Consider the following 288,358-nt stretch of genomic DNA (forward strand, 5'->3'; position numbering starts at 1 on the left):
GGACTAGATAAAGAAGCAGCAAACACAAATCGAGATCTGGCAGAATTACAAGGAACGACTGACAATTTGTTTTGTTTTTCTCAAAGTAGAAGTTTTGACGTATTTCTGTGAAATTACACATCAAAGAGATTGAAACTTATGGAGGCTATAGAGGAGCTGACAGCCCAATGACAGCTTGGTTCTCTGTGTTTCCCAGGCTGGCCTGGAACTCACTGTGTACCCCAGATTCTCATCCAACTCTCCATCCTCCTGCCCCTGCTGCCCAAGTGATGTTATTAAAGTGTATGCCACTACATCCAGCCACAACTTACTTTAATGGACAGAGGGGGACCTCTGGATTAAGAATAAAAGCCAGCACATACAATGAAATTTAGAGCATATATGAAGTGGTATCTGTAAAACTGAGCTTGAAGGAGAAGTTACTAAACAAGTCTTGGCATATTTCAAAGAATCCATGTATTTCTATGCTGTATTTTATTACTAATAAGAAAGGGTGGGAGAGGAGCTCTGTGGTTAAGAATCCTTGCAGCTTTTCCAAAGGACCCTAGTTAGATTCATAACACCCACATCAAAAGGCTCATAACTCGCTGTAACTCCAGGTCCAAGAGATCTGACACCCTCTTATGGCCTCTGTGGGTATCAGATGTTCATACGAAGATGTAGGCCCTCATACACATAAAATAAGATAAATAAAACTTTTTAAACGATTACAGAACATGAAGAGAGGCACAAGGTACACAGAGGCAATTTTGGGGCTTACCGCTGCTTTCCTTCCGTTCTCCCTTGCGCAGTCCAGCGATTTACATATTTACTCAGTGTGTTTACTCTGATATTGCGGAAATCAGTGAGTGGAGGCTGACAGTGAATGGAGGCTGAGCAGCCCTGCAGCACTGTGGATGCTGTAGTTGGTCCTTAACAGTTTCAAAGTGGGAACCCTGAGCCACTCTGGTCTGCTTGCAACTTCTGAGAAGCAAGAGCTGCCCAGAACTTAGCCTCTCTTGTAGTTGGGACACTACAGGCTATAAGTTTTCCCTTGATCATGGTCAGAAGCACAGACAATTGTCACCTGCTTACAGAGATGCCAGTACAGGAATCTTTCAAATCAAAGCAGGATGCAGCGTTGCTGGATGTTTTCTTGTCTTCTTCGATGTCTGCCTCAAATTGGGTTTTCTAGACTCTCTTTGGTGAGAAAGGTTTCTACCACATTCTGTCCACTGCAAAGTGAGATGTCTCAGAGGGCCAACAATATATATATATATATATATATATATATATATATATATATATAGCAGCAATATCAAAGAATGTGGAGGAAACAAAAATCATTCCCTGGAGCAAATTTGAAGCAACACTGTAAGACCAGGAGTCTCCAGACTCACAGTGACAGAACACTATGGTACAACTCACAGTGACAGGAAGCTGATAGAGAGGAGCTAAGCAGGGCTTGCTCCCTTTGGAGGGAGAGAGGGAGAGAGAGTCAGAGAGAGAGAGAGAGTCAGAGAGAGACACACAGAGAGAGACAGAGAGAGACAGAGAGAGAGAGAGAGAGAGAGAGAGAGAGAGAGAGAGAGAGAGAGAGAGAGAGAGAGAGAGAGAGAGAGAGAGAGACACCAGTGATAGGTTCTGTCTTTGTTCCTGGGTTGCCCTGGCTTAGCAGTTGGTATCAGGTAAGTTTCATATTTCTATATATCTTTATTTCTCATCACTGGTTGTCTAACTCCCCTAACCCTGTTTCCTTGCAAAGGAAGGCTGCTACTCATTTCTCAATTGCAGGGTCGAGTTTTGAGGACATGGATCAGTAGGTGGATTTTAAATCAGACCTACATCCTGGCACTTGTTTATCCTGAAATATAACACTGTCCCTTATTTATTGGACTTCCTGACTATGTAAGACATTTTAATTACAGTGTTATCATAGGCTATATTAGATATGGCTCTTCTTCTGGTTAAAAATAGTGTTGCGATGTGACTGACTTCAGAGCCGCTGTATCTGGGCAGATGACACTGTCAGAGAGACGCGAACCAGGAAGGAGAAATACATCTGCTGATCATTGCAACCCACTGTACAGCCCTGAGAGCTGCACTGCTCAAGTTAGAATAGTAGCGGTAGCGATGAGTCACACTGTCTCCCTCCGGCTTCAGAAAATGAGTGTGCCTAACTAAGAAGGAATTGCGAGTGAGGTTGTGCACCAAGGAGAGGCGGCCACAAGCGCCTGGCTTGCTAAGCTCTGGAGTAGGGTGCAGAAGCAGGGATGTAGGCACAAGTGGAGCCCAGCTTCTGTTCCGGAACCACTTCTCCCCAAAGCTGCTCTGTTACTCACTCACAGCCAAGGCTCCATGGGTGGGCTTGGTCCCTGGGGGAACTTACTAAATGACCAACCTCTTAAAACACTGACAATTTATAGACCAGAAGATACATGTTGTGCCCACATGTGTGGCTTTGTATAGCTGTGTTTTAGGGCACACTCCAGATGCTTGGATCATGTACAAACCTGCACTAAGAGAAGACACTACCTACCTTCTCCTTTGAAGATTAAATTAAGGGCACCCTTTAAAATGCCTGCTTTACAGACTTGATCTACATACTTTGTACCTTCCCTTTGGTCATTTGTAACAGTGGATTGATTGCCTTGTGCTAGTCTCTACTGCTACCTTCAGGTATGAAACCTGGAAAAAGCCAAGGGGACTACTCTTTAAAATAGCATCCACGACAGAGTTTCTTTCTAAATTAAAAAAGGTAACTAAATGCTTGCTATAAAAATGCTGTTGAAAACAGAAACATAGGAAGAGAAACTATGTCATCCACAATCTTTCTGTGTCTGTCTTTTTATCTGGGTCACAGCTAAGATTAAGTCACATGTATGAATATGTGCATACAGAACAACCTGCAAATTTTCATTTCATGTATTATATAACCATTCTCTCATATTAGTAAATATTTTCTGAAATACACCTTCCCATGGCTATATGCATACACACTAATGTTTAAGGTAGACCCAAATACCTGTTACTCTACTATATACTTCCACAACAACAACAATGATCCACCTCTCCACAGACCCAAAAGCAACGGGCCAACCCAAAGTGGATGAATCAAATGTTTTCAATTACACACTAGTATAAATCCCAAAGCCATGAATACCTTTGTATGAAGAACCATCTTTGCATTCTTGGCTATCTGTAATAATTATTTAATATACTACTGAATTCAATTTTAGCATGATATTTTATTTACAACGTCTATGTCTGTTGATGGATTGTCCCTAAAGCCCGAGAGGCATGCTGCACACAAAACGACAGTGTTCACTTCAAGGAGGGAGCCATCTTGGAGAAGACAATACAAATCAATGGCATTAGGTCATACAGGGAAGCAGTCTCAGGACCACATGCATTAATACCGTGTTTGAGCAGGTCCTCTGAAGAATGCAGGACCAAAGTTATTAGATTGGCATTGGGATTAGAGCAACTGTTCCATTATTGTGTGCAAACTCCCACTATAAATAACCTGACAGTATCCATCTGCATGGGATGCTGGAAAGTAGGAAACGTGCAAAGTAAAGACCAAAATAGACCTGGGATCCATCTGGTGCATCCTTTCCATGGAGCCCCAAACAGATGGTCCAAATTCCCAAGATATACCTGCCTAATGCCATTGGGGGGGCCGCTGGGGTAAGATTCCTTTCAGCAAATGGCCTGTACAAAGAGATAATAAATAAATAAATAAATAAATAAATAAATAAATAAATAAATAAATAAAAGGAAGGCCAATCACTAGTTCCTTGAACATCTGACGTGTTCCAGGCACTAATCTGGAACACAGGAATCCAATCATGAAGGCAACAGACAAATTCCCTGAGCTCCTGGTCTAGAGGCAGCTATTGAGTCCCCTTCCCGTTTCACCACTTTTTCCTTCTCCCCGCTCTCCTAGTCACATTTCCCAGACATCAGACTGTACTAGGACTTTAGTAAGTGTCTCTAAAGGCCCAAATATTAAAAGCCCGTGACGTTACTAAGAAGTGGCAGAACCGGTAGCAGGAGTGATCCAATGAGAGGAGGTTAACTCACTGGGGGTGTGTCCTTGAAGGCATGTTGGACCCCAGTGGGAAGAAGGTAAGTCACTGGGGTTGTGTCCTCGAAGGGCATGTCCCAACCCCAGTGGGAGGAAGTCACTGGAGTTGTGTCCTTGAAGGCATGTTGGACCCCAGTGGGAAGAAGGTAAGTCACTGGGGTTGTGTCCTCGAAGGGCATGTCCCAACCCCAGTGGGAGGAAGTTAAGCTGTTGGGGTATCCTTAAAGATCATGTTGGACCCCAGGTCCTGCATCTCTTTCCTTCTTAGCTTTACTCCACCATGTTGCCCTCCCCACGGGCCACAAAGCAACTGGGCCAACCAACAAAGAACAGTAACCTCTGAGACCCAGAGCCAGACTAAGTTGATGAGTTTGCACGGTCTGTCACATGATACAGAGCTGCCTGGCACACACAGAGTCCCTCACCCACCCTCCCTAGGCCAGTCTACAACCACTGGTCAAATGTCACTGAAGACACTGCAGTGTCTTCAGCTTGATTTCTCATTCATTAGATTTATTGAACAATTTTAGAAGTCACAGTTATGACCTTTTCATCTCTGAGTCTTCTGGGTGTCCCCACGGTCCTCGAAACATGTGCAGTGCTTAGCAAAAGCCAGTGAAAGATTTGAGCCACTCAGAAGAAGGCTATCTTCTCTAAACTCTCTACAATTTGGCATTGTTTTCACTCCCAGATCTCTCCCCAGAAGGTTAGAAAATCTAATAAAACTCTCTTCGGGAGGTCTGGGGGAGGATGGAATATGCATTACCTCAGGCGTTTGGTGGGCACTACAGCATTCGGGCAGCACATTAAAGTCAGAGGGGCTCTTTCCTTCTCCTGATTCCACTGGCATTTGTTAACTCTGAGCATAGGGATGGAGATATATAGAGACAGACAGACAGACAGAAATATATAGATAAGCCAGTAAAGATAGACGGATGGTCGAAGAAGTGAAAACTGGCAGGGAACACCATGTGTCATGGTGAAGAGATGAAGGATGGGAAATCAAGATTGATTATAACTCATAGAAGCCAAGTCTAAAGTGATCCGCGCAGAGAGGACAGTCATCAGGAGTGATCCATGCAGAGGGGACAGTCATCAGGGAACTTGGGAATTAGCATTTTCCTTGGGCGTTGGTATGACTGAGGATTTTTTTCATTAATTACTAATTTTATAAACACTTAAAATAATTGCACTATATTTATTATTATTCATGCATTCTGTGCACGTATTTTAAATGCATGCTTGTATTCCGCAATATATGTATAAGGGTCAGAGGAAACTTTAGTTGAAATCATTTGATTCCTTCCACCATGTCGATTCAGGAAATCGATCCATGGTCATCAGGCTTGAGGACAAATGCCTTTACCCACTGAACCATTTTGTCAACCCTAAATTTTTCTAAAGCAAAGATTCCTCATTCTCAGTGCTTGTGACAAGGGAGGCTAGAGAAGTCAGGATGGGCCATGGGTGCTTTTGGCGAAGGGAAATGTAGATATGCCTATGCCCATATGCTCAGAAATTCAAGTTACAGCTACAACAAACTAACAGGTGGCGGGGTCGTGCATTTCCACCAAGTTCCAGCTCTAGATATGTGTTGAGCATATGCCCTGCAGTAATGTTGTTATAGATGTGGATGATTCCTGCAGAAACCAAGCAAACCAGCTCCTTCAGGTGCCTGGAAACCTAGGATTGTTGAAAGCAAGGCTTGGAGGACAGACATAAAAGGCAGAGGACTCTCGTTTACCCACGGCCTATGCTCTGCCCTGCAGGTGCTGTAGTTTCCAAAGGATCCTGGAGTGACAGGGAAGCCACTACCTGCCCTCCTAGCACGTAAACAAAGGGAAGACAGAGCAGGGGCCTGGTCTAGCATCTCTGGGCTTCCTGGTTGGTCAGGACTCATGAGAAAACAAACCAGGTCAATGAGAACTAATCTGACACAGAGTGTGGTCATTAATCCAGCCCTACTGTCCGTGCCAGGGATAAAAATCCAAATTGCAAGAAATATCCAGTTCAGCTTGTCTTCTTATAAAAATGCTAGATATGGCTTGGGCTGTGGTGGTGCACACCTTTAATCCCAGCACTTGGGATTCCAAGTTGAGGCCATCTGGTTACACAGTGAATTTCAGGACAACCAGGGCTACACAGAGAAACCTTGTCTTGAAAAACAAAAACAACAAAATGCTAGGCATGGAACTGGATTTTCTGTTTCTTAGTTCACGTCCCATGAAATTTTATCTCCATATTCAGTGCTGTATGTGGTAGGTTAAGAGATGGGAGAGAGTGGATTACCAACGCATTCAGCATCTCCTTGGCATTGCTGGCTCCCAGGAAACTCTTCGGCCAGCCTCTGGATCCATGGAAAGGCGAGCCAGGGTCATGCTCCTCCTTTAGGGGTTGAGTCTTCCTTAATTCCATCTTCCCTGTCCACAAGATTAATAGGAGTCATGTCTTGATATCAAAAGAACAAGGCACCAAATGAGGCAGAGAGATGGGCACAAAACAAGTATTAGCTGTGATCCATTGGCGACAGGTACAGATGACGTCAGACTCCATTTCCATCTACCCCCTCATGAAAGCTGTTTCAGTGGCCTTATTGTAGAGAATCACCACAAGTGGCAATCCTGATGTTTCACCTCAAAAGTAACAAGGCTTTCTAGAGAGCTGCCTCCACTCTCCTGTCAAAACCCTAGCTGTGTGGAACATGGAGCCCTTCACAGGTGGGAAGTCTGTGACATCAGACCCTCAGCTCTGTGAAGACTGAGCTCCCATGTCAGGTCTAAATATATCTTAAAGAAAATGGCTCAGTCCTCCCTTTGGCAAGGAGCCATTGACTGGGTTCTTAATTCATGTAGGGGTGTGTGTAGACCATAGCAATGCGGTCTTTTCTCACTCGGGGATGAGCCTGCCGCTGTGTGATTCCGTGAGTGCAAGCACGGAGGAAGGATGTGATCTATGTCCTGTGGTCTGTTCCACATGAGTGTTTGAGTGACTGTCCCGTGAGCTTTAAATGCTGGGCCCCTGTGGAATACGTAGACCCAGATGAAGCACTGTAGGATTGACTCTGTGGCTTTCCATCAATTCCCAGCTGCAGGTAGCTCATCTGCCCATGGACCATTTCTTACAAGAATAGCAAACGTGAGTGAAGATGCATGAACCCGTGGCTAAGTGTATTCCTGACAGTGTCTCATTCCTCATGCAGTCATCCTAGGAGGCAGGTGCTAGCTTCTACTGCCATCGTTGTAGATGGCAGAAACCTAGCCCCTGGTAGGGAAGGAATGACTTGTCCAAAGTCACACAGAGTGGATGGCATTGCAAGGATTTAAGTCTAGCATTCCAAGTTCTATTCTTCCTATTACTGGTCCCTGGAGCATGCACAGTCCCAGCCACACATACTTCTGAAGCTTCTGCTGGTGGAAATGAGAAAACTGATGCCGAGGTTGGGACTAGCACACAAGGGCGACTGAAGGACACCAGCAGGGAAGGAAGCAGCCAGTGGCGCCCTCCCTTCAACTCAGTTCAGCTTCCCTTCTACAACCAAACCCAGCCTCTGATCATGGTAGTCACAGTTCTCCATGAACATGAGATCGTCAGGTCTCTATGAGAATGTCTACTCCCCAGAAGCATAATGGAAACAGAAGTCCCCAAGTGTGGGGAAAGGAGTGTGCGAGAGTAAGGCAGGGGGGTGTCAACTTCCTGCAGAGACATGGGGGAGCTTTTCTCCTTGGACGTCTCTCTCCTTCCTGGACCTTCAACACCCCCACTAGATTCTTGCTCTGCAAAATCTGGCCTTTGCTTCCTGTTGTCGTCCACCATTTTAACTGGAGTCTTTTTGAAGCAAAAATAGCAAAGGGGGAAAATTACCCTCATGGCCTGATTTAAAAGCATCACTGAAACCACAGCCAGTGGGAACACCTAGGGCTCTGTGTCCAGTGGGAAACTCATGAGGATGAGGCTTCATAATAACCACAGGAGCCTTTTTAATGGTTTCAAATGTCACAGAGGCCGGAGCCCACTACTGTAGCTTAAGATGTATGCACCAACCTCAAGGACAAATTGAGGTGATGTGGTGGGCATGTTTTGATGGGGAGTTGAGTGATGATTGAGTTTGAACTGAGGTAGTATATTTGTAAACACTAATGTGGTTGGTTCAAAATGAGATATTTAAATGCTTCTCTTGATTTTATTCTTCTTGGGTCCTGGTGTTGAGAACACCAGTTAGGCCAAGAGAGCAAACACATCTCAAGTAGATGGAGTCTGTATTCACAGGGAGATGGCCTTGATTTTTAGACTCTACTAGATGACTAGAAGAGCTGCAGAGGCCAGCAAGACCCTCCTAGAAGATTCCAGAGATGCAAGGAACAAAATTATCCTTCCTGGTGATAGCACCCCACCGTAGTCCACAACAAGACAGTGATCATGGAGATAATGAGGAGAGGATGACAGGGAGACTTAAGACAGCTCAGAGAGGAGCCTCCTTTGGTGAGGGACATTGTGAGCCCATAATTTGCTAGCTCTGTGAGCTCCAGTGGTGTCCTGCCTGTATTCCTTACTTTTCTGTTGCTGTTATGAAATAGCAAGCCAAAACCAATTTAAAGAAGAAAAGAATGGTTTGGGCTGACGGTTCCAGTGGGACAGAGTGTCGAAGGCATGGCAACAGAAGCCAGAAGCAGAGAACATCTTCATGGGGGAAGCAGAGAGAGAACAGGAAGTGGGGTCAAACCTCACAGTGACCTCCAGTGACACACTTCCTCCAGCAAGCCTCCATCTTCTAAAGGTTCCATAACCTCCCCCCAAATAGCCCCGCCCACCAAGGACCAGAATTCAAATACATGATCCTACGGGGACATTCTTATTGAAACCACCGCAATGCCAAACTCCCCGGCTACAGTGAGCTCTTGGCGATTTCTAGCACGGGAGAAGGGGTGGAGAGTGGGGAGGTCATTTGCCCCTGACTTCCTGCTTGGGTCTTTCTGGTACCCTTACAAGGACTTGCCTCCCTGAACCCTACAGGGAGGAAAGAGGATCACTGTGCTGTCCTGTATGTGAGTGACCAAGACTATAAAGAAAGCAAAGATGTCATTCAGGGAAATCATAACCCAGAATTCTGGAATTTTGTTTAATGTCATTTTCCTTCTAGAATCACTTTATTTTCCTAAGTATTTCTGAGGGACTTTGGTCAGTAGTATCTGATGTCTATACATTTTCTGTGAAGAAAGACCACTGTGTCAAAGGACAAAGGCACTGGGCCACACATCTCCAGGGCTATCTTTTATGTAACATTTTCTTCAAAGGGGCCACATGTATTTCTCCAAAGAGGAGTTTTTCCAGGTGATATTCTATTTTGTGAATTGTTTACTTTGTTCAAAACCAGGATCCAGGACACTAGGTATTCCATTGTGAGCCAGGTCTCCCGCATCCCTGTCTCAGGGAGCTTACAGTCCAAGCTTATCGCTAAGCTGTGCTTGGTAATTCCAATAAACAAGGTAAGTGTGGGGTGTTTTTGGAGCCAACAGGCCACAGTTTAGGGTCCTTACCAAAGGCACACTGTGTCTGGTTACAACTTGACTCATCGGTGAGAGAAGAGAGGTCTGGAGGGTGGTTAAGCCAAACTCTGCTGTTTGCTCATCCCTTGGGTTTTTCTGGTAAGTAACTCAAATACATAAGAATGTTGTTGGTTGCCGGGCGGTGGTGGCGCATGCCTTTAATCCCAGCACTCAGGAGGCAGAGGCAGGTGGATCTCTGTGAGTTCGAGGCCAGGCTGGACCGACAGCCTCCAAAACAATACAGAGAAACCCTGTCTCGTAAAAACCAAAAAAAAAAAAAAAAATGTTGTTGGTCTCTGTAGAACGTTCTTTTACATACAACTTGTATGGAAATTAAGGCATTAATTCTAATAAGTTTTTACTGGATATCTTAGGGTTTTACAGGTTAACTTACTATATGCAAATCTAATCTTTTTAAAGTCTACATATAATTTTTATTTTTTGTCTAATATTTTGGGATAAAAAAATAGGAAGTTTAGGAAGAGAGACATGACTAAGTTGGTGAAATTCTTGCCATATAAGCATGAGGATGGGCATTCAGAATCCAATACCCGTGTAAGAAGCTGTGCGTGATTCCAAGTCCTGCAATCCCAGCAATGCGGAGGCAGACGCAGAAGAGCCCTGGAGCTTACTGGCCAGCCATTCTGTCAAATCAGCAAGTCTCAGGTCCCAGTGAGAAACCCTGCTCCAAAACAGTAAGACGGGAGACCAATGGGTAACATAGGTGGCACAAGCCAGGCTGTGGAGGCTCACACCCTTAATCCCAGCACTCAGGAAGCAGAGGCAGGAGGATCTCTGTGAGTTTGAGGCCAGCCTGGTCTACAGAGCTAGTTCTAAGACAGCCAGGTCTACATAGTGAGTTCCAGGACAGCCAGGGCTACTTACAGAGAACCCCTGTCTTGAGAAAAAAAAAAGAAAATGTCACAGAGGGTAAGGGTGTCTGCCTGGTAACCTATGTAGATCCCCAGAATCACACACACACACACACACACTTTATTTTCCGCTAGATAATCTGACATGTCCTTCTTTGTGGCCTAAATGCACCTCAGTCAAACTTCACATGTTACCCAGGAGTTCTATCTCATACACCGTGATATGGTAAACAGACTTTTGTTCACCACAAATATATATTGCAAAATCACAGGAGTGAAATAAACCAGAGTCCTCAGTCCTCCCTCTCCTTTTGTGAAGGGAATCCCCAACAGCACAATCCAAACCAAGCCAAACGGGGCCATTCTCCTGAGTACCCCAGGAGGAGCCATTGAATTGTCAGCCGTGACCGGTGAAATGTCATTCAACCGCAGATTCACGGACAAAGCCAAATGGTTCTTAGCATAATAACGGCTAATGCTATGTAAAAGGCGAGAACAAAGCATTCCTAATAGGAAGGATGATCTCTCTTTTTTTCAGGACTGTAGAGTCTCCAAGGAGAGGGAAACCTTCCTGCAAGCTCTGTGCTGATGCAGCCAGCAGGCAGCCATGGCCGAGGATGCCAGACTTTCCTCTCCAGTCCCTCAGAGCTTCTCCTGGCAGATGCTCCATTTCCTAACGTAGGCAGTAAGGCACATGTGGGAACAGGGTGAGCCCCTGAGCTCCTGGGAGAAGGCGTGGGGTCTCCCGAAGAATGGTGAAGATGTGGGACAAAGGACTTGGAAAGACGACGTCTATGCGTGAGGGCATCAAGGAGAGAAGGCCTAGATGGGAGGAAACGAAACATCAGTACCTAATTCCCTTCTCCGAGGCTCAGGCTTTGAAGGGTCTTCCCTCCGGAAGGGTAGCGGAGCTGACCAAGTGCATGAAGTGTCAGTCTCTGCCCCCCCCCCGTGCTGCTTACTGTCTGAGGACATGCTGACCCTTCAAGGGAGGCGTTGGTTTACCTGCTTGGTGCTCCTCATATTGTCTGAGGGATGATGCAGTAAGCAGTTCAACCAAGGACCCCAGGCTGCACCATTCCTTGTTGGAGATGCCCTTTGTGGTAGAAAACATGAGAGTCCCTGCTGTAATCCAGCCACAGGAGCCTTGAGTGCATCAGAAAACAGCAGACACGGGAAGGGACCCGTAAGCCACCAGAAGATTGACAAAAGCCAACTCCGTGCCATGTTTATGCAACTCTGGCTCCTGGCTGGGGAAAAGGCCTATACTGTGCTAAATTACCCTGACAAAATCAGCTTCAAGAAGGAAGGGGTTACTTAGGCTCATGGCTTCTGATGGTAAACCAAAGCAGCTGGAGCCTGAAGCACATAGTCACATGACCTGGGCAGCCAGGAAGAAGAGAGCAATGATGTCTGTGCTCAGTGAGCCTCCTCCCTATTATGGGCCTAAACCTAAAGAATGATGCCACCCTCATTTGGTGCCAGGTGGGGGGGGGCTACCCACCTCAACTAACGTCATCAGGATAATGGTTCATAGACATTCTCAAAGGCTAACCTATTCTAAATAACCCCCCACACATGTCCCTCGTAGCTTGCTTCCCAGGTGAGGTCAGACCTTGTCAAGCTGACAATTAACATTTACCGTCACAATAGCCATGCTCACTAGCTGGCACATTCTGAAGGAGTCAACCATCCTCAAGTCAGCTCTCCAGCCTACTGACACATCTAGGCCAGACAGCTTGGGAAGTCAACATAGCTTATTCCTCTCTTTGATTCTTCACAGTAATATTTTAGAGGTGGGCATCTGTGGTTCCACTGTCACCAAAGAAAAAAACAGAGACTCCAAAATGGCTGCTGCAGAATCTGCCAGTTGCTAACCCAACAACCATCTCTCCTTTGTCCATCTTCCTAATCAAACCTGGACTTCGCCTGGTATCTAAACTTCTCTGCACGATTGTACCCTTCAAGAGTCCCATGACCAGCTCAGCAAGGAGGAAGAGGACACTGTGGCACATGTCTGGCGAATGTCTGGCGAAGTGATGTCTGGCGAAGAAATAAAACAAGCGATAGATTTCTAGAAAAATGGGAAATGTTGCGGCATCATCAAAAGAGTTTCCAGAACATATTTTCTTTCTGATAAAAGAAACGAACATTGTTAAATCTGCATGGAATTTCTGAAAATCCTGGCAGCCAGGTTTTGATGGTGGGGCCCCTAGGTTAAAAGGCCCAGGCTAGCCCACTGAGGAAGGTGCACTGGTAAGCTGCCAAACTCAGCCCTCTGTGGTTATTTTAAACCACAGCTTACTAATACAGAATATTATATTATACTCCTGGTTCTTTTGGTGACTGGGTTGAACTTCTCTTTATTGCAGCCTCAAACACCCATATGGGCAGAGGAGGAAGGTTACTTGTCTGAGGTAGGCCAGGTGGGAAGTCAGGAGTGTAGCTAAAAATTCAACTTCCAGGATTAACTCCATCTTACACTCTTCTCTGCAGGAGGGGAACACAAAGTGAGAGCAACTTCACAGGATTCACTAGGCGCTGTCCTCAGAGGAGAACCTCCGTTAGGCATCTGTCAACTACCCAGTACTAAAAAAATGTTTTTGAATCTCCAGGATAACAATTTTTAAAGAATACAGAACAACCCTTTCTCTTCCTTCAGTATTTTCCCTCTCTAAAACATCACAAGTGATTCTTATTCTGCCCATAGTGTCAAGATAACAGGATTTAATTACCAAATTTATATACCACCAGCATGACACAAATGCATTGGCCTGAAATAAAACGAATGCAGTTATTTTAAAAAAGAGAAAAGAAAAGCTGCATCAATATGGTGACGGCGGACGCTGAGATGACAGTTTCATTTGCTTTATCTCCTTGCAGGAAGCAGTTAAGCTATTTCAAAGAGATTATTCGGTTTTAATGATCCAGGGCATTAAAAGACATTCTTTTAGCAATACTGACACTGTACCTCAGGTACAGAGGTAATAATTCAAGAAATAACAGCCTGGCTTTCCCCTCCTCTTTCCTACCCCCAAAGGAGGGCCCCACCCCCATCCCCCGGGTCTCATCCCCCATCCCCCCACCCCCCCACCCCCCCTTCCCCAGTTAGTCTATTCTCCACTTAGTGCGGGCCTCTGATTGAGGAGGTCAGGGCATGCTGTCCTCCTGCCAGTCCACGGAGAGCCTCCTAAGCCGGGACTCTGCAGCAGCTTCCATTCTCCGCAGTGGGCGCCAGCATGGGTGTGGAGGTACCGTCTTGAGATGCAGAGGAAGGCTGGGTGGTGGTGGCGCACGCCTTTAATCCCAGCACTGGGGAGGCAGAGACAGGCGGATCTCTGTGAGTCTGAGGCCAGCCTGGTCTACAAAGTGAGTTCCAGGACAGCCTCCAAAACAATACAGAAAAATAAAAAATTATTTAAAAAAAAAAGAAACCAAAGATAGAGACATTGCCTAGTTCTGAAGATCCACAGAGAAGGTGTATCTCACTCAGTCAGAGAAGTGCTTCTGATGCTCTAAATTCTGGACTGCCACAGAAGAGGCCTCTTGAAGAAACAACAGTCACAATACTTACATGGACACATGTGGCAGCGTGCTGGAGATCCAGCCTAGGCAGTAAGCACACTCTTCACTGAGCTACACCTTCAGTGACAATCTAGAATTTTAAACTTGGAAATTAAGGATCGAGGCAGCGTCTTCATCTTGCAGAGGCTAAAGACCAGAGAGGGGAAGTTAAGGCTGGGAGGTAGTAGAAGAGACAAATAAGACCAAACCAAGGTCCCCCTCCCCATGCTCCTGGATTCCTCTAGAAGGGAATGTCAGCCCTGGAAAGGGTGAACTTTGAACTTTGCACCTCCAGACCAGCAAGCATGCCAGTCAATCCCTTACCCTGCTCAGGCATGCATGAGTGACCCCCTCTTCCCAGAGGGCAATTTCTCTTACATCTTTGAAGATTTGGTCTGCATTCCAAATCCAGTCAGGACTGACTTAGTATCCATATAAGCCACAAGCTTCTGATGTGATTCACAAGAGTTCCACTCTAGAGATGTCTCCGTGGAAACATAAAGAAAATAACAACTTGGTTAACCATTTTCCTAATAACCATTTTGATGCACAGTTGAGTTTTGCAGTTCTGAGTACAGTGTTTGGATACAGCTTCAAAGGTCATATCCATTTGAGACAATTTTACCAGCTAACATGGATGGGGCCTTGGCTCTTTGTCCTCTGGGACATTCCTGGGGCAGGCAGCTGGGAGAGTCCACTCAAAGTCTTGATCTTGTGGGAGCTCAGAACACCAGCATCTGGGCTGTTACATGTGCTCAGCTGAGGGCAGCAGGCGGCGGGCAGCAGGCGGCATAGCAGCTGCTAGCAGACCGCATGGCAATAGCGTGGAATACATTTGGAGGCTGTGGGTGAAGGAGTCATGCCCTTGTCCCAAAGACACGGAGCGCTTCCTGGGCACACAGATGGCAGGTAAGGTAACTTGTGCAGAAATGAGAGGTAGACCAGGAAACTGGGAGTACTACAGGCACTAGATCCACAGAAGCCAGAGAGGAACACACTGCTGCTTGCTGCGTTACTGCTATTGGAACTTATCTCCTGCAAAGGTCCGTGTATTGGGTGAAGGCTTCACACCCAGATCAGTGCTGTTGCCCGCAGCTGAGGAGATGCTTAAGAGTTCTAACGGTCCTCACAGAGGACCTGAGCTGGGAATCTCAACACCCACCCATATCCAAGGGCTCCCAACCGCCTGTAACCCCATCTCCAAGAAATCCAATACCCATGTGGTTGTTTCAAAGAAAATGACCACCAAAGCGAGTGACACTATTAGGAGGTGCGGCCTTGTTGGAGGAAGTGTGTCACTGTGGGGGCAGACTTTGGTTTCAGACCACTTCCTGCAGCCTTCGAGTCAAGATGTAAGAGCTCTCGGCTCCTTCTCTAGCACCGCGTCTGCCTGCTTGCTGCCATAAGCCTCTGAACTGTAAGCAAGCCACCACAATGAAATCTTTCTCTTTGTAAGAGCTGCTATGGCCACGGTGTCTCTTCACAGCAATGGGAACCCTAACTAAGACAGTTGCCTTCTGGCCTCTGCAGACACCTGCACACGCTTGCATACTGACCAACAGACATGCATATAAGACAGAATAAGGTGGGGCTTGGCGGAAGGCCCTTAGGTCCCTGGAGGCATTCCTTGGAAAGGATTGTGGACAGTGGAGAAATGACCCAGCGCTTAAGAGCACTGGTTGTTCTTGCCGAGGATCTGGGTTGCGTTCCCGGATGACTGCTGACAACCATCCATACCTCCAGTTCTGGAGGATACAACTACTTCTGACATCAGACACGTGCATGGTGTCCTCCAGTTCTGGAGGATACAACTACTTCTGACATCATCAGACACGTGCATGGTGTCCTCCAGTTCTGGAGGATACAACTACTTCTGACATCAGACACGTGCATGGTGTCCTCCAGTTCTGGAGGATACAACTACTTCTGACATCATCAGACACGTGCATGGTGTCCTCCAGTTCTGGAGGATACAACTACTTCTGACATCAGACACGTGCATGGTGTCCTCCAGTTCTGGAGGATACAACTACTTCTGACATCATCAGACACGTGCATGGTGTCCTCCAGTTCTGGAGGATACAACTACTTCTGACATCAGACACGTGCATGGTGTCCTCCAGTTCTGGAGGATACAACTACTTCTGACATCATCAGACACGTGCATGGTGTCCTCCAGTTCTGGAGGATACAACTACTTCTGACATCAGACACGTGCATGGTGTCCTCCAGTTCTGGAGGATACAACTACTTCTGACATCATCAGACACGTGCATGGTGTCCTCCAGTTCTGGAGGATACAACTACTTCTGACATCAGACACGTGCATGGTGTCCTCCAGTTCTGGAGGATACAACTACTTCTGACATCAGACACGTGCATGGTATCCTCCAGTTCTGGAGGATACAACTACTTCTGACATCAGACACGTGCATGGTGTCCTCCAGTTCTGGAGGATACAACTACTTCTGACATCAGACACGTGCATGGTGTCCTCCAGTTCTGGAGGATACAACTACTTCTGACATCAGACACGTGCATGGTATCCTCCAGTTCTGGAGGATACAACTACTTCTGACATCAGACACGTATGGTGTCCTCCAGTTCTGGAGGATACATCTGACATCATCAGACACGTGCATGGTGTCCTCCAGTTCTGGAGGATACAACTACTTCTGACATCAGACACGTGCATGGTGTCCTCCAGTTCTGGAGGATACAACTACTTCTGACATCATCAGACACGTGCATGGTGTCCTCCAGTTCTGGAGGATACAACTACTTCTGACATCAGACACGTGCATGGTGTCCTCCAGTTCTGGAGGATACAACTACTTCTGACATCATCAGACACGTGCATGGTGTCCTCCAGTTCTGGAGGATACAACTACTTCTGACATCAGACACGTGCATGGTGTCCTCCAGTTCTGGAGGATACAACTACTTCTGACATCAGACACGTGCATGGTGTCCTCCAGTTCTGGAGGATACAACTACTTCTGACATCATCAGACACGTGCATGGTGTCCTCCAGTTCTGGAGGATACAACTACTTCTGACATCAGACACGTGCATGGTGTCCTCCAGTTCTGGAGGATACAACTACTTCTGACATCAGACACGTGCATGGTGTCCTCCAGTTCTGGAGGATACAACTACTTCTGACATCAGACACGTGCATGGTGTCCTCCAGTTCTGGAGGATACAACTACTTCTGACATCATCAGACACGTGCATGGTGTCCTCCAGTTCTGGAGGATACAACTACTTCTGACATCAGACACGTGCATGGTGTCCTCCAGTTCTGGAGGATACAACTACTTCTGACATCAGACACGTGCATGGTGTCCTCCAGTTCTGGAGGATACAACTACTTCTGACATCAGACACGTGCATGGTGTCCTCCAGTTCTGGAGGATACAACTACTTCTGACATCAGACACGTGCATGGTGTCCTCCAGTTCTGGAGGATACAACTACTTCTGACATCATCAGACACGTGCATGGTGTCCTCCAGTTCTGGAGGATACAACTACTTCTGACATCAGACACGTGCATGGTGTCCTCCAGTTCTGGAGGATACAACTACTTCTGACATCATCAGACACGTGCATGGTGTCCTCCAGTTCTGGAGGATACAACTACTTCTGACATCAGACACGTGCATGGTGTCCTCCAGTTCTGGAGGATACAACTACTTCTGACATCAGACACGTGCATGGTGTCCTCCAGTTCTGGAGGATACAACTACTTCTGACATCAGACACGTGCATGGTGTCCTCCAGTTCTGGAGGATACAACTACTTCTGACATCATCAGACACGTGCATGGTGTCCTCCAGTTCTGGAGGATACAACTACTTCTGACATCAGACACGTGCATGGTATCCTCCAGTTCTGGAGGATACAACTACTTCTGACATCAGACACGTGCATGGTGTCCTCCAGTTCTGGAGGATACAACTACTTCTGACATCATCAGACACGTGCATGGTGTCCTCCAGTTCTGGAGGATACAACTACTTCTGACATCATCAGACACGTGCATGGTGTCCTCCAGTTCTGGAGGATACAACTACTTCTGACATCAGACACGTGCATGGTGTCCTCCAGTTCTGGAGGATACAACTACTTCTGACATCAGACACGTGCATGGTGTCCTCCAGTTCTGGAGGATACAACTACTTCTGACATCAGACACGTGCATGGTGTCCTCCAGTTCTGGAGGATACAACTACTTCTGACATCAGACACGTGCATGGTGTCCTCCAGTTCTGGAGGATACAACTACTTCTGACATCATCAGACACGTGCATGGTGTCCTCCAGTTCTGGAGGATACAACTACTTCTGACATCAGACACGTGCATGGTATCCTCCAGTTCTGGAGGATACAACTACTTCTGACATCAGACACGTGCATGGTGTCCTCCAGTTCTGGAGGATACAACTACTTCTGACATCAGACACGTGCATGGTGTCCTCCAGTTCTGGAGGATACAACTACTTCTGACATCATCAGACACGTGCATGGTGTCCTCCAGTTCTGGAGGATACAACTACTTCTGACATCAGACACGTGCATGGTGTCCTCCAGTTCTGGAGGATACAACTACTTCTGACATCAGACACGTGCATGGTGTCCTCCAGTTCTGGAGGATACAACTACTTCTGACATCATCGACACGTGCATGGTGTCCTCCAGTTCTGGAGGATACAACTACTTCTGACATCAGACACGTGCATGGTGTCCTCCAGTTCTGGAGGATACAACTACTTCTGACATCAGACACGTGCATGGTGTCCTCCAGTTCTGGAGGATACAACTACTTCTGACATCAGACACGTGCATGGTGTCCTCCAGTTCTGGAGGATACAACTACTTCTGACATCATCGACACGTGCATGGTATCCTCCAGTTCTGGAGGATACAACTACTTCTGACATCATCAGACACGTGCATGGTGTCCTCCAGTTCTGGAGGATACAACTACTTCTGATCATCAGACACGTGCATGGTATCCTCCAGTTCTGGAGGATACAACTACTTCTGACATCAAGACACGTGCATGGTATCCTCCAGTTCTGGAGGATACAACTACTTCTGACATCATCAGACACGTGCATGGTGTCCTCCAGTTCTGGAGGATACAACTACTTCTGACATCAGACACGTGCATGGTGTCCTCCAGTTCTGGAGGATACAACTACTTCTGACATCAGACACGTGCATGGTGTCCTCCAGTTCTGGAGGATACAACTACTTCTGACATCAGACACGTGCATGGTGTCCTCCAGTTCTGGAGGATACAACTACTTCTGACATCATCAGACACGTGCATGGTGTCCTCCAGTTCTGGAGGATACAACTACTTCTGACATCATCAGACACGTGCATGGTGTCCTCCAGTTCTGGAGGATACAACTACTTCTGACATCATCAGACACGTGCATGGTGTCCTCCAGTTCTGGAGGATACAACTACTTCTGACATCAGACACGTGCATGGTGTCCTCCAGTTCTGGAGGATACAACTACTTCTGACATCAGACACGTGCATGGTGTCCTCCAGTTCTGGAGGATACAACTACTTCTGACATCAGACACGTGCATGGTATCCTCCAGTTCTGGAGGATACAACTACTTCTGACATCAGACACGTGCATGGTGTCCTCCAGTTCTGGAGGATACAACTACTTCTGACATCATCAGACACGTGCATGGTGTCCTCCAGTTCTGGAGGATACAACTACTTCTGACATCAGACACGTGCATGGTGTCCTCCAGTTCTGGAGGATACAACTACTTCTGACATCATCAGACACGTGCATGGTGTCCTCCAGTTCTGGAGGATACAACTACTTCTGACATCAGACACGTGCATGGTGTCCTCCAGTTCTGGAGGATACAACTACTTCTGACATCAGACACGTGCATGGTGTCCTCCAGTTCTGGAGGATACAACTACTTCTGACATCATCAGACACGTGCATGGTATCCTCCAGTTCTGGAGGATACAACTACTTCTGACATCAGACACGTGCATGGTGTCCTCCAGTTCTGGAGGATACAACTACTTCTGACATCATCAGACACGTGCATGGTGTCCTCCAGTTCTGGAGGATACAACTACTTCTGACATCAGACACGTGCATGGTATCCTCCAGTTCTGGAGGATACAACTACTTCTGACATCATCAGACACGTGCATGGTGTCCTCCAGTTCTGGAGGATACAACTACTTCTGACATCAGACACGTGCATGGTATCCTCCAGTTCTGGAGGATACAACTACTTCTGACATCAGACACGTGCATGGTGTCCTCCAGTTCTGGAGGATACAACTACTTCTGACATCATCAGACACGTGCATGGTGTCCTCCAGTTCTGGAGGATACAACTACTTCTGACATCAGACACGTGCATGGTGTCCTCCAGTTCTGGAGGATACAACTACTTCTGACATCAGACACGTGCATGGTATCCTCCAGTTCTGGAGGATACAACTACTTCTGACATCATCAGACACGTGCATGGTGTCCTCCAGTTCTGGAGGATACAACTACTTCTGACATCAGACACGTGCATGGTGTCCTCCAGTTCTGGAGGATACAACTACTTCTGACATCAGACACGTGCATGGTGTCCTCCAGTTCTGGAGGATACAACTACTTCTGACATCAGACACGTGCATGGTATCCTCCAGTTCTGGAGGATACAACTACTTCTGACATCAGACACGTGCATGGTATCCTCCAGTTCTGGAGGATACAACTACTTCTGACATCATCAGACACGTGCATGGTGTCCTCCAGTTCTGGAGGATACAACTACTTCTGACATCAGACACGTGCATGGTGCGCATGGTACACACGCATACATGCAGGCAAGCGCTCATACACGTTTAAATCTAGCCGGGCATCGGTGGCGCACGCCTTTAATCCCAGCACTCGGCAGGCAGAGGCAGGCGGATCTCTGTGAGTTTGAGGCCAGCCTGGTCTACAGAGCAAGTTCCAGGACAGACTCCAAAATAATACAGAGAAACCCTGTCTCAAAAAAACAAAACAAATAAGTAAATCTAAAACTAAATAAGTGAAAAGAACTGTGAGACCCTGGTCTGTTCCTCCCTTGTTTGTTGTCTAGCCGTATGAACCAAACTGCTTGTCTGCTGCCCATTCCTCACCGTGATGGTCTGGCCCCCCCCCACAGGGCAGAAGCAGCAGAACCAGTCATGCATCGCCTTCAAATCTCCAAATCTGTGATCCCAAATAAGCCTTGTCTGTTTGCATGGTAGTTATCTCGGGTATTTTGTTACAGTCCTGAAGAGCCGACTAGTGCGATTAGGAAGAACATATCCCTAAATCATGTTTACCATGCAGATACCGAGACCGGACAGCTCCTAAGAGGTTACGTGATGAGTACTCAACTATAACAGAAGAAAAAGAAAAGAAACCCAGTTCTAGGAAAAATCCCTTTAGAGAAGTAAGCCATCTCATCCAGCTTTCTCCCATGGAAACTAAGCTGTCTGTGGCAGACTCTTCAGTCTCCTCAGGCCTCAGTTCTCGCAGCTGTGAAATGGAGCTGACAGCAGGCCTTCCTTACTGGAGTGGAAGGAAGCCTGCATTTAAGGCATTGTGTGTGGCAAATTAAACAAATGGGAGCCATTATCACCATTGATTTGTTCTTCACACCTCCCAGGGGTGCTCTGGACCTAACTCCAAAAGCTCCAAAGCGACAGCCTTTTATCTTATCTGGATTCTCAGTAGAGACCAGGTTGGCAGCTCCACCAGGGTCTGGAGCAAGAGCAAGGTTGATGTGGAAGTCCTGTGTCAATAAAGACTGTCTGGCCAATAGGAATCTAGATAGGTGGGAGTAGGAGTCCAGGAGGACTCTGGGAAGGAGAAACACAGAGAGTCAAGATGTAACGCCATGGGGCAGGAAGCCCGGAACTATTCTCCGGTAAGAAACATACTTAGATTAACAATTATGGGGTAATTACTTAAGTCAGAGCTAGCCAGTAAGAAACAAGCAAGGCCAACAGCTTCATAATTAATATAGCCTCCTGTGTGTTTATTTGGGACTGATGCGGCTCTGGAACCAGGTTGGCGGGAAGGCTTCTCTCAAGGAAAAGTTTTCTCTTAACACAAGGTTTGATCTGAGTAGCTTGGAAACAAAAGACCCAGGAAGGGAGCATCAGAACCCTTGACTGGGTCTCAGAGGAGGGAGCTGCAGAGGATGCTATACCTGAGGGTAGGCTTGAGTTCACCAACATAGGGAGCCCAGAGTAGCCCCAGGAAATCTACCGCTCTAGAGAAGATAGGTCAAGAGCAGAAGGTGCTTCCCAGAAAGGCTTTGCACTCCCCCTCTCTAAGGCTCTTTTGTGTAGTTATGGGTGGGATGGGGGGGGGGTGCCCTCAGGAGGAGTGAGCAACCGAGCTTCTCCCTGAGGGAAACCAAACCCAAACCAGATGATCAAATGCTGAGGAGAGGCACCAGAACTAGGCAAGGCTAGGGCCAGGAAGCCTGCACCCAGAATGTGAATATTCACAGTTTGGCCAAGTTCAAAGTTCCAGGCTTAATACACAACAGCTGATGTCAGCCCTCCCAGCCCCAACCCAAGGCAGACACTGCTTGCAACTCCATTTTGCAGAAGAGATGACTGAGGCTCCTGGAAGGGCAGCCAGTCATGGCCTCAATCCTTTTCGTGTTGCCTGGTGCTAAGTACTTTATAGAGAAACAAGGTTAATTTAACTCACAGGTTGGGGACTGAAAGTCTAAGGTGGGGTGGCTCCACTGGTCACCTCTAGTGAGGACCTTCCGGCTATGTCACAACATGGTAGGTAGCGTCACATGGTGAGAGATTGGGTATATGTGAGAGGAAGGCAGATAGCACGTTCTTCAGAATTGGTTCTCAGAGTAACTTACCCACCCATGTAGAGACCCGGACCACCCTGGGACACTAGGATGAGTTGTTCCACAAGAGCTGTCATGACATCGTCTGTCACTGGGCCGACCTCTTAATGGTCCCTTATCTTTCAATGCCACCACACTGAGGACCAAGGAACTTTCATAAGGCGACACATTGAAATTGTGCCCAAAGACAGCAGCCCCTCATTTAGAGTTGCCCAGTCAATAACGGACCACTGAGCCTCAGTCGGAATTCAGGCAGTGCCCCTGAACCTGTGAGCTAACTCACCACTGTTCTGCATTCTCTAACTTAGCCCTGCATTCATGAAGCTTCTGGTGGCAAGGATGGGGGCATGGGGACCTGAGAAGCCAGTGGGTGTCAGGACAGGCAGGGTGCAGGCTGAGGAGGAGAAGAGCATAGCCCCTCAACGTTGGGTGCCGTCTGGAAGTGTCTCAGCCACCCCAACCGGCCGGTGGCATTACCTGTCTGCTGCTGTCTGTGTGAAGCAGACAGTGTCTCTCTTCAGCACCTGCCAGCTGCTCCTCCCCTCCCGTGTGTCTCCCTTGTACATCCAGCCTCTCTCTTGGTGAAGGCACGCCAGCCACCCACTCCCTAAGTCCCTAGTTTCTGGTCCTCAGCTGCCCTTCTCCAGCCTGGCGGGGGTGTCTCCCTCCTCCTCCCCTTCCACACGGGGTTCTGAGTCATTGACAGCGAGTGGGTGAGAAGAAACAGAGAAAGCAAAATCAAAAACTAAAAACTCCCAAGGGCAGTAACAATTAATATTTAACTTGAAATTTCCTGGGAACAGATAGTGCAGGCTATTCATGTGCAAATCGTATGCAGATCATATGCAAACATTCTCCGCACCGGCCCCATGGCTGTTCTGTAAACCTGCAGGGCAGCTCTGAGGGCAGATGGAGAGCCTTGCACCCTAACCCTGCTCCAGGTGCACAGGACCCTAAAACAAGACTTGGCAGGGCTCCAGGTGACATCATTCAGGAGACACCAGCCGGCCCCAGAACCATCATGTCAGAGAACCCCTTCCAATTCTTAAGGTCACGTATCTCCTGCCGAGGACAAAGTTCCTTGCCCCCTCCTCAGAATTGTACCTGAGGGTGTGGCCCTTGGCCTCCCGATGGCTTAGGCTTACTCCTCAACACCAGCCTCCAAGGTCCAGTGGGAGCTTCTCTGTTGCCCCTTGAAGCTACTCTGTCTACTGGTCTTCACCCTACCCTTCCCTCTGACGGCCCTCCTCAGGCCCAGGGTCAGGCATAGCGGGTGTGGGCCAAGGTCATCCTCACCAGATGCACACTGGGCAGAAGCGGCATGGATCTTTCTGGAAGATGAGGACAAGCCCCACCTGGGCTTCCTGTTGTTCTCTCTGGCAGGGAAACAATTCAGTCCCCCAATTTTCCCCTCTCCCCCCATTACCCCCGAGTCTAGAGGAACTGGGAACTCAGACCCCACAGCCCATGCCCAAGCTCTCCAGGTAAAGACAGAGCTGCACTCAGGTACCTCGCTCTCCTTCAGAATTGGGAGCTCCTTGGAAGAAAGTTCTAGCTGCCTGGGGAAGTAAGCCAAGGGCCCAAAGAGGACCCTTAGCCCTGGGGCAGGAAGCTTTGGTGTGGGGTCTGTCTATCCCTGAAGCTTCCTTCACTCGGTGGTGCATACCCAGCGTCTGCGGCAGCTGAGCATACACAGGGGAGCTGAGCTGCGGGGGTCGGCACCTCCTCAGTGCCAACTGCCCTCTGCGATAATGAGGAAACGGGACAATTGACCCCCAGATCCAAAGGGTCAGAGATGCCTGACCCTTCCTGGAGTCGCCGAGCTGAGGACATGTGTGGGAAGGCAGGAGTCACCCAAGGCCAGTGACATGCCAGCGCCTTGGGCAGATCATGAGGGAAGGGCTGATGGAGAGCAGGAACAGTCCTGCTTATGATGCTGCAAGACTTCTAAGTTCTGAAACTGCCCCACAGGCACCCGAGATTCGTGCGATTCCAACACATGGATGACATGGTGACTGCGGGCGGGGCGCGGTGGAGAGTTCGTGTGTGTGTGTGGAGGTGATTCTGTGAGAGGAGCTCCCTTAAGATTTAAGAGCCCGGATGTTGATTTAAGTGGGGGAAGAGAAGAGAGAGCGCTGGGGGGGGTTGGAGGCTGCCTGGTCCTGCATCTGAAAGGTGAGTTCAGGGATGCAGAGCTGAGCCCTGGGGTGGCCACTGTCTAGCTCTATGCTGTGAGAGTCCTTGATTAGCTGCACTTAAATAACTACATCTACTGAATGTATCATGAGCATCCACCACGAGTCTGGGGGCTTCCAGACCCATGGGAAAAGGTGCTCATGAGCTGAATCCAAAACATGCCAACCTCAAGAAGGAAAAATTAGTTGTTGGCCACATTAGACGTTAACAAGAGGTAGCATGAGAGATTTAAAAGTGCACCCCATTTCCAGAAATAGTAAAATGTGCGGGAAATGGGAACCTGAGGTCTGAAAGGCTATAATAATATTATTTAAGGTACATAACAATAGGAATTGAATCTGTAATAATATAAATATAGTAGCATAATGATAAAGGGAATTTACTTTAATTTCAACTCCTGTGGTTGCAAAAATAAAAAAGAAAGAAATTTGCTTACAGCAGCCAAAGTAAAAATAAACAAACAAACAAAAAGGCGGCCTATGCCAATCGAGAGGGAGACAAGCACCCGCTTACTAAGGTTTGTGTGCAGCCCCAGATCCTCACCGAGGGGGTGTGGCCACGCTTCTGCGGTCTTTTCTTCTTTCTCATCTCTCACTCCTGTCCACTGCCAGCTCACTCCAGCACACCTTCTGTCGGGCTGACCCTCCCTCTACCTTGGTCGTGACCAGTCAGCTCCCTCACAACGAACTCCCAGGTGTCTGGTTCCAAATTGAAGGGAAAGAATTTCAGTTTGTTCAGTGTTTGTCCGGATGTCATGTGACTTACTGCTACAAGGAGGAAGTACCCAAGAAGCCATTGGCTCAAACGAGAGCGATGTTTCCTTCTCTCCTATGAAAGTCTGGCTGCCACGCCATGTGTTCTGAGAATGCATGTAGGGCCTGGGGTCTTTTCAGCCTGTGCTCTGTCATTCTTCGGGTAAGGACCTTGCACACTGCAGAGGCGGGACAGAGGTGCTGAGCAAGAAGAAAATCAACCCAGTCAAGAACAAATTGTATTTATTTGGAGTTAATTAGGATTGCAATCTGGAAGAGCACAGATTTACAGAATCCTGGAAAGAAACTGAATTTCTGCTTTTGATGCTATTGTTAGCCAAAAACTGACATAGGTGCTGCCAGCCTTAGACTGTCTTGTCGGGAGAGAACTGGACACAGTAGTCTCTGCCTCCGGGCATGTAAGGAGAGAGGCACATTATGCAGGACAGTAGAGGTTAGCAAACAGTGTTTGGCCTGGAGAGCGGCCTGGGTCAAATGTCCAGCTGAAAACAGGTCTGAGATTTGCTTAGCAATGGCCTCCTGACTCCATTTCAAGTGCCCAGAATCAATGCTACTCCATTTTTATTATGATTGTTGTTAATGTTTCCTCCATTCCATTGTCCATGGGACTAAGTCCAGTTTCACAGGGATCCAGAAAACAGTATCTTTGTCAGTAGGCAACTGGCCATATTCTCTGTCCCTGACACACAACTGGCCGTATTCACTGCCCCTGACACAAGCAGGCCAGTGAGCTGCAGCGGCAGGAGGAAAGGAAAGACTCCCTCAGGGGCTGTGTGCAGGAAGCTCGCCTGGCACCCCCCTCCCTGACTCCGGATCTAGCCGTGCACCATGTACCACAGTTTCCATCTTCTCAAAAATGGGGAGGCTAAGAAGACGAGCTGAGGCAAAAGCGTTCAAAGCCGCAGCCTGTGTCTCACATGGAACCAGAATTCAGTTAAGGAAGACGTTCACTTTTAGATCTGAGCGTCCCAGGGGGCGATGGCCAGACCAGGTGGGGCTTCTCTGCATGCCACTAGGTCCAGACCCTTGGGCATTCTTCCTCACACTTGCAGTTCTTTGGGAAGCCACTCTCTGAGTCCCCAACTCCTAAGATGCTCGTCTTGTTTTGCCTGGGGTAGGACCAGAAACCTGCTTTTTCACGCCAGGAAATTTGGGGCCCGTAGCTGAAGAGCTGCACACAGAAGAAATACCCCTGTCTTAGATCATTTCTAAGTACAACCACCAGCCCTGTGCTCATAAAGACACCATTTTTCAGCCTGCTTCTCTTGGTTTTCCAGGGACTAGAAGAGGGGATGAGATCTTTAGGAGAGAGCATCACAGTGGGCTTTGTTTGGTCTCGAAATTTAATGTGGAGCATCCCCAAGCCCAATGGCGATCTCCTCTTGCAACTTCTGTTAGAAAGCCAGAGGCCATTTGGGCAGCATCTGTATTCGTCTCAATTACCAAAATGTGCAGATGGATAGGAGTCACTATTAATAGTGCCACTGGGTGTGGCCAAAACCACACGTGTAAAATGCCTCCTCCGGGAGATGGTTAATCCCCTGAGAGCCCAGGTCATCTCAGGCCTCCTCATACATGACTGCTGGGCTCCAAGAAGTGAGGCAGGGACTAGACAGAGGTGGCCTAAATACAGCCCTGCCTGCTGGCCCTCACTCTCTTTCAGCCAGCCCGGAACAGCCCTCAGTATTTGAGTAGCACTGACTGGATCGTGCATGATTATAGAGGAGGTATACAATCATCCTAAGTGGTTTCTGAAGACATAGGGAGACACTAAAGAAAAACAAAGTCACCTGTAATCCTGCATCCGGAAATAACCATTATTAACATTTTAGAGTAACACACTGCTGCTTTTTCCTATGCATACATTTGCATAAAATCGCATACATCAAACTCAGCTCTCACCACATCCCCAGCTCTGTATCCTGCTCGCTCCACACATACCATTTTCCTGCATCACCAAGTCTTCTCTGACAACGTCATCTGTAGTGGCTCATCGTAGCACATTCATGCACAGCGGTTGGAATGTTTCAGGCTACTTCCATTTCTTGTTTTGGATTTATTTTTTAGTTTTGCTATTATCAATCTCATAACATGGTAGTAATGGTTTTCTCAGAATCAATTTCGGAAACACTAAATTCTGAGGTCCTAAAAGCACACATTTCAAAGCTTCAGTCACAAATCACCAAACTATAGATACCAATTAACCCTGGGGTAAGGCTTGGGAAGATGGGGCCCTGGGTCAGGCTGCAGGCTGTGAAGAGGGTGGAAGCCCCACCAACCCCATTTCTTCCATTTCAGACCCCAGCCCTGAGAAACCGAAGCAAGGGTCAGCTCCACCCCCCAGTGCTCAAGACCATGCCTACAGGGTAGTTAACACCTGATTGCTAGACCCGCCCCATGGTTTCTCCTCCCCACGCCCCAGACAACCCAGGAGTTGCTTTGCTCAGATTAAATCTGGTTTTATTAATTCATCCTGATCTGATTTATTGTGGAGGAACTCAATAATCAGGAACCCAATGCTTATAAGGAGGGTGGTGCTGGACTGGTGTCTACCCCAGTTTCATCTCTAACACCTGAGAATGTTAGGAGAAACTTGCTTCCCATCCCCAAATCCCCCAAGGTCCTCCAAGGAGTTCCTTTATAACCTACAGATATTTCACATATTTCTCTTCTGTGGTGCTATTCAGCCCATTTTAGGAATCCTATGCAAATCTTTATCTGGCCTAAAGCAATTATTTCTGAAAAACCAGACTTTTGACAGAAGTACATTTAACTTTTTAAAAATAGCATTTTTTTAGTGCATGCTATTATCATTGTTACTTATTCAAATGTGTTGATGGTGGAGTAGGTGGAAGGGTGATGTTTGCATTGGCATGGCAACCAGTGACTAAATGAATCCTTCACAGCCCATGATGGCTTCTGTGACTTAGGTGGGGCCAGAAATGGATTTTCCTCCCTCCATGTGTCATGAGCTTATGGGAGAGAAAAGATTACCCACTCATGTTCAAGCCCAACTCATGATCAAGCCCTTTCTTATGCTATTTATAGTTTTGGTTTGTGCCACTTCTTAGGCTGGGAGGTTTAGTGAATTTACTTCCCATTATGTAAACGTAAGACTTCTGACCTACAGATAGCCTTTGGGGCTGTAAAATAGGACTCCTAATTATTGTGATAGCTAATAAATTTGGACTGTTCCAATGGTACCAGACTCTCCTCAAGGCACTGGGGTATTTTTCTTTTAATTCTCTTTTTGTTTGTTTGTTTTTTGAGACAGGGTTTCTCTGTTTATCAGTCCTAACTGACTTGGAACTCTCTCTGCAGACCAGTCTGACCTCTAACCCACAGAGATCCACCTGCTTCTGCATCCCAAGTACTGGAATTAAAGGAAGGCATACACTACCACTGAGCAGCTTTCTTTTAATTCTTTTTTTGGTTTTTCGAGACAGGGTTTCTCTGTGTAGCTTTGGAGGCTGTCCTGAAACTAACTCTTGTAAACTAGGCTGGTCTCAAACTCGAACTCACAGAGACCTGCCTGCCTCTGCCTCCGGAGTGCTGGGATTAAAGGCGTGCACCACCATCACCTGACCAATTCTTAACAAGCTGTGTAATGTGGGTTTTGTTCTTGCCATCCTGCTTTTGTTTTAGTTTCTTTCTTTGGGGTGGGGGTGCTGAGGTTTAAACCCAGGGTCTTGTGTATGCCCAGCAAGCGTTTACCGCTGAGCTACACCCCCACCCTCTTGTAAACCTTTTACGTTGTCTCCATTTGCTTGTTGGCTTGCTTTCGCTTGGGGCTGCTGTGGGGAGGGTCGAGACAGATCGGCCTTGGACTCATCATCCTCTTACTTCTGTCACACCTGGGTTCTCCGTCACACAGACAAGGAAATGGAAGTGGCACTTGCATGACTTACAAGGATGCAGGGTTCACACGAGGAAGATGACACGGAGCTCTGGAAGCTAAGGGTCTGACCACGCTGACCAAGGATGGGTCACGGCCAAGCACAGGCTTTCTCTTACATTTAGGGCAGATCTTCCAGCTCAGCTACCCTGGTCAAGCTAACCCCTCACAAGCAGAACCAGAGGTTTGTCTCTTAGGTGATTCTGGAGCCTGCCAGGTTGGCAAGATTAGCCACCACAGCTTCCATTCTTTCTTCTGGAAACAGAGTCTGTATTTTACTTGGGAAAAGCATCCTCCCCTCTTTCAGGCCCCAAGCACAGGTGGGGCCAACTCCATTCTAGCTCAGGCCTTTCCTGTGGTCACAGTCACCAGCCAAGAGACGAACACATGAACCAAGCTGATCCCATAGTTACCATATCATGCTCTTTTCACTGGTTCTGCCAAGCTGATAAACTATAACTTTGGATCTGCAATACGCAACTGGGTAAAGCAAGCCTTCCTGGACATTAACACGAGCAACTGGGTAAAGCAAGCCTTCCTGGACATTAACACGAGCAACTGGGTAAAGCAAGCCTTCCTGGACATTAGCACGAACAGATAAAGAAGTCAAGTCCAGATGACACTGTATGGTCATCTAGATCCAGCCATGCCTGAAACTTAGCTACCTTTAGGTTTTCCAACCAAATGAGCTAAACAATTCCAACATTTTCTTTTTACTCTTAAGTTATTTCAAAAATGGATTTCTTGAGCCTTGTTTCTAAGAGTCAGATCCTAATTACCCAAGCAGGGAATTCCCCATTCTAGTCAGGGTAATGAAAAGAGGGTGTTCCTTCTCTTCCCAGTGTGTAAATGAAAACAAATATACGCCAACCAACCCACACACATGCACATGTGAGAGTTGTGTATATGTATTTTCTGTAAGGACTCAGGCATTATGCTGGTCTGCCCCTGTCACCTGGCAGTACTCTGGTCAGCCCAGGGTTCCATGATTACAGTCTGCATGAAGGTGCAAAGGACCCCTTTAAAAGACAGACCCCGCCCACTTACACCTTCTTTCCCACTGTTCCCCCTGGGTCAAACAGGACTTTTCCTGTCTCCCTCTTCTCTTCTGTCCTCTCTCTGCGTCTCTTTCCCTCTTTTCTTTTTCCTTCCCCCTTCCCTCCCGTTTCTAATATAACTTTTCACTTAGGCTCTGACTGCCTGGCATATTTGTCCCTCCACTTTGGTCAACCTCACCTGCCATGGAATCTGCAAGGTCCCCCACAGGCTTTATCGTAACATTTCCTCTCCTCTAACCTGAACCTTGTTTCTAAACCTTCTACTCTCAAAAAAGGCTCAGGCAACCAGCACCGAAAATGAGAAGACTTCTCTCCCTCTTGCCCTTTCTCGTGTCCCCACCCCCATGTTTGCAAAAGTGACAGATCTTAAGAAAAATTAAAAGGGTACAGAGGGACTCCTCATAGCTGAATACTTATGATTGTTAAGACTAATTTTACTTAGCAAAATTTGAAACCACAAACAACGGAGGCTATAGGGAAAGTTATAAAACAAACAGCATTCTGCAGGGTTCCTCCCAGGGGCTTCCAAGGCCAAGTCAGCGCAGCTCACACAGGTAAGTGCTGACACAGGGGTGCAGTTTCCTCCTAGAGAGAGGAGGGGGAGATCAATAAAATATGCAAATAAGGCCTCAAACTTCAGAGCATGGAAATGTGGGTATTTAATTTCCCTTGATACAGACAAATGCAGCCACGAGAAGCTTCCCCAGGACTTTTTGTCATCTGCCATTTACAGAGAGAGGGAATTTAAGCAGCAGTGAGCAGAGAGAATTATCCAGAAGCCAGCAAGGTCCTTGCCCAGTCAATCCCAACAGGCCCAGGTCCTCCCAGAGGCCACCAAAGTAGCCAGGCGTTGGTGGCCCACAGCTTTAATCCCAGCACTTGGGAGGCAGAGGCAGTCAAATCTCTGTGAGTTCCGGGCCAGCCTGGTCTACAGAGCTATTTCCAGGACAGCCTCCAAAACAATACAGAGAAACCCTGTCTCGAAAAACTAAAAAAAAAAAAAAAAATCACCAAAGTAAGGATGAAGCTGCCACGTTGTACCTTGTTCTTCGTGGCTGCCACTGTGCTTTTGAAGGACACTGAAGGGAGTATCTGCACTGCGGAAGCTTCCTTGTGGCCTGTTGGAATTCTCTCTTTCTGTGGGAGAACACAGTAGGGCTTCTGCTTCTGACAGGCTGCTGTTTCGGAGGGCCTGGCTCCTGACTGAGCTGCTGCAAAGAGGCAGCCTTGGAATCCCAGCAGCACTGGCCGACTTCGCTACTGACAGCTTGTCGCTATGGGAGGCGGCTGAGCCTCGGTTTCCTTATGTACAGTATGTAATAGAAACACCTGTTCTAAAGCTTGTCAGGGAACTTTAAAACTAGTAAGTAGGTCAGGCATGGTGGTGCACATCTTTAACCTCAGCATTCTGGAAACTGAGACAGGTGGGTGTTTTGAGTTAAAGTCCAGCCTGATCTATATAGCTGGTATTAGGCTACCCAGGGCTGCCTTTAAGTGAGACTGTCTTTAAAATAACAATAATAATACATAAATAAAATTAAACTAAAGCTGCTAAAAGCTAACAGGAACCAGGAGTGGTAGCATACTTCTGTAATTCTGTGATCAGGAAGCTGAAGCAGAAGGATTATGGTGAGTTCAAGGTCAATCTGTGGCTGCATAGTGAAATGCTGTGGAGAAAAGAAAGGAGAGAGGGAAAGAGGAAATAGACTCGTGACCCCTTTACAAACAGAAATGAGCCTTAGACAGCTAGATACCCTTGCTGTGTAGCCCTAAGTTTGTGCCTAGAAACCATACAGTTCTCTCTGTCTCTGTCTCTGTCTGTCTGTCTGTCTGTCTGTCTCTCTCTCTCTCTTCCCACTCACATGCAGGAAGGAAGGATGTGATTTTCTATTACACAGTGAGTTTAGGAAAGCGAGATTAGAACAATGGGGAGACTTCTACACTTCAGGGCTTAGCCACCAAATGGGAGAGAAAGGGCTGAACTTTGAAATAGAATGAGGCTACAAAGGATTGAGTCTCTCCGGGGACTGGAAGGACAAGAGGAACTTTCTGGGAGTTACTTGGTGCTCCTGGGTTAGGGCCGCTGTGAAGTAGGGGTGGGAACACATTACCTGGGCCATAACCAGCAGTTGGCCCCTTGCTGGTGGGAGTCATCACTTCCTCCCTGCCTCTGAGCAAAGAATGGGGTGAGCCTTAGACAGGGTTAGTGTGGCGTTACTGAGCCCACACAGGGAAGCCTCCCGCCCTGTGCCAGGAAAGAAGCAAATGCCAAGAACAGCTATTATCTGAAGAAATTCAGATCCAATGAGAGTTAAAGAAAAACAGTTTTTACAAGGCAACAGAGAAAATAGACACATAAAATCTATCCAAGGCCTGTCAACAGATTATGCTGTATCCTTTCTGTTTTCAAGTTTACAGACACTTTTCTCTTCCCTTCATTGTCACCTCAACAGCATAGTGCTCTGGTTTTACGGAAACCGTGCATCTCAGCAGGGAAACCCCGTGGAAATGAAACCCTTAATGCTGTTCCCAGCTTGGAGGATTTTGGTGTAGGTGACTGGTGTGATGCTCTGCATTAATCAGATAGTTAGGGGCATCTATTCCCAGTGCCGAGGCTGGGATAGCACAGGTTTGCATGAAAGGGCAAGCCAGGAGCCTGAAAGGAAGCCCAGGTCCACTACGTTAGGTCTTTCCACCCTAGCCTCATCATGCCTTCTGAAAGAAATCCCCAGAAATAATAGCTGCCACATTCAGGGGAAGACAAAAAGTCCCAGACTCCATTTAAATGTTATTTGCTGCTTATCATCTTTGAGGTGGCCGAAGCTGTTCTCAACATCAGCACCAGAAAGTAAGAGCTGACTCTGCTTGTGATGGTTTATTTTGATCGCCAACTTGACACATCCCAGAAGCACGCAGGGCAGAAAGTATCAGCGAGGGATTATCTAGCTCTGGTTGGCCTGTGGGCATCATGGATCATCTCCATTACATTAACTGATGTGAGATGGTGACCCGGCCTAGAGAAGGGGGCAGCGCCCTTGCCTGGATTGGCTCCTGGGGTGTCTGAAAGGGAGATGAGCTCAGTGTGAGCTTGAGCGCACTCTCTTTGCTATTGACTGTGGATGTGACTGGATGTTTCAAGTCCCTGCCTTGACTTCCCCACAATGATGGATTGTAACCTGGCATCAAAAGTAGAATGAACCTTTTCTATCTTGAAGTTGCTTTTGTCAGGACATTTGATCACCACAAAAGAGATGAAAGTGCGAAGCTGCTTAAATGGGGGATATTTGGAAAGCAGCCCAGCTGTTCCTAAGATCTGATCCAGGCCATCCAAGGATAGCGGAGCAGTTTGCTTTCTCACTAGAGGCGTGGCTGCAATCACACTTCAGTAGTGAATGATGCTGATGGGAGGGAGGGCTAGACCATACCATAGCTTACGAAACTTGTTGTGCATAGGACCCAGCACAGTGGCTAGACCAAAAAGTATTCCACATAAACAGATACATTTCAAATTTCCCAAAAGAGCAGCTTTGTGAGCCCACATGATGACTCAGTGGGTAAGACACTTCCTGTGTAACCCGGACAACATGAGCTTGATGCCTTTGTAAGGACGAGGGCGAGAAGTCACCCCACAAATCGTCCTCTGTCTTCCACATGTGTGCTGTGGCATGCATGTACCCCCACACACATCATTTACACACCCAATAGCAATAATATACTAAATTTAAAAAACAGCTTTCCATGCAGCGCAAACATCAACTAGCCGGAAACAGCTGTGTACAATAGGCAAACACACATGACTAACGCACAGATCGAGAATCTGCTGCATGGACCACCCTGTACTAGAGAAACCCTCATCCTAAAGTTCAGTCTGATGGGAAAGAAACCAGATCTATAACCTCATCAGCTGGGCATGCCCAATGCCATCTCAGGGAACAACCCCAGCTTTGGTCAGGGTTCTTGCTTGTATACAGTGCAATCCACCCTAGCTCATTTAAACTGAAGGGATTAATTGGGGTTTATAAATATCTCAGAAAATCACTGGGAAGAAACAGTCTCTTGCCTGAGCTTCCACAACCCTGCCAAAATAGGCTGCCAAAGACATGCTGTCTCTGCCACAGACAGGAGCCTCTGAATCAGGAAGCCATCCCGCCACTGCTGGCTCCCTTGCCTGGTCACATCTGCCATCATGCAAGCCAGCAGAAGGAATGGCCCATGTCCTGCTTCTTTTCCCATGAAACTTATATCCAGATCCAATGAAACTTATATCCAAATCCAAGTCACTCATGAGTGTATCTGGCTGGAAAGCCAGAAATCACTATCAGCACCCCCACACAGGGGTGGGGGAGGCAGGAGTTCTTCATGGGAACTTGAGGTGCTTAGCGTGGGGAGCGGTCACAATGTGGAGAAACTTCTAAAAAAACCAAAACCTGAAATCTTGGAGTTAGGAAGGACCACCGTCCCCTTAGTGGCTAAAAAAACAACTGTGTCAAGTGGGACTAATGTGACTGAAATACATGCTTCAGGTATGACGGAGGCATGGCATTAATTGATCTTCACTTGACCTTGGCTGAATAGGGGCTGGTTGGGCAAAAGGTTGCAGGGAGAAAACATTCAAATAAAGTTAGGAACCCACAGGTTTCCTGTCATACAGAGAGGACGTAATTGCAAACTAGAACCCATGCTTTATCTTGATGGGGCCCATAGTTTGGGGAGAAAAGCTATAGAATTTGCCCGAAGGCTAATGATAGTTAACATGGAACCTCAGTTGCCATGCCTTGGGCAAGGGCTGCTCCCAGGCCCGTGTGTGTGTGTGTGTGTGTGTGTGTGTGTGTGTGTGTGTGTGTGTGTGTGTGTGTGTGATGGGCTTGCTCATCAGCCTGGAGCACTGTTGGGAGCTGGTGGGACCTTAAGAGGTGAGGCTTACTGAAGGTTAGGCGACTTGGGCTTTGAAGGGCAGTTTCCTGTTACGAGTTCCTGCCATGACATGCCACCCTATCACAAATCCAAAAGCAACAAGCTAACCTGCTATGCATTGGAATGTCTGAAACTGTTGGCCAAAACCACTCTTTTGGATATTTGTTCCAATATCAGACATCTGACTAGCACTGGAATGAGGAGGTAACAGCAATGGCTTCATTTACTGCCTTAATGTCTTCTGTCCTTACAAGTCTTCTGCCTCATCCCAGATGTCGTTAGTAGGCAAACACATTTGCTGGCCCGTGGCTTCTGAGTTGGCAATGAAGCACAACCTGGCCCAAACAGAGACCACGGCAGCTGCCAACACGTGATCCTCTCTTGGGACTGAGCCAGGACATGTGAGAAGATGTATAAACTGCATAGAGTTCATCTGCACGTCAGAGTCAGGAGCTAAGAGATCTCAAGCTGTGGGTGAACAGACACAAAATCAAGGGTGTGACAGGAACTGTGCCCTGCTAAAGGATGTGGAACCTCCTGAAAAGGCAGGGACAACAGAGGCCAGGCAGAATGGGTGGAGTGTTTGCCAATGATAAAGGGGGAACCATCAATTCTTGCTAAAGAGAGCAGGGAGGGACAATCCAAGCACTGCAGCCTTCCATTTCCTGGATTCTGTTGTGGGCTCTGTGGCTCCTGGGAGTTCTGATTCTTCCATTCCAATCTTCAAGGTTCCCCCAAGCACCAACAAGGGAACATCACAGTGTCTGTCTTTGACTCTTTCGCTAAAGAATGGGAATCTGAAAGGTCTAGAATCCACCCAATCACCCACCATGGAAGGAGGAATTATTTTTTTTCTTTAATGAAAAAGAAAAGAGTTAAATATTGGTTGATTATAATTTAAATTTACATTTTTAGTACCTATGTATTTATCTTAGCAAGATGCCATATTGTGTCTACTGACTAGTCGATGTGGCTATAAAAATGTCGGTAACCATGAGTAATATCTTGCATGCTATTATTCTGCCCTCCTACTCCAATACCCCTTGATACCCACACCCACTTCTGCTCCTAGAAATGAAGCCCGTGTGTATGAGTGAGCTAAGGCCATCAGGAACACAGGCGACAAGAATGGATGTTTTTATCATTTTGAAGGAAGCCTAGTTTACATTCAGAACAGCACAGTCTTCCTCCCTCGCCCTCAGGGATCAGTGAGCGATAACCACATCCCTGGACCTCTTAAGAGCGTATTGACCGATACCGTTTCAAATCAAAGGCTGTTTAAAGGCAAGTTTGCTTCTGTGTGAAGTTGTATTGAGAAAGAACGGCTGAAGATGCCCTCCTAAGCAGGGAGGCTGGATCCCATTACTGGAGCTTCTTTCTCAGAAAGCTGGTTTCTATCCCTCTGCCCTTCTGTTTCTAATCCCCACCCCCACCCCCCACATACACACACACATCTCGGATTCCTGTTCCAAGAAGGGAAGGGTAGCAGGTCCAGATGTAGGGGAGCCTGTTCCCAAGGGGAGTCAGCAGTAGAGGGGCCAGATTAAGCAAGGCATTAGAGAGCATGAAGTCACGACTACAGCTATAGCGGGGGAGTTTGTACACTCAGTCACTCATTCATTCATTCATTCATTCATTCATCCATCCATCATTCTTTTGGTCATTCAGCAAAGATTTATTGGGAGTAGGGATATGAGACTAAAAGATTGAGTCCCTACTCTTGTGTCACGTGGCACAGAGCCATCTGGGTGGTACCCTCAAGCGGCACGGAGGTGCTTAGGAAGAGTCTAACCATCTCTAATGTGCCAGTGGATCATGTTGGAGGAGTAGGGGAGCTGGCTCCTGTGTAAGGTGCAGCTCTGCCTGCGAGGAGCTGGTTAGAAGAGACCTAGTCTAGGACAGGCAGTGAGGACCCCGGCAGAATATTAATTTGGTCAGCTGGTCACCATTATAGACATCTTCTACTGCTCCTCTAAGTTATTACCTAATAAGACACTTATTGAGTACTTACTGTATGCTAGACATTATGTCAATTGCCCTTCTTGATTTTCCTCATTACAAAGAGCCTGCAGGAGCAGATATTTCACAGGTGACAGACATCAAACCACAGGGTGGGGTGGGATGAAGTGACAAGTCAGGGATATCACAGAGAAATGTAAGGGCAGGGACCAGCTACTCCCCCAACCTCCAGTACTCCTGTCTCTGTCTGGGTGAGGTACATGGACCCCCTGAAATTCAGCACAGTTGGTTCTGACCCTAAATGTACTGCAGCAGCAGCAGCAACAGCTACAGTGGGCATAACAGGAAGGATGAACTCAGCAATGCTGGTGTCTGTACAATGTCAAGGGACTTGGATCCTGAGGCCTTGCCTCCTACCTACAGTCATCGGAAGGTACTGTGGATGTCCCTGCACAGACTCCTGTTCAGTAGCTAATGAAGGTAATCCCGGGGTCTCAGCACTGAGAGGTTGCCTTTCAGCAAATACAATGCCGAATAGGATGCTGCAGTTGTCCAAGGAGGCTGGGGAAAGGTGGATCTTGCTGAATTGAGCACGGTCAAGGGGTGGGAAATTAAAGAGCCCATTGTTGCTGATACCACAGAGGAATAACTGGTACAGGAAGTCAAAAGAAAAATTGGATGCCTGTCTTTGGACAAGGGAAATGAGGCCAAGAGCGTCTTTACAATGCTGTTGGCTTTACGCCAGCAATGCCCTGCTCACCAAGCCTTTGTTCTGATGCTCTGTCTACTGGGGGCATTTGCCTGAAGCCCACCGAGACCATACAGGCTCATTTGAACAACAGTTAACATTGTTGTGAGACTTTGTCTTTGAACTGGAGACTGTGGGCGCATTTATCCTTGGGATGCTGCTTTAGGTCTGGTTCTCTCTCCTGTCAGGCCTCTCCTGCCTGCTTGGCCCTTCGTGCCGCCAGTGTGTTCATGGGGTCTCATTGCGTTACCACTGGTGGGATGCTGGAGGAGCCATGAACCACTCTCAGAGCCTCTGCTCTGCTCTAACATGCTGTCAACTGATTTTAAAAGTCAGCACTGTTTTGCAGTGCTCAGACTTGAACTCAGAGCCTTGCGGGTGCTGAGCAAGTACCACTCATGCCTGGAGCTACCGATTTTCCCCAGCCCCCATCTCCATGTCTGACGAGCAGATGCTGCTGGCTGAAGACAAGACTTTGAAAACTACTGGTCAACTATCCCCAGGACAGTGACTGAGAGTCTGAGTTTGTCCGGCCCCCATCTGTCTGGATCAGGATAACGACCTCGTCCTTTCTCCCCTTTCTCCCCCAACCACATGTCTCATCAAACTCAATGAACCAGTCTATAGTTCAGTGCACCCTAGAAGATTCCCAGGCTTCAGATGACAGCCTTGGTGGGGACAGCTCCTGCTGGGGATAACCCTGGCGGGACCCCATCTGAGCCAAGAGGACCAGGACACAAGGTGCCTGGTTTATAGTTCTGCATCAGCCACGATCCCCAGGATGGTACACTTGTCCTGGGCAGGTAGTACCAGAAGTCACCTGAACGAGTTCAGCAATAAGACCCCAAGGTTCCCTGGAGCTTTGTGGGGCCACGGACCTCCTGTGCATGTCTGGGTGCTTCAGGCATGCTGCCCTCGAGGGGATGCTTCTCACTGCCAGAGAGAGAGAGAGAGAGAGAGAGAGAGAGAGAGAGAGAGAGAGAGAGAGAGAGAGAGAGAGAGAGAGAGAGAGAGAGAGAGAGAGAATCTCTCTCACAGTCACTTCCTGGAAACTTTAGGAACTGGGGCTTCTTGATGGATGTATACCTCTCTGAAATGCAGGTTAAGAAAGTCACTTCCTGTTTATCGAATTTTCTAAAGCAATCCTTCAGCACTAAGTTTTCTCAATAAGCTCATTAGTCTGCTGCACACATCGAATCTAGAGCAAAGGATTCCGGGGTAGGGAGGAGGAAGACGGGAGGAAAGGTTCCTCTCCATGTCACATTTCGAAAGAATTACACAATTATCTGTGCCAAGGACACCACGAGATACACAGAACACTGTGGTAATCATAGTTATCTGAGGAGGTAGGACTTGGTGCCGTTTCTATTCATTCTTTGCTCCTGTAGTTTGTGGTCAGAAACACGCAACCACATCCTTATCAACCCCAGCTCCCACGGCCTTCAGGAGCACGGGTGTGCGTGGGAACGGTGAGTGGCTCAAATGGAAGGGATCCGTGGGCCAGGACAGAAGAGTCTAAGGAAATGGGATGTGGTGTGATCCGTGGATCTGTGGCTCTGACCAGAGACGATACAAGTTAAAACACTATTTCACAAATCGGAACCAGTCTTTCACGGAAGAAAGATTAAAAAGAGAAAGGTCCCAAGTCGCAGTTTAGGGGAGTCAGGGTTTCCCCAGGGGCAGGCTTATCCTGTATCCAGGTCCGGGGCTCACCCACAAGGTGCTCACCTCTGTTGCTCACGGGAACAATAAGGTCTGGTCTTCATGACTGCTGAACCAAGCTGCGCCTGGCGTCACACCCTGGAGAGCACCTGGGTCTTCCCTTCCCTCTCTGCCTTTCCTTCCTTCCTCCTGTGCCATTACCAGAGTCCCTACGGCCCCACCTCCCTCTGCTCGCACTGAAAGCTCTGCCATGTCCAGGGAGCCACTCCTCCCTGGTTCTTCCCAGACCCCTCGCCTGACTCTCCAGCCTTTGCCCTACATCCCATGCAGCTGGCAGAGGGTGTCGGGCACAGCGGGCTGGGGTCAGGTTCCACAGTGCACTTGTCTGACCAGCCTTTGGAGGGACCTCTCGTAGATTCGTACACAAACTAGAAAGAACCCGCTAAGAATGAAGTGACCGCACATTGAAACCGGGTTCTTATTTGCTGCCCTTGGGCCGAGATGTTGAAGTGACCTTGTGTGGCACCAAGCAGGCACACGTGACCCTGCTATGTGGAACTCCTGTGAAAGTTGACGTGGCATTGCCAGATGGCAATTTGCCAGTGGTGGAAAGAGTTTTCTGGCTACATCTTAACGCTGGAGCTAGCAATTGCACTTTGACTAATGAGTTGTAAGGAAAGAGAGGTGCGCACATGGGGTATTTTATGCAAAAGTGTTCATCAAGGTATTATTTACAGTAACTGCTTATTTTGTTCTGTCGAGAGAGGGTCTCCCTTTGTAATTCAGGTTGGCCTCAGAGCTTGAGACTGTAAGAATAAAGGACAGAGGAGTGTTTAACAGAGGGTACAGGCTTATTTTGGGATAAAGTTGAGAAGGACTCTCTCTCATCAAGAGAAGGCAAGAGCAAACCTCTCACATTGGCTAGGGTTTCTGTAGGACTTGGAGCTGTTTTCTGGGTGGGGCAGGAATGGTGTATGCTGCTTTGACTTCAGGAAGCTGAAAATGTTAGTAGCCAGACAGAGGAAGCGGTTCAGGCTGGAATGAGGCTGTTTTTGGGATAAGGTGGCCCTGCTCTTGTTCTTGAGGGCCTTTGGGGTGTCAGGGTTCCAAGCATGGGTTGCCTCAGCCAGCTGTGTATTAGTTAGAAACAGCAACGGAGGCTGATGCAGAATGCAGATGTTAGAGGCAACGGAACACCATGGAGCAGCTATGCATATTCTAGAAGTATAGGTGACCTGGGGAATTGTCTGGACTTTATTGTGAATCAAAATGCTGACAACTACTTCCATCCTGCTGCAAGCGTGGCCCTGTCCTGGACAACTGTTCATCATTATCAGCTTCCGTGTGGGGATTGTGACACTGCTCTACTCCCAGTACTCTGTTCTGTGCTCTAGAAAACAAGGCAAAATCAGCATTCCTCAACGCAGATCTTTTTAAATTGCAGTAAAAGAGAACTCAAACCAAAAAGGCTTAAGAATCAAAGGCATTTGACTGGCTAATAACCCAAAGGCCAGGCTGGCTGCTGTTGAGAAGCCATCTGGCAGGGGTTGCTTTGTCACCAAGGACTTGAGTTCCTTCTGGGGAGAAAGAGAGAGATTCAGCGTCCCCACACTTTTCCTTAAGAGCAGACCCTGAGCATTAAATGGTAGCAACAATCCGTTGAAGGGCAGGAGGACCACTGGAGCGCCCACTTTCTCCCCCCCCTTTGGTGGACCTGCACAAAAGGCTCCCCTGCCCTCCAGCGAACTGGTGGCCCAGTTAGACTCTCCTCACTTTACGGCTGCCGTAACTCTGTCATTCTCCAAGAAGAGCAGATGGCAAGGGTGGGTACCTTTTGCGCACACTCTGAGATGAACGCTCTCTTACAACCAAAGGCTTTCACGTGACTATCCCTGGACCATTCAGTTAGACCAAAGGAGGAGGATGCCCAAATTGGCTAGAGCTGGGGAGCCTTAGGAGTTATCACAGGACAAAAGGGCTACCAGCCACATAATACGAAAGATAAAGGACAACAGACAAATAAATACAAATAAGTATTCAAAGTTCTTCCTCTGACCATTGTTATGCTAATGAACACACAGTAAGCTGCCAAGAAAGAGATGGGGAGAGAAAAAAACCTTAATTTTCAGTATTTCATACAGGGCACACTTTGAAAAACCTGTACTAAGGATGATAGGAGACGTGTAAGCAAAGGGACCATCTGCCCCAATCTTTCTAGAACAGCCACAGTTTATCTGTTTCTCAAGTCTACCCATTCATCCCCTCTTTTAAATATCTCTAATTTAAATGACAAATTATCTGGTCATTTCCAGTGACCTGGATGAAGGGCTCCGTGTTGATTATTTAGTTGTGGACCCAATCAAATCTTCTCTTGGAGGATCATGAATTTGAGACTTAGGAAAACAAGAACATGGACAATTGAAACAGAGGAGCTGGAATGCTGTGACTCAAAGAGAAGGATGAGTTAGACCGGAAGCCACATGGGAGTGCTTCCCATGAATAGGGAGGGAGGTCATCCAACATCCTATGTACCTCACTTCCTGCTGTGAATTCAGCTTCTGGGATACCCATCCCTGTCTACTTACTGCTTAGGATACCGCTCAGTCTTGGCTCCCAGAGCTCACCCAAACATCTGCGTTGCCTAAGACAGCCTTTCTCAGTGTGGCTCTCAATTCTGGTTGCATGTGAGCATCACCATTGCATGTTCTAAGACACACAGAGCATTTCCATCTCCTGCTGCCTCAGATCTTTGGGTTGTTTTTTTTTTGTGATTCTGTAATGGTTAGTATCGATTGTCTACTTGACAGGCCCTAGCATCATCCAGGAGGCAAAGCCCTGGGAATGTCTGTGAGACCCACCCTACAGCCTACTCCATGGACTGAGGTCCTGTACGGAATAAAGAAGAGAAATCGAGCCGGGCACCAACATTCATCTCTTTCCGGCTCCTAATCACAATGAGATTAACCACTTCATACTCCCACTGAAATGCCTGCCCCCATTTCAGACTGTGCCCTTAAATTGTGCACCAGAACAAGCCTTTCTTTTCTTAAGTTACTTTTATTGCTCCATAACAATAAGAAATGTAGCTCATCCAGACGTGGTTCCCTTAGTCCAGTTGACCTTGAACTCACTATCTGTCTGAGCATGACCTTGAGTTCCTAATCCTTCTGCCTCATAAGTTGTGCTACCATGCTCCCTTGCCCCAAAATTTCTATTTACAAGAAAAAATTATTTTAAGATGGTAGCTTTAAGATGATGAGATGAAACATGTTTTCACATAGTCTCCTTCTGTTTTTGCCAAATTTTCTAAAATACCTGCAATGATAGTTTGTAATATGAAAGACATAGCCACAAACAAGGAAACAGAAGTAAGTCCTTTGGTGATGTCCGTGGCTGATGCTAGCATGGTCACCTGTGCTGGGTCACGGTGCTTCCCAGGTAAGGTGCGTGCCTATGGTGAGAGGGCTGACTCTATTGTCGGATACAAGTGAGCCAGTCATGAGGGCATGAGAACAGGAGAGCTGCCCTTCTCCCATCTGCTGGGTGGTGGCACCAGTGAGGGAAAGATACCCTCCCCGCTCTGCTCCTTGCTACCTGTGGCAGGCCAGAGAGCTGGCTCCTGGATCACGGGAAAGAACGAGTCCTGCAACCCACCAACTGCAGCACACAGGAGAGCAAGCCCTGCACCGGGCCTGGGCAGCACACCGGGCCATTGGGACCTAGTGTGTCACAGGTGAGCAGGTGAGCCAGCCCTGAGGGTGTAAGAGCAGGAGAGTTGATTTGCACCCTTTGCATGGCCCCTACAGCAACCTGGAGAAAAGACCCTACGCCTCTCCTGGGCAAAACAGTAGAGCTGCCCTGAATGAGTGAGGGGAACCCGGGCCTGAGGGTCCTGCTCCGTACTGTGGGCTGTATTGGGTGAGCCAGATGAGGCAGTGCTGGAGAGCTCATCCAGGTAGTAACGATGAGGGAAACTGGCAAGCTACCAACCTAGCTACCACCCTGATGGGGGATGTCCTTCTGTATATATGTTTCTCTTATTGGTTGATGAATAAAACGCTGTTTGGCCAATAGAGGTGGGAAGATAGGTGTGGCTAGGAGATGAGGAGAATCCTGGGAAAGGTAGGCAGAGAGGCCATGAAGAGATGCCACACAGAGACCGGGAGGATAGGATACACCAGGTTTTTTCTGGTAGAATAAGGCTATGTAGAAATACAGAGATTAGTAGTTATGGGTTAATAATTAAGGCAGAGCTAGTCAATAAGGAGCCTTAGCCATTGACCAACAGTTTGTAAATTATTATAAGTCTCTGTGTGTTTATTTGGGGCTAAAGCAGCTGTGGGACCATGTGGGACAAGACACATTTCAATACGACCCAGGCCCAGAACCAGGACTATGACTTAGCCCACCCCAACATTCACTGAATCTATGAACTGTTAGAACATGTGAAGGGGACAAACCTGCAGATCGAAAACGTCAGGATCTCTATGACACAGGACAACAGGATATCCAAGAGGAGCCCCAGTGAGAACCCATTACCGGTGGTATAGTAGAAGTCAGAGGCCTCGAGCCAGACTCCGGGTAATGCACACTTGCAAGTCAGGATGAACAGATGAAGGGTAAACTGTGCGTCTCAGTGGGTCACGCCATAGCTTCCACAACAAGAGTCTTCTTTTTGTTTTGTTTTCGTTTTGTTTGGTTTGGTTTTTGGTTTTTCTCTTAAATGTGGTTTTGTTTTGGTGGGGAGGTTAGCAAGGGCAAAGGGTAGATTTGAGGGGACAGGGTGATGAGTGGGATTGGAATGCATGATGTAAAATCCACAAAGAATTAGTAAAAGTAAAAAAAAAAGGAAAAATGAAATGAGTCTTCATGTTTCTGGTGAGTTGTCAACAATGACAAGCTGATTCAGTGGAAAAAAATAATTGCCCAGCAAATATGTTGACGTGATTACACACACAAGGAAGAGAATGAAGTTAGATCCCTAACTCCCACCATACACAAAATCAATTCAAAAAGGAGCACGGACCTACAGGTAAGTTACCCTTATAGAATTCTCAGAAGAAAACTTGAGTGTTACTCTTCATGAGTCTTAGCTCCAAATGCTTTCTTAGGTGTGATAGCAGATGAACAAGAGAAAGGAGAGAGATGGGAAAGAGGGAGGGGGAGAGAGGGAGGAGAGAAATGGGAAAGAGGGGGGAGAGGGAGGAGAGAGATGGGAAAGAGGTGGAGAGAGGGAGGAGAGAGATGGGAAAGAGGGGGGAGAGGGAGGAGAGAGATGGGAAAGAGGGGGAGAGAGGGAGGAGAGAGATGGAAAAGAGGGGAAGAGAGGGAGGAGAGAGATTGGAAAGAGGGGGAGAGAGGGAGAAGCGAGGGAGGGGAAAGAGGGAGGGGGAGTGAGGGAGGGGGAGAGAGGGAGGAGTGAGGAAGGGGGAGAGAGGGAGGAGTGAGGGAGGGGAAAGAGGGAGGGGGAGAGAGGGAGGAGTGAGGGAGGGGGAGAGAGGGAGGAGTGAGGGAGGCAGAAATTATATATGTGTGTATTGGAGTCAAACTAAATCAAAACCTTTAGTTTACTGTGCTTCAAAAGACATGGTTTATAAAAGTGAAAAGCGCACTCACAGAATGGGAAAAATATTTTCAAGTCTATGCCTGATAAAGAACTTGTTTCCAGAAGACATAAACGTTAGGCCATAGCAGAGGGTGTCACGGGGCGAGACAGATTGAGCAAGGCAAGGAATATCTTTGATTTCAAAGCCACTCTTTTGATAATCCATTGATTCTTTAATCCATTAATGAATTAATCCATTCATGAGAGCTGTCTGGAACTCACTATATAGACCAAGCTGGCCTCAGACTGATGGCAATCCCCCTGCCCCTGCTTTCCAAGTCCTGAGACTGTGTTGCCCCATAAGCGGTTCCTAACGGCCTCTTAAAAGCCCAACTGAGTCCCGCCTCTTAATACTTCACTATATAAATTTCAGCATGAGCTTTGATATGGACATTGAAGCCATAGCAACAGTCAGGTATGTAGAGACAAGCAGTTGCTGAGAATACCGGCTAGAGAGCATAGCTGCTGGGGGCGTGGCATCCATGCTGAGGGGCGTGGTATTCCTGTCGAGGGGTGTGGCAACCCTGCTGAGTCCGATGGTGATGTTCTAAGATTCAACTGTGGTGATGCTGGGAAGTCTTATGGAAGACACTTGGGCCCTGTGCTTCTAGGAGTGAGCTTTTGGGTGTGATTAAGAACAAAGCGGCATGCAGAATCACGTGGGAGGAAAACGAGGGCCTGCTTAGCCCTTCTGGGATAAGGGGACGTGAGAAGCACTGGAATGATAAAAGTAAGTCCTACCTCCTCTGGCACAGCCTGCTCACTGATCCACCAAACTGAATTCTTTTGTTATCATAAAGTTCTAGATCTTTTCTTATCCAAAATTAGCTGGGGGTGGTGGTGGAAGGGGGTTAGTAATTCTCCTAGCCCATCTGTCCTTATTATTTAGAATATATTTTAGGATAGTTTTCATCACTCCTGGCCTTTTGGTTATGATCCAGTATAGAATATATTTTTTTCTGTAAATTTAGATTTACAGAAAAATTATAATAGCAGAGTCCTCATATACCATAATATACCCCGTGCTTGCTATTAGTAATAACCTCCACTAGTACAGTACATTTGTCACAACTAATGACCCCAAAATGATGCAAATGCATAATGATTAACAAAAATCCATGCTTTGTTCAGATTTCCTTCGTTGTTGTCTTTTAAATCTAATGTGTTTTTCCACTACAGGATCCTATGCAAGACACCATATTATATTCAGTTTTGTTGTATGTAAACTCCCCTAAGCTGTGCTAGATTCTCAGACTTTCCTTGTTTCCAGTGACCTTGGCCATTTTAAGACATAGTAGCTGATATTTCATATATCTCTGTGCCTAGGCGAACCTCATGGGCCTCTCAACATTAGACCAGAGTTATGCAAATGTTGGACGAAAAATCATAAAGGTAAGTGCCACTTTTGTTACATGTCAAGGGCGCATTCTAGCAAAAATCACTTGTCACCGTGGATGGTGACCTTGACTGCTGGACAGAGATGGGATTGGGTTTCTTTATTTGTGAAGCTACTGGGTTTGTTTGTTTGTTTCTCCTCTTTTCCATATTTGACTCAGGAAGAATGTCTGCATGGACAGCCCACAGTTAAAGAGTGGGGAGGCAAGTTGCAATGTCACAGCTAGAATTTAGATCTAGAATATTCTCGAAAGACCCATGGGTAAAGGCCTGCTATGGGGAGGTGGTAGGAACCTTAGGAGGATGGGAAATATGAGAGGTTTTTAGGTCATCAGGGTGTGGCCTTGAATGGGACCGTGGGACCCCCAGATCCTGTCCTTTCTCCTTGGTTTTGTGGTTCATGGGATGAGTGGTCAGGCCTTTCCACCTTGCTGTCATGGTGCCCTGACCACATGCCCAAAGCCTGCAAGCCAAGAATAACCCTTTCTCTTACGATAATTGCCTCAGTAAAGCCAACTGACAGAACTCATTTCCTTGAAGGAGGAATCCTTACAATTATCTGGAGTTCTTCACGGCGAAAGAGCCACCCCATCCATTATTTATGCAATTCACTTGTTTATCTCATCATGAACTCACAGATATTTGTCTTAGATGTCCAGTTCTAAGCTAATTCTCATGTTCATTTGTTGGTGTGTTGCTATTGAGGTGGCTTGCCTGGTCTATTTAATTACAAAAAAAAATTCAGTCTAATGTGAAGACATCTCACACATACCTATCCCTTTGGTCTAACACTTGCTAATACTTTTTTGGCATGTCTACCTATATTTTCATTTTTTTATCTCTAATCAATAACTATATTTAAGTAACCATACTAGCATGATCATGCTGTATACAAGTCACATAAAATGATTCCTAAATATCACATACAGTAAGCTACTGCTGAATTTTTCTTGACTATCAAAACGTTATTATTCATTTGTTTACTACTTATTTATTGCATTTGGGTTGCTCAAATCAAGTTTGCCCTGGATTTGCCTCACCGTGACCTCATTGTGCCATTCTGTGCGCTCCTGTCAATATCCTAAACTACAATTAGATCTAGAAGTTCATGACCTGCAAAGGTAACAGCGTTAACACGGAAGCCCGTGTCCTGACTCCGGCTTTTAATTCTGATGGATCCTTCTCTCTCCAGGAAGTGAAAGTCCTCCAGGACTCACATTCGGAAGGCGAGAGACAGAGCCCTCAATATGGACTTTAAGGCTGCCAAGAGTTCATCCCCGCCTCCCACAAGGCCGCATGGGAAAGCCAGGAGAGAGGCAACTGGGTTCTCATGTGTGTGTTTTAAGGCTTGTGATTAGTCTTTGCTAGTACCTAAAGTCTATTTTCCCCATAGCACTATTATTCTTCAACATGCCATTTTTAGCAAAATATATTCGACGTTAGGTCAGAAATGCTGATACATTTTTATTTAAAAAAAAAAACAGTTGAGGATTCAGACAGGCTGGAGATTTCGGAAGAGTCGGTGTCTTCATGTCCAGGTCCTTTCTGCTCCATTTGCACGCCCTCCTCTGCATCCTCACAGAGGGACCTGGCTGGCGTCTTAGTGTGTCCCTGCCTAGTGGGTCCCTGCCTGCGTCTGTAGCCTTCCTGCTCCTTCAGTTCTGCTGTGTTTATCCTCACAGCTCCTAGTCCTCTGCCAGTAAGTTGAACTGCTTTCTTTGATGGGATCCTGGACATAGCAAACCAAACCCCTCATCTGCCACATAAGAGAGCGTCTCAGAAGTGCTGCTTAATGCTGAGGCTGGCCAGTCACCCCAGGGCAAGCCCGGGCCATGGGGCCATGGTGACGACGTCCTAGGCATCTGCTCCCAGCTGAGACAGAGCTGCTGTGGAGGGATTTTTCTAAGTGTTTTCTTCCTAGCACCAAGACCTCTCTCTCTCTCTCTCTCTCTCTCTCTCTCTCTCTCTCTCTCTCTCTCTCTCTCTCTCTCTCTCTCTCTCTCTCTCTCTCTCTTTTACCCCCCATCCTGTCCCCTAGTCACTCTTCAACAAAAGATTCAAACTTACAGGTGGGGAATGTGCCTCAGTTGGCAGAGGGCTTAGGGAGCATGCCTGGTGGCCTGGGTTTAATTCCCAGCATCAAATAAACCAGGTGTGGTGGTAGTTAGAAGCAGGAGGTCAGTTCAAGGTCATCCTCAGGTCCATAGTAAGTTTGAGGCTAGTCTGGACTAGGCAAGACACCAACTCAAAGAAAGAAAAGAAATCTAGCCATCTTTGGGGGAATTACATTAATATAAATTCAATAAATTTAAATATACATCTTTAAAAGGAAACAAAGAATATCCTCTTTGTGTGCTCTTAAAGGCGCTGGGTGAGCACTGTCTGGGAAGCTCTGACGCCATGTCTTTCCTCTAGGGTGTCTCCATCACCATAACACAAAGGCCCGCGGGACACTGCCAAGCGTCCCCTTTGGAACATGGCATCATGCAGCCAGACATGGCACCAGAAGTCATTACCGCTTTGGGGCTGTCTAGGCAAAGAGTCACGGGCTTCAGCTGGAGTTTTATCTCAGTCAGGCAACTACCCCAGCCCCATGCTGCATGATGGCTGATGGCCACTTTGCAGATGGCCCTGCGGTGGCTGGGGCCGAGTTCCTCTGCATTCCATCCTGGCTGTGATTCCAGGAAGGTTTGGGGTTCTCAACTCAAATGAGGCGGAGAGTAGATTGAAGCTCCACCTCCCCGTCTTTAACTCTCCTGGCCACTGGCTTCCTTCCAGCCCTAGTGTCACACCCTTCTCCCTCTCAGAAACCTGGCTTGTTTGTTTGTTGGTTGGTTTTCATTCTTTCCATGCCTTCTGAATTCCCGCTTCCTCAATTTTTTTGGACATCCCTCCCACTCTCCCTCAGAAACCATGTCCCAAGTCTGTTCCTGTGATGTTTCCCAGCCTAAAAGCTTTGTCTGTTGGTGATGGCAGTATTACCAATTTCTAAACAGTGTGCCTACAGAGATGTCACCCCACAAAGGTAGCATGGAGGCTACAGGGGAGGCTAGCCAGGCCCTGAGGAACATGCTGAGTCCCCCAGCCAGCTTTGAGCGTCCTGTCTCAGGCCCTCTGGAAAGCTTTTCAAGGGGCCTGTGTAGCTTACTCAGGTTCCCTGTTCAGTGCTGACCCAGGGAGACCAGGGACTTGGAGCCGGCCCTGGCCACTGTGTCCCTGCCCTCCAGTCCCAAGGCCAAGGGTGAGCCTTCTTCAGACTCTTGACAAGTTCCCCTTACTTTTAGCCCGTGAAGGTGGAGTAAGGAGACACAGGTCCCAGGTATCGCACTTCTGGAAACTCTAAACCTGACTCTCCTGGGGCTTCTGTTTCTGCTGCCTGCAAATAGTTTTACAGTACCAGGGGACACCTGGGAATTCATTCCTCGAGAAACTGGGGCTTCGGGGTCAGTCTGCAAGAATCAGATGAGATCCATCTTCCTCCGCCAGTTCAGTTCATTTATAAAGTTGTAACTCAGGCTCGCTGGGGGAAGGCAGCCACCAGAGCAGGTCCAGCTACAGAGAAACGCACACCTTGGAATTGGGGGACGGAGACCAATGCTTTTTCTCCAAATCAATTTTGCTGAGGCATGGTGTGCCCTCCCATGCCCTGGACACCCAGGAAGCTTATGTCTTACGAAGCAGCAATTAAACACCCAGTTGATAAAAATAACCTTTTAATTTATTGACTGACAAAAGGCTTTATTTATCAAACCATTCTGGGGCTCTCCAAAGATAACATGGAGGCAAAACCCAAAAAGAAAACCAAAGCTTTAATGCAGGGTTGCAGCCTTTTGCTTCATTTCGCTGTGAATGGAGGGCGATAAAGCGCACGCTCCGCAGCAAACGCCGCGGTGTAATGTTCTTTTGTGCGTGAGGCGAATCCTGGGGTGCAGGATTTCTTACCTACAAGAAGTCTGGTGGCAGTGGCTGGCTCCCAGGCACTAATGATGTCTGTCTTTATATCTTTGGCTTGAACTCTAATTTGCTTACAGTTTAATGAACATCAGTTCTCGCTGCAAAGTGTCTAAGTACCTGGGAGATTGAACACTTAGGCAGTCAAATGCTCTCGCTCCCCGCACTAATCTTCAAGGTCTGAATTCTAAAAAGACTTCTAAAGGAGAGTGGCTCTTTCAAGCCTGGTGAGCCACTTCTGAGGAGTAACAGACCACTCAAATTAAAAGCCACGATCTGGATGGAGACTCAGGTTGTGCTACAAGAAGAGCAAAGGCTTCTCTAGCTTAGGTAATGGCGAATTCCTGGCTGCCACCACCGCTATGCTAGCTTTGTGCCTGTTTCCTTCCCTGACTTTGGTTTTCCCAACAGTCGCTCCCAACAGTTTCAATTCCCTTCTTGGAACGTTCTCTTCATCTCTGAGGATTTGGAAACAGGAGGTGATGGTGTCAACGGAGGCAAGGGAAGAGGCTTCCAGTGTGTCCCCTCTTGCTTATTTCTGAGGTCCCTTTACTTCAATGCTTTGCTGAAGATGGAGTTTCTTTCCAGCCTGATCCCACAGCTTCAATCCCAAGTGAACACACAGAAGTTTACATCAATTATAAACCGTTTGGCCTGTGGCTCAGGCTTCTTATTGGCCAGCTCTCTCTTAATTATTAAACCATTGCATTAATCAAAGTATTTACACATGGTCTTGGCTTACCCAAGAATGATCAGACCTGTTACTCTTACAGCAGCTACATGGTGTCTCCCTGGAGGCCTCTCTCTGCCTTCTCTTCCCAGAATTCTCCTAGTCTGGTAACTTTCTGCCTGGCTACTGGCCAATCAGTGTTTATTCATCAACCAATAAGAGAAATGTATATACAGAAGGACAGCCCGCATCACTTTGCCCATGGAATACAGACTGAGGTTATTTGATAGGATTATCTAGATGTATATAATTATCATCAGTGGGAGTGATACATTTCACTTACCATGACTTCTCAAAGCTCAGTTGTTGAGGTAAAGCACCGTCCATAGGAGTGACTAATGCCAATGTATGGATTCTACTACAGCAAGTCTGGGATAGGACCTGAGATGCCTTGTTTCTGGGGAACTCCCAGGTGAGACTTGTGTTGTGCTGGTCCATGGTCCACCCTTGCAGTAGTCATGAGCTAAGCCCTTTATCTGGGTGATCTAATTTAGCCTTCATTACAACCAGTGAGGTAATAAAGACGGCTGAGGTACAGAGACTCATTTACTAGGCTGCTGTGGAACAATCTTTTTGGACACTGTGGAGATTTGTCATTGGGACTGGGTTAATAAAAAGCTGAATGGCTAATAGGTAGGCAGGATTTTCAGGGCAGAGAGGATGCTGGGAAGAAGGGCAGAGAAGCCAGCCAGATGCAGAATGTGCGGGACACAAGAATGGGACAGAGGTGAAAGCCATAGGGTAGAACACAGACTAATAAGAATATGGGCCAATTTAAGTCATAAGAGCTAGTTAACAATAAGCCTAAGCTATCGGCCAAGCTCTCATCACTACTAAGAAGTCTCCATCTGGTTACTTGGGACCTGGCTGGTGGGACAGAAAAAGTCTGCCTATAGTGGGTCCCTGGGATGTGGAGAGAGAAATTGATTTTGTTATGTCTGACTTTGCTGCCTAAGCAGAGCACTGCTGTACATGCTTCCTCCTCTTTCTAACGGGTGTTTTTATTTTAATTAATTAATGTATTTATTCTATGTATCGTTTACATTCTATTCATTTCCCCCATCCATTTGCATCCACTTTCTGCTCCTGTACAGTGCCCAAATAAAGCAAAATTTAAGAGGAAAGAAAAGGAGAAAAAATAAAAAATAAAATAAGGGAAAAGCTTAAAAACCTCGTCCTGGAAACTGCAGTGTGACACAGTGACTCACACTGTGAACCCCTCTGTCCACACATCTTTACTTGCAAGTGCTCATTGCTAAGAGACATTGGTCTGGTTTGAGGCCTCTGGTTTCTACTACCCTATCGACGCTGGGTCCCCACTAGGACTCCTCTGGATATTCTGCTGGTGCCCTGTGTTGTGGAGATCCTGCAGCTTTGGTCTGCGGGTCAAGTCCCTTCACGTGTACCAGTAGATCATACATGGGGTGGATGATGGAGTGGGCCAAGTCGTAACCCTGGGATTGGGTCTGGGCAGCTGTAGGGTTGGTCTGCCAGATGTGAAATGGGGCAGCTGTCCCATGCTTACAACTCTGGGCCTGACTCACTGACACCTGCCCCAACCGGGTTAGCTCTCTCACCCCTCTGACCACAGAGCCAGCTCTCCCACCTGCCCCAGGCATTGATGGATGGGGAGGTCAACTCCCCCTTCCCATGCCACCCCAACACAGACAGACGGGAAATGTGGACATGCTCTCCCATGCTCACAGTTTTGGGGCTGGCTCACCCACACCTAAGCCAACAGGGTTGGCTCTTCTGTGCTGTCCTAGAGAGGTATAGGGCCTGCTCTTCGGAGCGTTGCTGCTGGTGGGGGTCAAAGATAGTTCTCCCACTCTTATCACCACAGGGCCAGTTCTCCGACCTGCATCATTCCCCCACCCATGCCACCACAAGACAGATGCAAAGAGGGGAGAGCTCTCCCATGCTCGCAACATCAGGGCTGGCTCGCCCACACCTGCACTAACAGGGTTGGCTCTATTGTGCTGCCCTGGCGAGGTGCAGGGCCCTAACAGGGGCTTTCCTGTGTCAGTTGCTTTTCTCGTTGGTGTAACTAAAGACCTGACCAGAAGGAGTTTAAAGAAGAAAGAAAGGTTTATTCTGGCTTACGGTTTGGGGGGAAAACATACTTTTAAATTTGGTATTTTATGTATTTGTGTGTGTGTGTGTGTGTGTGTGTGTGTGTGTGTGTGTGTGTACACATGTTCATGTGGGTATTTGTGGAGGCAGGAAGAAGGTATTGAATCACTTGCAATTGGAATTACAGGTGAGTGCTAGGAACTGAATTCTGGTCATCCACAAAGGCAGCAAGTACTCTCAGCCGCTGACCTGTTTCTCCAGCCCCCAAACATACACTCTGTGATGGAAGGGGAGGCGTGGCAGCAGGAGCAGGAGGCCGCTGGTCACATTGCGTCAACAACCAGGTAGCAGAGCGTGGGCAGAAGTGAGGCTAGGCTATAAAACCTCAAGGCTGTGCCTCTAGTGACTCCTTCGGCAACACTCTGCCTCCTGAAAGGCCCATAGCCTCACCTAACTGCATCTCCACCTGGGGAACAACTGTTCAAACACATGAACCATGGGTTGTTCTGCACCCAACAACAGGGTAAAGTTGTACATTAGTCTTAATCCAGACTTTTCTTTAGTGAACCTTTGTTCAAAACAACATGGCATCTCTTCATCTGTGACAAGGCCCATTAAGGTCTATGGCCAGTCAGGCCTGGCCATGCGGCCATGAGTTCCCAATACTGGCCTACAAGAGTTCCCAGTAAGACACAGAGAGTGCCCACAGAAGTCAGTTTCGTCACTGGTCATTTTGGGTCTCCTGACTCTGAACTGACTGGATAGCTAAATTTGTACATGCCTTAAAATTAAAAATGGCACAATGGGATTTCTAAGTGTCCTTCTCCATTGTGTTGGAAGAATCCACTGTTCTCCAACAGCCGGGGCCTAAAGCACACGAGGTTAAACATGTCAAACACTGACTTAGCTGTCTGCTGTAGGAAAGGACAATGTAAAAGCTGCCTGTCTCTTAGCATCCTCAGCTGTAAACAACAAGAGTGACTGTCATAGAGCCTACCTCACAAGATTACTGGGAACACTGCATGAATAGCTTCATGTAGGGAGCCCTGACATGGTGTAATATTTCAAAAAAAATCTTGGACTAGGAGACACCTCAGAGAGTAAAAATTCTTCCTGGACCACCATGGCCTGAATCTGGAGACCCAGCATCCACATAAAAAGCCAGGCATAGGCTAGAGAGAGTGCACAGTGGTTAAGAGCACGCACTGTTCTCTCAGAAGACCAGAGTTCAGTTCTCAGCATCCACATCAGGCAGCTCATAGCTACTCGTAGCTCCACCTCTAGGGAGATCAGAGCCCTCTGGACCTGCAGGCTCCTGCACTCATGTGCACATAACCACACACATACATGTAATAAAAGTAAATGGAAAAAGAAGCTTGACGTGGCCGCATGAGCCTGTGACCCCAATGCTGAGGGTGGCAGAGACAGAGGGTTATTGGGCTTGCTGGACAGCAGCCTATCTGATGAACAGTGAGCTCCAGGTTCAGTGAAAGAGCCTCCCTCAGAGAATAAAGCAGAGAGTGATAAAGCAGGAGACCCGTTTTCCTCTTCCAGCCTGCACATGCGCACATGGATGCTTGTCCATGCCCACATATACCATACGTGTACACACATGCACACAAGTAACATTTTAATTTTATAAATGTGACTAATTTTTTTAGATATAAAAAATAATCCAAGTGAAAATCGGGCAACAGATTTAAACAGAAAAATCTCAATAGAAGAATCTCAAATGGTTAAGAAACACTTAAAGAAATGCTCAACATCCTTAGCCATCAGGGAAATACAAATCAAAACAACTTTGAGATTCTATCTTACACCTGTCAGAATGTCTAAGATTAATAACACAAGTGGCAGTCCTTACTGGAGAGGATGTAGAGCAAGGGGAACACTCTTCCATTGCAAACTTGTGTAGTCACTGTGGAAATAAATATGGTGGGTCCTCAGAAAGTAGGAATCGATCAACCTCAAGACCCAGATATACTGCTTGGGTATATACTCAAAGGATTCTCCATCCTACCCTAAGGACAGTTGCTCAACCATGTTCATTTAAACTTTATTTGTAATAGCCAGCAAGTGGAAACAACTTAGATGTCTCTCAACAGATAAACAAAATATGGTACATTTACACAATGAAGTATTACTCAATTGTTATAAAAATGACATCTTGAGATTCACTGCTAAATGGAGGGAACTAGAAAAAAAATCATCCTGAGTGAGGTAACCCAGACCCAGAAATACAACTATGGTATACATTCACTTGTATATGGACATTAACCATAAAGTAAAGGATCATCAAGCTACAATTCATAGGCCCAGAGAGGTCAAGTAAAGAGGAGGGGTCTGGGGAGACACAGGACTCTTCCTGGGAAAGGGAAATAGATTTTATGGGTGGTCAGGAAGCAGGTAGGGACAGGAGGTGGGGATCAGGTAGGGGGAATGGGGTGGAGGGAGATAGTGTAGGGAGAGATGGCTGGGATTAGGGGGTACTTTTGGGGGTTGGTGTGGAAACCTAGTGCAGTGGAAACTTCCTGTAATCTATGAAGGTTATCCAAATAAGGACTCCTGGTAATGGGGGATACAGAGTCTCCCACACAACACAGTTGAGCTGGTGCCTACGTGAAACCCTCACCCTCTGTTCTGGTCTATTTGGTGCGTGAAGGAATTCTGCAGGCTACTGAAAAAGAAAGGTGGAGACCAACCCAGCCCCAAAACCTTTGACCTACAATCTGTCCTGCCTGCAAAATATGCTAGGACAACAGTAGCACAGAACTTGTGGGCGTAGCCAACCAATGACTGACTTGACCTAAGACCCACTCTCTAAGAAGGAACCCACACCCAACACTGCTTGGGTAACCAAGAACCAGAGACTAGATAGACCAGAGATCTAAGGTAAAACCAAACACAACTGGTCTTTAAAAAAATAACTCCTAATGATGTTCTGCTATACTCATAGATCTGTGCCTTATCCAGTCACCATGGTGAGGCTTCCTCTGGCAGCTGATGGGAACAGATGCAGAGACCCACAGTCAGACACTATGTGCAGAGAGAGTCTAACCTGGAGGTCTTCATCAAATCCTTCCCATCAGAGTCCAGGGACTTCCATAGAAAAGGGAGCAGAATATTGTAAAAGCCAGAAGGGATAGAGGACACCAGGATAATATACCTCTAAGTCAACTAAACAAGGCGCCTACAAGTTCACAGAGACTGAAGTAGCCAGCACAGGGCCTACATGGGTCTAGATCAGGTCCTCTTCGTATATATTATAGCTATCAGCTTGGTATTTTTGTGGGATTCCTGACTATGAGAGCAAGTGTGTCTCTGACTCTTGTGCCGGCTCTTGGGACTCTTTTCTTTCTGTTGGGGTTGTCAAACTTCAAAATGATAGTTTTTGCTTCATCTGTTTATATTTTATTTGGTCATGTTAAAATAATGTGACTAACTAGTACTAACAGTGACTGGAACAAACAACACGGATGAGGACATCCATGAAACGTGCGTGATTGGTTCTTTGGGTTTTGTTTGTTTCCTGTATATTTTAGGGTAGAGGAACTAATTGTACTGATGCTTCCCAATAAAGAATGATGGGGGAAAGTCCCCAACCTTGGGAAAACATTACAGATAATTCAAAGCAGGGCCAGTGAGGTGGTTTGGCGGGGTGAAAAAGGGTGCTTGTCACCAAACCTGACAGCCTGAATTCAATTCCTAGAACATGTGTACACACACACACACACACACACACACACACACACACACACACACACTCCAAAGCAGAGAGAGAGAGTAAGAACCAGAGTTAGAGCCTATCTCTCTGCTTCGTGCATCTCCCAGTCCTGGCACCGTTTAAGTGAAGAATTTCTTGGCTAATAGTTGTAGTGGTGATAGTATGTTCTGAGCCTGACTCCTGAACTACTTCTTGGATGCTCTCTGTGGATGGGCTAAGCATGCTGAACCCAGCTCCTCAGCTACCACCACAGGGCTGAGAGGCAAACATGCCTTTCAAACGGAAACACACTTTTATTTCCTGAGGGCCCTCTAATCAAGGCAAAAGCTATTACTTGATCGCATAATTAACCTTAGGAATGGAAGTGTAAACAGCACAATTCATGAAGCTGTTAATTGGTCTTCCCTGCTACCAATATTAGCCCAAGTTGATCTGTTGTTCTCCTCTGTTGAGTATTTTAAACAGGAAGTTTTTCTCATTTGGATTTCTTCAGCACAACCAAGAGGGCAAAGAGGAAAGCACCGTGTTTCCAATGGTCTGAGAGTATTTTGTAGCTAAGAGCTGCTTGTTTCTCCTGGAGGAAGAGACCTTTGGGTGTATCTGGACCCGACTCCGGTCCGCCCCTCTGTGCACTCACTCGCTGTGGGGCCCTGACGCAGGAGACCAGACCCCTAGGCAGCAGAAACATAAAACAGCTGGTAATGCTCATGTGCAGTCATGCTGCCCAACTTGCAATCTCAGTCTCATTTAGCACTGATTTATTTGCAGCAATTCATTGAGTGAGTTGGACTAGAGATCCTGGGGAGTGTGAGGGTTTGGGGCCGGTGGGTGGTGTGCCTGTGTACATGCCTGTATACATGCCTCTGCACATGTGCATGCTTGAAAAAGAGAGGTGCTGTCAGCTTTGGGGAGTACAGCACCAGGTTTTGGGTTCTTTTAGATTTATTTTCTTTAGATTTAAGTGTGTGTGCACATGTGTGTATGTGCACGCACACACATGTACTTGCAGTGCTGTTGGAGGCCAGAAAAGGGGGTCAGATACTTGGAGCTGAAATTTCAGGCATTTGTGAGCCACCTGGCATGGGTTCTAGCATCTGAACTGCGCTCCTCACCATGGGGCACCAATGTTATTAACTACTGAGCCATCTCTCCAGGCCCGCAGTCCCCATGAATTTTAAACAATTGCACTTGGCCCAGGTGTGGTGGTGTACACCTATAATCTCAACACGGAAGACACAGAGGCCAGAGTTTAAGGTCAACCTGGAAGATATAGCAAGGTCTCAAAAAAGCAGAAGGAAGCGGGGGCGGGGGGGGGGCAAGGCAAGAAAAAGGGAATAGTTGTATTCAGCAAAACAAGAGACATAAGTTCTAATACAAGACATGTCACAGCACTTTTTCCTTTTCCACAAGGCACACCCATGTGGGAACTTGGGCCAAGGACCAGAGGTAGCAAACAACACTTATGGGACTCTTTCATCGGAGCCCTTACTGTGGAACCTAGTCATTTAGTTAAGTTAGACCCTGAGCCTTTAAGGAAGGCTTTAACTTAAAAAAGGAAGGAAGGAAGGAAGGAAGGAAGGAAGGAAGGAAGGAAGGAAGGAAGGAAGGAAAAGGGAGGAGGAAGGAAGGAAGGAAGGAAGGAAGGAAGGAAAAAGGGAGGGAAGGAAGGAAGGAAGGAAGGAAGAAGGAAGGAAGGAAGAGAAACGGCTGAGGTGGTAGCATGGGTCTTAATCTATTCACAGATATTTTATGAAGTTTGGCGACTCGAGTGAGCCATCACTGATACTTCAGGAAATTAAGAAGCCGCCTGCTTCAGCAAACAGCCAATTTCAGCTGGTAAGTAATGGTTACCAGGTTCCACAAAACAGACAAAATTGCTCATGGTCTGTCTTTGCTTTGAAACCTGAAGTCATCTTGCTGTATAAAAGTCTAGGCCACCAAGCAGAAGGCCACAGTGAAGTGTGCACAAATGGGTAGCATGTGACTGTAGGACTCAGAAAACCACACGGCACAGACAGGCAATGTCTGTGGTTTAGAGGCTTTGGGGCTGTCTAGGGTGTGTTCAGAAGAGTCAAGTGACAACTATCTGCCTGTCATTTAGACTTTGGGATTTGGTCTGCAGGGCTAGGCTGACACAAGCTAGCCTGCCATATAGACCACCACATTCGAGGGCCGCAATGGCTCAGAGGTTCTAGAACCTTCAAGGAGACCAAGCCTGGGCACACAATTCACTCAAGGAACAGTTGTGACTTTTCCCTTACAAATGGAAGGTCAGTGGTAGCCCAGGCACCAATGTCCACCCACTCGTTTCCCCTGCCACTTCCTGGGGACAAAAAGCCTTTGGTGTCAGGGACTTGTGAATTTGCTTTAAGGAGGTCATGTAGCTACAGTGTCCCAGAGAACTCCTTCCAACTCACTACGTCTACTCTTCTACTCTGGCTTTGTTGGTATTTTGCACCAGACATTTTTGGGAAGAGTAACAGAGTTATAAAAATGGACATTCTTAACTTAGCTTTCCAGAAAAATCAGTAATTTACACTTTGCCAAGAGAACATGCTAATAGAGAAAACACCTTAAGACTCTTGGTAGGAAAGTTGAGAACTACATGCCACGGTAAGAACTGATGGGGAAATGGGCTGGAGAGGAGGGAGGGGTCACTCACTGTCTTTGAAGCTCCAGGAATGGTACACCTTCTTCAGGAAAGGCAAGCAGGTTGTCTCTCCATCTGCACGTACCTGAATTAATTCAGAATGTGAATCCAAAACTTTCTGTTTTGGACTTCTGAACTCGGAGAAGTTTCTTTCCTATCATAGTGGATAATCTGTTGTTTTCTTTTCAATTCTTGGGACCTTTCTTTAGGGGCCCTCCAGGCTCTCACTTCAACTGATTCTTCTTAAGTCCAGCTACCCAGCTGCTGTCTCAGAATGCTCTTTGCTCAGCTTCTGAGCTGACATCCTATTTTCTGCATGACACATTTTCCTAGTCAGTGTTCTACTGCTGTGAAGAGACACCATGACCATAGCAGTTCTTACGGAGCAATGGATTTAATTAGGGCAGGCTTATGTTTCAGAGGATTAGTTCATTATCATCATTCGGGAAGCATGGTGTCATGCTGGCTGACATGGTACTGGAGAGGTAGCTAAGAGTTCTACATTTGGATCCCCAGGCATCAGGAAGGAGAATGAACTACTGGGCCTGGCTTGAGCTTCTGATACCTCAAAGCTCACCCACAGTGACACACTTCTTCCAACAGAGCCACACCTACTCCAACAAGGTCATGTACCCCTTTTAAATAGTGTCACTCCCTAAGAGCCTAGTGGGGGGGGCATTTTTATTCAAATCACGACACACATGTTCTTTGCTGACGGTTTATCTCACCGTTTTGTTGGACCAACCCTTTACCAGGAAACATTCGGAGCAGTGGTTCTCTGGGTCTTTCCACGTTGGAAATTTCTGTCTCCTCTCACTTGAAATGTGTTGCCTAGGTGTTGAATCCTAATTTGAAAATAAATCGCCTATGTAACTATGATTGAAGGTCCCAGGCTAGCATCTACTGCTGCTATTGAGAAGTCTAAAGTTTCAATTCTTCCTCTTCTTTCTCGTCTTTTTCCAGTGCTGGGGATGTACAACCAGGGGTCTCAGAGATCAGCTGGGGCTTCATGTGCTTGTTGTCTTGTTGAAAAACTGAAGCAGCCAACAGAGACAGCGAGCAGTAACGGACTTCATTAAGAAGCAAAACAAAAACACAGAGTGGATGCATTGCCAGAGGGCCGCCCATCCTGAGCGAGCGCGAAGTTCTAGAGGAACAGGAGGAAGGAGTTAGTTGCTGAGGCCCTGCAGGGTATGGGTAGTTTTCTGCTCTGATTGATGGCTTAGGCATGCAAGCCTTCGGTCACTGCAGGTGTTCTTTCCCATGATGCATCTGGTCTTAGTCACGTGCACATCCAATCATGCATACGTGTAAGACTTAAATAAGGCTTTATCCCTAAATGCTTAGAAGACACAGTTTGCCACTGCACATGGATCTGACTAGTGTAGGCTCAACTGGTGCACTGCCTCAAATGTCAGAATAAGTGCCCAGGTGTGTTTGGCCACAAAAAAAAAAAAAAAAAAAAAAGACATGACTAGGGGTAGCTAAAGAGCTAAGAGATGGCCCGTGTGTTGCTTGATGCAGGTGCTGGGCGGTGGGTTGTTCCAGGTTACTAAGTTTTCCAGCCCCCTGCCTCACTCAGCAGCAGGTCCTTGCGCATGTCTGGTAAGGGCACTGTCCACCCAGTTATATTTCTAGCGCCCCCAGATCTCTTTTTTTTTTTTAGCCCTGATTGTTTTTCTTTCAAGGGTGTAAGAACTCCCCAACCCATTTGATCTAAGATTTCATAGTGATGAACCACAGTACAACAGGTTCATCATTAATTTTCAAAGGGAATCACAGTTATCCTTCTGATCAGAGTTCAAACTCGTTTATCTTCTTGTATTATTTTTGGGTAATTTATTCTACATTCTCTTTCTTTCCTGAACATTCCTGTTATTCAGACAGTCAGTATCCCTGATCAATCCTAATCTTTTATATTTTCTCTACTTCCATTTTTCCCCTTTAACTTTGAATTCTTTAGTTTTTATTTTGAATTGAAGGTTTTTAATTCTTTCTCTCATGCTTTAGTTTCCACAAGCTCTTTTTAAAAGTTGCATTTTTCTCCCTACTATACAGTGAACTGTTTCCGGATATAAGAACAGTGTGATTCTTTAAGATTTTGTATTTTTTAAAATTTCATGTGTGTGTGTGTGTGTGTGTGTGTGTGTGTGTGTGTGTACACAAAAGTATAGGTGCCTACAGAGGACAGAGGCATCAGATTCCATAGAGCTGGAGTTCCAGGCAATTGTGAGCCCAGTGGATGCTGGGAACCAAATCTGGCCCTCTGCAAGAGCAGCTTGTGCTCTTCACCTCTGGGCCATCTCTCTAGCTCCACGCTGTAGACCCTTACCAAGGTTTTTTCATATGGTGTTTTTTTTGGGGGGGGGAAGGGGATTACTCTGTGAGATTACAATCTTTTTTCAAATGCTCAATGATCTTATCTTATGTAAGAGATAGACTTTAAGAGACCAAGAAAGCTGGGCAAGGGCTGTTTGCTTGTAACTCCTAAGCACGGGCCGGAGTGGAAGTAATGACAAGTTCAAGGACAGTCTGGGCTACTCTGTCTCTGGCAAAATAAGACATGAAGCAATAAGTATGCCATCGGGAATCTGTGTTGGCTGGGTGGTCCAACAGCTCTGCTGCAGGCCTCCTGCAAGCCCTTCAGCAAAATGCAGATGCCAAAGCCTCCACCCAACACCAGTGTGTGCTGACACTCTCTTTACTTCACCTCTCCTGGGGAGACTGTTTTCAGACTCCTGGCACCTTTGGGGAGGTAGTTTGGACATTGTGTCCTGGAAGTCTCAGAGATGACTAAGTCTGAAATGGCGACCTGAAATAGTCACAAGACAGTGTTAATGATGATAAAGTGAACACATGCTTAGTCACACGCTTTGGCCTCCACTCAGGTGGGATGGCATGGGCATGCCCCCCAATCAATAATCAGTGTAAATTTAAAAAATTCTTCTAGAGTCACACAACGTGACTGAGACAGAATCTGGACTCAGTTGTCTGTCGTTCCTGATGATCCTGATAGTAGCTGGCTGCTAACCTGCCCTGGAGACTCACTGTGTGCTTACTTTCTGCATGGCCTGGCCTCCTTTCATGTCTCAGAATGCAAAAGCTTGCTGTTCCTCTATTTGGATGGCTGTTTTTGGCACACAAGTAGACCAGTAGCATTTATTTTTAAAAATTCTTATATAATTGAGATCTCTATTTTCTGTAGCAACAGCCCCTTCCCCCGCCCAAGGACCTAAAAACAGACTTTCTTAAAAAGATTATTTTTGCATTTATTATTCATATAGGGGGAGGGTACAGGCATGTTAATGTCAAAGGACAACTTGTGGGAGTCAGTTCTCATCTTCCACCTGTAGGTCCAGGGACTGAATCCAGGCTGTGGGGCTTGATGGCCTTCCTGCTGAGCCATCTCACCTGCCTAACACGGTGGCCGATGGCTTTCCCAACACCATTTCCCCACTCTTCCTGCATTTCCTCTGCTGTGCGGATCTCACTGAACCAATTCTTCGTTGGCAACTCTTGTTTTTGCAGTTGGAAAAGGTGAGGGGAGTCCAGCACACAGCACTGGGAAACGTGTGTTCGCCAGTTCTGTCCAGTTGAATTAAGGCTCCTGGTTGCTTTTACATCTTCCAAGCTGATAGGTCAAGAATGAGGATCACATTTTCTGATAAGGCTTGTATGTGTGTGTACACATACATATATATTTATGTGCATATATATAACACGCACATATGCACATACATAGATACATACACACATGCCCCATGTTTATAAGAAAGCTCTGAATGGATATATATATAGTGGATCATGGTGCAAACCTTTAACCCCATCATATAGGATGTGGAAACAGGCAGAGCTTTGTAAGTTCAAGGCTAGCCTGATCTACATAGAGTGTTCCATGCCATTTAGGGCTGCATAGTAAAACCAAAAAAAAAAAAAAGCTGCATCTCTGGAACCCAATACAAGTTTGTTTTCTTCTGTGTGTTCTTGACAATAAAATGAAATTGTCATCACACAGGTTGTTTGAAAATGCTTAGAGGCAAACTGTACGGTGGCCACTAACTGCTAGTTTTAGTAGTTGTTAGGTCTCAAACTTGAGACAAACAGCTGAGGTGCCAATTTAGAATATCAAAACAGACCTGGCTGCCAGGTTCCCTGAGTTCCCACCCGTTAAAGGGTCCTCCTGTGGGGCACACCCTCCCTAAATTCTTTCAGCCCAGGGGCACCAGGTTCCCCGAGTCCCCACCCGCTAAAGGTCCTCCTGTCGGGTACACCCTCCCTAAATTCTTCCAGCCCAGGGGCTGGGCTGCCAGCTGCTTTTCCCTGTGTAACCCAGCCGTCTTGGCAACACTGGCCCTTTCGCCTTTGGCCCCTTTGGCCTCTTGGCTCCAGGTTCCCTCTCCCCTCTCCTCACATGACCGGCCCCGGTCTGCTGGTCTTGTCCACTCTGGACGCTTCCAGATGCCTCTATGTCCTCCCTCGTGTCTGCAGTAAATCTCCCCCACCACGCCTACAGAAGTCATGCCCTCCTTCTATTTTTTCTCCATTCAGTGGCAACCACACCCTTTACTGACTGTTGTGTGTCAGGCACTACACTAATTTGACCTACACTGTGTCATGTTGTCTTCATATTACCCCATTTACTGATGAGGAGTCTAAAGTTGAGAGACTGGCCTGTTCACCTTGAAGTGAGGAAGCTACATAAGGGTAATGAGTTGCTGGGAGTTGTAGTCCTCCAGATGGCAGGGGTTGCTGGGAGTTGTAGTCCTCCTAGTGGGCAGTAGTTTCACATATCTGATCACTGCCTAGACATCTCAGAAGGAAGGGATCTGCATTCCCAGGCCTTCAGAACTTTGTTGTATCATTCTTATTCTAAATGCTCACTTTGGATCCAGTTTTGACAAATCTTTTTACATCATTGGTAAACACCAGCTCTCCCAAATCTGAAGCAAATCTTTACCACAGGTGCTTCCCTTTATATTTAAGCTAGTCACCTTATCGTCAGATTGACAGATTCACATTTCTCGGTTACAATTTAGTTTGGTATAAGGAGGGCTTAAAGGCATCTTAGTTGCAATGTGAATCTTAAAGTCATGTTATCAACTTCCTTGTTGTGAGGAGGGCATTGCTGTTTCTTTTATACGTGTCAAACCTCCTGCGAAAAAAGGGTAAATTGGTAATGTTTTTGTGGCCTATTGTAGGTGAACCTCTGACTTGCAAGAGTCACTTCAAAGAACATTTTCCTTGCAGAGCACGGCTGCCAAAGAGAAACAAAGCCCAAAGACAAACAGCAGAAGTAGATTTTGCCACACGATGTTCAGGAGAGAACCATCAAAATGTCTACTCAGTGGTTCCTTGTCCTTCAGGATCCTAGGAAGAATCAGATCTGAAATAGAAATGCTGCTATTTTTATATTCAATTGCAAGTTGGGAAGTTGCCAGCTTTTTCAGCAATGAGTCTTCCCAGGCGTTGGATCTGGAACTCATTTCTACCGTACACTCTGGGGATGGCATGCGCTTGTGTTTTCCCTTCCCTTGAAGAGCCTTAGGAGTCACCTTCTGGTAGTTTCCTGTTGTCTTGCTTCATCCACCTGGAAAGAGGTGGCAGTTGGCAGGCACCTCCGTCATTTGGCCCTCACTAACATTAACTGAGTGGCCAGTGAGACATGCTGGCTAGTTACAACGCCAGACCATGCTATGCTGGCTTACAATTCAAAGCAGCGACTCTCAAGAGCTGGGCGCAGCCACCGCAGACCTAACAGTATTTAGCTTGTGGGTGGTAGAAAGTGCCAAAAGGAAAATTATGCAACGACTTTTCAAATTGCCATATGGTTACTTAATGCAGGAGTGCATGAGCACTGTATGAACACACACACCCTGTACCTCTGAGATCCAGTGGTCAGTGAGGCATGTCACATGTGGCCTGGATCTCCTGATCTTCCTATCTCCCGAGTGCTGGGATCACACACAGGAGCCACCAGGACCAGTTTTTTTCTTTCTTTTTTTTTTTTTTCCCTTGGATGGGTGAAGAATGAAAAGGAAAGGGGAAATGATACAAAATCAACACAGAAGAAAGTCTGTTCCCAGTAGTCTTTGCATGTAAAGATGCTTGTATACATAATCTTCAACGTGCCACAAACCGCCTCAGAGGCCTTTATTCCAATTCATTCATGTTGTGGCAACACAGAGACACTTTGCCCTTAGAATTACAGCGCAGCTGCAGAACAGGACACTCTCCTACACTGTTCTAAGGTATGGTAGGTCAGAGCCTTCATCGGCTGAGAGATCCAGGCTGCAGTCTGGATCTTTACTGGGGATGGGGCTTGACTAACAGAAGGGAGAGGAATGAAGCTCAGGGGAATACTGTCTGAGAAAGACTTCCCAGCGTTTCCAGTTTCCAAACAAAAGATCCAGAGGTTGGGTGGTGCAGTGGACATCTGTCCCTGCTGAGCAAACACCAGGCCTCACACCAGTCCCAGGGGCAAGGCCACAAGGCAGGCTCACTCTGCTCTTCTAGAACCCTTACTTAACGAGGCATGGCAGGGACAAGGGTCTAGGAAAGCGTGGTGTGGCTGGGGCTGGGAAGCTGCTTGCATCTCCTCAACCACTGGAGACAGGCTCCAAGGAGGGTCCTCCTGTTACTGCTTGCATCCTTGGTCCACTCACAGAAATGACAAATAAACTAGCTGGAGGACTGATAAAATGGCCCACAACTGCTGATACAAATAATTAGATGCCAATTGCTATTTGTGAAATTCAGTAAGTTGGGACAATCATGTAACCTCTTGGTAGGTTAATGAAAGAGTTGAGGTAACTCAATCTGTCAGGGTTCTTCCCAGTCAAAATTATGAACAATTTCAGTAGATCATACCCCAGTCCATGATGCCCTTAGCCACATTCAACAGCACCCACTGAGCACCCGTGCTGAGCTCACTTCAGAGTTGTAATTCTAGCATTAGTTTTTGTTATGATGATAGTTACAAAAATGTAGTTACATAACACAGTAAATTCCTTCAGTGATTTTTAACTATGGTAATTTCCTTAATTTCTTCTCTTTTTTTTTTTTTTTTTTTTTCAAGACAGGGTTTCTCAGTGGCTTTGGAAGCTGTCTTGGAACTAGCTCTTGTAGACCAGGCTGGTCTTGAATTCACAGAGATCCGCCTGCCTCTGCCTCCCAAGTGCTGGGATTGAAGGTGTGCGCCACCACCGCCCGGCTTACTTTCTTTAGAATAAGACTAACATTTTCTTTTTCAGGAACAGATATACATACATACAGACAGATAGGGTCTCATGTATCCCAAGCTGGAATAGAACTTGCTAGAAATAAACTTGAACTTCTGATCCTGTTGTCTCCACTTCCTGAATGTTGGGATGACAGGAATCATAATAGCTGGTTTATGTAGTGCTAGGGATTGGACCCAGGGCTTTCTGTATGCTAATATATCCTCAAACATTATGTATTCCTAGAACACTTACCAAGCAGACACAAAATTGTTAGGTACTCAATATTAGTATTACATTTTTATAAGATGGCAGAATCTATGTGACTTCACTTAAAATAATGTAAATTGGTGTAATACAACGTATCACATATATAAATTCTACATATATATCAATGCCGTTTTTTCATTATATACCTGAATGAACCACAAAGAAGTTGTCAAATGGCTGCTTTGTCCCACTGGACTTGGGGGAGGAGCAGAGTCAACGGCACAGACTCTGGGAGACAAGCTGGATGTAGCAAGCTCAGTTCACTTTACTAAGGGGAAAGCCTTATATATTCTCCGCCCACCTGGGGGGAGGGGAAACAGCACCACTGGCATCAGGGTCTCTTGTGGCTGGAGACTGGTTCAGGGGGTCTTGTTTCATGGCACATCAGCGGCTGCTAGCGGCTCAATTTGGGGAAGTTACTATACTGCATGCTCAGATAGTTGGTTTATGCCAACAAGGGGTCTACTGGGCAAATATGCCCCCACAGTCAAATACAGAACATTGCAAAAAAACTGTGTTCATTTTTGCATGTGTATGACGGGGGCAGGTGTAGCATTCATGCGACATGGTGCATGTGGTAGTCAGAGACCCCTCTGGGAGTTGGTTCTTTACTTCTGTCATGGATTCTGGGGTCAGGCCTCGGAGCACCACGTGTTCATTAGGTCACCTTGCAAGCCTAGAGAACATTTAACAGTAGCTTTTTCTCACTGAGTTTTACCTGCTGCTGAAGACCTACTATGCCTTGTAACACCCTCACACCATCCTCAGGAGCTGAAGACCTACTGTGCCTTGCAGCATCCTCACGTTATCCTTAGATCTTGCACATTTTAGAATGTGAGGACAGATGAGGTTGGACTGTCAGTCAAAGATCTAGTAACTGGCATAGCACTTAGTTTTTCTCAGTGTTTTAAAGGAGAGTGTTTTCCTCAATTACACCACAGTGTAGCCTCATTTAGGCAATCCTTTGAAAATATCACTTTCTAGGAACTGTATCAGCCACTTAATTTTTGTTGACTAACATCACTAATGTGAGCCGCAGGCATGGCTCTAGGCTGAGGCCTAGTCTTCTCAGGCTGCACTTACAGCCCCAGAGTCTGCACCATGTCTTGCTTTTTGTCCTGTAATACCAGAGTCTCTACTGCTGCCTCCCCTTTTGTTCTTACCGTGTCATTTGCTGAGGTCAAGTAAACTAACGCATTTCTAGAATAGCGTGTAAGCCAGTGTCTTTCCAGGGTAAGAGCCATGTTCAACACAGACTCCTGGGCCTACTCCTGTGATATGACTCAGCTTTTGAGTGGGGCTCTGTGAAGAGGGACTCCATGCTTATTTGAGACTTGTTTCTTATGGCCTGGATAGTTGAGATTACTAGACATATATATCTTTCCAGACTCTGTAATGGCAAAAGAAGAATGTAAGCGCAGGTGTGCACACACACACACACACACACACACACACACACACACACACACACACACACACACACACGGAATTTCCCTCCCTAACCTTGTTTCTTCAAAGGCGGCAGCACAGGAATTTGGATTTTGAAAGCAGGGGTTGGATACTGCCATTACACTGGTTACTCTGGGGCATTACCTAACCAGCTTGGGCTGCAGCTCTCAGGTCCACCTTTGAGGTGCTGAAGGAACCAGACGCATGTTTATAGACCGGATGCAAACATGGAAGTAAGCACAGCGCAGTGGGGGCCTTGCCACTGCAGGTGACGTCCGCAGTGCCTCGCCCTGGGCTGAGCGTAGAAGCACTGCCTTCCATGTTACAATGAAGGGAGGAATGCTAAGAAACCAAAACCTGACTATTTAAAACATTAGACACAAACACTCTATATTTATAGTGAAACAGGATTATCTAAGTGGAAGAAACAGACGTAATAACATGAAAAAACACATTTTATTGCACTTAAGTTATAAGAAAATAAAATTTCTAAGTGAATCAAACCATAGACACAATCCCTTTAAAGGTTGTTTTCCTCCATCATGTCAGGTTGTTACATAACTAAAATTAACCAACTTGAATCTGATTGTTTTAAATCAGACTATAAATAAAACAAACAAAAAATAAACAGGAGGAGGAAAAAAAAGACTGCCTAGGATACAGTGTTAACCACTTTCACAGTTCAGCTTGAGTTACGGCTCCTGGTGAATGAGGCGGACCATCTGACTCCCGTTCATCGCGCTGGTATGCGGTGACATCGTCACTACAGAGCGAATGTTCCTCTCACGTCAGTTACTCAGAGCAATGAAACTGTAACAGTTGTTTTCCCAAATACTGTAAGATGCTACGACTGACCAGCAACTTCCTTTTATTCTGTATTTTATATATATCTTTAAAATATCTTGTCAGTTTTACTATGTACGTTCATCCATTCACCACAGCCCTCAAAAAGAAGTTTCTCCACAGAACAGGCACCTCAGGCTCTGTCCCAAGGAATGTGTTTTAATTTTTGCCCAGATAAAAGAAAATAAGCTTTGCACACACTCTCGATTCTTTATTTGCAGGCAAACTTCACTCTTTATTATCTGAAACTTTTCCATTCTCAGCCTCTTAGAGGCATAGATGGCTCAAGTTTCAGTGGCAAAAAGTCTTTTTTTCTGTAACCAAACTAGAGCAAATTTGGAATTCAGTCTGGGACTAAAACGTCACAGCAGAAAAAAAAATAAAAAAAAATAATTTGCTTTTTCTTTCTTTCATTTAGCAGCATAAATAAGTTTGGCCACTGGGAGTACAGGACAGGGGTGGGACAATGATCCCATGTTTGAAGACCTACTTCTAGCACCAGCATCAAGAATTAAATCCATCTCAGGACTCACAGGACCCAGGACAACTCGCCACCTTTGAGCAACGTATGCATTGAAGAGTGTATGTGGAAGCAACAGTAAATAGATTAACAGAGGCTAATACTGTGATTGATTGACATTGGCAATGGTTGGCAAAAAAAAAAAAAGAAAAAAGAAAAAGAAAGCTTCATGATAACTGTACAAAAACAATTCACAGTAATTTCTTTAAGCTTTTCCACTTCAGAAAAATGACTTTTTGTTGCAGATGCTCTCTGATTAGAAGATCAACCAGCACGTGTTTGGATATTATTGCCACTCCTTTCTAGGTGACGGTCACAATGTCTTGGTGTAGCTCTGCCCAATGACCACTGGAGAAGAAAATAAAAAATAATTGCACCTGGTTGGATTTAGAAAGTCTCCTTCTGCAAAGCTGCCCCTCAGTCCAAAGTGAAGCCATTAGGAGATGCGACAGCCGCCGCCTCCTGTCAGCTGTGGTTTCTTGTCTCTTCTTCGATCCTTCTTCCTCTTAGTCTGTAGGTCTTTTCAATCTGTTGCCCCAAGCCAACATCCTGCACCACTGAGTACAAGGGATTTTTTTCCTTTTCTTTTTTCTCTTTTTTTTTCTCTTTTTTTCTTTTTTTTTTTCCTTTTCGATTTTTATTTTTGAGCAGGGGGAAGGGCAGGGAGTATATTGTCTACACAGTTGGACAAAATTCACCTTGTTTGCTCTTCATTTCATGTCCACATCGAAGTCCAGCACCAACAGCTTGGTTTCTTCAGTCCCATTCCGACTCCCAACCGCACACACCAGCTTGGTGTTAGAGGCTCTGATCCGCCACACAACTCCCCCACTTCCCCCACTCTCCAATGTGACTAGGTTTCGAATAAATTCACCCGTTTTCAAGTCCCAGAGTTTTACAGTTCCATCATCTGAGCTGGTAATTACAAAGTTCTTGTTGAACTGTAAACAGGTCACAGCACTCTGATGCTTGTTGGGACCTAGGCAAAAGCACAGGGACTTAATTACTAGTCAGAAATGATGGCCAGGGGCTTGTACACAGGACCTGTCATCTTCTAGTTAGAACATACAAGAATTTAACATTTAAAAAGTTGCACATTAGAAACATTGTTTAATTTAGGACCACCTTGGATGTAAAAAAAAAAAATCTGGTAGCTGTTTGTAACTGAAGCACCAACTCTCAAGGTCTGTCTCTCAGTAAGCCTGGTGAACTATCAGACACACATTTATTTTCTATGAAGGACAGCTTTCATGAAAGGACACAGCAGTGCAGCTTCATACACTCTGTTGGAAAAATGAATGTGACAGACTTGTCATTCTACCACACTGAATTGACCAGCCAAAGAGGACAACTGGTTTTATGCTACCCCCAGATTCCCAGGGACAGTCAAAATTAATGAACAAAGGCCACCACATGGCCGCACTAAAAACAAACACACCTTCTAAGGGTTGCATTTAAATATCAAAAAGTGAATCATGAAGAATCCAACGGTATTGTTTCTCCAATATTAACCTTCTTCATGTCTCTTTATATCTCAGAGGGAACTACTAATCCATTCCATCCCAACTGAATCCAGTGGTTAAGTGGAGGCCAGGGTAATTTCCTATCAGAGATGCTTCAATTCAAAATATAATGATCAGTTAAAAAAAAAAAAGTATTGCTTCTGTGAGACAGCCAAGTCTTTCTTCTCATTGTTAAGGTTAAATAGAGTCGACTGAACATGCAGGAAATGAGTAAGAATTTTCACATTAAAGACACAACTGAAAACCATTTTTCAAGGTGGCCTAGTTTTGAAAGGCAAACATTCATAAAGCCATCAGGAGTAAGTACTCTGCATGAGGTTAAATCCCTGCTCTACACAGGTTCTCTCTTGACTAGCAGGGCCACTCTGAAAGAACACAGCTGAAGGAGGACTAACACTTACCCTGCAATGTTTGTAAACACTGTCCTGTTTTGATATCCCAGATTTTCACTGTAGAGTCTGCATTCCCAGAGACAAGAATATTGTCTTTGAGTTCCATTCCACTTGTTAACGACTGGTGTCCTGTTAACGTGTGAATACAATTCCCTGTCTCCACATCCCAGACTCGGATTGATGTATCAAGAGATCCACTCACCACATGGATGCCATCAAACTACAACAGACACAGTGTATTAGAACAGAGACATGGATTCCTTTCTTACCAGCTGGTAGACCAGACTCACAATGGGGAGGGACTACAGCAACATGGAAGGCCAGAACAAAGAGGGCACTGGGATACACTTGAAGGTAAGCTAATGGCATGCCATTACACCAGACTGCGAATCACGTCTCCAAAGTATTTTCAAAAATTCTCTTAAAATTAAAACCAAAACCAAAACCAAAACAACAACAAAATTGAAAGAAAACTGAACAAAACGGCCCAATCATTCAAAAAGAGGAAGAAACAACTTCAAAAACAAAAGGAAGAACCTGAAAGGACAGCATTCCTTTCAGATCACCTGGTACCAGCTGGGAATTATGTCCCATGTATTCATCAAGAAGGCTGAGTCTGACTTGCCCATAGGAAGCCAAAGCCAGAGCTTGAGAAGAAAGTCATGCCTATCAGCACCCAAGGCATGGGAAGGGCCACAAGTAACTTCTGTGATGCTCAAAAGTAAATTCCATTAAAACTTGTTTGTAAAATGAAGTTGTTTACAACAACGTATTGTTAATTAGAGCAAAAGATAGTTATATCAGGAATTAGAAGAGGAGACATTTTAGTAATAAAAGCAAGCTATGTAGCCTCTCTTTTCAGCTTCCCAAGGACACTGAAAGCCAATAAACAGCTACTAATCGCCAGGAGGTATATATAATACCTGACTATATACTCTGAGATTGTTCTCTATGGTACTAAGCTCACAAGTAGCAACAGCAGTGGCGGCCAATCCCCTCCCCTTGGAAGCCATCATCTTTTCTAAAGTAACCAACATCTTTATCGTATATCAACATTTCATTAATTGGGCAATACCATCAGTTAAGAATCAAATGCCCCAAGAAAAGCAATGTCAGCACTGGGATTCTGTTCCACTTGGCTGATCACTAACTGGCAAGTAACTGGGAAGGAAATTATGTAACAGGAAGTTTTTAAAAATGGAAAATGCTGCGCTTCCAGAAATAAATGCGACCCACGCTTTATGTCTAGTTGCTGAAGATCTTGAAATATTATAATCTATTAATAAATATCAAGTTCAAATCTAACAAAATACAACAGGTTAGTCGAATTCATCTTTCTATGGCCCCCAGTCAATGAACCTGGCTGGGTAAGTATGTAGCTTTCTGCAGAAAGGCTCCACGGTCACTTTAAATGGGGATGGAATCACAATTACATGGCCCATCAACTTTTAGTTATCAAGGCAAAAGGGCAGCTTTTGGCCAAATTAATCCTCAGCTAAGGAGTTTATTAAAATCCAAGTTATTCTCCTATGAGATTATCTATTAATTAATGTGGCAACTTACAGTTCTGAAGTATCAGGTTAGACAAATATTTGCATTTTAGAGAGAAAATGGATCATAGAAATTGAAGCCATTAAATTAGCCAAATGATTTTGGAATTTGTTGTTTTCTTCATGGTATATATAAACAGCAATTTGACAGTAACTAGCTGAGGAGAAAAGTCTTATGAGTCATCACCAAAGCATCCAAGGATGGGGGTGGGTGAGACAGCCTCTTACCTGTAATGAATAGACTCTATTAGTGTGTCCCTGCAACGTGTGTAGACAGGTCTCAGTCTCTGGGTCCCACACCTTCACCATAAAATCATATGCTCCACTAACAACCCTCCTGCCATCATATTGAACACAGCGGACCGCTGCTACGTGACCCATCAAGACATGTAAACACTGGCCGCTCTCAATATCCCAAACCCTAAGAGTGGCATCTCGAGAACCGCTAACAACTCTGCAGAGAGGAACAGAAAACCAGGTATTAGGATTCTGAAGAGCACGGACACACACGACAGGTAAAACAGTGTTCGCTTTCTCTTCATAAACAGAACAGAAGCACTTTAACAAGAAACCCTGCCTATTGCCTTCAGATATAAATTTGAGTTACTCTGCCTGCAATGGGAAGTGAGGAAGACTAGAAGTTCATCTGGTTGGTTCCTCATGACGTATGGACCTTGGTTCCATGGCACAGTTTGGAAACAACTGCACCATATTCAAGAAGCAAGCAGCTCCCCATACATACAACCTATCTTGATTAGAAGTGAAATGGTAACATGACACATGCAGCATAACCCTCAATGCAGAATCAGGTGGTATTAACTTAGAACAATCCAGAACTTTCTCTATGTTCTTTGTCATTCCATTCCATTTCAATTATAAACTCCTACTACCTATTTGAGAAAGTAAACTTTTCAATATGATTATTTAAAAATAATTAAATTTAATTTGGAACTTAAAACTAGGGCTGTTTCTTCATAGTTCCCATGCAGGGAATGTCAGTTTCAGATATATGCTGACACAGACTTTTAAATATATTCCTATAGAACTAACAGAAATGCCTTCAGAAATTGGCTCAATGTTATAAAATTATACTGGTCTAAAAACCAGGGTGATACAACCATGCAGTTACCTCTGGATTGCTAACCAGGCATCTTTATGTCATATTCCCAAGAGATAAAAGTCAGTCTCCGTATTTGAAAGAGTGGAATGATGAAGTGTGGGAAAATGAATGCAACCAAAACAGAAATTCAAGGTCTCTTCAAACTCATCCCTTAACTTGAATCACCCAACACACTGTGCAAAGTTGGTTCACTTTAAAGCAAAAAGGAGTCCCCGTACATATCACACACCTGTAGAGGACAACCTACTTACAAAACAGTTCTTAATAGATAAAGCAAGCATGGACAGGATAGGTCGTGGCTGCTGTGGATTTACTCTAAGGATTCTTCTAAGATATATTCTTTTAGAGGAAGGGTCTCCTCTAAAAGCTGTGAATTCAAGGATCCTCCTGTCTCTACCTTCCCAGTGCAAAGATGAGCAGTATGTTATCACACCAGGACAAAATAATATTTTTTGACAAATGAGGCAGAAAACACTTTTTATAGCTGGGTGCAATGAAGATGTGTCAACAGAAGGACATGATTGTAGCAAAAGGACACTGGGTAAGATAAAAAGCATCAGGCAGAAGCATTGGGAAAGAACAGACAAGCAGGACAAGCTTGGCCCAAACAACTTTGAAAATGGGACTGAAGGTTCTCCCTTCATTTGGTCTGCAGCAGTAGGGCAGCAATGCTATCCTAATACCAGAGCTCTCTGTCAGCTGTGCAAAAGTCAAGACAACACCTGAGATCTCTGCATAGCTTAGATGACAGACCTGTGTCTGTCCAGGTCTAGGGATGTGATGGAGTGGGGGCAAAGAGGGTGGCTCACTCAAGGCCTCATAGGCTGAAGTCCCAGTGACTGAGTCTGTTGCTCTTGCATAGCATAATATGATTGTCAAGAAAGAAAATGACTTTTTTTTTTGAAGATGATGAGTCATCAAATGAACAACAAAAGGGATTAGAGAGCTGAGCATCAAGAAAAAAAGACTGTACTGTCATCAAATGAAGAAGGGAATTTTAAGACAATTCTCTAATTTTAAGCCAGTATAACCTGATTTTACTAACTAAGGAACATTGCACTGTAATCATTAGTGTCTACTTTAGGAACTCATTAGCACTATATGAATCTCAAACTCACAAGTAACAGAAGTGAAAGGGGTTTCCTTTACCTTTTTTCATGGAGATGCATACAGCGTACAGTGGAAGTGTGCCCATATAAAGTATGTATACACTCTCCAGTCTCAGCATTCCATACTTTGAGAGTCCGGTCAGTGGATCCACTAATGATGATGTTGTCTCTCATCTGTGATGACCATACTCCACCTGTGTGTCCCACTAATGTTCTTAGACACTGAAAAAACACTTCAGATGATTAATTTTAGGTAGAAATGAAAGCAAGTCAAAAATATATTAATGACTCATTAGAATCTGGAATAAATCTTATATATTCAACTTTATTAGATTATCAGGAAAGCATTTTGCACATCAATGCTACATGACACCGCTATTACTGAATTATTTATTTTGTAGCAGTACATGCTTATGCATGCATACACAACTGAGGAACAAGTATAGAGAAAGCAAACACGATACAAACAGATTAACATGACAGGACTGGAGAGATGGTTCAGTGGCTAAGAGCACCGGCTGCTCTTTCAGGGACCTGGGTTTGATTCCCAGCACCTAGTACCTCACAACCACCTATAACTCCAGTGCCAGGGAATCTGATGCTCTCTTCTGGTCTCTGAGGCACCTGGCATGCATGTGATACATCCACACACACACACACACACACACACACACACACACACACACACACACACACACACTAATAAAATGATAAAAAACTTTAAGAAGAATCATATGATACAAAGCATAGAAGGCTAACACAATAAAATACAAGCAAGTTCAATAGCTCTAGCCAGGCCACTATGATTAAGTAATAATAAAACTGCAGAAGGGTACCTCCCATGGAGGCGAACCAAGACAAGAATGCCAAGAGAGTTGGGTGTGGCCACATACCACAGTGCATCCGTCTGCCTGAAGGCAGTAGTTAGGAGCTGGTCATGCTACTCTAGACATGTAAAGACAGACACTGAGACTATGAGGTAAGTCCAAAACTAATATTATATCCTGGAAACATGTAGCTACTTTGAAAAATTTAACATCTGCTTTGAGTATTTGTAAGAGTCTTGTCCAAGGAACAACACAGCAAAAGGTATTTTTAAAAATAGATTTTTCTCATACTTTCTTCTGTTACCTTTTAAATGGTTGATTACTTAATTCATAAAAACATTCCCCTTTGGACAGATAAAGTCAATATTCACTAGCGACTCATTAAGGATGCTATGTGAAATAAAGTTACTGCTTGGCTCTTCAACCCAATATTTAAAACCTCCCCTGCTTCATTTCCTTACCATTCAAGTCTGAGACAACTTTATATTAACAGGATTTACTTGATTTCTAAATTATAGACAGCTCAGCAACAAAGCAGTCTATAAGGAAAATTACAAATCACTCGGTCATATTTTGGAAGATGTTAGGGAGCCATGATGGGCAAGGCGAGAAGTAAGCTCAGAGGAGAAGAGGTGCATCTGAGAAATCGTAGAATATCTAAGTGACAAAGATGACAAACTATTTAAACGAAGAAAACACCACTGCTACTATGCCAAAGTGACATGAACACAGGAAGAAGGACCACACTTCTAAAGACAGCCTTATATTGCTAGCAAAACAGCTGAGGATTCAACACCTGCTTTAAAGTGATTGCACACACAAAATGGTGACTCACAGAAGTATGGAAAGAAGTGAACTTACTTTGCCCGTGACTGCTGACCAAACTTTTAAAGTGTTGTCATCAGAACCACTAACTATTCGGTTACCACAAAACTGTAGACATGTGATCACATGGTCATCATGCCCTTTCAGCACCTATAAGAAAAATGTACATATCATATGTATGTTATTACATCACATTCTTTAGAAACACAGAGAAGTGCTGCAGAGATGGCGCAGACAAACAGCATCTGGGGTCAAATCCCCAGAACTCACATAAAAACACAGGCCTGTAACCCCAACACTGTGAGTGTGGAGACAGGAGAACTGCTAGAGCTTACGGTTCAGTAAGATTCTCTGTCTCAAGTAAGTCAGACAGAGAATGGGAACAGGCCACCAGCATCCTCTCTCTGGCCTGTGTGTGTGTGCATGGGTACATGCAAGGGTGCACACACATACATGAAGACAGACAGACAGACAGACACACACACACACACACACACAAAACCCCAGTGAAACCAAGAATGAACTGTGTGTCAGAACAGTAATCTGTAATTTATTTTTAGAATGAAATTTATATAAAACACAGCACATCCTGGGCTACCAAGTGAGCTCTAGGCCAGCCTGGATAACCTAGGGAAACCTCAACTCAAAATTAAAACAGAAGAAAAAGAGGTGGAAGAGGACAGGGCTCAAGGTTCAACTTTTAGCACTGCTAAAAAGAAAAATAAAGCACCTAGAAACAGAGGAATAACAAACAACAGTTTTTCAGCCTAAAAATTATGCTAGTACATGCTGATATATAAAACAATGTCTGCCAAAATTGGCTAATTTATACATCTGAAATAATATTCTAAGACAAAAAATGAGACTTCTGTTTCAAATTATGAAAAATGAAACACAGAGAAAGTCACAAAAAGCTAAACTGATAGTTCTAAAAAATAGTAACAATGTCATGCAGAGTGATCTAGAACAAATTCACTTCCTCCCAACTCATATTTTTAGGGGAAGACATTCTTGAGACAAGGTCACATCATATCGCAGGTTGGCCTTAAACTCACAGCTATCCTAATGCCTCAGTTTCTTGAGTACAGGTATTGAATACTTCTTGATTACAAGCATGAGCTTGAGCCACCATGCCTGAATCAACTCATCTTTGATTCCAATAAATTGTTAGACTAAAGAAACTAAAAATAAAAGAATACTGCTAGTTGCACTTGGAACTAATTTTCAAATATAGCCAATTTTCTTTCCAAAGAAGATGGGCATCAAGTTATACTGCAAGGCCAACAAGAGAAGAGCTAGATCAGGCATTTCTACTGACTAACCATTTCCGTTAGTGTGTGAAGAGTTTGGTTACCTTGGGAGATTTGAGTTCTCCTCGCCTCCAGTTGGTATCAATTCTGTGCTGTCTGATGTATGCACTCTTCCACGGGCTATGTATAAAACCTGGCTTTATTATTTTTCTTCTCTTGATGTGCAACGGTTCATCAATTCCTAAAGTATCCAAGAATTCAAGAGAATAAGTTCTTTCACCAGTAATAAAAACTACACATTTTATAAAGATCTTGTTTTTTCCTCTTAGCAGCAGTGAGCCTGCATTTGTAGGCAGTTCTATACTCATTACCTCCTCCTTCTCACAAAGAAGGTGCTGGCGTGGACACTGCTTGTGTGAATGTAAAGTGGCACTACTGCTGCAGAGATTAGTACCAAACGTAACATGGGGTACACTCAAAAAAGAACCAAAAGGAGAGATGTGAACAGAGAGCTATACACCCATGCCCATAATAAGAGTATTCAACTAGCCAAAAGTTGTAAGCAGTCCAACTGTCTGTCCAAACATCCAAATGCAGCAGCACACACGATGGAATGATGCTCAGCCTTAACAAAGGCATGTGGATACATGCTGTGACATGATCCTTGAAGACATTTTGCTAAGTGAATAAGGCAATTATAACTTATCACAGGTTCCTAGAGTAGTAAATTTGCAGATACAGCATGTAGGCAACAGAAAAGAAGGAATGGGGAAAATATCACTGGATCATACACAACAAAATGCTTTAAATGATACTGACCCAGAACTATGTAGACCAAGATGGCCTCCACCTTTCAGCAACCCTGCCTCTGTCTCCCAACCAGTATGACTACAGATGCTCACAGGTTGTTTGCACATGTATGTATGTATGTATGTATGTATGTATGTATGTATGTATGTATGCATGCATGCATGCATGCATGCATGTTGAGACAGGATGTCCTGGAACTTGCTTTGTAGACCAAGCTGCTCAGAATCATTTTTAGCAAACACAGTTAAAGGACATTTAAAAATGATTCTGATGCTGGGCATGGCAGCACACACTTTTAATCCTAGCACTGAGTCTACCTTGTGATATCCTAGGCAGCCAGGGCTGTAGAGACCCTGTCTCAAGGAGGAAACAAAAGATCCTGAGAAAGAAGGCAAGGCAGAGTTGATTAACCCTAGTTTACATATGAAAATGCTTGGGAAAGAAGATTTTACTGACTAATCCAAGAGCAGCCAGAGGTTGACTGCAGGACCAGGCTTAGCATAAAGCACCCGAGATCTTCACCTCAAGACTTTACAAACCCTCACTAATCACCAATGCTCTCACCTGGTCACACGGCTGGGACAGGAGCATTATCTACAGAAAACAGTGGTAACCAGTTTTTTTTTTCCCCTCAAACGTTTTGTTTTTCAGAAACAAGTTTTTTTTTCTTTCTTCAAAATGATTGCTTTTTCTAGATGCCTGTTTGTAAAACAGAAGGTCTTCCCCTTGATCAATATGGGGGATACTTACTCCCTTCCTAAGAAAGGGAGTTCAATCAAACCAAACTACGCCTCAAGACTATAAGGCCATGTCAGGAAGAAGACACAAAGAGCAATCTCCCCATCACCTAAGAATGTTCAGCTCACAGGAGGTGACCAATAAGTATTTACGGAAGGAGTGGGTATTAACTGATGAATGTGGGTTCCTTTAATGAGGTTTCCTTCACTGCTGAGATCAAGGAAGTGACGCGGACTCTCTGGCAGGTACTCTCCCTGCACAGGAAAGCTATTTTATTGACTTGTTTCCAGCATCCTTTGCTTCTTCAGAGTAGAAACACATTCTCTATGTGATTTTGAACCTTACCCTCTTCTTTACATTTCTCTCTCCAGAGAAGGTTGTCCTCAGCCAAAATTCTCCAGTACCGACAAGTCTGAGCCGCTTGCAGCAGGTCTTTGGGTTCCAGGAATGAAAGTACATAGAGTGCCAGCTATGGGAAAGGAAGTAAAGACAGCATACTCACACTTCAAAACACTACACAAGAAAAGGGGTTACCCACCACAGGATGAGCAGCTCCCTAGGAATGTGTACTTTGGTAGACTTTAAGAGCAAAGAAAATGCTCATTAATCTCGTCTAAGGGATCTGAGGCTTTATTCTAGATGACCTATGATTTTATTGGTATTTAGTTACAGTGAGAACAAAACCACTGATCACAAGTTTCTTGTGTGAGTCTAAGGCTCAAGTTCTTAGATTAGCCTAAATGTTGATAAAGGCTTTAGATTTGTTCACACCAAATTATTAGAAAAATACCAGTCCATTATGCCAATATGATAATAATGTTTTAAATAGTACATACTCTCTGATAAAAGAAACTTCTCTAAGGGCTTAGAGCTATGCTATTAATTTCCACATATGAAATGAAGCATTTTTTCAAATGAAAACCCTTTCCCCCCCCAGTAGATGAGCAAAAACATGTATGATACACTAAGCCTGGCTCTCTCTCTGCCTTCACTCCTTTTCTTCCTCCAGCAGTCTCTGAAAGAACATGTAAGCCAAGAGAATATTTTGGGGCTTACCTTTTATTAATAACCTGTGCTTACTTCTTAAATGCTAAAACATTCTCAAATTTTGGGGCTTGGCGATGCCTCAGTTGGTAATACTTCATCTACAACCACGAAGATAAGGATTTGGATGCCAGCACTGGTGTAAAAGCCAGGCAGGGCAGTGGTAGCTATGTTCCCTGTGCTTGGGAGGACAGACAGGCGCTCACTGGCTACTCTAGCTGAATGTTACCTGAAGCTTACCGCTCTGGATCCAGTGGGAGATCATAACTCATGACTCAAAACAGTAACATGGGAACAACTAGGGAGCACACCTCGGACCTCTACAGGTACACATATGCAGAAGCATCTGCACTCATCCATGTACACCCATTTGAACACATGCACATAACATACATCTACATAACAAGCCCCACAAGGAGTTCAAAATTCTATTGGTTGGAGGTCAGAAGTTTTGGCATGTTAAGAGTTATCTATAGAAATAAGAATTAAACAAAACAAAATAGAAAACCTTACTCTCAGAGATAAGTAAAAACACTAGCTACGAGAAAATCAGGGATGTAAAATGTATCATGATGAGTTTTGCTGTTGAAAAAGCTCACAAGAATAAATACTTCTTTTGTGGGACAATGTCATTTGTAAAAACTACTCCAATGGGGGCAAAACACCAGGAAAAAGATGTTTTATCAATTTTGCTTTTCCCTAGAGTTATTCTTAGCTTCAGTGATTTTACTCAACTCTGATGGGAAACTATAATTAGGACTATCTTTAACCCACTAGGAACTTAGAGTGATTCTTTAAGCAAAGAGAAAGCATAACTCTCTTTCTGTTCAAATTTGAGGGTTCAGGATTATTTGTATGACTTGTCATTTTCTCATGCTAGTATTTAATTAGTAGCATGTGTATAGTAATTTGAGAAAATATAAAGCATGGAAATTATTCCTTTCTAAGCTGATAAAAATTAAGCTAAAATGTCAGCACATGCATTGTATTTAAACTATGTAGCTACCTATGGCTGTGTGATGAAATGCTGTAAGACTGCAATTTATATGTGCTCTCTCTCCCTCTCTCTCAGATGGAGGACGATTGGTAAAAATGGACAAGAACATGTAAATACAATTCTATGTATTTAAAAAAATAATTACAGAGGGCTGGAGAGATGGCTCAGCAGTTAAGAGCACTGACTGCTCTTCCAGAGGTCCTGGGTTCAATTTCTAACACTCACATGCAACTCACAATTGTCTGTAACTCTAGGTCCAGAGCTTCTGACACCCTCATACAGACATGTATGCAGACAAAACACCAATGCATCCAAGAAAATAAACAAATAAATAAATAGACAAAAAAAGTGATTGCATAATTCAAGGACCAGAGAAATACACCAATCAGAAAACTACTGGTCTTGAAGGGATGTGAGAGACAAAATAAGAACAAAAATAGTACTGTTGCTTAATGAATCCATAATTTTGAAAACATCCACTATAAATAATAAACATACCCAAATAATTAAAGTCAGGCTTAGATAACCTAGGAAAAAAATGGAAGAAACTCAATGACTCTCTTGCAGACTTACTGTATCCATGCAGAAGAAAGACGTATCTTGGTTATAAGCATACTTATGTGACAACTGCACCATTAAGTCACAGACAGCAGTTAGTCAAAGTGTCAGACCATAACGAGCAGGACCCTGCTTACAGGTGGTAGCAGTTATACAGTTGGACGGCACCACGTGGGGTGCAACTGATGGCCTTACCTCTTTAGGGAGCAAGGAGATGAAGTCTCGCTGAAACTGGGGCTCTATCACTTGCATCATATGCTTTACTTGTGTTGGTTCACAGCTGTCAATGAGCTCATCTAAAGCCAGCAGCTTCTCTGGTCCACTCCAGCTCTACCAAAGAGGGATTGCACACTTTTATTACCTTAAAGATGTTTCAAGCCGGGTGGTGGTGGCACATGCCTTTAAATCCAACACTGGGGAGGCAGGCGGATCTCTGTGAGTTCGAGGCCAGCCTGGTCTACAAAAGATAGTGCCAGGATAGCCTCCAAAGTCACAGAGAAACTCTGTCTCAAAAAATCAATCAATCAATCAAACAAACAAAAAGATGTTTCAATTACAAACTCATAGAGAAGACCAGCATGCACCTGTGTGCTCATGTTTGAGCAGTGGAACTACATGAAAAGGGACCATGGACAGAGAGACTTTGCTTCCAGAGCCTCTGAAGTGATCTAAGGTTTTAGTTTCAGCAAGTTTACTGAGTACCCTATGTTGTAATTTAAAAAGCAGTGCCTGAGAGAGAGGCATCATGCTTGGGTGGAGGGCTTTTTTATTGGGGGACAGTGAATGGGAAAGGGGGGGAAGGGAGAAGGGAGATCAGCCACTGGGGACAGGAGCAGCAGAAGAGAAGAGAAAGGCAGAGAGAGAGAGAGAGAGAGAGAGAGAGAGAGAGAGAGAGAGAGAGAGAGACAGAGACAGAGACAGAGACAGAGACAGACAGAGAGAGAGAACAAGACAGATGGACGGATGGACGGGCGGACAGACGGAAAGATGGGAGGTAGGCAGGACCCTTTTAAAAGGGAACATAGTGAATGTGCACAGGTGGTGCTCTTAGTGGCTGCAAATGAGGGCGTGCTCTGTCAGAACCCCAAGGGCAGGCCAGCACAGATGCCTGAATACTAACACCTTTCCTGTAAAGCATTAAGTCATGACGGGCAGAAAAAACTTCTGCATTTCTTTTTAATTATAATAGTTGTGCGTTCATCTGACACCAAGACACTAGTGGAGATACCATAAACATCAATCTGGGCTATTGAATAAATAGGGAATTTTGATAGATCATTTTTCTTTCTCCATATTCTTTTTAGTGGACAGTCATAAAATTTTATGGCTTGGTTAAGGCTTTCATCTAAGAGCTAAGAGATTTGCAACATTATTTAGAAAGAAATTAATAGCTGGATATTCTGCATATCTGACAAGAATCTTCTACAAACTATAAAAAAATGCCTTGTTTTACAAAAATATATAGATAACAGCAAACAGAAAAGATTAACTGAGTTACTTTTTAAAAATTAGAATATAAACAAAGACAAAAAAATAGGGAAAAGGCTATACTTTTGAAAAATAAAAACACAATTACACTTCAAAAACATGAGTTCCTTTAAACAACTCTTGGGTTGGATTTTGTTGTTTCAATTTTTTTCTTTTTTAAAATATTTTTCCACTAGTGAGCACGACTGCTTAGAAAAGCCATGGTTCTTAAAAGGAAAAATTTCATGGCCATGAGTAATTTAAAATGTTGGAATTTTGTAATAACCATGTAGAACATTTAAGTCATAATTATTAAGTGAAAGCATATCCAAGCAGGCCTTTGTAAATCTGTGCTAATGTAAACACCTTCCATTTTGGACATGGAAGAATACAGAATAATAGGCTAAGTCTGATCCTTACTCTAACACAGGCGCTTGGATTCTGTAAGATACAGAGACTGAGCTGTGTTAAGGCTCTTAGGAGGCTTCACTCAGAATAATTCTTACAGAGATAATTACTCCTTTACACTCTTTGAGGACCCCATTGCTTCTTTCTTCTAAATGTACTGCAGATGATGCTGCCACTATGGAGCTACTTCATTCACTTCCATGGCCTACTCAGCTTTGCCAATGTAAGAACCAAAGGCTCCAATACGTTGTGTCCTCTCCTTCCACACGCACGTACAATGTTCAACACACTCACCCCACTCATCCTGGATCCTCTGTGCTCAGACAGGGTTTACCCCCCCCCCCATCTCGAATCCTCTGTGCTTAGACAGGGTTTTACCCCCCACCCCCGCCCCCAGGGTTTGGCACACAACACCTGCAGAGCCCCACACTTGTGTAGAAGCACTGGATTGTTTGTCTTCTCCCACAGCACTTCAGGCATTGGCTCAGATTTGACCCATTTGACAACGTGGTCAATTTTCATTCATCACGGACCATACAGTATACATAATTTTAAATTATATATTTATTGACTTACATCTCTCACAGGATTTGATTTTTTTCAAAAAAATAATATATTGGTCACTTCTACTGGTCCTACATTACAGGAAATTTGTAGACAATATCATGGCCATGGACAACCATGCTGACTCAACAAAACTGCAAATTTTAATTAAGCATTTGAAAACAGAATAATAGTGCAGAATCAGGGGGCTAAGAGACAAACAAATCCACAAACTTCAAAACATCTAAAACTTGGTTGTTACTGTGCCATCTAAGTGTCTTCTAGATGAAGATGTTGAGACCTCCAAATGGTCTCTCTGCCTCCTAGCTTTGTCATATTCTATCCCTACACAGTCCTAGGAGATTGGTTAAAGTGACTCTTCTTTGAGCCTCCTAATAGAAGACTCAGCTAACACATTGGTTCCCAAACATTGCCTAAGGCCCTACAAGTCACTCCAAGGACAGTTTAGTTTTTATACAAGCAACTCATCCAATGTTGATGCAGGTGATTCATGAAGCAGCACCTTGGACACTGGCAGGGGTGCTTCCTATTCCAATCAAGCACAAGGTTTTAGGATCATAGGCAGCACCAAGCCTGAACTCCCATGGTAGGAAACTCAATTCACTAGAATCTGAGCATGGCAGTGCAGTCTACCTGACTGTTCTGTTTTAAGACAGGGTTTTGCACTGTAGTTTGGACTGGTCTTAAACACATGTCAATCCTCCCTTCTCTACTGGGCTTACTACAGGCCTGAGTCACCATACCCAGTTTACCTATCTCTATTTGAACAGTTCCTGTACTACTGTGGGCAGTTCTTGCTAGTCCAAACAGCTTCAGTCTAACTCAGAAAACATGATTTAGATACTGCTTTCTAAAAATCCTGAGACCCAATCTGCTTTGATTCTGAGGTAAAGTTTTGAACTATTAAAAACTTCCTAAATACAGTCTTATCTAAATACATGAATTTCTTCAACTTCCTTACACAGGTTTATATGCTTTCTTAACCATGCTGTAACAAATACAATTTCAAAGAAATAATAAACTGATCTTGTTACTCTCTTGAAGATTTTAATCTTTTGTTGACTAACAAATAAAACTTAAGTAAAATAAAACAGAAAATATATGTGATTTCGGAGTGAGCATGAAGCTTGATGAAGCCTTCAATGTAGATTTTATTCATTATCACTATCAAAACAGAAGTATTTTATAGTTCTTGTTTTTTGGTTTAACAGATCTTCCTAATGCACACAGCCTTAAAATCTGCTCTACTAAAGTGTGCAGATATTTGCATAATGCTAAAGTGCTTTCTCTGTTTCTCTCTCTCTGTGTCCCCCCTCTCTCCCTCCCTCCCACCCACCCACCCACCCACCCACCCACCCACCCACACACACACACACACACACACTTCACATTTGTCCCTCAGATTCCCATGTGAAGGATAGGCTCTTCTAGACCCAAGAAAACGTGGCTCGAAAGCTGTGTCATGACCAATGGAGGAAACTGACATTTACGGACTCTGCTGTCCTTCCATGTAGATCTGTATGTACATCTATATACTTTTCCTTCTTGAGTACTTTTTAGTACAATCTTTGTTTTATGTAGTATGAAATAAAGGGATCATGGTTCCTTAATAAAATCACTCACTAGTTAAGAGGCAAAGCCAAAATTTGAACTAAAGAGTTTTTGCATCTAGATCGTACATGCTTCTCTTTCATGATGCTTTTGAACCACAAAAGGCTAATTCCATTAATTTCTTTACCTTCTCTAAAATTTTAAATGAAACACTACACATTGTAATATCCAAATCACATAAACAATCAAACAAACCCTATCCCTCTGGCTATGGAAAAAGCAGATACAATGGCCACTGGAAAGTTGAGTCAATTTAAGGGGTGGGGAAAATATGGGTGTTTTGCTTCTGTCTTTAATGTACATTTCTGCTTTTCAGTAAGAGTCTGTTATCTACAGTGGTGTTTCGTTTGTTCTCATTCAATTTACAGATGGAGTACAGAGTACTCTACCAGGATAGATGAAGCTGGACCAAGCGCTGTGTCACAGCCTGTGGAGCAATAGGAGGACAGTAAGGGGACAAGAGTTCCCATTTTGCTTGTTACACAACAGGGAAGTGACCATTAAATGCCCCAATAGCATATTTGTAGAACGCTTGCCAGTTTAATTATTCCTCATAGGTCAGCTCACACCACCCCACTTTGCTATGGAGCTGTGACTGTCTATAAGATTGGCACCGAAGCGTCACAAGCCTCCAGGCAAGTGATTTCAATTCTAGTTAGTTTGGCACCAGCCTTAAAACAAAACAAAACACAACAGAACACCATACCACACCATATAATACAGGACAGGGTATGACAGTGAAGCCTGGCTCATGTCAGAGACGGACACAGAACAGAAGATGAAGGTTGATCTACCTTGTCAGGTTGGCCTTTAGTTGCTACAGACTTGTTTCTACAGAATGTCTGGAGGAGGGGGTGGGGTGTGGAATTAGGTTCTTAACTAGCAGGGGCAATTCCACATTACTTCTGTGAACTAAGAATGAGCTCGCAATACAACTACTCATACAGACACACTTTTATAGGACCAAGACTGGGTTAGTGAATTTGGTTTTCTGATTTTATTTTTATAATTAACATTTCTGAAACTGAAATGTAGTAGGTATAGCATTTGGACATTTTATTAAGGAAAGTATGGGGTAGCTAAACAAACATTGTATAATGGACTCTCCAAAACAGCCCCATGAAAAGAAAGCATTAATGTCCCCGTTACAGATCAATATTAGAAAAAGTTCTCCTAATGAACACCCTAAGTGGCTCACAAAAAATATTTTGGTACATTAAAATGCTGTGGGAAAAGTGGGCCCAAACATATAAAAATTATTTGGGCTAACCTGCTAATGAACTTTGTTCCAATCAATATTTGGAAGGCTTCTGGATGGATGCTAAGGCTACCATTTGGTTTTCAGCATCCTGGTAAGACACCAACTCTGTCCTCATGGGTGCTAGGTTGTGCACACACCCGTGGGCATGCAGGAGAACACTTATTTATAAAGGATGGGACAAAAGAAAACACTGAGAATTCTCAGCGCATATGTTGGAAAAAAATAAACGTCATGAACTGGAGGTGAAAGAATGGGGAAGGGGTAATCCTCCTGGGAAAGGTGATTTAATGGACAAGTGCCTGCGAACATGAAAAACATCCTTTGTGACTGTAGCGTCCCAACATTTCCGTAGGTCAAATGGAACTTCCAGTCCTTCAATGCCCAAACTCTTAAACTAAGTACTACGACATTTTGGGTTGGATAATTATTTGTCTTGGGAGGCTATCTTTCATATCGCCTCTACCAGCTAGACATCAAAAAAGAGTCCCACCCCTCATCTGTTCATTTGGGGAAAATGTAAACCCTGTTGAGGAACCAGGGTTCCGCACTTGTCAGATACAGTAGCTAGATCTGCCCAAGCCTACTTTGCTAGTGTTTCAGTAATCATCAGAATGCACAAAACACTCTTAAAACCCACCTAGAAGCACATCATCGCAAGTTTTGTAGATATAGATGAAAACTATACACACATACACACACACACACACACACACACACACACACACACACACGGGGGCGCGACGACGACAAGAACATACCTAAGTATTTAAAATACTAGGATTTGTATAACAGGACTTCTTAAATACTTGAAATGTCACATAAAGTCAATGTGATGTTTTAAAATTACAGTTTATGTGTTCATTATATACCTAACAATTCAAGGAACCAAAGGTAGTGAAATGTGTTCATTTTATATTAGTATGGCAGCCAACATAGGTATGCTCCCATTTTTATTAATTACTGTCTGGAAAGAATTACTGAGTACTTCATCTATAGCAACTGTTTTGGTAAGTATTTGATATAGTCTATCATTCATGATAAGAAGATATAAGACATTCTAACTTAAGTTTTAGAAACCCATAGTATTCAAGGCTACTAATCTTCCCAGTAAGTGTTCAAAGAATTTAAATTCTAGTAAAAGACAGTAATTGGAACTTGAACAGATTAAAGCCAGATGCGAGCAAGACACTGAAAGAAGCCACCAAGCCATCTCTACTAGGGAAGTAGTGAAAGGTAAATCACCTCCAGTGACTCACTGACAGAGTTCTTAAATTAATCTCAAATGGTTTATTTATTTCTTGTTCAGAAAACAAAAATATATTCCACAACATAGAAAGCCAAACATAAACAAGAACATAGAGGTTTGTCTGAAAAAAATAAAGATATGCAAATATAACTTACACAAATGAGCACCGTGCTTTCATTCTGAAACATGTATGTCACACTGCAGGCTTACTACTTTAGTGTACATTTCGGGGACTCCCAGGATTCCTGTCTTTCTGGATGACCACGACCCTACCCGGTTCTAGAAATCTTCTATCATCCCCCCACAAACAACCCCGGACTCTTCCTGTCTACCTGGCAACCATTAACCTACTTTCTGTCTCTTTTTATTAATAAACATTTCCTTTTACATCTGGCTTCTTTCATTTAATGCAATGTTACCAAGACTCATAAATGGCACAGCACCCAACAACACTCCATTTTTTTTAATGGCTGAATAATTCTGCACACCCCTACCACCACGCCAAGCAGCCGAGTGAAGCATTCAACAGTGGGCTCCCATAGTCACCTGAAACATTTTCAGCCACTCTTGAAGGCCTGTGGGTGGCTGTACAGATGTGATCCTGCGTCGCTGCTGACCTTGCCCATTGGCAGCTCTCAGGTCCCCAAAAGTTGTGGGTGTTGCTGAACATGGCACAAGCCCAGTGGTACTAAAAAGGAAAAACAAAAGTACAAGAGTAGAAGCAAAGACAGGTCTTAACTAAGAACCATGAACTCTGATTTCATCAGAACAATGATCTGGTGTCCTTCAAGCATCAATACAGCAGTCCCTTTTCCTGGCTATTCTCAGAAGGCAGGGATAAACAAAGCCTGCTTTGCTTTCCTCTTTCTCTCTTGCTCTACATATCACTACGTAGTCAAGGCTAGCATCAAATTTACTATGTGGCCCAGCCTAGCTTTAAACTCACAATTGTCCTGCTTCAAACTCTTCAATGCTGGAAATATTTGGTCCTACTTTCTTATAACTGAAGTTTCCTCCCTACCAGGCAATGCTATTATTGGCAGCCAAATGTAATGCTACCAATATTTCAGAGATAAAAATGTTTTGGACTCACTTCTTACACATACGACCTTAAGCTTGCCCCATCTGCATTAAAATTATTTCCAATATCAATCTATTTCTCATTTTAAATTGCCATTTATTAAGGCAAGGTATCTGGTAGTAGTAAGCCTCAACGAGACATATAGTTTTTCAGAACAAGTAGAGAACTTTCAGGCAAAAATTAAATTGCTGAAAAATTCTTATCCAATAATTTAAACTTTGAGGTAATAAAAACATCTAAACAAATAAAATCAGAACCGAGTACTGATCCAGCTCTGAAACTGTAGTACTCTGCTAACTGACAGCAAGAAGAATCCGGACACATACACTGGTGGTCTCGGGTGGTGGCTCCTGTAGGCCAGTCAGCTCAAGCATCTAAAGAGGGTTAACACTCAGCATTTCTGTAGGCAGTACTGAAAGACAAGATCTGTCTAGGAAACTGCATCTATGAAAGAATCCTCAGTTCACTACACTATGGAAATAAAATGTTTTAAGTGCAAAGAGCAGCCAGCTCATACCTGTTATCAGAGCACTTGATGCTGAGGCAGCAGGACTGCCCCACATTTGAGGCAAGCCCGAGCTACACACAGTGAGTTCCAGAAAAGACTGGTACAATGAGAGCTTGTTTAAAAAAAAAAAAATCCAAAGAGCACTATAAACTGTACCATAACAACTGATTACCAATATCTGACAAATTGCTAATGAAGCAATTCTCATTTTTAAAAATATCTAAATCACTGTATTTTACAGAAAAATCTTCATGTCTGTACCCTTTGACTCTTTTAATAGTTATTCAAAACAGTCTCTAATAATCAACAAATAAGTAATCCTTCTTTCTAATTCAAAAGCCAATTCAGCTTCTTTTTCTCCAAAATAAAACAGAACATGTCAATAGTTTAAAAGTTTTAAGGAAAAAAAGAGTAGTTTCATCTTATTATCTGTCAAAAACCTGTCAAAAGCATGACTAAATATCAAACATATATGTTAGCAAATGACAAAATAGTCTCAAAGACATGGAAATAAATATGTATTGGTTCTAATTTTGCTTTAGGACAATTCCTTGATAAAAGACAGTTGCTTTCTTGATATGAAAAGCAAGCAACTAAAATTTTATGAAAATGTGCTCTGTGCCACAAATCCTATTCTAAAATAACTGAACATTTAATACTTTTGTATGGGTATTAGGTCATGAACAGAAGACCAAAACGATGTGGACTGACTGAAGTGTGTACTAAAAAATTACATTTCCAATTAGTTTAACAACAGGTTCAACTTTCTCATCTGAGAACTATATCATATCAACGTTAGGAGGAAAAGCGGAAAGGAATGAGCATTCCCTCATCTCTCTATCCCCCCACACCCTCTGGTGGAGGTGCCCAACAGTGGAACTGTCAGGTGGCAGAGACGAGGGAGGGAAGAGCAGTTCTGGGGAACAGAGCTTGCTCCTCTTTGGCATCATCTCTCCAGAGCTTTCTGTATGTAAAATTATTCTAAGTAGTATGATTCCTTAATTTTACAAAGGAGCATTAAAGAAATTTCCACAATTGAATGAAATAAAAACAGGGGAGGGGGTGCAATCTGTACTAATGTTTTAAAGAGCCTTATATCTAGGCAACGTTACTTTTATTCTACTTTATAGAATAAAAATAACTGAATCAAAATGCTTTACGGAAAAAAGAAGATCATAACCATGTTGTCCTTAGAATGTCTATTGTTCACTCTGACCAGTTTTTTTTTTAAAGTGACAATTATACAAAAGCTAGGAGGGGATCACAAAGGTTCTTAAGATACTTTTATCATTTAAATTTTAAAATACAGCATTCCAAAGCCATTTTTAATTGGCTGGGAAATGAGATGTTGTGCTTAAGTTAGCCTAATTAGCGTGAGAGTGGGCCAAGTTTTAGACTGATGCAAAATCCAAAAATGATGGAGTGAAGCAGGAAACAAGACTACAATTGTATCTAGTTGTTATGGAAACTATTCTACAAGAGTAGAAATGTATGTGTTAAAACATAAAACCCATCAAGTCAATAAATGGGGATTTCTAGCACATTCATTCCATGGAGTAAGACTAAAGTTCGTAACTGGGAGGTTTACCTCACTACTAATACATTTATTTTCGATTTGGTATATGTAAGTATCTTCCCTAGAACAGCAGTTGCTATAGTAACTCGAGACATTTCCTCACATTCAGATCTCATGGTTTACTGTTTAGAAGTCCCTAAAATCGTGACTTTAAATTTGTGTTCAAAGAAGTCCTGCATCTGCCTCCCATTAGTACATTAGTAAGAAGGTGTAAAGTGGACAGTGCCAGCTTTCTGCTGGGGCTAGACTGACGCCCTTCCCCATTCCTGCAACATTAAAACATGTTAGCATAACCGACGACACTGACTACAGCAGCACTGTTATTCTGCAAAAACAAATGCAAAGAAAAGCTTTCAATGGCATCCCCATCTACCCCCTCTATTTAACGTTACCTGGTATAATCTGAGACTTTGCATGGTTTCTTTCCCAAAGAAAAGGAACGGACCTCAGAACCATGGTCCAACTTTCTTTTCATCTATAAGGTAAAACAGATAAATTTGTTGTTGTTGTTGTTTTAATTACCTGGTCCATTATCAGACTTTGAGCTTGTATGATAATATTAAAAACTATTAAATTTTCATGAGCCTACAATGGTGATTATTGGTAGGTTAAATAGAAAATCTATTACACAGTTTTTCCTATTTGCTTTACTCTGATAGACCAGAGAGGTAATGTTCCCTTAATATTCTGTTGCAATGAACAGTATATGGTGATTTAGAAACTAATATTCATTATATCCTTAGAGAATTATATACTTTTCATATTTTTCAGCTTAATAACAAGAAAAAATTTATTAGCACACATAGGAAAGAACCATATTTAACATGTCTTTCTTACTAGTCTTCATTTTTCTTTAAAAATATTTTAAGATTAAAAAATTCACAACCAAAAATATGGATAACCGAATTTTAAACATTCATATCATTATAAAAAGGTAGGGAGCAATGTAAATAAGCCAATCTCGAATAGTGATTTTAATAAAGAAGAAAGTAATTATCGTGGACAACAGAGGCAGTTAAAAAGAGTAAATCCCTAACAACAGAGACTCTGCATCTGCTACAGTACAGCTGGAGGAAAAGTCATCAACTGCTGCATGCAGAGTATACAGCCCATACTCAGGGCAAAACACTCCCAAACAACGGAAGGGTTTTAAGAGAGTGAACTATGACTATGATATATAAGACACGTCCAACACATACATCCTAAAGGTTTCTCACTATGTCATATTATGCTATCAAGACATATTCAAAACTGCATTCTGTCAACGTTAATATTGAAATATTTATTTTGGTATTTCACTATCAATATTAATTAGTAGGTCATCTGAGTATACGTTTATTTCCAAACTAGAAAATGAGATCTGTTAAGGTTCAACTTTTTCTATTCCAACAGCCTCTCTTGGATTTGCACATACTTACTAGCTACTGTATTACTGCATGTTATAGGGAGATAGCCATCTTCATTTTCATAGGAAAGTGGAACCCCAATTCTGCAGCAGCCTAATTTTCCTACCCATTGCTTCACATAGACACACATGGAATACAGTATATACACTGTAAATACTAAAAGACTCAGACTCTGAGATGGGACAGCAAGGACTCATCATCATGCAGAAAGTCTTCCAGTCAACACTGGATGGTTTTTAGCTGCGAAGGTTCAAGAAGCTTATGCACAATTTATACCTTAGTTCATGAAATACCTACTGGGGGAAAATGGAATTGGTCTGCTTTCTCCCCTCTTAAGTTTCTATACCCATATAATTTTTAAAGACCATCCTCTCCAAAATACATTATTTATATTTGTAAATAATTTTATTGAAAAACCAGACATAATGTAACAGCTGTAACACGTAGCCATGTGCTTCCACGTGTATAATTCACAGATATACAGATATGCACATGTACACGGATGAATCCATCAGGAAGGTCAGTTGCACAGAACTTGATAACTTTCACAGATGTCTTTTATGATCATTATGAGAATCTCTGATACTCATTTGAATTAAGTCAGTAATGCTGGCTTTCAGAACTTCCCAGAATGTCTCGTAAATACACTGGTACAAATGCCATCTGCTACTAAAAGCAAACTTTATTTCCATCTTAGAATCTTTCAATGAATAAAATACTTAAGACATATATCAAGGAAATCACCAAGAAGGGGGTTTTATGTTTAAATTATTTTATAAAACGAAACACCTTCTGAATGCCTATAGAAGTCTTTTAAATATTGTACTGTTAACTGAAAATACTGACTTTACAACCAAAAATTAACTGGGTGATTTTTTTAAAGGTACCACAAGTAGTATAACCTCTTTAAATATAAACCCCACACATTCCAGCGACTACACTTTAAGAGTTAACTAATGAACACATATGTGTATCTATGGTACAAGAAAACTGAACGGAAAGGTTCACGAAAAGCCAAGTGAGGCTGAGTATTTCCAGGTCAGCATTTAACGGAGCCACATTTCTGAAGTCTGGATACATTTTCTGTGAAAAATTCTCAGATGGAAATATACATTTTATTTTAAGGCTTCTCCCAGCTCACACTGTCATTCCATAGTTGCTTACAACATTCATGAAATAAAACAGAAAACCAGACATCCAGCCACCCACCAAAATTAGAGGATACTGCAGCCATCTCCGATGATACAGATTTTCCTTCTCAGGCAGGCACACACACAACCACACAGCACAGGAAGAAAACAGTACTTACTTTGTAAAAAATCATTTTTAATGTGCCGTAGAAACCCATATTTTCTGTATTTTTCCCCTTCAGGGATTCTGTGCCCCCGTGTGTCCGGCTGCTTGGCAGTCTCTGACAATATAAGCCCTTTTCAGGTAGGTATGTCACAGATTCTAACGTGGACATGCTCAGGCACGCCAGGAGAGGAAGATTAGGCAGCGGAACCGGCAGCAAAACTCCCCAGCACCAGCAGACGCAGCTCAGAACCAGAAGGCTGCTCGGGACGCACACACGCATGCAGCTCCGCTGAGGAGAACTCGGGGAATAATGAGCGAGAACCCACAAGATTATTGGAGGAGACTATGCCCTGTCAAAGCCTTGACTGAACAGATTCCTCCCTCAGCAGCAGAGGGATCAGATTACATCTTCCCTTGAACACAGAATGGTGCAGTCCAGGGTTCAGCAATGCAGACTGCACATCAATTATATGGTGATCTGCTCCAGGGAGTCCGTAAGCACACAACGCACTGAAGAGAGGGCGGACGTGGGCAGCAGAGACCGCCCCCACACCACAGCCCCTCTCCCTTTCCAAACTTTCAGATTATTTTTGTGTTTTGTAAAACCCACATTTTTGACGAGTTTTAAATAGCACTCAGCATTACCACAAATAAGTCCTTCCAGAAACATTTTGAAAATGAAATGCATTTGGGCACCCCCCCTCCAAGGCAAAGCAGGCTATTTCATTAACTGTCATCCCACCGTCCACTCTTGGCACAGGCTAATCAGATCCTTCAACATAGCTTGGACTGTACAAAAAGGAAAATTTCAAAGGAAGAAATTAAATATTCTTGGGGGAACTGTCAATAAAGTAAACCAGTTTGGGTAATATAGTTTTTTTAACAGAAATTATGTAATGTAAGATATATTTCAGCTGGTATGTCTCCTATATTAAGATTTAAGGAAAATACTTCTTATGCTTTACCATTACATTTTTTACAAATATAGTTTTCAAGACAACTACCGGTGATTCTGAGGAATCTGGAGGATTATCATTAAAGATAAGCCAGTCCTATCTAATGTAGAAGATTGTGTGAAGGCTAGTTTCTCCAGCATGAGCAATAACCGCACTCCTTGATCATTGGGGACCTCCTGATACTCCTCCAACCTGGGTCAACAGGGGCTAGTGGACTTTATCTCAAGAAAGATTCTGACAATGCGCATCACTTAGCATTAGAAGGGAATTTTATGTAATAATAAAGAAACTAACTTTGCCTAAAGACAACATTTTTCTTAGAATGATTATTGTACAAATTTAGGTATTTATCTTGCAACCTGCTACACAGCTGTCCTTGGAGACGGTGATAGGCTCCTTAGATAAGAAGAACCTATTATCAAGTGCCCGGCTAATTAATTCCTACCCTCCCCACTGATGCTCTTTATTACAAGTAAGCTATGTGCCTATAGTTATTTAAAATACTTAGAGTTCTTTTCAGAAAAAACAAATCTACTATTTGAGCACTGTCTAATAGTTCTCCATGGTGATAGACTACTGCATGAAATAACAACTTTTAAAAATGTTTACCACTGTAACTAAGACATTCAATGTAATGCCGTTTACTTTCAAATGAAAACAAAATAGTGTAAATTTTATGAAGATGTACATCTTGGATTCTCTCCTAGAATCTATGTTCTACTGTCTTCTCAAACATTTACCTAGTTCTTACATCATTCCCCTGACAGACACAATATGTACACAAATACTCAACAAAAGTTAGTTTTCCTAGCATCAATTCATTCTCTTCAAAGGGATATTGTTTTAAAACTGAAACCTCTGTGGGGGGAGAAAGGAACCCAATCATTAGGAAGACACACTGACCCTTATTAACTAGTTGCCTTATGATTTGGGGAAAAAACAGCAAATAAGACTTTCTTGCTTGTTCCAGGCTACTGAAGAAAATTAATGACTAGCTGGAATCTCCTGTAGAAAATGTCAGGGTTAGCCAGCTTATTCTGGGTAAACTTAGTGGAAGCAGGGGTAGAATAAGATGGTGTCTCCTTCAGTGTCAGCTGAAACTGGCCTACCCCCAACTGAATTAGCCTTTTCCAAGTACTGAGTTAAGGACATAGACAAACTTTCACTAGTAAAAAGGAATATTGTCTTAAAATGTTTGCTGCTGAGTCTTTTATATATTCAAAGGAATGCCCTCATGGTTACACAACTGCTACTTATGGTCAGGAAGTTACAAGAAAAGTTGCTAACAAATGTTTAGCAAAACGATACATTGGGAAGTCTCCATTTCTCCATTTCCTTTATCAAGGTTCTCACTTGGGAATGACTTCCATTAACTTATCATTTGTGGAAAATATGTATGGTTTATAATTGCTAATGATGACTTCAATTTGCCAAGTATTTAAACAATCCTCCCAATACTTAATCTACAATGCTAACTTAATTGGCTAAACAGAACTAGTTAACCAATTTTCTAATCAGATTTCAAAGTAACAAACATCCTATTAAGTCTTATCAGTGAAAACCATACTGTGTCTTATGGCAGAATCTACTCATGAACAATGTAAAGGAAATCAATCATATTTAGGTGTTTTAGTAATATGTTTTTAGAAGGCCTTTGTTTCTACCAAAATTACACTTGGGTAAACAGAAATATCAGAACTTTAGTCTATGATCTATATAATTCTAAGCATATTTTGTATTTTATACCTTATGCTTTAACAACAAGGAGTAAGTTCACCAAAAAGACTAGCTACTGAGTTACTACTACAGCTAAGTAAATACTGATAGGAATTTTAGAATATCCACACAGTAAATATGTTTTGTCACAATAAAATAAAATTTCATGTAATTTCAGCCAGCCAATAATCTGTCCATTCTTTAGAAACATTCCTTGTGCTAACTAACCTATAAACATTACTTACAATCTATTAGCAAGGCAAACAACTTTTGAACTGGATATTTACAAATGAATGCCAGCAGTTAAGTCCAGAAATAAATTGCACAAAGATACATGTTCAGTCCCAGAGTCCAAGCCTACGGAAGATAATGTTTGTAGAATGGTTAACCCACACAACTAGTCCAAGTGAAGGGATTCCTTCTGAGCAGATGGCTGGAATCACTGAGTTTGTTAAAATAAGTTATGATTATAGACCAAAACAACAACAACAACAAAACTATTTATAGCGGGGGAGCACATGGACATTCTTCTGTGGATGATGCAAGTGAAGATGCATACACAGGGTCAACAAAAGAAAATATCAGCACATATCCCCCTTGCTTTGGCTTTCAGGCCCATGACTTCCCTCACAACCCAGTTGTGAAGCTGTTCCCTATCATTACTAACCAGTCTTCACACTGTTCTGTCATGGCACTCTGCATTATTTTTGTACATCTTCTTCTCTACTTATTACCCCTTGAAACTTTATATCGCACTCAAGTTTATCTGCAGGACATCCAAAACAACTTTATGTATCAAATAACAGTTTTAAACAACTGACCATACAAGCAAGCAGAGGAAACTATAGCATAATTTAGTAAAGATACGGAGACATGTATGTAGACATAAAGTATGCTTCTTAATACCTACTATACTTAGTATTTACAAATTTGTTGTGATGTAACTTCTTATCTTCTTTGTTACCTTGCCAACATTTAAAAATACATTTCTACCTTATAATAGTAAGAGGAGACGATGTGTTTGTATTTTGATAGCAGTGACTCTGTTATTATAACAATACTTTACTCTGGAAAGGAATAGGAAACTCTACCTACCACAGTCAGCTGTCTTGCCCTGAGCACTGAATTTAGATTAGAGACAATTCAAATTTTCTACATCAAAGAAAGGAATGTCAAACATGTTGAGGCTATAGCAAACGTTTTGAAACTTTACTAACTCATTGCCAATAACTTTCTGGGATAGTAAGTTTATATTGAAAGGCTCCCAGCATCTGCATGTGTACTACCGCAGTAGGCGAGGGCATTGACTAGTAAGGTATTTCTTACATTCATTAAGAAATTGGTTAGCTTACAATGTGTCAAGCACAGGACAATATATCTAAGACTTTTTCTTCTAATATATAGTAAATTAAGGAAGGACAAGGTAACACACAGAACTCTTAGGACCCACAGTAAACATAGTTCAAAAAATTACTAAAATCTGGTTTTTGAAACTACTTTCCAACTAAACCAACACTATAATATTGATGTATAATTAAAAATCCTAACCTTTAACAGCATATGTGATATAAAACAAAACTGAAAAATTTACACAATGAATATTTTATAATAGCATATGAACGTTTTAACCATAGTATATCAAGCTGCAAATGAACAGAGTTCAGAGTTTTATTTAATTAAATATAACTGTAAAAGTAGTATTTTCTTTGTTTTTTCCCCTTTCTTTAAGTTCAAGCTATTTAAAATCTTAATCAATTACAATGTTAATCCAGAGGTTATAACATGCACATGTGTGCATGTACAAAAGTCTAAATGCATAAATGTCCACACATCCAGAACTTACATAGAGATAAAAGTTAAGAGTTTCATTTAGCATAGTCACAGAAGAAAATAATAAAATAGAAGTTTTGTTGACTTTCCTAGAATTTACAGTTCTGAACATCCTTCACATTATAGTCAACACCTGTGCACTAACCTGGTACCAAGCATATGCAAGCCATCCTTGAGTTAGCTCTGAGTCATCTAAGAAGTACCAAGTTTCTCCATCTCATCCATACTTCAGACCTATCTAAAACATAGCACCAATATCTTAAATCTGTACATCAGGAATTCCCTATTAAAATTTTATTGTAAACCAATTTTTATAGTAATATTTTTAGTAAAGTAAGGAAAATGTCAAGAAAAAAATACAAAAAAAGATTGACTTTAAGACAAACAAATTAGTAAATTAACACACAGGAAAGAATGAAATGATAAAATTAATTTTCCTTTAATGTATAACCCAATTTACTGCCCCATTTTCTCTATCCAGATTTATTGGTTTGTCTATGATATCCAAATATATTTGAGAAAAGTTTTCATATATGTGAAATCTCTTGTATGAATATCAATCTTATATTCATTTCAAGGCGTTTAAAATTTGAGTTAACTTCTTAAATTAGCTATTATTAGTCATGACAACGTTTGGGGCATTAGAAAAAGCTAAGAAGGAAAAGTAGTGTTAGCTAATGAACCAACAAGGAAACTGAGTAGAAGTAGTCATCCATATGCTGTGCATGGACCTGGAAGCCATCTAATCTTGCCTTCCTTTTCGTGGAATGAATGTGAGATGGAGAATCAGTAGAGCCTGGGCTTAAATACCAGTATGCCCTCAGTCACTTGGCCTTCATGTGCTGTGGACTATTCTTTTACACTGTGTGAATATATGTCACTGTGTTTGGTTTAATAAAGAAGCCGACTGGCCCATAGCTGAACAGAATAAGGTTAGGCAGGACAACTAAACCAGGAGAATGCTGGGAGGAAGAGTGGTCTGCCAGCCAGATGCAGAAGGATAAGGAAATGAACATGCCATGTTTATAAAGCTACCACTACATTGCCAAGCGTAAATAAGGAATACGCGTTAACCTAACATGTAAGAGCTAGTTAGTAATAAGCCTGAACCCCTGGCCAAGCATTTATACTAGAAGCCTTGGTGTGTTTGAGAGTGACTACAGGACAGGGAAACTCCAGCTACAGTCATGAGCTCAGTTGATAATGGTATTGCTCATACCCTAGAGTCATTGTGAGGACTCTGAATGTTCAACATATAACAAATATCCTACAAGTGATAATCACCATTAACAGATGAAAGGTAAGAACTAAGTGTCTTACTCAAGTTAAACAGGACTTGGCTCTGGTTCTAGAGCTCAACATTTCTACTTCCCATTACATGGGTTGTGGGTCAAGCTGAGTGAAAAATCAGACACTGCTGGAGAAAAACAGTGCTCTGTTATTTAGATAACAATTATAAATGCAAACTACAAGCTAATCATACTCAGCTCAACAGAATGATCACTCTGATCCTTACAGCCATGCGTCTATTCGAAGCAAAGTATCTGAGCAAAGTATCAACGAGGAAAGGTGACAGAAACTGAGAAGAAAGGTTAGGTTTAAAAACCTATCAACTAAGAAATAATAATTGAGAAAAACACCTGTCTCAAAAAACAATTAATTAAATAATCAATTAAGAAATGATCACACACATATCCCAACTCTACAAAATGCTACTAAAGGCAAACAAAAATACTACATTAGCCTTCTTCCCCAAGGATTCTTAAAAGTAGCTGAGAAGATAAAGGTTTGGTAGATGCTAAGAAGGAAAAATATCCCCTCTGTGGACTGAAATGTGGAAATACAGCCATTACTAACTTTCAGAGCTAATAAGGGGCAAGACTTCTCATCACTGCTCTTAAAGGGCTCATTACAGGGTAATCTATGCACTGTCCCATCTCCTGACTCAATTACCTAATGTTGAAGTTACAACATTCTTTAACTTATTAACCATCTACCTTAGTTATTTAAGAGCCCTGAATGCCTTTCTGTACAATAGGTATGAAGACTGCATTTTTCCTTTTACTTATAAACACTGATAAGAGGTCTTTCTGTTTCAACAGACACACATACCTGAAATGATATATTCAAGCAAGTTGTGTTCCTGAATACAGTGTAGTGGGACAACAGCGTAGAGAGATTTTTAACCATTATGAAAATGCTATACTCGTCAATGCACCTCAGGGAGGCAGAGAGAGGTATGGTCCCCACTAACAGGAGTCTTACTAATCAAAAGTAGATAGTGTTGGGAGTTTTTTCCACTCTGTTCTACCATATCCCTTTCTCCAATACTTCTCCCTCCTATGCCCTAGACTAAAGAAAGTTTCTTTCTAAAATATAGATCACTAGTATTTATCAAATACCAAATGGGGGAAGGGCTAGTGAAGTTCAATAATAGCCCCTTGCGGAGGAGTTAAGAAAAAACAAACATAAAAATGTTAATGGTGGGCATCTAAGTGGCCACCATCTTCTTTCCTTACCTGTCAATATATAAATAAGCTTGACCTTTGAACACCTCCTGTGTGTGTGTGAGCAAGCACACTACTTGGCTGTAGTGTACATGTTCTGTGGGAGGAGGGAGACAAACAGACTAGGAAATGAACACATTCGAACCCAAATGAACAAGAAGTTCATAACCGCTCTAAGATACAGAGCACAGTGCAACGCAACAAGTTAGCATTTATGAGGATAGAGTAATTTGGGATGGTAGCACCTAGGAGTCAACTTTTCAGCCAAAATGTGTGTTCAGGTTGTTCAACAAGGTCAGAACATGTAGACCACTATCAAAAGAGTTTGAAAGTGCAATGTGAAGTCACTAAAAGACTTCTAAGTGGGAATGATTTAATACAACATTCCTATATAATGCCTGCCCCCCCATATTTTTTTATATTCTTAGCAATGTAAGGTTGAAGGTCACTCAAAAAGTGATCATTATCTCTTGAAATAAGGGATACAATAAGGTCTCTGCCATGCAAGCATAGAAACTGAATTTGGATCATACATAAAAGCTGGATAGGGTGAGACTGTGCCTGTCTGTAAATTCTAGCATTTACAGGAGGGTGAAGACAAGAGCATCACTGGAGCTTGCTGCCCAGAGCACCTAAGCAAAAATCCGTTTCAGACTCAGTGAGTGACTGCCTCAAAAAATTAAGGTGAAAAGCTATAAGGAACTACACCCACTGTTGACTTCTGGCCTCCACGTTCACCTGCAGGCACATGTGCACACACCCACCTGAACGTGAACACACACCCACACAACGAGACATGGTGAAAAGTACAATAGCATCTGACTTCTTTTCAACTGCGCCACATTACAATTACCCCTTCATTTTCTCAACTTACCTCCTCAAAAAAGAGCTCTCAAATCTAGCACCTATTTCAAAGTCCATTAAACACGGACCAAAAAGAGAACTGAAGAGCAGATGACCACCTAACCCCCAGCTACTGTGTACCACTTGTAAAGCACCATTAGAGGTTCTTTACACCACTAATGCAATTTTGTGAGGACCAAGGATCTACATTACAGCCTACTGTACTGCTTTTCTGGTTTCTATGCCCTCATTTGATTACTATTTTAGAGAGCGAGCAACTGGATTCAGATAACCAATGACTATTATTGTATCTGCCAGCATTTGTTTCTAGCAAATGTCTACTACAATAAAAGATGTATTTACTTGCAGTTATTGGAGCTGAAAGGACATTTCATCGTAAACTGTTCTCTGTGACCATAAAGGAAAACACAGCATAATCACAGAAACTCCAAGTTAAAGAAGACCTTCAACCAAAGTTGCTCTTACTCATCAGATCTGCTTAGCCTGCTTTTAGCCTTCCCAACTCTATGACTTGCTATGGTTGACTCCCTGACTTAACAATTGTGTTCAGTTGCCAACATTTAGTGGGTAGACACATAAAGTCAGATTCAAACACTGAATTTTTAGACATAAGCATTTCTTCTCATCACCTTAGTAATTTTCTAGGATTCAAAATAACAACATAGTTTTAATCAATTTCTTTTTTGAGATGGAGTCTCACTCTAGCCTTAGCTGGCATGTTAACCAAATTTTTGAAACTCTAATCATAAATCAATGCCTGTGAACACAAGCTTACTTCACTTACTTGGAAATATTGAATACCTATTCTGCATTGGTTGTAGGCTAATAAAACACCACCAGCTTCTTGCTTTATGAAATGTATATCAGCATGATCTTTTTAATGTAGCTTACTTGCTCTTCCAAGTATTCAAACATTTGATGTACTGTCAAGTGAGCAGGAGAGAAACCAGTGATCACCCCACTAAGTTTAGAAAGAAAGGAAGGTGCTAAATATTCATATCAAAAACATCAATTTACATTTGAAGCAGTTACTGTGTGTATAATTTGACAAATTGCAAGGAGTATGAGTAGCATAATGCTTACATGATCTCTACCTGTGTAGAAGATTCCAAACGCAATTTGAATACAAAAGCACATTGCTGGGAACAGACAGGCCATTCATAGAGTTTGACATAATCTTTTATTTATAAATTCATTTTATTTATTCACTTAAAATTAGCACGTGATCTAAAGATGTATATCAGTAAGTATTTGAGGACCCCAGATGTCTAGAAATGAACTTTCTATGATTGTCATATCTGATATCTAACTTTTTTTTTTTTTTTGGTGGAATGGTATCTTGAGCTTTCCACTAGTCATATGAAGGTACAGACTGGAAGGGTGAATGAGCAGATGCTGTGGATGAGCTGAGACCCACGCTGGCTCTGGACAAGGCAAACAGCTAAAACCCTACATTGTGGCTAGAGAGTACTTTTGAAAAGTTAATTTTTTTTAAGTTAAAGTTTACAAGTCAATATACATAGACATTTTATATAAAAAACAACCATATCAGCTAAAATACAAACCTAAAACTTGCAAAAAGATGTCAAACGAGCAAAATCTTAATATCATGGTATTTATTCAGTTTTTGAGATAAAGATGTACACTCACAAGTAAATAATTTCTTTATGTTAAGCTTCTCCTTTTAACAATTATCCTAGAGAAACAAAAGAGCATATTAAAACTTCTTAAAGCTATTTTAAGAGATGATAAATGAAGATGATCATCAACATGGTCACAACAACAGCAAAGATTAAAATTAAATGCTATTCTCTAAACATTTTTACTCATCTGGCTTCTATTTTAACAATTACAATGAACAGGTCTTTACTCCTCCCAAACTTTCATTTTGTGAAATCACTACACTTGTTCATATATATGTGCCACAGGAAAAGGTGGTAACAGAATAACTTATATAGTGATCCTCTAACCCAAACCCCACCGCAAAACGACCAATTTTAGCCAGACACATTCAGAGATATACAATGAAGGAGAAGGCGAAAAATGAATTTAGGGTTAAGCTTTTTCTTTAAAAAAAATCTAGATCTCCCACATTTGAGAAGTATTGAACCAAGGTTAGCAAAATCTAGACATTAAACAAAAACAAAAAAACCAAAAAAAGTAAAAGTAAAAGCTGATCAAGATGTATATCCTAGAAGACTTCCTAATTCACAAGGAAGGGTAGATAAGTTTAAAAAATGAGTATAATTAATAAAAGACATTCCTCAATTCATATGACAACACATACAGTCAGAAAGACAAAGAGATATGGAGACAAATATTTCTAGGAAATACACGATACTACTTGATATTGAAATAATACAGGGAAAATAGTCACTAGATTTCAAATGCTTGAGTGTTCCTTCGGTGGCTGCAATCAAAGAGGCTATGTTATTCTTTTTCAGTTTGAATTAGCAACTACGTGAACTGAAGATGTCCTTTTAGGAGAATGACGTACACTGGGAAAAAGAACTCACTACGCCAGGCCTCTTCCAGGTGGTTTTATTCATGGGCTCATGAAAACTGCGCAACAGCCTTAAGACTGCTAAGATGGCGATCCCTATTTTATACAAAGAAAGAGGCTGAGAGTTTAACTAACTTCTCCAAGGCCAAAAAAATATGGTAGTAGAACACAGGCAGATTTTGGCCTCTAATTATACCATGAAATAGAACTCTCTAAATTAAGGCAAGAAACACTGGTAGTTCAGATATTCTAGGATGTTTTCTGAGCCGTGTCGGCATGCAAACATGTCACATGTAGATGAAATCTGCACCAAAGCCATGGTAGATATAAAGAAGAGACAAGCCAGATACATGTGGACAGTGACACATTGTGCGTATGAATTTGCAAGACAAAGTATTGATACACAACTGTTAATGTCCCTTTGCTAAGAACAACTTCCTTCATCCTTGGCATGACATTTATTAAGACTAGGGAGTCACCAGTAGACAGAGAAGAAAGTCTAAGAAAACTGCTCACAGCACCTGAAACAAACAGGTGTCCCTAACCCACCCGTGATCCAGTGAGTCCAACCTCAACATTATGCACTTTTCTAACTTTCAAAAAATTACTTTTACATGTGTGTATGTTCATGTGTGTGCATGCTTCTGCTCACTGTATGTGCACCATGTGTATGCAAATGTCTGTCTGTGTATGCCAGAAAGTGTCAGATCCCCTAGCAGTGGAGTTACAGATGGTTGTGAGCCACCAGATGAGGATGCTGAAAACTGAACCCAGCTCCTCGGAAAGAGCAGCAAGTGCTCCTAAGTGCTGAGCCATTTCTCTAGGTCCTTTAGGAACCTTCATGACCTACCCTCATTTCTTCATGGTCCTCCCCTGCACCTAGGTACCTCCAAGGTGTCACTATGCAACCTAAGCTGGCTTGCAGCATGCTATGTAGCCCAGGCTAGCATGGAACTGATTATCCTTCTACTTCTGTCTCCTCACTCCAGTACTGGGCATCATCACACCTGGCTCTGGCCCTGTTTCCTGATTTTATCACATGCATCCTTTTTCTAAGGGCCACTTCCTATTTAACAGATGTCAATTTGACCCAGGCATAGTTGCCCCTTCCTCACAGCAAACATCACTGTTAGTAAATGTATGTCTCTGTAAATTTATCCAATTCTTTATTATCCTGTCTCTACCTCATCCTGCTGGGCTGTATGATTTTGACAAATAGAATTATATGGCTATTTTAATTTCCAACAGACACTCATTTGTCCAATATAGTACTCATTTGTTATCTACTATGTATTAGCTACGCTAAGTATGGGTTCAACTTCATGACTTCTGATCATACTGCAGGAGGATAAGAAAGACAATAAAGCAAAAAGAGAGGTTCTAAAACTGTGCTGTAGGGGCTGGCTGCTCTTCCAGAGGACTGGGGTTCAATTCCCAGCACCCAAATGGCAGCTTACAAGTGTCTGCAACTACAGGTCCAGGGGATCTGGCACCTTCATACCACTGCACATAAAATAAAATTAAATAAACTATTTAAGATTGAGCTGTGTCCCGCAGAATGTGGTAAGAGTGCATCATGTCAAGGTGTGTTCTGGTCTAGGGGTTCAGTCTCTGAACTTGGCTGGATCATGGTGAGACAATGCAACCCTGTACGGTTACTGGCACAGAATGAGGGTAACAATAAGGAAAGAATGGATTATACAAAACTTTCCAAAGCATAAAGCACTTTCTTACATAAACGTAACCAGAACTTAATACTGGTGTCAGTGAAGGAAGATGTGATCAGATAACCTTTGCTGAAAAATCATTCCAAATGCAATGTTGAAAGCAGGTGAAGTGACTCAGAGAGGACATGGGCACACCCTGTGAAGGATGTCACTGGACAGGAAAGAGGCAAAGGCAACTTGACCTAACTGGGTAGTAACAGATACACAAGGATGAACAGCTGAGGTGTTTGGACACAAAACCAACAGTACATATTGGTGACAGATGATAGAAACAAAGGAAAAGGATATATCAAAGAGTGCATCAATTTTTTTTTTTTTGCTTGACTGAATAGAAGACAACAAATGACATCACAAAGACTGTTTTTGTTGTTGCTATTTGTCTGTTTTCTGGAGGACAGAAGGAACATGAGACGTCTCTGAGACATCCAAACTAGGATGTATCATGTTCCAACTGGCTCTGAAGCTCAGAAGGTCTGGTAAGGTAGTGCTAAGGTAGTTTAAGTCATCTGCACAGATGTTACGTATAATTTCTTCCTACCATCTTCCCATTCTAAAGCTGTCAAACAGAGTGAAGCCAGAACCTTGTCACAGTGTGAATACATCATTTGTTTGTCTTCCCATGAGACTACAGACTTCATGACAGCAGTGACCATTTCCATTTTGATGGTTCTGTTCTGTATCAACAAATAATACTCACAAGAGATTATTGGCAATGTAAGATATACTCTACCAGATAAACACAGACCTTCAGAAATAATTTTACAATGTTAGATAATTAATTTACTCTATTATATATTATTTATAATTTTATGTAGTTATATATTTTCTCCCTAGGGAAATGTTGTGTGTCTCGGAAATTTGATACATAACGAAAATGTAGTGGAATTATCTGCAACTTCCTGAACCTTTAAAAATGCCCCACTGAATATAAACTTTCACTCTAAAAGGAACATTCTTTAGCAATGTTTATTAATGCATAACATTTCCTGCAAACCTCAGACAGTTTTATCTATTTACAGGTATTAATAGATACCAATCCAAAAAAAAATACAAGCATGAAAGTTTATAAGCAAACATGTTATAGTCTCAAACCTGAAATTAGCTATTTTATATGTAATATGCATTTATATATTTTAATCTCCATGAACAAAATAAGAGTTCTGTTTACATTAAAATTAAAGTGGATACTGTGCGTTTTACATATCCTTTCCTAGCTGTATTTTACTTTAGCTGTTCTTTAGCGTTGGTAAAAAGAGGCCAAAAGGAGTAAGAAGCTGCTGAATATTCTGCTACTGGTGCTTGTCTTCAGAGTACAGAGCTGTATAGCCCTGGCTAGTCCAGCACTCACTATGCAACACAGAGTAGCATCAAACTGCTCCAACCTCCCAAGTCCTGATATTACAGATGTGTGCCACCTCAACTGGCTAAAACTTTGAAAAGAAAGTATTTAATGTGGTTTTATGGGTATGAGAATTTAAGCACAGGATATTTTAACAAAAGACACAGCTCTCTTCATACCACTTCTGTCTAACTTTACAAGTATATATCACATGCTTCATCTTAATCTTCAGTATACTCAACACCATACAAGCAAGATTTCCAATTCTTATGTCATTTTAAACATTATACAGCAAAACCGAATGCTACTGTATTTTTTTTCAAAGCATGTATTTGGTATATAGCTTGAAATTTAATATGTTTAAAATTATAACGGAATGAACTGATAAGAGACACACTAACTGATAGGATCAAGGCTTCTTGGAACATCTTAGAGAAAGAAAAAACATACTAAAATAAAGAAAAAGCTTAAGAGATGCTTTTGGAGTTGGGCTTGCCACTTACTACCTTTTGGATTAATTAAGACTCTAAAAAGAGGTCTGTGCTATACAAAGCTGAACAACCTCGAAATCTCTAAAGTCATGACAATGACCTTGAACTTTCTCAGAAGGATTTTTAATGCACTCTGTCATTAGTAAAACCTGCTCAAACACATGCCCCATCTGCCAGCACCCCATCTGCAAAAGAGCTTCTTATTCTTGTAGCCAATACAACTCCTGCCTGCTTCCTCCTCGTCTCTACACACCAGCTGTATGGTAATGAGTGCGAGCAGCTGAGAAATACTGCATGATAACAAAGCTAATATGAAAACAGCAGAGCAACACTTCCCCTCTGGGAAGCAGTTGCAGGGGGAACATAGCTGATAAGCTATTAAACAGGGGGTGCAGACCAGAAGTGTGTGTGTGTGTGTGTGTGTGTGTGTGTGTGTTCATACATGTAAGGATGTTAAAGCATGGTTCCTACAGGACTAAAATACAAAACAATGAAGAAAGCACAGTGTGCCAAAGACAAGTCTAAACGTTTAAGTACATTTGCTAATATCTGAAGCTCAGTTCTTCAAGTGCTGTAGAGTCTCCTCCTGCACAGTAATGAGCACCACTTTGATCAGATCGTTTGCAAAGATGCTAACAAGTGTATTCCATTTCTTAATTGCTGAATTTGAGGGGCCTTAGGAGGGGAAAAGGTTTCAGAACTTAAAATCATAACGGAAGGAACTAACTAGAGACACTGAAGGAACTGACAGAACACATGAATCAACAAACTGTTTTCAATTCTTATATAGCACTTGCAAAAATTCTATTTAATGGCATTTCAAGCCAACACAAAGCAAGATACAAAGATGTCATGTACCATTTTCTCATTGATACAGACATAATGAGGTTAATTTTTATACAGGGTAGTCACACTGAATGAATCTACATAATGAAGGTAGAATCAAATCACACTAACTTTCTATAGGCAGTAATTACCAGTCACTCAGCAAACTAAAAAAATTGGATACTTATAATAGATACTATGCATTTTCTTTGATAATTTGAAAAATGTTCAAAATACTTACTCTAAAAATCAGATGTAGAAGTAAGATATGTTGATATTGAGAAATGAACACACTTTAGCTACATGGGCTTGAGGACAGTGAGTTCTTGTTACACTCCTGTGTATTCTTTTGTTTGGCCATTACAGCAACCCTGAGATAGGTACTTACTGTCTCCATTTACGTAGGCTTACTTGCTAAGTAAGGCTTACTTAGTAAACAATACAGTAGGAACTCATACCCAGGTCTGGGCAGCGCCATCATCCTCGTACTTACTCTCCGCTATTCTGACATGAACCAATAATGAAGACTGGGTTTTCTTTGTTTACTGTTGTTTCCAAATGTGAAAAGCAGTCCTTGGATCACAGGAAGCATTGAAAACAACAAATTAATAGACGAAAATATAACTGGCTCAGTTTTCTCTTAGAGTCAGGAAAAAAAAAAGAACTGCAAAAATTGGTAATAGTCTTACTGTTTTAATATTTAAAAATAGTACATACCAATTAAGGAACCTTAAAGTAAGATTGTGTATTAATCTAAGTTTTGTTTGCTTGAAAAGCTGACAAGAATTTTCCTCACATTCTTAAAAGGTGCTTATAAAACAATTAAGAGCAAACTGCACTGATTTTAGTAGACTGCATATTTTCATGAATTAATTTACTCACATTTTATCATCTAACTACAAATGAATTTTACTCTTTTAATTAACAACATATTCCTTGACTTCAAATACAAATTAAGGATATGGGTGTTTGTAAAACACGAGCTTTGCATAATACACATAAGAATTCATACTCAACTTAGCAAAGCAAGATCAACTGATTGAAAAGTGAGATACACTGTTATCGTTCATCCAAGATGTAACTACAGAGGTTTAAAAATCTCCAAATTCAGACACGATTCACAAAAACAGTGCAATACTGCCTCTACGTGTTCATAGTTGTAGTAACAATGACATTTAAACAATCTAAATTGGTAAGGATTTCTGTGGATGATTGAAAAGCTGTAAATTGCTCAAGTGAACTATTACATAGAAATCACTCACACACAAAAATGTAAATAAACATAGGATATACAAATTTCAATTTCCACATTAAAGAACAGTAAAGAAGAAATTTAAGGTAATAAGAGTTTTATTTAATATTACTATATTTTTTCTTCCAAACACAATTCTCAATATCATCACATGAAGATATCACAAAATAACCCACGACAAGCATGTTAATTGTTATGATTTTAGGGTCAGTATTTTTATCTTTAAAAAAAAGTGTTTTACCTTTCTATCTTGGGTTTCTTTAGGCTTACATTTATTTATATCAGGCAGGGATTTGCTATTACTTTGGCAGAAAATTTTACATAACATTTCAAAAGCTCTTGGATTATTTCTATTACTATTTAACTAATTTATGTGTTAGAGACAATTAACTTATATAACTTTTCCCAGAAAATCAGGCAGAGGGAGGGCAGAAAACTCAATTCTGGCCCAGGAAATTCTAAGCAAGACATTAAGATGTGCTTGACAGGACATTAAAGACTCTGAAACAAAAGTCTTGTTATAAAAAAACATGATTAAGATGAAATCATGTATGCTCTTTAGGTATGTGCACTGTTCTTGTAGAGGACCCAAGTTTGGGTTAAGCACTCACTAACAGTTGGCTCACACTAGCCTGGAACTAATTCCAGGAGACTCAACACCTTTGGACTCTGGAGACCTGTGTGTATGTGTTCTCTCTCTCATAAATATTTTTAAGTGTATAATGAAAGCGTCCATGGGTTGGAGAGATGGCTTAGTGGTTAAGAACATGGGCTGTTCTTCCAGAGGACCCGGATTCAATTCCCAGCATAGCTCACATGACAGTTCACAACTGTCTATAATCCTGCTCCAAGAGATTTGACACTCTCACACAGACAAAAATGCAGGCAAAACACCAATACACATAAAATTATAATAAATATACTAAAAATAAAAATAAGAGTCTGCTAACACACTGTATTTTGGGACAATACAAATACAAATACAAATGCATCCTGTGACTACAACAATGTTTGGTCTAATTAATACCTATTTGATGAATGATCATGTAATTATAGGTTTTGTTCTTGTTTTGAGTCAGGGTCCTGATATGCCACCCAGGTTGATCTGAGCTCATACATCTTCCAGTCTTAGTCTTCCAAGTGCCGGCATTGCAGGGATGTACATCATGTCCAGCTTTACTTCTGGGTTTTTGACATATGACTACAGAATGTGAACAGGAGAGACATCTCTCAAGAGACAGAAAGGCATCAGTGATCTCCTTATGGGAAGCTGCTCTGTCGTATCTTTACAATACTAACAAAATACATGAAGAGCAGAAATCTGTAATGGAAGGTTAAAGTTAACTTAGCTTTGATCTTATTTTAATGTATACAGACCTTCAATTGTGGTTGGAGTTCTTTTCCATCATTTAATGTATGCATCTGCTCTACCTTAATCACTGATGAAAAATGATATTTAAACCCCATTATGTTATGATGACCTAACTATAACTAGGGTAATAAAATTTAGGTTATTTATTTATGTAATGCATGCCTTAAACATACACATGTATCTGTACAGGGACTTAAGATAAAGCTTAGCTATCTTATAATTCTACAGACATAACTCTCTAACTCTGAAGACAGCTGTTCTGTATTTTGCAAAAGTAATACGGCACATATATTAAATATTACAACTCCTAGTACATTACACTGGCATTTCTGCAGCAAAATAAATCATTAGATAAATATTAAAGGAGGCCATCACATGTAAGCTCTAGGTTAAGTCTTTTAATTCTTAGTTCCCAGTGCTTGTTAGATTTCTGGCATGCAGGCAAGAGACTGCAGATGTATTTCAAAGTATTTACTCTGCCAGGAACTTACTTCCAAGTTTATTTTTAGTATATTTTTCATATGCTACTCACACTACAAGTCTTACTATTCGATTTGTTTCTTAAAGCATAAGTTACTAATACAACTTTGTATGCCCTTTGATATTAAGGCTACTAACCATATGTACAGCTTGCTATGTGTAACAAGAGACAATTCAGTGTTTCCAGAGTGTGGTTGTAGATTTATGAAACATGTGCTAATTTAACTTTCTTTATGCTTAGATTTAACAATGGAAGCAAAACCCAATACTAGTAAAATCCAATGAAAAAAATGTCTAGAAAGCAATGTCAAATTACATACTGAGACCATTCATTCTATATGATGAATATAAGGGTAATCTGTTTTATATACATGTTCATTCAAAGTTCTCAACTCTGTTCCATGTACTCAGGATCTTTTGGTGGGCATTAGTATCAAACCAGTGGAAGGTAAAAGTGAGTAACTAGCAGCAGTATAATAGAAGCCCCAGCTTCCTGTGAAAAGGCTGACTAATGAGCAAGACCTCACTGCAGATCAGTGTAGAGCAGAGGTTGTGACCTTGGTGCCTCACCACCTGATTGAGAAGAAGTTCATAACTCCTAGTCAAAAGACAAGTTATTAAACCTTCCTATGCCTCAGAACTCACACATGTAAACAGGAATGATATAATTCAACCCACTTCATGAGGTTATCTTATGAGTTTCTTTTTTTTTTGTAGAAATACTTAACAGTTGTGTCTCATCTGCATACCCAATTAGATGCTTCCATCACCTCCTTTTATTGTCACCAAAACATGAGCATCTGTAGGAGTATTTTTGGCCTCCTTAAACTAGAATCTAAGCTCTGTAAGAGCATTTTTCTCTCTAGTCCTATTTAATTCACAGGTTAGTGAAAAGCTTTCACCTTGGTTCCAGGCACTGTGTGCAAGTGAATAACGTGCAGCAGCAGAATTAACGTGAGGAAACAAGAAGCGAGCACAAGTAACGGTCCACACTCCCTATCAGCCAGCTGCGTAGCAAACGTGCTTGAAAGCAAAGTTACTCTGAAGTCTTAACTGTTCAGGGCTCCATTTAGGCATTTCTCCTTTTTTTATTAACAATGGCTTGAGGTTTTATCACAGAAGTAAGATCTTAAGGGTAGTACATTTTTGGCTTCTTTTTTCTTTTTGCATAACCCTGTACAGGAGTTTCTATTTATAGGCATGCCTTACATGTCACAGAGAATACAGTTCAGCCTCCCCGAGTAACCATGATTTCTACTTTGTTTACACATGTCTGTACATGAGGCATGCAAAGTTCTCGGTGGTCTTAGAGGACATGGAGGACCTGCAAGTGTCAGCCCTCTGAGGTGCCAGTGGAGCTGTGTGCGGGGCAGACACTTGGGAAGCTATGGCTCTACTCCTCAGAACGGCTCCCTCCACAGCACTCCTCTTCCTCTTCTAAGTCATGCTTTTCTCTCATTTCGCCTTCCCTGTCCCTTTCAAGTCCCCGTGCCTCCTAAATGACTCTCAAAAGTACCTCCTAGATGACTACACTACCTCCTCGTTTTGCCTTTGCTTTCAAAATTGGTAAGTAGTAATTATTTTTAAAATTAAGTGTCAAACTGTATCTGAGTTTGGTTAAATTTAGAAAGTGAAATATTCAAAATCACAGCTGCACAGTCATTTTATAGCGCAGTAAACAAAAACATGCCATGCTCTAACAGTACAAAAACTCTTAGAAGGGATTGTCAACTTTAAGAGCTATTTCAACAAACTAGTCATACAAATATTTATACTAACTTTCTCCTGAATATTACTTGCAGCATAAAAAAACCACGGGAGTCAACCTCTGTAGTCTATGTTGACAGCCTAACTGAAGCCACCAGTGTTTCTACAAAGCTGTCACACAGCACCAAGAAGCCCAAATCATCAAGGGCAAAGGAAAGATAGCAAGTGCAGTAGCTTCAGGAGAAAGGATGAGGACTACGAAGGTGGGAACCACTGCCCGGGAGGAAGGCTTAACCATCCACGCAGGCTCCACTGTGGGGTCTTGAAGGACCTGGAGATACAGTCCCACAGATAACACAAGAGGTTGATGGAGTTTAAAGGTTTTCCATCTATGCTGAAGAGATAATCACACGTGTCTATATATTCAGCTGAAGGTTCCTGGAAACAGATGCTGAGTGGAAACTGATTTGACTATCAAGGCATCTTAGATGCCTTGGTAAAAACTACAATAAATAAAAGCTATAATCATGACAAGAATAGAATTTAGAAGACAGGAGAAAGCGAGGTAGGCCCAGAAAAGTGACTAATTGGCAAAGCTATGACAAAAATGTTAGACCTAAGTAACACTTTAAGAACAGGCAAGGATCTCTGGCAGCTGCTACGGCTAGCATGAGAAGGACTCTTGTAGCAGAGATTATTAATAGCAGTACACTTTGGGAGAGGCTGCTAGGAAATACTGTAAAAATACCACACTAAAACTCAGAAGTGTAAGAGTATAATATGACATGAAAACCAAGGCACCTATCAGAAGTCCAGCAATAAAAAGGAAACACATTTTTAAAAATCACACACATGGGCAATCTATTTGTATAAAAACAGAGAACATAGTTTAAAAGGTATAAGAAGAGGAGAAAATCATTACAGTCGGAAATAATACCGGTGACAAGTGTATGGCAAATATCCTTTTCCACATTAAAGAAAACAATCACGGTGAACACATAATTTTGGATTTATTTTCATGTTTTCTTCATAAAGAAATAATGGTATGTACTTAATGAAAATTCCATGACAGATATTACCTAAGTAAATGCCCATAAAATGTTTCAGTAAGAACAGATAGGCTTGGGATTATCTTTTTATTTTAATAAAGTTAGAAAGCCCCTGTGGTATTTTTTATAATTGGTACAATTTTCTGGAAAATGATTTATCACTAGCTACTAAGAATAAAGTTAATTCTCCTTTACCAAATAATTCAACATCTACAAATCTGTACAAAATGATTAAAAATGTTATATATATCTATATCTATCTATCTATCTATGTGTGTGTGTGTGTGTGTGTGTGTGTGTGTGTGTGTGTGTGTGTGTGTGGCCAAAGCATGTCACTATTCAAATTAACAACTGTACAAGTATCAAGTACTTGGCACACTTATAACACATTCACGTGGCAGATCAGACACTTCCCACTACTCATGGTCTTAAAGAAAGACTAGCAACACATTAAGAATGGGTAAAACTGCCAATGTGGTTTAAAAATAATTAAATATTTAAAACTATTGTTTTGTCTGTCTCTGAGCAGTAAAATCACTAACAATTTAGGAAGTAAAGAAAAATCATTTATTTTGCATGTAATAAGCTTGTCCTACTTTTGAGATGTAAGAGGTATTAAATATTGGAGGAAAATAAAATGTCACTACATAAACTGTTTAATTCAGATAAGTTAGATGTTAGATTTCTAAATTTAGAATGATAGTAATTTATACATTTGCCGTACCAAGAAAGGCCATCGTGACTGTGGCATACTCTTTAGGAACATGCAAAATTTCTATACACATGATGATTTTACTACAAAAGGGATAATTAGAGACGTTCTTCCTAAAGCAAAAAACAATACAACTGCTTAATAATTCTGGCAGACCTTTGCTAAAAAATTGTAACTGGCTGGTCTAAAGCTCACTAGAAGAACATGATTAAAATTACATACAGCCTAAACTATCAAGTCTACGCATACAAAACAACCTATTAAGTTATGTCTGAAAGAACACGCAAAATCTGAATACAGCTTTGACTCTATTGATGGCCCAATGATTAACAAAAAAACCCAAACCCCAACAGTCTTGCTGAAGGGGTGCTATGTCACTTTTGTCCTTGTCCACAGCACTGACTGAGGCCATGGACGAGGAGGGCACCGCACCAGTGAGGGAGCCCTGTCTCAATGGCTGCCAGCTGAACACAGGTATGACCCCAGGCTAGCAAGGAAACAAAGAACAATCCAGCAAGTGACATGAACATTTCAAGATTTTCATTGAGTAAAATTGTTTCGTAAAGTCTGACTTAAATAAAGTGATTATACAAGACATTTTAAGATTATAAATGAACTTTGCTACAAAAATTTACTTGTTAGTCAATGTTTTGAAACTTTAAATGCTTTTCCTCAGAGAAATAAATTTTAACAGTAATACGCTACCAGACTTCCCTTACAAACCTAACTATCACAGTAGTTGGAAAGTGTCAAGTTTATAAGGAAAAAGCCTGTGCAGCCTACAAAGGACGGTAGTAAGGATAGCAGGTACCTGAAAGATCAGAGTTCCGAGTTAAACACCAGCTCTGCTATTCACCACAAAAACTGGGGGTGTTCACTTGTTTGAGTCTCCATCCCCTTGTCTACTACCTGGAGAAACTTCTTGATTTACAGTATTTAACTTGCATTTAAGTTGTTTAATGACTAAAGGCTCAAAAGAAAAATACCCAGAAAGAACAGTACCTAGACTACACATTGGGCTCTTTAAAAATCAAGCATGGTGGTGCACACCTATATATAATCCAGGTACTAGGAAGGCTGAGGCAGAAGAATCTCTAGCTTAAGGCCCACCTGAACTACGCAATAAGACTGTCTCAGGAAACAAAAACAAATGAATAACAAAAGGAACCACCAGCCCTTTCCCATTCTCATATGTCATGGAGCTTTACCCGGCACTTAGTCTTCCTTGCTGCTGAGGCATATGCTACACAAACCCAAAACATACTAGTCACTCTGAGCTCGCGATCTGTCCATAAACTAGCATGACCAGGTGTTTAAAAAATGCTATCTAAGCCAGGCAGTAGTGCACGCTTTTAATTCCAGCACTTAGGAGGCACAGGTTGGAGGATCTCTGTGAGTTTGAAGCCAGCCTGGTTTACAAAGTGAGTTCCAGGACAGCCAGGGCTGTTACAGAGAAACCCTGCATAGGTAGGGAAAAAAAGGATGAAGGAAGGAAGGAAGGAAGGAAGGAAGGAAGGAAGGAAGGAAGGAAGGAAGGAAGGAAGGAAGGAAAAATATTTCATCTATTTCAACAACTGTGTTTCATTCAAAATGCCTGACAAGATAGTAACACTGAAGAATAAGTCTATAAGAACAGTCTAGGTAATTAAGTGTTCCAAAGCTGAAATGAGTAAATGAGATTTATATATTAACAGTGGTTTTCTTCAAATATATTAACTGTAAAATTCACCAATATTTCTCTCAGAAAAAAACACAATTCTGTAACCTTGTTTAGATATCCTCAAAATGAAGAAAAATTGTGAAATTGTGATTTCAGGAATATATTATTATCATAATTAAAACTATTCCAATTTCAAAGGAAAAAATGTGAACTATTTCTGTTCTCCTAGAGGATAATACTAAGATTACCTATAGAGCTTATATTTTAAAAGATTTTTTTAAATGATAATAAGTGTGTATATTATGGGAGGGGGTCTGTGCATGCAAGTACAGATCGCAGAGAAGTCAGAAGCGGGCATCAGGATCTCCTGGAGCTGGGGTTGTGAGGCACCTGGTGTGCTAGAAACTAAACTCGGGCCCTCTATAAGAGTGGTGTACACTATTAACACCTGAGCCACATTCCAGGCCCCCACAGAGTTGGTTTTGAACAAGTAATCTAACTGATGGTTTTTCTGATGCTGAAATATTTTAATTCAATAGTTACTGATTAGCAGCTAGTTTGTCATTTACTTACTACCACAAAAATTTAATGTTCATATACTTCAGGTGAGAGTCTAGAAAAAAACTGATAAATCAGACTATCCACACTGATATGATACTTGATAATAAACACATTTTCTAAAGAGGAGACACACACAGAGAGAGGGGGGGAGATGTTGAAACTGTAGCTAAGATTATGGCTTTAAAGAATTTTTCACAGCTTTCATACTGTCATGTTTTCAATTTTGTTCAAAACATTAGCCCTGCAAACATGAACTGACTCAGCATCTATGAAAGGAATATCATGTTCTCCAAAACATCTGGCATAAAATATAATCAACTATATGGCACTTGAGAAGAATTCTCTCACAAACAAAATACACTTAAAATACCCACCAATGCTGTACCAGGAGGAAAGTTAGTAAACTAACCAAGGTAATGTAAGTCTATTAAAAGAAGAGATGGAAAGAGACAGTCTCATAACTGCTTTTTCTAGAGGCGGAGTCAATGAGTCATACAACACTCTACCACTAGCAGACACACAAAACCTGAACGTATTGATTTGTTTAATAAATTAAACCTTTTCAAACCTTTAGACATTTCTTTACTTCTAATTTTCTAGTAAAGCTTTTATTTTCATACTTAGTTTTATTGTGGCATTGCAGCTGCACAGCTATCACTCAGCATAGTAGCCTAGAAAAGTTAGAATACTGACATTAGAAAACCTCCCGAGAGCCTCAAGCTCCTTCTTCCCACAGGATCAGTTTCCACAGTTTCCAAACGGACGCAGTGTGACATAAAGTATCCCACACACTAAAACTCCATAAGTCTGTTAAAAAGCAAGAACAAGATAAAATTAACCTGGTTATTAATATTTAAAATGTTTAATGTAAAGGGGGCCTCATGATTTTACAAGGTTGTTAAGTTTTGTCTTGTGAATGACTTGTGTTGGTGTTTTCTTTTATAGAGGGTTATTAATCAGCTATTTTTCGAATGACTTTACAGCTGTTAGAGGCCTCTTGTAATACACTCAAATGTGAGCAGTGACCTCACTCCAAAGAAGCTTTTGAACTGGACAAGGGAACCATGAAGAAGGAAAAACCAGGAAAGAAAGGGAGGAGTGGAGAACAGGGCAAGAGAGGTACTTGGATTCTGTTTCCAACCTTTAAAACACACTGTTTTAACTTCATTTTCCAACATGGCTGCCACTTACTTCAGACAGAAGTTGAAATTGCTCAAAAGGAACTAAGCAATAAAAAAAAAATTATTACAAAGCCTACTTAAGTCTCAGTAAAAATAAGAATCTCTGTAAAGAGACAAAACTACTTTTTTTTTTAGTGTTATGGGTTATTTAAAAGAAAAAAGTAACTATGTAAGAGATGTAAGACATTAACAACATTGACTAAACAAGTTCTCATTTGTTTCCAAGAGACTGTATGTGCTCATATGCATGCATATGTTCCTACACAAATGCATATGTGTCTGGGCCTAATGTGTTCAGGATCATAAATATATTTCAGATCTACAAATACATCACTCTAGTAAATAATTAAAAATGGCAACACCAACTGAGTCAGAAGAAACATGCATTTCTAATACTAACAACTTCACTAGGTCAAACTGAAAAATACCTAATGGATCTTGAGTTGATTATACATTGACACTAATTCACAAGACGCAAGTTAGTTCAGGATGTCTATATATAAACTGCATCACACAGCAGCATGCTACTTGTTTCAGCAAAAAAGTGACATGTCTCTATTAAGTTTTAATTCATGAAACAGCTTTTAAAAATAACCCAGCTTTAAGGGCCGAGAAGTCTAAGGACCTGGAATGCTCTTTGAACTAGATGCTGTATTCCGCACATGTAAGAAATATACCAACAGCCGCTTTTGGCTTCCCATCAAAATAAAAGTCAAATTTGAGATTGTAGTATTTATCCACATGTTTCAAGGTGTGTCTTTTTCATATTTACCAGTTTGAAATAAGTTTTCAGGATTCTAACCTCCTGAAAAAAATAAATGAGACAGGAAGGCACAGAGGGTAACTGCCAGATCATAGTAAAGCCATTGCTGTGAGTCTTCCCTGCTACAAATGGCCGCTAGCTTTGCTCTGCCGGGGCCCTGCTTCACTGGAAGACAAACAAGCATTAAATAAACACTCTTGCTTTTCGAATGTGGCAGACTTACCCGTCTTCGACAAAAGGGCAGGCCCTGGGCAATGATGCTAATGCTAAATATCTTCATCACAGTCTGGTGTGGCAGAGGCTCTTTTGTGGTTTTAAGATCAACAGGAACCAAGCCATGGTTCACAGAAGTTTTCCCCAGCTTTGACATTTTAAACTCCTCTTGGTTGATGAATACCCTCTACATGTAATACAGGCACATTACTAAAACACTAATCAGCAAATCAAAACAAACTACTAGTAGTTTCAAAGGGCAGAGAACCCAAGGCCTGCTGCTGCTTTTGTCTCTCAACCTTCTCTCTGCGAGTGTCCTGACCTGTCTGAGGCTTGGTGAAGTGCAAACTGTCCTAGAATAGCCAGGAATTATAAACTCCTGAAGTGAGCGCTCCTGCTCCTGCCAGTCAAACAGCTGGTGAGCTCCCACAGCAAGTGAGTGCTGCAGACAGGAGCAGAGAAGGGCTGGGCTCAGGGGCCTGGGAATCCTTTAACTAAATAACCAAGGTGCTCCCCAGAAAGTGAAAAGTAAGATTTTCTTTACAAAATTCAAAACACACAGAATTCTGTTTTCTCTTAAGTCTTCCTTTCTCAAATGTCACCATAAATATCTAAAGAATGCTTTGAGTTGCTTCAAATTTAAGGAGTGCTTAAGCATGCTAAAAACAACATGCTTGTTCAACTTCCTCTGTACCAGCGGGTCCTCTTCTCAAGTGTCTGTCAGTGTGCTTTTTTCCCTTTCCATACAAACCATTCTTTATCTCATCCTCACCCAGACAGTAAACACACTCTAACTCTCTCTAGCTATTAGTAACCTTGAATCATTCTACTAGAGATTATCAATCCCAGTTTCTCTGTAATTCTGGAAAAGTCCCTGATTTTATTATAGTAGCTACAAAACTGACTGGAGGCACATAAATTTATTTATAAAATAACCTATGATTGACAGTAATCATGGTCATGTGCCACCTCTCAACAGGGCCATGTTCTAAGAAACCCATGGCAGTGTGTACATTGCATTGAGCACAATGACACAAATTAGGTGACTGAAATGATGGATGGTGTGTGGAAATTCCTAGTGCTTAATTTCTCCAACATATCAGTTAGACAACTCTTCCTAAAGCAGAAAAGGACTGGGCCTGTACTTCTAAAGAACTTTCAATAGCTCCCTAATGCTGAAGGTAAACTTTGGAGGCAAAGGCTATACCTGAAAGTATTCCCAAACTAATTTTTGCAGCATAATCTCAAATATTTCCTTAAACTAACCACTTAGGTTGATCTCAAACCTTCTATGCAGCCAAGAATGACCTTGAACTTCTGATCCTCCTTCCTTTAACTCCCAAGTGTTAGAATTATAGAGGTGAGCCACCTTGTCTGGCTTCTTTCCCCCTTCCACTTTGGAAAGATCAATCTTACTCTATAAGAAGCAGACTGGGGGGGCTGGAGAGATGGCTCAGCGGTTAAGAGCACTGACTGTTCTTCCAGAGGTCCTGAGTTCAATTTCCGGCAACCACATGGTGGCTCACAACCATCTTGAATGAGATCTGGTACCCTCTGCTGGCCTGCAGGCAGAAGGCTGTATACACAATAAATAAATATAATACTTTAAAAAACAAAAAACAAAAACAAACAAAAAAAGAAGCAGACTGAAGAAAAGATAGTTTGTAAATGAGAAATATTCCTACCCTATCCTGATGTTATGTCCTTAAACTAGATCTTTCTCTCTAATATCAAAATCTGAAATATAATTTAAAATGCAAACTCATGGGCAGTATGAAGGGAAATTGGAATATGGTGGAAATCACTGTAACTGCTATGAAAAATGGTATGACCATTCCCCAAACCTATATGCAAAGTCAACACTTCACTCAGCATTTCTACTTCTCGATACACACACAAGACTGAAAAGAAAAAACCTGACTACAAGTATCATGATTGTAGCAGCACTGTTCACAACACTCCCAAAGTGGAAATAGCCCAAGTAAACAAAGTGCTACTCACAGACAATTGAATGCTGTTTGGCCTTCAAAACGAAAGTCCCAGCCTCACTACACTGTTGAAAGTTGAAGCTATCATACAAGCGCATTACAAAGAGACAGAAATAGCATGACCCCATTTATATCAAATACTTAGGAGTTCAGTTCAGAGACAGAAAGCAGAAGGGTGATCCCAAATGTGTGGAAACAAACAGGTTTAAGACTGCTACAGAGTTTCAGTCAGAAAAAAATTTGAAAGTTTCAGAGAGGGAAAGTTATGCATAATTGTTATGCCATATTGTGAATGTACTTAATGCCACTGAATATACATGAACAAACATTTTATATTATAGGTGTTCAACAGTAATATATTTACAAAGTACATGAGAATAGAAGCATACACCAAAAGTCCAGGACTAGAGACTTGGCTCCAAGAACATGAGCGTTCTTGCTGTCCAAACACGTGGACCTGAGTCTGAAACTTTGCACCCACCCACATAAAAAGCTGGGTGTGGCCGGGCGGTGGTGGCGCACGCCTTTAATCCCAGCACTCGGGAGGCAGAGGCAGGTGGATCTCTGTGAGTTTGAGGCCAGGCTGGACCGACAGCCTCCAAAACAATACAGAGAAACCCTGTCTCGTAAAACAAACAAACAAACAAACAAAAAAAAGCTGGGTGTGGTCCCATGGATCTATAACTCCCATGCTGTGCAGGGGAAAGAGACGGGGGACCTTTGGGAATTGTTAGGCTTCAGCCTAGCTCCAGATTTAGTGAAAAGATGCCTCAGGGAATAAATATGGCAAGGAATGATTGCATAGGACACCTAATGTCTTCCTCTGTCCTCTGCCTGCGCTAGTACACATCATAGCCACCCACATACATACACATAGAGGCTCACACACATTATGTTTATTATTGATAAAATAACTTATGATGATAGCAATGATCACAGTCACGCGTCACTTCTCAACAAGGACACGCTTTAAGAAATGCATGGTATGTGTGAATGGCATCAATCCCCTACAAAGATCCAGGGTTAGGACAGAGAAAAGACAGCATAAGGACACTGAAAATCTGTAACTGTTAAGGTTGGGGGGGGGGTTAAAACAGATAGCTTAGACCACCGTGTCTATGGTCTCAGAAGCCTCTCTCAAGACCTTCAGAATAAATGCTATGATATCTAGTCTCAGCATCTCCTCTGAGGCTCACTTTACTCTCTAGAGTAAGACTGGTATTTTTGCTTATATAATATAACTCTCACTCATATCTTGTCTGCCTCCTTAGAACATCCCTTTTGCTAATGTATCCCCAGATATAATCACTATCTACTTTGCTAATATTACAGTATAATTTTATACAAACTGGAATCAAGACAATTTGTTTCAGTGATAATCTCTGAAAACAATTGGCCTTTCTAATTCCTTTTTGAACCACACAGAAGATGTCATTTAAACTAAATGATATTCAGTGCTAAAACTAAAGAGGACAGTATATTCTGTGAGCTTAACATTAATTCTGCATTAAAAAAACATATCAAACAGGTCAGTTGCAATATAACTTTTACTTAAACCACTGGCTAGTTAAATAGCAGCCCATCAAACATTGTCTGTACTCACATTTACAAACTGAAGGCCTCAAAGACCGATAAAGCCACATTGTTTACATGAGTGTACTTTTAAGATCTGGATTCCCAGATCCAGCCCATATATGCCATTTTAAAGTCTGATGTAAGTGGGAAGACTTGGGAGTTTAAAGGAACTGGGACTGGGAAAACTTGAAATGAATATCAAATGTCCTCTCTGGGTTCCTAAGGAACTAAACAATCATTATGAAAGAAAATAAATTTTCCCATGAACACAGGAGAGAAAATGAACACTATTGTCTATTAGAAACCACGGTTTCAGAAGCACCAAGTAGTAGCATTCTAAACTCTTTTAAATCAGTGAATAGCTGCCCTCAACTGGATAGTGCGGAGCACTGCAGCTCTAACAAATCTAACACTAAATGGAAGTGTGCCTAGCTGAGCCTTTAGAAAGGTAATGTACTTCAGTGGTGATCAATGTGGGATACTAACTTCCCAGAGTCTGCATTTTTCTGAAGCCATGTTCTTAATCTAGAAGAGAAATGTGCAAAATACGAAACCCTTCAACTATACAAGAAAACTCTGATCAACTAAGGACACCAAGGGACAGGTATATGTCATCTCAACTGCTAACACACTATGCTGGAGTCAGTTCCACATGCTTAATTAACTAGAAAACCACAATCATTGAAGGACAGTGTGCATATGGCACCTCAACTGTAACACACATAAGTGTTTTAAAGGGTCTCTTTACATGGCCTAAGCTAGCCCTGGGCTGAAGCAATCTTCTCTCAGAGGATCCTCCTGCCTCAGCTTCTAAGTAGCTAGGCCTACATGCATGTGCCCATGCACCAGCTCTAAGAAACTGATTTAGTATCATGAGTTTTCACATTTCCCCCCCATGGGGAGAATATTAACACATGCCATTGGATCTTAGTACTATTCAATACTTCTGTGAATGTAAGCCAAAAATGACTTAATTCATGGTGAGATAGAAAATTCTAGATACTTAAAATTAGTAGCACTACTAAAGTGAAATAAGTCAGAATAACTATCCTCCTAACAGAAAATACACATTATTGTCAACTGCACTCTGGAATTTGTCATAAGACATTACATTCTGTGCTGAATCAATTTTCAATCTTTCATAGCGTAGCACCAACGGGGTGAGACTGTTACACTAGTGCCCACTAAGCAATTTATGCATGAAGATGAAGAAACTAAAACAAACAGGAAACAGTCACAAACCAAGGCTTTAAATTAAAAACTTTATGGTGTGCCCCATACAACATTGGTATTCATAAAATGAAATCCACTGGGAGAATTTTTTTAAAATAAAAAGTTAAGTCCCATCCAGAATTATATCTAGAGAAGCTCAAAACAGCACTTAGATGCTCAAAGTGCTCATCACAAAGCTCACAATGTCTAGTTACAGTTACTGTGCATCACAGCATGTGAACAACTTGTGGATCACAAAGTATCACTGAGCTTCCCTGGTAAGTTCTGTCATCTAAGCAGAAAGGACAACCCTAACCCTAACCACGTAATCACACAGCCGCTCGGGTTCTGAAACAGCACACAGTTTATACAATCAGTCCACAAATAGACCTGGTAGGTACACACTCATAAACTGAAAGCTGTGTGTGCATGTACACACACGTGGGCACACGCAATAACACTTGTGTACAGAATAATTTTAAAAAGAAAACTCCCAGAATACTGGGTTATATAATGTATTGCAGCTATTGTGATTTATACACTGTCCAAGTGATTGGCTGAAAATAAGTTATAAATTAAAAGTTGCCCTTTCACTGGGCCATCAAAGACCACTGGAAAATACATTACGATTTATAACAGTAGCAACTACAGTTATGAAGTAGCAACAAAAATAATTTTATGGTTGGGGGTCATCGCAATGCTGTATTAAAGAGTCACAGCATTAGGATGGTTGAGAACCACTGTCTAGCCTGAATTATCTAAAGCGAATGAATTTTAAATTCTAGGTTCACTGCCACTATGAGCTGGGGCCTTACGCTGGCTGCTTACCCCCTACTTCAGATTCCCAATGAGGAGAATGGGGAAGAAGACTAAGGGTGAAAACTTTGCAATTTGGAGTGCATACTGTAGCTTTATTAGTCTTATGCAGATGCCTTGCAATGCTGGATTATCAATTTAGTGAGTCTTCTTTTATTGCAAGTTAGTGACTAGTAAAGTTAGCTTCACAAAATATGTCCAAGGGCTAGCAAACATGGCTTTGTGGAGAAAGGTGTTTGGTGTCAAGCCTGATGACCTGGGCTTGATACCCAGGACCCAGATGGAAGGAGGAGAGAACCATCTCCTATAGGTTGTCCTCTGACCATGTATATCTGTAAGCTTTGAGTTTTAATCCTATATTTGAATCTAAGATGTTAACTTCACAACAAATTTCTCATTCTTTTATTAGGAATTTAAAGAAATATTTGAGATTAAAAACTGAAGTCCAACTTTCAGGTAGTTTTCTAAGTATCTCAGCAATGCCCAGTATGAAGTCCTCTATGTCTAGAACATAATTTACCTCGAGATTTAGTTTAACTCCTACGTTCTGTGCTGGGTTACCCCAGCTGTTAAACTGGCCTTACACAGCTGCTCACCAAGAATTCAGCTGATGATTAATATAGCTATACCTTTAAGTCAACTATGACAAAAATGGCATTGTAATTACAGGTATTTCAATCATGCAAGAATCCTGAACTCATGTGGTGACAAGGAGGGGCTGAAACAACTTCATCTTTCTCAGTTTTCAAAATAAATGTAGAAATCTAAAGTTTGTCATTTAAATTACTTTTATAAGCAAGCTTAAGCATAAATAACTCATCAACCTTTCAGCTAAAATACTGCCTATAAATCATTCATTTCTCCTGCAAAAGTCCTAAAGACAATTTTCAGGAGAGGGAGAGGGAGAGGGAGAGAGGGAGAGGGAGAAAGAGAGGGGGGGGAGGGAGGGAGGGAGAGAGGGAGAAGGAGAGAGGGAGGGAGAGAGAGAGAGTGTACACCTTTAAAAGGTAAATAAAAGAAGAATTTAAGTATAGGACTATTTATTCTAAATAAAATAGTTTAAATATAAATCAAGCTACAGGAAGTAATTAATTTAGGGTTTCATTCCTGAATGAATTGATAGTCTCATAAATCTCAACAACACTTTTATAACAGACATCTGAGATTTCATTTTTCCAATAAATAAAACATTAACTGGCTATCAAAAAGATAAATTAACTCAATTTTTATAATTCTCTAGTATGATAGTGTAGAAAGATCTTGGGAGTCAAAAGGAAGAAGTCAGAGGCCATGGAGACATAGTTCAGCTATGCAAATATGAGGCCCTAGAATTCAATCCCCAGCTGCCATGTTTGCATTTATAAAGAAGGTGGGACCAAGCGTCTAAAATCCTAGTGCCCAGCAGGAGAGAGGAGGATCCGAGGCTTGCTGGCTAGCCCATCTAGCAAAGTCCAGGTTCAGTGAGACACCTACCATCCTTCTAGCCTCTACTTAGAAAAGACAAGTAGGATGGAAAGCATAGATAATACAACATCCTACAGCATATACATTCCCAAAGACGATCACTATGGTGTTCCCATCTAGACACTTTTTACAATAGGACCCTAATGCTGCTTGCTCTGAAAGGGAGAGACCATCTCCTCTTCACACTTAGAAAATATCTGCCAGACTTTTCTGTCCTTTAGAAAATCCTGTGACCACTTAAGCTGTTATTAGTAAGATTCAGCCTGCTCTTTGCACTGATGTGCTGAGGCCAGGTAGCCCGAGGTCACAGAATAAAGCCCAAGGCAGCTCAGGTAGGAACACATGGGGACAAGGCCTGAGACTGCATACTGGGAGGAATACGAGTCAGCCTCCAGCTGGCTGACACCCACTGCTTCCCCTCTAGCTGCATTCTGGCTTGTACAAACAGACTGAGCTGGCTGACACCCACTGCTTCCCCTCTAGCTGCATTCTGGCTTGTACAAACAGACTGAATGTGTAGTGTGCCCTGGGTAACAAAACATAAGCAAAAGCAAGGGCACCAAGTACACAGCTACCTTATGACACAGTACCTATACAGCCGTCACTGTAAAATGGTGCAAAATATTTTGGCAACAATTTCCCACTTTGATAATATCTACTGAAAATGATCCATTTAGCAAGTCTCTGGCTACTTTCAAAATAAAACTTTAGAAAATGTTTTATAACACTTAGACTTGAATCTCTCGTGATCCAGCTTAATATAAGAAAAAGAAAAGAAAATGAACTTATTTTTAAGTTCACATTTTCATCTTTACTTCATGAAAATGCAAATGACCACAGAGTAGGAGACAGGCAAAAAAATAAAGAAAATAAGTCAGTTTTAGGACCTGGAAATCCCAATCAAAAGGAGTAACTGATTGTGTTACTTAAGCAGAAGCTCCCAGGAAACCCACATACCCTACAGTTTCATTGGAATGTGAAAATGCAGTATTTTTATCTGTAAATTTTCCAAACATTTTAAATGTTGACAATTAAATGTGTTAAAAACATTTTATGAGACAACAGTTTGTAATCTCTGCTGTTTTGTCTGGAATAAAGAATCACAAAATAGTTTAAAAGAAGCAAAACTATTATTGATAAATAATAAACAGAAAAATAAGGTCTCAACTGTTCATCTAAGTCTTCCCCCACCCCTCCAAGACAGGGTCTCACTACACAGCTCTCAACAGCCTGGGATTAGAGATGTACCACCACACCCAGACTGGTCTTTCCTATAGCAGGAAGCAGAATGGAACAATAATCCTCAAAACTAACGTTAGCTGATGAACACTATAGACTATAGCTATTCAAAACTGTCATTCATTAAACCCTAAGATAGATGCCAACATACTGGTAAACTATAGGTAATTCACTGTTGAGAATTCTAAGTATAATGTACATAAGCAGAACTAACACAAAGTAATGAATAACTCCAAGCACTCCCCAAACTTAGCAACACCTTCCCCACACGACAGTCTTCACTGCCATCTTCCTTCAACAACCAGAAACCCAGATAATCAGAGCATTTTGAAAGTAGAAAGTCACCTAAAAGGTGCTTCTATTTGCAAAGCAGAAGTCATTTTAATGACATCAAGGACCGCCTGAAAGAGGGCAAGGTGCATCTGTCTAGAGTAGGCTCTTGAGAAAAATAATTTAAAAGTTTGTATCATTTTTTAAACTTGGTGGTCACTGAAAACAAATATCCATTCCTCTGCTCCTATTTCATAATGAGATGTTAAGCTCCCAGCAGCTTGCTTCCTGTCCTAACCACAGTACTGACTGTTACAAGCAAGTCAGTTAGGGCTCTAGGTAGTACAGCCAGTGAGTACACACACCAACAGTTTATTTACAAGGTGTAATCTTCCAAATGCACCCTATGTACTGGTAATTTACTATCTGCAGCTACTGTTGCTTCCGTGTGAATGTCTAGGCATGCTCTCTAGCTCAAAGCAGGAGCTGGACATGCAGGTGTATCAAGTGGGCCCTTCCTCAGCGACTCCACTCACTGTCACAATGCACACTCATCTCAAGAATACGCCTTTTCATCTCTTCTGAACATTCTCAACCAGCCGCAAGTTTGTCAATATTTTCTTTAGGTTCTTTTCCAAATCCCTTCTAGGTTTCAGCATTAAGCAATTAATTACAGAAAGAATACTTCATAGTTAGTACTAACTAAACTTAAATAGCCTACAATTCAACTCAATGTTAAATGCCACATCATTTAGACAGAAGTCAGTGGAACAGTTTCAATCATTAGAAAATCTTAAAAACGTTTTGCATGACACAACATCAAGCTAGCTTAGCACACACTTGTAACTTTAAAATAATTGACATGAAATATAAGCTGATACCTACTGGAGATTACCAAGTCCTTGTCCTGGCAACCTTTCAGACCTCACTGAACCCTCTCAGTAACACTATGTGAAAGGTATTGCCACCATTCTTAACATCATACACATAAAAATAAAAATGTCAATAATAATAACTTAGACACTTGGCAGTTTAACACCTGGAAATAATCTCATTCAAAAGGAAACCGGCCATATAGCACAGCTGTGGCTCTCAATGCTGTATTTCTACCCATTTCTTATTAATGCTTATTTTTTTTATTTGTTATGTATACAGGGTTCTATCTGCATGTATGCTTGCAGGCCAGAAGAGGGCACTAGATCTCATTACAGATGGTTGTGAACCACGATGTGGTTACTGGGAATTGAACTCAGGACCTCTGGAAGAGCAGGCAGTGCTCTTAATCTTCAGCCCTTATTAATGTTTATTTAATGACTATTATTTTCATTTTGCAATGAGTGATAAACACCCGCTTCTTTTCTGTGTATGATTTAGAATAAAGGTGGCTCATAGGAAACAAAGACACAGAAAGGCTTTGTTAAAATTTTGTAGCATGCAGAATACTAAGAAATCACAAAACAGCATTTGAAAAGACCTGCTTAAAAAGACAAGTCTGGCATCTTCATCCCACTGGGAACGTGCAGTCTCTGAAGCGTCACTGCGGGCTTTTCTCAAGTCAAATACTGGTCCCTCTGTTTACTCGCTTTACGTTTTTGGCCATTTAAGGATTTAACTCTCGGGGCTGGATAGATGGCTAAGAGGTTAAGAGCATTGGATGCTCTTCCAGAGAACTCAGGTTCAATTCCCAGCAACCATGTGGTAGTTCACAACTGTCTGTGACTCCAGTTGCAGGGGATCTGACATCCTCACACAGACATAGATGTAGGCAAAACATGAAAGCACATAGAGTAAAAATAAAATTATAGGGAAAAAAAGAATTTAACTTTCGCCAACATAATAGATTACTATAACTAATTTCATTGCCCAAGCTAAAAGTGGTTAGTTGCCAGGCATGGTGCCTCTAATCCCAGCACTAAAGAGGCAGAGACAGGTGGATCTCTGTAAGGCTTACAAAGTGAGTTGCAGGATAGGCAGAGCCATTACTCAGAGAAATCCTGTCTCAAAAACTGACCCCCAAAACGTGTTTAGTTGTCCAAAACTCATATTAATCTGCCAAAAATATGACTGTGTGTGTTTTGCAGAAAAACAGCAATGATACAGAAAAACAGCAAGGACATGGCAAAAGCATGTCAACTGTAGTCTTACCAGTTACACACCGTCCGTTACACACTATCAGCATATTAGTCAGGGTTCCCTAGAGTCACAAAACTTAAGGAGTGAATATGCGTGTGTGGGAGGGGGGAGAGGGGGGAGAGGGGGAGAGAGAGGGGGGGGATCAAAGGAACGTTGTCTGTCTTTCTGCTTCCAATCGGATCACAAGTGTGCCTCCATATCTGGGTTACAGTTCACCCCAGATAACACTAGGAATAGCCATCACAAACGGTAACTTTAATATTCATCAATATACGAAGGATTAACTTGCCCATAGAACTGAGATCTCCAAATCAAAACTGCCGGCTTATTTTAGTAAATAAACCAAGGAAGTGACTTAATGATAAAAACAAGGGGGAGCTCAGGGGATGTGGTGGTTCACATCTCTGATGGTGTCAGAGCCCCACCCTTCTGGGCCCATGTCCTCACTTGCAGAGGAGGCGCTTCTTATCGTGTTCAAGATCCTCGCCCATCTCTCACAGAAAAGAGTGTGAGCGCTGACTAGTGAGAATGGTCTATGTCCTCCACAAACACAAAACAGAAACTGAGAGGAGTGTTCCAAGTAAACTTAACCAAGAAATGACAGTTCTGAACTTTATCAGGCAGCGGTACACATCCCTAAGAGTCTAAACAAACTGTTCACGGTCCTCTTCACACAGTCACACCAGTTACTCAGGGTTGTGGCTCACTGCCACCACCAAACTAAGAGAAACCAAGAAAAGTCAATCAACTGCTAAGCAGTCTTCACTTCAAGAGGGCTGAACGCTTAGAGCCCACATTAGTGCTAACACAGATGCTTGCACAGATGCTAAGGAAGCCCAGGGCAACCAGCCATGGGAGGTCTTCTTATTGAAGACTATGTGCAAATTCATGGCAAGCTTTTAAAACTGTACTCACCCTCCCAAAGTAAGAAACTTTTTTTTGTATGTATGGACAAGATACACTGTATCTTTTTTGTTATTAAATATTAAAATGAGAATATTCTAATTGCTTGCTTTTAAAAAACTACAAAAATATTATAACAATATACATAACTGCCCTAAATATTTATTCCAAATTGGGGCAAAAAAGATGAGAGACAAGCAGACAATAAAATATTTAAATACATGAAAACAGTGCCATCAACAAGGTACTACATGGCCCTCTAGTGTTCATTGAAGAAACTTAAATGATTATATGTTTTACTGCCAAAATTACTTTCTCCAATTTACTAAGAACACAGCTAAATGTATCAATGTAAGACTCCTTAAAAACTGAAAATTTCCATTTTTTTTGTTTATGCACTTTATTTTGAATTACTATCTATATGCTGAGTATACAGCAAAAGAATTCTAAAATGTAGGCTGGGAAGGCAGGGCAGCAGTAAAAATGCTTCAGCACAGTTCCAACCAAATTCACAGTAGTTACTTTACAGACACAAACTGTTTTAACATTTCTATGCAAAGGCACAAGCCCTGAAAGAGCAATGTAATACTGAAGAAAAAAACTGGAAGACTGACATCATCAGCCTGAAGTCTTCATAAATCAAGAGCACTGTTAGGAAATAGATAAATACAGTACATGAGGGCCCAAAACAGACCAATGTAAGTGCAGTCAACTGATCTTGACAGACGTGGAAGGACGTGTGGTGGAGAAAAGTTAGTCGGCTGTAGATGGTACCACAACACCTGGACCTCTACACAGATAACAATCAGCATCAGCATAAACATCATCCTCCACAGACCTTTGCCCTTTTCAAAAATTATCTTAAAGTAGACTGCAAACATGCATGTAAAGTTAATGACTATCAAACCCCCAAAAAGTGACAAGGGGAAACAGAGGCAGACGAGCTCGACATTTCAGTTACCATGTAAAAGGCATCATCCACGAAGGAAGTCACCGATGAAATGGACATCATTAAAATTAAGGAGTGTCTCTGAAAGGCACAATTAATAGAAAAAGAAGACAAGGCACAAACAAGATGAAATTTCCTGTAAATAACTTATTGAAAATGTGTTAAACTCTGAAAACACAGCACCATGCCAGCCATCTTCCTCCAGCAATGAACTCGACTGTCCTTGGTAGATTTTGCCACAGCTCTGAATAAGCCTGAGATGTGGGGCCTGGTCACACCCAGAGAGCACCGCTGCCACCCTTTCCACTTCACTCAGTGATGTTGATGGTCTCACTTCTCTTCCTTCTTTAAGGACATGTGCCAGTTCTTGGCAGGGAAAACTCATTATCTAACCCTCTATTATGCATTATAAAAGTTATACGAAAGCTAAAGTAAATGGTTTCTAATAGTTATATGTTTTTTTCTGATACTAACAAATGCTTGCTAAAACAAAACTGAAAATGTATTTAATATTGAGATATCAAGTTAAAAATGAAATTTATTTTGAACATTGTGCTCATCCTGAATACCATCTTCCTTGCCCTCCTCCCCAAAAAACATTAAAAAGATTGCCCTTATAATTACACACACAAAGTAATCTGCCTCAAAAACATCTTGAGATAGCTCTGCTCAGTACTAGCACATATTTCAGAAGTTTATCATCTGTACTCAAAGTTTTAAAATTCCCCATTCTGTTTCTGTTTTTGAGATAGGGTCTCATCAAGTAGATCAGGCTGGCCTAGAGAGACACCTACCTGTGCTTCCCAAGTACTAGGTGAGGTCCCCTCTTCTACAGGGAAAATGTCATTAGTTTACAGAGAAAGTTCTTAATTAAAACAATCCTTTCATTGTTTTCAGTGAGTAAGATACAGATTGAAAAAAATCTGATTCACACACAGATGTAAAATGTACTTAGAGCAATTATAGTTTGAGACAATTTTAAAACTGTATTAACAGAAATTAATTAGAATTACCATAAGTCGACATTTACTTTATTAATCGGACACAAGCCTTACAAGGCATTTGAACAGAAACTTTATAGCTAAAGACTAAAAAGGGTTATATATTCATTAACAAATTTTTACCACAAGTAGCAGCATATACCTATTCATTGGCAAGATCAAATACCATAACTTTTGTCCATTAGTGGAGATATAACGAATGAACACCAAAGATCGTGTGTGTGTGTGTGTGTGTGTGTGTGTGTGTGTGTGTGTGTGTGTGTCTGCATTGCATGTGCATGAGTTGTAGAGAATGAATTCCATTTTAAGGAATTCATTCAGACAAAACCAAGTTGCAGGCCTGTGTTTCAGAGTCAGAATTCAGGCTCAGGTAGCAAGAGCTATCACTCCCTGTGCTAAGAGAACCCATCTCTTGCCTTCAGGCCTGCCTCTTTCCCTGTTTCATCATCTTTCTCAAATTCTGAATTAAGTTAAGCCTGACGCCACCACGTTTTCATTTCTTCTCACTTACAAGGCAAGGGCACAGCCCCTAAAGGGGCCATATATCTATATGAGACAACTGTGGGAACACCAGACCTTGAGCAGAGACCCACTTCCCCTTCTGCCTGGGAGTAGGCAGCTGTAAGACAATGTTTACTAAAAACATGTTTACTAAAAACAATACAATGCCCGGGGGCAATAAGTTCCTGGAAAAGGCCTGCCCACAGAAACCACCCTGACCTCGACCTTGTCCAAAGACTAACCACCTCTTCTGCCACGCCCAGATCAGTTTCTGGGGTCAGAGCAGAACCAGCCAGGGGGAGGAGAGAGCAGAAGCTTCTCTGGTGGGAGCTTTTCTTAGGAAGTTTTCTTGAACCTTTTTGGGACCTGCTTAAAGTTTTCTTTACATCGTTGAACAAGTCTGTGTTGTCAATCCCCGACACCCTCCGCACGTCCTCGGACACAGGCCGCGCAGCAGACGCGACAGACAACTGCTTTCTGGAAATGCCTATGCCTGACTGAACTTTAGACTTACGGACAAAACTAGGCCTTGGATCTTCTGAGGAGAATATCATTCTCCCTTCTTCCCTTTAAGTTTCAGCTGCTAGAAATTCCAACTCCAGTAGAGTCACTATACAACTGTTACCTTGGTCCTGGTCCTGGCGCCTTCAACCTTATAGACTAAGCCCTTCTCCCCAGGACTACAGGCATAAGTGACTAGACTCTGCTTAGCCTCTACTGTTTAGAGCCTAAAGATATATCTATTCAACATACTACTTTGCATATGTATTCATGTTATATGTGGCTCTTATTGGAGGCAAATGGGTAAAAACAGATAATAAAAAGAATCTAAGAATTAAGATGGGTAAAACAATTTGAGATAAGGAACAATTTGAGATAATGAAGCATCAGAAATGACTATCCAAACATGCTTGTTTCCATGAAAAGGTCAGGAAGATAAAGACTTGACATCTGGTAGTCCCATTTGCTTTTCTTGTTAGCTGAAAATGAGCTGATAAAAATAAAATGTTCACAATAGTAAATAATTTATATAAAATATTCCATGTCAAAGATTCAACATGACCTAAGAATCTCTTGAAAAAATAAAAAAAATTAAGATATTATATGATGTTAGTTAAAACCTAAGAGACAGACGTTCAAAATTGGCAAAGTAAGCTGATTCTAGAACTTGGGGACACACTGAGACAAACAGCTAGCATAGAACCCCTAGTTCAGAAGCATATTTGGTGGACTCTGGAAAGTAATCCTTTCTTCCTCTTCAACTTTAGACTTGCGGCCTCATATCTTCAATAATGTCTTGTTAAATACTGCAAGAAAAGCAGTTAGCTGAGCTATCAGGTGGTCTAGGAGCAGCTTAGGTTGCTTCATAATACTAAACTCATCCCTGTCGGAAAATACTGTTGTACTGTTGTTACATTCTACCATAGGGGGCAGCATACCACATGGAACGAGAATAAAATCTTTCCTTACTTACAATGTGGATGGGGCCTGCACAGGTGCCAAATGGGGAGACAGTATTGAGAGGAACAAGTTCCCATCCCCAACCTAGAAGTTATCTGCAACTGATAACCACATGCAAGCGAAAAAATTAGTTTTCTTCAACAGAGTCTCACTGGGGAAACAAAGACACTCTTAAGGGAGTGTCCCCTGCCCAGCAGTAAATACACAGAAGAAATCAATGTTCTCTTTGGAGGTTCTTTGTCTCATAACGTTGTGTCAGAGCATTTTTTTTCTTTTCACCTTACAGATCCTATGCATGCGCATATATATGTCTGTATGTACATGTATGCATATATAAATATATATGCACATATAAATATATACATACATATACATTTATATATACACATACATACATGCATGCTTCCAATTCTGTGTTTTCATGGTATTCCTATGTGTATGAATGAACATGTGTGCCTCTGCGTCTGTACTTGTTTCTTGTGCTTGGGCTCTTTTTTATTCTGTTTGTTTGTCTGTTTTGTCCTATCCTGGTTCATTTGTTTTATGTTTTATTTTGCTATTTTTCTTTAGATTCCTGTTTGTTTTCTATGGAGAGCCAGAAAGGGTGTCAATTTAAATGGGAAGAGAGGTGAAAACAATCTTGGAGAGTTGGGGGAGGAAAGCATAAACAGAATATATTGTATGAAGAAAATCTATTCTCAATAAAAGAAAAATAGAAAAAAAATCTAAACATGAAAAAAACCTAAAAACAATTGTGATGTAGGGCAAACCATTTGGCTATAGCCTCAATTTTCTCATCTGTCATAGGAATTTAATAAACAGTAAATCTTGTCTACCAATAGCCTTGACTTAGTATTAGGGCAGCCTGGAATTCGTAATTTATACTGTTTACTGCTATTAAGTTTCAAACTCATGGCAACTGGCTGAGTACCTATTTAACACAAAGCTGGACCTGGCCACCAGGTTCTCCCAACTTCTCTCAGTCCCCACCTGTTACAGGGTACAGTTCTGCCCTCCCCCAGAGATTCTTCCCAAAATTCTCTAGACAGTGTGGTAACCACCCTTTTGTGCTTGGCCTCCTGGCTGCTGCATCTGGTTTCCCTCTCCCCTCGCCCTCCCCCTCATCTTCTCTCCACATGCTCAGTCTGGTCGTGTCCACTCTGGACTCTCCCACATGTCCCTGCCCCCCTCTACCTATACTCTTCCATTTATCTACAATAAACTTTCTCCTCCATCATACCTAGGAGAAGTCATGCCCTTTCTTTTTTTTTTCTCTTTATTTCATTCAACTGTACATTCTCACAAAAGCAAAACTTAATGGAAATGGAGTAGTTATCTTTGACACAGATTTCTGTTAAAGAATAGACACTGTACCTACAACTAAGAGTTAACCCAAATGGGTCTGTCCATCACCCTGACAGAAAACACCTCAAAAGACTGTAAGTTTCAGAAACTTTAAGGAACAGTATACAAGTCTACCTCAACACATGGCTGGATCAGTGGGTCCTTTGGCCACTGTTTACACTCATCATTTAAGATACCCACTTCACTGATCAAAAGTGCTGTCTATCTTCTACACTTAAAAGAGAAAACTTTCCATCACCAAGGGTAGGAAATTATCTTTTTAATAGTTTCCATTATGTTCTAAACAATAAACCAATGCCAATATAGAACCTAACATTGTTTTTCTCATTAATGTAGAAATGATGAAGAAATGATACATAAGTCTAGCTGCCTTCAGGTTGTTTAGTGATTTCCACCTGGATGTTTTTAAAGCATACTAAGAAAGAATTGAAGAAACTTAATTCTCTATTAACATTTCAAAGAGGGTGATTTTCTTTTAAAGAGTCTTGCTCTACAGCCTACCCCAGACTCACAGTCACTAGAGAGCACAGCTGGCCTGAAATTAGCAACAATCCTCCTGCCTCAAGTGTTGAGATTATTGATATGTGTGCCACCACACCTGACTCTATAGAAGGGTTTTCAATTCATGTCTCTACTCTTCTCAAAGGTCCAACTTTTAGGAGTTTAACGAAACTGAAGCCCAGAATATTGTGCGTATAAAGTTTTTTTTCTTTCTTTTATAAAGATCAGAGATTTAAAAGCCTCCAAAATAAAGTACTGAGTTAGTACAAAGTTCTCTTTATTTCCCTTACTAGAAGATTAGACATGTGATGTCTTCTCAATACAGCAAGGTAACTTTAAAAACATCTTTAAAGACCAAGACAATGTCTTGCTGTCTTGACTCATGGTCTTCCTGTCCAGAGTGGGAGCATTTTCTGAAGTTGTTACAGAAATGATGAAAGTGGGTAAAATCTAGTCAGTCCAGACCCAAATCCTCCATATAGAGACAAACAGTTAAATGGAAGAAACAACTACTTGATGCCATTTCTTTCCTAGGTCACGATAACAACTACATAAAATAGCGTGTGACTAGGCTATGGAAATTAGAGACAGACAAGTTCTCAGAGACAGCTTTTTGTCTTTTACAAACTAAAACACAACTGATTCCTGCAAACTGAATTTTAAGCCAAATGTATCAGACAATTCATTCCAAGTCAAACTGTATTGAAATAGATGCTGTTAAATTTGTAACTTTTTACAGGCAAAATCCCGTAAATTAAATTTAAATATCAGCAAATAAGAGATAAAAGGATGTCTACTATAGATGGTGCTTATTTTTATGTCTATAAAACAAAAACAATCCTCACAACAGTTTAACCCCTACCGCTGTTCTATATGGACATTCATAAGTTCCAGTTAATTTTTGAATAATGAAGCAGAATTATCTTCAGTGATTTTTAGTAACTTAAACATTAGAGTAACTGTGGTGAAAACACAGCCTGTGAAGACATTAGCTATTTTGCAAATAAAAAGAGTCTCCATTACTTGATTTACACACGTTTCAACCCTGCACTCTCACACAAACCACTTCAACAGCAAATCTGAAGCTGGTAAATTTTGTGGTAAACAAGATCAATTCCCCCCTCATTTTGCAACCAAGTTGCCCTCTTATTAGTACTTCTATTTATAACACTGTCTGATGCCTTTAACAAACTAAAACGTATTTAATAAAGTTGTTATACATGTGAAGATAGTTAGCAATATTACAAACACTGTAAGAATTATTTCATTACAATCGAAACCATGACAAAGTGTGAAGATACTCACTTTCGTTGTCTTTGTATAGAATGGGGAAGATAGCTGGTGAATGGGCAGGTCCACGATACTACTACAGTTTGTGACATTGCTATTGTGCGTATGGTCATCTTCTCTGCTACTGTCATCAGACTGATCAAAATCATCACTCTCCTGGTCCATTTCCTCCTCCTCCTCTTCCTCCTCCTCCTCCTCCTGTTCCCCAGCATGTTCTTCATCTTCCTCTTGCTCTTCCTGGTTTCCTGAAGAGTCCTCATCTACTGGGATAAAGCGGTTATTGTTTTCTTCCACTTGTCCTTGCTGGGAATCACTCTGGTCTCCAGGTCTAGGGTCTGCCCCCACAAGTTCACCATTCCGTGCAGTGTGCTCTTCCTCTTGATGTCTCAGTTGCTGCTGCTGCTGCTCCTCTACCACGCGATTCATCTGTTCCTCATCTGCCTGGCTTGAGGAAGCATTCCCTCTCAGAGAGCCTCCAGTTCGTCGTCTTTTGCTGCCCACAGAGAGCAGTTCCTGATTCATTTCCAAAAGCCAGCTTGCTACTTCTTGGACCTTGGCTAGACTATCAGAAGATGCAAAGGTTTTCACATTCTGTAGGAGGAAATGGGGGATAAACAAGGTTTGTACAATCTGTTGTGGTCTACTTTTGGGTCATATGCCTATAGTCTAAGTACAATTAAAGCATTCACATACTCTTTAGTAAAGTTTTCAATTAAGTTAGTTATAAAACTTTTTAAAACTTACACTAAAGACCTTTAACAATCTTTTTCATATATCTCTAAAAGCTTGGTAGTTTAGTTGTTTTGGTCAGTATGATATAACTTAGTCAATAAAACAATTTAAAATTTTAAATCATTAACTCAGAAACTGTAGCCTGTATAACCATTCACTAAATATTAATATAGTCATACAAACCAAAAAGAAAACAAAACTACCCATCAAGTACCCAGCTGGGTTCACAAAATGTTGACGTGAACCTTCTTTATCCTGGCAATTTCTCAAGTCTCTCTAATCATAAAATCTTGTCTTCAGATAATAAGACAATCACTGTGATTTTTATCTTCTACAGTGAATATAAATCAATTGAACAACAAATTTTAAAATTATAACTAAAAGCACACACAGAGAGAGGATAGAGGGAGGGAGGGAGGGAGGGAGAGAGAGAGAGAGAGAGAGAGAGAGAGAGAGAGAGAGAGAGAGAGAGAGAGAGAGAGAGAGAGAGAGAGAGAGAGAGAAAATAAAATCCAGATGTTTAAGAGTCCATGAGCAATATCTAAGACATGATGCATTTAAGAAGCATTAAGAAGCATGATGAAGACTGGGTGTTTATATATTATGCTAAGGGAAACCGTACATGAAAAGTACAGTATAATTTTTAGATTGCATAAGGGGCTACATACTTGCATTTTAAATAATGGCATTTTAGATGCTTTAAACTTATTTCTCAAATTTTACACATTAAGTGTGTCTTCTTTTATTTCTTAGCATAGGTTCTAATATTTTGTGTTACATTTTCAGTGTGTTCATTATGTAGCACATTCTTTGCAGATATTTGATCAAGTTCAAGTTTACCTAAAATAATTTCATATTACACACATTACAAAAAAACCCTAGAACCTCAACTTCGAAATTTTCACACAGAAAAGGCTAAAATTAAGCTACATTTTGTTTTACAAACTAATTATGAACATTTTAGAGAAATCTTTGCATGTATCAGAACACTGATATAAAATAAACACCAATGAAAATTATTTTATTGTGTTTAAATTGAAAATTTCTAAAGTTTAAAATTTTGAAATGCTGTACTTATTTCATACCAGCAAAAGTATATAAAGTCAATATATATCAAATACAGAACTTATGTTTTTATCAATATCTAATGAGGTTTAACTGGAGTTCAGAAAAATGATATCTGATAGCTAATATATTTTTACGTTGTACAATTACCAGAAGCTGCACTATTTTCTTGACAACTGGATTATGATGAGAATATAAATGATACTAACAAAACCTTTTAATTTTCAAACTGGAAATGTCCCTAACTAAACATTAGACAACCAAGGCTCAGTCCAGACGAGAACTTGTAAAACTGCATCTTCTTCATTCGCCCTAGTCTACAGAAAGCATGTGGTAAAACCCTAAGAGGGTCCGCTGGGTGGACGTACTACCTACACATTTCAATGTCTGGCCTTCCCCCACTAGATCTGAGGCCTTGTTACAAAGAAGCTGCCCTCTGTTACTAATGTCAGCCTAGCACCACCAAAGGTGTAATGGCTCAATAGTGCTCAAATATTTGCTAACTCCACAATCAAACTCAGATCTCTAGACATGCTTAGCATGCACCTGAACTTAATTCACTAGCATCACTAGTCATGTCTACCATGTATGTGTCTCAATCACTCTTTTCCACTCATGTCTCACTTCGAGAACCTGAAATGTCAATACCTTGGTGGTAGATTACAAACATTCACATGTTTAACTTTTCCCCACAAATGAAAGCAAATATTAATAAAGAAGGTGGAAGCTTGGAAAGTAGTTCAGTTGGTATACTACTTGTCATGGAAGTATGAGACCTGAGCTTCCTGAGAACCCACGAAAAAACTTGAATAGGGTGGTGTACACTTGCATCCCACACTGGGGAGGCCAGGACAGATGAATTGCTGGGGCTTGTAGGCCAACTAGCCTAACCAAATTACCAAGTTCATGGACAGAGAGGGACAGGGACAAGGAAATTGCTTGGGTTTGCTCACCACTAGACAAGCTCCAAATTGGATGAGAGCGCCTGTCTCAAGGGAATATGGTGGGAAATGGTAGGCAAGACACCCAAAGGCTTCCATTGGCCTTTGTGCATGCACAGAAATGTGCATCTGCACACATGAGCACATATGCCACACAAGCATGCATACACATACACAAAAGACAAAAAAAATGTGTCAAAATTCCATTGACACTTTTTTTTAAATTTCAAACTATTTACAACGATACAAAACAGTACAGAGCTTTGTAAGTGTGTAAGAGATGGACTGAAATAGGGCTTAAAAGAATTTTCTGGAATAGGAAAGATGACATAGTGAGGTTAAAAGCACTTGCTGCTCATCCAGAGGACCAGAGTTCAGTTCCCACCACTTAAACTGGGCAGTTTACAACTGCCTGTAACTCTACCTCCAGGGGATCCAACACCCTCTCTTCTGGCCTTTTCAGACACTGTACTCATGAGCACAATTCCACATATGGATACACACATACACATAAAATATACACTTTAAAAATGAAGCTTTTGGAGTGACAGAGTCTATATTTTGACTAACGTGCTAGATACGTAAGTGTACATATTGTTCAGGACTCACCTATGCTTTGAATGTTATGTGCGTGTGTAAATTTGAAGACAATACAAACTTCTCTATTTGCTTTTTTCCTACTATGAGTCTGCTGCCAAATGCTGAGGAAGGATCCCATGCCACCATGAATAAAGATTTCCCTACAATAACATCAGAAAAGAAATCTCATCAGGAAACCATGATTAAAAACCCAGATTTTTCCAACTCAATAGGCCAAGTGACTGATTTTCTGAAATGCATGCCTTCTGGAAAGGAGCAGTCAGCCCACAGCTCACTGTAAGTGTTCCCTAGTAGGTAGGCTTTGACAGAGAGTATCAGAAGGTCAGATAAACAACAGTCCTAGGTAAGGCATTTGAAGCCTCCGTCTAAAGGGCCAGTGACTGCAGGACTGGTGAGACCCAGACCTGCTCAGCTTCAGAATCAAGTCAGTATCTTTAAAGCCTTGCTCAGCTCCATCACAAGAGACTGAGAAGTAACCAGTATGGATTCAAATCCTTTAACATGTTCTCTCCACAGTGCCTCACAATCATTTTGTGACTTCAAAATAAATCTATCACTGCAGTATGGAAAACACAGCATTTGCAGAGAACCAGAGATGAATTTGTTTCCTTAATGGGGTTCCCAACTTAGCTGTCATTTTAATGTGGTAACCCGTTATAAAACATAAAGGGGAAAAATCTTTTCCTATAACTTGCATGAATCAAGTTCCTGCCCCTCTTGCCTCACTTCCTGAGAGCTTTCATTTGTTAAGTATGTAGTTAAAATTCTACTGAATCCACACTGCCCTTACTTCATCTACTCATCCGGCCTGGATTTCTCTCCTTGCTCTCTGAGGCAAAAAGATTACCTGCTTAGATGATTATGCCAAGCAATTTCTATTCACAGACAGAGTCTCGTAAACAATCGTTTGATCCCTTCTTCAAAGTCTTGGCAAGAAGATTTCATGACATACTAGACGATACTGCCCAACTGCCCTGTACATGAGTGTTTTCATACAATATGTATTTTGAAAAAGAGAGATGTTTAAGTGTCATGAGCCAGCACTGGGGACAGAATACTAACTAAAGGCATAAAGCCCCTCACCTAAAATGAAAGTGTAGTAGCTACTGACAATAACTTAAAAATAGAAAGGAAATAGTTTTTCTCATTAGTTGAACTTTCAGCAGTATGAATATGTAAGACTTGGAAAGGCAATACAATGAGTAGAAGTCAGGTTAGGCTATCTGTACTTCCCTCTGGTCTGGTCCTTCTTATCTGTCAATACTGTGATGGCCAAGCCATTAACCACAAAAATCCTCACAACTAAAGCAACTTAGAACATTAGCTATAATTCCAATGTGTATTAATTTTAATTTTTTTAAATTTTTTTCTAACAGAGACAATGATCTCTCATTTTCTAGATGGCAAGAAATACTGTGGTTCTCTTACAGAGATCTCTATCTGTACAGAAATAAAGCAACAGTGTCTTAATGATGAATCATTAAAATAGATCCTGATTGTAATAATCTCTATTTTTCATACAAGACATTTTTCAGATTTTTCAGGTTACAAAGCAGTACTTCTTCTCTGACCTAACAAGCAGAAGTTTTAAGTGTTCTCCAACTTGGAAACACAGTTTCAGTACAAACAACACTGTGTTGTACAGTCACCCTAAAACTAAACAGCAGCATGGAGGGTTGGTCACAGCTTGAATTCCTCATCACAATGAAGGGTGCTAAAGGATTTTACTACTAACCTCAGCCACTCAAGCAACCAAGAGGACAATAAAGGTGGTCACAGCCCTCCAAAACCACTGTTTTCACACTTGTTCAAAGGACTGGTACATAGATCCTCAAACTTCTGGGTCATTGTCCTTCATTTCAAATTATTCCTCTTGCCTAGACAAGATCCAAGTACTGATTCAAAATAAGAAAAGGAAAGAAACAAAAAAGAAAACACTATCTACACTACCAATTAAGGAGCTATGGTACAGAAAAGGCTACTAATCTCTTTCCTAAACTACCAACTAAGATACTCAGGACACAGGAAATAAAATATTAGCAGGCACAAAGCCATTTTAATGTTCCAATTGGTAAATTAGTAAAGACATGTCCATTGCTTCCATGTAACCAGCAAGTACTTAAAAAGAGTGTCCACTCTAACACTAAACTACATATTCATCTACTCCAGACCTGAGATTAGTATTTCCAGTGTGTGAAACAGGAAACAAGTTCCAAAGGCTGCTGGCCCAGAGGCTTAGTTCATCATGTTTAAGCCCGGATATTTCTGAGTCCTTCTAGGGAAGTCAAGCTGTCTTCCAACAGGAATAAGATATAGCTTACAGCAGCAAGTGAAGTACCATCTGCAGCTATTCCTTTCATAGAAAAGCTCCTTCTCATGATTATGGCACGTGAGCTCTCAATTGTTTCTGCTGCCACTACATCCAATTAAACACTTCCTTCTGTAAGTTGCCTTGGCCATGGTGTTTTCTCACAGCAATTAGAAAAGTAACTAATACACCCTTGCTTACTAGTTGCAAAGTGCTTTTAAAGCCACAGATGAATTTAAGCAAGCACTGTATTTACATTTAATTAAAAGCACTTTGACATTTGAAATTATTTTAAAAGCAAAATAATGAAAATCTAATTCTAGATTCTAACTCAAAGTGTATCCAGCTTCCTCATCTTGCTGCCTTCTAATTCCCTAAACAACTGAAAACTAACAATTATCTCCTATTACATTATTCCAGGGTTGTATACATGTATACAAGCTGTATATATGAAATACAAAGTCACTATTGAAGTAAACCTTTGACATACATGTTACATCACTGGCAAAATTCTTAAGCACTGACCACCAACTACTACAAACTTACCCTTCTGAATTCCACTCCCAAGGCTGTAAAAGTTACATTGTGATTAAAAAAAAAAAGCCATTCTAGTTCCAGCAGAATTGTTTTATGTTGAAGACAAAAATAAGAAACGGTAACAAATAAATTAAAAGAATAGACCATTACTGGATGATATCAAAGCCGATGGATATCAAAGCTACATAATGTCTAGGCTATAAAGCTTGATGAATAAGAGGCCTGGATTTGTAGTAAGTACCTATAAAACTGGGCAAATTACTCAATATCTTTAAATCTTAGCTGTTTCATCTGCACAAGAGGATTCTGAATGATTGTACGTGTGTTTCACAAAAATATTAAAGATTAAATAAAAACTGTGAATATATAACGGTGACAGATATTTCCACATACAGTGAGTACTTACTACGTTATACATTATACATCATTACTCCAAAATCTCAGGAAGTCCAACTGGTCTAAAATCAGAAACGTTCTGTATGCTCGCATGACAGTCAGCATTTTTGGATTCTGGGGCATTATAGATTTCAGTTTTTTACATTAGGATGAACCATCAATAATGGCTACAGAAATAAAGTAAAACTCTCAAAATATGCAAAATCAGATATACTCTTCTGAAGAATTTTGGCAAGCATCATACTTAAATCATGATTAGACAGCTTATTTTAAAAGCTTTCTTAAGTCTGATGACTGGAAATTATGTAATAGTTAATATTAAATGTTAAAGTGGAACATGGTGACAGGTATCTCTGATCCTGGAACTTTAGAGGAGATAAAAGAAAGACTACCTACTTACAAGCCAGGCTGAACTACACAGTGAGACTATCTCAAAAAGAAGGGGAGGGGTGCTAAAATTTCAAGTATGGGGGGGACAAATCTGAGGACCAAAGCTCCTTCATTATGAGCTCACATTTCACAGGGATGTCCACCTGAGGCCTTTGATCACAGAAAGGCAAAAGGAACAAGGAAGCCTGGCAGAAACATAGGTGTCTGACCTCACTTGAAAACACCAAAAACCCCATTCCCATTCTCTCTCAGTGCACACTGACAATAATTCACAGTGGTGTTGGTACTCTAATAGGCAACTATGATGTGACATGTATGTATGTATGTGTGTGTGTTTCCATTTTCCTATTTAATAGAATAGCAAACACACACACACACACACACACACACACACACACACACACTGCTTAAGAGGCCTCATCCTCAGTAATTTCTAAGGGTATAAAGGGGTCTTTAGTCTGAAACTGCTGTTCGGGTAGCCAGAAGTAAATGGCACATAAAGACCACCACGCTTCTCAAATGGAAATTTAAACCAACTTTCCACTTGAGTACTGTTGTCTTAACACGAGAAAAATAGCTGACATTTTTGGATGATACAACAATGTATTATACTGAGAAAATTTCTGACAAAAGAAACTATGGTTTATAGTGTCTATGCTGACACTCTTTAATTAGACATCAAATGCTGCGAAGCTAGACCCGCAGGCATACCAAAAAGGGCAGTGCTTTCCAAAAACATTGCAGTCTATGCGGGTGCTATTACCCTTTGGCTTACATCACCCAGCATAAAGACTCCTCCTTTGACACCTCTGCCAGCTGTCAAAACTGTCAATAGGAGCAAATATGGATGGATTCATTACATGTCCACTTCCCTGCCTCCACAACAGATCTCCGTTTTGTCTTGTTTTTTAATCAGCACTAAAGTTACCATAATCAGGATTCCACTATTTTTATTCACAGTGCGGTGAAATACTTAATTCTTTTTAGGTAAATTACTTTTGCTCTTCGTTTGTATTTTACATGTTTTCTTTAGGCTGACTGCTCTGCAGTTACTATGTGCTAGGTCTGAGTGTGAATTTATTTTTATTTAACTCAACTGACATCTTCTGAGCTCTGCATATGTAGTAAAAAGCATACCTCTACAGTTCCAAAAGAGTCATTGCCTTTTTATATTAAATAGACTCTTCCCCATCCGTCTGTTTCTTTTTGGAGTGCAAACAAGACAAATACCAGAACAGGGATTTGGCTCTCTAGTTCTTAATCATTTTTTTTTTCAATTCACCTGCCTGCCTAAGATCACTTTAGAATTTTATCTTAGAGCTTTGTCTATAGGAATTCTTTGTGCCTTTGGTAGAATTTATATTGCTTCAGAGAGAAGTCAAATTTGCTTCAGTTAGCTACCCAGGAACATCACCACCTAGTCACCACTTTAAAGCCACTGCTTGTGAAAAGGTGACAGATGCAAAAGATAAGATCTGTCAATCTGATAGGAACTTCCCACAGCTTCCTCTGGCCAGTGTCATTTAAGTCACTTTCATTCCCAGATGCCACACCATGGGCAGAAGACACAGGAAAGCAATGGTCATGTGATCCTATCATCAAGACACCTCTTTATACCACTTATCCAACCAGTCGATAAGGGGAACCTGCTACGAAAACCTATAAGAAGAATTCAAACTGTTAGGTGTCAGAAAATCATGTCTGCTTGTGCTTATACATACACAGAAGATTTTTCTATCTGACTAAGAAATAAGGTAAGTGGGCTAAGGAAACAGTTCAATTGGTAAAGTGTTTGCCACACAGCATGAAGAGGAGAAATCAATCCCCAGAACCCACATAAAAAGGTCGGACAAGATTCATGCTTCTAATCGCAGCAAAGGAGACAGAAAGATCCCTGAGGCTCCCTGGCCAACCAATCTAGTCTAATTCATGAGCCCCAGACCAGTGAAAAACACTGTCGCAAAAACCAAAGTGGATAGTGTCAGAGGAATGACATCAGACCTCTGACCTCTGCATGTATGGATGGAAGGACGGATGGACGGACGGACGGACACACACACACACAAACAAATGCATAGACATACAGGCACACGCATGCATGCATGTGTGAGTATGTATACTCATAATAATCATGAGATCTCTTGAAAAAAAAAAACCAAAGACTTCACTAGCAATTGGAAAGTTTGATAGTTTATAATTGTCAAATTAACAGGGCCTAGAATTACCCAGGATTGGCCATGCCTATCTCCTGATTAGGTTAACTGAGCTGGAAGGCCCACCCTCAAATTGGGAGGTTCATTTACTTTATAGCCTGGGTCCTAAACTGAAGAGAAAAGAGAAGCATTGCTGAGCAGAAGAGTTCAGCACTGCTTCCATGTTAAGAATGCTACTGACCACTAGGACATCCCTTCGGGACAGATCATAGTCAACTGTGAGCCAGAGTTAAGTCCTTTCTCCCTTAAGTATGTTTTATCACAGCAACAGGAAAAGTAACTAAAACATAAGAAACCCTGTCATATTTGAACTACAAAGTTCAGCCAATAAACTTTTCTAAAATTTAAATTTCTTAATTACTTTAAAGCATGGTCATATAAATGCTCTTTCTGACATTATCTTTTGCTTCCTTTTCCTACCATTGTAACCAAAGTTTAATGTAAAAATCACAATTACTGCACTAGGAAGCTGGAACCATATACATGAGAAACAACCAACTATTTTATAAAGCAGATGCATGACAAAAAGACTGCCATTTCTTTTAGTATAGCTTAAAACATATTTGGGACTTTAAGTACTCTGTACTATCAATGACTTGGAGTTAGTTACAGTTTACCTGAGTCAAGCCCAAGAAGGAAGAAATCTTATATCTTATATGACTGAGAATATACAGTTCTACACTTGAAATTCAATAAATACTAATGGGAGGAACAAATGAATAAATGAAAATATTCAGCTTAGTCATATCTCACACAATCATTGATTTAGATACTCAACAATAACATGGAATGTGCTCTCTGACAAGGCCCTACAACTTGAATACATGTCTGCTGGGTATATTTGTTCATGTTTTAATTCTTTACACATTTGTTCACAAGTACTAAGGGGAGGGATGGGGAGGGGAGGAGGGAAGGGGAGGGGAGAGGAGAGGAGGAGAGTCCTGTCTGCCCCAGGGGAACAGCTGAATGAGATCTTTCTTTTAAAGGGGTCCTTTGCATCTGTGTGCTAACCAGGGTACTGCCTGAGTGCATTCTGCTAGGTTACAGGGGCAGGCCAGAATAACACTTGAATCCTTACAGGGTTGATTATGATAAAGCATCATGATCAAAAGCAACTTGGGAAGTAAAGAGTTTATTTCAGTTTGCAGTTCCATATCACAGTTCATCACTGAGGGAAGTCAGAACAGGAGCTGCAACAAAGTAGGATGAAGAGGTCATGAACAGTGCTGCTTACTGGCTTGCTCTCTGTGGCTTCTTATACCATCCAGGCTCACCTGCCTTGGGGTGGTACCACCAGCAGTAAGCTGGGCCCTGCCACATCAACCAAGAAACTTGTCTACAAATCAATCCTATGGAAACGACGATTCCTTCTTCCCAGACGACTACAGTTTATGTTAAGTTGACATAAAAATTAATACCATCAGAAGCAAATTTTCTCATTAAGAGGGCATTATCAATATATAATGACATTAAGAATAAAACTGAGGAGTCAGAGAGGCACTTGCTGCCATGTTTGATGAGCTGGGTTCATTTTCCACGAACATGCAAAGGAAAAAAAGGACAGGAGAAACCAATTCCTGTAAACTGCCTTCTTGACCCCACAGCACCATGGCATACACCCACACACAAATACTCACTAAACAAACAAACAAATGGTCTAAAATAAAGAAATCTACCAGAAAGGACAACTACAGGCTGGCTAATGGCTGCAACTACTAAGGTTTTCCATGGTAAACTCCACAGTAACACTTTAGGTACGAGTAAAGACATGAAATGCTTCCTTCGTGTTTATTTTTACAGGGATGAGGCAATGATAAAAACATTATATCCTAGATGTCTTTATTAATTTCAATAATTTTATCCCAAGTAGAAATGAGTCGTAAACCCTAAGACTCTGGGCGGCCATGTTTGCCTGGTGTGTTATTAGACTAATAGTTTGTGGTGATACAGAGTTCAAGACTGCAGAAGCTTCTGGATGCCATATCCCCAGTTTCAGAGAAAGATACATATTTGTGTGCATGTGAGACACTTGTGTTTCTCTGTGCATGGGTATGTATAAGTGTGTCTGCACATATGTACACATAGAGAATATAGGTCAACATAGCTCTCTCTCTCTCCCTCTCTCTCTCCTCCTTATTTATTTTGATCTTTTTAAGACAAGGTCTTACTATTAGGCAACTCTGGCTGCATGAAACTCACTATGTAGATCAGGTTGGCCTTAAACTCAGAGAAATCCACCCACCTGTCTCCCACGTACTCACTGGCGACAGTATTTCTTATTGAACCTAGAATTTAGCATTTAGCTACACTGCTTGGCCAGTAAGCCCCAGGGATCCTTTCTCCAACCCTCCAGTCCTGGGATTACAGGTATATACCACCAAACCTTACTTTTTACCTGGGTGCTAGTGATCAAAACAGAAGTCCTCACGCTTACAGGGCAAGTACTTTACCCACCGAGTGATCTTTGCAACACCATATTTAACTGAACTGCTCGTATTACATACAGCTTTCAAGGATGTCCAGAGCTGTCAAGCGTTTTACTTAGATCTAGCTTTACTTCTTCAGGTTTGCAACCATGGGATGAAGACCATCTATCTACACGGAGATGAAGTTTTATTCCTGCTGCACACTTCAATCATGTTCAGTCAACCTCAAATAATACCCACTGCAGCTTGTGGTATAGGAAACACTAACAGAGATGGTTACAAGGAAATAGTAAGAAAAATATAATAAAAAGTAGAAATACAGATTGTAAGTATAGTGCTAGATCTGTGGTCCTTTATGCCAAGTTAAATTTAAATTTTGGTGTATGATATCCATTTTTAAAAACAAAATCTGAGTCAGTTTCACCAACTTTATAATACATGATAAAGACACCATCCATTAAAATGATATATTTCCCTAGGAGTCATCTTTTTAACCTTTTGCAAAGCTAAAACTGAAATTATTTTCTTCAAGAAAATCCAAAATTACTGAGGAGAAAGAGGTGTGAATCATCTCTGGTTGTAGGTAACTCTTTTCTTTAACTAAGATGAACAACAATAAAGTTGATGTGAGCATTTAAATCTGATGATAATATATAATTAACTTTCAATCTGATTCATAACTTAATTTTTGCCATATAAATCGTTAAAAATTGAATCGTTAAGTTCTCCAAAAGTACCATCTGTGATGCTGCGAACTATGGACCACTTAAGCAAGAAACAAGAGAGAAAGCTGGTGTCGTGCTTTAGGACACAGAAGGAGCCCATCCTCTTAGGAAGCACACGTAATCACCTGCTTCTACCACACACGCCTGCCCCATTCCCATTTCCCACTGCACGGTGCCACACTGGTGCGTTGTCACTCACACTGTTGTTGTCTTTTCTGTCAAGGTAAGCTCTCTAGAAGCTAACACTCTGGATTGGCTTCTGGCTTGTGTATTAAGGTCAATAACTATTCCAAAACTTCATGTTTCTTTCTTCATTACCTAAACTTACATGATTTAATTTCAAAAGCATCACTACAAGGCATGTCTCTTCTCTGTAAGATTTTTATTGACTTACTTTTAGTTTGTTGTTTTTGAGAACTCACTGCGTGGCCCTGCTGCACAGACCGACTGGCCTTAAACTCAGAAGTCCACCTGTGCTTGCCTCCCAAATGCTGGGAGTAATGGCATGTAACATACCACATCTGGGCTCTGCAAAAATTTAATATGGAACAAGCAAATACATCTTTCTTACTGAAAAATAAATACAAGCAGTAATTAACACTCTTGATAAAACACTAACAAATAAGAACCCATTTACTCCTAATTGAGATGGCTGGTACTTTCAGAATGGATATCTGTCAACACCGGTGATGTGCTAATCTCAACATTTTTTTTAAACTTTTTCCTTTTCCCTGTCTTCCCTTAGCATTTCCAAACTTATGGCATCAATTATTTTAAACATCTTCCCCACTCCAAAAACTGGACCCACTAACCATTACCCTTCTACATAAAGGCTCCAACTCCTTAACCTTACTCATTCTTCCTGTGAACACGCAAGTCTATGACATGGAGTCTTAAATGCCAACACAAAACCAAGAGAAATGAATGAAGTCTCACAGAGAAAAAGAAATTTGTAAGAACTCAACTGTTCAGGGTTTTTTTAATTTTATTCTTTTCAATTTATTCTTAGTGAAACTCTAATAAGAATGAAGATTTTAAAAAGCAAGTATCAGTAATAAAATCTACGGCAAGCTGAAGGTGTACTGCCTTGACTTCCAATCTCTGGGTAACAAGATTTTCAAGCTGCTCCTAAAGTCAAGACCAAGTAGCACATGTTGAAGGGTGCTCTTGGGTGGTGTGGCCTACACAGAAGCAACAACTACAGACCTTCGCTCCTATGCTCATTGCTCTTTTTAAATTAAGTCTGTTGCTTGCGTATTTAATATTTAGGTCTGTTTTTATATTGTCTGTATACAGGGTTCCATTAGGTAACCCAGGTTAGTCCTTCTAGCTTAATTTCCAAACTGGTATTGTATGCAGATGCTACCATATCCAGATGTCTTTAGAAAGTTAACACTGGTTTTTAGTCAATCTTAATCACATATTTTAGTAAAAGGCAAAAGATTTTTACAGTCTGAAGAGAAACCAGAGTGTAATCACATATTTTAGGATAAAGAATGATGTTTATCTTTTTAAAAAGAAGTCTTCATTAAAAATTCAGACATTTGTCCCCTGAAGTTATGACTGAAGAATATCCAGAACATTTCCAGTTTTATATTCTAAAGGACGTCACTTACCAGACTGCTCCCAACACATGTCCATGGAAGTCAATTACCAATTACTCTTGCCAAGTTATGCATGATATAAGTGTAGTTGTCCTAGATATTGGGAACTTACTGTGACATTCGGAGTAACTGTCTGAATTGAATACCACCACCACCCCAAAAAAAAAAAAAAAAACAGCCATCAAGCAAAAACTAGCAACTTCTCAAGCTAAAAGAGAAATCTGTGGCCTTTGATTCAGCCTGCCTCTACAACCTGTACTCCTGTTCAAACACTTTTTCTATACACTGCCCAGTTCATGGACCAACTGAACAGCACAGCACTTAGCTCCTTCCTTCTGTGTGCTCCTCCCTGTAATGCTACTGCTTTTAGCTTTCCTGTCCTGCATGCTCTCCTCAAGTTAGCACATCCCACTTTCACTGTATCAACCGCCAGCAAAAGGGCGGACTCTTAAAACTCAACGGGATAAGCCACCTATGGGAGGCAAGGGCACTGCTTCCAGGGCAGATTCCTAGAACTTGTGGGAAAAGGAATCAATGGCTCCTTCTCTCTCGCATCACCCACTTCAAAGTCATTAAAGCAAACCTAACAACCTACAGCTCCAACAACATCTATGCCACACCTGTCCTCTCCAATGTCAGCTTTCCTAACAGGCCCACCAACCTCTACAGAGCAATTTTTACCATTTCTGTTTCAGTATTTCCAGTGGTTTGATTGTACAGGAATTTAACTACTATCCAGCTATCAATAAGTGACAAGAATGGCTTGTGAATGGTCTTCGTTAGCACACATCTAACAATGGTTGAATAAAAATGACAACTATTCATTATGTAATTTGAATTAGGAAGTCTTACATTACAAGCTTCCCTTGTTCCCCATATTCTGAACGCTCCAATTTCAGATGGAATTAACTAAGGTGATATTGAGGATAAGAATGTGGGCCTTGAAATTATATAATACTGAGGTAAAAACCTACCTACCAATTAGTATGATCTCATAGAATTTGCAAGTCTCAATAGCTCATAAATTCTAATATGAGACATCTAACCAATGAGTGTTTTAGGTAATGGTTGAAACAGACAAAATGCACAAAGTTTCCAATGGGAGCACAGGCAGTGCACAGCATGGTACACACTACTCTTACCAAGGCAAGATTTTACATTAAACAACTAGAACATACTAGGGTGAGGAGAAAAATCCCTTCAGAGATAGACAATAGACAACAGAACATAAAAACAGATGTTTGCTTACACGACTGAATCTTATAATATCTAAAACTTACCAGGCACTTTGAGAATGTGTCTGAGCAGAAAACGAATGTTGGAGATCATCTATAACCTCACCATGCAAAGACATGTTAAACTGCATCAAAATGCTTATATTTAACCATTCTTTGTGTGGTGCATATTACTATGATATTCTTTTGAAACTTTACACTAAACTCCAAATGTTTTCCTGTAATAAGTTTCCCTTTATAACTGGAAGGTAATTCAAGCAAATGGAAAGAATTAACCATTTTCTCTGATGCTTACAGCTAAACTGCTCCCAGGTTTTACCTGGTACCAACATACTTGTGCTTCAATCCTGTGCAATCACAGACTACCTCCTTAGAATAAATGCCCAGGAGATTTACTGAGTTAAGGTTTGTCAGAGGTTTTACTCCTTCTTAAACATGCTCCTGAAATAAACAATTATCAGTATAGGAGATTGCTCATTCTATCCAACACCACTAACAGTGCAAAGCATGATTGTACAAATCTGATTCTTCACAAAAAAAAAAAACAATTCTTAAGAAAATGAAAACTCATAGGCAACATGCAGAATAAGTTAAAAATGAGAGTATGTTCTTAGTATCAATGTTTGTCACAAGAATCATGCAAAAAACTTCTTTATAAAGAACCCAGGGCTGGAGAGACAGACAGCTCAGCAGTTAAGAGCATCTACTGCTCTTGCAAAGGACCCAGTGCAATACCCAGCACCTGCACATGGCGATTCAGAGTGTGATCCAACACTCTCTTCCGGCCGCAGTGCACCATATACCTACTCTTTTTTTAATGAGACAAAGGTCACTGTATGCCGTCACACAGCTTCTGTCAATGGTTACCAATACAATGTGTATGCATGTATACACGGGATGTCTGTGTGTGTAGACACACCTGTGAATGTTTCTTCTCCTCAGGCACAGTCCATCTTGTTTTTAACACAGGGTCTCTCACTGGAACCTAAGGCTTGCCAGTCAGACCTGACTAGCTAGCCAGCAAACCCCAGGGATCCTGTCTCTGCCATCCCCATTGCTGGGAGCTGCAACCTGGCCTTTACATGGGTGCTAGGTGTCAATCTCGGGTCCACATGCTTGCACACCAAGCATGTGACAGACACACTGAACTATCTCCCCAGCCCTAATTTTTACTTTCCCTACTTTCAGAGTGGCACAGATCCAAGTGAGCCCTGAAGCACCACTCCAAAAAAGGACACACAGTATGATATGTTTACAAGATGAATCACCACATACATGTGACTGCTCAATAAGAGGTCGGCATGGTACTTCCTTCTTATGCAAGCTATAAATATTAAACACCAGTATCTTCAGACATTTGCTTCAATCTCTGCAGTAATGGCTTAACTGAAAGATAAAATTCTTGAAACATATAAGAAAATTCAGTGTTTTATTGGAATATTCCTTATCACAAAGAAAGCATTTTAAAGTAGAGCTTTAACCTTGGCTGTACTATTTTCTAGGTGTCTGATTTTAGGAAAGTTACGAGACCTTAATAAGCTCAGTCTCCTTGTCTTAAAAATATTGGCCGGGTGGTGGCAGAGGCAGATCTCTGACTTCAAGGCCATCCTAGTCTACAGGGCAAGTTCCAAGACAGCCCAGGCTACACCGAGAAACCCTGTCTCAAAACACCTGCCCCTACCCCCTAAAATGTTTTAGAGTACCCATCTCACAAATCAAATGAACTAACACAGAAGTCCTTACTAGAGCAGACTGGTCCAAAAGAAAGGTTCAAGAAAAAATGTGAGTCAGTATTACATCACCATCCCTGGGAAAGCACTAATTCATCCAACATACCCTGTTGGTTGTCCAAGCCACAAAGGAGCCTCCACACAGGGATTCATACCAGGGACACATGCCAGAGCACTATAGAAACAACATTGCCTTTCCAAACACTGATCACTGAAAACTGTCGTGTTAAATATTGAACAAACGACCTAATAACATTACCATCAGTAGAGTACTTAGGAAAAAATCATCAGTGTCAGAATTTAACCCAGGTCTGGTCTTTTAAATGTTATTATATATCATGGGACAAATACCCTGCTAGAGAATATTAGGTAACAAAAAGATAAAGCATTACTCTTAGCAAAAAGAAAGAGACATGAATAGGGAAAGGAGGTATCAGTACAGCTTCAAGCCCTAGTACTACATGTGCCTCTCACCGACAGGATAAACTGATTTCTTTTGCATGAGTATTTTAAGAGACCTTACAGTGTCCATACACACATAACTTGATCAAGATCATCAAATATGCCGGGCGTTGGTGGCGCACGCCTTTAATCACAGCACTCAGGAGGCAGGGACAGAAGAATCTCTGTGTTCAAGGCCAGCTTGGTCTACAGAGAGAGTTGCAGGGCAGGCTACAAAGCAATACAGAGAAACCCTGTCTGGGGGGTAGGGGTGGGGAGGTACTAGTAACAGAGTCAGACAAAATCCAGGACTTGAATGCTTTCTCTGGTGCTCTTTAGAAAAGGCTGCTCTACTGGGGCTAGAACGTCACAAGATATATCTCTCATTTAATTTAAAATAAAGCATGATCCCACTGAAGAACAGTAACAGTACCCTTTACCTTTCACAACCACTTTAAGCAAGCAGTCACACATTGGTACTCATTTCTTTTTAGGTATGTTTAAGCAACTATACAAAGCTGGGGGAAGGGACTTTAATGTGTGATACCACAGTAAAATATTTAGCAGTAATTGATTTGCTGATGGTAAATCGTTTAAGATTTTCGAAAGAATATTGGATTCAGACATGTCCTGGAGCAAATCTCAAATGGTAATAACATCCTTATGTGTATATTACAAATGTATGCAGAGGGAATTCTGTTGGTGGCAGGAGTGAAGAAGAAACTTACCTAAGAATAAAGACTACAAACTCCAATGTTGATACTGCTTTACCTCTGTAAAGTGTGACTGTTAATTTTCACCTTTTAAGGAACACTAAAGCTTCAAACAGCCTATCAGAAAGTAAAGGTCGCCATGTGGTGTTTAGATAGCATATACAATGACAGTACTATGCTTGATTCTGCAACAGCAAAAATTTAATACTACTTAATTGTCTTAAGTGTTATGAAATGTGGTAGGGAAAACAGCAAGAACATATCTAAGGAATGTCAGAAAAGTCATTATCCCGGGGGGGAGGGCATCCCATACAAAACACTGTATTACATACCAAAGAGAGAGGCAGTGGTACTGGCAAGGCAAGGGGTGGGGTGGGGTGGTGGAATTGTACTTTTTCACTAATACAAAACCCCAAACAAGAGCTCAGTGTAGCAAGACCTCAGCAGCCAGGATCTCAGCATAGATTTCACATTCCTACAACACAGGTACATTCTAAGGATGAATTTTGTATGCCCTTATTTGTAATCAATTATTTGCTCTAAAAGGCACAGGAAGTCAAAATATTATTCAAATATAGCCATTTTGTAAATTTTGGATACTAAATAATATTGGACACCAAGTTTATTAATTTGCTGTATCCTTAAACATTACAATAACCATTACTGTTTTTCTTAATATTCCTATGATACAGTTCAGACTTCTTAAATAAACCACTGAGAAATCTAAACACCAAAAAAAAGACACAAAACAAAGTTTCTAGTAACTCTCTGGGTGGTAATTACCTAAAGCCCCAATATTATCATACAACTAGAATTGGAATCTGATGAGACTTCCAGGTGTAAAGAATATTTTACTTCATTCAGATAATATATACAATTAGTTAACAAAAGCTCATGCTTTAGACATGCGTTCTCATGTCACTACCACTGAATGTTGATACTGAGTTCAGAAGTAGAGAGAGAAGACTGTGTTTTACTGTATTTAAGGCCAGGCACACGATAAACTTTTTATGCACTGGTCGGTGAAAAAGAAAATCATAATCTCTAAGATTTCACAGGGGCACTCAAGTAAAACTGACAGCAAAGAAAACAAACAAGAAAGGCCTACTGCTCTTCTGATTTTTTAAAAGAAATGCTGCTCCTGCGGCTGTGGGTGGCCAGCAGTCTCGAATCAACTCTAGGCTGCAATCACAACATCCATTAGAGTGCCCCACAGTCAGAGCAAGCAAGTGGTTTTCAGTGCCGCTGGTAAATCACCTGATCCTATTACAAAATCAATTACTGCAGTACATTTCCACTGCCACAATCTGATGATGACAAAATGATATTGGATAGCTACTGCAAGGTCAAGAAAACAGCTAAGAACATCTTAATTGGTCTTTTATGTTTAATCATTTGGTCCTACTAATGCTGCAGCCATTTTATCTGTATATTTTTATTTGAAATAAATCTATGCAGTTACCTTTGGTTGCCTGGGACATGCGATGGAAAATCTCTGCAACTGGTCTGATGTATGGCTACAAGGGAACAGATCGGAGCAGCAAGTCGAACAGCTCAACCTCTTCATTAAAAAAGAAATAATACTGCAACCACAGCCACACATTGACTTGATCATTAAAAGAGAATTTGACTTCAAAGAAATCACAAGTAGTAATGCCCCATGTAGACTAAAACTAACTAACTGACTCATTCTGCAGCTCTCTGGCTGAAAGAAACACTGCTAAAAAAACAAAATAAAAAATGAAAAGCCAAGTTCACAACAGAAGGTAACAGCCACGAACTCATTGCCAACAAAATCTGTGAGAATCATTAAATTAAGTCTCCTGCTATTACACAAAGAATGTAAGATGCTTTAATATTCCAACATGTTTATATTAAAGCTCAAGAAGTTAGCAAAGGAGCAAACTCAAATCCCCAAAACATACTAACCACTCTTTCTGTCTTCCATCAGTTTGGATCTGTTTGCCTACACCTTCTGCTCAGCCTATCCAACCTGTTCCCTCTGTAAATGCACACTATTTCAACAGCCAACCGGAAAGAGCCCCACCCCTTGCTGTCCCTACACTGTTCAAGAAAGACTGGGACTCTGAGAACTGCTGCAGCCCTGCTCTGAGAAACAACAGGAGCCAGTTACTGGCCAGGCTTCTAGCTCACAAATCACCACTGACGACCTGTGACTCTACACTTGAAGAAGCCTGCCAAACACTCACAGTAAGCATGCTCACTCACTTTACTTTTCTACTACAGATTAATTTACAGAACTGGTCTCAATCTTAATAGTCAAATAACAATCAATGGGAAACAGAAAATAGAGGCCTAAATCTTTTTAAAATTTGTGTAGTAGCTAGTACAAATCTTTGAAGAGTGGTGGGAGAGGTCAGGGGGTAACTGAGTGCAACGTACAAAGTAAAAAATTCCCTCTAAATACTGTCCTCAGATCTGAGAGGTAATGGAAAATAAAATTCTACTGCAAAGCAATTCGGTACAGACAATGATGAAATAAGCAGCAAGGTGAACCATGGAATCCCTGCTATCACAAATGTTCAGAGTTTTACGGGGAAGAAAAGGATGTAACTATGTACGCAGTATGGCAATAACTAAAAGCCATCAAGAACCTATCCTGACACTGCATCTTTTCCCTTGGTCATTCGCATTTCAGTAGACAAATTTTAAAACCTGAAAAGCTCTTTGAAAATACAAGCAGACAGTATTAAAATGTTAGTCATTCCCTAAAATGCTTATGCTTGTAACAGTCTACCTTTCCTGATAACATACAGTTACTTGCATCTGGTAATTATAATTCTTTCTAAATTCCCATAAGAGAGTCACATTAATACATTAGTCTTCTTCGATAATCATATTAAAAATAACTTAACGAACAACTCAGATACCAATGGGTCAATGCTTTTTAACACACCTTTAAAAACAGGAAAGTGAAAATAACAAAATACCTTCTATTACAAGATCCTATATCTTGTGGCATTGAAAAGCTCTGTATTTGTGTGTGTCTCATGCCCAATTCCTTTCCTGCTTTAGAGCTATGAAGAGCCAGCACTGTTTCTGCCTTCACCTTGCACTGTCCTTTTGATAGTCATGTTATACTTAAATCAGTTTTTCCACAATACCTATAAACAGGCATGCACTTCTTTGGGGGTTGGGGGGCCGCCAACCTTCTGTAAATAAAAGTTACAAAATGAAAGAAGCAAAATAATTCAGTAACCTCTTACTCGCCTGCTGAAGGCACTGCATGCTGAACAGCATTTAAATCCTCATCTGCTGATGCAACTGAGCTGTACTGCTATGAAGTCGACCTTCCTGTGCTGCTGCTATGCCAAAGAGCACAGTGTGTGGAAAATACAAAGGACTTCCACCTAAGTTTCTAAAACGATTTAACAGCAGAACTTCTAAAGTCTAGCTCTGGCCATGCTGCCACCTTTTGAAATGCACATCAGAGATGTTAGGATAAGGGGTCTCAATGGCGTTTGTGTTCTTCTCTAGAGAGTATGTAAAAATTCATGCATCGTACTAATGTAACCAGGTACCAAGCTTTAACACTTGACATAATTTACACTGCCAATAAATGTACAATATGCTCAGAAGAGAGAAATACATTATCACATGTAAAATAAAGTGAGTATCAATTTAAAGTCCCTAACAAATGTAAGCTGCTCTCAATGAAAACACGACACCTGACAAGCCTTCAGCATTACTACTGCTGCTAAACAAAGCCTAAAAAAACAAAGATTCAAAAGCATAAAATGATTCTGAAACATCCAGCCATGAAATGCTTCATCAGCCCCATTTCTCCTTCCACCCCCAATATCCCTTGGCTCTTAAATTAGTTTTAACAAAAATAGAATGTAAAGCAATAATGATTGTTTTCATTATTTATCATTTTTCTTCCCTGTCAGCTAATTCAATGTGCTATTGATCCTTAGGTTGCACACAGACAGAACTTGAAGACTAACCAACAGAAATAAACATTTTCTAAATGTCAACAAAAAAGACCATAATATTATTTTGGAAGAAGACAGCAAATATTTAAGCACATATACCTACAAGCCTGTTTAAAAAGTAGAGGGAACATTGTATATTAATGTTTGATCAAGAGTAAGTTAAAGTATGATTATTTTTTTCTCTCTAGTCTAGGATGAAACCCAGGGCATTAACATGGTAAGCAAGTGATCTACTGCTGTGGAATAATCCTCTTAGACACTCTGAAGATTTGTCACGCGAATTGGTTTAATATAACACTGACTGGCCAATAGCTGAACAGGATAAAGATAGGTCAGAAAGTCAAACTGAGAATGATGGGAAGAAGAAGGGCAGTCAGGGCGAGATGCCAGTCACACAGCGAGGAAACAGAAGTGTAGAAAAGGAGGTAACAAGCCATGAGACAAGTGGCAAGGCACAGATAAGAAATATGGGTTAATTTGCATGTAAGAGTTAGCAACAAGCCTGAGCTTTTGGCCAAGCATTTATAATTCATATTAAGTCTCCGTGTTGATTATTTGGGAGTGCTGCCAGAAAGGAAAACTCCGCCCACAATCTACCATTGCTTTAGTTACTGCTATATTGCAGTGAGGAGACACCATGACTGACTTTTAGAAGAAAGAATTTAATTGGGGGCTTGCTTAGTTTCAGATGCTGCATGATGCGGAGCATGGCAGTGGCTAACAGTTTACAACTTATCAGCAGGATGGAGGCAGAGAGACACTAGGCTTAGCCAGAGTTCATTCCCCAGTGATACATCTCCATCAAGGCCACACCTCCTAATCCTTCCCTAAATACTTTCACCTACTATGGACCAAGTATACAAATATATGAACCACTAGGGGCCATTCTCATCCAAACCATCACAATCACTAAACCACATTCTCAGCCCTCATGATTACTTCAACAAAGTTAACTAGTTTCCTTCTTAATTTTAAGTAACTATATGTCAAATTTTTACTTTAAAAAGTTAAAAAAAAAAAAAGCCGGGCGGTGGTGGCGCATGCCTTTAATCCCAGCACTTGGGAGGCAGAGGCAGACAGATCTCTGTGAGTTCGAGGCCAGGCTGGACCGACAACCTCCAAAACAGTACAGAGAAACCCTGTCTCGTAAAAACAAAACAAAACAAAACAAAAACACAAAAAAAAGGTTAAAAAAAACTATAGGTATGCATACTGAATTGATTTTCAATTCTTTAGTAAACAAGAGGATCCATCTGTTTAGTAGTAGCCTTAAATGCATGCCTAGCATGCACAAGGTCCTGGACTAGATATTCAGCTCCATCCGTCCATCCATCCGTCCATCCATCCATCCATCCATCCATCCATCCACCCACCATCCACCCACCATCCATCCATCCATCCATCCACAGAAACCTACAGACACCAACACTGCAATTGGACATTCTTCTCAATTGGCCCATATTTATCTGTCATTAATGCCTTCTTCTGACCTACATGGACATCAAACCCATATGTGGTACAAAGACATGCAGGCAAAACACTCATAAACATAAAGTAAAATAAATCCTAAAAATGAAAATGAAGAACATATTATGGTTAGTCTCCAGTCACAGTGGCACAGTCCCAGAGAGGAGGCTGAGCAGGGAGGACTACTTCCGATAAGTTAGAAATCAAAATGAGATTTTGCCTCAAAATCAGGTAACATTTTGAAGGCAATTGGAAAGAGTATGACACAATAACTTAGTAAGTAATTCCTGCTTTTGGAATGATGGAGAATGTTTGACATATTGGTCTACATTTTTTCCCACAAGGTTAGGGGATCACATAAGCCCCAAAAGATGAACTTTCAAAAATATTCTCTTTGGTTCTCTCCTTGACCAAACTTTATGTCCTTGGTGTTCTAGAATAAATTCCCATTCACTCAATAACTTAAGTATCTATTAAGCATCTAATGTGCTAGACAAATAAGAGTAACAAAAACATTTCAAAGAAACAGAAATCTCTTCCACCAGCATTAACCTTATATTCCAGGAACAAAGACAAATAAAGTTATAAAAAAAAAAGACGTAACAAGCAAAATAACTATAATAAATGGTGATAGGTGCCAAAGAGAAAAATACAGGAGAAAACATTAAATGGTTTGCAAAAGCCTTGTTTCTACAACAAAAATCTAAGTAAAGCTTTTATAATATTTTAGAGCATTTTTAAATGTCAGGAGTGGGGGAGCAGCCCAAGCAACAGTCAGCAGGGGGGAAAATGGACATTCTAAAATGAAGTTTCCAATATGTAGAAGAAGAGTATATTTATAGACTTATATTTGTTATACCTATAAGCAACTAAAAATATTGCTTTATCTTTTATTCTTTCTTTCAGGTATTCTTAATTAAGTCCCAGATACCATTCCTGCATGCACTACACACATAGACACATCCACTCATAGCACCCTCCCACACCCGATTTCACCAGTACCTCATGTTCACAGAATCACAGGATATCATCACATTAACTGTATTTCCATAACTAACACCAGTCAATACCCAAATTTTCCACACTGTCTCAAAAATGTCTTTTATTGTTAACAAGTTCTAAATAGAAGGAGTTGCCCCTACCTTCTTCTATCACTCTCATTCCAAGGCACCTTGATTCCCCTACCACTGTCCAACAGAAACACATTAGATGCCTTACATTGTGCAATGTCTGTGTTTTTCACTGTATACCCTGCCTTGTTACCCAATCTCCCATTTTAACTTAACTACAAATAACTTTTAGTAATGAGTGTTCTAAATTGAACTAATAAAGAAATTCTAACAATATAATTTGCACACATGGGAATTCTGGCCCCAGAGAACCAAGCAGCAGCTTAAGTTTGCTGATGATTCCTAAACAGCTATTCAAAGGCTGAGCATGGTGCAGTAACTCTGCAGCGACAGAAGAGGGAACTATAATATTTAGAAATCCCATAGTAAGGAATATTACATTTGACTTTAAATAAAAATAGTAAATTTCAACTTAGTGATGGCTAAAAACACAATAATAATTATTATTGCATATGCTTCCATCAAAAAGCAAGCAAACAAGGCCCCACTATAGAATTAAAGACTTAAAAGGTAGGTAAAGACTGAATGTATGGATAGTTGTAATTCAAATATATTTATTAGTCATTATCAAATGCTACCTCTTAAAAACAATGCACTTCTATTTTCCTTCTTCAATAAGTAAGCTTATCTAAATGAACTAAGGTATTTTGCTAAATAACTGCTTTCATCTTAAGTTCAATTTTTAACTTGTAAACAAGGAAGTTCTGAATTTTGAGTTAAATTTTTACATATTCATGTATTCCAAAAGAAGTCTCAAAGTAGCAGGGCAGAAGAGGCGCCTTTAATCCCAGCACTCAGGAGGAAGCAGATGCAGGCACATCTCTTGAGTTTGAGCCAGCGAATTCAGGACAGCCAGGGCTACACAGAGAAATTCTGTCTCCAAAAAGAAAACACAAAATCAAAACTTTCAGAGAAAAATGAGTCTCAAAGTCTTGATGGTAACTCTTAAGCATATAGGGTTAGGGAAATAGCTCAGTGGTAGAGTTTATCCAATATGTACAAATCTCCATATTGGTTTGATCCCCGTCTCTACACTCAATGTTTCCATCAGTGATCCATTTAGGAGAATTTCATTGATTACTTAGGAAAACAAGCTTTCTACTTGGTTTTTTGTTTGTTTGTTTTGTTTTTTGTTTTGTGGGGTGTTTTTTTTGTATTTTTAGTTATTTCTCTGTGTGGGAGTATGCAGGTGCTTGTGTACATGTGTTAGTTTGGGCACGTGCATGTGTGTGCCTGCAAAGGCCCTGCAAGGGCATCAGATCACCTGGAGATAGAGGAGCAAGAAGTTGGGAGCTGCCTAATGTGGGTGCAGGGAACTTAACCCGGGTCCTCTGCGCAAGCAGCTTAACCCCTCTACCATTTCTCTAGTCCCACCCACTTCCAGCTTCTTTTAAAACAAGAGTTCTTTACCTCCTTCCAAGGCCTCACCAACAAAGCTATTGTATTTTACCTTATTCAAGGCAAGCAAGGTTTTCTCCATTCATGTTCTTCAAAATTCTATCTCTTGTTATACATCCCCCAAGTTCTCCCACATACATTTAAAGGAATTTTTAAAAAAGCAACACTCCATGAATAGGTACCAAGGTCTGCATCAGCTTCTGTGGCTACACAACAAACTACCACAAACTCACTGGCAGAAAGTAAGTTTACTGGCTCTAAGTTCTTGGAATCATAGATTCAAAGCTAGTTTTACTGAGCTTGCTTGCAGGCCAAGTTAGTTTGCTCTCCTTGCTTTTACAGCCTGCAGCGCCCTTACCAAATCCCCAGCTTAGTGGCTCTTTCTTCTTCAAAGCACATCTCCACTTGGGCATCTTTCTCCTCTTCCTCTCCCTAGTCGCTGCATTTCAACAGTCTCGGTCACATGTGCAGAGTTCCTTCACTACAAAGGACAACAGAGCTTCTGGAAACTAGGATGCACACAAATTTGGGGGGGGCCACTATTCAGCCTTCCAAACCACAATATAAAACAAAAAATTTAAAGCCAGGCATGGTGGCACAATACTGCCCTCTGGAGTCTAGGGCAGTAAAGCCAATGAAATCTGTGGCCAGCTTGGTCTATAAAGGAGTTTGGGACAGCCAAGGTATATGCTAAAAGAACTTCTAAAAAAAAAAGGTAGGAAATGTAAAAGCAAAAATATAAAGTGGTCTTCGAATAAAAGACTTTTGAAAATTGATCACACACTGAGAAGAGTCTGCAAATAGCTGCCTAAGCAGCTCGTGTCAGGAATACACAGAGCCCTTGACGACTAAGTCAGACACTCTAGCAATGCTGAAAGCAGAGGAACTGCAGGGCCGTTGCTTGCTTAGTACGGAGTTTCTGGGAGGAGTAAGGGGAAAGTTCTGGATACAGGCAGTGATAGGTACACAGCAGTGTAAATATAGTTAATGTCACTGAGCTGTCTACCTGAAATAGCTAGAATGGCATAAAATTTTCATATTTTAAGAAGTTAAAATAGACTACTAAAAATCCTGAACAATATTAAAAATTTAAACAGATTTCATTTATAATAAAGAATAAATATCAGTTAATATCAATGTCATGGTATATCTTACTAAATTTCACAAGAGACACAATCAATAAAAAGCACAATAAAAGATCCTCAACAACGTCAACAAAATACAAATTTAGTCAAAAAGAAACAGCACATTTTGATAAATGTTTGCATGTATACATTATTTAGTCAACAATATAGTATTATAGATTGTTTTTTTTTTACAGTAAGGAAAAAGCACGCAACTTTTTTATAAGTAGAAAAATGATTGTCAATTACATATTTACTACTGTTGATGTGAATTCTTTCAGTAGGTGGCCCTGCCATCTGGGGCTATTTCCCTTCAAACTGATAGATTTCCTTTAGAATTACTTGTAATTGCAGTCAGATGATAGAAAACCCCAGTGTTTTCTGTCTGAACATGTCTTTGTTTTACTTTCAAACTATAATGGCCACAGATTCCATAAGTGACAACTTTTCCTTTCAGCTCTCCGAATGACCAATTCCTCATCTTCTTCTACCCAACACTTTCTGATATGTTCTTTTTCTATTAGTGCTTTCAAGATTTTATCTGTATCTGTGGCAACTGAGCAGCTCTACCACTTATGTGACTAAATGTAGATTCTTTTATGTTGGTTCTGCCTGAGCTTCTTGGTTTTGTAGGCTGACACTTCCCACTGAATAGGATCACCTGCCATTATTTATCTTCATGTGACTTCATACAGCTAACTATCTTAAACAGGTCTCCCACTCTGTTCTGTCTCTCTTCTTTTTCCTCCCCATCCTTCCAGTTAATGACTTTTATTACCCTAAGTCAACTGACTCTCCTCATTGCTAAACAGTTGTTTTGCTTATTTAATTAACTCTCCTTCCAGACAGCCCTAACCTCTCTCCTGCTTCTTTAAAGTAACTCTGCTGATGTTCTCGATGCGCTAAATGTTCACTCCTAAGTATTTTTCTTGAAGCCTTCGAACACAGGATTCCTTGGTTTTTCTGATATTTAAGAGTTCTTTTAAAATCTCTAATCATTATTTAGTCCTCTCAGAGTTAGTCTCCACTTACTAATTTAGTGTATCTACTTTCCATATATATATATATAATACCTTTTGAAGGAAAACAGACAATGTAAATAATGTAGCAGCGTATCTGGACTTCGCTACATTCCTTCAGAGGAACTTCTGGTTTTAGTGTTGTGGTAGCAACTCCAAACGTTTTCCTCTGAAGTGTGCAGCTATTGCCTGTGCTCAGTTCCCTCATCTCTGAGCCACTCCTTCCTATTTATCAGCCTGCCGCTCGGGACATTACCCTGGCCGCCGAGTAGTTTATGGGGGGCTGCGGAAGAATCAGGTAGAGACTGTACTCAGATGTATGGCTCACATCCTCTGATGGTATCTTCCCTCACGGTTTCTTCCTAGCATTTCACCTAATCTATCAGTCTTGTGTTGTCTGCGATACTCTAAGAAAGATTTTGGCCACCTAGGCTATACGATAAGTCGAAAAACATATTCAATCAAAACAAAAACAAAAAAACAAGGATATATCTCAATTGGTTCCATTTTCTTTCAAGAACAGAAATCACAAGCAAGAATATTAATCTGCCAAAATCCCAGTACATGGGAAGCTGAGATAGCCAAAGACCCACCAGGGATACAGAACAAGACCCTGTCTCACCTCAGGGAAAGGGGAACAACACTCACACACACAGACTAACATAAAGACCCACCAGGGATACAGAACAAGACCCTGTCTCACCTCAGGGAAAGGGGAACAACACTCACACACACAGACTAACATAAAGACCCACCAGGGATACAGAACAAGACCCTGTCTCACCTCAGGGAAAGGGGAACAACACACAGACTAACATAAATCGCACTCGTGCATGCACGCGCACGCACACACACACACACACACACACACACACACACACTTTGTAACACACAGAGTCAAACATAAGGTTAATGAAAACAAGTACCCAAGGAACTGAAACACAAATACAATAGTAACTGCTCCCTTTGAGCTCTGGCTATCAGATACGAGAAAAGCCAGTGTTCTGTATGGACTTTGTGATGAAACCTGTCACAGACTTAGACTATCAATAAATACTTATTCTAAAATAAACTTGTAACTTTATGCCATATGCACAACAAAATAAAAGCTGAACTCTGTTAAGATAAAATTTTTCATTCTTCCAATGACTTTTTTTAAAAGTAAAAGGATAGTACAAAGAACAGGAGAAGATACTTGCAACTCAAATTGGATACAGGTCTAGTAGTCACAATTTATAAAGAATACTCACAATTTAACATTAAAAGTATTAATATAAGCTGGAAAATGAGAAAAGAACCTGAATAGCTCTTTCTTCAGAGTCAATAAATGACCAGTAAGCACATGAAACCACCCACATGAAATACCCTTTCATACCAGCTAGGAAGATGAAAATACAGACACAACTGTCCATGAGGATGCGGGAAAACTAGAGCCTTTGTGTAATGCTGTAAAATGCTACTTGAAGAGGTACACAAAGAACTAATTATCAATCCTACCCCCATTCACATATGCTCAAAAGAAATGAAAATAAAACATGCACACAAAAACTTAACAAGAAAGCTCACAACACATACATTCCTAAGAACCAAAAAGCAGATCAACTGATGAATGACTAAATAAAACGTGACATACAAACAACTATTAGAAGTCATAAAAATGAATTAAATACTGATATGACAAAATGCTGAAAAGATTGTGCTAAGTGAATGAAGCCAGGCACAAAAGAACAAATACTGTGTGGTGCCATTTTTACCAATGTCCAAAACAGGCAAACTCTCACAAGCAGAAACCCCGCCATTGATTGCCTAGAGAGGGGAGACAAAGGGAAGAAGGGTGATAAAAGTAGCCTCAGCATGAATGGCTGTGAGGAGCGTATATACTGAATATACTCACGGGTCAATGCATAGTACACAAATACGAGGTTTTCTGATGTGTCGACTGCATAACAATACAACGGTCACTAAATAAATTTAACACTAAATACCTGCCATAATCCAACAATGATGACAACAGGTTCTAACTCAAATTTAGAGGAGGGGCCAAACTAGCCCTTTCTGTGTATCACTCCAGAATCAGTCACCACTCTGTAAGGTAGTAGAAGTCTGTATAGGTACCTGTGCTCTAACATATGCTCCTGAGACTAGAAATCACAAGTGTGTACTCCACAGAAGAGCATAACTGCTGAGCACGTGAGTGATTGCTGTAATTCTATGGAAATACCTTTTGTCCAATGTTTACTGTTTCAAATACAGTAAACAGTTTAGTAGAAAACAAGATGTTTTCCCTTTATATTTCTTCATGTATCTAGGGACTCTCCTTTAACTAATGAAATAAACATTTTTGGTGATTAGATTCAAAACAACCATAAACTATATCATGGTACTTGATCATCGAATGTCTAAGCATTTTGTCCCACTTTAAAATTTCTCACTCTTAAAAAAGAATTGCGTAAGCTGGTGTAACTACTATGGAAATCAGTACAAGGATCCTCAAAAACCTACAAATAGAACTCCATGTGATTCAGTTATTCCACTCCTGGGCAGACATCCAAAAGAATCTAAGTCAGCATACCACAAGGTGTTATGTACAGCAACGTTTAGTGCAGCGCTATTCATAACAGATGAATGAATGGACAAAGAAACTGTAGCACACATACATTATGGAGGTTTGTTCCCCAGCCCCTGCCCCCAACTATACGGAGTAAAACTATGGAAAGAAAATGGGTAGAAATGAAATCATCATTTTAGCTAATGATTAAGCCAAGGGAAAAGAAACTATCACCTGTTTATATGAAGAACATACATAATGTGGGTGGGGGGGTGAATGGATGAATGGATGTAGAAAAGGGGGCTATCTAGGAGAAAGAATAGACCTAGAAGAAACAGGAACAAGAGATAAGCTGGGGAGATGGCTCAGTGACTAAAAGTGCTTGCTGTGTGAGCATGAGAACCTAAGTTTTGATTCCCAGCACTCACATAAAAGCTGGGCATGGTCATGTGGGCCTGTAACTCCACCATTTGGCTGGGGGACACAAAAAGACTGTATTTTTTAGGGCTTGCTGGCCAGCCAGCCTGGCCAAAAGATAGTGAGCTAAAGTTTCAGAGAGACCCTGCCTTAAGAGAATAAGGTGAAAGAGTGACAAAGCAAGACACCTGGCATCTTCCTCGGGCTTCAGTATGCATGCACACATACCTGTACTCACGTGTGCACACACACATGCCACACACATACTATACACAGAGACTGGCGAGGGGAACAGTTTGCCCTAGTGAAATGGTAGCTCACCAGATTCTTGATTCGAGAAAACTACAAAAGTTTTCATTTTAATATTAAGACAAAGAAATTAAAGTAATACAGATTGGAAACAGTATTAATGCTGACTCACAGTAATAGTGTTTATGCTGACACACTGCAGTAAAAAAGATTTAATACATTAAGGAACAGTCAAGCAATTAATAGAATAATAATAATAAATCAGTACATGCTTTGGCAATTAATAATTATTATAAAATCTCAAGTAAGAAAAGTCTTATTTAATTCATAAATTTACTATTCCTGCTTACTAACCTGATTTTCTAGACACAATGTGTAGAGGGATCACAAAAGATATAAAGAGAAGAAATTCTCGTACCTAGGTAAAAATGAAAACAAATATAATTCTTATTGCAATTTAACTTACTGTTGCCAGGGTGTTCATATAGTATATACATAAATTTAAGGAACATGCAAAAGTATAAGGAAAGCAAGTGCTTACCAAGTATTTAGAGAGCCTTTTAAAAGTCTCGTTGATAACTGAGATTTCCTAAACAATAAAAATAAAAATGATTCAATGCCAGAGTTAAACATACTCTGCCTAATTTAAACAAAATTTTCATGTTCTTAAAAATAACTTGTATACATAATACATGGAGGAGCTAACAAACTAACAGAACACTGGCAAAGTTTGAAATATTAAAATATTTTATCCATAGCAAAAAGTTATATATAAACTGGCAAATTGATTTTACTGTTTATAAGTCAGATTTAAGTCATCTTACTTAATAAAAACAGCTATAGTGCTGGGCGTTGGTGGCTCACGCCTTAATCCCAGCACTCGGGAAGCAGAAGCAGGCAGATATCTGTGAGTTCAAGGCCAACAGCCTGGTCTACAGAGCGAGTTCCAGAACAGCCTCCAAAACAATACAGAGAAACCCTGCCTCGGGGGGAAAAAAAAGGTATTGTGCAAATCACCTCTGTCAGGTCCCAAGTTTAATTAGGTTCAAAGATTCAGGAATAAAAGTACTATATAATATTTAGGGAACTATTTGCCAGGCACATCACTCTGGACTTTAAAAAGCATGTATTTTATCTTTTTCATTGTTAATCACTTCATTCTTAGTAACAACTAAGCCATCTGCTTAAACACAGCAGCTGCACTCAATTATGCCATTCGTGTTGTAAATAAACTGGGTTTGGACCTGCCCTTTGGGAAGTGGACAGACAAGGATCAAGAGTTTGATGTCAGGTCACATAGGAAGTTCAAGGCCAGCCTGGGCTAGAGATACTACCTCAAAAGAAAAGACACATCTTTTATCACCACCACAAGACTCAAACAAATGTACTACAGTATAAAGTAAAAGTGACTACCTTTTAGTCCAGGGAAAACTTTTAATATTCCTTTTACAGACTCACCAGTTTAACTAAGAACACAAACTGTTACCATCTAGAAATTATACTACCAGTTACAAAAATAAAATGTTTCTTGGGCTGGCAAGATGGGTCAAAAGGTAAAGGCCGTAGGTGCTCAACTCCATCCCCAGGACACACAAGGATGAAAGAACTATTATCCTGCAAGTTGTCCTCTGCCCTCCACATGTATGTACACAGCACACACCTACACGCACAATGAAGAAATGTAACTTTTAAGATATTTTCTTATGAGTGAGTCAGACCAATGATCTTCTGTACATGCTTGTGCTAAAATCAATAGCAATCAAATTAGTAGCATCCAACCCCAGACCATGGGAAATACAGAAAGACAAGGACATATTAGAGACTTTACAAAATTTAGGACAATGAAGTTTCCATAAGATGACAAGAAACAATTGTAACTTTATCAAACAGGGCAAAGATTTCTTAAATAGCACACAGGGGAAAATCAGATACTCTATGAAAATGCAAGCTACAGATGAGAGAAATCTAACAAGGAACACATGTAACCAAGATTCATATCCAAAACACATTTTGAAAACAATTTCAAGCCATCACGAAAATGACAACCAGATCTGGAAAGATAGCCCTGTGGTTAGAGCACTTTCTGCTTTACCAGAGGACCTCAGTTCAGGGCCCAGCACCCGCCTTTCAGACAAGTCCCTTACAGAACCTGGAGCTTGCTGCTTTTTAGTCTAAGCATCTTCTGTCTCCAGCTCAGCCTTGCCCCAAGCGCTGGGGTAACAAGAGCACGTGGGCACTCCTGGCTCATACTTGTGCTGCAAAGCACTCTCACCCACTAATGATCTCCCTAGCACCATTTGTCAATGGTTTCCTGGGGAGAGAGGGGTGAACCTAGGATGCCATGGATGCTAGGCAACCTACAGCTCCACCACTTACACCAAGTTTTGCTAACACACTTCTTATACTCAAGTTAATTCACAAACATGGGCCTGCAAGAAGCTCAGCAGATAAAACTTAATCATGCAAGTCTGACTACTCAGAATGCACAGTGGAAAGATAGAGCCACTCTTGAAAATTGTCCTCTGACCTCCACACAAACATACACTATGACATGGTGCATGTGTAACACACACACACACACACACCAAATACATAACCCAGCACATAAAAAAAGGAATTACTTGCAAGCAGATGTCCTGCCACCAATTTGTAAAACCTTTAAAGACAACTAACTATTCAGTCCTATTGTTTAGAAAACTAAGTATTATTATTATTATTAAATCAATGCCTTTTATAAGGAAAATCTTTTCAACCTTTTGAAGAAACACTTTGCAAGTAAATATTATTATATCCCTAAAATTCTTGATAATATTGACAATGATAGACTTATATTTATTTTATTTACTTATATTTAAATAAAATATAAGTAGTATCATGTCTTTTTATTTTACTTTTCCATTTTTATTTACCTAATCACTATCCCTTAATGTAAACAATTTCCATTTTTCCTTAAACTAAATTAGCATGCTGATTTAATTTGAAGTTAGCACATCTGAATAAGGACACCTACTTTATAATTCACAACAACAGATTTGCCTTGGACTGTTACCTGTTTTCCTTTCTTTTTATATTTGCTTGTTTGTTTGTTTGGTGGGTGCACAGACAGGCATGTACATGTATGCACACAAGTGCCATGAAATACACATGGAGATTAAAAGAACAAGTCGTAGAAGTATGTTCCTCTTTGTTCACCCTGTGAGTCCCACGAGTTAAACTCAGGATGGTGTCTTGGAAGCAAGCTCCTTTAACTATTGATTCATGTTGTAAACCCACCTGTTTGCAAACCCAGACCTTGATGATTTAAGCTCCCTCAGCAATCTCCAGATGCTGAGGAACTTAAGCTTCCCCTCAGACCAGTTGAGTCTACAATGACCAAGGCAGCAAGACAACAGATCATGCCTTATCTAGAGCCCACAGAACCACACTGTGTGTGGGTTTGTGAAGGGAAAGTACCCAATTTTATGATTTCTGATACCACAAAGATCTCAGTAACACTGAAAGCACGAAGTCTTCTCTAACACAGAAGTACAATTACCTCAATACTGCACACTGTTTATCAAGTAAAGTGCATGAAGACTCTTCCTGCAAACACTGATACTTCACAATCCAGTACTTTCCCGGACACTAGGTCAGAGTTAGAAGGTCTAGTGTTCTGTAGCACAGCAGCCTATAGCCTAACTACTACAAATTACAATAACATAATGTATTTTTCAAAACAGCTGGATTCTGAATGTTTTCAGCTCAAAGCCACAGGTTGAAAACCACTGCTTTACAGGGAAGGTAAAAAATTCTCAACTTCACAGGATGCACATGAGATCTACACTATTCTGTCCCATGGACTTCAAGTACCCAATCCCCATGGATAAGATGCAGCTACTGTAGATACATGAACATCAGATCTTAAATTATCTGGAACAAGCAGCAGAGGTCATTTCTCAAGTTTCTTACTACCCGTTAGTCTACTCAAATCATAATATTTCACAAATGAGCCTAGTGTAAACCAATTCTTTTTTCTCCTCCTTATACAGAAGTATATTATTCTATTATCTTTTCCTTTGAGCTTACTTTTTTAAAGCCGCATGCCATGGGAAGCTTTTTATTAAAAACAATCTATATTTTTACTAAAAGGGTGTCATGAGACGCTTCTATTTCCTTAATAACGCGTGGGGCAGTAGGCTCATGCAGTAACTCAGTTTGAAAGAAATACACCTCAGCTTTCTGACATTCACATAGCTGCTTCCAACAAAATAAAGGAGAGTACCTTTAAACCATCTGCTCTGCTCCAATTATCCAAACAGGTTTCAGTACAGTTCACCGCATTTATAGAGAGCATGTTAACTCAGCTTCCTCAACACTTTCACACTGTTCCAACCGCTCCCTCACAGTTACCAGTAGCCACCTTTCATCAACACAAGCACTGGTGCATCCTTTTATTATCCTGACATATATACCGTACAAAGTCGAATTCCTGTTCTCAGAAAATGAACTGACTCCATATTTTTATTTGCTGCATAGGGGTGATTTCCTACACATGTTGCATATCTACCCTAGTTTCATGCTGAGTACCCACAGAGACCAGAGAGTGTTAGAGCCCCCTGGAAGTGGAGTTACTGACAGTTGTGAGCTGCCACATGCTAGGAATTGAACCTAGGTCCTCAGAAAGAACAAGTGCTCTTGACCACTGAGCCATCCCTTTGGCTCCCATGAACTCTAGAAAGAAAATGTCATTCACTTTGCTATGCAGCAAACAGATCTATAGCAAATTAAACTTCACAGAATACTAACACATATTAAGATCCAAACTAGGTTCATAAAAAAAAAGAAAAAGTGTTTAAAATAACTGCACATAATAACCTCTTTAATCTTATACTACAAAATTTAAATATATTATAAAAGGAGTCTACAAAATTAGATCAAAGGCGACTACAAAAATGGCTAAAACAAATGGGCCATAGGAATTCATTTAAAATATAGTTCAAGGCAGTCTAGAACCAAGTGAATCATGCACTGTGTAATGCTGGTATGATCTACGACATTCTTCATATGAAGGTGGTCCCACAGGTAAAAATGGAGCAGACACTTTCCTACCACTAACAGCCTAAAGCAGTTTTACTGACATATACAAATGATCCCATGAATGGTCTGAAGAGAATTTTAAAACAGTTTGAGCTAAATGAATATAACATATAACATATCAATATGCATGATGCAGTTCAGGCAATGCTTGGAAGAAATTTTAAAGGAAATGGCACGTATTTGTAATCTGTGAGAAGACTCCATGTTCAAGACCAGTATGGGATACTGAGAGAGACTCTGTCTCAGAAAAAGAAAGAGGAAAGGAAAAGAAATGGGAAGGAGAGGACAGAGACAAGGAAGGAAGAATAGAGGAAACAATGAAACTGGACAGAGAAACCCAAGGCAAACTCAAAGTAGCAGCAAGATTAGGATAACAAAGAGCTGAAATCACCTGACACACTGGAACAGAAAGCAGAAAAACACTAATACAAAAGTTGGCTCTTAGGGTAGAGAGATGGCTCAGAGGTTAAGAGCACTGGCTGCTCTTCCAGAGATCCTGAGTTCAATTCCCAGCAACCACATGGTACCTCACAACCATCTGTAATGATGCCCCTTCTGGCCTGCAGGCATACATGCAGTCAGAACACTACACATAAATACATATTTAAAAAAACAAAAGTTGGCTCTTTGGAACACTTAATAAAACTAAGAAGCTCTCCAGCCAAACCAACACATAAAACAAAAAGGGAGACTATCTGTCAACAAGAGGAATGAAAAGCATGAATTACCACCAAAGCCCTTATAAACAGTCACTAATTAGGGAACACATTATGACTACAAATTCTATAACTGAGGGGAAATGATCATTTCATTCTGAAAGATACAGACAGTTAAAACCCATGTAAGAAAAGTCAAATAATCTGTGTTTTCCTAAACATTAAAAAAAAAAAAAACCTGCTGTTACAAATCATTCCAAAACAGAAAACTATGCTTTGCTGGGCTTGTTAACAAACACAGTGAAACATTCACACTCACATAAAACAAAATACTACTAAATACAATCTCTTCTAGACAACTGAAGAAGGAGTATGTCTAAACTCAAAATGCCAGACATTATTCCTGGAGGGGGGAAAAAAAAACCCTTCACAAACATACACAAAATTCCTCAACAAAATATAAGAAAACTCAATCCAGCAATATAGAAACTGAGTAAGAAATGGCTTGCAATCAAATGTGGTTTATCACAGGAACAGTCATCTGGCTCACTATTTTTAAAAAACCAATAGAACTGGCTAGAAAGCTAAACAGATAAACACATTTGTTGCTGACCTGAATACACCAGAGTTTGAACCCCAGAGTTCATTGATGGAAGGAAAACAAGCCTAAAGTTGTTTTCTGACCTTTGAAAGAAGTGCTGGCATAGACCTGTGTGCACATATGTACACACCCATACTAAATAAATTATATATGTATGACCACATTTCCATATCTGTAGAAGAGGATTTTGATAAAAATCCAGCATCCACTCCTGACTAAGAAAAAACAACTTGAGCTACAAGGACAGCTAACAGTGAGTACAGTGTTTGCTGCCTGTGGTAATTTGAATGAGAATGGCCTCCACAGTCTCATGCTTGATTACATGGTCCCCAGCTGGTAGAAACATTTAGGAAGGATAAGGTGTGCGACCTTGTTGGAGGAGGCGCAGCCCTGGAGACAGCTTTACCATTCCCAGCATGCCTCTCTGCCTCCTACTTGTGATCAAGATGTGAACTCTGAGCTGTTTCTGATATCACGTCTTTGTTCCACCATCAAGAACTCGAACCTTCTGAACCAGTAAGCCCAAATTAATCACTTTTTTAATGAGTTGCCTTATAGTTCACAGCTATAGAAAAGTAAGAGAGAAAGACAAAGGAAGGAAGGAAGGAAGGAAGGAAGGAAGGAAGGAAGGAAGGAAGGAAGGAAGGAAGGAAGGAAGGAAGGAAGAAAACAAAAGTAACATTTCCAAAGTCATCAAGAAGGAGAAGAGGACCGACAGCTCAGCAGGTAAACTTACTGGCAAGTCTCACAACGTGGAGTTCAAACCCCAGATCTCACAGCAGAAAGGGAAATTAACTCCAGAAAGTTGTCCTCTGAGCCATATCATGCACAAATACAGAAATAACAACTTTACAATAGAGAAGTTTACATCTATAAAATCTGTGAAAAATCTTTAAGGTAAAGAAGGTAACCAATGATCTATTCATGAACTAGGAAAGTCTCAGCATTATAAAAACATCAATCCTCCTCATACATACAGATTGCCTCTACATTATGGGAAAGACTATAAGGAAAGGCAAAAGAACCGTGCATGGGAGCACAGACTTTTAATCTTAGCACTCAGGAGTTGGGGAAGCAAGACTGAGAGGTTGGGGATTGAGCTACACAGGATCCTGTCAGGAAAAAAAATTTTTTGTAAGAATCTAAGAAAACTGAAACCAAATTTCATTTGCAAAAGGGGTGTGTGTGTGTGTGTGTGTGTGTGTGTGTGTGTGTGTGTGTGTGTAAAAGAAATTCACCAATCAGATATGAAAACTTAAGTCTGTGTTAGAAAATATAGTATAAGGCAAGAAGGCAATGAAACAATACAATACCAAAATTCTCACATGTGACAAAGGTGCTCTCACACTGAAAACCAGACTAGTTCAAGAACATTCATCAACTCTGGGTCATTCCATTTCAGTTACAATTCTCTTAGTAAAATCTGATGCCTAAACATGAAAATCAAAATAAAATATTTAAAATACGGAATAATCTCATGAGACAAGAAACTAGGATATGCTCTTTTCAAGAGTGAAAGGAAAAAGTCAAACAGCAAAGTTAAAGGTCAAGAGATGGCTGAGTTCTTCCTAGGACAACAGCTGCCCCTTTTAAACCCACCTTTCCACAGTCCTCCTTACCCTACAAAAATGCAGCCTGAACACAAACGTACACAAGCCACATGAATCTAGAGGGCATGGCTAGGACAAAGGAAGACTTGGAAAGGCAACAGAGGGCAGCTCCCAAAGGCCCACACCTCAAGGGTGGGGAACTCAGATGGACCACGATAATTCACAAGTGAAGGAATTCAAAGGTAGAAACTAACATGCTCTGGAGAAAAAGAAAAAGAAAAGACTATCAAAAGACAAAAAAACATCAACCTCCACTGACCCTTTCCAATCCCCTGCAGAGAAGAGACCAGGCATAGGAAGGAACCAAGCAAAGGCCCTCACTTCTGCCAACAACTACAATTCTTAGACAGGAAAGGAACAGAAGTCATCAAACAAAACCCACATAGAGCTCAGATACTCCAAGTCAAAATATTTCAGCTAATGAAAATTTCAAACCTCAACCTCCCCACCAATAGTCACAGAAAGCACAGCAAAATAAGGTCAATTGAAGTGACTGCAGTAGACATTCACAAGACCACGATAGAAAAAGGCAAGACACAGTAAGAAATTAATTAATAATTGATCCTTATCCTGGAGTCATCAGAGAGGAGGGAACCACAACCGAGAAAATGCCTCCAGAAGATTGCTACAGGCAAACCTTGACGGCATTTTCTTTATTACTGAAGGGGAGGCTGCTGATGAAGCAGTCTTTTGTTCAACTATAAAACAGAAGCTTCAGAGACTCCAGCTTTCTAATTTTTCCATTTTACAATATGAATAGTTTTTCCTCTATATAGTATATTCCAACTGCAAAAGATGCTGAAAATTAAATTTATATAATATACACTTTAGTTTATTCTGCTATTTTCCCACGAGAACAAAGCAGAAAATCCATGCTACCTGATAAGTGTCTCAGAAACAAGCCTTCTAACATTCGAAATCAAAAGCGTAACTGATCAATTGTCCAATCAGCACTAAATGATCAACTACAGTAAGCGCAGCACAGAAAATGCTGCAAAAGTAATGCATCTTTGAGCCCAACCAATTTAATCTGGAGAATAAGATGAGAACCTAGATAAACTACTGCAAAATACCATATGGTATTGTTAACTACTAAATATGATAAAAGGATATATAATTAATTAACCTTTAAAGAGTAGAAAAGTAAAGGATAATATCTTTTAAGTTATGTGACTGCCATATATACAAAAATGGGTAAATCAAACACCACAATTAGACTTCTAATGCTTCAGTAAGGCTACAATGTAATACCACTCTTGTAAAGAACTGGATTAAGGAAATAATCACATTAGGAAATTACTGTTGGTTCATGAAGAGCTATTTAGTTACTCTAGAAACCTGATTTCAGACAGCAGTTATTGAAAGGTTCTAAGAGGTCTGTCACTCAGCAAGTTCACTGCTGTGAACAATCTCAGGCACCAGCACCCCAAAATACCTGTCAACACTTGAATTATCAAAACCTCCCATTATAAGATTATTTTTTAAGGAAGTTCGTGGCCTGAGCAGTGCTGATACATGTATTTAATCCCAGCACTTGGGACGCAGAGGCAGGCAGATCTCTCTAAGTTTGAGGCCAACCTGATCTACACAGTAAGTTCCAGGGCAAGCAAGCTCCAAAGCTACAGAGAATCCCTGTCTCAATAAACAAACAAACAAACAAATTGTGTGTGTGTGTGTGTGTGTGTGTGTGTGTGTGTGTGTGTGTGTGTGTACATTCACATATATGTGCACTGGCATGCACAAGTGCACATACCCTAGGAGGCCAAAGTTATGTATGGAATCCCCCTAGAGCTAGAGTTACAAAGTTGTGAGCCACTCAATATGGGTGCTATGACAGAACTCCAGCCATCTCTCCAGCCCTAAAAGCTCCCATTTCCAATACCTTCAAAAGTTTTGGGGAATTAAAGCACTACAGATATATATATATATATATATATATATGACAACTGGAATTTTAAATATGACTCGAGCAATATGACTACATATAGTATAGACTACTAGTTTAAACTTAAGGATTTTTCTAAAACATTTGTTATTAAAAGATAAAAATCAATTCATGCATGAAATGGTTAGAATATTTGGTAATTTCAACCTCTTCAAGGATTCAAGGCAACATTCCTGAGACCTATAAGATACACTGTGCTACTTCTGAATTCAATAGGAAGAACTGGGGATTTTTATTTTATTTTGGGGAGCAGGGCTATGCATGCAATGGCAAGAGTGTGCAGGTCAGAGGACAAATCTCCAGAACTGCTCTGACACTTCATGGGCTTCAGGAGTCAAAGATCTCCAGGCTTGCCAGCAAGTACTTTTACCTGCAGTCATCTTGGCAGCCTAGCATTCAGAATATATAAACCTAATCATGGGTTTACTCACTTATACTCTTACTACGAATGTCCATGAGTACTGTCTTGGCTTGTGCTCCTGTTTTTCCAAGGGCTCTCTCACTCTACTGTTCACCATTTCCTTGGGATTCTATCCCCACACACTACAACTATCCTAATCCATTTTCTTACATAAACCAGCTACAGTCAATTAGTCCAACTGACACAGACATTACAGTCTCTAATTATTAGCTATTTTAAATAAATCTATAATATTCTTGGGAAGACTTTTGGACACATGTTTTCACTTCTACTGACATAGTATCTTCTCCAGTCACAAGGAATGAAGTTGAAAACCAAAGCTACAGCACATGTTACAATGTGAATTAACCTTGAAAACATTATGCCAAATGAAAGCAAACCAGTTATAAAGAGATAACCAACTTATGGCTGCACTTACGTATTCTACCTAGAATCATCAACTTCATAGAGACAGCATAACAGAAGTTACAAGGACCGAGGTGGAAGAGATGAAGAATTACTGCTTATGGTAAAGCTGTAGAAGAGAACAATTATAGAAAAATAGTGATTGCTGTAAAATATGGCTGCCACTGAACTATATACATTTAAAATCCTAGTTCTTCTCTGCCATCTCCTTCAGTCACCCCTTTTAACTCACCTGCCATTCCTTTTTGACTCCCAGCTGACCCACAAACAGTTAAGACATTTGTCTTGGGACCGGGGCTCAGGGGGGTGTGTGGAAGAAAGGGTGGAAAGATTGTAAGAGCCAGAGGAGGTGGATTACTCCAAGCAAACAGCATCTTTAAGACACGAAGAGGTTGATACACAGATGAACTCAGAGATCTAACAGCATGTACAAGACCCACAAAAGTTCAAACCAGACAAAATCATAGCAATAAGAAGGGGAAGTGGTCAGAGTACCACCCCTAACCAAGAAGATATTTACAACTGATACCTGCTGAGAAAGGAAGAATCCCAAACTCCAGGAGGAGCTGGCCAACGCAAAACAGACATCATGGTTAGTTTGGGGTTTTGTTTTTGTGGAGTTTGTGTGCTTTTGTTTTGTCATTTTTGACTTACTGGTTAATGTCTGTTTTGACCTTTTTTGTTGATTTGTTTTAGGAGACTGGGGTTCTCTGTGTTGCCCTGGTTGCCATGGAACTTGCTCTGTAATCCAGGCCAGCCTTGAACTCATAGAGTCACCTGTGTCTGCCTCCCAAATGCTGGGATTACAGAAATGTGCCACAACTACCACCTGGCTATTTTGACGGTTTTTTTTTTCCTTTGTGTTCTTTGAGACAGACAGACAGACACAAACACACACACGGGGGGAGGGAGAGAGAGAGAGAGAGAGAGAGAGAGAGAGAGAGAGAGAGAGAGAGAGAGAGAGAGAGAGAGAGAGAGAGAGAGAGAGAGAGAGGGAGAGAGAGGGAGAGGGAGAGAGAGGGAGAGAGAGGGAGAGAGAGGGAGAGAGAGGGAGAGAGAGGGAGAGAGAGAGAGAAGCAAAGGGCTAGTTCTGCCAACATTTGTTCAATACATGCTGAATACTTAAAATTGGGGACTTTGCATGTCTCTTTTTAACAAACAATAATAATCTTATACTCTCCAAGTTCAACAAGACAGAAATTGTTAGTATTCACATTTCAGAGATAAAAAGTGAGGACCTGCAAAAGCTAAGTGACAGAACTGTTTTGTTTTTTTAATTATGTGCAGGTATGTGTCTGCGTGTACATTTTGTGCACCGTGCAGGTGCCCACAGAGGCTAAAAGATCACCTGAAACTGGGGTTATAGGCGGCAGTGAACTGCCTGATGTGGGTGCTGGGAATCAAATTCACGTCTACTGGAAGAGCAGCAAGTGCTCTGAACCACTGAGCCATCTCTGCTGGCAGAACTGAGTTTTGAATGAAGGTAGTCTTAGGACAGATCTGGAGCTATTCCTAGGTGGTCTTGGGTATCACCATTATTGTATTGTCTGTGGCACCTCATTAAATGACAAAAGCAAATGGGAGCTTTAGGTAGTAAGTAAGGGTTTCTGGAAGAAGAGTTCTATACCCCAGTTGTGTCTGCCTATAAGTTTCCCTTGTTCAAGTAAATACCCCATCACCCAGGTTCTTACAAGGAATCCTAAAGAAATGCAGTGGGCCACAAATAAAAAGACATGAAAATAAAATGAGGACCTGTGGGGAGAAAGGTTTTGGTGCAAGTGGAAAAGGAATGAGAAGATAATTCATAAGCATAACCAAAGTACATTATATTTTTGTATATAATTAAATTATAAAAGAATGTTAGCATATTATATAATAACTAATAATATATTTGTAGAACAAAGCAAAAAATGTTTAAAGTCGTATAAATTCTACGCTGTGTATATTTTGCCACAATTCAAAGAAAAGATGGTGAGATGACTATCACACACACATGCATACTCATACACATGAGCACAGACACAGCTGCCTCAAGAGTATTGTCATTGAGTTCCTCAGAACCCAAAAGACACTGACTCTACATTCAAGAAGCATAGGGAGGTGGGTCACTTTGTAATAGTGACCATAAGGGGGGTGCAGGGAAGGGGATCTGACGCCCCCAGAGCACACTCTTGACCACTACAATTTGCTCTCCCTTAAACGGGAGCAAGAGTAATGAAATGCACACTGCTCAAGTTAGCAAGTACTCTATGGGTAGATGGGATAGCAAAACTCATACATTGCATTTCAGTGCTCTTTAACATGTAGTGATAACATGTCCAATAGTAGGATCATTAAGCAAAGCGTTTGTCTAACTGAATAACTTAGAGTTCATACCTGCACTTGGCAGTGAAAGATCCAGAGTTTTAAAATGTAATGGCTGCTAAAAATGGGCAACAAATGCAATAGATACTTTTATTCTGTTTATGTTTTAATTTTCCACACAAATTTGATTTTTATTTTCTTAGCATCAGTATAAAAAAAGAAATAAAGCAAGCCCTTAAGGATTGTTTCCCCTGATAAGTTAACAGGCCAAGAAGGGAACACGAGACAAAAAGGGGTGGGTGGGAGCACTCAGAGCAAACTGTGTAAATAGGAAAGGGCCTAATCATAGATTCCAAATATAAAATGGAAGGTACACAATGGCACTCAAGAGCTTTTGGACACCAACTGCAGAGCCTTTCTTACTTAGTTCTACATCTAATGGGTATCATTAATACTCCTTTAAAGAAAATCCAATGCCAATAAAGTCGAAAGAAAATAATCTCTCATAACTATTTCTTGTTCACATTTTAAAATACAAACACAGTAACTTTGCTATTTAAAATTTAAAGCTACACAATCATTCACCAACCACGTGAAAACACGTTGTAGTTTGAATATGTGATGCCATCCCTCCCACCCCATCCTGGTGTAATGTATTAGGGGCTTGGCTGCCTGCTGGTGGATTTTTCAGAAGCAATTAGATTGAGGGCTCTGTCCTGATCAATGGATGAATCTCCTAATGGATTCATAGATTCATAGTGTGATTGCAGTATTGGAAGCTGAAAATAAGTAGGAGGTGGGTCTATTTGAATAAATAAGTCATTGGAGTGTGAACTTAGGGCTGTAACTTACTTGCCCTTTGCCCCTCTTGTATCTTTTCTCTCTACTTCCAAGCTGTCTTGATGGTGACATGCTGGCTGTGCCATGCCTTCCTTACCACAGTGAACTGAAATCTCTAAAATCAAGAGCCAAATACAGCTTCCCAAGACTTAAGAGACAGTTCATTCTATAAAGTGCCAGCCTAGTAAGCACAACGACCTGGGTTCAATCACCAGAGTCTATATAAAAAACTGGGCATAGTGAAGCAGAGACAAGAGGATCTGGCTGAGAAATTCAAAAGCCCCAGGTCCCAGTGAGAGACCCTTACTCAAAACACAAGTTAAATGGCTGTCCTGAGGAACAATGCCAAAAGTCAAGCTCTGATCTCCACACACATGTGCACATATGAGTGTGTGCGTGATGACGGACGGACGGACGGGGACACACACACACACACACACACACACACACACACACACACACACACACACACACACTTTTCCATAGCTGCTTTTCTTAAGTATTGGTCACAATGATGTAAAAAGCCTAAGGAATAACAATTCTAGAATACTAAGAATAGTTACCCTCTGTACCTCTGCAAACTTAAGTCTTCTGAAGAGAGTAATAATTTTAATAATTACTTGTCTCATAACTATGACAAAATACCTGACAGAAACAACTTACTGAGGCACACAATTTAAGTGGTTTGCATGCACTATTGCAGGAAGGGCGGAGTTTGGCGTGCACCACTGCAGGAAGGGTGGAGAGGAGTTTCTGGAGGCAGAAGCTTGCCTGTGCCAGAGGTTCGTCACATCACAACAGACAAAGACGTAGAGAGTGCCAGAACCAGAGATCAGGCTAAAGCCTTCAAGACCACTCCTATTGAGCTGCCTCCACCATCTAGACCCACCTATCATATAACACCAGCTTGTGAACAAGAATTCAAAACATGAACCTGCAAGGTCATGGTAGGTATGTAGGTAGGGAGGGAGAGAGAGGGGGGAAGGAAGCGAGGGTATACCCTAGGGAATATTCTAAATCAAGAACAGCTTCCCCAGCCCTCCTCACGGAAATGACCTTTTCAAAACACATAGAAGATACTTAAAGCAAAGACAAGCTGGACAGGTTGGCATAACACCTGTATCATAGCACTTGGGATGCTAAAGCAGAAGGACTTCAACTTCAAGCCCATATACACTGAAACTCTTCCTCAAAAAAAAAAAAAGCACTCAAGAGAGAATAGTATCATTGTAGAATCATAAGAGAAAGGACTTAATTATATTAATACTGTTATTTTTGTTGACTTAATAGAGCATACACAGGTGTTTGTGTCTTCGTAACATTTGACCTTCAAATTTTTATATGAAGATTTTACGTACAGAATAAGCAGAATAAATGGATGTAGACCCATTAGTCAGCTTTACCATTCAATTCTTGTTTCATCTTTAAGTCCCATTCCCATTCACTCAACTATTTTTATAATTACTAGATAAGTCTTATATACCTGGAAATACACACTTCTTAGCTGTCCAACAAATAGATATGTCATCTTTCACACATCAGTTGGATACTGAACACTCTATCACTTCAGGAAACATGCCTGGCCGACTACCCACCATCAGCACTCTTTACAACCCAAAGGCAGTCAGTGGTCACTATTCTTACTTTTGTCATCATAGATTGCTGTCTTATCTAGAACTTGATATAAATGAAATTAAGAATTCTGCATCCACCTTCTGCTGAGTGTGTCTGTGGAATTCATCTATATCTCTTTCTACATTGGGAGTTCCTTTTTATTAATGAGTAGCGATTGCCTGGAGGAAACTTTAGCCATTAGCTACTGAATGGTGTTTGGGTTGCTTCCAGTTGTCAGCTACTCTGAATAAACCCAGTACACCTTTTCTTTTCAAAAGAGCTTCTTATGAATGAATGCTTACATTTCTCTTTGGAATACACAGGAGGACAATGGTAGATCCAGAAATAATACATATTTCAAATTGTAAGAGGCTGCTAAAAGTATGATCTTGGAGGGTCCTGGTTTTCTTCCTAGAAAATCTGTGTTACCAATCTTGGAATTTTAGTCCTTCTGACTATATTTTGAAGGTTATCTTGTAGGTTTAATTTGCCTCTCCTAATGACTAACATTAATAACTTTTGTCTGTTTTAAATATACATATATTTGCCAGGTGGTGGCGGCACACACCTTTAATCCCAGCACTCAGGAGGCAGAGACAGGCAGATCTCTGTGAGTTCCAAAGCTACAGAGAAACCCTGTCAGGGGGGGCAGTGTGTGTGTGTGTGTGTGTGTGTGTGTGTGTGTGTGTGTGAGAGAGAGAGAGAGAGAGAGAGAGAATTATAAGCAAAGAGATAACAAGTGAAGTCCAATGTGTAAAGGCTGAAAAGATAGGCTAAAGGTCAAATCATGTGAGTGGGAATTGGTATTCCATTAGACTTGCTTTGTTTAAACTACTTCTACAACAGCTACATGGAGTCATAAAATAGGGTTAGAGCACAGACAGGTTAATGTGGAATAGAAACCAAGGTGTTGAGAATGCCTGGGAAAGAGAGAGAAAGAAAACAGGAGAGAGTAGTCTATGACTAAGAATCAAGAAAATTTTATTTTTTATTTAATAATTAAATCAAACAGGGGGGAAATAGGTAAAAATAAATTTAAATTTCTGCTTACAGTTGAAGAATAATGCAGAGCAGCAGAGAATGTATGGTGGCCCAGAGGAAGGGAACCTGTATTTAAGAAGAAACAAGAAATACTACCAGGATTCCTGTCTCTTGTGGAAGAAACTCTGGTGGGAGTCTACAGAGAATGAATGACTGAAATGGCACTAGGGACATGAGGAAAGAAAGCAATTATCAAAAATACGGCAACAGGTAACCAAGCTAAGTTGATAACCAACTGTTTGGTGGTCATGAATTTATAACCATTTTAATAATCTCATCTTTACAAACATGTAAAATTACATATTTAAAATCTCTATTAATATATGTGTATGTATACACATGTGTAGATGCGTACCCTTCGGAGTGGCTTTCAACTATAGCATTTAAATGGTACAGGAATGAAGAAAACATGTAACTGATTCAATTCAAGTGGAACAAATGTATGCCAGTAAGGAGGAGTTAAATAAAGCCTGTCCAGGAAGTAGGCAAGACTCAGTTAACAAAAGCAAAGCAAAAGAGAGCAAGCTAATGCACTGAAGGGGCAAAACACTGAAGTACAAGTAGCTACAGCAGCAACAGCTAACCCAGCTTCCTTGAGGGGCACCAGTGATTAGCTGGGTGTGTGGAACAATCATTAACAATTTCCCTGCTACACGCTGAAGAGGAGGGGGGAAAAATCACAGGAAGCAAAACCCAGAACACTGGCTAGTCATCCACGCAGATACTGAACCCAAGAACTATCATGGTGCTGGAAATGCACAATTACACCAATGTCTTCCCTAGAATTTATAAAAACCTCCAAAAAGGCAGTAAATGGCAGCTGACAGGAGGCTGATTCCAGTGATTAAGATGTTTCTGGATACTTCATGGGCATTATTTTATTCTAGTAGTCATTTACATGACAAGATGTAATGATGGTTCCACTGATGAATGAAACATGAAGAAGTTTAAAGGGACTTATCCAAGTGGTTCTCTTAAGCCACGCTAGAAGAAAGTGCTAAGAAGGATTCAGGTGACAGGAGCTACCAGAGAGTGGTTTTGATGATAGAAATGTACTAAATATCTACTGTATTTTAGTTCTGAAGAGTCTCCCACAGAAGCTTCTGATGGGGGACGTCTTCTGTACGTGTTTTCTCTAATTGGTTGATGAATAAAACACTGTTGGCCAATAGGGAAGCATAGGTGGAACAAGGAGGATTCTGAAAAAATGTAGTAAAGAGAAGTCGCCATGTGATCCTGGCAGGAAGTGACGTAGCAGGGCAGAATCAATATATAAGCAGGAACAAGCAGGAACTCACCCTCTTCTCTTCTCTGCGGAGACACAGAACAGATGCAATATAGATCCCAAAGGAATAAGAGGACCAGACCTTTTCTCTGGTAAGATAAGGCCACGTGGAAATACATGGATTATTAGAAAATGGGTGAATAATTAAGACTGAGCTAGCAAATAAGAAACCTTAGCCAAAGGCCAACAGTATTTATAACTAATATAGCATCTGCATGTTTCTTTGGGGCAGAGAAGGGCAGGCAGACCCTAGCCGGGTCAGAAAAACAATCACATTACAAGCTTCATTAAGAAAGTATACATCAAAGCCATTCTTTTAAATGAATCTTACAGCCAGCATGACAGTGAAATCTTCACATGTCAGTACAAGACTGTAAAGGGGCAAAGTTTCTGCCCTATAAGGGGTTGATGGCTGAAACTACGTATTTAACCTCTATATGGACTGCAGTTAAGACTTTTTGGTCCTTAAAACTCAAATCTCCCTTCCTTTTCCACACAAAAATAATCAAGAGCAACAAAGGATTGAAGCATTAGTATACACACAACGTTAGTACAAGAAAAAGGCAGGCTTGGGAGACATTAACAATCACTATGCTGATTAAAGGCTTATCAACACAGGACACAGCTATTGGGGTTTGCTTTTTATTAGATTATTTTGGGAGGAAGTTTGAAAGCAATAAGCTGACCTAAAAGTTTCAGAGAAGATTCACTTTATTAAGACACATTACAACTGTTCTAATTTTAACAGTATGCTGATGATATGAATACGGACTGACCCAGAGGATAGAAACAATGCAAATAAAAGTCGCTGACTTAGCCAGGCTTTTCACACTGTTAAAAGCAATGCAGAAATCATTTTAAAACAAGAAGGGATTCCTTGGGGTTGTAGTCCTTTGTGGCAGGAGGTGCGACACAGCAAGAGTAGCTCTTATCATGGCGTCAGATCACAGTGGTCAGGGAGCAGAAAGACAAGCACACCTGCCTGTGCCAGCAGACTCCTTCTCCTTCCCCTAGCACCTCCACCTCAGGCTTCGCCCCCTTCTTGCTGGAGTAGCATGAGGGACAGTTCTGGGGATCTAACCCAGGGCCTTGCACATACCACTCTCTCAGCACCTGGTCTCTGAGACACGGTCCTGCTAAGTAGGCCAAAGGAGTCTAAAACTCCTGGTGTCTGGAGTACTGGGAGTATAGCTGTGTACACTGGGTTTTCATTCCACTGCCCCTCAGTCCACTGACTGTGCAGCCCAGTCAGAGCAGCTCTTCCTCCCAGAAGGGAATTTTACTAAGCCCCTAGGCACAGCTCAATCTATCAGGCTGACAGTCAACATTTATTATACACTCAAACAACAAACTAAAACATGAAGAGTTGAGCGTAAGAAAGACTAGAAAAAGGAATTGCAATGCATATTTCCCAAAACACTAATGTACAAACTATAAAAAACAAGTTTCAGAAATCAATGTAAAGCCAATATAAAAATAAAATGTAAAAGAAAAGATTCAAAGAACAGGAAACCAAAATGGCTGAAGGTGTTCAACTTCACCTGAAATTAAAGTAATAAAACTAAATAAATTTTATATCAAAAAAGAAACTATGAAAATTCAACTCTCATCTTCCAGAAGCTAGAGAAAATTAAATGTTGACAAGAGAAACATGGCAGCAGATAGGTATCAAGTTGTAACTCCCTTTTGGACCCAAAAGCAATACCTGAACTTAGACCCTCTGATGCCCTACTTTCTAAGATCTTTCCCAGATCAATTCACACATTATAAAAACTATGTTCTCGCCGGACGGTGGTGGCGCACGCCTTTAATCCCAGCACTCAGCAGGCGGATCTCTGTGAGTTCGAGGCCGGGCCTCGAAACAATACAGAGAAACCCTGTCTCGTAAAAACCAAAAAAAAAAAAAAACAAAAAAACACTATGTTCTCGAATTACAGTATGACTTGCCAAAAGGCAAAACCAAACCTTACTCAGCATGGAAAAGTTAACAACAGCCTTAAGAAATAAACTAGTTTACATGTGTCACTTGAATGTACCTAGAAAACAATGTGGCATAAAACTGTTTAAGCCATTTTATGTAAATGTCTTAGATTAGTGGTTCTCAATCTGTGGGTCAAGACCCCTCTGGACTTACAGATCAGATATTTACATTATGATCCATATCCGTAGAAAAATCCCAGTTATGAAGCAGCAACAAAATCATTTTATGGTTGGGGGTCACAGCAACATGAGGACCTGTATTAAAGGTTCGCAGCATTAGGAGGTTGAGCACCACTGACACAGACATACAAAAACAACAGTGGAATGACCCCTGTGCCTTAGGACACTGAGTACCAAGTAAAGGAGGGAAGACAGTTGAGAAGGCAAAAACTTCAAAGGAAGAAAAGTTCCTAGTAGTCAGAGAGCTAAGGTAGAAGAATCATCAGTTCAATGCCAGCCTGTGATATAAAAACAGGCTAGGTATTCAGGGGAGGCCAAATGTTAATGTCTCCTCAACCTTGAATTAGGCAAAAAGGGTATATTATAATACCTTCTGAACTTCTATGGTTGTGTTTAAGTCATTTCATTATTTATACAAAATTTTAAAGGAATTTAAAATAGTAAACTTGCTGATAATGACTATCAGTTCCAAAAGGTACAATGAGAGGAACTAGGCAGGAAGTAGGAGACAAACAGAAGCTTTTGTCAAGGCACAAATCATGAACCATTACAAAGACTTAATTCAGACGGTGCAGTGTGACCCACGGATGAGAGCAGGTCTGAGCCTCAGTAAGGAAGAAGGAAATTGGGTCTCCTGGCCAGACTGCTAAGGTAAATCAAGTATAACTAGTTTGTTATCTCAGCTCACTCAGCCTGGCCTCATTGTGATTTTTCAGGTGACCTTGAATCTAAGAGGTGCATTCTGACGGTAATGCAAGAGACAGAAAGGCCTGTTACCAGCTTACAGGGAGCTTATTGCGAAGTGTGGCACCAAGACACATAGAGAAAGAAAAACTGACACTTCACCTAGACACCTGCAGCTGGCACTCAGAAGAAAAGCAGCAGCTGGCAGCTGGGGTGGTTCAGAAAGGTCTCCTAACTACAGTGGAACTAAAGCTGAGTAGGTGGAGGACAAAATCGCTAAAACAATTTAAAGGTGCAAAACACACACTAGCAGAAAAACGGTAGCAGAAATATAAGCCTCTGGGGAAGAAACACTGGGGGGAAAGTGCTTGGCAGTGTTTAGGTCTTAGAAAAATAAAATACTTTCACCATAAAAAAATCTACAAAATCAGGAATCTAAGTTACAAAAAAGAACTTTTTAAAATGTATCAGGTGAGTCAAAGGATTCTCCTCAGAGAGCTAAAGCATCAACTTGCAGGCTTGGCAGACAAGAAAACAGCAAAGTCTCACAAATGACTCCATAACAACACTCTAGTACCACAAGGGCTCAGTTAGGACAAGACTCATAGCTCCCTCCACGCTGTGTCCTCAAACTCAAGTGTATCACGCCCCACACCCGCATGAAGTAGCCTTTCCAAGCAAGAGCTGTTTCCTTGCATTTCTCTTTTGAATTTGTACCTTATGGATTCATATGATCCACAAAGGCTAGATCATATGCTGCAACCTATTACAAAGGATTCTGGGAAACTGAATTCAACATATTATAGCCTAGCATGTAAATGTCTAGGACAGGCTATCAGAAATAAACAATCAAAAACATGACCAACATTCACACAATTATTCTTTTTTTTAAATGCCTTTATTGGCTCTTTTTTTTTTTTTTTTTGCCTTTATTTTACTTGTACTGATGTGACGGTGTCAGATCTCCTAGAACTGGAGTTACGGACAGTTGTGAACTGCCATGTGTATGCTGGGACTTGAACATAGATCCTTTGGAAGAGCAGTCAGTGCTCTTAACTGCTGAGCCATCTCTCCAGGCCCCAACAATTATTCTTAAGGATAAACTCCTAAGATTCTCAAGATGACAGATTCTAAGGCTTGTATAAAACAAATCCTGTTCCTCACAGGAAAGTGAAAGCCACAGTCCCATCAGTTGCTAGCCCAGCTCCAAAATACCGGAGATTCTAAGTGACAGTCATTTCCTGTGTTTTCTTGTAGCCGACATACAGACTGAATTGCACAGGAGGAGTAGGGATGAAAAGTGTGGTGGAAATGTGTTAGCACATAAGCATATAAAAAGGGACTTAGCCAGGCCTCTGGCAAGAGCTAAGGAAAGAGGATCACAAACTCAAGGCAATCCTGTGAAGCTTAGACACTTTCTTGAAATACCAACTACAAGTGGCACATACTTGTCTAGCATTCGCAAAGGACTAGGTTCGATCCCCAGTACCAGGAGAGTGGGGAGTGTAGCAGAACTTAGTAGATCCAGATCCTAAGCGCCGCTCTTCTATTTGAGATCTAGGAATTCTACCATTTTCTAGCCACAGCAAAGGAGGTGTGATGCCAATGTATCTCTGACCATCATGTTTAGCATCCTTTCTTATAAGAATGATGCCTATCTTTGTTACGAAACTGTGAGGATCCTAACAACTCTTCCTGCAAAGAGGAAAAGGCAGTTTCAATGGAAGTTACCACAGCAGTAGTCAAGTGTTCTAATTAAATACTACCCTGAAGGTTTTTCTTATCACCTAGGTAAATGCAGTATATTCAGGATCTTCAGGGAGAATTCTAAAGAATCAGAACAATGGCTGAATGGTCGTACTGACAGATGAACTCCTTCAACCCTGTTTGAACTTTTTCACTTCCTCTAAATTGTACTATGAGTTTCATTTAGTGTAAGGCAATACCAAAAATCAAAGTAGCAAACAATTGGGACCATTTGAGCTAAAATACTGAATCCAGAATCTTTGTAAGTACACCACATTAACTCATTCAGCAAAATGCTGCATGTCTGTCCCTCCTCTCTCTCTTCCTCCCCTCCCCACCCATTTTTAGAAATAAGTTCATTCATACGTATAAAGTTTTTGCTATCTTAGGAAGTCTTAAAAGTACAACTACACAATCTTTTTCTTTCCAGTCTGACTAGACAAGGGTGTAGTATGATATAATCTTGACTCCAGTTAGAGGTCTGGAAACCTAAGGATTGTGGGAGACTGGTCACTCTTCTAAGCAAGGTTGTTCTACGTCTTCAAGAAAGTAGGTAAGGATGGGTGTGAGGGGGTGGGGCAGGAGGTCCATTTGGGGTTTAAAGTCAGTCTGAACTATATAGTGAATTTACTGGCTAAAGAATGAAAACTTGTCTTTAAAGGAAACACACACACACACACACACACACACACACACACACACACACACACAAAAGAACAGGCAAGGATAACTTCTGCCACCAAGCAATACTCGACAATTCCCTCTATACAGTGACAACACAGTGGTTCAGCAGTTCAAGATGCTTGCTAACAAGCCTGATCACCTGAATTTGGTCCCCAGGAAGAGGAAAGAACTGGTTCTTGCAAGGCATTCTCTGCACTCTAAAGTACTTGTTCACAAAATTAAAATGTAATAAAAATTAAACAGTCACAATAGTTTCTTCTATTAAAGGAAGGTATTGGGGTGCATGTATAGCACAATGGTAGAAGACCCGCCTCGCACATGTAAGGCCCTAGATTCTACCCTGAGCACTGTCAAAAAAAGAGAGACCATATTAAAAGATGATTGGCAATGAATGTAATAAATCCAATGCTAGAACATACATTTTCTTAAAATTAAGTTAGACACAATTTTTCTAGTAAGCTGTTTTGTTACCACACACTTGGCGTTTGTTTTAACAGCTATTTAGTACACACTAGACTTGTGGTGGTTAAATTGAAGAGCCAGTGAATTTATGCCTCTAGAGGGCAGCATTTATCACATGACAGACAACTTTGAATCGAGGAATTCCACTGTCCAACACACTTAAGAAATACAGGATAAGCAAGCTTTAGTAAGCTTTTTTTGTCAAGAGATGTCTCAGAATCCTTAACATACTAATGTGCATTGTGAATCTTAACAGGCTGTAATTAATAATATATGGTGTTTCTTCAGTTTAATCACAGAACTCTCTTCAGGACCAATGGTCCTGAAATTACTGTCACAAAACGTACTACAGAAACAAATTACTGAACAAATTCTCCCGAAAGTAAATAAAGCCAGCAGATTTGTTCAAGTCTCTTCCTCCTTTTTTCATGGGCTTATTCCTCTGACTTTAAAGCAAGTCACTAGACATCACCATGCATTTGCAGGTCATGATGATGAATGGGATGAACACCAGCAGACGCACTCCTTTATTTCTGTGGCAATCAGACATGAAGAACTTACTGCCAGATTTGATCAAACAGCAGAGCAAGGAAAGAAAGAAAAGCTAGTGATGTAGCTACTTGAGATACATCTGCCTCTAGCTTTAAAAGCACATAACAGAAGAAACAAGCTTAAAAACAATAACCAAAAGAAGTGTGTATCTACCCAAACTCGAAATAGTAAACATTTGAGATCTACTAACAATATCCCACAATACAGGTCTACTGGAATTTAATATGTAACGTAAAGAATTGTCCGAAATTTGAGACCTCTACATGTATACACAGAGAATAGTTTTTATTTGTAAAAAAGAGCTATTAAATGAGACTGCTCCTGGTTTGGTTTGATTACTATCTTTTCTAAAAGGTAGGTGTGTGTGTGTGTGTGTGTGTGTGTGTGTGTGTGTGTGTGTGTGTGTGTGTGCGCACATATGCACCCACACCACAGCACATGTGTAAAGGTGAGAGAATAACACAAACAAGTCAGTTCTCCTTCTATACTGTGAGTTATGGGGATCAAACTCGGGTCATCAGGCTTGGGGGCAAGCACCTTTGCTGCCATCCTGCCAGCCCACCATGTAGATTTTTATCCATGAACAATGTTTGGATTTTCTTTTCTTTTAATCCTTCATGGCAATGACCATGCTACAAAGAAAACTTCCGTACTGAGCAGCTCTTTCCAAAGCTGTTGATTAAAAAGTCCCCCTGGTACTTACTACTCCTATGTTTCAAAATTAAACATAAAAATAATACTGGTCTTGCCAGTGACTATTAACTGTTTCAGTTGGAGTGAATGTTTTTCAGTTTTCAATATAAAGTATAATGTATTAGCTAAAAGATTTTTACAAATAATACAGATTGTGAGGATGACTACATCACAATTAATAACTAAATTCAAATGTTTTTTATTTTTATTTGAATCACTTTAGTATCTTCTGTATATAATCTAACTATTTATACTTTTAAATGAATGGATAAAAAAGATGTAGCTTGCCTAGCTACATATGCACCTGGGTTTGAACCCCATCATCAATTAAACCAGGTATGGGGGAGCAAGCCCACAATCCCACAACAACAATTGTAGTGTCTTTTTTTTTGCATCTCACTTAGTATGAACACACTGAGCTGAAGCATCCAAACAGGAAAGTTTAGCATGACCTAGCTACTTGAGTAGACAACAATGTTGAAATTTAGTTTCCCTAACACAATAATCAACATTTCATACCTTCTTCTAACATAAATTCACAAACAGACGTTTAATTAGAATTGTTTAAAAAAAAATCAGTCGCAAAAAATGGCAGGAAACAGTTGAAGAACACTTTTCTAACATTGAAACTTAAGAACTGGCTGCTCCTATTACCCAATTTGCATAATCTGAAGCAGACACTGGGAACAGCAGCACTTTTCCAACTTTACCATACATCAAAATCCCCACCATGGGGGTGGGGACACTTCAAGAACATAGGAAAACAGAACTTAGAGCTGAAACTGGGGTAAATCAATGGGAAATAGGAAGAACTTGGTGAAGCATATGGTACAGACTAAGTACACAGGGTTCTAGGGCCTTGTTTAGCTACAAGCACATCGGGGAGCAGTAGTTTATAAACCATGCTCCATGACGTCTTTCTCTTTTCCAACTTTCCAGACACTGCAAATTTCAAGCTGCAGTTTACAACAGAGATAGGAAATAAATTGAGAACAAACACTTGCTTTAAAAACCAAAGCAGCAGGGGGGAAAATTGCAATCTACTGTAGGCACTGTGAAGCCTGATCTAAAATGTATTGAAGAGTTCGGGAGATGGCTCGGGGAAAGGGCACTTGCTATGCAAACATGAGGACTTGATTATAGAGAGCACCGGGAGGAAGAACAGGAGCTTGCTGGCCAGCCAGACTAGCTGGAATGCCAAGTTCCTGTCTTAGGAAGAGACCCCGTGTCATCAAAATAAGGTGAACAGCCATAAAGAGAGACTCCCAATGAGTTCCTCTGGCCTTCACATGTCCATGCACAGGCGTGTCCACCTGCATACTCATGTGCAAGCATCACACACACATTGCACATACCATACCAAACCACATGGAGACAGAGACAGACAGACAGATCTACTCTAGAGAGTAACCCACCTCTGACATGGTAGTGCACTAGGAAAACCTAGAAACAGTCTACACTTTCCTTATGGAAAAATTGAAACTATTACAATATAATAAATAAAGGACCTAAACATTTCTATGCCATATTATATTAGAAGGAAACTTTTAAAAGTGCTTTCTAAATTTTCATTACCAAATACTAACAAAACCAAAGAAAAATAATTGTTTCCCACAGATTAACATGTAAGGCAATGTTCTCATGCAGAAAACTCTTCCATAATTAAATCTGCTGGGGAGCAAATGCCCTCACAAAGGTTATAAACTGGTATCTGTACAGAAGGGTCATATATCCAGTCATCCAAAGTCACTCTACACAAATATTCTTAAAATATGTTAGAATTTCAACCTACAGTAAAATAAAGGAAACTTCCTTGGGGAGACAGCTGCCTTCAGGACTAGGGCAGAAGGGGCAAGATGAGTCTGGGACATCTGGTGCTGCTGCTGTACCTGTCCTCAAAAGGAGATGGAGACATGGTGACAGGATCAGTGCCTTGAAGAGGCTCCTGAGAACCAGATCTAGGATGAAGCCCGGGGAATATAAAGCTGAGTCTGTCTGATTAAGTAGAAAATATTCATGAGCCTCTTTTGATACACTTAGAAAAAACGAAAAGTACGTCCCTCAGAAGAGATAGCTGTTCCTTACAGGAGGAAGGATCAAAACAGAAAGCAACACTGGGCAAACTCTAAAGTAATAATATTCATCAGGTGAGAACTAGCAACAGAATTTGAAACTAGTAAAAGCATGATGAAAATGAGGTAATTAACTTAACAAAGTACCTTTCCCATAGGACACTTAATCATAAGGTTAACATGCAACTAGTATGCAAGCCTAACATCAGCTTAATTAGACGAACAAGGAGATGGACATACCAATACTGTGTGCCATCCAATAAGACTCATGATATAATCTCTGTAGTATTCTTAGCCAAGAATGGTATTCAACAAAATTACCGACCAGTAGTCTTCCAAAGTCTAATAATAATAAAAGGCGAGGATTTTGAACTTGTTTCAGAATGAAAAAATGAAGGACACATGGGAAGCGTGGTGGCTTGGATGAGATGTCGCCCATAGTCTCAAGCATTTGCATACTTGACTCCCAGTTTACAGCACTGTGAGGTGGGGCCTTATTAGAAGTATGTCAGTAGGGGTGGAATCTGAGCCTAAAAACTACTCACACCATTCCCAGTCGCCTCCACCTTGCGCATGTGGCTCAATATGAAAGCAGCTCTAAGCTGCCGGCTCTAGCAGCCGTGTCTGCCAGGTGCCATGCTGCCCAATCATGACAGTGATGGCCTCTGGAACTGTAAGCCCAAATAAACTCTTTCTCCTATCAGCTGTCTTGGTAATAGTGTTTTATCACACAACAGACGTAGCTAATACAGCAGCAAGTAAATAGGATCCTGGCCCATGAAAAACACAACAGTAAGCAGACCGAAGCACTGTGAGGCTAGCCTGGATGAGGTAACAGCATCATATCAATGTTGTTACCCTGGTTTTGATCATGCTAAAGGTGTAAGGTGTTAACACTGAAGGAATCAAATGATTTTCTGAGTCTGAAGAAGGTGGGGGTGATCTAAAAACACCAATTAAATAAATCCAAGTGGACTGGTGTGGCTCAATAGTAAAGCTTTGTCCAGCATACACAAAGTCTTAAACTCCAATACTGCAAATAAAGCCAGTGAACTGGTGCAGTCTTGTTTTTAACTCCTGTCAAATACTTAGAACTGTAAAGAAACTGTTCCAGTTGACCCGAGTCTCGCAATGACAATAAACAGGTAAAGTTTTAAAGGAGATAGGAGGTTAATGAGCTTGCGCAATCACTGCTTCCTGGATGAAAGAGAGGAAGAGAAGTCAAAAGTCAGACGCTGAGTTAGAGAAGAGAGCTCTTCCACAGGACTAGAGCTCAGTTCCCAACAGTCGCGTCAGGTGGCTCACCACCACCTGTTCAGGGCCTCCACTGGCATATGTGCTTGGCTGGTGTGTTTTAAAAAGTGTTAATGTCACACATATTGTTCTATACTCCGTCTGAAACTCTCACATTGACTAGGGGCACTCCTTTACTGAGTGCTGAAGCTGCTTTCTGAGTCAATGTGGCACATCATCATAACAATGGCAGAGGAGGAAACTAGGATACACTGAGTTAACACAGACCTTCTTCAGGATGACAACAGTGGCAGTGGTCTGCCTGCTACCCTATGAAGCAGGCAGATCCAGACATGCAGAACCCTCTCTGCTCAAGAAGTTTCAAAGGCTTCTGTGTCACGCTGTTCAACCAGATACCTCAAGTCCCTGCTGCCATGCCTCCCTCACCATGATGAACTCTATCGCTTCTTAAATCAAAAACCAAAATCTTGTTTTCCCTTATTCTGTTTTTGTTAAGTATTCTGTCACAGCAGTGAGAAAAGCAATGCAAGTCTTCTTCCCCTCACTTCAACAGGTGTACTATGGGTTAGGAAACAAAGAAGGCCATAAATGGTGGCGCACACCTTTAACCCCAGCTCTCAGGAGGCAGAGGCAAGTGGATCTCACTGAGTTCGAGACCAGCCTCATCTACAGAGCAAATTCAAGGAAAGAGAGAGAGAACAGGAACACCTGGGAGAGCCTCTCACATTCTTTGGATTCTACTAACAAAGTAAAAACAGAACTCTTGGTTTCTGCTTCCCCACTTATTCCACTTTACCTCTTCCTGTGCTTGAAAAGTATGGGTGAGACAGGAGATAGCTTCCCTTGGCAGTGAAGGCAGCACTCCATAAAGATGCAACGATACAGAGTGGAAGACCACTCCACTTACATAATTAACCCCTGGGCACCGTGAGCTATGTATGAGACTACATCACGAATAACAGATTTCTAATTCTATCTAGGAAGCATGCAGACTATTCTGAGAATGCCACATACAGACCCTTATAGTGAATCCAACCCAAGAAAAAAAGGATGCAAAACTTTAAAAAGCAAGTAGTTAAACAGATTATCAATTAATGTCTGGATATGAAAAATTAAGACCTAAACACAATCTATTTCTCTCTTTGATTTAAAATGACATATTTACAAGACAGATACTCAGCACAAATTTAACTTGGTCATCTGGATTAAGGAAGCAAGGGCAATCTGCAGCCTCTTACTCAGATTCCTCCACCTCTCCAAAGCTATTATCTATATAATGAAAATGTATTACAACATATTTACCTTCACAAAATTAACCATAGAAACCTGAACTACCACCCTAGCCTACAAAAGTCTTGGGGACTTCATATGATGCTGTGTGACTGAAAGAGAGTTCATTATCTGCAGCATATGCATGTCTAATGCAGTGGCCACTAACTAGCCGCACCTACAACATGACCAGGCTCACCACTAGGCACCTGGGATGGTGCAACTATATACAACCAGGAGAGACAGGAGAATGAAAAATCAAGGGTCTAAAGCCAGCTTTTGTTACACAGGGAGCTCAAGACCAATCTAAAGTACATACCAAGGAGGGTGAAAAGGGAGGGCAAAAGGGAGGGAACACTAAATTGAATGTGTTAAAGATAAAATACACACACGATTTCAAAGGTTTAATATTAAAATACCATTTTAATACTTCAATAAATTTTCTTAGCTTAAACGCAGAAGTGATAATATTTGGATATATTATACAAATGTACAGTAAATATATCATAAAATACACAAAAATTAGTCCCACCTGTTTCAACACCACTTGCAGAAAATTTGCATTCAGGTATGTGGCATTAGGCAATGCTGTCTCAGATGGCAGTTAACAGCTTTTAGGGGCCTCAGCGAGTCTGCTCTGAGCTCCCTGTTTCTACTCTTCTAGAGAGTTTGCTTCCTGCACTAGACAACACTACAGAATACATGGAGCAGTTGGGGGAGGGGGGCCCACCGGCAGCAACAGTAAGTGGCTATAAGGGAAATTGCTAATTTCCTAACTCACACTGTAATATGAATTGTAACAAGAGAAAACATGAAGCCGGGCGGTGGTGGCGCACGCCTTTAATCCCAGCACTCGGGAGGCAGAGGCAGGCGGATCTCTGTGAGTTCGAGGCCGGGCTGGACCAACAGCCTCCAAAACAATACAGAGAAACCCTGTCTCATAAAAAAAAAAAAAAAAAAAATGAGGTGAGTACGTTCTGAACTTTCTGGGGATGGGGGTGCTCAGTAACCAGTGAAAAGATTCCGTAATATAGAATTTCGAGTGGTGAATTACCTGGTTTGGCCTGACAAGACACTAACAAGAAAAGTGGGTGAGGAAACTACCTATTCAAATCCTAGGAACTAACAAGAGATTGAGTACATGATAGAACTATCTTGAGAAAACGCAACAAGAATCATTTTACCACAACCCAAAACAATAAAGCAACACCTAGTAAAGAAATACCTTGTCAAGAAGGAATCTGAGGAAAACAGAAGATAAGAATAATCTGTACCAGAGCTGGAGAGTTGGCTGTTCTTCCAGAGGACCTGGGTTTAATTCCCAGCACCCACACGGTGGCTCACAACCACTTTAACTCCAGTTTCAGGGGGTGTGATGCCCCCTTTGGCCTCTGTGGACACCAATCATGCCTGTGATACACACATACATGCAAACAAAACACCCATAAACATAAAGTAAAATAAATTTTAGTTATTTTTTAAATGGAGGAATCATTTGTTCCATCTCTTTTTTCTTTTCATGCTATGTAAAAATACCAGCATAAAAATTAATCTAGAGTAAAGAGAAAACGAGTTTTGTCAGAGGATGAAGCTGCTTTAGGAGGGCCTGACTGGGATGGGGAGGATCGCTAAGGAATGAGGCAACTTCCTCCCTGGTGGAGGTGTTTCCATGGTATATAAATCTGTCAGAGCTCTTTGAATCATACATTTTAAGTAGATGAGCTTGTTTAATATAAAGTATCCCCCAGTGACACACTCGCTCAATGTACACAGGGAACAACAGGAAATCTAACAGGTACAATTTGCCATCCCTGTGCACGTGTGCAGATGTGGACGGGGAGGAGCAGACTCCATCACTGAGTCCCGACTGAACTCTGCACTGCTGGAAGGGCCACGTGGCAAGAATGCATAGGCCTCTGAGGAAGGATCCCAGACTGGCAGCTAGAAAGAAAACAGGGACATCAGTCCTACAACCACATTTCTGCCAACCAGTGAGCTTCCAAGGCGAGCCAGGGCATCAGGAAGAGAGACAACAGGCAGGTGAGCCCTGAGCGTCACTCAGCCTGGATGCTCCCTGAGAAAGGGAGCACCAGCTGAAGCAGACCCAGGTTCGTAGGGAGGCTGGCAGATGCTGAGTTTGTGATCGCTGTTTATGCAGATAGGAAAAGCATGTCTCAGATTGAGAAAAAATGGCTTATTTCTCTTTAATGCTACCAATCTTCATCGCTAAACCAAATTCACCATAAGTGAGTGGTCAATTTGCCCAGTCAGCAAAATAAGGTGACACTGCTCAAAACTTCACAGTTTAAGAAAGACTCCGTAACTTGTAAGGCTGCATTTCCTCCATCAACTGTGTGCGCATCTGTCAGCCTTCCAGAGAGGGAAAGAGGGAAAAAGGAAAAAAGAAATACAAAGAAAGGGGAAAGAAAGGAAAAAGGTTGGGGAAAAGAAGCAGTCTCAATTCTCATCCACCCATACAAGAATCAACAACAGGTGGTAAGAAAAACTAATTTGGGGCAAGAGAGACGGCTCAGTTGTTAAAGGCTAGCCTCACAACCAAGAAAAACTAATTTTGGGAGCCATTCTATGTTTGAAGGGAGATCTGGCACTAGTGAGAACTCCAGAGATCTACAAGGATGACACCAACTGGAAAACTAAGCAGTAGTGGAGAGACTACTTTAAATGTCCCTCCCTAATAATGATTTTGACGACTATCTAACATGCCATCCTAGAGCCTCCATCCAGTGACAGACGGAAGCAGAGGCAGACACTCACTGCTAAACACTGCACTGAACTCCTGGAACCCAGTGACAGAAAGGGAGGAGTGATGAGCAAAGGCATCAAGACTGGGCTGGTGAATCCCAGAGAAACAGCTGACCTAAACAAGGGGGAGATCTTAGACCCCAGACTGATAGCTGAGAGGCTAGCATGGGACTGATCCAGACCCCCTGAATGTGGATGTCAATGAGGAGACTCAGGCAGTCTGGGGTTTTGGGGTAGTAGATCAGTATTTATCCCTGGTACACAAATGGACTTTGGGGATCCATCCCACAATGAGGGATGCTTTGTCAATCTGGACACTTTGGGGAGGGCCTGGGCCCTCCTAGGAACAAAATGGCAGACTCTAGGCATCTCCCATGGAGGGCCTCACCCTCCCTGGGGAATGGAGTAGGGATTGGGGGGAGAGCTGGGGGGGGGCTGATGGGGAGGGAGTGGGCGTGGAGGGGAAGGAGAGGGAGCTGGACATGAGAAGCAAACTTGTTTCTAATTTAAATATATAATAAAAAAGTGTAAAAAAAAGAAAAACTAATTTTGAGATCAGGGAACTCAGTTATTTAAGAAAACTAAGGTGTGTGGCGGTGCACGCCTTTAATCCCAGCACTAGGGAGGCAGAGGCAGGCGGATCTCTGTGAGTTCGAGGCTGGGTTGGACCGACAGCCTCCATAACAGTACAGAGAAACCCTGTCTTGTAAAACCAAAAAAAAAAGAAAAAGAAAAATGAAAAGAAAACTAAGGTTTGTGTTGTGTGTTGAGAGAGAGAGAGAGAGAGAGAGAGAGAGAGAGAGAGAGAGAGAGAGAGAGAGAGAGAGAGAGACTCTGAAACCTAATTAATAGGGCCAGCAAGATGGTGATTATTTCCAAGCCTGACAGCCTGGGTTTGATCCCTAGAACTCACCTGGTCAAAGATAAGTGTCTCCCACAAACTGTCTTCTGACCTCCACACCCACACTGTAAGTATGTGCCCATAGGCTCACAGATAGCACAGGTACCAACACACACATGCACGTGTGTGTGTACACACACACAGAGGATTACAAGCACACACACACAAAATAAACCAATGTTTAAATAGTGAAAGTTAATAAAAGGAAGAGTAATGCATGTTCTACCAAACTTAGGGAATACATGATGGGGGAATGTCCTTCTGTATGCTGGGAAGAAGAAGGCAGTGATTGAGTCGCGGGGCAGATACCATGTAATTACAGGGAAGATAGGTAGCCAGGCATTCTCCAGTAAGCTAAAACCACATGGAGATACACAGATTAATAGAAATTGGTTAATAAATAAGAGAACTAGCCAATAAGAAGCCTGAGCCATCGGCCAAACAGTTTATAATTAATACAAGTATCTGTGTATTTATTTGGGACTAAACAGCTGTGGGATCAGGTGGAACAGAAACTTCAAATACATAATTAAATGCCACTGAAAAAAGCCAACACTTCTATAGTATATATGTGGGTTGGCTCTGTTCTAAACTGGCAAACAGTACAGGCAGTATAGGGTAGCAACTGATGTCTCCTGCACTAGAACCAAGCTGCCTGCATCAACCCCAGGTCAACTACTAAGTCAGGGTGAAACTATAAGCACATTTAACACCTTCATGCCAAGCTTTCAATAGGAAGTAGAACTGTATGAAAGGGGGATAAACGTAATGGGAATTCATTCCACCAATAGTTTGGGGGTACCGGCCTTAAGGTGTGGCTTCAGTATGCAGATGCAATCCCTTGTAAGGAAAAAGGATCTCTGGCTCTCTTGGGTGGTAGTCTGAGCATCCTGCAAAGCAGCAGCCTGCACCTCCAGAGGCAGAAGACTAAGGCGGCTATTTACCTTCATTATATGAGTGTTCCCCAAATTAATATCTGTTATTCTTTTATTCGGACATTCGTGGACTTCCTTAATCAACCCTTCATTTGGGTAACTGCCACCAGTTTAGGGTTGGTTATAAGTTGTATTAGGGTTGGGAGTGGAGTGGAATATGAAGTTTAGACTCAAGAATCTTTTTTGTAAAAGAAAAAAGGGGAAATGGACGAGATGGGATAATAGGTAGATTAGTGTATCTACTTGTAAATGATTTTGGCAACTATTAGTTATAGACAATTACAACTTACGCTGATAAAGATTATTTTATATTGATACTTATGTAAAATTATTTTGTATTCCTGTCTTAGATAATTTGTATATTGTTACAAACTTGAAATTGTATTTATCATATGGTGTAGTTTCCTGTTTATATTTTTGCAAAATAACATAGCTATTTTGTCATATTGTATGTATGTATGTTTTGACATATACTTAAGATATTTTGTATATTGATATAATTTAAGGATACTTTTGCCATATTGCACTATATAGTTCTACCTCTGATCAAGATATTCACATATATATGCATATAGTTACAATTTCGAGGCCACTGTCCTCATGCTGCACGTCTGTTTAAGGATTTATTTTATACGTGAGGCTTCAGTTAGTAAGCAATATATGTTATTGAGAATTACAGGTTATAGTCACCCATGATTTTCATACCTAATTATGTTAGTAAGGTTCTCTAGATACACAGAGATGTACTCAGCATAGATATTTGATCTTCGAACACTTCAAAGGCCTACATAATAAGGCATTTAAATATTCTAATAATTTAGAACTCTGTTGACACAAGACACAACTGCTCCTGGCAGCACCAAGGTATTCCTGAGTGAATGTTGGCCACTGGAGACACTCCATATGGAGTTTGTTTTCTTCTTTGGCAAGATGGTCTATTTGGCAAAAAAGACTGCCCTTTCCCCAACTGCTGACATTAAGCACACTGTCTAAACTGGACAGGCAGGTTACAAAGATAAGAGACTGTTGAACCTTGTCAATACAAGGTAGGACAGTCTTGTGAATTTTCCTGCTTCTGAAAATCGTCTGTCAGATATTCTAGGCCTTAGCCAAAGTTGGTTGCCCTGGCGTTACTGTGAGACCTTGGCTGCCTGTCCAGACAGCCAGCTGTTTTTGTCATTTCTTGCACCTTTCAGAAGTAGACTGCTTGCACTTTCTGCTTACCCAACTACTATTACTCCCCTCTCCGGTCTTTGATGAGGTTGAAGACTAGACAGTCACAGCTAATAGCCTCTCATATCTTAGCTAGGGCATATTAGGTACAAGACTTAGACTTTCCAGGGTGGGACAACTATTGGAGTAATCTCTCTAATATGCCATTTACCCATGGCCTGGACATTTAGTATGTGTTTCTTGCTTGATATTGCTCTTGTTGGTTGTAGGTCTAAATTTGTGTAAGTTTTTACCTTTCTTTCTCCTGGTCAATACTTGATATCTATTCTCACTGTATATAATTTTGTATTATGTTTAAAACTCTCTTATTTAGACAAAAAGGGGAAGTACAGTGGGAATTCGTTCTGCAACAGTTTTGGGGGTACCAACCTTAGGGTGTGGCTTCAGTGTGCAGACATGATCCATGTAAGGAAAAGGAGGGCTCTCTCTGGCTCTTAGATGGTGGTCAGAGCACCCTACAGCAGCCTGCACCTCCAGGGGCATAAGCGGCTATATACTTCATTGTGTCAGTATCCCCAAATAAATATCCATTATTCTTTTATTTGGGCATTTGTGGACTGCCTTAATCTGCCCTTCAGGATAAAATCTAATGCTACAGTGCCTGGCATTAAGCACTCGAAGTTGTTTCTGTCAATTCAACTTCCCCAATTCCAGTATTAACAGCCATTTTAAGAAAGAAACCTGTGGTAGAAAGGTCAACAATGTCCAAGGACACAAAGAGCTTAAGACTTCTCTTTGCCCCAATCCCTGGTTTTCATTAGGAGAAGTCATCCTTGTTCATGCCATTTTAAATTTTTAAGGGGTGGCTGTTACTTTTTGTTGTTGTGTGTATGCACATGTTTGTGTGTTGTTGTGCATGTGTCGCAGTGAGCATGCAGAGGTCAGAGGATGACTTGCAGGAGTCAGTTCTAGAGATTAAACTTAAGGTTGTCAGACCTGGAAGCAAGCAGCAACTGAGAGTATCAGACCCCAATTCGGGCTTTTTCCCAAAAACTATTTATTTTCTTTTTAAGTGTATGTGTGTGAGGAAGGGGCACCTGAGTGCTGGTGCCCTGGGAGCCAGTTACAGGAGGTTGTGAGCTGTGGGGTAGAGGTGCTGAGTACACACAAGCTCTTACCTGTGGAGTCATTTCTCCAGCCACCCCATTTCAGTATTTGTTCATCTTCAATGGAATAGTAAAGTAGGTGCTCTAGAGTAACTAGGTACTCTACTCTTACATGTAATCTCTGATACATTTTTACAAAAGCCCAGAGTTTCAAATTCTTGGACAGGCAAATTTTAAGCATATGAAACACTACCTACTAAAAAGTAGTGGACTGCCTGCCTAGTATGTACAGGGCCCTGGGTTTGATTCCCACCAGTGAGATAAAAAACAAACAAAACACTTAAAAACCAATCTCAAACTTAGCTTTTATAAGGTAACAAAATTAAAATGTGAAACCTTTAAATCTCCAAATAAATATATATAAATAGTACAGACATCAGAAGTACTTCTTAAACGAAAGTATCAATAATAAACTGAGTATGGACTTACTCTAAACAAAGCATAGAAAAGAAAAAAGTTGTGACATTGTTTAAATGACCAAAGACAAATCACATTAGGAAAATATCACACAAAACCAGTTAATAATTAATTCTCAAATTTCTGCTATGCTTTATGCACATCTAACCACAATTTTCAAACAGCAAATGAAATATCCCTCTCTGAGGATGCCAACAAGTGTCTGTAATCCCAGCAGTAGTCAGCTACAGGCAGAAGGATCAGGAGTTCGAGGTCAGCCCAGACTATCTGCAATCCTGTCCTAATTAATTAAAATTTGAAAACTTATTAACTGAGTATAAAATTGGCAACAGTCCCTTCCCTCCACCCATTTTGGCAGTGCTAGATATGGAGTCCAGAGCCTTGTACGGGCTAGGCATGCACACCACCACTGAACTGCACCAACCCCCAGCCCTACTTTATGTCTTAAATACATTTTACCCTAATAAACTTCTGCAAGTGAAGTGACAATGTCTTAGATACATGGTCTAAAATTGACACTAAAAACATGACTAAGAACCAAGTGATGCCAAGCCATGCAAGCTTAAATTTCACAATTACTTTGAAAATGGACACATACCTAGGAACTGTTTTTCTTTGAGCCTGCAATCTTCCTTCCAACAGAATAAAATCCTACAATACCTTCTCCTATGTTTGTACATGTGAAGCACAATGCGTAGTTTTGGGAGTTCAAATCCTAGCCCTGTAGCTCAGCTCTCTCAATCTGTCTCCTCTATCTAGAGCATGTGACAAAGTGAGAAGTAAAGTATAAACAGTGTCTGTGAAGTCTCCAGCACGCAATGACTGATGCACAGTAAACATTTACTAAGTCTAACGATGACCATGATGACAAATGTCAAATTATTAATTTACCACATGACAAATCTATATGCTTATCTCCTAGATTCACACAATTCTCCCTTCTAGTTAGGTACCTGTAAATAACTAGGGCAAGTCTAAGGCTAAAATCAGTATTAAAAGCAAAAGGATGTAGTGGCAACTTCCTTATTTCCAATTGTGTTCTTCCTTTTCCCAAGCCTCAAATGCCTCAGTTATAGGCAATATACATATTTACTTGGTTTGGCACTAAGTTTTTATTTAGCATTATTATTCGATCGCAGTCCTTATGTAATAGAAGGCTAATAGGACATCATTCATCTTTTTTCAAGTGCAATACCAGAAAAAGCCCATGGTTAAAAAAAGCAAGCAATCAAAATCATTTTAGATCAACGTTTCTTAAACTATGGGTCATTATACCATTGGAGTCACATAGCTCATTGTGGAGGTCATGAAAAATTTGGCAATGGTAAAGTTTCTGAACACACAATGCCTGAAAGTTAATTTAAAATCAGGTACTAAATGAATAGCATGTGCCTGTTATATCACATGACTTCACTGAAGTCTTGGTTCTGAACACAGAACACAAGCACTTTGTACTATGCATGCCATGCAATGCAGCACCAACGCCCATTGCGTAACATGTGTCCAGTCAGATTCAAGACTACATGTAGAGTTTTTACTGTCCATACAAAGTTTCCTGCCCTACAGAAACATAATGGTTTAATTATGGAAAAACAAAGACTTTTAATATATTCCTACCATCATTTCTCAGAATGCAAGTTTAAAATATTCCTACCATCATTTCTCAGAATGCAAGTATGAAATTAGTCTATGTCTTAATTATATTGCATTAGAATGTTTGCTTTGAAAAATAAGTTGCTGGCTTAAGTTTCATTTCAAAAAATTATTCAGTAAATTTTGACTTAAAATTAGAACAAAATTTCCAACAATTTCTGAAATTGCCCTAAATTTACTACTGTCGTTTATACTACACAATTAAGCAAAGCAACATTCTCAGCACTGACAATTACAGAATCAAAGTATCAATCAACTCTGGAAAATGCTGAAAATGTCTATGCCCTGCAGATCAAACATTCAACTAAGATTTAATTCTTTATATAAAAATTAGCAAGCATTTACATATTAGTATGTAAATTTGCTTTTGTCTTTAATAAATGATATAACCATTTAAATTGTATTTACTGCCAGTAAATGATTTAATCTGTATATACATTTTACATGTCTATACCCAGGATTGAATACAAATCTCTTAGACAAAGGCAGCCAAGTTAAGGAAATGTTTAAGATACCTGTGTTGTATCAGAATCTTATTACTGAATCAAGAGAAGTGAACATGAATGCAAAGCTGCCTTAGTTCTAGATGTTTCCTAGAAATGAGGAAGGAAGAAAAGTCACATTAAAACTATCAACTATGAAAATTTGCTTCTTGGGTCTAGAGATGGCTCAGTGGTTAAGAATGCAGCTGCTCTTTCAGGGACCCCAAGTTCAATTCCCATTACCTATGTTGGGCAGCTTACAACCACTGGTTAACTCCAGCTCCACAGGATTGGATACCCTCTTCTGGTCTTCACAGGCACTTGCATACATGTTTCATACACAGATACACACACGTGTATATTTAAAAAGGTAATAATAATATAAAGTGTACTTCTGATTCACTCAGTAAGTATTTGCACTCCTAAGCACCTGGTTTTACAGGTGATGAGACAGAGCTCCCAGCTTAGAGGATTACTGAACAACACTGCTGCTTTGTTCTCTTCCAATCTCTGTTCATACACCACATGCCTACTCTGTAGCAGGAAAGTTAAGGCATTTGGGGAGGAGAAATTCATTAAACAAAAGTATTTAAGACATGATCCCTACCTCCAAAGAAAGTAAAGAGAAAAACAGAATCACATCAGATGGTGTAAAAGTGTGAGACAATTTAAGTAAAAGATAACTAACTCTACTTACCTTAATCAAGACGTTTTCTAGAATAATCTTAAGTAAGATCTTAAGAGAAGGAAGAATCCTCCAGGCAGAGGAACAGTAAGGTGAAGATTACTTACATGTGTATTTATTTGTATGGCCACCACATCCACAGATTCAACATCCTCAGTTTAATCCAAGATCAGACATTGAAGATAGAAACAAAAATTTAAAAAGTGCTTGTTGGAGATGAGGAGATGGCTCAATTAGTAAACAGTTGGCTATGTATGTTGAAGACCTGAGTTCAGATTCCAAGTATGAATGTTAAAAACCACCCAGTAGGCTCAACACTAGGCAGCCAGAGACAGATTCCTAGAACACAGTGGCTGGTCAGACTATCACAACTGATGAATTTCAGGTTCAGTGGAAGACTTGCCTCAAAACATCAGGCAGAGAACAACGTAAGACAAACCAGATGTCAACCACCCCCTCTCTGTCTCTGTCTCTGTCTCTCTCTCTCTGTGTCTCTCTCTCTCTCTCTCTCTCTCTCTCTCTCTCTCGTCTCTCTCTCTCTCTCTCTCTCACACACACACACACACACACAAGTGTGTGAATGCAGGAGCACAGACAAAAGAAAAATTGTTTTGTATGACTGAATACACACATTTTCCTTGTCGTAAGCATAATGTTTAAATCACCTTTATATTGTATTAGCTAGAAGTAACCTAGAGATAAGGTATTCAAGGTGATGCAGCTGGTGGTAAGCAGTGCTGCAGACAGTCTGGGGGGATCCTGAACCAGTACTAAGGCACAGCTGGGTGCACACATGTACACACAGACACAAACAAACACCAAGTATGCATATGTTTTATATACCTGGAAACATATCCAGTCTTTTGCATACAAATGATAAAAGGCATAAGAAGGACAAACTGAAAATGATGTGACTAGTTTCTTGATTTTCATCAGATGGCAAACAAGCAATACCATGTCCAAGAGAAAATCTGTTCTTCCCAGTTCCCAGATCATCCTAGAAAACGTCCTGGGAGACAGCAAAGGGAAACCTGCATGTAGATAGGATTTGTACTAGAAAGGCTACCAGTCAAAAGTCAACCAAGGTAAGAAAAGCACAGAAATTAAAGAGGCTCACGAAATGGACAGGAAATGTAAGATTTAATTTTAAACAATGTTTAAAAAGAGAAGACAGATAGGAAAGCAAGTTCCTACATTAACAATTCCTTGGCTTGGTCAGTAATAAAACAAGAGAAGGAGACAAAGAACACATGGCCCGGGGTTCCCAATCAGATGACTTTCTTCCCCTGGATGTGTGCTCTTCCTTCCTTTCAATGTATACGTCACTTACAAAATACACATTCTGGCATCCATGTCTCACAAGCCCTCAGTCTCAATATACTTTTACATGATCAGTTTAATCTGAAAAATTCGGAAAACCTCTCAGAAAGTGGGAAATTTTTCCCAGTTTCTGAAAGAGTATATGCACTTTTTAATTATTTTTGAAGCAACTACCCTTTCACCTTAAAAAAAAAAGTGTTATCAACTGATTTCCCTATGTCTTTCTTAAAGAATGAAGGTTTATCTTTATCAATAACCAGTTCTTATACAGACTCTAACTGGTAAAATATCTTATACAAAGAATATATGCAAATGAAGAGGGGGTATAGTTACATAGGCTCCCCAACACTGGCATTAATGGTATTTTAGACCAGATAATCCTTTTCTTTGAGTACTGTCCTATATATTGTTTATACCAGTTTCTGCTCATTAGATACCAGCAGTTAGTTAATAAGTTCATCCCTCACCCCCCAGCCACCACCCTCCAGTGTCCCTCTGCTCCTCCTCCTCCTCTCTTCTCCCTCCATATAGCTGTAACCATCAGAAACACCTCCACTAAACCAGGCAGTGGTAGCACAGGCCTTTAACTTTAATCCCGGCACTAGGGAGGCAGAAGTAGACAGATCTCTGTGAGTTCGAGGCCAGCCTGGTCTACACAGAGAAACCCTGTCTCGAAAAGTTACACCATCACATTTTTCATGTAATTTTTGAAAAGTAATATTACAACATAAAAAGCTAACCATTAAAAAAACTAAAACTATTAATAAAAATGGAAGTGAAATTGTAAAATCTCCCAAATCTGCTCAGGACAAACTAACTTTCAGCACTAAGGTCACAGCTGTAGCAACCACAGTAGGTAAAGGAAATCGAAACCACCATTTGTGAAAATTTCTACATTATCTCTTAGAAAATTGACAACATCCCATGGAGCAAGTATTATCCATTTTCCCTAAGTAAGGAAGGAAGTTCAGCTTAGAATGGAAAAGTGGTCTGTAACCTTAACAGGTTCACAATTTAATTCAATATACAAGAAAAAAAATTAAATGAGACAAATCAACATAACTATTTCAATTAAGGGCAATGAAAAAGGAGGAAATATAAAATGGAAAAATACCACAAAAACAGGGAGTACATTTGAAAAAATGTTTTCTGTGAACTGTCTCAAGAATGACAGAGATAGAAAAGCAGGAATTTAGGAAAAGACAAAAACAACAAATGTCTGGAGACTAAAATAAAAAGCCTGAGCTAGCCAACTTAAGAGGTAAGTCAAAGAAAGATGAACATGTTGAGGCTGCCTTAACTGGAGTGGGGAACAATGAGGCCAGGTCTGTGTAGCGTGCTGTGTTCAGGGTGCTCCCAACAAGAGCCAGCAGCAGAAATGGGAAAACACTAACAGGTTTGACTAATAGCGGTTTCAAACAGACGAAGTCAACCCAATTTCTTAATTTCTGTTTTGCCTTATTGTCTGTATTTTGCCTCCTCTAGCCAGAGGTAAGTTTCAAGCAAGCAGGTATTTTTATGCTCTGTTCACTTAAATCAATGCTTGGCACAGTAGGTGTTCAGTAAATATCTTCTGCTGAATAAAGACAATATTCAAAACAGAGACATACTCAAGAGCAAAGATCACAAATGCCATCAGTTTTCAAAAGCAGAGCAACCTCACAGAAACAACTTAGTGCTGCGCTGTGGTATTACTACACAGCTAGCATCTACTGAGGGAAGGCGCTCATGTATCACTCAGTTCCAACGACTCTCTGAGAGCCCTCGTTACTATTATCATCACAGTTTACAGGAGACACATTGGGTAAGTAATCTGCCCAAGACCACAAAGGAGCAGGGCTGGAACTCGGGCCATCAACCCAAAGTTTGCCTCATTTATTCATATCGAATCACTAGCACCTGAACATGAGGCTAGGGAATAAAAACAACCAATCAGGGAAGGCAGGGGAGGTCTGACCCTTTTGCCCAGACCTCTCCTTATCAGGTACGGTAGAAATTTTTCCCATCCTGGAACACAATGATTATACATACAGATTAGAAATTCAATGGTTTAAGGATCCAGATGTTGAAAAGCCATGAACAAAACCAATCTCTAATCAACATTTCAAAGGGTAGCAGATAACAAGTGGTAACACCCCAAGTCCACAACCCAAAGAAATAACAGGGTGTGACCTCTGACTAAGACTGACCTCGAAACTTCCTGACAGGCTCCCCAAGTCTGCTTCTCAGCCCTCCCTCTTCGGCCCTGCTGTCTGTCTGTCTGTCTGTCTGTCTGTCTGTCTGTCTGTCTGTCTGTCTGTCTCTCTCTCTCTCTCTCTCTCTCTCTCTCTATATATATATATATATATATATATATATATATATATATATATATATATTCCACCTCTCCTCTCCTACTGGATGACTTTTATAACAAATTTAAATTTCTGTTTCCTGCTCCAAATTTCTCCATCCAGTATTAATTAAAATCTTATCTTTCTCAGGTGAAAACAATCCCACCTGTGTAAAGATCCATGGAGAATGCCGCCCCAACCCACAAGCACTCTAAAAATCTTATCACCAAAGTCACAGCTAAGAGCTACCAACTACACAGAAGGCAACAGATGATTGAGTTCTTAGAGAAATCCCAACGGGTTCCTCAAAGTCTAAGATCCTTCTTGAAATACTGAAATGGAAAGAAAGCTGGAGATGTAACCCCAATTGCTACCAACAAGAAAAAGTTAAAGTACTCAAAAAATCTTAAAAATTAGATCTTCACTAAATTAACCATCTAACCAGAGTTCAATTTTCAGATAAACCAACCTAACTTTGCATTGACAACAAAACCTAAAGGAAATTTGCCTAAAAAGGAGAAAAAAAAAGCAAAAAGACCAGAGCTAACAAGATCATCACTGCTAAGAAATATCTCCATCTTTTTTTTAAATCTGGCCTGTGGGTTCTTATATACTTAAATACATAATTCTGTTAAATAAAACAGTTATAAGCATGACCAAGTGGCTCTCAAATCATTAAAAAAAAAACCTTCCAAATACAAAAACATCAGAAGAACTAGAGAAGTGGGTTAAAAGTCAGAGCAGACACCGCTCCTGCAGGAGACCCCAATGGTACCGAGCGCCCACACTGCGTGGTTGACAACCACCTGAAGCTCCAGCTCCAGAGGACCCGGCACTTCTGGCCTCTCCAGGCATCTGCACACAGTGCACACCACACAGAGACACACATACACATATAATTAAAGACAATATAAACCCTTTTCTAGAACCGTTAAGAAGCATCATTCCTCACAGATGCTGATAAAGCGAACTATTCTAGACCTGAAGAAAAAGTCTTTCTTTCTGAAAGCTATTTTGTATTTAAGGAGCATTATACACACACACACACACAAATCATTTTATAAGGAAATTAGGTATCTACTAATAATGTGTTCACCTAAATAAACACTTCAGTCTCAGTTTGAAATGTAACTGGTACAGATAAATCTATTCAGCTTCACAATTTTCTGAAGCTTTTTTATTTCCAGAGCTAAAGGGACAGTAAAGAGTGAGAAGAACTGATAACTGAATTACACTCTGGGATTGCTCAATGGACAACTTGAATCATCATCACTACCAAAAAAAAATCACTAATTATAAGAATAAAGAAAAAACCTGATCCATTCACTACTGAGGTCTTTGGAAATGAATTAAGTTATCTATACTTGTCATTTCTCTCTAGTTTTCAGAATTTCTTAATGAATATTAATGAAGCATATATTCATTTTGATGCTTATGAAACAGGATTACAAACTCAAGTGCTCATTTAAATGCCTCACTCTGAGCTTCTACCACATCACACACTGAAAGACACGGAACTTAGTTAACATCAGCGAATAATATATATGAGCTTCCTAAAGCATCAACCAACTACATACATTATTCCAACAGAGAAGCAACTTGCCCTACAATTTCACCTATGTTGTTGTCAGTATTGAAAAGTGGAGTCTGGTGGCACAGGCCTACACTACTCCCAGCACCGACAACCCCTGGGAAGCTGACACAAAGGGCTCTCAAGTATGAAGCCTATGTAGGTAACATAATGAGTTCTACACTAGCCTAGGCTGCTTAGTGAGAAGTCAAAAAAAAAAAAAAAAAGCACTATGGGATGTAAAAGCCCAAGGCAACATAGTATGTTCAATGGTGACTTCTCAGAGGTAAAGCTAAGTTGAAGTGATGTTAAACGTTTTGCACTATCTTTTAAGATTTACAAATATTAGAGTGGCCATATAGCATTGGAAAAAGGCATCTATCACAATATATCAGGTATAGGTACACAAATACACAAATGGAGGAAAAAAACTGCCTCCTCCCAAAAGCCACCCAGAGTTCCAGTAGTTACCTTCAGCTGGAAGGAAAGGCAGAGGTGACAAGTTTAGCAACAAACCACACAGGACCTGACTGATGCACAGCTATGATTTAGGTTTGAGAGGGGAAAACAGGTCATAGCCAAGCAGCAAGATCTCTTGTGCATTTCCATCTACCTGAAGGGAAAATAACACAAACGAATAGTGGTTCTCATGTTTCCTGCTTAAACTTACTCTATTAGAGAAACTTACGAAAATTAAAGAACATTTTAGAAAACTTTTCTTTTAAATTAATCATTCTATTGCCCCACAGCACAGTGAGAATTGCAATTTTCTCAGGATTTCACAATCTCAAAGTGTCTTAGGAATAATTTTAAATATATTTAGATGTAAACATGTAGTTATCAAAATATGTATAAATGCCATATTCATTTAGGAAATACACTATATTTGCATAGGATATGAAAGGTATTATGAGAAACTATCAGTGAGGTAGCATCAGAAAACAGTAAAAGTCAGACTGGAGAGATGGTTCAGTGGTTAAAAGCACTGGCTGCTCTTCCAGGGGTCCTGAGTTCACCTACCAGCAACCACATGGTGGCTCACAACCATCTGTAATGAGATCGGGTACCCTCTTCTGAACTTCAGGCATATGTGCAGGCAGGACACTGCATACATAATAAATAAATAAATTTTTACAAAAAAAAATAAAAAGCAAAAATCTCATTGTATATTTCCAGGCCTATCCCAGAATGGTTTTATACTAAATGGGAAAAATCTCAAAGTAGAAAGATGTAACAGTAACAGTTCACTATTTGAAAACAAATTTACTCATCTATTTGCAATGCTAATGAACACACACCAAAATGCTCACCATCCCTGGTCTAAGTGTTGCAAAGTAAAATGTCTCTATTTGAAATCCTTGCAGACATGAGAGAAACAGCTATGTCTTTTACCTTTGCCACCCATCCTTTGATTTTATACCTATAATCTCAGCCCCCCGGAGCTGAGACAATAATATCTCAAAAAACAGCCTGGGTTATGGAAAGAGAGACTATTTCAAAAAACTACACACACACACACACACCAGCCCCACAAAAAAAGTACTAAACATAATAACCCTCTCATGGATCAAGATTTACTGGACTAGGCCCAATATAGGTTAATAAAACTGTATCTTGGGGAGAAGGCACTTACACAGCAAACAGATGACCACCAAAAGTTCCCGCTCCAAGGATTCATCCAGGCTGCTCTCTGCAGCCTGACTGGAACCAAGAAAGTGAGCACAGGCTGAGAACCCCAGACCTAATCCTACTCACAGTCCCAGGCGTGGTCAGCACTAAAGTGCAGGGTGGGGGGTGTAGGGGAGTGAATATTCACACTCTGTTATCTGCAGATTAAACCAATCACAAGTCAAAAATGCCCAGAAAAAAATGAGTATAGTAAATTTGTAGACTTTGCTGTTACCCCTACATGATATAGTATAACTGTTAACTGACTATATTGTATTATGTATTTATTACAAGTAATCTAGAAGTGAATTTTAAAGGATGCCGGAAGATATTATATGTAAGTACTTCGTATTGCATTATTTATGGGGGCACACATAGCACTGTATAGGTGGAGGTCAGAGGACAACTTTCAAGAGTCACTCATCTCCTTCCATCATGTCAGCTCCAGGGATGAAACTCAGGTCCTCAGGTTTGGTGGCAAGTCACCAAACTGGGCCCTTTAAATATTTATTTCCTGTAAAAGACTTAAACATCCTCAGATTCTGGTATCTGCAGGGGTCTTTTGATACAAAGGGATAATTATACAAATACAGCTTTGAACATAACTAAAAAGGAATCACAATTGTACTGTATTAAACAAAAAAAGAGCATCTTGAAGCAAAATGTGTAAAACTAGGGTAAATATATTATCATTTAATACAGATATTAGTATTTGTGGACATATAAAACAATGTTTTAACATTAGCTGTAGCCAGGCATGGTAGTGCACACCTTTAATACCAGCACTCCAGAGGCAGAGGCAGATGGATTATTGTTAGTTTGAGGACAGCCTGGTCTACAGAATGAATTTCAGAAAGACCAGGGCTACATAGCAAGACCCTGTCTGAAAAAAACAAAAACAAAACAAAAGAGAAAAAATGACATTAGCTGTAACATTTGGTGCATTAAAACTTGCACCAAATCAATAGCTAGTCCTTTCTAGGCAATACAATTGCAATACATTTACTCTTAAAGGTAGCAATGCTGTTAAAAATATACATTCAAATTACTTATGTGGTTTAAAATACAGCAACACTTAAAAAACAAAATGAAAATAATTTTGAACTATTTTTTTTTCCTTTTTTGTTCTTCAAGATAGAGTTTCTGTATAGCCTTAGCTGTCCTACAATTTATTTTCAGACTCTTTCAAAGGTAAGCTTCTACCACTAGGGGAATGTAGCTCAGTGGTAGACTGCTCAATTAGCATGCATCTTGCTTCTGAGTTCTAATCACCCCCGGAGGTGGGGGACAACACATGGAACAGGACACAGGGACTTCTTCCTTCACAGATTCTTTTAGTTACAATACAAAGAGAACTACCCATGGGCTCGTATATTTGAGTGCCTGTTCTCCAGTTGGTAACAACTGTTTGGGAAAGTCTAGGAGGTATGGCCTTGTTTAAGAAGTGTGTCACTGGGGCTGGAGAGATGGCTCAGCCGTTAAAGGTTAGGCTCACAACCAAAAAATATAAGAGTTCGGTTCCCAGTACCCACGGCTGTCTCTCCAGCCACCTTTTTTGTCTTATGCCACACCCGCGTGCTCGGACACGACACAGACAGTACAAAAAAAAAAAAAAAAGAAGTGTGTCACTGGAGGTGGGCTTTGAGTTTCAAAAGCCCACACCAGACCCAGTTTCTTGGGCTTGTGGGTCAGATGTGAGCTCTCAGTTACTTCTCCAGTGCCATGCCTGCCTGCTACCATGCTCACCTACCCTGATGATCATGGACTCACCCTCTGAAACTGTAGGCACAAGTAAACAATATATATATATATATATATGTATATTGTTTAAGTATATTGTATATACATAAAAAGTTCCCTGGTCATGATGCTTTGTCACAGAAATAAAGGAGTAACTAAGACACCAAGTATTGCATCTTTTGATAACATGTGGTTCTCTACTTTTTAGATCCATTTAGAGAGTATCATGTCTGCTTCTTAGTCCATACTTCTCATCACTATAAGGCAAATCATCATTACAAGGCAGCCCAGCATACCATCTGGAAATCAGAATCCACCTAAAATGGCCAATCTGGCTTTGTAGTATAATGTAGCTCACTTTATATGCTAGATTTAGGTGTTCTCTGTCAGGGAGTTGTACACTTCAGCTCAGCCTACAGGTTAAATCCCATCTACTTCTTGTTTTTATGCATGAGATCCCATTGGAGCAGTTATAGCTCAAGTTCATATTATCCATGGCTGCTTTCACATGGCAGGAACAGAGCTACATGTTGTGACAGAGCCTGTTGACCCACACAGAAAGGCTGCCAACCCTTCCTCTACATCACTCTTCTAAAAATCATCTTCAACATACATTTAAATGAGCTTCTGCTAAGCCTCACACTCTGAAGCCCTCTGGTGCTAAAACACACACACACAGATAGGTGCAGGGGTGAGCCCACAATATTGTCAATGCGGGTGTGGTCACCCCTACAGATAGGAACCCTCAAGGCCCTCTCATATTAATAGCAAAACTGCCACTACAAAGAATATAGATGTTACCATTCCCCATCATGGAGTCCCACCATATTAATAAATCATATTAATGCTAAAAAGTTGCTTTTTTAAAACCCTTAAGCATATCTTCACCCATGTAAGAAATGGAGAAAATGGAAAAAAAAAAAAAGCCCTAGATAGCAGATATTCTATCTATCACTATCTCCTCACCCTAAAATTATTGTAGACCTACCTCCTTAGTTAAAAGTATCTATTCCTGGATACTTCTCTTAAGTATCCAACTGGATATTCTCTTAAGAAACCAAAGAAGCTTTGGAAGGTACTGAATTCAAACTAAGGAACATAAAGATAACAATCCTTTATCCTTGTTAAAAACAATGCCAAATGCTAACCATAAAGATGCCTGAGTATTCTGAAGTATGCCTGACACTTCTGTGCCAACACAGAAATATCCCCTCCACTGTATGGGCCACAAAGATGCACATCCTTGAAAGTTAATGACAGGAAACAGTTTTCCCTTTCAGCAATTTTTAGCACCACTTCATTAGTATTAAGACCAAGCTTAGCTGGCCTGGGGAGGGACTTATCACGTGGGGAGGCAGAGGTACTCCGATCTCTGAGTTCAAGGCCAGCCTGGTCGACAGAGCAAGATTACACAGAGAAACCCTGTCTGGGGTAGGGGGACAGGAACCAAGCTTAAAATTATAATAATGCAAGGAAATATCAAAAGCCTGAGTTTGGAGAAACCATTCTTCCATTTCATTTATAAGTTCCCTGTGTGTTCTGAACATGTCTCAGTATCTAAATGCTCTACTGAAAGCCTCTAACTGTTGATAAAACAGAATTATAGGCTCTGGACTGAGTTGGCAGCTATGTTTAAAGACTGTTCCTCTTTTCAACTGCCATTTTCACTCACTTATGAAGCACCTCTTTGGGGAATGTCTCTTATTATGCCTGTGCTTAAGCTAACACAAATCTGTCCCATCCCCAAAACTGTAAAATCATTTTTCAGCTCTTTATTCGGTATCAGTAATCTCAGAAACCTAAATGCTTTAAGACTGAACTCCCATCGCTACCCACAATGTCAGCATATTACCCCAACTACTTTGCAGTCTTGAAAACTACATGGGGCAGGCCCTAAGGAGCAGCTCAGTTGCCAAAGCACCTGAGAACATGCACAAAGCCCTAGGTTCCATTCCCAGCCATACATAACCAGAAACAGTGGCACACAACACACCAGTAAGTTTAGCATTCAGGAAGTCAAGGCAGGATCAGGATGATTGGACGTTAAAGGTCATCCTCAGCTACACAGCAAGTTCAAGGTCAGCCTGGGACAAGAGACAGATTCAAAAAGCAAAGAGAAAGACTTAAGAGACAAAGGAAAAAAAGCACACGAACTACATGGATACCCATCTCTTAACCCAAAAGTCAACATCCAAAGCAAAGTCCGTTGCCGTTTCTGAATTCCTGCTCATGAGAAACTACTAGCATCCAGCTAAAAAACATTCAAAGCATTTCCTTTTCACGCCTCCTTCTGTGCAGCCCCCACATAATGTAAAAAGGTTGGTTTCCTAGAGAAACAAAATCCTAAAGCCAGCATGTCTTCGTCCTAAAGTATAATTTCTCCCAATCACTTGAAACCGCCCTCTCTGAAGCAGTTTTCAAATTCTTTTATGAACTGTAACCATGAGTCTATAGAAGTGCAAACTATCTTAACCCTAGTCAAGAATCTCCACCATTAGGTAGGTATTAGCTAACTTCCTAATTAGATCTCTCCTCTTACATTTTCTGACTCTGAGTCTTTAATATTTTGTTTGTATATGCTCTTTTCTTCCTGAAGGAGCCCTTTCAAGATTTGGCTCAGAGACTCCAATTATTCCTGGGTAGTCCAAAATCAACAGTTCCCTAATGGAAGGTGCAACGACAGTCCCTGGTATATAGTCATCTTGGAGTAATAAAGATAATACAGTTCCTCCTTTCCTACATTAAAAAAAACTATTTATTTTTACTCCTACTACATGCGTGTGATCATGACACATGTGGGGCAGAGGACAGCCTTGTAGGGTCAGTGTTCTCCTTCCACTGTTAGTTCTCTGAATTAGACTCAAGTCTTCAAATGTGAAGAAAGCAGCTTTACACACCGAGCCATCTCCTGCAGTTTTATGCAATTTGTATTTCATTGCCTCTGTCACATGTAAGAAAAGGTACCCCAAAGACCGAAAATATCAAATGTTGTTTTTCTACAGTCAATAAAGTACTTCTGTGACTTAAAACCAATTTGAAATCAGGTCCTCAAGTTAGTAAGCAACTTTGACCAGATGCAATATACACGAAAAGTAGAATTTCTTGGTTTACAGCCCCCTTCTTCCCAAAAAGCAGATTATGAAAAACTAGGTCTCTCAGTCATCTTTTTCAAAAAATGGAATATATGACTTTCTCTGGGTTACAAAATAAGGTTAACAGATCCAAAAACATGTTTTATTCTAAACTTAAAGTTGCATTCACCATTCAATATTTTCATGCCAATTCCCATTTACACTATGTAGAACTTACAGTGTTTTAAGAAAACATATAAAGAACAAAACATCTAAGGAAAAATAAAAGAGCTAGAAGATCCAAAAGAGGGCAATGTCATCAAAGAAATGGAAAAAAATTAAAAGTACTCAAGATTAAAAAGTTGGGACAGATGACAGAAGAGAATAACCAAAATCTATAAAAGCAAGAGAAGATAAAAGTCATGGTTGCCTTAGCATTTCTCAAACTGTATCTTGGAAGTTTGAGGAGACAGAAGATAAGAGAGTTGTTACATAATGCAGAACTAATAAACTTTTGGGCTAATTACTTTAAAAAGAGGGGGGAGAACAGGACCCAAACATTGTGAAATGTGAGAAACTTTCAAACAAATTTAATCGTGATCCTAAATGGAGAAATTAAGATGAATAGACAAGCCCAGGTTTCCATTCATTTCTACAGAGCAACTCTACTCTGCCCATCTTCAGCTGTCTGAATGGACCAGAATTCTCAGTTTTATACTACCTATGATCCTTGTTACATAAAATCCCACAATATGTTTAACCTTATATATGTGAAACATTTCTTTTCTGTACCTCTAATTTAAAGCACTCTTAAGATACCTGAATACTTTCTTGAGAAGGTTAAGAAGTTTCTCCTAAGTTGACAAGGTAAGTCAAGTAAGAAAAGTCACATGCATGCCCTTTCAATCCTAGGAAAAATGTCCCATCACATAAAATGTACTACTCTACCCCCAAAAATGATAAGAGCATTGGGAAAGAAGAAAGTGCTGCAACTTCTATAAAACGGTAACGCATTAAGTGTTCTCCCCAACTCAGTCTCAAAGAGGTGCGCATCCTAGGAACTTGGACTCTCCTGAGCTGCTGAAACATGCTAACGTCCTCCTTAGGAAGCAGAATCTCTGGACTTGGGAAATACCGTGTCTGGGGCACCAAGCTCCCGTGAGTACTAACACGAATATTGGTCTTTCTCTCAAGGGCAACTTCAAAAACAACAGCTAAGAAAGAAAGAAATTTTAAAGAATCGATTCAAGTGATTCCCACGTGGGAATCCATGGGAGTTTCCCTGAAACAAAAACCACTGTGTTGGACACAACTGGTGGCCAGGAAAATGTACAAGACAGACCTGTCCATGCATGGGCTTTCTCGATTTCCCTTTGCAAATTGGCGTGCAGAAAGGTGCAAACGTCCACTCTGGAGACACAGCTCCCCTATGTCAAAGCCCCTGTACTTGCATTACTCTTGGAAACTGATGCCTTCTCCCCTCAGAAGGAAGGAAAGGTCTCCAGGGCCAACCCTCCCGAGAAACAACAGCCAAACTCCAGCACCCAGCACCCACCGGCTCCCAATTGCAACCCTAGAACGCCCCCCTCCCCCGAGTCCACTCACGCTTCAGAGACGAGCGGCGGCGCTGGCAATGTGGGCTGGCTCCCTTCCTCCTTCAGGCTGAGGCGGCAGCTGCGAAAGGCTCGGCGCGGAACTGAGGAAGAAGCGGTGCTAGCGTCGCTCCACCAGGCAACCACCCGGGTCTCTTCCGCGCTGCCGGGGTAGAGGCGGCGGCGGCGACCCGCTCACCGTTTTTCCTCTTCCTGGGTCTCTGCAGGCTGTGGCTCCTGCCCGTCCTGGGCCACTCGTCCCGGGACAGTCACGATCGTAAGGCTCGAGGATTTTGTTTGGGGAAAGTTTCCTCTGGGCGGAGGCTGCGGCCGGCCCCCCGGGTCCCCCCCGGCCCCGCTGCCCTGGGGGGCTGGGGCGGGGAGGGGGCGCCGAAAACTCCCGGAGTCCCGCCGAGGAGCCGAGGGGGGCGGCGGCGAGCCCAAGAAGAAGCCCCCCCAGAGGGGGTGGAGGGGAGGGGAGGGGAGGGGAAGGAGAGGACGGCGGCGCCCGGGCCGCTCACCACGCCGCCGCGGCCGCTTCACATCGGGGTCCCCGCCCCCCCGGCCCGGGGATGGCTCCTGGGCTGGGGGCCCCGGCTCATACACTCCGCGAAGGGATGCTACGGCCCCGGGCGGCCGGACCGGACGGCGGCTAAGCTGGGGGCCCGGCGGGCTCGGATCGGCGCCGCCCCCGCTCCCGGCTCCCGCATGTGTCGCGGCGGCCGGGACCCCCTCCCTACACCTCGGGGGGTCCTTCGCCCCACGCCCCGGGGCGAGGCAGAAAGCCCAGCCCCTCGCGGGCGTCCTCTCCCGGCTGAGCAGCTACCAGTCCCGACCCGCAGCAGCCGCCTCCCTGCCCCCCGGCCGCGGGCTCCGGCTCCGGCTCCGGCTCCGGCTGGGGCTCCGGCTCCGGCGTGTACAGCAGCCGCTGCCGGCCGGGAAAGGTAAGGGGGGGAAGCAGACGGCGGCCGCGGCTCCCGCTGGCCCGGGCTGAGGCGAAGGTCTCGGCGGCGGTCAGTGCACGGGCGTCCGGTCTCTCGGATGCTCGCTCACTCTCTCGCTCGCACGCTCTCACCGGCGGCGGCGGCGGCAGCGCCCGGAGCTCAGCTCCCTGTCTCCCTCGCTCTGTGCGGGGCTCTCGCCTCACTCCTGAGAGGGGCGGGAGGAGAGCGGCGCCCGGCGATGACGCAAGTCGCCTAGCAACCGCTCTCCTCCCCCTCCCTTCTCCTTCCTCTCAGCGCCTTCCTTTGCTGGTCTTTACTCCCCCTCTCCAGCCACCCCGCCCCGGGAGGCGGCGGCGCGCTCTGATGACGCATCAAGGGAAGAGGAAGTCGAGATCTGCGAGCGGGTGGGTGCGCCTCGGGCCGCGGGACTGCTGCTGCTGCTGCTGCTACCGCCGCCGCCGCCGCCGCCGCCGCCACCGCCTCTTCGGCCGCGTCAGAACTGGAGAGGAAGGGGAGGAGCCCAGGCGAGCCTAAGCTGCCGCCTGATCCTACCCCTGACCCGAGGGCGGCGCGGAGGGAGAGCTCCGTGGCCGTTCCCTCCAGGGCAGGTGCCGACTGCTCCTCTGGCAACGAGGAGGAGGCCCAGGCCCCGGGGCCGGGCTAGGGCGCGCACCACCCGAAGGTGAGGCAATTGGCCCGGAGCAGGCTCTTGAACAGCGAGACGGGTGGAAAAGTTGCCCTACAGCCCAGCTGCTGCACCTGCTCCCGGGAGCAAGCGCCCCACCCTTCCCGTGGCGTGGGGGTGAAACCTCGAGCCGCCGCTTTATGCGTGGTCGTGGTGCGGTGCGAAGGTCTGATGAGTGAGCGAGCGAGCGAATGAATGAATGAATGCATGCATGCATGCGTGCCTCTCGCATCGCAGCCCCGGAACTCGGCCATGGTGATGGAAGTGCAAGTGTTTTGTAAATTGCGGCTCGGAAACCTGAGAGTTGTAATACACCCCCCACCCCCACTCTCGAGCCGCGAAAGGAAAGGGATGCGGCTTGACGTTGGGATGGGAGCCGCAACTTCAGGCTTTTGTGGGAAAGTAGGTGAATTGCCGGGTTTGGGGAGCAGAGGGCTTAAAGAGAACCAACTCTGGGATATTATAGACGGTTTTTTTAATGTTTTCAAGGAGCGGATGTAGTCGAGCCTCCCTTTTAAGAGTCATTCTTGCTTGTCTCAAGAATTTTTTGGAGAACTGATCTTGTTCATTACAGTGCTCCTTACTATCTTCAAAAAATGTTGGCCCTCGCCTTAGGACTTACTCAAAAGCGCTCGAGCGTGTGCGTGCTCTCTCTCTCTCTCTCTCTCTCTCTCTCTCTCTCTCTCTCTCTCTCTCTCTCTCTCTCTCTCTCCCTCTCTCCTCTCCCTCCTCCCTCCCTCCCTCCCTCTCCCTCTCTGTCTCTCCCTCCCTTCTTCATTCCTTTCCTCCCTCACCCCCCCCCCCCGTTATTAACAAATAATATTGGGCTGTTTGTCCTACAGATTCTGTTTAAGTTTTAGGAATAACTACTGAAATGTAAACTGGTTCAGTAGTAAAAGAATTTTCAACGTTAAAAAGGACCACAATCTCAGAAATCTGTCTGGAACCTTTTTTTTTTTTTTTTTTTTTTTTTTTTTTGAGACAGGGTTTCTCTGTATTGTTTTGGAGGCTGTCCAGGAACTCGCTGGGTAGACCAGGCTGGCCTCGAACTCTCAGAGATTCGCCTGCCTCTGCCTCCTGAGTGCTGGGATTAAAGGCATGCGCCACCAATGTCTGGTGGGAGAATGAGATTAAAACAGCAGCAAAGATGAAGGGAAACAAATTCCACAGCTGTGTGGCTGGACCCTGCACCGACCCCTCCTCTGGAAGCAGCAGTGATGGGTATCAAAGGCGCTGTAGGTCTTCCAACCTTGCTTGTGGAGATGGACCAAAGGCACCATCTATGTATTTGGGAAGCCCAGGGTTTCGCCAGGTCTTCCACCGCATACAAACAGTAGATCAATGAAATGTCTACATTGATAAATCACGGTTGTATATTTGTGCAAAGGCGGGACACACACACACACACACAAGTAAGGACAGACTCACAAGTTGCACCAGGCCCTGTTGTACCTCACCTGAAATCCCAGGAGTCAAGTATCTCTCCCTAGTTAACGCTGGGTTTGACTGTCTACAAACACGATCCATTAAACCTGCCAAGTTCAAGTTAGACTCACAGGGAATCAGATCAATAACCAACATGGCTGCAACAGCATAATCCTTTTTGTTGACCTCTCTCCCATACAGCAGAAATTAAAGGAATACAATGTAGGTTTAGAGTTAGTAGTTTAATTTTGTGAACTTTGAGTGGGAAGAGTGCAAACTACAGAGCTTTGCAACTGAGAGTGCTTCCAGAAACCTGTGTGCCCTGCAGTGTTCAAAGGCCTAATCTGTTTCACTGCCAATGGTTCCACTTTAGAACCTCATCACTGAGGGACAGAATGGCTCTCAGAAGAGCCCCAAGCCATTTACTGAGGAAGCAACTCCACTAAGCTTACTAAATAAGCTCCGTTCACCTCCCCTTCCAGCCTGGTAACAGGAGAAAACAGCTGTTAAACACTGGCTGCTAGAGAGGAGGCAATTCATACATCTCCAACTTGTTCTATATCCTCTCAGTTCCAAATATTGCCTGTTAATCAAGAGGAGAAGTACATCAGTTAAATCAGATTTCCAAAAAAGTAACTCAGGATCAAAAACTTATTTTGGCTAATGTTTCTTTTTCTGGCTCATCAGTTTATCAAAGAACTGCATGACGTGTTAATCAGAGATATCTGTTTCATAATCAATGTTTTATTATCCCACACCAGTAGTTTCTGCTGTCAAAGATTACATAACCTAGCTTATCTGGCAAAATTTCTAAAAATGCCACTATAGTATATCAATTCATTTTACGCATTTTTGAGAAATAGACTCTAAACTATAAGGCAGTTGTGTGCTATGAGTAATTAACAAAGAAACTGCCCTGTAAACAGTCAACCAAGCCAATCAGTGGAGTTCTGCTAATCCTCCAAAAGCCCTCTAATGACCTTCCTAAATACAACTCTTCCCTCCCTGGAAGTTACTGTTATTCTGACCTTTGTGGCAATCATTTCCTTGTTTTTCTTTATTGTTTTATCACAGGTGTTCATCCCTAAGCATTACATTGTTTATTTTTTTCCCTTTCTTGTGAATGGTATATAAATGAGATAATATGTAATCTGTTATGCTTACCATATTTGCTCAACTACTGTAATCCATATGTTCTTCAGGTTTTTAGAGCTAGTTTGTTCCCTTTCATTGCTGTATATACAAGTGTCACATTGTAACAATATGTGACAGTTTGTTTAGCCATTTTGTTGTTGGTGAAAGCCTGGGTTCAGTTTGAGGCGGCAATAAATGCTGTTGCAAATAATTCCTTAAATTTGTATTTCGTCATCTACATCAGTTTCTGTGTGGCCTGTACTTAACAGTATATATCATAAACATGAGTAAATAATGTCACACAGTTTATAACATGATACAGTCACATTAGCTAATAGGAGTGCCATTGCTCCACACCTCACAGCTCTTGGCAAACTCAATTTTCTCATCCTGGTCATTGTGAAGAGTACCTCATTTCAGTTTTAACTTCCATTTCCCCAATTACTGACTGTGTTGAGAACCTCTCATAGATCCACTGTTGTATTAGTCTGGGGCCTCTGTAGGAACAGAATTAATAGAAAGGGAATGTGTTAGAATGGTTTACAGACTGCACAAGCTAGTCCAATGGCTGGCTGTCTACTAAAGAAAGGGACAAGAATCCAGTTGTGTTCAGTCCGTGAGGATAGATGCCTCAGCTGTTTCATTGTACACCAGAATTCCAAAGAAGTGGGCTCCAATACCAGTGAAGGAGTGGACTTGGCAGCAAGGGTGAGAGCAAGCAGGCAGAAGGAGCCCGCTTCCTTCTCTGTGTCTTCCATCTAGACGGCCAGCAGAAGGTGTGGCCCAGATGAAGGCAGCTCTTCCCCCCTCAGAAGATCTGGATTGAACGTGGGATCTTCCCCTTCAAATGATTTAAGTAAGCAAAAAAGTCCCACACGTTATACCTAGCCAGTTGGGTTTTAGTTAATCCCAGATGTAGAGCGGTTGACATCCAAGAATTGCCATCACATCTATATTGATAACAATTGGGTTCTTTATTTTTCTAATGTGTAATCTCTGAAACGCCCACAATTTCCAATGTCTTTTTTTGTAGTCCATATTTGAACACCAAGATCAGGGTACAGTAATGCCACCAAATGAGTTATACTTGGGAGAGATTCTTTTTTGTTTGTTTTTTTTGGAGGAACAGGTTGACATAGGGTTTCCCTGGCTGTTCTGGAACTCACTCTGTAGACCAGGCTGGCCTCAATTTGTGGTGGAGGGAATGGGGGACAGAGGCTTTCTAAAATTAGAATTTAGCTTACCTAATTTATGAATTGATCATAAACTTTAAAGTAGGATACATACATGCATATATTTCTTCCAAATGTTTTTTTCAACTATTAAAAATATAAATCTTTATTGTATTATAATTTTCCTCAGTTCATAAAGGCATTGTTAAAGCTGTAAGAGTGAAATCTCTCTTGTTGCTTTATATTTTTCTCACAGACAATTGCAAGAAACTGTTTTCCCACCAGATCTTTTGTATTTTTCATTTCCTTGGTTCATTGATTTTATAAAAGTCACAATGGCTTATTCTTTCCTCCTACAGCCCCTACTAAAATATATGGAATTATTTTTATAATTTTATTCAGTAATTCCACATATACTGTGACAAACCACCCAGTATACTACATTTAACTGTTATTATTTCTTATCGAAGCTCTTTGTTAAGACTTCATGATATTTTAAAGCTGGAGGAAGCCGAGGCCTTGAGAAGTAAAGCAATTTACCCAGAGTCAGGAAAGCAAGCAAATAGCAAAGCTAGCTCCACCCCAAGTCTTCAAAAACAGACCATTCCATCACACCGACTCAGCCTTCCGGAGAAATAAAGCAGACTGATTCCCTAGGTGTATAGAATATTGTTCAGTCACATGTAGCGAAGCTCTGACTTGAGTAAGTTTCTTTCTGGCCTCAGCGTTTTGGGACCTGCAAAAGACAGGGAAGACTCCCTGGGAAGGAGAAAGGTCCAGGAAGAGACTAAGAAAAGATAATGGGAGGGGGGATGTAATCAGTGCATTCTTTATATATGAAATAGTGGAAGGTTACTTTTTGCATGAGTGACATCTTTTAAGATTAATAATGCTTAAGATGAATTAAATAATAGGAAACTTGCTTTAAAAATGAAATTTTTCTTCTCTTTTTCCTTTGACTTAGAATCAATCCACTATATTCCCTGATATGAATGCAGTCAACCTAAGGTGCTTTTCTTATTTGGACATCAGTTCCTGGGATGCACACAGTAGGAGAGAACATTCACAAGTTGCCTTCTCTAGTTTCTGACTATGGCGGCAGGAACAAAAGGCATTCAGATAGTATACCACGTGATGGCAGGAACCAGACTCTACCATTTTTTGCTTGTGTGCTACCATTGAGCTCAGATAGTGGTCTGAGCAACTTTCATAACAGGCCTGCACTTCAAGACATAAATCAAGTAAGTGTGTGACTACTCTAGCCTAGTGAGATTGGGTTACATCTGCCTTTGTGACCTGATATGACAATGTTACCCACTTCTGTGGTGCTAGGTATACAGAACCATGAGTTTGGAATTCTAATTTAAGCTGTAAAAGAACCCGTAGACAAGACTCAGGAGGCAAGACTGTAGAATCCCAAGTTTGATGCCAGCCTGGGTTACACAGTGAGACCCTTTACTTAAAAAACATGAAAAGCCTGTCTCTTCTGTAAACTAGGTGCCACGTTGGGTCTGCTTTCTTTTAGGTAGATGCTTACTGAAGAAGGTTTGTTTTCAACAAACAGGTTTCCATTTCAAAGACGAACAGCTTTTGGCACTCCAGGGTTAGTATCTCCCTCTCTGGTCTACTATTTCACATGGAGAGAATCACATCAGAAATGTGATGCCAGCTGCCTGCACCATAGCTGGCATCCCCAAACTGTTCCTACACCAGCGCATGAGCCAGACTCACTGTTCTTTCACCCCTACCCAGCAGCCTTTCAGGCTTGGAGTTAAGAATGGCAGTTGGTAGAAGAGCCTACTTAGAACACAGGAAACATCCTCTAAGTCCACAGCAGAGTCTGGGAGATAGATGATTCAGTAACTAAAACATTTGCTATGCAATTGTGGGGACCAGAGTTTAAATTTCCAAAACCTATGTAAGAATGTTATGGCAGCCCACCTGTGATTCTAATTCTAAAAGTGGAAAGTGGATTCCTGGACCAAGCTAACTGGCCAAACTAGTCATATTGGCAAGCATTGGGTTCAATTGAGAAACCATGCCTCCGTTAAGAAGGTGAAGAGTGGTCAAAGAGAACTCATGTCAACCTTGAGTCACCACAACCAAGTATACACACCCACACTCGCAAACATGCAAACACACACAAATGGGGGTAAATCCACATCAGATACAATTTTCCTACAACTGTTGGCCAACTGCTAATTGAGGGAATTTCTCAGCAAATGTATCTCATTGTATCTTTTTCCGATCATACTACATTTATTACCTAACCCACACATACTCCCCAAATGTCCCCAAAGCAGTCTTAATTACAGATTCCTTTCACTGTACTAAGTAACAATTCCCAACTCTCCTTGGTCTCTCCCTTTCTCACACACATACACACAGCCCATCAGACTTGTGAGTAATGAATGGTGCAAATAACACAACAGGTATAAACATATGGAAGGGTTACTGTTTCTCTTCATAAAAGTTCAGCTGGGAGAAGACATTGTTATGCAGTCCTGTAATCCCAGTATTCCAGAACTGGAAAGCAGGGCATCAGGAGGTGAAGGCCAGCCTGGACCATATAGTGAAACTTAAAAAAAGAGGAGGAGGAGGAGGAGGAGAAGTTGGCTGACAGGTAGTCCAGAAGCGATGCAGATGCTCACTGATGCCATCGGGTACCCAGATGCATCAGTTTCTTCTCTCCTCGATGTAACCATATGTATGGTGTAACCATACACTGTACACCATACACCAGCGAGAAACCAGCAAGGGAAGAATGATGGCAAGAAAGACACGCTAGTTGGGAACTTCCTCTGGCAATAGGAGCTTCCAGTATGGCTTGTTCACATTTTGACAGGATGCTCAAAAACCTCGACTAGAACCCGGGCTGTCCTGTACTTTCAAAGCCCTGTCCCCATTGTCCCACCTCAGGGTAGCCAGGTGTCACCTCTGAAAGGATCTCTAAGATCCCCCACCAGCTGGGAGCCAAGGATTCAAACACAGGAGCCTGGAGGGGGCAGGGACAGCACTTTACATTCAAACCTAAGCCCAGGCTATTTCTTTTCCTTTGGCATGTGTTTCCTGTTGAGATTTATCATCTGGTTGGCAAGTATAACAAAAGGCTACTAATCCAAAAACGTCACATCCAGGTTGCTCCTTCCCCCAGGATGTCCAGAGCACTTCCATTGAGATCCCACTGGCAGGGTGTCTGGAGGTAACTCCCTGTTCCAAACAGCTGAGAAATGCTTTGGCTGGCCACTACTGTCTAAAGGTTGGAGGTCTGTAAGTGAGGAACGTAGAGAGATAGGTAGAAAATGACCAGACACACAAAGGACTGCGGTCTCCCCTAGAGATGAAATACTATTGTCTAACCCTGGAAATGCTTCTGTTCTGGAAAGCAGTTTTCCTTGTATGCTTTTCACAGGAATATGCAGTTGGAGAAGCTGCTCTTTTTTTTTCTTGTAGTTTTTAAAACTGAAATTTTAATTTTAGGATCATCTTTTAATAAATGAAATTGTGATCTCCATATGGCTGACATTTCCTCTTTTGTTATGAAAAACACATTTATTACTGCATGCTAACCTCTTTTTCTTAGACTCAAGTAAAAGAATGTTTATATCTTCCTTTCCTTTTCAAACAAAAAGTTGAAACTAGAGTTACAAGTCCAGCACAAATAGCTTTATCTTGAACAGCTTAGGAATAAGTTGCCAACCATATGCCCTCTTGTCCCAAATTCTTAAAGGTATCTATGTATGGTATTCTTATTAATAGTCACAACTAACAGTCTTGCTAATACAATCCTAGGACCTCATTAAAGTCAGTTATTCCCCTCATATCATTATATGCCTGATAGCAAGGCCAGGAGCCACTTCAGAATGTGTTGTGTTCAATTGTCCCATCACTTTACTCTCCCACAAAATAAATAAATGAATGAATGAATAAATAAATGCCCTTTGGCTTTCATGAGCTTGATCTTTTCAAGATGACAACTAATAATTTTGTAAATATGCCTCGACTTCAACCTGTTGGTGTTCAGCAAGAGCATCACCAAGATAGCACCGTTTGTGTCAGCCTAGTACTGACAGCACTCGCCGCAGTCACTTGATGGAAACGGTGCCTTCTTCGTGAGGAAGTACCTCCAGAGTGAAGCTGCTGAACTGTTTACTTGAAATTAGTACTAACTTTTAAGCAAATATGTTAGCTTTCTGTTCATATGATATTCTTTATCAAACTTTTATTCTCTTCATTTTATCATTATGGATTGTTATTTTTTATTTTGTTCAGTGGGCTATGATTTGTTAGCATTAATGATTGTTTTGATGTTCAAATTGGCCTATATTTAGCTAGCAGAATCCCCTTTAGCATATACTCAATCATTTTGGTCCATTATTCTCTAAATATTTATTTTTACACTTATTAAAAACTTGTTTTTTTAAATTATGAGGTCGAGGGAGTATATGTACACCTATGCACTGAGCCTGAGGAGGCCAGCAGAGGGGACTAGATCACCCGGAGCTGAAATTATGGGTGGTTTTGAGCCACTTCATATGGACACTGGGAACCAAACTCTATTCCTCTTCAAGAGCCTCAACCACCAAGCCATCTTCTCCAGCCTCTTTTTACATTTTATACTGTGTGCATGAATGTTAAAGTATGTGTACAGGCCGGAGGGACATTTGCAGGAGGTGATTCTCTTTCCCCCATGTAGGTCCCAGGGACTGAACTCTTGACATCGAGTGCCTTTACCTACTGAGCCATCTCGTCAGCTCTGAATATTTTCTTCCTTTAAAACACAACAAAATGTACCAGGCTCATCTTGTACTTTCCTTGCCCCGGTGATGGAATCAGTCATTTCTCAGAGGAGTGTGTTGCCAAGCAAATTACAGAACAATCAGATAAATTCGAATCCCAGATGAATAATGAATAAATGTTTTGTATAGATATGTTCCATGCATAAGTTTATATGCAAGGAATGTTTGCTATTTATTATTTTTGGCTAAATCTGCACCCAGTCAAGAAGCCCTAGTTCCTCTTAAGTGACAATAGTACTTGGAAGCCAAGGTCTCTGCAGAACTGGTGGTTGCAGTTTCCATTCGTAACTCTTAGACTCCTGGAGAGCAGGATAGGCAGCACATGCACAAAGACATCACTTACACATACTGTAAGAACAAATGTCATAGACACATTGCATCCCATAACTTCACACTGGCAGTTTCGTCTGGTTCAACAGTGTTTGTTTGTTTGTTTGTTTGTTTTGTTGTTGCTGTTCTTCCTATAGTGAGAAATCTGGCTACAGTTATCCCTAATACGTCTATTTACTTAATTATCCCTTTGGCTGCCACTGCCCTCCTCAGCATGGCCTCTGTGCCACCTGCACATGAAGACACCTTCTCACCCCAGGTTGGGCCTTACGGCTCACCGGCTAACCCCAGAGTGGAGGTGCATCTTCAGCTTCTTGGGATTTGGCCCTTCGAGTCGGATGCCAGCTTCATAGGGCTCGCCCTCTTTGAGTCTGTGCCACCCCACACTGGGTCATGCAGAAGCCGTCTACATCCTGAGATCCACAGACGCATCTCCAGAGAGGCTGGCTGGCGCCTCCTCACCCTTCTCGTGTGAGTGGATGCTGTCGTGCTGCCCTTCACACCTGTTTTTTGTATGAAGAAGCCACTGGAGCAGCCTCCAGAAACGGGCCACCTAGGGAAATTCTGATTCATTTGCACTGAACTGGAAGTAACCAGTATTTATTGACTAATAACAAAATTCAAGAGAAGTCAAAATTAGAAAAGTAGGCTCCTGGTTAGCAACCTGTGTCTGTTTATGCTTCCTCCCAAAACCCCCTAAAGTAACAAGAGTGGGATTTTTTTAAAGCTACAAAAAGCACCAGGAGAAGAAAAAAGGTGATGGCTGCAGAGAGTGAATGTCAGAAAATTCTAGGAGATAGAACATGGTACACATCAGGAGTGTCTGACTCGGAGACAAAGAAGCCATGGCTTGAGCTCCGACAAGTGTCTGGCAAGAAGAAGCCAGTCCGTCAGAACATGTGTGGCTGTCACAAATCACCAGCAGCCACTGCAAGGAGAAGGTAAACCAAGAGAGGACAGCATCAAAAGACATGCTAACACAGAGTGGTGGCGCAGGGAACCCCTAAAGTCTCAGCCACACACACAGAACTGCAGGCAACCACAGAATGCTGAGAACACCAATTGGTTATCCTATACCAAGTGGTCAACCCTGCAAACATACAAGTAATATTATACGGACTAAGCATATTGTATTAATGTATTTAGGTGTGTGTACATACACATACATATATATGCAACAACAATTAAAGAAAAAGAGGCCACAAATTCCAAAGAGAGCAAGGGGGACAGGTGAGAGAGTTTGGGAAAAGGAAAGAGGAGGAATCTCAAAACAACAACAACAACAACAAAAACAACAAACCATAAATGGCCATCAATGGTCACCAGATATTTGAAGAAAGTTCAGTGTAAAAGTCTAAAAAAAATTAGAAAACAACTGAAGAAAACTAAGACAATATGGAAGAGAAAAAGGCATCAGGACTGACTGTGACAAATGCATATTAAATAAAGGAGAACAAAGCTCAGCTGGTGGTCCTTGTCTGGCATGCACAGAGCCCTGGGTTCCATGCTGCAGTCCCGGAGCTCAGGATGTTCAGGTAGGAGGCTCAGAGTTCAAAGTCATCCTCTCACCTACATGGCACTTTGGAGGCCAGCCTGGACTACATGAGACCCCACTTCAAAAGGAAAAAAGTTCAATAGAGGTGTGTGTGTGTGTGTGTGTGTGTGTGTGTTGAAATTATTAAAGATTCATCTTCAATAATGGGAAATTAATAGATTATGTCCCAATGTAAAAAGTAGGCTCCATCTGTATAAGCTTATAGATGCTAATACTAAAAGATGGGTCCTAAGAGTTGAAAGTGGCTGACTCTGTGGATTGCAAATCAGTCTCATAAAGGAGGAAAAAGGCAAGGGCTAATTTTTCTTTGTATGCCCCTGTACTATTTTGATGGAAACAACATAATTTAATTTAAAAGTTAAGCATGTCTAGCTTGATAGATCTTAATAAAGCATGCCATAAAAAGTAGCAGAAAGTGTTGGGGAAGTCTTATGTCAATAAAGCACTGTTGAGCCAATAGGAATCTAGATAGGTGGGACTAGGAGTCCAGGAGGACTCTGGGAAGGAGAAACACAAGAGAGTCAACATGTAACGCCATGGGGTAGGAAGCCCGGAACTATTCTCCGGTAAGAAACATACTTAGATTAACAATTATGGGGTAATTACTTAAGTCAGAGCAAGCCAGTAAGAAACAAGCAAGGCCAACAGCTTCATAATTAATATAGTCTCCTGTGTGTTTATTTGGGACTGATGCGGCTCTAGAACCAGGCTGGCAGGAAGGCTCCTCTCAAAGAAAAAGCTTCTCTTTACAAGAAAGTAGTGGGTGTGAATCCAGAGTCAGCACCAATTCTGTCATTCATGGCTTATGATGCTGCACATCTTTACATGTTTATAAATGGGGTTTATAAGTGGGGTCATCCTACTTTCCCTGCTATGTTAGTTCACTAGGGATTGATTCCTTAACAAACCCCAGGGGTTAGAGGGCTTGAACAACAGAAACTTACATGCTCATGGCCATGGGGGTTAAGGTGTTGGGTCCAGTGACCATGAGACATCTCTCCTTGATTTGCAGATGCCCATCTTCCCCCTGAGGTTTGTGTGTGTGTGTGTGTGTGTGTGTGTGTGTGTGTGTGTGTGTGTGTGTGTATGTGTGTGTTTGGATTCACTTACTCTTCTGACAAAGACGTCAGCAGTACTGGATTAGGGCTCTACTCTAACAGCCTGGTTTCAAATTTATCACCACTTTGAAAACCTTATCTGCAAATACAGTCATATCCTGAGCACTTGGGGGTTGGGTTCCCAACATAGGAATTTTGAGGGAACATGATTTAGCTGACAATATCTACCTGTTTCACTTTTGTATTTACTGATTGATTGATCTTTTTCCATGTGCCAACCTGAGTTATGAACTAAAGGCTGAAATTGAGATCAGCCTGGAAACTAAAACATACATTTAAAAATGAAGGCATAGCTTACCCACACAGTGCATTGCTTACAGGAAAAATTAAATTAACGAACTTAAATGAAGAAGATGGGAATTTTCTAAAGAGGAAAAGGTAAGAAGCATGGGAAAATCAGGATAACAAGTATTATTCCATGAGTACCCGTTATGTGCCAGCTCAAGTAGATGTACATAAATTTCATCATTTGCTTGTCACTACCACTCTGCTGGATAAATATTATCAAAACTGTGTGTTAGAAACCTCAGAGGTCTGGGAATATGGCTCGGTCAGTGAAAGACTTGGCATGTAAGCATGAGGACCTCAGTTTGGATCCCCAACACCCAAGTCAAAGGCTCAGAACATCGGCATGTGAGTGTACAAGACAATCCCTGAGGCTTGCTGACCAGTTGTCTAGCCAAATCAATGAACTGCAGGAGACCTTGTCAATGAAAAACCTTGTCTCAAAAGTGAGGTGGAGAAGTAATTAATAAGGACATATGGCATAGGCCTCTGGCATCCACATACATCCCACAAGCACACACAGACATGGACATCACGCACGCGCGCGCACACACACACACACACACACACACACACACACAGCAAACAAACCTCAAAGACTCAGTAACTCCTCAAAGCTGAGCAGTTTGTAATCATCTTGAATTTGGATCTATTTGGTACAAAGCCCAATACCCATATTTACTTCATTACTTATAATGGCTATTCTTGGTTGTCAACTGTATTTGGAATGAACTACAATCCAGAAATGGCAGGCACACCTATGAGAGATTTGCTGCTTGGTTTGAAGTGGGTGAATCCACTTCTAGTCCAGATCTTTGTGGTGGGAAGATACATGCCTTTGATCTGGATCTCGAGCTGGAAAAACGTACACCTTTGACCCAAGTTTTGAAGTGGGAAGATACACCTTTAATATCTGCAATACCTCTGCTGGAAATCTGTATAAGGACATAGAAGAAGAAAACCTTTCTCTCTGCCTGATTATCCTCCCCTGGCTAGCACATCCATTCCTTCACTGGTACTGGAGTCTACTTCTTCAGGATTCTAGGATATATGGAAGACCAACTGAGACATCCAGCCTTATGGGACTGGGCAACTACTAGATTTTTAGACTTTCCATTCACAGCTAGCCATTGTTGGGTTAGCTGGACTGCAGCCTGCAAGTCATTCCAACAAATCTCAAATATATATTTGTGTTTGTATTTATGGAGAGAAAGAGAGAGAGACACACACATTCCATTAAGTTCTATGACTCTAGAGAACCCTGACTAATACACTACTCTTTGCTGTGAGTCACATCCGGTGAGAAATTGTGGTTTGACACTATGTCTTTAAATTATTAAAGATTAAGCGATCTAAAAAGTATAATCTGTGTATAGATGACAACAATAAAGGAAACATCTGTATAAAGCACACACACTGCTTGAGAAAGACTACAGCTGGTGATGCTTCTTAAACATTCCTTTATACACGGTCTTTATCCCCATCTCCTCCCACCCCACCCCGCCTTCTCCCAGAATTAAGTTATTCTAGTCTTGTACACTCACCTCTCATTCATGCATACACACATTTTCATTTTTCATGTTAAAAATCATAAATTATGTGCTCTTCTGAGATTCCCTTTTCACTCCTTAACATTTGGTCCTCAGAATTAGCTTAGGGGAATAAGTGGTCCTAATAGTGGCCTCTCCGCTACTGGTGGTTTGGTGCTACCAACTGGTCTCTAGATTCCTGTTATCCCCACTGATGGGGGGCATTTCTCACCACCTGTCTTGATTTAAGGACAGACAATTCTGAGCTTCTCAGAATGCACTAGAACATTCCTCATCATTCAGCAAGAAGAGTGTCCTCTGTGCCCTACTAAGGAACACTATTTGCTATCGAGGTCTCTCTGGTGATAAGCATATTATTGCTAACCTCTTCCAATCTTCTGACACCTTTCACGTCTCTCTTCTAAGAAGTTCCAGTGTCTACTGTTATGTTTAACTTCAAGAGCTGGCATTCCACATTTTAAGTATACCACTCGTCATTCTACCAGGACATTGTGCCCTGAGTTACTAGGTAATGCACCTCTATTTGCATACTCTTCCCTGTCAAGCCTTGTATTCTGCCATTCTTAGTACTTTAAGAGCCATTCAGAGGTACATTCTCTGGTTCTTGCTGGTACATCCTTCCCAGGTTTCTGCAGTGATGTTTGATGAATAATCCCTTTTTTACATAACAGTATTTCCCTGTGTGGCTTATAAAAAGTCTTGTAATTATTGGTCTAGAAGCTGAGAAGAGATGTAAGGAAATACAGATGAGCATTATCTTGCAGTGCATTTGCTCTAGGTGAAGCCTGTGCACCAGCTCCAGGCAATAGAAGCCTGACTTTACTTAGCAAAGGAGAAACTCCAAAATACTGCAACTTAGAACACTGAGAGCAATCTGGAGATTTGAGTCTATCACCAAGGTACCCACATCAGAGAGGTCTCAGGGTGCTTCTTCCTAAGCAAGCCCCTGACTTTAGCTTAAGAAACCTGCTGGGCTCCAAAGCCAATCTTCTTTACAGTTCTGTTTAGTTTGCCCTCAAATCTGAGTCTCATTTTCCAGCTGACTCTCCTTGCTGCCTAAAAAAATGATGTCACAGGAAGGTGTCTGACTTTTAGCTCATGCTGGTTTCCTGACCTGAGCCCATTATTTTCTTCCTTCATGGCTTCTGTATCAGTTAAGAGAGATCAGCCCAGCTCCACAAGTCTTATAGGACCATTGCTTCCCCCGCACCCCATACATCTCTGTTAACATCTGTCCAATGTACTTTCTTCCATCTGAACACTATGTCAGTCATGACGAGGCTATAGAATGCCCCTTTGCTGATAAGCACTGAGTCTTCGTTGCCACCCGGTCTGTGTTGACAAGCCAGTTATCCAGTTCTAGAGCCTCGTTCTGAGAGTCTCCTTCCTTGAACCTACAGACTTAGGCTAGGTTCCTTAAACACTTAAGCAAAGGAGTATAGTAAGTAGCATTTGTAGACTCTGTAAAATGAGGCTCTGGGAGAAATGGAGGAGGGAAGAGGTTAGACAGAGAAGGGAAGGGCCCACACAGACTATAATTGTAAGGACTCAGGCATTATGCTGGCTGCCCCGTCACCTGGCAGAATGCACCAGGTGGTACTCTGGTCAGCCCAAGACTACGTAGTCTACAAAGAACCCCTTTAAAAGACACGCGCGCGCGTGCACACACACACACACACACACACACACACGTGCGTTTAAGATCTCTTTCTGCTCTCTCTTTCCCTCCCCCCTGCTCTCTTTCCCTCTCTCTCTCTCTCCTGCTGCTCCCCTGGGGCAGACAGAACTTTTCCTGTCTCCCTCTTCTCTTCTGTCTGTGTCTTTACCTCTGTTCTCCCTACCCCCACCCCTTTCCCTTTCTAATGAACCTCTCACTAAGCTCTGTCTGCCTGGCATGCTTGCCCTTGCCTGCTGCTCGCCCTAACCTGCCATGGAATCGGCCAAGGTTCTCCAGGCACTTTATCACCACCATAATGGCCTGCATACCAATGAAAACAGCTGAGGATCGATACAGGCCACAAGGCACCTCCTGGAGACATGAGGCACATACCTCAGAGTCCTCAACAGAGGGGAGGAAGCTGGGTGTTTGCGCTACAACTCCCATTTGTTCTCAGCATAGTCCCACCTCATGAACAAATGAGGGCCAGAAGCCACACAGAAGAGAGAGCACCCAGTAAAACTAGCTTGTTCCAAATCATTCCAACATGCCTAGGGCCCTGAAGGCTGTCACCTGCAGACTTCCAGGACTTCCTGTTGCAGATAGCACAAGCACTTCAGTCTTTTTTTTTTTTTTTTTTTTTTTTTTTGGTTTTTCAAGACAGGGTTTCTCTGTATTTTTTTGGAGGCTGTCCTGGAACTCACTCTGTAGACCAGGCTGGCCTCGAACTCACAGAGATCTGCCTGCCTCTGCCTCCCGAGTGCTGGGACTAAAGGCGTGCGCCACCAACGCCCGGCTAGCACTTCAGTCTTAGTCACTGTTCAGTCGTTGTGAAGAGACAACATGACCAATGCAATACTTACAAAAGAAAGCGTTTAGTTGGGGGCTTGCTTACAGTTCAGAGGCCTAGAATGTGCTTTTGAAACCTCAAAGCCCACCCCAGTGACACACTTCCTCCATCAAGGCCACACCTCCTCATCCTTCTAATCCTATCAAAGAGTTCCACTCCCTGGTGACTAAGCATGGAGTAATGTGAGTTTATGGGGACCATTCTCATTCAGACCCACACACCTGCTCTCACCTTTCCTCAGCAACTACTTTCATCTTCTCCGTAGGAGTCAAGCTTCCACTTGACATTCTATTGTGTTTATTTATTTTCTCAAGCTTCTCACCTGTGCTGGAATGCAGGGCAGAGACTCCATCTGACTTATTTTTCCTACCTTAAGGAAAAAAAAATCAGACAACTCTTTTTTTTTCATGGCTTATTTCACTTAGCACAATTATTTTGGAGGGATTTCCCTCCACTAGGGTCATCAGTTAGTTCTGTTTCACTGTGTGACTATGCCACAATTTCTTTATCTATGTGTCTATTGATGGATATTTGAGTTGTTCTCAGTCAGGACCTATCACAAATCAAACTACTGTGAACATTTGTAGATGAGTTTTTTGACTTGTTATTTGCTTCCATTTTGTTTGGGGAGATACTCAAAGGCTGAGTGGCTGGGTCATATATTTCATTTTTTAGAAACTGGTTCCTCTGCAGAGCATCATTTCCTGTCCCATGCTGTACTCCCATCAGCCACCCATGACAGTCCAGGTCCTCCATAACCTCATCAAGCTCTAATATGGTCTGTCTTCTTTGTTTTGTTTTGTTTTATTTTTATTTTTTTGCTTTTCAAGACAGGGTTCCTCTGTGTAACAGCTGACTGTCCTGGAACTCACTCTGTAAACCAAGTGGTCTAGAACTCACAGAGATCCACCTGCCTCTGCCTCCCAAGTGCTGGGTTTAAAGGCGTGTGCCACCAACATCACCACCACAGGACATGGTCTGTCTTTTTAATATTATCCATCCCATCAGGCATCTCATCGTGATTTTAATTTGCATTTTAATTTAAAGCCCATTCATTGTGTTTTTTGTTGTTATAGCCATGCTTTTTGTATTGTATCTGAGAAGTCTTAGACAAAGTCAGTTAATAAGACAGCTGCCCTCCCCCATTTTCCTCTAGAAATGTTTTGCTTTTAGCTCTTACATTTAGGCTCATGATCAAATGTAAGTTAATTTTTCTGTTTATGCATGTGATACGAGGCAAAGGTAAAGACTCATTGCTGCTCTTTCTCCTTTTGGATCAAAGTCAGGGTCTATTAAGAAAACTAACACATATTTAAGTGCAGGCTTCACACATATACAAGAAAAGAGCAATTGTGTGCGCCCAAGGCTGCTCTGAGACTTCTTAAGAGAGTCATCCTTTAAAGGTGTGTGCTGCTACCCAGGCAAGGGACATGAATCTGAAGCACCAGCAACAATACATTTTACATTTTAGACGTCTTCCTGTGAAAGATCTTAGAACATTTTTAAATGTGCTTTAGAAACCAAAAGGGATAAAATAAAGGATTTCCATCAGCTCTCCCTTGTCTCCTAAATTAAAATTCGTCATTTTCTTCTACCACTGTGTAAAACAGGCACACCCCATAGCAGGTCTGTGGGCCTGCCCAGTGATTACAGAGCTGCAGCCTGCACTGCCCATGTCTCCTCCGTGTTCTCACTTTGTGAAATGTTGAGACAGCTCCTTTGCACTCCAGCTCCCTTCTCCCTTACCTGTCTCCAACAGGCCAAAGTTCTACTGGTCTTTTTGGGCTTTCCTCCAAGTCCTTTGACCACTCTCCAAAAGCCAGATGTGTCTGTCCCTCTCACCCTAGGTCCTCCCTGACTGTCCCTCTCACGCCTAGGTCCTCCCTGACTGTCCCTCTCACCCTAGGTCCTCCCTGACTGTCCCTCTCACGCCTAGGTCCTCCCTGTCTGTCCCTGTCACCCCTAGGTCCTCCCTGACTGTCCCTGTCACCCCTAGGTCCTCCCTGACTGTCCCTGTCACCCCTAGGTCCTCCCTGTCTGTCCCTGTCACCCCTAGGTCCTCCCTGACTGTCCCTGTCACCCCTAGGTCCTCCCTGACTGTCCCTGTCACCCCTAGGTCCTCCCTGTCTGTCCCTGTCACCCCTAGGCCCGCCCTGTGAATTACTTTTCTGCCTTTATACTGTCCTTGGAACTCTGTGCAGGACTTACCAAGAGAAGCCAAGTGAGGCGCTTGCTTGAGGAGGAGATTTGAAGTGGGGAGCCACATCGATAGGGTGTGCCTGTAGTCCCAGCTACTGGAAAGGTTGACACGAGAGGCTCACTTGACCTCACGACTTCTGGTCAACCTGAGCAAGGAACATAGTGGCATTCCTCTCCAAATAAATAATTAAATTAGAAATTGAGACAATGCATCACTATGTAACCCTGGCTTACTATGTAAAACAGACCAGCCTCGAATTCACAGATCCCCTGCCTCTGACTCCCGAGTGCTGGGATTAAAGTTGTGTGCTATTACATCTGGCTAAATAAATATTTTAAAGACCTTAAAAACACGGAAAACAAAATTTGCCTGTCAGTGGTAGTGATGCACACCTTTAATCCTAGCACTCGGGAATCAGAGGCAGATGAATCTCTGTGTTGAAGGCCAGACTGGTCTACAGAGTGAGATCCAGGACAGTCAGGGTAGGGCTGTTACACAGAAAAACCCTGTCTTGAAAAATCAAAAACCAAAAACAATGCAAACAATAATTCATAAAAAAGGAGACCATGAATTTGAAGGAGAGCAGGGAGGGGTATATAGGAGGATTTGGAGGGAGGAAAGGAGGTAAGGTAGAAATGTAGTAATTGAATTATAATCTCAAAAATAAATTTTTACAAAATTGAATAAATATAAAAATAACTGGAAACTTAATACCAAAATTTAAAGTTAGGATTATTCAGCTTGTTTTTCTGATCTTACACTATAATATGGTTCCTACGGCTTTTTCAGTAATTGCCCTGATGCAAAGATCCACTCACCCTCTGTGAGCTCAGCACCGTCCAGTCCACTCCACTCACCCAGTGTGTGCTCACCACTGTCCTTGACGGGCTCTGGGTACCAGCTCGGTGGCTTCAATTTTTTCCCCGTTTCACTTCTCTCATTAAAAGATACAGCAAAATAGCAGCTGTGGTTAAAACATCTAAATAGAGAAAAATGATAAAGAAAAACACACACAACAGGCTGGTAGCTAAAGAGATGAGGACTGTGGTGGAGACATAGAATTCCAGACCACAAAGATGAAAAGAGGTATACTGGTAGCTAGTTCTCGTTTTAAAATGTTCCCTTTTACAAATCCACAATAATCATCTTAAATAATCATGTTACTCATTTCCCATCCTCATGTAGAATTTTTTATCATAAACATGTGCACATTCTAGATATAAAATTTAATGTATCATATATAACCCCTTTTCCAGAGTTTCCTTATCATTCAATTATAGATTTCTTTCTTGCAGATTAGATGAAAAGAATCGTCCGTTTGTGGGTGTTCACATTCTCTGATTTAATAACCATTGTGACAGTCCTCCTTTGTGGACCTAAGATTTTAAAATAAAGTTCTTGAACGTATTCAGTGACGAGTAAGGGGGTCTCAGTATTTCTTTTGTGTTGATGTATTAATCAGAGATTTAATTATTCAATTCATTTCTTTGAGCATCATGATATCATCCTATGTACTCTGTTTTCTAATCTGGTTAAAACCGGTTTGGTTCTCAAGACTCAAATATATGCAGTAGAATCCAAATCCTCAGTGTTTAAAGGAAGAAAAACACAAAGCCCAGAATAATGTATTGTTTTCAACTGTATATGTACAATTAGATCGCTTGTTTCATAATATATTCTATTTTTAGCCTTATCTAGTCTTTCTGGAAGATAAACACAAGCAGATACAAATGGCTTGAGTGCTCCCTATGTAAGAGGAGAAATCCTTGCCCTTTAAATCTGCATAAATTTTGCCTCATATTCACTGGGAGGTCAAAATGGCCACTAACTACAACAGCGATCCATTGTCTTAGTCCCATTTTAAGAGAGAACAGTAATGGGAAAAAGTATAAGACATAAACTTTGTTAAATGCCATAGAAGTGGTTGCAGCCTAGGAGCTGGGCAGTGTCTCTTACACATCTTTGGTAATCTAGTGCATATAAGCTGTATATGGCATCATATGTGCCATGCCTATCTTGAAGGGAGAACAAATCCAATGATAGGAAAGTTACCATGTGTTTTTGTTCTCATCAACATTTTGCTGATGATTCAGAAATTTCCTTTTGAAAACTTAAGAACAGTTATAGATTTTATTGCTGTCAGTAGTCAGAAATGGATTGAAGTGTATTAGTTACCTGCTAGGAAGGAAGATTTAGGTACATGAAAACAAAACAAAACCACAGTTAAAAAAAAAAGCAAAGGTAAAGGTAAAGATCTCCTTTTGTTCACCGTCTATATATACATACATACATACATACATACATACATACATACCATATATATTGCTAGGGATGGAACCCAGAGTTTATGTCCATGTTAAGTATGCACTCTAACACCACACACACACACACACACACACACACACACACACACACACACACACAAAGAGAGAGAGAGTTATTCCTCTGAAATTTTCTGCTGGTTTTTGTTGTTGTTTTTGAGACAGTCTCTCACTGGCCAGGAGCTTACCAAGTAACTAACCTGTCTGGCGATTGAGGGCCACAGAACTGCTTGTCTTCCCTCCCCAGCTCTGTTTTTACAAACATTCACCATGACAACTGCCTTGTTAATGTGGGTTTGGTGTATGGAACTCCTGGTCTTGCAAGCACTTTACAGACTGAGTTATCATCTTCCCTGCCCTGGGCAAAGCCTAATAATGTGAAGTTAATGCTTTAGGGTCCAAAGGCTTAGTTCAACTTATCATCCAGGAAAGTCACCTATTCATCATTTTTCTCATCTCTAATACAGTATGAATGCGTGGGTTGTAATAATTCCCATCCTTCATAGAAAACAGATATAATAAAGATAAAATGAGATAAGGAGAAGCAAAAGTAATTTGTAACGTCTCATTATCATCTATATTCCTTCCTTCCCAGGAAAAGTACAGGTTGCCCAAGAGGTACCCAGGGAAGAGCCTTGGTATTTTCAGGATATAATTCAACATTAGATGTGGCCTTGGATGACTGTAACGATGTGTATTGCTTTCAGTCTCAGCAGACAGATGCTGGTTCTGCACTGCACCACTGCAGACAGGGTCCAGCATTCAAAGACAGGATTGGTAGGGACAGAATTTAGATCATGCTTTGTAATAAATACAAAATACTGGGCACATATGTTGTATAATAAATATACAACAAATATTAATATAGAATATAATTGTAAATGGCTAAGTGAGTTAGAGAGACAATCAGATGGGCTCCTTGTTTTCAAAAGAATAAATTTTATGAACAAAAGAGACTTCCATATTAAAACCATGAGGAACCCTTTGTTAGGTGGTAAAAGGTAGATACAGTTTTCCCCAGTTATTCTGAAACGTGTACATTTATGCTACAAAGAAAGTATTAAGACTGTATTGACTTCTCCCTTCAAGTCTAAGATCAGCCACAACACAAATGTCTCACAAAATACAAACTCTGGAAGTCTCTCCACTGTGTGGGTGAACGTCATTCCCAGTGAAAGAAACGGTGACCTGGAAAGCGGAGAACGGAACACCACAGGCTGAGTGACCCAGTGGCAGGAAACTCTGGTCCTAGCATTTGGCTATTTTCCAGAAGTTTCCTTCCATAGAGTATATGCACCTCCAATCACTCAACAGTTCAAAGGGACTTTCCCTTTAATTTGGAAGCTATCTTAACTGTCCCCTGTAAGAATAAGCAGATGAAAATACCAATCTACAGACAAGGTGTGGAGTCAGGTGTATCAGCCACAAAAACACACTACAAGAAAGCATTAATTAAAACCTGGTGGCAGCAGACAGAAAATTGAGGTCACAAACATCTCAGTGGAGCATAATAACCTGGGAATGGATTCTAGAAAGTATAAGATAGACGTTGAAACTAAAATCACAGGAGCTGGGGCTATAGTTCAATGGTAGAACATTGGCTAATGTGTGCAAGACTGGATTTGGGAGATGACTCAGTGGCTAAGAGCTTTTGCTGCACAAGTGTAAGGATCAGAGTTTGAATTCCCAGCATCCACATAAAAAACCAGGGATGGTCTCCCACTCCTGCTACCCCAGCTCTGTGACAAGTAGAAACAAGAAGATCCTCGGGGACTAGCTCCCTATTTAATGGTATCTTTTCGTCCTTCTCTTCTTGTTGTGATTTGAATGGCAAATGTCCCCCATAGTCTCAGGCATCTGAATGCGTGCTCCCCGGCTGGAGAGTTGCAGCCTTGCTGGGGGAAGTGCATCACTAGGGTTGGGCTTGGAGAGTTTAAAAACACCATCCCATTTCCCCGTCAACCCCTGCACTTGAGGTTGAGGATGCAGTCATTCAGCTTCCTGCTCTGGCCACCATGCTGTTTGACCCATGCCTTCCTGCCACGATGGTCCCTGATCGGTCTGGAACCACAAGCCAAAATAAACTCTTCCTTCTAGGAGTCATTTTTGATCACACTATTTTATCACAGCAACAGACAAATAGTTAATACAGCCTTCTGATTTGAAACAGGTCCTGCTATGTGGCTCCGGGGAGTGTCAGGGCCCTGTAGGAAGAGATTTTTCCATTCCAGCATTTATTATCTGAGACTGCGGGAGTGAACTACTTTGCCTAGCATACTTTGATTTTTTTTCATCAGACTTTGGTAGGTTTTCTCATATACATCTTGGACTTATCTGTCAAGTTTATAACAAAAGGATTTTTTAAATTTTGTTTCACAGGGTTTTTGTTTTTCTTTTCTGTTTTGGCACTAATATAAATGCCATTGTGTTTTCAATTTCAAATTTATTGCAGATGTATAAGGCAGTAATTGACCTTTGTGTTAGCTTTGTATTGCTATGATCACTAATAAAGTTCCTGAATGATTTGGGGGTATTTTATCATGCCATTATTTAATTCAGTTTTCTGTACTCATTAGTTACTATTGTTGATGTTACTGTATGTATACATGGGTGCACATTACTATTATTGATTATTGTTATTATGTATATTTGTGTGTGCACGTGCCTTAGTAAGCATGTGGGGAATGAACATGCGCCTCTATGGAGTCAGTTCTCGCCCTCCTTCTCGTTCTGGGAACTGCATTTGGGTCATCAGCCTTGGGCAGAAGAACCTTCACCCACTGAGCGATCTCATCAGTATTAGTATATGGCGTAAGCACTTTGATCAGTTACAAGTCTCTTGCAGTCACTTATTTGAAAAATGCTCTGAGCTAGTCTTGTACAATTCCTGCCTCCTTCAATCCCTTATGGTTCTTGCCCAGAACTATAATCACTCAGTTCTCCAAAGAGCCCTGGTCCCCTCTTTCGGAAATAGAAATCAGTAGTCATAAGTCTGGGTATTATCTGACAACTACCCTTGATTTTCCATGAAGGCAGAGACACAAGGGAGCTAGGTGACCTGGAGGAACTGGCTGGGGGCTTGTGGCAATCCAGGTGAGATGGTGGCTCCTCACCACGCTGTTCCGAGGACGTGGCATGAAGAGGAAGGTCAGCAGCAGATTGTGCTGTCACAGACATTGGATTCGCTGGGGAATGGAGACAAGAAGGGAGGTGGCTCGGCAGTTAAAGCACTTGTCACACGGGTGCAAGGAACAGAATTTGGATTCGTAGAATCCTATGTAAATGCCAGGCGGGCGTGGTAACTCTAGCCAGGAGACAAAGACAAGGATCCTAAGAGCAAACTGGCTAGCAAGACTCACCATATCTGCGAGCTCCAGGTTTGACTGAGAGGTCCCTGTTTTGAGAATTGGAGAGGATTCCTACCATTAACCTCAGGTATCCTCACACAGGCAAACATATACATCCATGTTTACCCATATATGAATCTACACACATGGGGAAAAACATGCATTTGCAGATGCGCATCACACACACGCAAAAAAGACAAGAAGCATTCAAGGACATCTGTGTTTTCAGGGGAGAATAATCGGTATTCTAGGAAAGAAGTATCTCAAAATCCCGGTAGCCCAAATTGTATTTGAAAGATATTGCTGGGAATCTGAAGGTGTAGTTCAATGGTAGAGAACAAGGATGGATTACAAGACCCTGAGTTCAATCCTCAGCAACCCCTCCAAAAATAATGTTTCCAAAATTCCCATACACGTAGCAACTCTTTGCCTTATAGATTCCTCCAGCCCTCATTAACTGAAACTTCATTTTAATAGTTGTAAGTAACATGTGCATATACTTTCACATTCTGTATTTTTCCATGCAGACAATTTGAAACATCAATTAAAAATTATTTACCTAGGGGCTAAAGAGATAGCTTAATGGTGGCTCTGGAGTTAAGAGCACTTGCTGGTCTTGCAGAGGTCCTGAGTTCAGTTCCCAACACCCACATCAGGTGGCTCACAGCCATCTGTAATCTCTGGCCTCTGTGGGCACCTGTATGCACATACCCTTACACAGATACAAATAGACATAATTAAAAATCACTTAAAATGCATTTTTAAAAAGAACACTTGCAGAGAAAACAAGTTCAATTCCCAAAACCTGTGTCAGACAGCTTACACAGCTCTAGCTCCAGGGGATCTGACACCTCCGGCCTCTGCAGGCACCTGCACTCATATGCACATACTCAGGCACAAATGCATAACTTGAAATGAAATAAATCTTGCCGGGTGTTGGTGGCGCATGCCTTTAGTCCCAGCACTCGGGAGGCAGAGGCAGGCGGATCTCTGTGAGTTCGAGACCAGCCTGGACTACAGCGTGAGTTCCAGGACAGCTTCCAAAACAATACAAAGAAACCCTGTCTCGAAAAACCAAAAAAAAAAAAAAAGAAAGAAAGAAAGAAATCTTTAAAACAATCAGTCGTGCTAACATGCAATACTTTATTTAATCTTTTCATTATTGGGAAATAATCTGAACTGTTTTTAGGGTTTTTTTGTTTGTTTGTTTGTTTGTTTTTTGGTTTTTCGAGACAGGGTTTCTCTATGGCTTTGGAGGCTGTCCTGGAACTCGTTCTGTAGACCAGGATGGCCTCGAACTCACAGAGTGCTGGGATTAAAGGCATGCGCCACCAACGCCCGGCCTGTTTTTAGTTTTTAATTCTTGTGTCCTGTTAGGACTCAGTTACAAACAAGGCAAGGTGATTCAGTCGGTCACTGGTAGTGCACACCTTTAATCCCAGCACTCGGGAGGCACAGGCAGGCAGATCTCTGTGAGTTTGAAGCCAGTCTGGTCTACAAAGTTCTAGGACAGCCAGAGCTACACAGAGAAACCTTGTCTCAAAACAACAACAACAACAAGAAAAAGGTGAGGGGCGGGGACAAAGTGATTCCATATGCTTTAAATTGGAAGGATGCTTTCTTATAAAGGTAGAGATGATGCCGCAGAATCACTCAGTGGAAGGGCAGCTGGGAGTCTGGAAGGAGCCCCCAGAGTGTTGGCTAGCTCTTCCTGCATTCCCTGTTTCTTCTGGTGAGTTGGCCTCACTCTTTTTTCTCTTACCTGGAATGCCTCTCCTTGTAGGGGGTGGGGATGCCCCCTCCCGCGGTGCCACCTTCCCTGTAGATAGAGGAACCATCCTCTGCCTCCTTTCTGCCCTGAGCTTGTGGTAGATCCATCCCTGTTTGAGCTCCAGGAGCTGGGGGGGTTAAGCAGGGGAGCAGGATTGTGAGCTGATCTGAAAAGTTGACACCTTTTGAATAATGCTGCTACAGGCAAGTGGCAAGTGCAGATGTTTCTTTTGTCTGTCTAGATCACATTCCTCTAGGTGGACTTCCTAGGTGCCGAGTGGGAATAGTTTCCTGACCTTGTGAGCCTGGCCATGCTGAGGACGTAGGAAGTCAGAGTGTTAGGAAATACCAGTCTGGCAGCTCTCACGAGACTCTTATCTCCTTGGTATACTTTAAGTCGTTGCTTCTTCTACACTCAGTAAGTACTAGGAGCAATGTGCTCTCTTTACATATTTTTATTCCAGTAATATTTATTAAACAGAGGAAATGAGAGAACAATCCAAGCCAATGTTCATGAAGTAACATCATAGGTTTATGTCTGTGTGTGTGTGTATGTATGTATGTATGTATGTATGTATGTATGTATGTATTATGTGTGTATGTATGTGTGTGGATGCCTGAGGAGACCAGAAGAGGGTGCTTGATGCCCCAGAGCTGGAGTTACAAGTTGGGAGCCACCTGACAAGGACTAAACTCAGCGAGCTCTGAACCCCTGAGCCAGCTCTCCAGCCTCAGCACCACACTCCTTTTTAATTTTCTTAGGCTTATTTAATATTTTTAATTTATGTGTATAAGTGTTTTGCCTGCTTGTATGTAAGTGCACCATGTATGTGCCTGGTACCCGTGGAGGGTGGGAGAGGCTTCAAGCCCCCTGGAACTAAAGTTACAGATGGTTTTGGGCCTCTGGGAGGGCACTGGGAACCAAACCCAGGTCCTTGGGAAGAGCATCAAGTGCTCTTAACTACTGAGCCATCTCTCCAGTCCCAGCACCTATTCTTAAAGTGAGTTTTAAAGTTTCAAATTAATTTTTCTCATAAATATTCTATATCTGTTTGTTTATCATTCTTATCATTCCCTTTCCCAGCACTTCTAAATGTTTTCCTGGCCTCTGCTGTATTCATTCTTTCTAGTTTATCTCTTCACAGTAAGGATCTGAAGAACTCCCTCTTGAATATAAAACAAAGAATAGATGTCACCATGAGCTCTTAATTCCTTCAAGTAAGTGATAACTATCAATAATATTGATCATTCAAATACTTTACATTTTTCATAATATTGCATTGTTCTTTTCTCTTTAATCAGATCTAGAATGTTTTGTTTGTTTTTGAGACTGAATTTTGTCATTGACCCAGGCTGGCCTTGAACTTGGTTGGTGTCTTTCTGTTTCAACCACCAGAGGTCTCAGATTACAGATATCCACCAACATGCTTAGCTCAGGTTCAGAATTTATATCTACCTTTGGATTTCTTGATCCATGAATTCAAACGTTGGACAGAAGTCTGGTATAAGATTTCAGGAACTAGAGGGAGAAGCAGAAAGAATCAAGGCCAATAACATTCAGATCAATGCCATCCCGGTCACTGCAGGTTAGAGGCATGTGAGAGCGGCCACATGGAGGACAGAAAGCAAGATTCCCAAAACGGGAAAGGCGGGAGATATTCAACACACCTAGAAGAAATGTCAGATGAGCCAGAGAACTCAGACTCCTGACAAAGCCCTGGAGGCAAGTGTGTCAACAGATCCAAGGGGTACCTGAGAAACAGCCCAGGGGACCAGAGGACAACAGAGAGGCCTGGTCCCGTTCATAGAGGGAGGCACTGACCATGTGTTTCTAATGCATTTTGTTGCCAGAAAACCGTCCTGTCTTCACGCTATTGTAACATCCCATATTGCTTTATTTAAAATTGTGTAATTCACAGAGGCCCAGTCAGAACAAGGCTCTTGCTTCCCAGTCAGAAGTCTCCTCTTTCTGTCTTTTAAAAATGTAAGTATGGAATGGATGCATTAGCCTGGTAGGTGAGCTCTCATCCACAGCAAGTAAGAACTCTGCAGGTGTCAGGGTGTGGGGCTGCCCCGCAGATCCTACAAAAGTTCCTCCACACGCGTAAAGGAGGGGAGAAGCCTTTCCCTATGTTTTCCATTGTTTCAGACCTAATTTAAGGGCCACAAAAGGAATGGCCATTGGTTTCTGGGTTTTCAGTTTCTGAGTGCTGGAAGTGAATAAACAGGGAATTGTCCCGGTGCTTATAGAACAAATGAGGTATTCACTGGTAATAGAGGGACTCGCTCCTGTTCTGGGAATACGCAGCCAGTGCCTTAGAGAGATGGATGGCCACTTGTTTAAAGAACCCAAAGATGAGCCAAAGCTGCTAGCTGTGTTAAGGGAATAGTTGTGGGCAAGCATCATGAAGAGGTGGGTGGAGGCAGGTGGATGAGGACCAGCTGCCTGCTAGGAAACACTTAATCCAAAATAAGATAGCTACTCACTGTACTGGAAAACAAATATTTTTGCAAAATTCCTCTTCCTACCTCCTTAACCCAGCTGTTTTCCGATTTAGAAACCAGGATTAAAAAACAATGCAAAGCTTATATAGACTACAGTTTGATCCCTTTGCAAAACCCAGGGAGGCGTTTGGCATGTGTTTTCAATACATTCGAATTCTTTCCAAAAGACTTTTTTTTTCTTCCTCTCTCTATAATGATTAGCTCCATGTTGCTTTATTTAAAACTGTACAATTCACAAAAAAGATTAAGGCTTGTTCCAATGTGTGGGCCCAGCTCCTCCTGAGGCGGGGAACCGAATGCACACTTCCATCTTTGTTGGTGACTCACCCCCTCTGGGAACTTAATTCTTAATAAATATTAAGTGATGGGGCTGCTTTTGTGCTCTTGGCTTTGAATTACATGGTCATTTAGATTCTGAAATTTGGTCCTTTATGCCTGTGTGCTCTCGGTGATGAGGCAAAGCGGACTTGCATTCGGATGCTTTCTTCAGTTCCGTTCACAGAGGAAAGAGGTGCTAGGGTTGTCAAAGCACTAAACAAATGTTGGGACTGTATTAGATGAAGTCTCCAGAACAAACTGAAACATGCTCTTCTTACCATGAACTCCAGAAGCGGTGAGAGGATTTTTTTAAAGGAATATTTTAAGAGAGGCTCTGATTAACATTTTTAACAAAAATTTCAATTATTCTAAGTTAGGCACGAAACCTGAATGCAGCAAAGTGGGCACACAGGCTTAAAACTGAACTGGGCAGAGCTGCCACTTCTCAAAGCAGCAAACTCCAGCTCTCGTGTAGTAAGATGATTTTTTTTAAACTAGGTTGCTGACCTAGTTTCAGACACAGACTCAAAAGCTCCAGGTCCCTAAAAGAGTAAGAAGAAAAGCTACTTACTTATACTCTACAGTTTATTACACTAATTTATGGTCCTTCAAGTCTGGGCAGGGGATGGGCCGTTCTTGTTTTATTGAAGAACCTTTTTGTCCTTTGTTGGGGACGTTTCCAGCTGTTTAACAATCGACTCTAATAGAGTCTTATGAATAAAACTAATGAAAACATGAAGAAATGAACTCTAGAGACCAAGCATACAGTAGCTTATTGTTCCCTCTCTGGAGAATAGAAATACCTTCTCTAACAAGGTACAATGGTGCAGACAGGAACCAATACTCCGGTTTCAATGCACAAGGCATTCAGGGTCAGAAGGAGGCCAATGTGACTGACCTTAATCAGGTTAGCCGGGCAAGCTCAAGACACTGGACACACAGAGAGGTAAACGTGGTCCCACTTTGGGATATGTTCATGCAGCTATTAAAATTGTTTTAGGAGGAAAACAAATGACCAGAGCTAGCTCTTTGTCCTCTGACCTACCTCCATGTGTTTTCAGAAGAATACATGTAACAGGCCATGCTCTTTTTGTCACAGACACCAATCCTTGTGGCATGGCATATTCTTTTGAATTCTGCAGAGTATAAGAAAAATTGGAAAGTTGCTACAACTAAAAAAACCTAGAGGTTTGTTTGTTTACTGTACTGGGATTGAACCCAGGCCCTTGTGCATGCTAAGCCACACACGCATCCTATATACATGGTCTTAATTACAACATTATTTAATACAACAGACTTTTCATGGGATTGTGAACTCCAGGGCCAGTGTCTCAGTTGCTTATTCCTCAGTGATGCCGGTCACCCACCCACCCATGGCAGTACACAGGATGATTTTACGTGGCACACGGACAGTTGCTTCAAGTTATTTATTTATTTAACTATTGGCTGATTTTTTTTTCTAAAGGCAGGATCTCACTTAGCCTAGGCTGTACTCAAAGTCCTCTGTAAAGAGGATGGCCTGGACGTTTTGGTCCCCTTGCCTCTGCCTCCCAAGCGCTGGGGTTCCAGGTCATGCCACCGTTCTTGGCCTGTGTGGTGCTGGGGATCAAACACAGGCTTCACCAATGCTAGGCCATCACTTTACCCACAGGGCCACATCCCCAGTTCCATTTAAGAATTTATTTTATGTCCTGAGAGATGGCTCAGCCATTAAAGGCTAGGCTCACAACCAAAAATGTAAGAATTTCTTCTACTAGCCTATTCAACCTGTGATGTTTCTGAATAAGACTGTAAATTGGATTGTTATTTTTTTTAGCAATCAACATAGGGGAAAATATCAAGCAAATGATAAGAATGTAATAAAATAGGGACATTTTGATGAGTAACAAAAAAAAACAGACTAGGGCTGGTGGAGCGTGGGGATCATATGTTTGCTTATCGTTCAGGAGGTCCTGGGTTCGATCCCCAGCACTGCAAACAAACAAACAAAGCAAAAACCAACAACAACAACAACAAAAACTAAACGTTCAGATTAGTCTAGATAATCCCAGGTCTGAAACACTCACAATACTGTAGGTCTCTCTTCAAAACTTGCTTGCTTCGACCTCCATAGAGGAGCCAGCAGTTGATGGAGAGGAAGGGAAAGTTCTGGGGAGATTCTCACACTGCTCACCACCCGGGAGTGACAACTCGCTATGCAGCACTTACTGTGAGGTTGACAGGATTTTTACTGTCCTCTAAGCAACTAACTTCATTGACTACTTTCCTAGAAACTTTTTAAAAATTATATTTACAACCTTAAATTATAAATTCCATACCTGTGTTCCAAATGTTTCTGTGCTAGCCACCGCTGATCCTGACGGAGCTGTTGATTCTATGGCTTCCCTAGAGGTGCCTCGGGAATAACAGTAATACACACATTGATTTCATTAACTGAGTGCCCATCCAGCCTGGCAGTTCACGAACTTTATCTTATGTAATTCTCACCACAATCCACCACCGCTCCCAGTCCCATAACTTTCCTTATTTTCCGATTTAGAAACCAGTCGTTGCTAGCTAGCCCAAGACTTACAGCTGGTCTGTGGCAAGAGTTTAAAAATGCTACCTATGCCTGCCTGATTTCTAAGCCCTCATTTTTCTTACATAAAGTTTAACGTAAGGCTTTTAAAGAAACACTCCTTTCTCCCTTCCCTGGAACTGAAAAAGCCTTAGGTTAGGGTGGGGAGAAGGATTTTGGCTGGACATGCTGGCCCATGCCTATGGCTGGACATGGCAACACGTGTCTACAGCCTCACCCTTGGAGGCTGAATCGGGAAGACCACAAATTCCAAGCAGCCTGAGTGACAGGGTAAGACCTTGTCTCCTTAAATGTAAGACATAAAGAAGGTGGGGAAGCTTCTGGGAGCCCGAATTCTTACAGGGAGGCTGGAGACTCACTCAGGCTGAAGTGGTTACCGCAGGGTGGGTCATTTCGAGGAAACAAGAGGATGCCTGGAGTTCTGCCATCTGCCTTAACAGTTTGATGGCACGTTCTGAGATCCCAGGGGTGAGAGAGGCTCTGTCCTGCAGATAAGCACTCCTGCCCAGGACCAGAGCTGGCATCCTTAACTGCTGAGGCAGCCTTCTCCTCCCCAGCAGCTTATCTATCTCCCCAACCAGGAGCCTGTTTTGTCATGGTCCTCTCCACCAGCTCTCAGCTTTCAATACATGTGACAACACCCTTCTTCAGTTTTCCTCCCTATGTTAGTCACTAGTCATTGTGACAAAATACCTGAGGCAATAAAATCCCCCCCCCCCTTTTTTGCGACAGGGTCTCACTATGTAGCCCTGGCTGTCCTAGAACTCACTCTGTAGACCAGGCTGGCCTCAAATTCTTAGCGATTTACCTGCCTGCCTCCTCAGTGCTGAGATAAAGGTGTGTGCCATCATGTTCCTCAAGGTAATCGACTTTTAAAGAGAAAATTTTGCTTGGCTCACAGTTTTACAAGTTTCAGTCAGTGGTCACATGACTCTGTTGCTTTGGGCCTGTGATGACTGTGGTGGCACAGGAGGACATCAAAATGGGGCCCTTGCCCGCCTGGTCTACCGAGCGAGTTTCAGGACAGCCTCCAAAGCCACAGAGAAACCCTGTCTCGAAAAACAAAAAAAAAAAAAAAAAAAAAAAAAATGGGGCCCTTGGCTGAGGAGGCTGCTCACCTCCTGGTGACCAGGAAGCTGAGGGAAGAAGAGGGGACAGCCTTGCTCCAACAAGGTCCTACCTCCCAGTAGCACCGCATAGAGAGCCCTGGGAGACATCTGGATTAGAGTTCCAAGGATGATCAGGCACACATGCCCTGCCTTGAGAATTTTGTCACCTAAACAAGGAGGGAGATCCAGACAGAAATTCCATCTGCGAGTGTAATCAATCATCAGTTCTCTGTTTATCAAACACTAGAAAAGCAGGGGTTCTGTTTGTTTGAGACAGGGTCTCACTCTCCAGCCCTGGCTGTGCTGGAACTCACTAAGTAGATCAGTGTAGCCTTGAACTCACAGAGATCTGCCTGCTTCTGCTTCCAGAGTGCAGGATAAAAGATGAACACCACCACCCCTGGCAAACAAAGAAAAAGTTTAAATTAAATTGCTCATTCTCTTCTCTTCTCTCCTCTTCTTTTCTCTCCCCTCCCCCTCCCCTCCCCTCCCTTCCCCTCCTCTCCCCTCCTCTCCTCTCCTCTTTTCCTTTCTTTTTTTGCTCCCTTTGCTCTGTCTTTATCTCTTTTCTTGCAGTCTTGCCGAATAGCTCAGGCTGGTCTGGAACTCATGATCCTCCAGCCTCAGCTTTCTAAATGCTGGATTACAGCCCAATTCCCTTTGTTTTGTAAATTAGAGATGGAGGCGTGGGGAGTAGCAGCCTACTTTAACAGGCTGAAGACAGAGGCAGGCAGGCAGGTCACAGGCTAGCCAAAGCTACATGGTGGGGCCCTGTCTCAAAAAAAAAAAAGAAAAAAAGAAAGAAAAAGAAAAAAAAAGCAAGCAAAAAAAGAAAGTGGAAGGTGGTGTGAGAAGAGGGGAAATGAAAATAAAAACACCCCCAAAATAAAACTCCAAATTTAACAGATGTCAAAAACAAACAAAACCCACTGGTATGTTGCTTCAAAAAATATTCAGAAACTAAGATAAAAGAAACATCTTGCCAAGTGGGGAGATGAGAAGAAAGCAGACTTAGTCACAAGGATGCTGAGGAGTGTGGGAGAAGCTCAGGTATGGACACTTTGGTTCCAGGCGCTGGGCCCCATTGCCCAGAGCCAGACTCAAGCAAAGAAAAGAAGGATATAACCCTTGGCTTAACCCCATGACCACTTGTCTCTTTACCAATTCCATCTCCCTGTTGGCATCTCTGGAGACTCTGCCAGACCGGTATACAAGATGACAACATTTTTGTTTGTTTGTTTTTGTTTTTGTTTTCCGAGACAGGGTTTCTTTGTGTGGCTTTGGAGCCTGTCCTGGAACTAGCTCTTGTAGATCAGGCTGATCTGGAACTCACAGAGATCCGCTTGCCTCTGCCTCCCGAGTGCTGGAATCAAAGGCGTGCGCCACCAACGGCCAGCCTGAGATGGCAACTTGTATAGGTCACAGCGGACAAACATCAGCCACCCAACCGGTTCATTTGCTCTCCCTCACCGGGCTTAGGGTGTGTAACTCTGTCTTGTATAACTTGACTTCTCCAACTTGGTCCTACCCTTTGATGGTTCCACCGTGGCCAATCCAGGTTTGGGCATGAACTTCCAGCAAGTGGGGACCTCAAGCTCAGGACTGAAGCGGCGGGGATTGATCCCCGAATATTAGCCTGGCATGGGCTCTGCTCTGGCCCAGTCCTTTGACAACTTGTTGAAGACAGGGTTTTAACCGCAGAAGGACCAAGTTGAAAGGGAGGAGACAGGCTGTTCCTGGGGGGATTTTCACCACTCGACAGGTTCTGGGCCTGGGAGGGCCGTGTGGTACACACACCCACACTAAAGCAGACCACAAAGACACTTTTAACTCTTTATTTTTCTTTCTGTTTCATTAATAAGTACTGGTAGGTACTCAGTACACATTTTATGACCCTCAAATGAATGTGGTATACAGTTTGAAAGTGATGCCTCTGTGGGGAGGATGAGGGAGAGGGAGGATAAATTTTTAAGAGACAAATGAAAGCGCTTTGAAGTGGCCCTCTGGAAAAGGGTGTGCCGGTGTTCCTGGATGTTCCTGGATGTGCGATGACCTAGTCCCATGGGCTGCTCCCTTCTTTTGTCTTCGCCTGCTGGACTTCCCACAGTGACACAGCTTTCCCACACGGTTAGCTCTTCCTCACTCACTGCCGGCTCCAACTTCCCCCACAGTGAGCCGGACAGGACAGCTGTCTTTGGCCTTTGTCCTTGCTGTCCTCAGACTCTTGTCCTCAGCTCCACCCCGCCCTTCCTGGCAGAGATTCTGGTTCCTGTAAACTGTGTGTAGGTCATCTCATGGAACTGTGGCTTCAGACACTCATTAGTTTGCCATTTAAATGACCCCAAGTTTTCATACCTCCTTGAAAACTGAAGATGGGCCTGGTACTGCTCACTATCCTAAATATCCATTATGAAAGTGATAAAGACTGAGAGATGACACGGTTACCCTTCCCAAGTGTAATAGCTCAGTGTCTGTCTCACCCCTTTAAGACATATTTAGGTCAGAATTCTCTTCCTTTACCTACACTTTCTATTACCACTGGTTGGCTGTTTGATTAGTCACAGTCTCCTCCACTAATCCAAGTTCAGTGAGAGCTCAGCCCTCGCCTAGTGACTTCCTACAAATATTTCCTGAATGAATAAAGGTGTTGTTTTTTTTTAAGGATTGTTCTCCTTGTCTTTGTAAGATTCTCAGAAGACTAGACAGAAATATTTTCATTTGTTTCATTTAGTCAAGGTTGTTCCTTGAACTTGGAGTGTGGCAGAGGATAACCTTAAATTCCTGCTTCTTCTCCTTCCCAAACGCTGGGGTTACAGGCATACATTGCTACGTGTGTCTTAAGAAACATTTAAAATTTGGGTGAATCGATCTTCTTACCCCAGTCTCCCAAGTACTGGGATGACAGGCATGTGCCACCAGGCCTGGCTGCCAGTGCTCTTTAACACTTCTTTTTTTTTTCCCCAAGGCTTAGAACATTCCTTCAAGCTTCACAAACTAAAATACTGAGCCCTGTTCTCAGCTTTGTAAAATTCTCAGAAGAACAGAAGAAGTCTTTATACTTGTGGGACCTTGCAGGTATGAGTTTACGGATGGGATTCCTATAGGGCTTCAGCCTCCATGTGTCACAGTAGCTGTCACCTCTCCACACTTCACAGCAAGTCCAAGAGATGGGGACTCCCATGATCCTCCACTTTATAGGAAAGGAAATTGGGAGGGGCTGGGTGGGAAGGTCTCTCTCTCTCTCTTGTTTAATGTATACGTGTGTTTTGCCTGAATTTATGTCTGTGCACTGCATGTGCACTTAGTGCCCATGGAGACCAGAAGACGGCATCAGATCCTCTGGATCATGAGTTCAACATGGTTGTGACCATGTAGGTGCTGGGAATCAAACTGTGTCTTAATGCACTGAGCCATCTCTCCAACCCCACAGACTGTCATGTTTACTTTAACTTGCTCACTGTCTTAGTCAGGGTTTCTATTGCTGTAAAGAGACACCATGATCAAGGCAAGTCTTATAAAGGAAAACATTTAGTTGGGGCTGGCTTACAGTTTCAGAGGTTTAGTCCATTCTCACCGTGGTGGGAAGCATGGTAGCAAGCAGGGGAGAAGGAGCTGAGAGTTCTACATCAAAAATGGCAGGCACCAGGAAGACAAACAGAGAGAGACTAGCTTGAGCATCTAAAAACGTAAAAGTCCACCCTGAGTGGCACACTTCCTCCAACAAGGCCACACCTTCTCTAACCATTCTCTTAGCCATTCACTAAGGATCAAATATATCAGCCTATGGGGGCCATCTTATTGAAGCCACCACACCCACCCTATTTGGGGACAGGTACTGGGTGTTGAACTCAGGGCTTCCAGCATGCTAGCAAGTCTAGCAAGTCATCTATCACTGAGCTAACCATTGGCCTTTAAACTGTACGTTGTGAAATACTTGTCATCTGAATTTTAAAAGTGTTGCTTACAATGCACATAGCAACACATGCATAGCAACTTGTGCCTGCTGTCCCAGCATTTGGGATATGGAAGCAGGAGGAACAGAAATTTAAGCAAGTTTAAGGAACAGCTTAGGCTAAATGTGACCCTCCAAACAAACAAGGATATTTCTTCTCTCTAGCCTCCTGAGAATATTATACAACGACAAGGAGAACAAGCTTTAAAATAAAGTTACTTCAGAAAAGTACAGAATGTTAAAATGGGCAAGACACTTACAGTTGTTTAGACTCACTTTTGAACGTGCCATTTAAAAATGTTTGTTTGTTTTCCATTGAGCATGGTGGTACATGAGTGCAATCTCAGGATGTGGAGGCAGAGGCAGGAGGATTGTGAGTTCAAGGCCAGCCTGGGCTGCATACTGAGACCCTATTTCAAAAACCAAAACCCAAGCAACAGTGACTGATCTTTTAAATAACTACTATTGGCCAGTTTTAAACTATAATCTTTGAAACTCAACTTGTTATCAGGGTCATTGAAAAGGAGCTGGATTTAAAGTAAAACAAATGAAACAATGAAAAATTGTAAGAAAGAATAATTTGGCTATGGTAAAATATAGCAAAGGGTCATAAACAGCTTTTTCTCTTTTACGTGAAGACTGGGATATTGCTCATTAGGATTCTAAGAATCATTTCCATTCTGCAGCACAGAAAGGATGCTTGAGGTTTATTTGACCTGCAAGTCCTGTGACCCTCACTTGCTTGCCCATTTCCTAGAATTGAATGGGTAGAGCTCATGCGAGAGGTGTTACGTGGGGCTCGGGGGAGCATTGCCTGAGGTTTTTTGTTTTTCTTTAAAAAAATTTTTACAAGAGCCACAGCAATTATTATTACCCTTCCCGAGAGTCAATTGCATTTCAAGAAGACACATATACTGACATTCACCTTTCTTTCCGGATTGGTCATTGTGTAGCCAGCAACAGATAGAATGATGACCCAAAGTCCTCAACTATTGTCAAGCTTCCTCAGCAAGGGGCCAAGGCCATCCTTGCCAAGGCTGATGTCAGTGAGGATGGACCCTTTCCTCTTCTACTTTCCTTCCATTCATCCCTTCCCTGTCTCATCTCACCTCTGCCTCAGGGTCTCAATCAACAATCCATCTGCATGCTTACCAGACTGGTGCTCCATGGCTAACAGTGGAGCCGTGCACCAATAGACCCATTGTAACTTGACAAGACCTTTAAGACAAAAGACCTAGAACATAGCTAATTGAGCACATGTCATAGTTGAGCAACACAGCACACAGTAAAGCCTCAGTTGTTTTTCTTGATGACCAAATGACTGCAGCTCCTTACCCCACCCAGGATCTTGGCAGAGTAAGGAAAAGACCACAAGTCAAAACTTCTATGGTTTCCACTATTGTCGAGATGGAGATCAATGAGTTGAAACATTCGAATGGGAGACTGTCGGAAAAGTACCATAGACTTAGCTGATAATTTGAAGGACACCACCTCTATAATCTTTCCATACCTAGGACAGTTGGGGCTTGTTCAGCTACCAGAGTAGCTACAGCAGTCCTGTCACCAGGAGAAACAAGGCCATGGAATGACAGCTGTGTGTAAAAGCCAAAGAGGGAAATGATGCAGTTAAACTGTGGTTTTTTGATTGTGAGCCCTACACAATAAGTAGCTAGGAATAGGGGATGCTAGATTAGGAGTTCCTGGGATTGATAATTCACAATGCCAATGAACAATGGGAGAGTTATGAACACAATGAGCGAGCATCAGTACTGCGGTTCCCACACTGACTCACCATGTAGTCTGAGGTCATTCATGGTTTATCATCTCATGATTTCTCATCTGTAACAACTGTACACCTGTTGAGTAGAAACTACAGACATTCAAATTCCTTTCTTGACATGTCATGGAAAACATTTTCTTTCATTCATATGCTAATCAGTTCATTATCACCGTGAGAAAAATACTTGAGATGAATGAATTATAAGGAAGAAAGGGTTATTTTGGCTTGTGGTTTCAAAGGCTTCTGTCCAGGGGCAGTTGATCATTGGATTTTGACCCTATGTCGAGGCAGAACACATTGTGGAGAAAAAGCTGCTCACCTAATGGTTACCATGAATGAGAGGAGAAGAGGAGGAGGTCCAGGGAGGGAGGAAAAAAGAAAAATATAAAAGTGAATAAGACTCAGTTATAGACAAGAAAAAGTGATTCAGCTTGGTAATGGTGGTGCACACCTTTAATCCCAGAACTCAGGAGTCAGAGGCAGGTGATCTCTGTAAGTTTGAGGCCAGCCTGGTCTATGGAGCAAGTTCAGAGAAACCCTGTCTCAAAAAAACCAAAAATAAAAAAAAAGTGAGTAAGAGAATAAGGAATGGGGTGCCAATATTCTCCTAAAGGGCATACTTCCAATGACCTAACTTCCTTTTGCTAAGCCCATCTTCTATGTACACTACATGCTGGGGGGCATATTTAAAAGTCAAACTGTAACAATTCCTTTCAGAAACAAAAGATAGGGTAGCACTATGGCCACTACAGTATTTAAAGAGCTATGCATATCCTAACTCTAACAAGACTCCCTCATTTTCCTTGCTACCTCCTACACCCACAGTTCAAGTATAGTTGTACTTACAGTGTACATACATTCTGTACAGAAATACTTAACAGTAAATAAATCCACCCACTAGAACAAAAACATGTTTTTTCCTCCCTTATTATTGAAATGTATTACATTTGTTGCCAAGTCCTGCATGAGTGCTTTTATTGTCCTTTTTCTATGAATAAGGGATGTTATGGGAAATTAGATATTTTGCTTAGCTTTGGGACAGGTGCTGTCAGGGAGCTTTTTCTCATAGACCCAACTTTATGCACAACAGGACCAAAGTGTCTATCTTAGTCATAGTTCTATTCCTGCAAAGATGTACCATGACCACGACAACCCTTGGAAAGGGAAGCATTTAATTGGTGCTGGCTTACAGTTTCAGAGGTTTAGCCCATTCTCACCATGGCAGAAAGCATGGCAGCATGCAGGCAGACATGGTGCTGGAGAAGGAGCTTAGAGTTCTGTGTCTGGATCCACAGGCAGCAGGAAGAATAAGGGCCATGGGGCTTGGCGTGGGCTTCTGAAACCCCAAAGCCCACACCCAGTGGCACATTTCCTCCAACAAGGCCACACCTCCTAATCGCTAATGACCAAGTATTCTAATATTTGAGCCTATGGGAGCCATTCCTATTCAAACCACTACAGTGTCCCAGCACTGTGACCTTTGGGTTCCTATGCTTCCTTGTGTCTTCTGTTTCTGCCACTCCAGTGAAGGTCCATCTCTTGGAAAGAGGGAACTTTTTCACTTCTGAGGACATATTAATGGTGATTTATCTGTTTCTTTACATATTGACGTTTTCCAAGGCTAGATTCAAAGTTCTAGTTTCTCCTTTTATAACATTGAGCCCTCGGGTTGGTCCATCTATTTCTGTGGCTTTATTTATTTTCATTTCTTTGTTTATATGAGATAAGGTCTCAATAGCCCAGGTTGGCCTGGAATTCTCTATGTAGCTGGGAATGACCTTGAGTTCCTGATTCTCCAGCTTTCGCTGCACAGTGCTGGGGTTAGAAATGTCTGGCCCCAGAAGTGGTCTAGCTCATAGCTTGAAATGTTTCCCTAAACCTAACCCCCTCTCAGTTCCTATGCACCCCACCACCTACTCACCCTACTTATCAAACCCCTTCCCCAATTCAACCGAGAAGTGAAGAAGCTGTTGTCAATAACCAGGATGAACCATAGAGGGAGACCATCCTTAAGGATTCAGAGCGGCCCTCTGTTCGTACTCACAGGGAGGAGACAATGTCAATAGTGGTGTTGGTCACGGTGTTCTTGGTCAAGCAGCTGTAACTCAGAAGAGCCTCTCCCTTCAATTAATTAAGAAGAAAGAAGCATTTGTTTGTGGCAATTTGAGTAACAGGATTAATAAAGAAGTATTTGGTGTGGCAAGATGAGTGACAGGATTTTTATCATCATGAAACTGATTCAGGTAAAAAGCTCAACTGTCTAGGGTTCCCCAGAATTGAGATCTTTATTGGTTCTTAAGAACACAATTCTGGAAAACATCTGGTTTAGGGTCAAGAGTTCTGGGGAGGGGTCTTCCCTACTATGTGAAGGGTCTATGTCTGATTCTCCAACACCAGGATGAAAAGAAAGCTGAAAACTTTGTTTGAATTTCTTCCATTTGTTAATTTGATAGGTAGTTAAAATACTAAGGGGTGTGAATTATCTATCAAAAAATTTTTTGAGACAGGGTTTCTCTGTATTTTTTTTTTGAGCCTGTCCTGGAACTCACTCTGTAGACCAGGCTGGTCTCGAACTCACAGAGATCTGCCTGCCTCTGCCTCCCCAGCGCTGGGATTAAAGGCATGTACCACCAACGCCTGGCTCTATCAAATGTTTTACGCATTTCAAAAGGAATAAAAAGGGTTTAATGAGGACTAAAGACTAAGATAATTTTTAGCATTTACTTTCGGTAAAAATGTAAGTACCAGAATTCTTGGTGTTCCACTATGATGGTAGAGATGGATAGGATGCCATTGTGTGAATTAGCTGGTGTTTGTCCTTAATTAACAAGTGCCAGATGACCAAGATACATAGAGGTAAGATACATCATCAAGGCTAAGAAGAGTGGACTGAGGGATCAACAGGCCTTTCCAGAACTCTCTTCTTTTCCTTGAAATGAAACAACCCCTACAGCCTGTAGGTGTAGGTGGGGGAGAAGTGAGAGAGAGAGAGAGAGAGAGAGAGAGAGAGAGAGAGAGAGAGAGAGAGAGAGAGAGAGAGAGAGACTTGGGTGTAGTAGTTACTCAGCCAGGTTAACTGAGCTGGGTGTGGTAGATCAAACTTGTAGTGCTCTTTGGGAGACTGAGGCAAGAGGATCACTTAAGTCCCATCTCCCTACCCATCAGGTTGCAAGCATGAAGACCTGAGTCTGATCCCCAGGACCCACATAAAAAGGCTGAGCTTGGTGGTGCCTACCTGTCATCTCAGTGATGAAGAGGCAGGAACAAGAACTCTCTGAGTACTAGTCAGTCTAGCCTAACTCCAGGCCAGTGAGAGACCCTGTCTCACAGAGGTGGGTGGTGTTCCCAAGGATGACATCTGCGGTTGTCCTCTGCCCTATGCATTGCAAAACCAGGTATTTATGTCAGCCGTGTCTTTTGGGAAGAATAAGAAAGTTTTTAATTTAAAAACTAGCCACTCTACACACCCTCTTTCCTCCCCTGCGGGCTTAAAGGAACATCTCAACACAGCAAAAAATCAACAGTCGGGAGACGCTCCTGGTTTGCATGCGGCTGCCGTAGGCACTTGTACAGGGGAAATGCCCGCCTGCTCCCCACATGTGCTTCTGGGGTCTGCAATAGAGGCATGGTTCTCCATGAGCGCACTTTTGGGCAAGCGCAGATGGGGCAAGGGCAAGCAGGGAAGTAGCCATTCCTGTGACAGCAGCGCGGAAGCAGGATAGCCCTCAGCCTTGCAGGGGACACCTACTAACATCAGAGGAGAGAAAAAGACAGTGCTAAGACGGGGACCCCAGTGAGAGGTGACTAAGAATCACATCACATCCTGGGGGGGGTGTCAAAAATAGTAGGAGAATTATTCCACAGATCTTTGTGTTAGCTCATTGCATTTTGAGTAGGTCAACTATTTGGTTCACTTTATATTGTTATTTAGCAAAATAACTCAATCAAACTGAACTTATTTGGGAGTCTATGTGTGTTTGTGAGGATTCATGTGCCTGTGGAGGCCAGAGGTCAACCTTGGTGTCATTCCTCAGGAGCCATGCACCTCATTTGTTTTTGTTGTGTGTGTGCCTTGAACACGTCATGATATGTGTATGGAGGTCAGAGGACAATCTGTGGAAGTCAGTTCTCTGCTTCCACCATATGCATTCTGGGGATTAAACTCAGGTCATTAGACTTGGCAACAGGTACAAGGGCCTATCTAAGAAAAAAAAACTAAGAAAAATTTTACATGTTTGTTTGCTTGCTTGAGTGTATGTATGTGTGCCACATCCATGCCTGACACCTATGAAGGCTCGAAGAATGATTCCAGAAAAGGGGGTCAGATTCCCCTTGAAACTGGAGTTACAGTTACTAGCTGCCCCATGGATGATGGGAACAGATCCTGTGTCCTCTGCAGGAGCAGCAAGAATTCTTGCCTGCTGAGCTATTGCTCCAGCCCCAATCTTATTTTTGAGATTCATGTCTCATAAGATCTAGAGCTCACCCCATAGATTAGGATGGCTAGCCAGCAACACCAATGGACCCTCCTGTCTAAGTACACACTATCACACTTGACTTTTTGAATTTGGATTCTTATGCTTATGTGGCAAGTGCTTTACCAACTGAGCCATCTTCCCAGCCCAGATTTGGGAGTCTTTATAAAGCTCTGTGTTAAAAATAAATAACCTAGAGCAATGGTTCTCAACCTGTGGGTCACAACCCCTTGGGGGGGTTCGAATATCAGATATCCTACATATCATATATTTATGCTTCAATTCATAACAGTAGCAAAATTACAGCTATAAAATAGCAACAAAACATTTAAAGTTTTGGAACTAGCTCTTGTAGAGCAGGCTGGCCTCGAACTCACAGAGATCTGCCTGCCTCTGCCTCCCGAGTGCTGGGATTAAAGGCGTGCGTCACCACTGCTTAGCTGCAATGAGACAATTTTATGGTTGAAGTCACCACACATGAGGAACTAAGGGTTGCAGCTCTAGGAAGGTTGAGAACCACTGATCTAAAGGCTTTGTTAAAGAAAGCAAGTTGTCCTTCGCGAGCTTCCATCCAGATTGTCTGTAGCCGCCCAGGAGAGTGGTGTCCCTCAGCAGACTGGAATATAAAGGCTGTGCTCCAGTCTTTCTGGGGTTTCACTTTATGCTTGAAGGAATAGATCATAATGGCAACAAGAACTTCTGATCCAGAGTGGGGGCACTGAAGAAATAAAGAAGAGACAAATGGAATCTGACTCTTTAATCATTTCTTCTCTCTTTCACTCTTTTCAAAATATATATGCTCCTGGAGAGCCAGCCTGACATCTCCCAGAATCACAGGCAGCCTGGCTCAGGGCACAACTCATGCATCCTTAAACTCTCTCTAGGACTGCTCTCCCTGGCAAGACCAAGGAGCTCACCTGGGCTAAGGACCCCTTCCAAGAAAGCCACAGTGAGCTTTCAAGGGTCAGGGCATTTGCTCTGCTCTGCTTCTGCCCCTCTGGATCCTAACTCCCAGTACTCATCAAGTAAATGCCTTCAAAGCCAAAGCTAATGCACACTTTACCAAGAAACCACCCCAGAGTCTCATATTTCCTCTGCCTGCCAAGGCACTAATACCTCTCTCTGTCTTTCTCCCCGACTGTGTGTGTGTGTGTGTCGGGAGGGGGTGCTCGTAGATGTTAGAGGCCGATGGCTGGTGTTTTCCTCAATTGTTTCCAACCCCACCCCTGAGTTTTTTGAGACAGAGTTGCTCATTGAGCCTGGAAGTATTCAATTGATCTAGTCTAGCTTGCCAGCAGACCTCAGGGCTCCTCCTTGTTCACTACTGTACCAGCGTTTATGTGGATGCGGGGAATCAAACTCAGGTCCTCATGTTTTCACAGTAAGCACTTGACCTATGAAGTCATCTTCCCAACCCTTCTTTCTGCTCCTCCCTGACTGTGGTTTCCTCAAAGGAGAGGCCAAACCTTCTTTGCCACAAAACCCCCATCATATCACTGGTTTGATGTTAAGTTTTTTTTGAACAAAATTATTCTCCCCAGGCTTTTATCAAATAAACACAACTGGGGTTAGTGGAAATGAATTTCTGCTTGTGTTATTTAATATGTGGAGAGCACACTCTTAAGTATTTTTAAATGCACTTATTGAGATGTACTCCATGTGTTATACAACTGACCATTAAAAGTCTGCCAATAAATGTGTTTACTGCAGGCATGGGGTTGTGCAGCCCTCTCCATGATCTGATTTTAGACTCCAAAAGAAGTTCTGTTCCCCAGTCAATAGTACTGTTCGTCCCCACCTACCACTGACCTGGTCTGTACTTATGTAGATGTGACTGCTCCATTTCGTAGAAATGGAAACATCCCATGTATGGTCTTCATGATTTAGATTTGATGCTGATAAAACATTCAGAAACTTGTCTTTTGAAGAGGTCAGCTCCTTTAAACCAATCCGGGAGGGGGGAACCCCACTGTAGGAGGGAGACATCATCAGTCAGGCAGGAGAGACATTAAGTGATCTTTTTAAGGGTGTTTGTTTTTTTTTATTTAGTTGCACAGTTAAATTCTTTTTTATTATCATTTTTTATTTTAATTTTAAATAGCTTGTTTTACATGTCAATCCCAGTTCCATCTCCCTCCCCTCCTCCCACACTCCCCTTACCCCCCACCCTCCCACCCTATTGCCAATTCCTTCCACATAGGGGATATCTAGAGTCTGTCATTTCACTCTGGGTAGGGTCCAGGCTGAGAGAGCATCTCTCTTCGTGCTATAGGCACACGATGACTGTTTGTATTCCAGGGATAGACACTGATCCACAGCTCAGGGCCCCATAGGTTGCCAAGACCTTCTCGCTGACACTCACATTTGGGGGGTCCAGATCAGTCCCATGCTGGCCTCCCCACTGTCGGTCTGGGGTCCAAGAGCTCTCCCCTGTTCAGATCAGCTGTCTCTGCTGGTTTTGTCAGCCCAATCTTTGCCAATTTGCTCATCACTCCTCTCTCTCTGTCACTGGGTTCCTAGGGTTCAGTTCAGTGATTAATTGTGTGTTTGCCTCTGCTTCCATCAGTCACAGGATGAAGGCTCCCAGATGGTTATAGACATCAAGTTCATTATCAGGAATGGGCATTCGAGGTGGTCTCTCCACTATTGCTTAGCTTGCCAATTGGTGTTATCCCTTTAGATCACTCGAGGTCACTCTGGTGCCTGATCTGTCTTCTATCCTATGATTCCCTCTTCCCCCTATTCTACCCCCACCCACTCAACTTCCTGTTCCCCCATGACCAACTCTCTTCCTCTTCACCCCCTCTCTTCTTCCCAGCTCCCACTCCCCCCACCCCTCACCGTGTTCCCCATCCATTCAAGGATCTTGTCTCAATCCTCTTCTCTTGGGTACTATGCATATATGCATATCTTTTAGGTTCTTTCCTGTTTCCCAGACTCTCTATCAATGGAAGTGCAGACTGGCACTATCCTGATCCATGTCTAAAATCCATATATTAGTGAGTACATACCATGTTTGTCTTTTTGCGACTGGGTTACCTCACTCAGGATGGTTTATTCCAGTGCTATCCATTTACCTGCGAATTTCAAGATTCCATTGTTTTTTTCTGCTGAGTAATACTCCATTGTGTAAATGTACCACATTTTCTCTATCCACTCTTCAGTTGAGGGGCATCTAGGTTGCTTCCAGGTTCTGGCTATTACAAATAATGCTGCTATGAACATAGTGGAGCAGATGCCCTTGTTGTGTGAATTTGCCTCATTTGGATATATTGCTGGGTCTAGTGGTAGATTAATTCCCATTTTCCTGAGGAATCTCCATACTGATTTCCAAAGAGGCTGTATGAGTCGGCACTCCCACCAGCAGTGGAGGAGTGTTCCCCTCTCTCCACATCCTCTCCAGCATAAATGGTCTTCGGTGTTTTCGATTTTAGCTATTCTGACAGGAGTAAGATGGTATCTCAGAGTTGTTTTGATTTGCATTTCCCTGATGGCTAAGGATGTTGAGCACTTTCTTAAGTGTCTGTTGGCCATTTTAGCCTCCTCTATTGAGAATTCTCTATTTAGTTCTGTACCCCACCTTTTAATTGGATCCTTTGGTGTTTTGGAGACTTGTTTCTTGAGTTCTTTGTAAATTTTGGAGATTAGCCCTCTGTCAGATGTAGGGTTAGTGAATATCTTTTCCCATTCTGTGGCCTGCCTTTTTGTCTTTTTGACTGTGTCCTTTGCCTTACAGAAGCTTTTTAGTTTCAGAAGGTCCCATTTGTTAATTGTCGATCTCAGTGCCTGTGCCACTGGTGTTATGTTTAGGAAGTAGTCTCCTGTACCAACTCGTTGAAGAGTATCTTCCACTTTCTCTTCTAAAAGTTTCAGTGTGGCTGGATTTATGTTGAGATCTTTGATCCATTTGGACTTAAGTTTTGTACAAGGCGATAAACATGGATCTATCTGCAGTCTTCTGCATACCAGTACCCAGTTGTGCCAGCACCATTTGTTGAAGATGCTTTCTTTTTTCCATTGTACAGTTTTAGCTTCTTTGTCAAAAATCAAGTGTTCATAGGTGTGTGGGTTAAAATTAGGGCTTTCAATTCTGTTCCATTGGTCTACCTGCCTATTTTTGTGCCAATACCAAGCTGTTTTCGGGACTATAGCTCTATAATAGAGCTTGAAGTCAGGTATGGTGATGCCTCCTGAAGTTCCTTTATTGTATAGGGTTGTTTTGGCTATCCTGGGCCTTTTGTTTTTCCATATAAAGTTGATTAATGTTCTTTCCAGGTCCTTGAAGAATTGTGATGGAATTTTGATAGGGATTGCATTGAATCTGTAGACTGCTTTTGGCAAGATTGCCATTTTTATTATGTTGATCCTACCAATCCAAGAGCATGGAAGATCTTTCCATTTTCTGGTATCTTCTTTGATTTCTTTCTTTAAGGACACAAAGTTCTTGATATACAGGTCTTTCACTTCCTTGGTTAACATTATCCCCAGATATTTGATGCTGTTTTTGGCTATTGTAAAGGGTGATGTTTCTCTGATTTCTTTCTCAGTCACTTCATCATCTGTATATAATAGGGCCACTGATTTTTTTGAGTTTACCTTGTATCCTGCCACATTGCTGAAGGTGTTTATCAGCTCAAGGAGTAAACTTGCGGAGTTTTTTGGGTCACTTATGTAAACTATCATATCACCTGCAAATAATGAAAGTTTGACTTCTTCTTTTCCTATTTGTATCCCCTTTATCTTCTTTTGTTGTCTTATTGCTGTAGCTAGAACTTCAAGTACAATATTGAAGGGATATGGAGAGAGTGGACAGCCTTGTCTTGTTCCTGATTTTAGAGGAATTGCTTTGAGTTTCTCTCCATTTAGTTTGATGTTAGCTGTTGGTTTACTGTATATTGCTTTTATTATATTCAGGTACGTTCCTGTTATCCCTGATCTCTCTAGGACCTTTATCATGAAGGGGTGCTGGATTTTGTCAAAGGCTTTTTCAGCATCTAGTGAGATGATCATGAGGTTTTTCTTTCGCAGTTTGTTAATATGACGGATTACATTGATAGATTTTCTAATGTTGAACCATCCCTGCATTCCTGGGATGAAGCCTACTTGATCATGGTGGATGATTTTTCTGATGTGTTCTTGAATCCGGTTTGCGAGTATTTTATTGAGTATTTTTGCATCGATGTTCATGAGGGAAATTGGTCTATAGTTCTCTTTCTTAGTTGTGTCTTTGTGTGGCTTGGGTATCAAGGTAATTGTAGCCTCGTAGAAAGAGTTTGGCAGTGAACCTCCTGCTTCTATTGTGTGGAATACTTTGAGGAGTATTGGAATTAGCTCTTCTTTGAATTTCTGGTAGAATTCTGCACTGAAGCCATCTGGGCCTGGGCTTTTTTTGTTTGGGAGACTTTTGATGACTGCTTCTATTTCATTAGGGGTTATAGGTCTGTTTAGATTGTTTATCTGTTCTTGATTTAGTTTTAGCAAGTGATATCTGTCCAGGAAATTGTCCATTTCCTTTAAATTTTCAAATTTTGTGGAGTACAGATTTTCAAAGTATGCCCTGATGATTCTCTGGATTTCCTCAGAGTCCGTTGTTATGTCCCCTTTTTCATCCCTGATTTTGTTAATTAGCATGCTCTCTCTCTGTCTTTTGGTTAGTTTGGACAGAGGTTTATCTATTTTGTTGATTTTCTCAAAGAACCAACTCTTTGTTTCATTGATTCTTCTCAGTGTTTCCTGGTTTCTACTTGATTGATTTCCTCCCTCAATTTGATTATTTCCTGGCGTCTGCTCCTCCTGGGGGAGTTTGCTTCTTTTTGTTCTAGAACATTCAGCTGTGCTATTAATTCTCTACTATGACTGTTCTCCAGTTTTTTCATGTGGGCACTTAGTGCTATGAACTTCCCCCGTAGCACTGCTTTCAAAGTGTCCCATAGGTTTGGGTATGTTGTGTCTTGATTCTCATTGAAATCGAGGAAGTCTTTAATTTCTTTTTTATTTCTTCTTTGACCCAGGGATGGTGCAGTTGAGCATTATTCAATTTCCATGAGTTTGTAGGTTTTCTGCAATTTGTGTTGTTGTTGAATTCTAATTTTAAAGCATGGTGGTCAGATAAGATGCATGGAGTTATTCCAATTTTTTTTGTAGCTGCTGAGGTTTGATATGTTGCCAAGTATGTGATCGATTTTAGAGAAAGTTCCATGTGGTGCCGAGAAGAAGGTATATCCCTTTGTATTTGGGTGGAATGTTCTATAGATGTCTGTTAAACCCAGTTGGGTCATAACTTCTATTAGTTCTTTTATTTCTTTGTTAAGTTTCTGTCTGGCGGTCCTGTCTAGCAGTGAGAGCGGAGTGTTGAAGTCTCCTACTATTAGTGTGTGAGATTTTATGTGCATTTTGAGCTTTAGTAATGTTTCTTTCACGAATGTAGGTGCCTTTGTATTTGGGGCAAAGATGTTTAAAATTGAGACTTCGTCTTGATGTATTCTTCCTTTGATGAATATGAAGTGTCCTTCTTCATCTCTTTTGACTGATTTTAATTTGAAGTCTAATTTGTTAGATATTAGGATTGCTACACCCGCTTGTTTCTTGGGACCATTTGATTGGAAGATCTTTTCCCAACCCTTTACTCTGAGATAACGTCTCTCTTTGATGTTGAGATGTGTTTCTTGTATGCAGCAGAAGGAAGGGTTCTGTCTTTATATCCATTCTGCTAGTTTGTGTCTTTTTATAGGCAAGTTGAGGCCGTTGACATTGAGGGATATTAATGACCATTGATTGATGATCCTTGTTTGTGCTTGATTTATTGTTAGTGAAGTTACTTTGTGTAGTTTCTCCTCCCTGTTTCTTTGGTGTTTTGTAAAGTGGGATTATATATTTCCTGGGTCTTTGTGAATGTAGTTATCTTCCTTGGATCTAGGTTTTCCTTCTAGCATTTTCTGTAGAGCTGGATTCATGGATACGTATTGTTTAAATCTGGCTTTGACATGGAATATTTTGTTTTCTCCATCTACGGTAATTTAGAGCTTTGCTGGATATAGTAGTCTGGGTTGGCATCCTTGTTCCCTTAGTGTTTGTAGGACATCTGTCCAGGATCTTCTGGCTTTCATCGTTTCCATTGAGAAGTCAGGTGTAATTCGGATAGGTCTGCCTTTGTATGTTACTTGGCCTTTTTCTTTAGCTGCTCTTAATATTTTCTCTTTACTCTGTAGGTTTGATGTTTTGATTATTATATGGCAAGGTGACTTCTTTTTCTGGTCGAGCCTATTTGTGTTCTGTAAGATTCTTGTATTTTCATAGGCATATCTTTCTTTAGGTTAGGGAAGTTTTCTTCTATGATTTTGTTGAATATGTTTTCTGTACCTTTGAGTTGAATTTCTTCGCCTTCTTCTATACCTATTATTCTCAGGTTTGGCTTCTTCATGGTGTCCCATATTTCCTGGATATTTTGTGTTAAGGATTTGTTGGTTTTGAGATTTTCTTTGGTTGACGACTCTATATCCTCTAATGAGTCTTCAACACCTGAGATTCTCTCTTCTATCTCTTGTATTCTATTGGTGATACTTGCATCTGTAGTTCCTGATCGTTTACCCAGCTTTTCTATTTCCAGCATCCCTTCATTCTGTGTTTTCTTTATCGTTTCTATTTCAGCTTTCAATCCTTCAACTGTTTGAGTTTTTTCCTTAATTTTTTTGGTTGTTTTTTCTTGGTGCTCTTTAGATTTTTTGAGAGATTTGTTTATTTCTTGAATTTTTCCTCCATTTCATGGATTTTTTTGTTTGTTTTTTCTTCTATTTCTCTAAGGGATTTCCTCGTTTCTTCTTTGAGGGTCTCCATCATCTTCATGAAATAATTTTTAAGGTCTGTCTCCTCTTCTTCGTCTATGTAGTGCTTTTCGGGTCTTGCTGGTGTTGGATCCCTAGATTCTGGTGGGGTCATGTTGGTGTTTCTATTGCTGAGTGAGCTCTTATTCTGTCTTCTTCCCATCTCTTCTTCCAGTGGGTGCTGGTGGGGGTCTTTCTTTCTCCACTGGTCTCCTTCCTTCCTGCAGCTGAAGCTGGGGATGCTGACACGGAGTTTGGGGCCTGGAAGGGCTGATGTCTTTCCTGAAGCTGGACTCGCTGGGGTTGGGGTCTTGGAATTGTTGACATCTTTGCTGAAGCTGGACTCGCTGGGGTTGGGGTCTTGGAAGGGCTGATGTCTTTCCTGTGTGGGCTGGTCTTCTGGATGCCAGGAGCAGCCCCGGAAGATCAAGGGGATGGGTGTTGGGCGGGCGGTCTCCGCCGAAGACCCAGTCTCACCTGAGGCTGGACTCGCTGGGTTTGGGGTCTTGGAAGGGCTGGGGTGTTTGTGTTTTGAGGTGGAATAGCAACACCACAGCACAAATAAACAACTCCTGTTTAAGAGCAACTGTTTGGGGAGAATGCAAATCGTAACACTGGGCAGCTGCCCCATCTCCAGGATGACTGTCACCAGTGGACTCTTCTGGTCCCTCCACACGTGCTGTATGAAGAGAATTATCAAGTTCTTAGAGAAGGCCTAAATTTACCATGCACCTTCTCATTCATAGAATGAGAGACAGCTTTGCAATAACCCTTGAAACATTTTCCTATCATGGCTTGTTCTATTGGCCTGTACTACCTCTGCAAGTTCCCAGGTCATTTACAATTCCATCTAAATGTGGGTTCTGTGATTTGACATGGATCTTCTATATACCCATTTCCCAGATACCATGGGGGATTATATTATCTGAAAACAAATAGTAACAAGAATATATTTCAGCTCTAAGTTAAAAGGTGACTCAGAAGACACAGAGTCAGAGTACTAAAAGCTTTACAAATAACTTTACAGTACCAAGCATGAGTTCCCTTCTACAAAGTGGGTCTTAAGGCCAATCAGACAGATGTTGGTTACCCCTAAGATATTAATGCCACTTGCTGGGCTTATCTTGCTAATTGCTATTACAGTTCAAGTATTTATAGCTGGATCCATGAGAGAGGAGGCTTCTAGGTTAGAACCCGTTTGATTTCTTTAAGTTTTGTGACCAAAGTGTGTAGTGTCATCATCAATAAGACCTTACCCTCAAGTTCTGGCAACTAACCAAGAGCAATGGCAATAGCTTGTATTGTTCTCAGTGGTCTCAAAAACATAGGTAAGAACCTGTGGCTGGAGAGACCCCAGATACAGTACCCCACTGCCTTCTCAATACTTACCCTTATGCCCATAGGGGCAAGTAAGTGCACCTCTTGCCCCTCATCAAAGAGCAGATAAAGGCTATTACAGAAAGCCACAACTAGTCAACATACAGAGAATAAGTAACTATAGATTGCCCATCCCTAAATTAGATAAATATAAACAACTCATCATGGAAGACGTGATGGAAAGATTGCAGGAGCCGGAAGCCCCTGAGGACTGCTGTGACATAGTGTCTTTTGATATGACAGGAATGTTGCTTCCATAGACTCTCAACAGCTACGGTCACCTGCCAAGGCCATACCAGTCAGCATTCTAGCATGAATAGGGGAAGGGTTCACAAGGCTCCACTCCACTTAACTAGCTATAGGCAATCGAGGGCTCCTGGGGGAGGAGAGTGAGTTTTCTTATAGAAAAGGACATGAATTTGAAGGGGGTGTAGGGTACATGAGAGAAGTTGATGGACAAGAGGTGAATATGATATAAAAATTCATTGTGCTCATGTATGAAAATCTTAAAATATGTACACATAATATAAATTAGGAGATTTAGGAATGCCCTAGATTCAAAATGTCCTTTTCTATGTAGTTCTGACTGTCCTGGAACTTTCTAGGTAGACCACGCTGGCCTCCACCTCACAGAGATTTGCCTGACTGTGTCCAGATGTGTGCTGCCACACGCAGCTAAACTTTCCCTTTTTATGTATGCACAGGAGTGATACGTGAGGTGAGATGGCTTAGCTGTTAAGAGGGCTTGCTGTTCTTCCAGAGGACCTGAGTTCAGTTCCCTGCACCCACACTGGCCGAGCACAAGTGTCTGTAGCTCCAAGTCCAGGGTGTTGACAACCTCTTCTGGATTCCTCAGACACCTGTTCACACATGGCACACACATGAGAATACAGATGAATAAAAATCCTTTTTTAAAGTGAAATATGATTTTAAAAATCCAGGTCGAGGCTTGAAGAAGCATCCCAGGGCTGATGACAAGTTAAAAAGCTTGTGTTAGGGTTTAATTGGCAGGTATCTATGTCTGTCTTCCTAGTGCATAAAATAATGATATCTTTTATGAGCTTAAACTTCGCATCTTAAGGCCAGCAAATCCCCAGTGTGCTGCCTCATCCTGTATCCCTTGGGAATCTGAGGATGAAGAAACCAAGCACAGTTCTCAGAGACTCAAGCCAGGAGGGCTCAAAGATGAGCCCCGTTGAAGGAACTGCTAAGGGGACATCTCACACCTGGTGCTTGTACGGAGAACGAGAGCAGACGCCACGACAGAGAGAAGCAATCTGGGATACAGAAGATCCTAGTGGGATTCCTTTTTCCGAATGCTGGCAAGCAGCCCAGAGACAGCTCTGCAAGCTCCCGGAATCCTCTGGAGGACTGCAGAACTCTATAAACTATATGCTGACATCACCCTTGTCTGGGCAGAGACAGGAGCAGCGGCTGCCCAGGAAGGGCTTTTCAGCATCCCTAATGAAGCAATCACCATAAACCAGAGCGAGAGGGAGCGTGTTCACCCCGGCTCCTCCGCCCAGGAGTTCCATGTCCCAGCCACCAATTAACTTTAGAGTTCCATCTGCCTTCCCTGCCAAGCTCTCCCATAAAGGAATTTATCACCTTCTGTTCTGCTTTTCTTCCCAAATGTGAATCAGAAGTGCGCAGCACTGTTTAAAAAGGCACTTTCAGCAGATCTGATTACTCTCCAAGCACCTTTACCGGGGACCAGCGAGCTCTTCTGCCTGCCCTCTCGTGGCTTTATTAACGATGCTGCCCAGAAGCTGGCTGTTAGACTGGGCCAGTAATAATGAGTAGCCCTTGTTTCCGAGACAGACACTGTTCTTAGGGCCTCTTATCTACTTACTGACGCCTCAAGGCAATCCCCTAAGATCCTTGTCCTTACTACTCCCGTGCTGCAGATGAAGAAACTGAGGCATAGTCGACTTAAGAGACAGAGCCAAAGTCACTCGGCTCCCAGGCAGAGTCGCCCCAAATTCCCCTTGTGTAAGCTTTGCTGAGAAGAGCAAATGCTGCTCTTTCCTTTGCCTTATTCTTAGTAAAGAATGAGAGAGGCTCCCCGGTCTTGTGGTTTTCACACCTTTAAAATTAGCCATTTGGCGTAATGAACCAATAAGAGAAAGAAGCCTTGTTTGAAATGGGACCAGTCACGGCCCTTGTTTGTTCATCTTCCTGGTCAGGTAGGTGGCCCTGGGGACTGGGGACTTGGGGAGAGGGCTGCTGGATGATGTGGGCGTTGGAAATCACAGCTGGGAAACCTTTATCTAACTACCTCTCTCTATTGATGAGTTACCCAGGACCTCAGAGAAGTGTCTGAGTTCCCAAGGCTTCGAGCTTGTCAGGGCCAGAGTTCTGCTCAGGGTAGGCTCTCCAGACACGCCTCTGCTCGCCTCTGCCGGGCTCCTTGGCCCTGTCCCAGCACGCTGCCTCCACATGTCAGTTAGCGCCTGCAACGCTGTCTTAATGAGGACAAACAAATGTGCTCATCGCACAGAGCTCTGTGTGAATGAGGCGATCGGGCTGCACGCCCCTGCTCGGCTGCCCTTCTTAGGCGGTCTAGGACAACACTGCCCAGTTTTGTACACACGCTTCTGGGGAACAGGGCGGGTCTCTGGGAGCACCCACGGTGGCTCTGGACGCCAACAATCAAATCTCGACGTCAGGAGGATTTTTGTGTAGCTATTAGTCCATCCTCTGTGATTGTTCTGTGGCCTGTGCCTCTAGCTTACAATAAGGTCTAGAAAATCCAAACCACCTGAGTGTGTTTGAAGGGCTCCTTCAGGTTGGTAATAACTTTTTGTGGGAGCATAAACCCTTGACTTCTGCCTGGCTCACTTTGGATTTGCAGGAAACACAAAGCGGCATTGTCTGGGAAAGCATTGCGGCTTGAAAAAGAATCTGTGCACTGTCCCTCGAAGCAGGCGCTATCACGACTTTTTCGGGGGGGGGTTCCAACCAGACCCGCCGTCGAAGTGATCGTGGGGTAACAGTCACATATAATTACGGCTCTGTGCGTTCATGAAGAAACGGTCCTTTGATTGCAACACTCAGCTTTGTGTTCACTGAAGCTTTACCACCTGACACGTAGTTTAACAACTTTTTCATAAAGCCGGCTGCACTCGAGAAAATCCTAGGCACACTCGCCTGCGTTTCTGGCCTTGTCTGATGGTGTTCTGATAACTTTGATAGTGTGATACTATGGGAGGGGGCTGTTAAGTTTTTGCTCAGTGCTGGTTTTTAAAAGCGTCCACATTTCTCTGAGTAAATGCATTATATTTAGACCCAAATGCAATTACAGTTCTGTGTCTCTAGGTATCTTCAAACCCGTGTACCTTTGTCTTTGGCCAAATTATTTATACTCATGCTTAATTTCTCTCTAGAAGTAATGCTAGGTCAGTTGTTGAGAACTGTGGATTCTCTCTTGTGCTGGCCGAAAGCACTCAGCCGCAATATGGGGGAGAGAAAGCACGTGTATGAACATTGCTGGTACAGAGGGGAGCCCCTAGGATCTAATGAATGCTAGACAAGAGCTCTATCACTAAGCTACAGCTCCAGACCCCAACCAGTTCCTACTACTCCATATTCTGGGGCAATGTCTTATATAAATGCAAATAGCTTACTCAGCCTTCTATCTGTGGTGAAATGCCTGAGGTAATCAACTTTCTAGAAAGAAAAGACTCATGGTTCTGATCCTTAGTTACTTGTTCCTATCTTTTTAGACCTATGATGGCTCTGTACATCATGGTATGGGATGTTGATTTAGGAGGCTCCTCTGCCTCATGGTAGCCAGAACTACTGGACAGGATGGAGCATACATAACCCCAGTGCTCAGGAGACAGAGGCAGGAGACACTGTCTCAAAAACAACAGAACTAAAATCTCATGGTAGCCAGGAGGCAAACAGAGAAAGAGAAAAGGTTGTGTCCCATTATTCCTTTCAAGAACACAGGCCCGTTTGACCGAAGTTTCTTTCATTACCAGGCATGCCCAGCCCATGGCCCACAGGGTGCATGAAGTCAACAGTAGCTATGATTGGCTGGGTGTGATGACATATGCCTTTAGTCCCAGGACTGGGGAAGCATGGGCAGGCAGAGCTCTGTGCCTTCCAGACTAGAGCCTGGCCTACACAGTGAGTTCCAGGACAGCCAGGGCTACGTAGAGAGATCCTGTCTCAACAAACAAGCAAACAAACAAACCTATGGATGTGCTCCAACACAAAATTACAAACACACTTAAAAAAATGTGAGTTTTGCAATTTTTTAACTCAATTGCACCCTTTTCCAATGTGAACTCTGTAGACTTTGTCACCACAGTGTGACTGTGTGCTGAAATGTCGAAGGGTTGGACTTGTTGGCATGACTACATTCTACCTTTAAAGGATTTGTCTCCTGTCGTAGCACCAAGGCCTGATAGTCAAGTCTTTAACACCCAGACTTTTAAGGGATAGTTCAGAGCCAAGCTACAGAGCTGGAGATTTAGCTAGATGGCAGAGCGCCTACCTACCTAGCACTCAGGCCTGTGACTGGGGGGAAGAATTACAAACTAAAGCGTCAACCAAATATGACAAAAATTAGAAATACAGTCCTGTCTAAAGTATTCTACTTACAATGAATGTTAGCAGAGTGGCCTCAATTTCCCAGGAATGTTTTTAATACAGTCACTGTGCAGTGCACACATGTACAGTCTCCCCACCCCAACACCTTCCAGGCCAGAGCCTTAGGGTGCATGACCCTAAGAGCTGTGTGGGAAAGGCCACATGGGTTTCCTGCTGTGTCTATCCTGTCAAAGAACAACTATCCTCAATGGTTCAGTCTTTTGTTTGCTAATCTAAAAGATACCTGTAGTATTCTTGCAATATATTTTGTTTTCTTTTTCACTTGATTGATGCAAACATCAATTTCCTTGGTTAAAACATTTGAACACCAGAAGCCAATTGGAAGGGTAAAATGGGTAACAAGTGATTCTTGGGAGGTGTATGGAAGCCTGGGGAGCTCATCGAGTGTTGTTTGAAGGACATACAGTCCATGTGGGTTAAATGCCCTTCTCATTGTCCTTGGTGTCTAGCTGGCAGGGGACGAGTGTCTGTACCAGCATATACCAGCCTGACCATTGTCAACGATAGGATCTCTTCAGACCAGAGGACCAGAACTGAGCAGACCCAGCAGGCTTATAACCCACTCATGTAGGTGTAGCCTTGAAAATTTGAGGGAGCTGGACTGAAAATCACTGGGGGTGTTTGCTTCCCAAAGCTAATGTCCAGTCAGAGCTCAAGTCTTCCTGGAAACATTGCTGGGCAAACATGGTATGGTAATGAGACAGGCCACTACTACCTCAGAGCGTGAGGTGCCAGCTGGACAAATGGTTAAATAAATACAAGACAAAAGAGATAGGTGAGATTATATCTAGGTCAGATTAATATGCTGTGCTTTCATACACCCGTGAAGCCATTTTACATGCACAAAGAGCATTCTCCTTTGAGTGAAGTGATACCCTTTCGAAGCAGCAAACCAGGAAATAAGGAAGAATCACAACAGGTTAAATGTGCTCCGAGCTACAGTTTTCTTGTGCAGATGCCCGTCGTGAGTAGCTTGTAAAATCAGCCACTGTGACCGTTCCTGCGCCGGCTCTGCTGATTTTACAAATACTTAGCGATGCAGCCACCTCTCCAAGGGCAGGCTCCAGCCTGACGTTTGCACAGCCAGCAGAAATAATTTCTTGTGGGAGATAGAATTTCGTCGTTTAGCAATATTCCACTCACAGAAAGCTGCACCCTCAGCCACGCACGCTGTCTATTACAGGGGAGGTAGCTGCCCTTCCTCCGGCTGCTTCTCTATGAATTAATAGGCAGCCAGGAGGTAAATCAATTCCTTTTATGCAGGATGGCAGGGCAGATGCTATAGGGCTCTTTAGCAGGAATATTTATCATACGAGGTGGTCACCAGGTTTTTGCAAGTTGTATTTTTTTCTTGATTATCAAGGTGAATCATATTCAACAAAAATGCTAACATTTGGGAAAATTTATTTGAGCTATTCATAGGTAATCATTTCAACATTCTAGTGAGATCTGTACTCTTATACAGCTGATGTACCATGTAGTCAGCCTGTAAATTGCTTCCTCACTTAAGATTGTATTAGAGATGTGGCACATTCCGCTGCCTCTTTTTGTGAGTTAAATAATATTTTTTTGTGTTTTTGAGGGTTTTTTTTAGGTACATGTATGTGTGTGTGTATGTGTGCCTGAGGTGCTTGTTCATGGCTGTGTGTGTGTGTGTGTGTGTGTGTGTGTGTGTGTGTGTGTGATTGTGTACATGTAGAGGCCAAAGGCTGTCTACACTGTGATTTTTTTTTTGTTTTGTTCTGTTTTCTTTTTCTTGAGACAGAGTCTCACTGGCCTAGAGATCGCTGAGTAGGCGGGGATGGCTAGCCACCGCCTCCCTGGTGCTGGGAGTATAAGGCACACAGTCGTGTCTGGGCTCTGGGAAGCCAAATTCTGGTCCTTGTACTTGCATGGCCAGCATTTTATTGACTGAGTCATCTCGCCAATCCTATTAATGGTATTTCAATGGATGCCTTCATGTACAGTTTCTAGATCATACCTCTGATTTTCTTTCCTTAGGGTGAATTATGGATCCCTAGAAGTAAAGATGTCTAGAACAAGATATATAAATATAAAGAGAACATTGTAGCACTACAAAACAGTTCTGTGTGTTAATCAGAATGTACACTGCTGTATTTACTGGTTGGGTACCACTCGCCAGCAGCATTCTCAAAGTAGTTCTTTTGATGCTAAGGTAGAGGCTTTGGTGCTTGCTCTAGAGAACAGGATGAGATGGAAAAACCCATACCATCCAACTTCTTGATCCTCTAGACTTCCCTCCCTCCTCTGCTGTGATAGCTAATGTTGGCTGTCAGCTTGGCTTATTAGAGATGCTTAGAAAACTGGCAAAGCACACTTCTGGGCATGCCGGGAGGGTGTTTCCAGAGAAGACTGGTGTGCAGAACTGATTATAGAAGTCCCACCCCGATAGCAGTGGTACCGTCCAACAGGCTTGTACTAGAATTGCATTTTTTGTAAGGCTAAATAATATCCCACTGTAAGTATAAACTACATTTTGTTGGCTCATTAAGTTGTTGTTGAACACTCGTGTTATTCTGTGTTTTAGCTTTTGTGAATAACACTCTGTGAGATTAGAATACAACAGTTGTGTTCTTTCCCAAGGTCAAAAATCCTGTCCATCCTTCCCTGTATAGCCACCCTTTGATGCTTACCACAATCACTTCTTTTCTGTGGCCCTTTAGGGCTAGGCTGGTGGTTGTTAATGTTAACTTGAGGCATTGTACCATTCCCTAGGTTGGTGGTTGCTATTGCTAACTTGAGGCATTGTGCCATTCCCTGTGAGTCTCTCCACACCTTTGTAAACTAGTCTTCCTGAATTTGCCATCTCTCTGGATTAAGACTGTCACCCAGACTTTGCTCTAAACTATATGGCCAGTCCTTTCCCCAGCACAGACACTAACAAGTTCAAAACAATTCAGATGCCCAGAACCATTTCACTTCAACTGATTCCAAATATTAGAGTTTAAACCTGGAAAATGTTGGTTTCAAGGAAATTTCCCAGTCACTGCATTGCCTCTGATCCACCACAAGTCCTGGGTATTCTGATTGCTGCAGAGTCAACATGTAGGGCTAAATCTGTTTTAAGAGCTTGAACACTGCTGGGTGTTGGTGGCGCACGCCTTTAATCCCAGCACCCCGGAGGCAGAGGCAGGTGGATCTCTGTGAGTTCAAAGCCAGCCTGGAAGTGAGTTCCAGTTTCTGGACAGGCTCCAAAGCAATACAGAGAAACTCTGTCTTAAAAAACGCCCCCCCCAAAAAAGAACTTGAATACTTTCCAACTGAAAACTGATATGGGAGTATTCAAAAATTAATCACAGGCCATTAACACAATTTCTACATGAACTTTGTTTCATATTGTGTTGCTTTCATGTAGCCCTCAAGTTTGTAGGAAGGGTAGAGAAAGATTCTTATATTTTTGGTTGCGAGTCTAGCCTTTAACAGCTGAGCCATCTCTCCAACTGGAACAAGATTCTTATAGCCATAGACTGTCTTCTAAGTTGTCAAGGTCTTGTTCATTTTTTTCTCCAGAATAATTGTATTCTTCCAAAATACTTTTATGTTTAGGATTCTATAATAGCTAACAGGGCAGTGGTAATGCAGACCTTTAATCCCAGCACTTAGGAGGCAGAGGCAGGCAGATATTTGAGTTTGAGGTCAGCCTGGTCTACAGAGTGAGTTTCAGGACAGCCAGGGCTACACAGAGAATCCCTACCTGAGGAAAAAAGGTTCTATAGTAGCAATAAAAGTCTTAGGTTAGGACTAGGTTCAGTCAGGGAAGTCTTTGCCATACAAGCATGAGGACCTGAGTTCAACCCCAGAACCCACATTTTGAAAAAGTCAGGCCACTATGCTACATGTGCACCCATATACCCACATGAACATGTATTTCCTTCTCACATACACAAGCACACACAAGAGCAACCACCAGCATCTCTTCTTCATGTTTCTTAAAGTTGCTTAACTAATGCTTCTTGTGTGTATTTCCTGAGCAAGACAAATAGAGCCACCTGCTTCAGAATAATCCTCTTGTGCACTGTAAAGATCTGTCACTCGAATTGGTTTCATAAAATGCTGATTGGCCAGTAGCCATATAGGTGGGTAGACCAAACTAAGGATGATGGGAAAGAGAAGGGTGGAGTCAGAGGAGACATCAGCTAGATGCAGAGGAAGTAGAAGATGAATGTACCATGCTAATAAAGGTACCACCATGTGACAGTGTAAATAAGAGCTATGAGTCAATTTAAGTGTAAGAGCTAGCTACTAATAAGTCTGAGCTATTGGCTGAACATTTAATAAGTAATATTAAGTCCCTGTGTATTTATTTGGAAGTTGTTGGTGGGACAAAAACTTCCGTTTACAGCCACCCTTAAGTATAATGTCAGAAGCCACACTAGGTGTGGCTCACAGTGGCTGCAAATCTGAATAGTAGCTAGAGACGAATGGGAAGCTGGAAGGAAGGAAAGAACAGGTTAGGTCTACCTCAGTGATTGGCCAAAGGCAACACTGAAGTCAGAGCATTGAGTCATCCTCTGCTTGCGACCTCATATATTTGTATTATTAACCCTGGAGGTGGAAATTTGGAGCAACTATTTTAACATCTCAAATCTGTAAATTATCTTTAGAAAAAGGAGAGAGGGAGGCCGAGAGAGAGAGAGAGAGAGAGAGAGAGAGAGAGAGAGAGAGAGAGAGAGGAATATTTAGCTATACTGAGATGCATCTAAAAATCTCATCAAATTTAATCAAATTTAAAGTTCTTTGGTTCCATATTGCAAAAGAGGAAATGAGACATACAAGGATTTAAATGACAGCTCCAAGTTCATGCCACAATAAAGAAAAAAGCTCCACATCGAGGCCACCTGGTTCTTAGCTTAGTAGTCGCCCGAAATAAGGATCGACAGGAGGTTTAGAGGAATTTAATTAGCAATAAAACAAAAGCAGCAAGAGAGCAAACCAATGAACTCAGCTGATGCCGTGAATGCCAGATGTCCCCTGCTGGTGACACCGAGCTACACCATGGCTAATGCAACTCATCAGTCCAAGGTTCTAAAAAGCACAAAAGAAAACTGCCAAGTATACCCAACTTTAAGTGAACTGGCCAGGTGGAACAATGGTGAGGGGCCCTTGTCTGGTGAACTGTGATACGTAGTTTAAGGCAACTGGCAGCAGTAAGCTGAGGTGCAGTGGTCATGGTCTGGCTGGAGACAGGCCAGGTGTGACTTACAGAACTAAGGGTCCCTTTTGGGCTTGGATGAGTCCTCTCCTTGCCATCCTAACAATAAACCTCTTCACCCTGTCCTCTACAAAGACAAGTTGAATGACTGGGTTTCCTTCTTGCCCCTTAATTTAAAATATCGTAGGCTTAGTTAGGTGTAGTGGTGAACACCTGTAACTCCAGTACTTTGAGATTGAAGCAGGAAGGGGATGGGGAGATATTTTGCAAGTATGAGGACCTTCGTTTGATCCCCAGTAGCCCTGAAAGGCCAGACAGAAGGCTCCAGGGGACTCCCTGAGCAGCCAGTCCAGCCCAATTGGTGATCTCCCAACCAATGAGTGGTTCTGTCTCAAAGAAAGTGGACAGTGTTCCTGAGAACGGCATTTGATATTGTCCTCCTCCATATATGTATGAGTGCATATGCACATGCAACACCCTCCGTGCATAGCCAAACTCACACCTAAACACACACACACACACACACACAGACACACACACACACACACACACACAATTCAAAAATACATTGCTGTTATTTAACAAAAACAAAGCAGGAGGACTGTTGTTGAATTCCAGGCCAGCCTGGGCTGTATAGCAAGACTCTCAAAAACAAAATGCAACAAAATATTAGCGGCATTTACTTCTCAAGTACTGTCCTCAGAACTGAAGAGTCTGCCCTGCTGTTGACTGAATTGCACTTGAAAGAGCCCAGACTGTGGACTGCAGGCGAAGTGAGCTCCGCTGTTTAGTATTTCACTATAAGCATGTCTAAGAGGGTCTTACCGGATCTTTTGAAGACTCTGAGTCTAAAACACTGTTGTAATCACGCTAGAAAGCGGGTGTTTTAAACCAGAAGCGGATAGGGTAACAGATAACTGATTTTCAGCAGATAAGTCCACACTTGTTTATTTCAAACTCAGAATCCCGGTGGATCAAAAGCAAGCAAACAAACGCACACCAGCAGTTTCGATCACTGGGCACGGTTTAGGACACCGTGCTTCACGGGGGTCCCCAAAGTAAGTGCAAGACTTCACTTCTGCAGTGCATATAGCCTCTGGGCACCACTCACGTGTCCCGAAATTTCAAGACGTTCTCTGGCATGCCACACCCTCACATTTAATTAACT

The 288,358-nt window shown here is 41.8% G+C and overlaps 1 protein-coding gene and 4 long non-coding RNA genes across 8 annotated transcripts; 1 reads left to right on the plus strand and 4 right to left on the minus strand.

Annotated features, from left to right (window-relative positions):
- Nucleotides 1–9,324: 9,324 nt before the first annotated feature.
- Nucleotides 9,325–13,495, minus strand: LOC110342789. The gene is made up of 3 exons (XR_002384956.2): nucleotides 12,127–13,495; nucleotides 11,490–11,580; nucleotides 9,325–11,306 (listed from the first exon to the last, which is right to left on the minus strand). It is a non-coding gene; the product is annotated as an uncharacterized LOC110342789 (long non-coding RNA).
- Nucleotides 13,496–13,593: 98 nt separating this feature from the next.
- Nucleotides 13,594–15,449, minus strand: LOC110342779. The gene is made up of 3 exons (XR_002384945.2): nucleotides 14,427–15,449; nucleotides 14,059–14,195; nucleotides 13,594–13,796 (listed from the first exon to the last, which is right to left on the minus strand). It is a non-coding gene; the product is annotated as an uncharacterized LOC110342779 (long non-coding RNA).
- A 15,845-nt stretch (nucleotides 15,450–31,294) lies between these two features.
- LOC121142455 lies at nucleotides 31,295–40,577 on the minus strand. Its single transcript, XR_005879496.1, has 4 exons — nucleotides 40,231–40,577; nucleotides 32,468–32,548; nucleotides 31,923–32,018; nucleotides 31,295–31,466 (listed from the first exon to the last, which is right to left on the minus strand). It is a non-coding gene; the product is annotated as an uncharacterized LOC121142455 (long non-coding RNA).
- A 5,745-nt stretch (nucleotides 40,578–46,322) lies between these two features.
- On the plus strand, nucleotides 46,323–49,336 carry LOC121142456. Its single transcript, XR_005879497.1, has 3 exons — nucleotides 46,323–46,499; nucleotides 47,096–47,161; nucleotides 48,357–49,336. It is a non-coding gene; the product is annotated as an uncharacterized LOC121142456 (long non-coding RNA).
- A 20,329-nt stretch (nucleotides 49,337–69,665) lies between these two features.
- On the minus strand, nucleotides 69,666–225,484 carry Fbxw7 (F-box and WD repeat domain containing 7). 4 transcript variants are annotated; one of them, XM_021233111.2, is made up of 14 exons: nucleotides 224,355–225,484; nucleotides 172,040–172,087; nucleotides 171,853–171,916; nucleotides 140,150–140,725; nucleotides 93,449–93,531; nucleotides 90,438–90,579; nucleotides 83,530–83,664; nucleotides 81,081–81,204; nucleotides 79,292–79,428; nucleotides 77,974–78,087; nucleotides 76,326–76,507; nucleotides 74,285–74,510; nucleotides 72,516–72,726; nucleotides 69,666–71,570 (listed from the first exon to the last, which is right to left on the minus strand). In XM_021233111.2, exons 4-14 carry the CDS (start codon nucleotides 140,654–140,656, stop codon nucleotides 71,302–71,304), a joined length of 2,130 nt encoding a protein of 709 aa, XP_021088770.2. In that variant the 5' UTR covers nucleotides 140,657–140,725; nucleotides 171,853–171,916; nucleotides 172,040–172,087; nucleotides 224,355–225,484; the 3' UTR covers nucleotides 69,666–71,301. The 4 variants fall into 4 exon arrangements, with proteins under 4 accessions (XP_021088770.2, XP_012976084.2, XP_021088772.2 ...); XM_013120630.3 differs by lacking the exons at nucleotides 171,853–171,916; nucleotides 172,040–172,087; XM_021233113.2 differs by lacking the exons at nucleotides 171,853–171,916; nucleotides 172,040–172,087; nucleotides 224,355–225,484 and adding an exon at nucleotides 143,482–143,500.
- Between the last annotated feature and the right edge of the window lie 62,874 nt (nucleotides 225,485–288,358).

This window comes from Mesocricetus auratus, unplaced genomic scaffold, assembly GCF_017639785.1.
Source record: "Mesocricetus auratus isolate SY011 unplaced genomic scaffold, BCM_Maur_2.0 Super-Scaffold_100009, whole genome shotgun sequence".
Lineage (NCBI taxonomy): Eukaryota > Metazoa > Chordata > Mammalia > Rodentia > Cricetidae > Mesocricetus > Mesocricetus auratus.

Bases quoted from the DNA above. Each gene is read 5' to 3' on its own strand.
- Fbxw7 (XM_013120630.3), bottom strand. From the start codon at position 140,656: ATGAATCAGGAACTGCTCTCTGTGGGCAGCAAAAGACGACGAACTGGA. The intron at 78,088-79,291 runs GTAACCAAACTC...TTTTTCTTATAG, and splicing joins GAGAACTCAAATCTCCCAAG to GTGCTGAAAGGGCATGATGA. The intron at 74,511-76,325 runs GTAAAGGAAACC...TCCTCTCTGCAG, and splicing joins ATGCATCTCCATGAAAAAAG to AGTTGTTAGCGGTTCTCGAG.